Raw genomic sequence first — 251,130 nt, forward strand, 5'->3', positions numbered from 1 at the left:
TTCTTTGACAGCAGATGTAATTTTTAACAGGACTTAAGCTTCAAAGGGCTAGGAGATAAGAAAGGAGGGGCCAAAGAGAAGGTAGAATCTATTCCAGTTGGGAAAGGACATTCAGGTCACAGCTATTTCTTCCCCCAGTTGGACCAAGCCCCAGGCAGAAACAAACAGTGGGTCAAGAATGTTGACTGTAAGGGTGAAATAATCAGAGGTGACAAAGCTCAAAGGTCCTGCAGCTAGAACCATGATACCTTTGTTTCTGTTTATTGTGGAAAGCTGTTTTTAAATCAATTGAGATATCATTCATATATCATAAAAATCACCGCTGCAAAAAGTACAAGTTTATTAGTTTTTAGTTTATTCATAAGATTGTGCAATCATCACCCCACTAATTCTAGAAGATTCTCATCATTCCCCTAAAAGTCCCCATACTTATTAGCAATCAGTCTATTTCCTCACAAACCCTCCAGTCCCTGGCTATCCCTAGTCGGCTTTTTGCTTATGGGTTTTCTAGTCTCTGTGTTTTGTGTAAATGGAATCATACAAATACAAACAATATGTGGTCTTTTGTGTCTGCCTTCCTTGATTTAGGGTAATTTTTTTTAATTTTACAATTTTTTTAGCAAGGATAATTTTTCCTTTAATACATTAAAGGAATATTTACCCACATTGTAATATTATTATTATATTTCCATTTTTGTTATTATAGCAACTTTGCTGATACAATTCCTATAGCTCCAAAATGCCTATTTAAAGTGAAGTGTGTGATTCAAGGGTTTAATGTAATCACAGAGTTGTACAACCAATCTATTTTAGGACATATTCATTAGCCCCAAAAGAAAACCACACCTGTGAGCAATCACTATTTCCTCCAAGCCTCCCCAGTCCTAGGCAACCACTGGTTTACTGTCTGTCTATGCATTTGCCTGTTGTGGACATTTCACCTGGAATCATACAGTGGGCTTTAGTGACTGGCTTCTTTCATGTAGCGTATTTTCAAGATTCAGTCATGTTGTAGTACAAGTCAGTACTTCAAATTATTCCATTGTATGGATGTACTACATTTTGTTTACCCAATTGTGAGGCTTTAGGTAGGTTAGGTTAATAGGCAGTTAGGTAAGGTTCTTGATGAAGTGAGAAAGGGACGAGGTCTCTGTAAGACTGGGGAAGAAAGCACCTGCTTATTCCTGGGGGTTGCCAAAGGCAGCACTTGGGTCCTTAATGCAGGATCAGCGCAGAACCAGGTGTCTATTAGAGATAAGCCCAGCAATATTCCTCTGATCCCAGCTTATAAGCAGTAAGACCCATCGCTTGCTGATTGGACAATAATTTCTATTCCTGCCTCCCTGGTTGGATATAATCCTTTACCTTCATAGACCAATTGAAAGTGTAAATTTGCATGACCCTTTCTGCACCGCCAATTGGACACAGTTTCAATCCTTTAAACTAGCCAATCAAACAACAAGACACTCTTTTTGACATCACTCTGTGTGATAAAAGAGCCCTCACTTGCAAGCTACTTTAGCAACTTCTCCCTTGGAAACCCCCCACCCCACCCCGCAACCGCCGCCCATTGCCGCATCAGGAGGCTGCCCTCCCCACTTTTTTTTTTTTTTTTTTTTTTTTGACAGGCAGAGTGGACAGTGAGAGAGAGAGATAGAGAGAAAGGTCTTCCTTTGCCGTTGGTTCACCCTCCAATGGCCGCTGCGCAGCCAGCGCGCTGCGGCCGGCGCACCGCGCTGATCCGATGGCAGGAGCCAGGAGCCAGGTGCTTCTCCTGGTCTCCCATGGGGTGCAGGGCCCAAGCACTTGGGCCATCCTCCACTGCACTCCCTGGCCACAGCAGAGAGCTGGCCTGGAAGAGGGGCAACCGGGACAGAATCTGGCACCCTGACCGGGACTAGAACTTGGTGTGCCGGCGCCGCAAGGTGGAGGATTAGCCTAGCGAGCCGCGGCGCCGGCCTGCCCTCCCCACTTTCAATAAAATTTCTGCTTTGCTCACTATCAAGGTCTTTGGCATAGAACAAGAACTGACAACGTCCCCCTCCTGTGACACAGTTAACAGCTGATGTGTTGACCAGAGACTGCTGGATCATGGGTTCTAGTCTTCACACAAGACAGTAATTTCATATGTGAGACAGAGAGCAGCAGTAAGCGAGTTAGCCAAGTTCCGTGAAGAGCAGACACCTGACAGAGCAGGTGGGCACCTCAGGAAAGAACTGGGAGCCCAGGATGCTTTAGACTGGAGTTCTTCCAGATATGTGTAAGGGTCCACCGTTTCTCTTCACCCCTCCCACCTTGGAATATTGCTGGGTTGAGGATTTTCTGAGCCCGAAACTCATGAAGTTCCTTCTAGAACTTTACCAGCATAGTGCAATTGGACCTAATAGGTCCTGGGTGCACGCACAGTGCAGACGATTCCTTAAGCTGCCCACTGGAAGAGGGCTGGGACCCACCAAACAAGGTTATGGAATAGAGGCAAGACTTTTTTTTTTTTTTTTTTTTTTTTTTGACAGGCAGAGTGGACAGTGAGAGAGAGAGATAGAGAGAAAGGTCTTCCTTTGCTTTTGGTTCACCCTCCAATGGCCCCCGCGGCTGGCACGCTGCGGCCGGCGCACCGCGCTGATCTGATGGCAGGAGCCAGGTACTTATCCTGGTCTCCCATGGGGTGCAGGGCCCAAGCACTTGGGCCATCCTCCACTGCACTCCCTGGCCACAGCAGAGAGCTGGCCTGGAAGAGGGGCAACCGGGACAGAATCCGGCGCCCCGACCGGGACTAGAACCCGGTGTGCCAGCGCCGCAAGGCGGAGGATTAGCCTAGTGAGCCGTGGCGCCGGCCAGCAAGACTTTCAATGTGTGAATGCTGCTCTGCTTCCAAGGCATGCTTCCACATTTCCCTCGTTCAACCACACAAAAATTCTCATCTTTATTCTACAGCCCCTCTTTCACATACGGGCTAGTGTCTACCTTGCTACCTAACAGATGGACATTTGGGTTGCTCGCATGTTTAAACTATTATGAATAATGTAGCTCTGAACATTGTGTACAAGTTTTCGTGTGGCTGTGTTTTCATTTCCTTGGATAAAATGCCTAGGCGTGGAATTGCAGTGGCATATGATGACTCTATGTTTAGCCTTTTGAGGAACTGCCAAACTGTTTTCCAAAGTGGCTGAACCTTTTATAGCCCCACCAACAATGCATGAGGGTTCCAATATCTTCACGTCCTCACTTACATTTGTTATTATATCTTTTCTATTTTAGTCACCCTCGTGGGTGGGAAGCGATACCTCTTCATTGCGTTCTTGATTTGCATTGCCCTGAGACCTAATGTTTTTGAGCATATTTTCCATGTGTGTCTTGGCCACTTGACCACTTGTTTATCTTCTTTGCAGAAGTATCTATTTTTAAATTTTTTTTTGGTCCTTTCATTATGGCTTATAAGAGTTCTTTGTGTATTCCAGGTACAAGTCCCTTATCAGATACATAATTTGCAAAAATTTGCTCTCATTCTGTGAACTCATTTTTTTAAAGATTTATTTATTATTTGAAAGGAAGAGTGACAGAGAGAGAGGGAGCAACAGAGAGGGAGCTTCCATTCACTGGTTAACTCCCCCAGATGGCTGCAACAGATACATCTGGACCAGGCCTAAGCCAGGAGCCAGGAATTCCTTCCTGGTCTCCCACCTGGGTGGCAGGAAGCTGGATCCAATGCTGAGCATCACAAGAGGCAGCTTAACTTGCTGTGCCACAATGTCAACCCTTCTTTTGTCTTTCTTGATGGTGCCTGTGGGGAGCAACTCGGACTAGACTAAGTTACTGGAATTAAGACTTATTCTATGCATCTGCTCTCCCACAATATGGCGCTGGGAGAGGAGGAAACAGCTTCTACACAGCTGCCTCAGTTCAACCAATAAGCAGCAGGACCTGCTCTTGATTGGAGGAGAGCAGTGTACTCGGCGTGTGGGTAGCAGAGTTGGGATTGGTGGAAGAGGACTATAAAGGAGGAGAGAGACAACATGCACCAGGAACATCTAAGGGGAACATCTGAGGGAACACCTGTGCAGCCCCCGAGAGAGCCGGCCGGCGGTGTGCCGCTCCCCCGCGGAAGTGGGGAATGTGGCAGGGGGAACCGCCCTTTCACGGAGGTGGAAGGGACGGTAGCCAACCCGGGAAGAACCAGCAGCAAACCCGGGGAGGGCCGAGCAGACGAAAGAACAACGCAGGGTCCTGTGTCGTTCCTCCACGAAGAGGGGGAGCGACAGGTGCCCTTTAAAGCCCTGCAGTTTGGGCCACCACTGTGTTGCAGCGGGTTAAGCCACCACATGCAGCATCAGCATCCCATATGGACTCCGGTTTGAGTCCCAACTGCTCCACTTCTGACCCAGCTCTCTGCTGATGTGCCTGGGAAAGCAGCAGAGGATGGGCCAGCTTGGACTCCTGCCTCCTGCATGGAAGACCCTGAGGAAGCTCTGGGCTCCTGACTTTGGCCTGGCCCAGCACTGACCACTGTGGCCATTTAGGGAGTAAACCAACAGATGGAATATCTCTCCCCCTCTCTCTATCCCTCCCCCACCCCGTAACTCTGCCTTTCAAATAAATGAATAAATCTTTTTTAAAAAGCCCTGAGGTTTGTAATTTTAATGATATAAGTCAATTTTTTCCTTGTGTGGCTTTTGTGTTTTTTAAAAAATTTTATTATTGTATTTGACAAGCAGAGAGACAGAGACAGAGAGAGCTCCCATCTAGTGGTTCACTACTCAAATGACTGGGTCAGGCCAGGAATTCAATCCAGGTCTCCCATGTGGTTGTCAGGGACCCAACTACTTGAGCCACCACCTGCCTCTCGGGGTGCACATTAGTAGGAAGCTGAATTTGGGAACAGAGCTGGGACCCAAACCCAGGTAGTCTGTTATGGGATACACACTTCCCAACTAGCTTCTTTTTTTTTTTTTTTTTTCTTTTCTTTTTTTTGACAGGCAGAGTGGATAGTGAGAGAGACAGAGAGAAAGGTCTTCCTTTTGCCGTTGGTTCACCCTCCAATGGCCGCCGCGGCCAGCGCACTGCGGCCGGTGCACCTCACCCGAAGGCAGGAGCCAGATGCTTCTCCTGGTCTCCCATGGGGTGCAGGGCCCAAGCACCTGAGCCATCCTCCACTGCACTCCCGGGCCACAGCAGAGAGCTGGCCTGGAAGAAGGGCAACCGGGACAGAATCTGGCACCCCGACCAGGACTAGAACCCGGTGTGCCAGTGCCGCTAGGTGGAGGATTAGCCTATTGAGCCAAGGCGCCGGCCCCAACTAGCTTCTTAACTACTAGCTATCACATTTAGGTCTATGGTCCTTTTTGAATTAATTTTGCATATGGTGTGAGGGAGGGGATCCAATTTCATATCTTTGCAGGTGCATATTAAGTTGTCTCAGCACCGGTTGTTGAGAAGGTGATTCTTTCACCCACTGAATGGTCTTGGCACCCTTGTCAAAATTTATTTGATCATAAGCATGAGAGTTTATTCCTGGACTCTCAGTTGTGTTCCATTGAACTATATGTCTATCTTTTTTATGAACTTTTTTTAAAGAGTTATTTATTTATTTGAAAGTCAGAGTTAGCACAGAGAGAGAAGGAGAGGTAGAGAGAGAGGTCTTCCATCTGCTGGTTTACTCCCCAGTTGGCCATAATGGCTGGAGCTGCATTGATCCAAAGCCAGGAGCCAGGAGCCAGGAGCCAGGAGCTTCTTCCAAGTCTCCCACATGGGTGCAGGGGACCAATCATCCATTGGACTATCATCCATTGCTTTCCCAGACCACAGCAGAGAGCTGGATTGGAAGTGGAGCAGCCAGGTCTTGAACCGACACCCATATGAGATGCTGACACTGCTGGTGGTGGCTTTACCCGCTGTGCCACAGTATCAGCCCCTATATTTCTATCTTTATGCCAATACCACATTATCTCAATTACTATAGGTTTGTGGTACATTTTGAAATGGAGAAATTGTGAATCCTCCCACTTTATTCTTCTTGTTCAAGGTTACTTGGATATTCTGGGTCCCCTAAGTTCTCTTATAAATTTTAGCATCATTTTGCTAATTTATGCAAAGAACTTAACCAGGATTTTGATAGGTATTGCATTGACTCTGTAGATCAATATGGGAGTATTGATCTTAGCAAAAATAAGTCTTCCAGCCTATGACTGTGTCTTTCCATTTATTAAGTTGTCTTTAATTTCTTTCAATAATATGATTTTCAGTGTAGATGGCTTATACTTCTGTTAAATTTGTTCCTAAGTATTTTATTATGGTTATTGCTGTTGTAAATGGAATTATTTTCTTTATTTCATTTTTAACCTGTTCAGGGCTAATGTACAGAAATATAGTTGAGGGGATGGCAATGTGGTACAGTGGGTAAAGCCACTGCCTGTGATGCCGTCATCTCATACAGGTGCCAATTTATGTCCTGGCTGCTCTACCTCTGATCCAGCTCCCTGCCAATGGCTTGACAAAGCAGCAGATGGTCAAAGTGCCTGGGCCCCTGCCACCCATGTGGGAGACAGAGGAGAATCTTCTGACTCCTGGCTTTAGCCTGGCCCAGTTCTGGCCATTGTGGCCAGCTGGAGAGTGAACCTGCGAATGGAAGATTTCTCTCTCTAATTCTGACTTTCAAATAAAATTTTAAAAAGATTTTAAAATTTAAAAAGAAATACAATTAATTTTTATATATTTATCTTCTTTCTTGCAACACAGCTAAATGAGTGAATTATTTTTTTTTACAGATATAACAATTGTGGGTTGTTTTTTTTTTTAAAGATTTATTTATTTATTTGGTTCACTCACCAGTTGGTCTCTATAGCCAGGGTGGGCTAGGCTGAAGCCAGGAGCCAGGAGCTTCTTCTGGGTATTCCACATGGGTTCAGGGGCCCAAGCACTCAAGCCATTCTCCACTGCTTTACAAGGCATGTTAGCAGGGAGCTGGATCAGAAGTGGAACAGCTGGGACTCAAACTGGCACCCATATGGGGTGCTGGCACTGCAGACAGCTGCTTAATCTGCTGCGCCACATGCCAGCCCCTGAATTAATTTATTAATCCTAATAGTGCTATTGTTGATTCTTTAGGACTTTCTTTTTTCTTTTTATTTTATTTATTTATTTATTTATTTTTGATAGGCAGAGTGGACAGTGAGAGAGAGAGACAGAGGAAGGTCTTCCTTTTCCGTTGGTTCACCCCCCAATGGCCGCTGCAGCCGGCGCACTGCGCTGATCCGATGACAGGAGCCAGGTGCTTCTCCTGGTCTCCCATGCAGGTGGGCCATCATCCACTGCACTCCCGGGCCACAGCAGGGAGCTGGACAGGAAGAGGAGCGACCGGGACAGAATCTGGCGCCCCAACCGGGACTAGAACCCGGTGTGCCGGCGCCGCAAGGCGGAGGATTAGCCTATTGAGCTGCAGCGCTGGCCCTCTTTTTTCTTTTTTAAAGATATATTTATTTGTTTCTCTCTGTCTCTCACTATCTAACTCTGCCTGTCAAAAAAAAAAAAGATATATTTATTTGAAAAACAGAGGTACAGGTAGAGAAGGAGGGAGAGAAAGAGTGAGAGACAGAGAGCAACAGAGCAAGAGAGAGATCTTCCATCTGCTGGTTCACTACCCAGATGGCCTCAATGGCCAGGGTTAGGCCAGGTGGAAGTCAGGAGCCTAGAACTCCATCAGGGTCTCCCACGTGGGTGTAGGGGCCTGAGTACTTGGGCCATCTTCTACTGCCTTCCCACGTGTAATAACGGAGAGTTGGATCGAAAGTGGAGCACCCAGCATTGCGAGCAGGGGCTTAAGCTGCAGTCCCACAGTACTGGCCCCCTTTTGCAGTTTGATGAAGTCAGTAGTAACATCTCCTCTTTCATTCCTGAATTTAATCTTTTCTTTTTTATTAGTAAGTATAAGCAGTCTTGCTGATTATATTAATGTTTTCAAAAACCAACTTTTGGTCTTAATTGATTTTCCCTATTGTTTTTCTGTTTTCTGTTTCTATTCTAGTCTTTTTTATTTCTTTTCCTCTGCTTGTTTTGGGTTTATTTTGCTCTGATTTTTATAGTTTCTCTTTTAAAGAAAAGATTTATTTATTTGAAAGAGCTATGGGGGGGGGGGCGGGGAAATGGGGCCCGGCTTTGGCTTAGTGAGTGAAGCTGCCACTGCAATGCCGGCATCCCATATGGGTGCCGTTTCTAGTCCCGGCAGCTCCACTTCTGATCCAGCTCTCTGCTGTGGCCTGGGAAAGCAGTGAAAGATGGTCCAGGTCTTTGGGCCCCTGCACCCCCATGGGAAGCTCTGGAGGAAGCTCCTGGCTCCTTGCTTCGGATTGGTGTACCTCCGGCCCTTGCGGCCAATTGGGGAGTGAACCAGCATATGGAAGACCTCTCTCTCTCTCTGACTCTCCTTCTCTCTGTGTGTAACTTTCAAATAAATAAAATAAATCTTAAAAGAGAGAGAGAGAGAAAGAGGAAGCTCCCATCTGCTGGTTCATTCTACAAATGTCTACAACAGCCAGGGCTGGGTAAGGCCAAAGCCAGAAGTTGGGAACTCAGTCTGAGTCTCCCATGTGGATGGCAGGGACTCAACTATTTGATGCATCGCCTGCTGACTTCCAGGGTGAGTATTAGCAGGAAGCTGGCTCAGAAACCCAGCCCCTCTTTTGTGGGAAGTGGACATCTTAACTGCTTGTTCAAATGCCCACTCTTTCCTTCATTTAAAAGGCTGACTAGTAGTCCATTGCATATATATGCCACATTTTCTAAATTAATTTCATATCTTGGCCATTGTGAATAATACTCAATAAATATGGAATACAGATATCTCTTTGACATGCTGATTTCAGTTCCTTGCATATATACTCAGAAGTAATGTTGCTGATCATTTCATGGCTCTATTTTTTTTTTTTTTAAGATTTATTTATTTGAAAGTCAGAGTTACACAGAGAGAAAAGGAGAGGCAGGGAAGGGGGTCTTCCATCCTCTGGTTCACTCCCCAGATGGCCTCAATGGCCAGAGCTGCACTGATCTGAAACCAGGAGCTTCCTCCGTGTCTCCTATGTGGATGCAGGGTCCTAAGGACTTGGGCCATCTTCTACTGCTTTCCCAGGCCATAGCAGAAAGCTGGATTGGGATAGGAGCAGCCAGGACTCGAACTGGTGCCCATATGAGATGCCAACATTGCAGGTGGCAGCTTTACCCACTATGCCACAGCACTGGTCCCTCACGGCTCTATTTTTAATGTTTTGGGGACCCTCCATTCTGTTTTCTATCTCATCTTCTTTTTTAATGTAGGTGTTCACAGCCGTAAATCTTCCTCCGTAAATGCTTTCACTGCCTCCCATAAGTTTTAGTGTATTTTCATTTCCATTCATCTCAAAGCATTTTCTAATTTCCCTTGTGATTTCTTCTTTGACCGTTGGTTATTCAGGAATGTATTGTTTAAATTCCACACGTTTGTTAATGTTCCCCATTTCCTCTGTTATTGATTCCTAATTTAATTCCATTGTGACCAGGGAATACATTTTGTATGATTTCAATCCTTTTAAATGTATTGAGACTTGCTTTATGGAATAACAGATTGTCTATTCCAGAAAATGTCCCACATGCTCTTCAGAAGAGTGTATATTCTGTTGTTACTCTTCAAATATACTATAGATGTCTGTTAGCACTAGTTAGTTCTTTCTTCAGTTTTGACAGTTTGTACTCCATATTTTTTTATTTGACAGATAGAGTTAGACAGTGAGAGAGAGAGAGAGAGAGAGAGAGAGAGAGAAAGGTCTTCCTTCCATTGGTTCACTCCCCAAATGGCTGCTATGGCTGGCGCTGCACTGATCTGAAGCCAGGAGCCAGGAGCTTCTTCCTGGTCTCCCACATGGGTGCAGGGGCCCAAGCACTTGGGCCATTCTCTACTGCCTTCCTGGGCCACAGCAAAGAGCTGGACTAGAAGAGGAGCAGCTGGGACTAGAACCTGGCGCCTATATGGGATGCCGGTGCCACAGGCAGAGGATTAACCAAGTGAGCCATGGTGCCAGCCCCTGTACTCCCTATATTTTCAGTTTTTTTTGTTTCTAGTTTTATGCTAACCCTAGAGTTAAGCTAAATCATAATTAATAATAATTGAAGTTCATTTCAAATGTGTCAAATTGTAGGGGCTGGTGGTGTCAAGTTAAGCCTCTGCTTACAACACTAGTGTGTCGTATGGGAGATCTGATTCCATTCCCTATGTTCTTATTCTGATCCAGTTCCTGTGCCTGGGAAGGCAGTGGAAGAGGGCCTGAGTGAGAGACCCGGTTGGAATTCCTGGCTCCTGGCTTCAGCATGACCCAGGTCTGGCTGTTGCAGGCATTTGGGGAGTAAACCAGCAGATGGAAGATTCTCTCTCTCTCTCTCTCTCTCTCTCTCTCTCTGTCCTCCCTTCACCCTCTCTTTGTCTCTGGATCACTCTGTCTTTCAAATAAATAAATAAATCTTTTTTTAAAAGTGTGTCAAATGGCATATATGTGTTTATGCTGTTTAAAATCTTTCTTACTGTAAGGGGCCATCAAGGAAGGAGGTACCTAACTTTCTCTGAAGGGAGGAGAGAACTTCCACTTTGATTATGGCTTTGTCTAAATAATTTCAGAGTTTGTGGACTCAAAAGGCTTCCATAGCCTTGGCAGCTCATGACAAAAGCCTTGGGTGATCACTGACATCATAAATAAGAATGTCAATTGTTAGGGGCCAGCGCTGTGGTGCAACGGGTTAACGCCCTGGCCTGAAGTGCCAGCATCCCATATGGGCACTGGTTCAAGACCTGGCTGCTCTACTTCCGATCCAGCTCTCTGCTATGGCCTGGGAAAGCAGTAGAAGATGGCCCAAGTCCTTGGGCCCTGCACCTGCGTGGGAGACCTGGAAGAAGTTCCTGGCTCCTGGCTTCAGATTGGCGCAGCTCCGGCCATTGCGGCCAGTTGGGGAGTGAACCAGCGGATGGAAGACCTCTCTCTCTGCCTCTGCTTTCTCTGCGTAATTCTGACTTTCAAATAAATAAATAAATAAATATTTTTTTAAAAAAGTGACAATTGTTAAATCAACAGCAAGAGTCACTGTGCACTTGCTCCCCATGTAGGACCTCTGTCCTTAATGAGTTGTACTATGAGAATTAATGGTAAAACTTGTCTTCAAACAGTACTTTATACTTTGTGTGCCTGTGTGGGTGCAAACTGTTGAAATCTTTACTTAGTATATACTAAGTTGATATTCTGTATATAAAGATAATTAAAAATGATTCTTAATAAAGAATGGGATGGGAGAGGGAGTAGGAGGTGGGAGGGCAGGTATAGGGGAAGAACCGCTATAATCCAAAAGTTGTACTTATGAAATTTATATTTATTAAATAAAAGCTTTCTATAAAAAATAAAATGCACATTATCAAAAACTGCAATTTTTTGCACAAAAATAAACCTGTGCTTTAATTTCATTTTCAAAAAATTTCTTATTGTATATCACTTTTTTAAATAGAAAAATGTATTTTGTTCTTTTGATTTTTACTAAGAAGCCTACTTATACAAAAAGCACAATTTAATAAAATCATGTTTTTTAAAAAATTCATTTATTTATTTGAAACTCAAAGTTACAGAGAGAGAGAAGGAGAGGCAGAGACAGAGAGAGGGGTCTTCCATCCGATGATTCACTCCCCAGATGACTACAATGGCTGGAGCTGCGCCGATCCAAAGCCAGGAGCCAGGAGTTTCTTCCAGGTCTCCCACGTGGGTGCAGGGGCCCAAGGACTTGGGCCTTCTTCCACTGTTTTCCCAGGCCATAGCAGAGAGCTGGATCGGAAGTGGAGCAGCCGGGACACAAACCGGCGCCCCTATAGGATGCCAGCACTAAAGGCGGCGGCTTTTCCTGCTACGTCACAGCGCCAGCCCCTAGAATCATGTTTTAACACAGATTGGAAGTTTCTCCATCCTTGAACAGGGGTCATAAAGTCCTGGTCTGGATTCTGTGCCATGCCTGAAGAATGTGGGGTCCCAGGTTGAAGAAGAAAATGAGATCTCAGCCCCGTATCTCTGTCCCTTCGTAGGCGAAGAGCATCTCCTCCTGGGAGCTTTTCCTCGAGACCACTCACCCGATTTCCCACCCACACCCAAAGAGGTGCCTCCTGGGTGCCGTGTGTTTCCCCCACTGCCACCTCCAATACCCAGAGAAAGGAAGCATCTAGCAGGTTTATTCCCACCGGGGTGCTGTTGAGTTCCCTGCTCCTAGGTGCATGTAACAGAGGCTCTGGAAAACCAAAATTCCCTCCTGACTTCCAAAAAAATCACACTTCCAGTGAACTCAACACCTAAAGGAATGAAGTTTTGGGAGTCACAGTGGGAGGATTTCAAATGGGATTTCTGTGCAGAGCTGGGACCTCAGGTGAGGCCACTGCATTTGGAGACTACAGGTTGCCCTCTGCAGCCACCTTGCCTTTGACCCCACCTGTTCGGTCTTTTCTAGAAGAGGATGTGAGGACCATGCCAGCCCCCATTGCTGCCCCCTTGAGGCTGGAGTACAGGTACCCAGGGAGACCCGCTCTCCATCTTTCCTTCCCACCCCCTCCAACCCCTTATCCTGCTTGGGATTGTGTCATAGGGAGTTCCCCACAGGACTCCCTGGGGAGCAGCAAGGGACCTAGGCGGGGAAAGCAGCACAGGGACCCAGCGCATGAGAGGCACAGCCTCAAGCTGAGCGCTACACCGAGAGGTCCCCGGAACAGGGCCTCCTCTTCTGTCTTTTCCCAGGCTCCCCCAACCCCACCGAGAGCCACACTCAGGAGTAGCCCCAAGAGGCCATTCTCCCTTCCCCCTAGACTGCTGGAAAGATCTGGGCAAGATGAAGTAAGTGAGCCGCCTGGAGATAAAAACAGCCTGTTCCTTGGGAGCCGGGGTGTGTACAGGATGGGGCAGGGTATCAGCAGAAACCCCACCGGGTCAGACAATGGCAGGAAAGGAAACCACACCGTGGTTGCCACCTTGTTTTTCTTCAAGGCTGAATCTAAGCAGACTCCTGGCAGGGATGGTTGTACAGCTGTTCCCAGAACAGAAGGTAATATTTCTTCAGACGCTTTTCAGAGTCTGCCTGTGTGTATGTGAAACCGCGACAGAGGTGTGAGAAGGAGCCAGATTTTAGCAGCCTTGGATGCCAGAGCTTGGATTTTTTTTTTTTTCCCCAAGTGACATGATTACGTTTCAGAAATATTTCTTTGGCTGCTGTGTGGATTGAAGGGTCCAAGAGTGGAAAGATTGAGGAGACCACTGCGGTGATCCAGTCTCGAATTGACGGGTTCTGATGTTGGGGGTCGAAAGAGTGACATTTGCCTTAGACTTGGAGCTTGGTGAGGAGCAGCAGCTGAAGTCTTGCCGTGGAGCCAGAGCCAGGGTCGGGGACACTTTACCTAGATCCTGGGAAACCAGGGCAAACTCTCTCCCAGGAATCCGTGTGTTGGGCTCCGAGAGCAGGCTTGGCTAGGACTCAGACCACTCATATGGTGCTGGAAGGGGAACGGAGGCAGGCTCTGGAACACAGGTCACAGAATGGGGGCCTACGCGCCAGTCCCAGGTTTCTGGCTGTGTCCACTCAGTCCCTCCCCCTGACCTGAGGGGGAAGGGAGTTCCTCATTCCTGCCTATCAAGCTACCCCCGCCCCTCCGTCTCACGGGTAGGGGACACCAATTCTTGACAAAGCTGCTGCGAGCTCCGTGGAGGAGGAAAAGGCAGATATCCAGGTAGAGAGAGAAGTAAACCCGGAACGCCCAAGCTGTACTGGCAGGGCTGGAGGCAAGAGAGGACTGGAAGGGGCAGAGTTCCTGACTCCCTAGAGAACAGGCGTAGGGACGACTTGCGGCCCTTTCTCCAAGACCCTGCTCTTTGTAGTGGATCCTGACCCCTCCGGCCTTCCCTCCCCAGCTTTTTGACCCCCTCCCTTTGGTGCAGAACATTTTTTGGGGGCCTAACATCAGTACGGCTGGGCGGAAGCTTCAGCGATATGCATTGCAGCTGGCTCCCATTCTTGGAAGTACACAGGCTGGAGCTGGGCCGTGCCACTGCATTGTCGGGTCTGAGCCTAAAGAGGACTCTGAAGCTCTGGCCCAGCCTCGTTCACTAATTTTTATGTCTCCTCTGGCTAATGCCACCCTCTCTCAGCCTCAGTTTGCTCATTTGTGTATTTGATGAATGGGGTCAATGGCCAAGCCAGAGTGAAAACCAGAACCCAAGACAGAGGCTACTTTTCTGGAATCTGGCAAAAAGAGGCACCTCACCCTGTCCCTGCCCCAGGACAAAGTGGCTACTCAGTGAGCATGACACACAGTGTCCCCTTCCCATCCAGGCTGAAAGACACCCCCTGGCTGCCCTCAATGCCTTTCTAAGGGGTACTCCTCCTCCAGGGTGCCCTCACGGATTACTTTCCTCCTAGGCATTCCTTCTCAGCCAGCTCACACTGCTTGGTCCAGAGATGTCCAACAGAACTTTTGGCAATTGTGGCAATGTTCTGTAATCTGCTCTGCACTGCCCAGTATCTTAAACCATTAATCACGTATGGCTTTAGAACATTTGAAATGTGGCCAGTGTGCCTAGAGAACTCAATTTTAAATTTTAATGAACTTTTAAAATTATTTATTCGAAAGGCAAAGAGAGGGGGGAGAGAGAGAGAGAGATTTAGAGAGAGAGAGGCTTGCTCTTCCATCTGCTAGCTCACTTCCCATGGGGGTGTGGGGTAAGCTACTGATTGGCACATCTGCATCCCATATTGGAGTGCCTGGGTTTCAATCCAAAGTCTACTTCCCATTTCAGCTTCCTGCCAATGCAACCCTGGGAGGCAGCAGGTGATGGCTCAAGTCCATGGGTCCCTGCCACCTATGTGGCAGACCTAGATTGAGTTTGAGGCTCCTGGCTTTGGCCTGACTCTGTCACGACTCTTGTGAGCATCTGGAGAGTGAGCCAGCAGATGAAAGATGATGTGCTCTCTCTGCCTTTCAAATAAATAAATAAGAAAGAAACCATACATGGCTAGTGGCTATCATATCGGACAGTTCAGGTTCTAGCCAAAGCTTTTCTCTCTTGATTCTTTGTTTATAAGAGTTACTAGGAACGATCTCTTGCAGAACATTTACTCCTTGCCAGCTCTTGCATAAGCGCTTTACAGACACAGCTCAATGGATCAGAAATTTCATTTTTTCAAATTAAACATTTGCTTATTTATTTGAAAAGCAGAGTTACAGGGGGTGGGGGGAGAGCGAGTTTCCATATGCTGGTTCGTTCCCCAAATGGCCACAACTTCTGGGGCTGTGCCAGGCCCAATCCAGGAGCCCTGAACTCCATCTGGGTCCCAGATTGATGGGAGGGGCCCAAGCACTTGGACCATCTCCTGCTGCTTTCCCAGTTGCATTAGCAGGGATCTGGATCAGAAGTTGAGCAGCCAGGACTTGAACTGGTGCTTGTCTGTGATACCAGCATCCTAGGCAGCAGCTTAATCAATCCACAGTGAGAAATTCCATTGTAAAGATTTAAGTAAACTGACTGCAAGCTGCATAAAAAGCCAGAGGGCCACTCGAGTATAAGTCTTGTCTCCATCATTTAGAGAACGTTCCAGCCTGGGTGTCCTTCTCCAGTCCACTCCCCACAGATGGGTGCCAGGGCCTGGTGAGCCTCATCAGCCAGCAGCAACTGGCAGATGGGAGACAGTCCTGCCAAAAAGAGAAACTAACTCTCTATACTCTCCATCTCCCAGGGGACCCAGAATCCTGGTTCCTGACGCGCCACCTTCAGGCACCTCTCCCCTTGCCTTTCTCCTGGGCCACAGTGTCCTTTAGGTCAGAACCCAGAGCTCAGCCGGGTGCTCCATGAGAAGTCCAGGAGAAGCCTGTCATGCTGGAAGCTGGGGTCTGAAAGAATCTTTGCTTTTACGCAGGAAAACAACGGTATTATAATAGCTAGCTTTTCTTGAGCACCTACTCTGTGCCAGGCACTTCACATACACTTGTGCTTCTAAGTCTCACAACAGTCTCGGAGGTAGGCATGACCATCACCACTGTCCATATGTGGAAACGGAGGCTCAGCAAAGGTTAAGCAGCTTGTTCGTGTTCACACAGTTTGTAGAGGAAGTCTAGAATCAGCACTCGGGACTGGCATCTGTGAGGACCTGGAAGCTTCCACTGGGCATTTTCCACACTGAGAGGATAAAGGGGGTAGAAGGGCGGGCCAGGGGGGCGCATGCTGTAGCAGTGAGGGACTGGGTCTGCTGTCAGAGCGCCACCCCATTTTCCCCCTGCCCAGCCCCCTGGCCCGGCAAGCCTCTTCTTCCCCTAAACTGTGCTGCAAAGGCAGGCAAAACTCACTCTGGCTGAGGCTGCTCTTCTCGGAAAGGGAAACAGCTGGGATGAAAGGCCTTATGCTTGGCAGGTGCCGGTGTGTGTGTGTAGCTCATGCACCAAAGGAAAACTGCTCCCTTCTCGGCCACACCCCCGCCACGTGTGCAGGGAGCCGGGCAGCTGGGAACTCTTGAAAGGGCTGTTTACTTCCTCCCAGAGTTTCTGCAGGAAAACCACCTGGCAGGGAGCAGGCTCAGCAATCAGGCCTCAAATTGGCTCCCTGCGCTCTGCCTCCAGGCTCATCCAGCCTGAGGGAGGCTGTGTTCCTTCTGCAGAATCAGGAACCCACTGTACGACCCTGCCTTCCTGACACACAGACACAGTCACGCACGCGCGCGCGCACACACACACACCCATGCAGGTTCTTGATTAAGGCACCAAGTCTGGCCTGCCTGGCCTGCCAGTCCATGCCCACCAGGCACAGCAGGGCCTGGCCCGAGCTCATCTGTGTACACAGCTGGGTTAGTGTAATGTTAGGAGCTGCTTCACAAACAGGGGACAAAGACAGCAGCTCCAGACTAAGAGCAGTCCTCCTGCTCCCTGGGAAGGCCCCCCACCCCCACCCCTTCAGTTGGCCAAACACCTCTACCCCTTCTCTGCTGCTGGAGGGAGATGGGGTCAGCTGTGTGCTTCAGGGCCCTGCTTCGAGCTCAGAGCCTGGCTTCACAGTAACCTTCACTTTCTAAGCATGACCTTGTCTATTTTGGGGACCTCAAAGAGGATCAAGTCCCCACCACAGAAGGCCCAAGGTGGCCACAAAGGCCACAATGGAGGGAGAGGTTCCTCTTTGTGCTTTAACACCGGGTCACCTGTAAGCAGAAGAGCGCTGACCTTTTTCCCCTAGTGAACTCTCTAGTGCCCACCCCCAGGGGGAGGAGGGTGAGGCTGCAGGGCCAGGAGCTGTTAGGATTGCACACTGGGCCAGCAGCCCCTCTCCTGGGCCCCATCCAACAGTGGCTAGCTGGCATATTTAAGTCAGCACCCCCTTAGCGGGTGGCACAGAGGTGGGGGACTTCCCAGAGCTACACGGTGAGGGCACGGAGGAGAGAAGGTCTGTCTGAAGACTGGGGTTGGGGCGCTGGGGTTCGTGGGCGTCAGGACGCCCAGGTGAAGTAGGCGATCTCGTCCAGGTCGACCGGGTAATCGGTGAGCAGCACGGGCGTCTTATCGAAAAGCTCACCCTTGTAACTGCGCCACTTGCCCGCGGGCAGGTAGACGTCGCGTTCCTGCTTGCCTGGCTCCAGCACGGGCGCCACGAGCAGCGTGTCCCCGATCAGGAACTGCGAGTCGATGCGGTGCGCGGTCTCGTCGCCCGGCGCGATCCACCACAGGGGGCGCACGATGGGGTCGCCCGTGTCGGTGATCTCCCCGGCAAGCTCCAGCAGCAGCGGCGCCACCAGCGAGGCCCGCAGCGCGGCGAACTTGTGTGCGATGGCCACCACTTCGGCGTCGTACTGCCAGGGCGGGATGGAGAACTGCATGGCCGGCATGAAGGCGGCCACCTCCAGCCAGCGCACGTAGAGCTCGCGCTCGGGCACTGGGCCGCCGCCCGCTGTGCGCTCGGGCACCGCGTTGCCGCCCACCATGTCCGGTAGGATGAACGGGTAGCCCAGCATGCTGAGGGTGAGCACGGCGGGGATGAGCGAGTGCAGCCCCAGGTCGTAGCCCCACACGGAGTCGCGGTCCACCAGGCGGAAGAAGCACGAGATGTTCTGCGACTGGTAGCCCACGCGCACCTCGGCCAGCGAGAAGAAGGGCAGCGCCATTTCGGTATAGCGCCGGCTCCAGACGCTGGGGTCGGGCAGCTGCCTGTAAGTGCTGAAGTCCCGCGGCAGATAGCTGACCTCTCCCGCGTCGAACTTGAAGGAGGCCACAGAGTAGCGCGAGCGCAGCCGCCGCAGGTGTCCCTGGAACCAGTCCCGGGCCTCCGGGCGCGTGAAGTCCAGCACGGCGCCGATGCCGTTCCACCAGCGCACCAGCGCGGGCAGCCGGCCCGTGGGCTCGCGCACGAACAGCTCGCGCTCCACGCCCTCGCCGAAGCGCGACGAGTTGTAGTTGACGAACGGGTGCACCCAGAGCGTGACGCGGAAGCCGGCGTCGGCGAGGCGGCGGAACATGTCGCTGGCGTTGGGGAACTTGGCCTCGTCGAAGTCGAAGTCGCCATAGGCAGGTGTGTACATGTCGTCGATTTCCAGGTGGCTGCTGTTGAAGCGGTGCTGGCGGATCTCCTGGGCGAACCGCAGCACCTTGTCCTGGTCCACAGCGCGGCCGTAAAGGGCCCACGTGGACCAGATCGGGTCTCGGAAGGCCTCTGGCGCGGGCACCCTGGAAGGCTTGTTAAAGTAGCGCCGCACCATGTACTTGTGGATGGAGGTGACGTCGGAGCCCACGCACACGCGGTAGCTTAGCTCCGGAGCCGCAGGGCGGCCGGCGGGTGGCTTGTAGGGCGTGTCGTGGTAGCGGGCCTGCAGCCTCAACGACCGCTCGGTGCTGTTCCAGCCCAGGTGGAAGGGCACTGAGTCATTGACTTTGATGGCGGCCGCGCGCGACGATAACCAGTAGCGTTCCAGGATGCCCCCGAAGGCGGCGTCGGAGGAATAGACGTCGCTGGTGACAAAAGGCTGCGGCTCCAGCTGGCCCTCCAAGCGAATGGGCCAGTGCTGCGTCCTCATCTCCGCGCCACCGTACCAGTACGCTGGGGCGTCGCCCAGGAACATGGCGTGCTCCACGGCGCGCCCCGGCGCCGCCTCCTCCCAGCGCACGCGGTAGCACATGACAGTGTCCTTGGGCCGCACGGTCTGGATGAAGAAGTGCAGGGGGCGCCCGTCGGCGGTGCGCGAGCAGCCTAGCACAGCGCCGTCACGGCTGCAGGAGTCCAGGTCCAGCGCGCCGGAGCGGAAGGCCAGGCGGAAGACTTGCTCGCCCTTCTGGTTGCGGATGGAGAAGCCGCCGCGGTTAAGGTCCAGCAGCTCGGTGCGCAGACGTTCCGCTTTGCGGAGGGAGGCACTGTAGTAGCACCAGGCCACCACGGCGGCCAGCACCAGCAGCAGCCCCAGAGCCGCCGAGCACAGCAGCGGCCGCAGCTCTTTGGACGGCTTGGGCTTGGCAGGGGTGAAGTTGTCCGGGAGGAAGGTGTACATGGCTGCCACCTCAGTGCTGTTGGGGTCTGCGTGGAAACCAGGGCGGCGGCGGGGATAGGCCTGGCTTTTCTCCCCAAGGTTCCGGGACATGGGTCCCCAGCTAAGGAGCTGGCGGACGGTGGCGCCGCTCAGCCATGCCCGTCTGAACCTGGCCTCCCCGGGTCTGAAAGAGGGGAGAGAGACATTCGACTGAGCTTTCTCATTTCATCATCCTTCCATTGGGGGCAGCATCGTAGAGGGAGTGGGTCCTTTGGGCAGGTGTATCCTGGGACCTAAGGGCTTGAGGAGAGTCAAAGGTGACTCTTACCAGGACGGGTTCTCTCTGCCTTACATCCTTTCTCACGGGCTCAAATGCTTGCCAACGTGACTGGGGAGCAGCACATAACTAGGAGATGGCGTGCACCCCCATTTTTCTGGTGGAGAAACAAACCCAGGAGCACAGTGTCTGGCCTCCAAGAGGGACGATGGCCCTGCCAGCATCTAGGGACTTCCATCAGGGCTGAAGGCTAGGAGGAGGAGAGGAGGAAGAGCTCAGGCAGAGGGCAGGAGAAGTGGGGAGGGGGCAGCCCAGGCATGGAATTTGATGAGTCAGAAAACAGATGAGATCCGCAGGTTCTAGAAGACACCCACGCCAGGCTCAATCCCAGGGCCCAGTCTGGAGAGAGGCAGGTTGGGGTCAAAGGTTAGGGCCGGGGTCAGGATCCTGGCATGGATGGCTGGCGGCTTCTCAGGTCTGCCTGAGTCTGCTTCCCTGGCCACCTTCCTGTTCTGCTCCCGGCACCACCTCTGTGGGGCAGCTACCTCCCAGCTCTGTCTCTGTCACTCACCCACTGCTCTAGTTGAGGTGCTGTTCCCTGTATCATTGCAGCACTTCTGAGAGGCCTCCCTGCCCCCAGCCTTTCTCTTCAGTGCCTTATGCTCGTAGCCACCACCGTAATCCTTTTGAGGCACTTAACAGATCGTACCCGTCCCTAGCTTCTAGAGCTGTTCGTGACCTTCACAGTGAAATTCAGATGGGTGAGTTCCACAGTGGAGGCTCAACGCACGATGTGGTCTCAGCTTCTTTCTGATTGCATGTCCAGCCAGATCTATCCAATCAGTGCTTCTCCCAGTAAAATTCTTCAAGCCACCTGCCCCAGGAGATTCACCCACCCAGGTTGGGCCTTTCCTCCACCTACCAGGTCTCTGTGGATCGGATAGCCACCACCACACACATAAACTCACACACTGTTTGCTAAACATGCAGGATGACTTCAGGGGAAACACAGGCTTGGGGGAAGGTGTGCGTCCCAGGCTGCTGCTCAAAGCCACTGAACTTTCCCCGTCCCAGCCTCCAGGGCAGAGTCCAACAAAGAAACAGCACCAGCCAGGTGCACATGCAGGCATACACACTGCCAGCCAGCTAGCTGCCTAACTGCTCCAGCTGGGGGAAGACAGGGAGCCCGGCAGAGGAATTAGCTTCCTCCCAGGTGCCGGTGTCTGTAAGTCCTCGGCAACCTCCAGGGAGACGCTGGGTGGAAGTGCTCCACGCCGTCACCTCCCCCGCCTCCCCTATTCCAAGTGCAGATGAGAATGTTGACCCTAGATATTAATAGAGTCCCCTCTTCACCTTATACCCTGACCCAAGATACACTTAAGATTTATTTATTTATTTGAAAGATGGAAAGACACAGAGAGACCTTTCATCTGCTGGTTCACTCCCCAAATGGTCTCAATGGCCAGAGCTGGGCCGGGCTGAAGCCAGGAGGAGCCAGGAACTCTATCCAGGTCTCCAAAGTGGATGGTAGGGGCCCAAGAACTTGGGCCATCTTCCACTGTTTTCCTAGGCACATTAGCAGGGAGCTGGGTCGGAAGTGGAGCAGCCAGGACTCAAACAGGCAGGTGGAGATTTAACCCACTGGACCACAATTGCCACTCCCCAGGGCCTTATCCCTAGTGCTCCTTCCCTCCCAACTACCTAAGTTTTCAGTCCCAGTTTATCTGAGACAACTTCTATCCATTTCCTCTCAGCCCATATCACCTAGCTTTCCTCCCACTTCCTGCAGGTACAAGTTAGAAAGCCTTCCTAGAAAATGTAGGCAGTAGCCCTTAGCTGATGCCCTCATGCTGAGCAGAATCCGAAGACGAAGACAGCCTCAGGCAATCCAGGCCCATTCCAGACACAGAGGGAATAAGGGGAGAGAGACCATATCCAGAGAGGACACGGCCCCCTTGTTCTCAGCTTTCCTATTGTCAGCCTGTCGCTCCATCACTCCCAGAGGCACGGGGAGTCCACCACAGAGGCCTCAGATGCCTTTTCCAACACTTTGGTCCTGAGAATCTTAACTTTCCAGGATTCCAAGATTCTTTGGTGAAGGACAAGAGCCCACCCACCTCCCCAAGGACTGAACATCCATTCTGTGGGGGGTACGCGGCTGGTCTCCTAAATGCCAGCACACTGTCCAGCCCTGGCAGCCATGTGCAGGAGCAGACACAACCACAGTATCTATTCTACAGAGGAGGAAACAGTGGCCCAAACAAAAGGAAACCTGTCTGAAGTCACACACACCCCAAGGGGAGGGGCAAGCTTGCCTGGATCCAAAATCCTGCCTCAGTGCCACACAGGCTAAGTGTCGGGAGATGCGAGCTAAGGGTCTGAGCTGGCTGCCCGAACGCAGGGGCAGCAGGGAGCTGGGTGGCTGAGAGCTCTCAGTCAGATGGGCATGGGTGGAGTGAGCCTGTCTTTGTGAGGGCTGGTGCTGCTGCTGGCTCAGGACAGACCAGAAAGGCCTCTTGGGGGTGGGAAAGAGGCCATTTTAATGGCATCTAGTACCATAGGGAAGGAACTCAGAGGTTCTGTGTTGGTAGTGGCGCTAGAGACCCCTGTAATCTACCACCTCTGCCATCTGACCCAACAAGATAATAATGTGAGCAGGTGGGGTCTGCAGGGTGGAACTGCTTCCCCTCGGCCCTCGCGCAGCCTCCTCCCCACTGGACACTCGACCTCAGTCTTGGCTGCCAGCCCCTAGTCTGGTCTGAGGGTGCGGGCCTGGCCCAGCTCAACCGAGGGGAGGCCATTCCAAGCACAGTCAGTTTGTGGGACACAGTTCGCAGGGGGAGGGGGTAGAAATGTCAAAGGCAACTCGATCCGGTCCATCTCCCTCCCCTGCGACGGGATCCGTGGGGATCGAGTAACTGCGCCTACACAGCCGGGAATACTCCGCCCTCGGCGCCCCGCCCGACAGCCACACCGTACGCGGGGACAGACTGAGGTCAAGGGACCTGTCGCCCGCTGGGAACCACGGCCCAGGTGTCCAAGCTCGCTCTACACACTAATCGGCGGGAGCGAAAGTTCAGGGATCATGCTCCCTCAGCAGCTCCCCCCTCCCCAGGTCCTCCCGTTCGGCTCACTCACAGACAACAGGGACGCCCCGTCAGAAGTGCGGGTGCAGGGAGCCTCCCGCAGATCCCCCTTTGGTGAGAGCGGGAGTTGGGCGGCCACCGCGCCTGGCGGGGCGCTGCCTGGCTCTGCACAGCGGAGCCCCTCCTCGGCCCCGCCCCTGGCTTACTTGGCCACGCCCCAGCCGTCCAGTCTGCCCTCAGCTCCGCCCCTGGCGGCCAACCCCTCCCCATGTGTCATCACGCGGACCTGAGACCCCGCCCTGAGCCCGCCGCCCTCCCGCTGCTCTCGGCCCTGCCCCTGGCATCTCAGGCCCGCCTCCAGCTCCGTGCCTTCCAGCTGGGAAATGTAGTTCTGGGGGAAGCAGCAGCTGCACCAAGTCGGGATTGTTGCAAGTCCGAGCTAGGCTGGGGTGAGAGAGAGAGAGAGAGAGCCGCAGGGTAAAGCCGCAAAGGCCTCTTCTTTTGCAAGTTTGGTCAGGTGGAGGCCTTAACTGTGCGACCCTTGTGCGAGCCCCTCAGCTGGGACAGGGGTAGTGGAATTCAGGGAGGATCTCAGCGCCCAAGGCGCGCAGCACCTGGAGCTCTAACCAGTCCCTTAAGCTGCGGGTTCCCCCTGGACAGGACAGCATAGCTCGAGAACAGGAACAGGATTCTGCACCCCCTCCCAGTCCCCAGTTATCTACAGGGTCCAGCCCCTCCTGGAGTGACAGGTTACTCATAAACCTAGTGCTGCCAAGAGGTGGTCGTGCTCCACTGCACTTCTTCCTCATGGGGGAGCCGGGGGTGGCCCACGACTCTGAGGTTTCACATATTTGATGAAGGAAGAAAGAAAAAAAAAACCCGAATATCCCAGAACAAGGCTTTGTTTTGCAATTTTAAATTTTTGAGTCATGAGAGCCTCCAAAATTGCGTTTTGGGCCCCTTCAGTAGTGGGGGGGAGCAGCAAGGGTTCTGAACACAGTCTTTGGGGGTCGCTGGGAGCAGAGATCTAGAGATTCGGGTGTAGGGAAATGGCTTTGACTGTGGAAGGGAGGACTCTGGGCCCCCTGAGACGTGGGAGGGCACTGGGGACATACTGGGGGCATGTCAGCCGGAGGGTCCTCTCAGAGTGGGAAGTGGGTGCATCCTCCCTGCGTGCCCAGGTGGGCTCTGAGCGGAGGCAGGAGGACGTGAGCTGGATGCAGGATTGCTGTTGGGTGTCGGGAGGGCACCCAGGGAAGCAGTGCGCTGATGGGAATGGGCAGGGTGATTTGGAGAAACTGCCTCTCAGTCAAGGCGGCTTTGCCAGGGGCCTCAGCAACTGGCCCTTCACGTCCAGATCCAGCTGGGTAAGGACACCGGAGGCTGCCTTTGGGGGTAAAGAGTTTATTTGTTGCTCTTCCCATCGTGGCCTGGCCAGCCCAGGCTCTACCAGCAATGGTAGTCGGGATAGGTCTCAGACACAAACTCAGGGTGCACCACATAGTTGTCTCTCTGGGCACCACCGGTCTTCTTGAAGTGACTTGTATCCCATCTGCGAGGAGACATGTCTCAGAGCTTTTGGACCCTCACTTTTCCAAGTGGACATCTGACTTCAATTCTCAGTGCTGACCTTTGCGGCTAACAACTGACCCTGGGCTCCTACACTGCCCACCCCCACTCTCCACTGTTAACTTTCTGATAGCCAACACCCGCTCCTTAACACTGATTTCTTACCATTTACTAAGCCATGAGCCCAACACCCTTGACTCTGGGTAAATCGACTACCAATGATACCCCCTCCATACGGGCCTCCTTGCCCTCTCTTGGGATCCTCCCTTTCCTTGCCAGCTTTGATTTCGCCATGGCACTAGCTCCCCCTGGTGGCATCTTCCTGTCAGTGCGTCGCGGGGGATAGTACCCACCCTAACTAGCCGCCGCCCCCCACCGACCCCCTGCCAGGAAGAAGGTGCCAGTGGTGTGCACGCAGGTGAGCGCGCGCGCCAGACTTACCTAAGGTTCGGACATGGGTAGTATGACGGCGGGAGAGTTGTAACAGCACATTCCATTCCGGGCCGGTGGTCGTAGGGTGACACAGCCCTGGAAGAAGCAGCGGGGGGACAGGGAAGGGTAGATCCTATGTTCCCAGTCTAGACCAAGCACCTAGGCGGTGCTTCGTGGTCAGTCAGGGGTCCTCCTTTTCCTTATACCTTACGGAGACCCCACTGAAGCACCGCCTTCAGGGAGCCCCCCGGAAGTCCTCCTCCCGCAAGGCCCCTGGGACTCTTGCTGTGGGGCAAGCACTGTCTCCAGCATTATGAACAAGGCCACGTTACTCAGACTTCTGGGAGCTGGGGCACTTCCCTTCTCTTCCATGCCCCTGTCAGGGATAAGCCACAGCCTTGCACAATGGAGCAGGCTCTGAGGAGGGGCGGGGGACCATCCCTGGGCTAGGGACCGGGCTCCCAACCCCCTCTGCACAGCTCTCTAGAAGCCTTGCCTGCCCTGCCCTGCCCTGCCCTGCCCTGCCCTGCCTGCTGCCTGGTCGCAGCCCCAACGCGGCGCGGCAGGCCAGGCTCTGCTGTGAGCTTGGGCCTGTGTTCCTAGCGGGAACAGGCGAGGACATCTACCTCCAAGGGTGGCGCGGGGCTCTGAGGAGGAGGCCTGGGCGCTCTGGGTCGCAATTCCTAGCCGTTAGCCCCTGGCCACGACCCCACCCCGTACCGACGGTGACCCCGGGGCCAGGCAGAGAGGGGATTTTTTCTGAGAACACATGCACACCGCACGGCCATGTGTTCCCGGGGAGAGGGCAGGGCTGGCCGGCGTAGGAGCATAAGGCGACTCCTGTTCGGGGTTACCTCCTCAAAAACGGTGTACATGACCTGGAGTCCTGTGCATTTGGGACGGGGCCGCGGATTTGGAGTGACCTTCGCATTGGTTCTCCCCGGCCTCAGCCGTCTGCCCAGGCTCTGGGGCCCGACTGCGGGCCGGAGCCGTGCACGAGGCTGGTTACGGGCGGGCAAGGCGGCCGGCGCGAGGCTAGAGGCGGGGCTGCGTGCGGGCCGGAGCGCGCGCCACCCGGTCCGCGGGGACCCTGGCGGCGGGGCCCGCCGAGGCGGGCGGAGCCCTGCGAACCTTACAGTCGGCTGCTCGGCGCACAGAGGCCGCAGGCGGCGCTCCGTGTACGGCGCCTCGCCGGTGCAGTAATCCATCCCGCGCAGGCAGTAGTGGCGGCCCGAGCAAGCGCTTTCGTAGCCGAGGTAGGGCAGGCGGCCCGGCAGCGGGTCCAAGCACCCGCATCGGGGCATGACCCGCGGCAGCTGCTGGTTCCGTGACAGCGAGTTCAGCATGTTCACCACCACCTCGCGCTCTGTGTGCCGGAACCCGGGAGCCCCAGAGGGTCACAGGGATGGGAAAGGGCAGGGTCAGAGACAAGGGGAGGAAGAGACAAAAACAGGGAGGCATGGAGACAGGGCTACACGCTCGCCAGCACCCCCGGTCCCCGCCCTGCCCTCCACCCGGCTCCCCCGACACCCCTCTGCCTTCTCGCTACCCGCTGCTTTCCCGGCCCCCCTATCCTTTACCGTAGGCGTTGAGCCGCTCCGGCTTAGGAGGGTACTCCAAGGGCATTCCTCGAGCTACCGTCTCCATCCCGGCGTCCTGCAAGTGGCACACGTGCTGCCTCAAGCCCTGACCCGGAAGAGCTGCTCCGCTTTGGGGGTCCTCCCAGAACACCCCGACCTGCTCCCAGGCGGCGCCTTCCCTGGCCCTCGGCAGGTCCCTTGCTCTCCAGGGCTCGGAGTGTTGGGGGTTGTCGCCTGGCAACGCTTTTACTCTGCCTGCCGGGGGCGGGCGGTGGTGGAGAGGGCTTCCGGGGGTGAGGGATGGCCCTGGGACCCTGCCTGGGGGGCGTCTGCTTCCGGTTTGACTTCTTTTTCCAGGTGACTGTGTGTGTGGCTGTGTCTGGGTGTCTCTCTAGGGGGGGCTTTTTCAATACAGCTTTCCCGTCAGAACTGCCTAGGATACCGGGGGTGGGAGGGGAGGAATTCTGATTTCTAGTGAAAAAACGGGAAAACGGGATCTGGTCAATCACAGATCAGCTGTCTGCCGTCTATAAGAAATTCTGGGGCCAGCGTTGTGGCGCAGATGGTTAAACCTCTGTCTGCGACGGCCGGTTTGAGTTCCCGCTGCTCCAGCTTCCTATCCAGCGCCCCTGCTAATGCCCCTGGGAGGCCCAGGCAGTGGAGAATGGCCCAAGGACGCAGGGCCCCTCAGGGCCCCTGCCACCCACATGGGAGGCCTGATGGCTCCTGGATTCCACCTGCTACAGCTCCTGGCTGTTGCAGCCATTTGGGCTGTGAACTAGCAGATGGAAGCCTCTCTCCTCCCTCTTCTTTCTCTCTCTCAACTCTGCTTTCCAAATAAATGAATCTTAAAAAAAGAACCTCTGCTCTGGCCTTGGATCCTGCCATGGGTCCTCTGGCCTGGGCCTGGGCCTGGGGCTGGCCTTGCTCTGAACTCAGAAGGCTTGTGCTGAACAGCTTTGCTCTCTTGCTTTTTGTCCTCGTTTACATCACAAAGGAGGGCTAGCCAGAGCAGGCAGACTGAGGGTCACAGGGGCCAAGACCACATGGGGAGGGGCTGGTTGGCAAGTTTCAGAAAGGTCCCCACAGGGTCTGGTCAAATGTTGAGACCCAGAGACCCAGCAAAGCCGCAGTCCTGGGCTCCCTTTTCAGCTAGAAAATACAAACCCAAGTTTCACAGATGGGGCCAAGATCCCTATTGATGGGAAAGGAAGGAGGGACTAATGGTCCAACAGCAGCGGCTGTGGTTTGGGAGGAGTGGTGTGTGTGTGAGTGTGTGTGTGTGTGTGTGTGTGTGTGTGTAACACAGTAGATACCTTAGGCAGTCGGGGGAGGCAGGTGGTGTACTTGTTCCAGTAGGGACTGTTGTATGGTGCTGTCTTCCACGTGTTGTAACGGTCACTGCTCAGGTAGCATGGGCTGCACTTATCTGCTTAATCACAGGGATGGGATGTCAGATACTCAGTGAATGTTACTCTGGACCCGCTCTCAGGATCTGGGACCCCCAGGTACTTCTCCTCTGACCCCTGGCACAAAGCTGACATCCTTGGCCTCCCTCAGGGCAACCCCTAAGCCCAGTATGACCCCACACTTGTCTTTGACACTGGGGTGCAGCCCGTGTCCCACCTAAGGCAAGCTTCTGAGTGGCATCCCTTGCACTATTCAGTTTCCATCCTGGCACTACCCTCTGTCGATCATCTTCCACACCCAGGCTCCAAGGTTTGCCTGTTCTGCCTCCTTAGAACCATTTCACTCTAACCCCTCTACCAGTGTCCCATATCTCAGCAGTGCCTTAACCAGGGGACAGTATAATGTCATTGTTAATAGAGGCTCCGTAAATAGACTGCCTGGGTTCAAACTTCAGTTCTGTAAATTATCAGCTGTGTCTGAGCTTGACCAAGTTAATTTTGCTCAACATTAAAATGGGGGTAATAGAGCTGTTAGGAGGTTTAAATGGGTCTACATATAAGAAACATCTAGAATGGTGCCTGGCATACAAAAAAACTACCATGACTAGCATACCAGTCTCTTTGCCTCATTGAAATCATATAATCCAACCTCAACACAGAAGCCATGAAAATTTTCATTTTTCACAAATGAAATGACATTGTCCAAGACACTTCCCTGCTTCAAACCTGCACAGTCACTGAGTCCTGTCCCACAAGGCCTTGCACCATCTACTCTCCTAAAGTCTAAAAGAACACGTGAGAGACAGAAGGAAAGAAATCCTAGAGGGAGAGCAGGTGCGTGAGGGGAGGAGGGGGAATCTTGGGATTTGGGGGTTGGATATAGCAAGTTTGGGATGTCTGGGGACATCCAGGTAAAAATGGCCATGATCAGATGAAAGAGTGGAATTCTGGTGCCAGGTCAAGCCTGGAAGTGAAGACTTGGAGCCATCAGTGACTGAAGCCACGAGCAGCTGAGATACATGGCCTTGGGAAAGGAGCAAGGGGAGAAGAGGGCTCAGGATGGCATCCAGAGGAAGCCAGTTTTCCCTGTGGGTGCACAAGCCCCAGGAAAGTGAGACATCAGAGAAGCTGAGGGAGGAAGTAGTTTCCAGAAGTAGAGAATGGGAGCAGAGTGAAATGTGCAAGGTGAGTCTCCTGGGGTAAAAATGGAAGAGTCCCATGGCTCGGGGGATTGAAACCACACAAGGTCACTTCAAGGGTTTGAGTGTAGGAGGTGCAGACTCCCAACCTCAGTTGGCAATTATCAGTTCACTCAACAAATATTTGTGAAACTTGCAGCTGTTTTAGATGGAGGGGATGCATCTTGAATAAGCCAAGACTCTGCTCTTTTGGAATGCACAGGGAGACAGCTCAAAAACCTAACCGAATGAGCTAATTTCTCATGGAGTGTAAGAAGGGCAGGAAAAGAAGAGACAGGATAGACTACGCTTTGGAGAATCTTGGCTGTGAAAGAGAGGAGCAAAGGGGATTTTGAGGCATGAAGACATTAGAGAAGGTTATAGATTGAGGGAAAGAGTGCGGTGGGACGGAGAGGTGCAGGAAAGATGACATCTGGAGAGATTTGTTGGAAGGAAGTTAATGTTCTCTCCACCTCTCTAAGGATGCGATTCAGATCTCTTCTAGTTCTTTTTTCACCCACAAGGAGTTCCCCCACCAAGAGCCAAAGGGTCAGGTCAGGTGGTTGGTGGTCAGGTTGGAGTGGCAGGGGAAGTGGTTAGGGAAGAAGTGTAGGTCCCAGGTGGAGTTAGGAGTTGATGTAGGATCAGGATGGAGGTTGTGCTCAAAGTTAGGTTGAGGTTCGTGCTCATTATTGGGGTTGCTGCTGGACTCAGAGCTGGGTGAGGGTCGAGGCCCTACCTTCATATTGAGAAAGCCAGTACTTCTCAGGCAAATAGGGATGTCCCGATATGGAACTCTTATAGGTGTAGTCCTGGTTATCGCATTTGACCATCTTCCGCAGGGCTTCAGGATCCACGTGCCGCTCCATGGTTTGAGTCAAACCCTGGGCAAGGGGAGGGGAGAGAAGTGGGTAGGTGCATAGAGACCTGGAGCCTTGCTGGACCCAGAAAAGATAAGATCATCCCAGGTGGGTCTCCGAATCCCCTTCCCCATGCAAGAGGGATTCTCATGCCAGTCTTTGTCACTCTGCATGGTACCTGTAAGTGAATCCCTCCCTTCCTCCCTCCTTCTCTCTCTCTCTCTCACTCTCTCTCTCTCCCTCCCTCCCTTCCCCTTGCTCCCTCTCCCATCCAAGACTAGGGGTTGTAGCCAGGCTCGTGTCCTCAGAGTGGTTTTCTGAATGTCTCATTTATGTCTTCTCTTGAAGGTCAAGGCTGACTGTCCCTGCCTTCTTCCTTCTGGACTGTGTGCTGCCTGGGAGCAGGGCTTGGATCTGTGCCAACAGAACCACAGGCCCCTGGCACAGTCTGCAGCCTCTTGGAGGGGTCTTGGACAGGGAGGGCTGTCTGGGAGTCTGGCACCTTGAAGGAGCTGAAGGAGGTGGCACCCACTGTAATACTCAATTCCCTGGACTCCGATCTGTTCCTGATTCCACCATGGCTCTGACCCCGGCATCAGTGTTACCCTTGATCCTGACCTTTGCTTTACCCTGCTCCTGATCCTACCTTGACCTTTTCTCTGTTCTTGGTCCAGACCCTGGACCCTTTCTCTTCTGGGGGTTTCCCTCATCTAATCCTTTCAGCTCCTTGTTTGGCCACATCCGTGGAGGCCCAGATCAAGCCTCTACCCTTGGGAATCCCCTTGTCCTCAACTGAGGGCAGTTGTAAGCCTACAGTTTTAAGTCTCTGAAAAGGCAGCTTGGGTCACAGGGATGGGGGACCCCCAGCAAAGTCAAAGACCAGAAAGGGTTCCCTCATAAAGGGCAGTGAGGTGCTGGGGTGGTGACGCTGCCACCAGCACTTGCCCCTGTGATTTATTTATTTATTTATTTATTTTTGACAGGCAGAGTGGACAGTGAGAGAGAGAGACAGAGAGAGAGGTCTTCCTTTGCCGTTGGTTCACCCTCCAATGGCTGCCACGGCTGCATTGCAGCCGGCGCACTGCGCTGATCCGATGGCAGGAGCCAGGTGCTTCTCCTGGTCTCCCATGGGGTGCAGGGCCCAAGCACTTGGGCCATCCTCCACTGCACTCCCTGGCCACAGCAGAGAGCTGGCCTGGAAGAGGGGCAACCAGGACAGAATCCAGCGCCCTGACTGGGACTAGAACCCGGTGTGCCGGCGCCGCAAGGCGGAGGATTAGCCTAGTGAGCCGTGGCAAAGGCCGCCCCTGTGATTTTAACAGCAGAAGCTTCTTTGGGCCAGGGTCGAGCCCTTGATGCTCTCAGTGCTCCAACCACCCTGAAATCGCTCAGCTCAGGGGCTTCTGGGATCGTCTGCGCCCAGCTGAGGGTGTTCTGTGGGAAGAATATGTGAGATGTAGGTGCAGAGGTCCCATGACTCAGCACTTCCCTGACCTGCTACACACACACACACAGTGCATCCAGAGACACTCATTAAACACGTGCAGGTATACATCCATCTGTACACTCTCAAACATAGCCCACTCACACACGAAACACTCAGAGCCACATACACACAAATGGGAGAGCAGCCTTTTAGAACTCATAGATTTTTGGTTAGAGGCTTTCCTCAGATGGCTGCAATCGTCGTCAGCTCATGGATAAAGCATATTGGAGGCTTTGAGCTGCAGATGGGCTTTGTCAACCCGAGTGTCACTGTAGGATGATCTGCTTGGATGATTTTGCTTTTTCCTCTCAAGCTGTAACATCAGGATCTGCAGGTCTTTCCTCTTGGGCTGATGAGATTCCACAGAAGAGACTTCCAGTCTTTGGCCTGAGGGCAGTGCCAGTGGTCTGAGACTAGTGCCCCAGAGGTGTGCGGGGGGCTTTGCTCTCCACTGTGTGGAGGCTTGTTTTCAGCATGGCATCCTGCCTTCGGCTCGTATCCCTGCTCCCGAGGTCCTTGCCAAAAACTAAGCCTTCTGACTTGCAGAGACTGATGCAGGCGGTCACCCTCTGGCATGGACTAGAAGCGAGATTCATGGGTTTTATGGTTTCTTAAATAAGCTTTCAGATAATCTTTATTTTAGCCTTGGTCCTGTCCTGTTTTCAGTTCTAGAGAAGACTAGGATTACCCACAGCTGAGCACTTTGGAAATTGTACAGTTTTAAGTTGAATTATGTATTGAGTTTCTATTGCTGGCTTTGGATTCAGCTTTCAAATCTGTTGTGGGTTACTACCTATTTGTCATGCTTCCAGTTTTCGAAAGTTTGTTGCCATTGTCCCTCCCTTCTTATCACCAGTTTATGTCCTAAATATCCACGTAGTATAGTTTCAGGAGGGAGCCAAATCGTGTGTGTTTGATGTTAATTCAGAGAATTATAGTCCTTTATTCTATACACTAATCCTTAGTGAGAAATACTACATGTTGCAAATATTTCAGTTTAAGATTTGAAAGGCAGAGTGACAGAGAAAGGGAGGACACACACACACACACACAAACAGAGAGAGAAAGAGAGAGAGAGAGAGAGAGAGAGAGAAGTCTTTCATCTGCTGGTTCATGGTTCACTCTGCAAGTGCCTGAAATAGCCAGAACTGGACCAGGCAGGAGCTGGGAGCCAGGAGCTTCTTCCTGGTCTCTCACATGAGTGGCAGGAAACCAAGTACTTGGGCCAGCATCTCTTGCCTCTCAGGTGTATTAGCAGGCAGCTGGATCAGAGGTGGAGGCAGGCGTCTGATATGGGCTGCAGTTGTCCCAAGTGTGTGTGTTGTTTTTTTTTTTTTTTTTTGACAGGCAGAGTGGACAGTGAGAGAGAGAGACAGAGAGAAAGGTCTTCCTTTGCCGTTGGTTCACCCGCCAATGGCCGCCGCGGCTGGCGCGCTGCGGCCTGCGCACCGCGCTGATCCGATGGCAGGAGCCAGGAGCCAGGTGCTTTTCCTGGTCTCCCATGGGGTGCAGGGCCCAAGCACCTGGGCCATCCTCCACTGCACTCCCTGGCCACAGCAGAGGGCTGGCCTGGAAGAGGGGCAACCGGGACAGAATCCGGCACCCCAACCGGGACTAGAACCCGGTGTGCCGGCGCCGCTAGGTGGAGGATTAGCCTAGTGAGCCGCGCCAAGTGTGGTTTTAATCAACTGGAAATTTTTACCTCTAATTTCCTTTATGGTGTCTTTGATAAACAGAAGTTCTTAATTTGGGGTGGATGTTTGGTGTTGTGGTTAAAACACACTTAGGAAATCAGCATCCCCTATCAAAGTGCCTTGGTTTGAGTCCTGGTTCTGCTTTAGAATCCAGCTTCCTGCTCCTGTGCCTCCCTTGGAGGCAGCAGGTGATGGCTCAAATACTTGGGTCCCTGCCACCCATGTGGGACACCTGATGGAGCTCCTGGCTCCTGACTTCAGCCTGGCCCAGCCCTGGGTGCTGTGGGCATTTGAGGAGTGAACCAGTGAATGCATGAATGATATTTCGCTCTCTCTTGAATAAATAATAAATGAATGAATAAAAATAAATTCTTAATTTTAATATAATGTGTTAAACTCTTCTTTCATGGTTAGTGCTTTTTTGTGACATGTTTGAGAAATCCATACATAGTTTCCATTGGCTTTTGCTTCTAAATGCTATACAGTATTGCTTTCCATATTTAATTAGTCAAGAGTTGCTTCTTGGGTTTGATATGAGTTAGGAATCAATTTTATTTTTATGCATAGGGGTTGCCAATTGTCTCATTGAGTAGTCTGACTTTCCTCAGATTTGTGATGCTACTGCAAATCTGATATATCTTTATTCCCCACAGCTTTATTTTCAGCAATGTCTGTTGTATATTGATTGTGTGGGTCTATTTCTGATATATTCTAGTCTATTAGACAATTTGTCTATTTCTATAGCTTTGTAATAAATATTAATATCTGATTGAACAAGTCCTCTTCTTTAGATGTGCTTTATCTATTTTTTTGGGCTTTGCTCTTCTCTATTGATTTTAGAAGCAGCTTGGTAAATTCCTTTTAAAAATCCTATTGGGAATTTAAGCAGAATTGCATTAAATCTTTATGATAGCAGCTCTCCATATTTGTGAGCATATTATCTCTCTTAATTTGATATTAGTCTTTTAGAAAGTATTCAGTACAATTTCATACTATCTACATTTTTTGCACACATTGTTAACTTATTTCCATTTAACTTTTTTTGTTGCTTGAATGATGTGTATTTTAAAAATTATGCTTTCTAGGGCGTCAGCGTTGTGGTGCAGCAGGTTAAGCTGCTGCTTGCAGCACTGGCGATACTGAAATCCATATTGGAGCACCGATTTGATTCCCAGCTGCTCCACTTCTGATCCAGCTCCCTGCTAATGCACTTGGGAAAGCAACAGAAGAGGATGCAAGTGCTTGGGCTTCTGCCTTGATGGAGTTCTTGGGTCGTGGCTTTGGCCCAGCCCCGTCTCTGCTGTTGCAGCCACTGAGGAGTGAGCCAGCGGATGGGAGATCTCCCCCTCTGTCTCTTCCTTTCTCCCTCTGTCACTCTTCCTACCAAATGAATAAGTAAATAAATAAAATATATAGATATGTCTTTTTTTTGACAGGCAGAGTGGACAGTGAGATAGAGAGACAGGTCTTCCTTTTTCTGTTGGTTCACCCCACAATGGCCGCTGCAGCCAGAGCACTGCGCTGATCCGAAGCCAGGAGCCAGGTGCTTCTCCTGGTCTCCCACGTGGGTGCAGGGGCCCAAGCACTTGGGCCATCCTCTACCGCACTCCCGGGCCACAGCAGGGAGCTGGACCAGAAGAGGAGCAACAGGGACAGAATCCAGCGCCCCAACTGGGACTAGAACCCTGGGGTGCCGGCGCCGCAGGCAGAGGATTAGCCTAGTGAGCTGCGGTGCTGGTCCTATAGATATGTCTTTTAAAAAATAAAAATTATGCTCCCTAAATATTTGTTGTATAAAATGTGGTTGACTTTTAATCTTATATTTGTCCAACTTTCTAAATTCTCTTAAAAATGTAGATTCTAAATATATAAGTATAATCATCTTTAAATAATGAGTTTTATTCTTTTTTTTTTATTTGACAGGTAGTTTTAGAAAGTAAAAGAGAGAGACAGAGAGAAAGGTCTTCCTTCCATTGGTTCGCTCCCCAAATGGCCGCTACGGCTGGCGCTGCACTGATCCGAAGCCAGGAGCCAGGAGATTCTTCCTGGTCTCCCATGCTGGTGCAGGGGCCCAAGCACCTGGGCCATCCTCCACTGCCCTCCCAGGCCACAGCAGAGAGCTGGACTGGAAAAGGAGCAATCGAGACTAGAACCTGGCACCCATATGGGATGCTGGCACCACAGGCGGAGGATTAACCAAGTGAGCCACAGCGCCGGCCCCAGATTTTTTTTAAAATTATTTTTATTTACTTGGAAGCCAAAGTCACAGAGAGAGAGGTGGGGGGAGACACAGGGTTGGGGGGGGGGCGGGAGAGAGAGAGAGAGAGAGATCTTCCATCTGCTGGTTCACTCCCCGAATGGCCACAATGCCCAGGATTGGGCCAGGCCAAAGCCTGGAGCCAGCAACTTCTTCCAGGTCTTCTACAGGAGTGCTGAGGCCCAACACTTGGGCCATTGTCCACTGCTTTTCCAGATGCATTAGCAGGGAGCTGGATCAGAAGTGCAGCCAGCTGGGACTCAAACTGACACCCCTATGGGATGGGATGCTGGTGTCATAGACAGTGGCTTAACCCAGTATGCCACAATGTTGGCTCCTCTTCTTTTTTTAAAAGAGTTATTTTTATATATTTGAAAGTCAGAGCTACAGAGAGAGAGGGAAGAGAGAGATTCCATCCAGTGGTAACTCCCCAGATGGCCACAATATCTGTTTCTTCCTTTCCCATCCTTGTATCTTTTTACTTTTTCTTTCCTTGATGTCCTGGCTAGGCCCTCCAGTACAATGCTGAATAGAAGCAATGATAGTGAACATTCTTGCCTTGATACCAGTTTTAAAAATGATTGCTTTTAACATATAACCAATCAGAATGATCTTGGTTTTATACTTTTGGTATACATCTTTATCAGATTAGGGAATTTTCCTTCTATTTATGTTTTCTAAGTTTTTGTTTTTAAATGATGAATGGGTATTGATTTTTAGCAGCTTCCATTTTTGTATCTTTTTTAAAATATCTTTTTGAAGTATAATTTACGTGTCATAAAATCCGCTGTTGAGTACAATTCAAGGATTCTTAGTAAACTTATAGAATTGTTCAACTATCCCTACAATCCTATTTTATAAGTACTATCATCCCCCAAAAATGTTTCTCACGCCTATTTATTTCTGAATAATTGAAATGATCTTGTGGTTTTCTCCTTAAATATGTTAACATGATGAATGACATTTTTCTAATGTTAAACCAGCCCTTTTTATTTCTTTCTTTCTTTTTTTTTTTCTTTGACAGGTAGAGTTTTAGACAGTGAGAGAGAGAGAGACAGAGAGAAAGGTCTTCCTTCCATTGGTTCACTCCCCAAATGGCCGTTACGGCCGGCACTGTGCCAATCCGAAGCCAGGAGCCAGGTGCTTCCTCCTGGTCTCCCATGCTGGTGCAGGGGCCCAAGCACTTGAGCCATCCTCCACTGCCATCCCGGGCCACAGCAGAGAGCTGGACTGGAAGAGGAGCAGCCGGGACTAGAACCTGGCGCCCATATGGGATGCTGGCACCACAGGTGGAGGATTAACCAAGTGAGCCACAGCGCTGGCCCCACCAGCCTTGCATTTATGGAATAAATGCAACTTAACCATCATGGATTACTTTTTAGACACTAGTGGGTACAGTTTGCTAATAATATTCACTTAGAATTTTTGCTTTTATATTTATGTATAATTTTATACTGATGTCTAATTTTTATTCTTAGCTTTTTATCAAAAGTGTATGGCTTCGTAGGATGAGTTGGGAAGCATCTTCTTTTCTCCTGTTCTCTGGAAAATTTGTGTAAGATTGAATAAGGGGTTGGTGCTGTGGCATAGCAGGTAAAAGCTGTTGCCTGCAGTGCCAGCATCCCTGGGAAAGCAGTAGAAGACGGCATAAGTCCGTGGGCTCCTCCACCCGCGTGGGAAGACCTGGAGGAGGCTTCTGGCTACTGGTGTAGGTCCGGTCATTGGAGCCAGTTGGGGAGTGAACCAGCAGATGGAAAACCTCTCTCTATCTGTGCCTCTCTTTCTCTCTGTGTAATTCTGACTTTCAAATAAATAAATAAATAAATATTTAACAAAAAAGATTGAAATAAACTTCACCTTGAATGTTTGTGAAGACATAACTTTAATTTTTTTTAAGCAATAAGCATGCTAGCAAAGTTTAATGAAGAGAAATAAAGAAGAGAGCACACCTGACAGACCAGGTGGGCCTATCAGTAAAGAGTTAATTGTGAAAGCCCTAATTTCCTATGCTGGGTATTCTTGTGGGAAGCTTAAAATTATTGGTTTAATTTCCTTAATTGTTATTGGAGCACTCAGCTTTTTCTAATTCTTCTAGAACTGGCAAATTTTACTTTTCTAGTATTTGCCTATTGGTTTTCAATTAGCATGAATTTGTTTGAAACATTCTTATAATATCTTTTTTTCTTGTAGATCCATGGTTAGACCCTTCTTCCATTCATATTTTCTTGTCTTTTTTTCTTGACTGAGCGGAAGAGATTTGTATCTTATGAGTCTTGTCAAAGAACCAACTTTTGGCTGTTGACCTTTGAATCTTTGCTTTCTGGGTTAGCTTTTTTTCTTATCAGTACCTCCATTCTATTACTTTCTGTTTATTCTGTTTTTTTTCTCCCATACTTTATTAAATATGATTCTCTGCTCCTTCATGTTTCACCTTTTATCTTTACTTAGACAAACATTTAGGCTTTTATCCCCAACCTTGACTCTTCACAAGTTCTGAGATGCAGTCTTTTCAGTTCTGAGCATTGTCGCTCCCGGTCTTCGTGGAGGAACGACACAGGACACTGCGCTGTTCTTTTGTCTGCTCGGCCCTCCCCGGGTTTGCTGCTGGTTCTTCCCGGGTTGGCTACCGTCCTTCCACCTCCGTGGAGGGGCGGGCCCCCTGCCACTTTCCCCACTTCCGCAGGGGAGCGGCACACCGCCGGCCGGCTCTCTCGGGGGCTGCTCAGATGTTCCCCTTAGATGTTCCTGGTGCATGTTGTCTCTCTCCTCCTTTATAGTCCTCTTCCACCAATCCCAACTCTGCTACCCACACGCCGAGTACGCTGCTCTCCTCCAATCAGGAGCAGGTCCTGCTGTTTATTGGTTGAACAGTCTTTTCAGTTCTGAGCATTTGTACATTTCTGTTTTGAGTTCTTGCTTGACTCATTACTTAGAACGTTATTTCTGGGGGCCAGTGCTGTGGCACAGAGAGTAAAGCCGCCGCCCGCAATGCTTGACCTTTCAGTAATTGTTGTGTGTTAAAATGGAATATGTTGGATGTTGTCAGTTTCCCCTTCTAGTAATTCGATTAGGTCAGTACAAGTTTAGAAGTGTAGTATCTTCCAGGAGAGTCGAAACTTTGTCATTTATGTGTGCTCCATCTAAAAAAGTCTATGTGTGCATTTAACCTGAAAGTCCCTTTTGTATGTTAGTTATTCACTTGCTCAGCTTTTTGTTATTGTGTCTGAATCAGTCATTTGGATCAAAACTAAAATATTAGAAAGCAAAACCACTATGAGTCATATGAGAGAGTTATTTTAGGGGTTAGACTTTACATAATCGCAGGAACCCATTAAGAACTCTGCATGCCTATTGTCAGGAAGGAAAGCTGGATGTGACGTGGGGAAGAGCAAGGACAAAGGAGCCCATGAGGACAAGCGAGAGCCTACGTCTGGCTTGTTGCCGCCAACCTTGACGATGTGTTTGGCCTTCGGGAGAACTGGTGCCCTTTGCCACGGAGCTGCACACACGCTTGGCCCAGGTCCCAGAGAAGGTGGAGGAGACAATCCAGCTGGAACTGAAGAGTTGTAATTGGATGCTGCCCTATGTTAATAAGAGAAACTACAAAACCAGCAACGTCCCGCACAAGCCCCGCTGTGCCTGGTGCCCCACACCAACCTTCAAAAGTAAAAACGGCTGCTCATTCATTCGTCTTCCAAATTTCTTGCAACTTTTGTGGCCGCTTGGGAACCATGGAGGAAAGGGAATTCTGGAAGGGAATTCTAGTTCTAGCTAGCTGACAGTACAAAACTACAATGTCTTCTGCCCTCTTTAGAACAGTGGAAGGATCTTGGAACACCTTAACTCTGCCCTGTTCTAATTTAATAATATTGTTTTCTAACATCCTAGTTCTTTCTTTAAATATTATAAAACCATTGTTTTTCATATTTTCTTAAATTTGCTTGTGTCTATCATCAGTTTGTCACCTTCCTTCTTGCATCCCAGGCTTGCCTTCTCCCCAGATTATACCCTTAGAAGTTGCTTTACTACAGATCTAACAGAATAAACATTTCAGTTTGTGTTCACCTGAAGATGTCTATTTTTCCCTTTGTTCTTGAAAGAATGACACCTTGAAGATATTTTCTCTCTCCCTGCTTCCAAGGGCATTTCTCCACTGGTGTTCTGTAGTTTGTCATGAAGTACTTAACTGGGGAATATTTCTTCTTTGATTCTGTATCTATGGAATCATATTTTTCATTGGTTCTGGAAAAATCTGAGCCTTTTCCCCCTCAGATAATGCCTATTCTTTTACTTCTTTCCTTCTGGGACTACAGTCAGATGTGTATGGATCTTTCATCCTGCCCTTCAATATTGCTTGATTTCTTAAAAGATAAATATTTTTCCAGTTTGTCTCTCTGTGCTGCATTCTGGGGAAATTCAATCTATCTTTTATTTCATTAAAATTCTTCAACAATGTATGATCTACTGTTTAACCCTGTCACTGGGAGAGGGGAGCGTTGTGGGTGGGAGGGAAGTTATGGGGGGGGGGAGCTATTGTAATCCATAAGCTGTAACTTGGAAATTTATGTTCATTAAAAAAAAAAAAACACCCTGTCACTGGATTTTTGGTTTTAACAAACATATTTCTCATTTCTAAAATTTATATTCAGTTCTTTTTAAATTTTTTTCATTTAAAAATTAATGTTTTGATCATTGATTTCATGTTTTTTAAAAATTATTTATTTATTTGAAAGGCAGAAACACAGAGTGGGGAGGGAGAGAGAGAAAGAGAGGCAGAGGCAGAGAGAGGACTTCCATATTCTGGCTCACTCCCCAAATGGCCACAATGGCTGGGGCTTGGCCAGGCTGAAGCCAAGAGCTGGGAGCTTTTTTTTTTTTTTTAATTTATTTATTTATTTATTTATTTATTTTGACAGGCAGAGTGGACAGTGAGAGAGAGAGACAGAGAGAAAGGTCTTCCTTTTTGCCGTTGGTTCACCCTCCAATGGCCGCCGCGGCTGGCGCGCTGCGGCCGGCGCACCGCGCTGATCCGATGGCAGGAGCCAGGAGCCAGGTGCTTTTCCTGGTCTCCCATGGGGTGCAGGACCCAAGCACCTGGGCCATCCTCCACTGCACTCCCTGGCCACAGCAGAGAGCTGGCCTGGAAGAGGGGCAACCGGGACAGAATCCGGCGCCCCGACCGGGACTAGAACCCGGTGTGCCAGCGCCGCTAGGCGGAGGATTAGCCTAGTGAGCCGCGGCGCCGGCCGAGCTGGGAGCTTTATCCAGGTCTCCCACGTGGGTTCAGGGGCCCAAGCACTTAGTCCATCTTCCACTGTTTCACAGGCACATTAGCAGGGAGCTGGATTGAAGTGGAGAAGCCAGGACTCGAACCAGAACCCATATGAGATGCCTGCACTGCAGGTGGAGGCTTATTTTATTTCTTGTGAGCTCATAGTTGATTAGCTTTACTGTGAAGACTACCTGGAAACCTACATTAAGGATGTTTTCCATCACAGAAGACAGACAATCTGTGTGTGTGTGTGTGTGTGTGTGTGTGCGCATGCACGCTGGAAGGTCAGGGAGCCAGGGATATTGAACTTTCTGGTTCAGTTTGGAATTTACAGATTTAATTCCTTCAGTTTAAGGCCAGTTTAAGGCATAAGCTTCCTCCTGTAGTGCTACTATTGACATCTGGTCTCACAGAAAACCTGTCTTTTTAAGTATACTTACCACTCACCTCCATGAGTCCAAAACAAGATAAAATTTTATTTTTATGCAGGACTTGGTTGTTTTGAAAGCAGAAGTGTCCTGTAGTTTTTCTCGACCACTATATGGTCAGAGCAGAAGCCTTTGCTTCATTCTTAGTCCCACTGCTAACCCACCTGACTTTCAATCCTTGCCAGTCATTGAAGCTGTCTGGTCAGGGCACAAAGTTACCACATCCAAGGGGTCCCCTTCTGTGTCAGCAACATTTGACACTGACTTTTATCTAATAATGCTGTCTTAGGGCCAGCATCGTGGCACAGAGGGTTAAGCTGCTGCCTGTGACACTGGCATCCCATTGCTGAGCTAATTCGTGTCCTAGCTGCACTGCTTCTGATCCAACTCCCTCTAATGCACTTGGGAAAGCAGTAGAAGATGACCCAAGATTAGGCCCCTGCTCGTGGGAGACTCCAATGGAGGCTGGGCTCCTGGCTGTGGCTTGACTCAGCTCTGGCTGTTCTGGCCATTTGAGGAGTGAAACAGTGGATGGAAGACTCGCTCGCCCTCCCTCTCTTTCTGCTTTTTAAATAAAAGAAATCTTGGGGCCTGTGCTGTGACTCACTTGGTTAATCCTCTGCCTGCGTTGCCGGCATCACATATGGGTGCTGGTCCTAGTTCCGGTTGCTCCTCTTCCAGTCCAGCTCTCTGCTGTGGCCTGGGAAGGCAGTGGAGGATGGCCCAAGTGCTTGGGCCCCTGCACCCACATGGGATACCAGGAGGAAGCACCTGGCTTGTGGCTTTGGATCGGCATAGCTCTGGCTGTAGTGGCCATTTTGGGGGTGAATCAATGGAAGGAAGACCTTTCTCTCTGTCTCTCTCACTAACTCTATCTGTTAAATAAATTAAAAAAAAAAAAAGAAATCTTTACAAAATTAATGCTGGGAGCTGGCACGGTGGCATAGTGAGTTAAGCTGTCACCTGTAGCACCAGCATCCCACGCGGGTGCTGGTTTGAGTCCTGGCTGCTCCATTTCCAGTGCAGCTCCCTGCTAATGCATCTGGGAAAGTAGCAGAGGATAGCCCAAGATTCTGGCTCCTGGCTTTGATCTGGCCCAGCTCCGGCTGCGGCAGCCATTTGGGGAGTGAACCAGTGGATGGAAGCTCTCTCTCTCTCTTTCTCAGTAACTTTGCCTTCCAAATAAATAAAATAAATCTTAAAAAAATTAATGTTGTTTATTAGTTTCATTTTGACTTTCTTCTTGTGTCTCTGACCATAATTCTCTTTCTCCTTTTATGACTTTTTTTTTAAAAAATTTGACAGGTAGAGTTACAGACAGTGAGAAAGAGAGAGAGAGAGAGAGAGAGAGAGAGAGAACGGTCCTCCTTCTGATGGTTCACCCCCCAAATGGCCACAACGGCCAGAGCTGCGCTGATCCGAAGCCAGGAGCCAGGTGCTTCCTCCTGGTCTCCCACGTGGGTGCAGGGGCCCAAGCACTTGGGCCATCCTCCACTGCCTTCCCAGGCCACAATAGAGAGCTGGACTGGAAGAGGAGCAACCGGGACTAGAATCCGGCGCCCATATGGGATGATGGCACCGCAGGTGGAGGATTAACCTAGTGCGCCACGGCACTGGCCCCTGACTTCTTTTATCTACCCATGAAATAGGATATTTTCCAAATGTCTGCCCTTGGCCGTTCTCTCAGTCCTCTTTGGCAGTCTCACCTGCTCCTGTGACTTCAGCTACTGTTTATCTGGTGATGACTTCGGAATCGCTATCTGTGGCCCAGACCGCTTTCCTTTGCTTCCAGTAAGTATACCTAACTACCCAAATATTTTCCAATATTTTTGTCCCTAAATGAACCCCAAATCTCTAATTTGCCACACCAAACCTCAGTTGGTAGCAGTACCATGCCTCCAGTTGCCAGAACCAAAAACACAGGAGTCATCCTAATCCTCCCCTCTTCTTATCTCTAGATGGAAATCAAGACCTTTGATCTTTTCTTAAATTCCTTCCTGTTGAGCATGGAAGAGCAGGTAGTCATGCTCATTATTACAATCCTTATTGCAGCAGTTTGAGGTATATATCAAAAAAAATTTTTAAATGTGCATATCCTTTCTCCCAATAATTTCATATCTAAGAATTTATCCTCAGGGAATAGCCAAAGATGTGCATATTTATACACATAAAAGAATGATTATATAAGCAAAACTTTATGAGTAATAAAATTTCTAATACTACTCATAAGATTCCTTAAATATATTATGGTGCACTCATAAAACAGACTACTATACAGTCATTAAAATTATACGGTTGAATATTTTTGATGCAGGAAAATGTGCCTGATTGCTTTGTGAAAAAAGTAAGATTCAAGATACTAGGATAATATGACATCACTTTTGTAAAAAATATTTGCTTCCTAAAAGGGCATAAAAGACTGTAAGAATATATTGACGGTGGTTACTTTGGGTAAAGGAATTGTGGCCCTTCTTTATGCTTCTTTGAGCTATCAACATTTTTTGCACTTGAGCACATATTTAATTAGTAAAATATATACGTAGATCTAAAAATAAATTCTTTAAAATTTATCTTCAAGAAGTTCCTTTTTTCACTGTCATAGCCTCTCACTGTCACCCACCTAATGCTTCCTTCTCTTTCTCCCCTCATTGACCTATTTGTCCTGGGCCCCAACCCCTTCCAACCTGAGTGATCTAACTCATGATTCAACCATGACACTTGCAGGTTCAGAAACTTGGAGCCTCAATCACCATAGCCTGAAGGCTCTTCTTAGTCTGCAGGCTCCTCTTCCACCGCAGGGCTAACTGCTCCTGCTCCAGCAATCTCAGTTCCGGTTCTGGGTCTGCCACTCTCCCCCACCCCCCTCCCCATCATGCTGCCTTCCTCTTCTGGAAGCCTCCTCCCCTGGATCACCCGGTAGACCTGCCCTTGAGCTCCCCAAATGCTCCCCATCAGCCTGTGCCTCCGCCGGGGTCTGCTCCATACTGGTGACCGTCCTCTGTTCACCTGTTTGCTGTAACCTCCACAAAAGCGGGCCGTGGTCTTTCCTTTTTGTATTCTCAGTGCCTGTACATGAAGATACTCAGTGGGGGCCTGGCGCCGTGGCTCACTTGGTTAATCCTCTGCCTGCAGTGCTGGCATCCCATATAGGCCCCAGGTTCTAGTCCCGGTTGCTCCTCTTCCAGTCCAGCTCTCTATTGTGGCCTGGGAAGGCAGTGGAGGATGGCCCAAGTGCTTGGGCCCCTGCACCTGCGTGGGAGACCAGGAGGAAGCACCTGGCTCCTGGCTTCGGATCGGCGCAGCTCCAGTCTTAGCGGTCATTTGGGGGAAGAACCAACGGAAAGAAGACCCTTCTCTCTCTCTCTCACTGTCTAACTCTGTCAAATAAAAAAAAAATAAAAAAATAAAGATACTCAGTGATGCTTTGTTGGATGGTGCACCCAGATGAATTCTCTTAGGCAGAGTCACAGACTCAGAGGTGTCCTCTCATTTTTGTGAAAGCTGAACAGTCCCTCCTGCTCACCCATCTTCAGACACACACAGACCCAAGGATACTGGGATACACGTGTATAAAGATATGCCTATAGAATATTTTCTGGCCTTTCCCCACAGGCAGCCTCAGGACCTTTGCACTTTCTGATCACTCTGGGACTTTCAGCTCTTCACATGACTAGTTCTCTCTCATCCTTCTAGTCTCAACTCAATGTCATCTCGAGAAAAAGAGGTCTTTCATGGACTGTCTAAGTAGCTCTCTCTTTCCATTTCTAGTTCCCTATTTATTTCCTTGAACGATTTATAAAATCCTTATTTCTTGTTTATTGTCTCTCTCTCCCTACCTCTTACGCTGATGTAATTCCATGAGGTCAGGATCTTGCACTATTTTATATGCCACTATGAATTTTTTGCCTAGGCAAATGAATAAAACACAAATGCAAAGCTACAAATAATTACAAACACACGATGACAACCCTGCATTGCCAGTCATCTAGACAGCCATGGCCATAAACTCTGGCCTACCCCTCCCCAAACCTCCACTTACCGGGGTCACAAACTTGTTTGCCTCCCAGGCCCACAGAGGTGGGTCCTTGTAGACCTCCTTGATGGAGGTAGGAGCCCTGTAGGAGTCATTGTAGGTGCTGATGGGGGTCTTGGTCTTCCGGGAGAAGAGGAACATGGTGGCGTCTGGGGGACTTGGTAGTGGGCTCTACCTACCAAGGGCTCTTGCTGGACATCAGTGACCACCCCTTCCCCCTCACCTCCAGCCCGGCAGGTGCCCCAGCTGCTGTGCCCCCTGCTGTGGAGGATGCCTCCACTTTCCTCCCCTACAGCCTTCCTACTCCCACCTCACCCTGCTTCCCCCTCCCAACTGGGCACTGCCCATTGTGATATCACCTGGCCCAGCCCCATCCCTGGTTAGGAGGTCTGATTCCCTCCTGTCTTCTGGCCACTTCCTGCCTCAAGTCTCTCGAAAGAGCCCAATTTCCAAGAGTTCAGAAGGCCTCTGGAGACCTTCTAGACATCTCTGAAGAGGAACAGAGGTGACTCACCCCGGGTCACGCAGGTCAGCGGCACCCCTGGGAACCAATGGGTGGAGGTGATGTGACATGCACAGTCAGAGGATCCTTTCTCTCCCCTTCCCAGCCCACCTGCCCTTTGCCCACACCCCAGATAGGGAGCTGAGGCTAGCTTATTTGATGCTTTTAATATTATTTGTGTTACACGATACACAACCAAGGATGATGGTCAATACTGCAATGGAAATGTTAAAAAAAATATTATACACGGCTCATGTCTTCCACACACCTTCCTGGAAATAAATTAGTGAGCACGGAGAAACCTGGCTGGGTGGTAGCCACAGCTGAGGGTAGAGGGAGTGTTAAGGCAGTATCTACAAGGGGGAAGGATGGCAGGGGGCAAGGTAAGGCCTTGATTCCTCCCCTCCAACCTTCCGGACAGGGAAGGAGGGAGCCACAAACTCTCCCTAGACTCGGACGCTGCTGCTGCCGCTGCTGCTACCAATCCCTACCCTCTCAGCCTCACGCGTACTGCCTCAGTTGGAAGCCCTTGCCTGCCAGGGATCTAGTATGTTGTGTGGGGAGAGAGCTTTTCCGGCTTCCTCAGGGCCAGAGAGATTGAACAGGGTGGGAGAGATGGACTCAGATGGGGGCCAGTATGGGACTGAGGGTCCAGCATTTACCTTCTCTGTCCTTGCCTTCCTTTGGCATTTTCTCATTATGTAGGGTCCCTGGACCGGGGTGGGGGGGTGGGGTGGAGGAGTCGGGAGTGGGGAGCTATACCCCAACACTTTGGAGTTAACAGATCTTGGGTGCAGTTCAGGGAGTGGTGCTACCCTTCCTAAGCCAGCAACCTCCCTCCTTCCTCCCACTTCCCCCTCACCAACTCCCACCTCCCAGACCTGGCGTCCAGAGAATGGGCTATGGATGTGTCCACTGCAGCTTGCAGCATGCAAGTGGGCTCTGTACGAGTGGGTACACCACCGTGTGTGGGGTGTCAGCATGAGGACCTGGGCCCCGGGGGCACACTTTGTGGGCCACAGGCCTGAGCCAGCCTAGGCTATCTGTGCTTTCACTTTTCTTGGCAGGAGGGCAGGTCCACATCGCCAGCCCCAGGGCCAGGCTCTGCTCATGTCTTCCCTCTTCTTTTCATTGTCAGCTTCCCTGTCCCCTGCCTCCATGTCAGCCGCAGCAGAAGCAGCAGTGTACACATTCCGACCCAAACACCCCACACAGCTCCACACAGGACAGGACTTGCACGCACGCACACCTTCACAGACGCACACACGTGCATTTCCAAACAGCCACGTGAACCTCGACACGGTCTTGGCAGGAGCGGCCCCTTCCCTTTTCCACACAGACACAGGACTCGGTGAGCTCCCTGCACGTACTCAGAAACACAAAACTCCCCAGACCTTGCCAGAGGAATCCTGAAGAAATGCCTTCTGGCATAGAAGATCCTAAAAAAATGATTTCTGGGCTGTTCATTTTAGAGTTGAGGAAACTGAAGCCCAGACAAAGTGAGGAGCTTGTTAAGACCAGAGGGAGGGTGCCAGAGCCAGGAACAGACCCCAGGCTTTGGCCGCCCAGGCCTGGGCTCAGTGCACTGCTGAGCAGCCTCTCATGCTGTCGGCACACAATCACACACACACACACCCCGACAGCCTCAGCCACACACACACGTTCTGCCAAGCGCTCCCTGCCACACGCATGCAGCCTCTCCACCCACTGGATTATAAGCTTGCTTCTTGAAGACTTCCCGGGGACCAGCCTTGCAGATCTTGGACGTTGGAGGCTGGCCTTACTCCCTGATCCTTGCCTGGGGCAGAGACCAATAAACAGAAGCATGGGGTTGGGGGGGGGGCACAGGAAGCGGACAGCACAGGCATAAGATAGATGAATGGGTAGGGGCCAGTGAGAACAGTTCATTTAACCCCAAACTCCTGCCTAACTCTAAGGCTCACTTACTCTCTCCAGTACCCAGACAGCAAAGAAGGGAGGGGTGGATGAGGCAAAGAGGAGGAGGAAGAAGGCAGTGATCTGATGGGTGGGGCAGAATCCCCTTTGGGCAGCTTTGCCATCCAGAGAGGGGCAAAGCCCATTTAGGTACACCGGCCGGCAGGGGGCGCTGGGGACCCCCCCCCCCATCCTCACTGCCTTGGGCCTTTCTCCCTCAGCTCCCCTTTCCTGGTCTGGCTGGGAGATTTCCTGGTCTGGCTTTGTGACCCCTAGCCCTGCTCAGAACTGTTGTCCTCCCTGCCGTCCATGTCTTATCCCCCACCCCGGCCACCGGACTGCAGCCTTGGTAAGGGGGGCAGCTCCTGGGTGAAGTCCCCCAAATAACTGAGCCAACAGCCCCCACCCCTCCTCAGCCCCCGGGTGCAGAGAGACCCGGTTTTGGTTTCTCCGGCTCCATGAACACACAGAGGTACACGTCCTACCATAGGAGGAAGCAATGACTGTTACAAGGTTAGCGGCTGTGGCGGCGCGGGGCCGGGGGCAGGTGGACGACGGGCTGGCAGGGGTCGGCCCCTGCCCGGTCCAACCTCCCCCGCTCGGCCCCGCCCCCGGCGGCCGCGGCGGCCCGCCCGCTACTGAATGTGGCAGGCGGTGGAGGACGTGGCCTGGCAGCACATGCAGGTGGGGTTCACGGACTTGGGGGGGATGAGGTCTAGGTCCTCGTCGTCAGGGATTTCGTCTAACCGGTAGCCGTCCTTCAGCAGCTGGATGTTCAAGTCTTGGTTGATCTGCTGTAGGCAAAGGGGAGGGAGGTCAGGCTCAGGGCTACCAGGAGGCTGCCCGCAGAGCCCGGCAGCAGCCCCAGGGCACGTCCCGCCTATGCCCCATCCCCGGGGAGCCCCGCTCCCCCCACCCCCCACCCCGCTCTGGCCTCAGTCCCTGACAGGCGCCCAGCCTCGTGAGGCTCTGCCCCACCATAGGCCCCCTCCCCATTCCACAGTCAACTTCTCACCTCAGCCTGATTTATTCGCATCAGGTCAGACCCCGGTCGGAACAGCCCTGGTCCAAGCCCCGCTCCCACCCCGGGCTCCACTGTGGAGCCCAGTGATTTCTGTTGGAGTTTACCCCGCCCCCACGGGCTCCACCGCCTACCGGGCTCCACCCAGCAGCATCTATTTCCCATCTGCGGGTATGATTCAGAGGCCCACGCCGCCGGGATGGAGGGGTCTGGGGCGGGAAGGTGTGGGGCCTCACCTCAGCAGAGGAGTAGCCAGAGGAGGAGTATCTGGACATGTCAAAGTCATCATCGCTGGCCGTGCAGGAAAGAGGGCAGAGAGGAAGTGACTCAGCCGCAGTAGATGGAACACTCCCCGCACACCCCACCCCTTCATCAGCCAATACCCCTCCAAGTCCCACGTTCCAAATAAACAGCACCATCTAAATAAAAGCTGTGCTTGCTGAGCCAACACAGGTGATTTTTTACAAACGAGATTCCCTAGCCCATTCACCCTTAACTCTCTTTTAAAGCTGCTACTCTCTTCACTCCTTTCTTACCATTTTTTTTAAAGGCTCAAATCACCCTGTCTTGATGATTGGGTTTTTCCAAAGTCTACTTCTAGCCAGGTGTTCTCCCCAGGAGTAGGCCTCATCCCTTAGAGGGGACAGGGCTGTGAGTGTGGCATCTGCTGTCCAGAGGCAACATCAGAACTCATTTAGGATCAATTGTTCAAGGAGGGCAGCAGGCCCTGCCCCCACTGCCTATAAAAACATTTTCATTCCCCGGAGAACTCATCCTTGGATGGCTCCTGGCTGAGGAACACCCCGAGTCTGACAATATAACAGGGGTGGCCTGTTACCGCCCGCTTGTGCTCACACAGGTTCCTGCAGCTTGCCCAGCTGCCCCCGGGTCTCCATACGCACCTGTCTGTGTCAAGGGCAACCAGTGGCTTCTCATCTGGGCTCTGGTCAAGTGAGGAGTAGCCTTTATTGGGGACGACCAGCCTGGGTGAAGAATTTTGGTGGTTGGAATGGCAACTGGAGCACACAAGCCTGGCAGGGGACCAGGCTGGGGCCTGGCCCATTGCTTCTCTCCCTCCCTCCTTCCCTCCCTCCATACCTTAGATCCTGTTGAGGGTCTTTCCTCTCAGAGAGGAACTGGGCATGAGGAGGGAGGGAAAATGGGTAGGTGCAGGACAAGCAGAGAGAGGTGTGGGCTGGCAGGGTCCATGGGGTAGGAGGGCCTCTACCTTGTCCGGGCCATGACATTGTTTTTCTTGGGTTGCTGGTTGACAGGGCTGCCCATGCTGCCATTCTTCAGGGAGCCCTTCCGGGCCAGCTCCCGCTGCTTCTCTGCAGGGAAACATGGGAAGGAAGCTGTGTCCTGCTCCCAGGGCCACCCTGCCTTACCGTTCAGGGCAGCCTGGGCTGGGCCTCCACGGTGGAACCCCTTGCTGCTCTAGAGTCTGAGGCAGAGGTCCCAAATTCTGGCTCCTGCCGCTTGATGGAGACAGTTGTTGGCCCTATACAACCTGAGGAACACAGTGGGAGCTAAAAGGAGGAAGCTGACCCCTGTCTTCCATGTGGGACAGTGGTGCCTGATACCAAGGAAAGGCTGGAGAGGGAGAGAGGTTCACAGCAGGATGGAGTAATCAGGGAAGGCTTCCTTCAGGTGGCACCACAAGTGAGAGAGAGGAGCACATTCTAGGCAGGAGGATAGAGTGTACAAAACTGCAGTGTGGATCTGTATGGAGTGGAGGGGGAGAGGGGGAGAGAGGTCAGGTTGGAAAAGCAAGATCCATTTATTCCATTACTTATTCATTCAGCAAATGTTTGTGTCATCAGTCGTGTGTCAGCCCTGTGGTATGGGGCTGGGGACTCCCTCTGGCTACAAACTCACAGCAGAGGAATTTGGGATTAGTGAGGATGGTAGAAGGAAGGCAGGGCCTCTGAAGGTGGAAGAGTGGGAGAGGTAGAAGGGCTGGCAGGGAAGTGGGCAGGGGGCTGAGACAGCCTTTTTGGCTGCACAGCCTAAGTGATGCTCCTGACTCCTCTGCTAGCCTCTGAGTTCTCCCAACCTCCAACCTACCAGCTCATGGGGCTGGCCACAGGGTGATGCACTTTCTCATATATGGCAACTCTCACTAGCAGTAGCTGTTTGTGTCCTGGAGGAGGCCCATCTACCCCTTCCTTCCCACTCATCTTAAGTAAAGCCTGCATCTAGGAAAAGGGAATGGTAGGTGTGAGGGACAGTAGGGGAAAGTTGTCTCATAAAATAACCACATGCTTCACAGCATAAGGATGAGAAGGGCCTTAACAGTTACTGTGACTCATTCTGAATCTTCCCCTGAGCTCCATGTCTCTGAGTTGCGTGTCTCCAACTCTCTGGCCCTCTTTCCTTTGCTCATCTGATGCTTGCAGCTTTTTTCCAGCCTCTTTACAACAGGTGGCAGCTGCCATTACCACTTAGATCCTCTAGGGGGTGCAATTTGCCTTTAAGTTCCTAGTGGTGATTTTCTTTGGTGCAACTGGGACAAATTTATGAATTTTCATGCACTTTGTGCTATTGTAATGGGAAAGGGAAAATTATTTTAAAAGTATGCCAGAATTGTTGAAATGGTAAAAAAAAGATGCAAACAATAAACTGGTAAAAAAAAAATTATGGACTATTATGCAACCATTTAAAAGAATGAAGTCATCGTCTATATAATGACATAGGAAGGAGCTCCAAGAGAGGAGGACAAGTTTTGGAAAGCATGTGCAATACGGTATCACTTATGTTAAAGCACAAAATAAAACTACAAAAGTGTAGAATGATTACCTCAGCGGGGGCAGGGGGAGAATGTGATGGGGAAGAGTAGAAGAGAATTCATTCTTGTTGAACTACTTGTATTATTAAACTAAACAACTTAAACTGGTTTTAGTGTGAGTCTGATGTCCTAGGAAGATGAACAAACTCCACTGAGAGAACTGCTCTCTTGTTTAGAAAGACAGCTTGAGGGGCTCCCTGGATGGAGTCTGGAAGGGAACGAGGTAAAATAAATAAATAAATAAAAGGACAGGACTTTGTGGAAAGGAGTCCTGGTGTCTTCACAGGAAGAAGCTTCAGAATAGCTGAGAAAGGCTCTTGGGGCTGGGAGGGGGGCCCAGGATGTGGGGACAGCGATGGGTGTGACTGGGAAGGCAGAGGAGTTTGGAAGGACAGTGGTGACCTGTATTTAATGATAATCTCTTTCTCGTGTATTCTCTGTTGTAATTTTTCTTCATAAAACCAATATTTTTTTTTAGTAAAACTCTGTTATATATTGCAGCCTTGGATCACTGAAACCTCTTCCCTGGAGGGAGGGGGCAGTATGGAGGGTAGGGTGAAGTGAGGAGAACAGATGCAAGGGGTTGGGGTGGGCAGTGGTTGGGAGCCAGTGACTTCAAAGGAGCAGGCTGCCAGTAAATGGAATTTGGAGTGGGTATGAGATATGCTCCCAAGGGAAAGGTGATCTGGGAAGGCAGGGAAATAGTTAGGTTTGCTAAGAAACTAAGGGGATGACCACCCCCCCCCAAAAAAAAACAAAAACAAAAACAAAAACAAAAACAGGAGCCAACTCAGCTCCGAGATCCAGGCTGTAGAAATCTCATTCCTTCCTCTCCCTCAGACACGGCAACTGACACTCCACCTTCGCGGCAGCTTCCTCTTGGCCTGACTCAAGGTTTGCCAGACTTCCAAGTCCTCTCTCGTGCGTTCCATGCTCTTACCCCTGCCGCTAGCCCCGGGCATACCTGGAGCCTTCTTGGCTTCAGAGATGCCTCCCAGAGTTCTGGGCTCCTGCAGAGAACGGTCACTGCCCTCTTCGCCTTGCAGGAGACAAGGTGTCTGGCAGTGCCAATGTCTTGGTAGCTTGAGTCTTAGAATCATCTAGCCTGAGTTGGTTTATTTGTGGTATCTCATTGTAGACCCAGCCCAGAGCACCTTCTCTGTCTACTCCCCACATCTCCCTCACCCCCCAGACACACTCACCCAGCTTCACTTGGAGCGGGGATGGTTTGTAATTCATGGCTACTGACTCACCCTCCCGGGCGTCACAGTCTCCGTCTGAGATAGAGGCGGCGGCTGGGTCCTGTGGGGAGAAAGCAGAGAGACAGGGAGCTGTTGGGAAGTGAGTGCAGAGGGCTACTCTCAGCCCTCAAGCTGGCTTTCCCACTTGCCCTAAGGGCTTCTGGGAGCACTGACCCTGGCAGCAGGCCAAGCATCCTGGAGGGAGGGGTAGACCCATTCACCATGGGGCTGAGGCGCTGAGTTGGGTGGAGGAGCCAAGGGTCTTGGTATCATTTACACCCACCTGAGTGTCTGTCTTTAAAGTCTTGTGTGATCCAGTCCCCTCCAGAAAGCCCATGGTGAGTTTCCTCGCTAAACTCCCACATTAGTTGTCCTATTCCTCAGGGCCTTCTTGAATATTTGTTGGAAAGGTCTTTCTACATTCCTGTGAGTTTAAGCCTGAACTAAGGTAACAGTAGGTTCTCCCTGAGATGGGCCTCTCTGTCTATTTCCCCTAGTGCTGGACAAGTCCCTTTCCCTGGGATCTAGAGAACTAACTGGTCAACCCAGGCCAGCCTTGAAGGATGCACCGTTGGACAGAAAAAGAGTTCTATTGAGGACAACTCCAGTTCATAGCTGAGTTCTAAAGAGTGTCTCCTGGGAAAACCTGAGGGGTTGGCTAGGTATGGTAGATGAGAAGACAAATCAGCAGGCAGCCTGTTCTGTCCTGTGTTGCCCAGAGTGGAAAACGCTTGGTGCTACAGATGACAAAGAAGGTCAGAAAGCATGCAGCCTGTGTATTTCACAGGGTCTGCAACCTTTGCCATCTCCCTCATCACCTTCCTCTAAATGGGCTGGCCCTGTTCTACCCAGAGTCCTTATTTAGCCTTGAATTCACTCCGGAACACTGTCCTCTGCTAAAAGATCTAGGGCCCTAGCTTACCCTGCCTCCGTCAGTTGGAAAGGGCTCAGTCATCCATATCCTACTGAGAAGCTGGTGGTGTGGCCCACTGTTGACATGGGCGCTGCCATCTTTGCATTTTAACCTGGGACTGCAGTGGGATGAGCCTAAGGGATGAAGATTGCAGATGGCATTCAAGGCTGCTGCCTGTTCTGCCTCTGGGGGTGCAGAGAGTGGACAGATAAATAGGTAGAATATTCCAGGTCTTGCCTCACAGTGTTAGGCCCAGGGATTTGAGTGATGCTGGTGACTGAATAAGGGAAGAATATATGGAAGGTCTTCAAAAAGTTCATGGAAAATGTGTATTATGAAAAATTTATTCATGGTTTTCAATTTGTACTAAATAAAACATGCATTTAAAATTTTTTATTTTTATTTAAAAGGAGAGAGAGAGAATGAATCTGTCGTCTGCTGACTCACTCCTCAAATGTCTGCAATAGCCAGGGCCAGGATTGGGTGAGGACAAAGTTGGAGGCTTGGAACTCCATCCATGTCTCCTCTGTGTGTGGCAGGGACCCAAGTACTTGGGCCATAACTACTGCCTCTCAGGGTGCACACCAGCCGGAAGCTGGATGGAGAGCAGTCTAGTCAGGCACTCTGCTATTGGATGTGGCCATCCTAAGTGGAGACTTAACTATTGCATCCCCAAATAAACATATCTTTTAATTCCATTTTCCATAACTTTTTTGGAGTGCCCTCATTTAACCATTATGATGACTTCTGTTCCCTTTCAAAATGGGGCAGTGGGGATGAAACCACGCTTGTCACTAAAGGGAAATGCAAGGTCTAGAATGTTTGGGAGGGAAATTCTGGCCTTGTCTGTATTCTTCCAGGTCATCTGGTGCACAAGGCCACAGGGGTTTGCAGGTTCCTAAGAGCAACCTCCTAGCTGAGGTTGAGGGGGAAGGGGCCAGCAGTCTCTGCTCAGAAAGCTCAGATAACACAGGATCTGCATCTTAGGCAACTTCCCATGCCACAGGCCTTTCCAATCCTGCCTCATCCCCAGCTCAGCAGCTCCCGTGGGAGACTCTTTACAGACAGCACCTCTCCCCTGTAGCCTTGGAGAAAAGGGCCTCCAGGGGCTCCTTTGTGCAGGAAAGGTGGAGACCCGACAGGAGGGTTTTGGCTTCCGCTTTTAGGCCTTTAGGAGGATTCATCCCTAAGCACTCAGCGGGAGGGCTTTTCTAAGGGCACATCCCTAAGCACGCTGGTGGGAGCTACCAGCGACACACTGGCACGTTTCTGACGTCCTCAGTCACAGTCCTGTCTTTCTGTATCGTTCATCACGTGTCACACACGCCACATCCATCTGGGAACGGTTCCCTCTCCTGGCTTTCAGGACACAGTGTTCGCTTGGCGCATCTCTGGCCTCTTTGACCTCCACTTCTGTGTCCTCTGCAGGGTCCTGCCCTCAGCCCTCCTCTCTCTCTCCTTGGGGGACCCTGATGTCTCTTACAGTTTGGACATTTTTACATTGGTGACTTCCAATCACGTGTCTCCTCCTCCACTCTCCACCCCATCCATCACAGGAGAATGTTAGATCTCACTGTCCTTCCCCTGAAGCTAATTTTTGAAAACAGGAGGCTTGAGGCATTTTGAGCTAACTTGTCACTCCTCAATGCAAATGACTTCTTCAAGTTTCTTCTCTCAGGCTAGAGGTACTGGGTGTGTGTAGACTGAGCAGGAAGGACAGGGCCTGGGAAGCTGCTGACCAGTGCTGGCCACAGGGACCTGTGTGGTCCTTGGGGCCCACTGGACAGTTCCTGGTGGTATTTGGTACCAAGTCAAACTGCCAGATCTTTTGAGCCATGTCTACGGTGTAAAGTCCTAGGCTGAGAGGTCCCATGTGAAGACCAAAATTCACAGCACCGCCCTGCATCATTGTTCAAGCACGACAGAAGGCCATCTTAGTGGTAAAGCTCTCAGCTCCTTGGCTGAGATGCCTACCTCGCCTGCCACATGTATTTTCTTCATTAAACTTTGCTACTTTCACCCCTCAAAAGTTCTCTGTCACTGTGCCTACAAATGCAAGCCTTTACTGTGGGCTTCCTGCATGTCTGCCCTGAGAAACGGCCAATGCACCCTGACTATCACATAGAGATGTAGTCAGGGAGATTAAATATAAAATATTCATGAACAGAAGTACCAGAGAGGAATCCAGGCAGAAAGAATGTCTGGATCGAGAAATTAGGGAGAATTTAAAATGTCCCTCGAGGACATCACTCAGGCATTAGCTAGATTTGGGAACTAGAGTGGAGATTAACAAGATTATTAATAAACGCTCAGCAGAGACAGACATTGAAATGCATCTCCAACAGCAGCCCACGTCTCTGCAACCATTCAAAGTCTCCAAAGACTGTGGAGGTGATTATCAGCCTGAGCTCACTGTTTCTGAATATGTAGGCTAATGGTCAGTGCAAAGCCATTCTAGCTAGAGGAGAATGAAAGTTAGAGAAGACCCCTTAGAGCTATTCTGAGCCAGTGATTTTCATTAACCTGTGTTCTCTGAACCCTGTGCCCTGGGCAAGCCTGAGTGTAAGAGACAGCAATAAGAGGGGGATTGGCTTCCCTTCAGTCAGAAGAGATCTACCTTTATTTCACTTCCACAAGACTTGCAGCCTTTCCATAAGGTTTTGGTTGGAGAGAGGGTTCTATTGCTTTTATTAAAACACATTAAAATCCATTTAGTTAATCCAATTTGGTCTTTTTTATTTATTTATTATTTTGACAGGCAGAGTGGACAGTGAGAGAGAGAGACAGAGAGAGAGGTCTTCCTTTTGCTGTTGGTTCAGCCTCCAATGGCCGCCGCGGCTGGCGCGCTGTGGCCGGCACACCGCGCTGATCCGATGGCAGGAGCCAGGTACTTATCCTGGTCTCCCATGGGGTGCAGGGCCCAAGCACCTGGGCCATCCTCCACTGCACTCCCTGGCCATAGCAGAGGGCTGGCCTGGAAGAGGGGCAACCGGGACAGAATCCGGCGCCCCGACCGGGACTAGAACCTGGTGTGCCGGCGCCGCTAGGTGGAGGATTAGCCTAGTGAGCCATGGCGCCGGCCCCAATTTGGTCTTTAAAAATGTTTTATTATGGAAAATAGAGAAGACAATATATTGAGGTTTTTGGGTAACTATAATTAGCTTCAACAAATATCAATTTATAAACTCATTCTTTTTGTAAAAATATTTTACTGTTTATTTGAAAGACAGAGTGATAGACATGGTAGGCAGGGGCCCAAGCACTTGGGCCACCTTCCACTGCTTTCCCAGGCACATTAGCAGAGAACTGGATGAGAAGTGGAATAGCTGGGACTTGAGCTGGTGCTCTGATATGGGATGCTGGCTTAACCTACTATACCCCAATGCTGACCCCAATCCATTCTTTTTAAAAATGAGAAAACCAGACCGGTATTGTGGCACAGCAGGTTAAACTTCCACAATGCAAGATGGACCAAGTGCTTGATCCTACTGCACACATGAAGCCTCAGATGTGGTTACCAGCTCCTGGCTTCCATTTGACTTAACCCTGACCATTGCAGCCACTGGGGTGGTAAGCCAGCAGATAGGGGAATCTCTCTCTCTCTTCTCTCTGCCATTTTGCCTTTTAAATAAGTAAATAAATCTTTTTAAAAGTAAAAATGAGCGGCTGGCGCCATGGCTCAACAGGCTAATCCTCCTTTTGTGGCGCTGGCACACCGGGTTCTAGTCCCGGTCGGGGCGCTGGATTCTGTCCTGGTTGCCCCTCTTCCAGGCCAGCTCTCTGCTGTGGCCAGGGAGTGCAGTGGAGGATGGCCCAAGTGCTTGGGCCCTGCACCCCATGGGAGACCAGGAGAAGTACCTGGCTCCTGCCATCAGATCAGCGCGGTGCGCCGGACCCAGTGTGCTGGCTGCGGCGGCCATTGGAGAGTGAACCAACAGCAAAAGGAAGACCTTTCTCTCTGTCTCTCTCTCTCACTGTCCACTCTGCCTGTCAAAAAAACAAAAACAAAAACAAAAACAAACAAACAAACAAAAAAAAACACAACAACAACAACAACAACAAAAAACTATAACTAGGACTTGGAGCTAGAGACGGGCTGTCTGGGAGGCTGCTCTGTTCCTGCAGACCCAAGCATCAATCTGCATATGAACCTTTACCTTTTCCTCCCTATCTCAGAGCTGTATTAGCTCATGGGTTGTTGCAGGCTGGCTAGCCTGACATGTTGAAGCTAGGGTAGTACAGTAGATACAAAGGTATCTACTAACCTAAGAGACCTGCAGATGAGTAAGATGGAAATGGATGGGCAAAAAGGGAAACAAGAGGGAAAACCAGAGAGTAGGCTCATATCCAGGAGTCTTGGGATGGAAGGGACTGGAGCAGTAGACATAAGGGACAGCTTCACTGAATGGCCAGCAGAATTTTGCAGTTCTACTCTGGTAGGACTTTGTAAGAAGACTTACAGGGGCCGGCACTGTGGCATGGTGAGTAAACCCGCAGCCTGCAGGGCTGGTATCCTGTATGGGCAATGGTCGAGTCCTGGCTGCTCCGCTTGTGATCCAGCCCTCTCTTACGGATTGAGAAAGCAGTAGAAGATGGCCCAGGTCCTTGGGCCCCTGCACCCAACATGTGAAACCTGGGGGAGGCCCCAGGCTCCTGGATTCAGATTGGCCCAGCTCTGGCTGTTGCAGTGATTTGGTGATTATACCAGCAGATGGAAGACCTTCCCCACCCCCGCCTCTGTAAATCTGGCTTTGAAATAAATAAATAAAACAAAAAAATTAAAGACCTACAGGGGCTTTGTAGTTTCTAATGCATGTCTTTTAGATCCATGAGGTTGTCTGATTCTCACCCACTAGACAAAACATTTAAATTATACCCCTCTTCCACTGGGCAACAGCCACATAGCTTGGATGGGTTGACCTCACTTCCAGTGCTACAGGCAAGACAACCTATGTAATCTAATCCTCCGTGCCACACAGACCAAAAGGAAGATTGTAATAGTTAAAAGCACAGACTCTGGAGCCAGAGTGTCGAGGTTCAAATTTCAGTTCCTCCATTTACTAGCTGTGTTGATCCGTGCTTATTTCCTCATGTGTAATAAGGGATTATTATTAATACCTAAGTCAAAGGTTCTGGTGAGGATAAAATGAATTAACATTCATAAAGCATTTAGAATAGTACTTACTTTAGTACCTACCTATCACCCTACCTGTATTAGTGACACAGCTATTAGCATTGATTCAGTGAGGCCCAACAATTTTGGATAGTGGGCTCTGGGTGTGACTGGCCCACAGCTGCAGCCCTGGCACCACCTAAGTTGGGGGCTGCCTCATATGCAGAGATGTTGTAGAAGAGATGCACCCTCCACAGACTCCTTTCTTTCCTTACTCTACCATGCTAGATTTCTCTCCTTTAATTTACAATGCTAGGCCTGGGGTTATAAAGATAAATAGAAAACAGCCTATCTTGAAGGAGCCCCCAATAATTATTGATAAAGGTAACATGAACCATATAAAAGTAGAACAGATGGTACGAAGGGCAGGTAGTCAGAAAATACACTTGAAAAGATCTCAAACATCAGCTACTTTAAGAGGAAGAAGTAAGGCTAATCAGGGAACATGTGAAAAGGTTCAAAAGCATAAAACTAGCATATTATATTCAAGGAACAACTGGAATTTTGTGATCATTGAAGACTAAAAGATATACTTAAAAATATCAGGAAATGAAGTTGGTAGTTCCATGGGGGCTGAGATCATGGTGGAAGGTGGGCCTTGATTTTGTTCTTTACTCAGAAAGTGATGGGGCAACCAATTAAGCCTTAAACAGGGAAGCAGCATGATCAGATTTGAGATGGAGGACACTTTGATAGCCATGTGGAAGGTGTGTGGGAGGTGAATAGGGCTGGAGGTAAAGATAATTAGGAATTACTGAAACAATGCTAGCAAAATATAGCAAGGACCTAAACCAAGCAGAAGTAGAAGAAAAAAGGACAGAAAGGAGGATGTTAAAGAGGGTATATTTGGCAGACTTGAGAGATAAAATATAAAAGGAAGAGTCCAGATTTCCTGAGTTTTCTGTCTGGAGTAATTGGGGAAGGAGTGCTAATTACTAAAAAAATGCAAGAAAAGTCACAGCTACATTGCCAGGGAAAACTAAATAAGTTCATTTTGGGAATGTTGAGTTTTAGGTGTCTTTTGGATATCCAAATGATATCACTAGTCAGTAGGATTTGAGTCTTGGGTGATCAGGAAAGAGGTGTGGGCTTACAGTAATGGAAACCACAGAGGAAAACAAGCCCTCTCAAAGAGAATGAGGGTGAAGAAAAACAAGAACCAGTGATAAAGCCTTGGGGAACATCCAGTCTTAGGGAATGGTGGAAGAAAAGATTGAGTAGCAGCAGAAATGAGATGTAGGAATAGAATTAAGAAACCATTCAAACAGAGTTTCAAAGTGTAAGAAATCAACAGTGTTAATTAAGTAAGCAGATCAGTCCATAAAATAAAGGCACAAACTAGACATAAGGAAGTCATAGGTAGCCTCAGTGAACAGTTTCAGTTGAAAGGTAGGAACAGAGACTAGATTACAAGGGATTTAGGGAGAACAGAAGACAAGAAGGTAGAGATGGTATACATAGGCTATTTTTCCAAGGAGTTATACTGAAAAAGGAAGAAAGAGAATGGATAACAGCCAGAGGGAACTTTAGAGTCATAGGATTTATTGAAAGCTGAGGAACACATGACCACTGTCCTAGACTAAATGGAAGGGAGCTGAGTAGAAAAGAAAATGTTTGATGGAGTGTAGTCTTTGAGGAGTCAAGAGCAGACAAAACCAGAATCTTGGACCAGAAGAGGGAGTTCTTAGTGAAATGCAAAGGAGGTGAGGACAGGAGGAATGCAGATAATATAGAAATAGAAAGGTAGGTAGAAAGTTAGGGGAAGGCTGGCACCATGGCTCAATAGACTAATCCTCCACCTTGCGGCGCTGGCACACCGGGTTCTAGTCCTGGTCGGGGCACCGGATTCTGTCCCGGTTGCCCCTCTTCCAGGCCAGCTCTCTGCTATGGCCTGGGAGTGCAGTGGAGGATGGCCCAAGTGCTTGGGCCCTGCACCCCATGGGAGACCAGGAAAAGCACCTGGCTCCTGGCTTTGGATCAGCGCGATGCGCCGGCCGCGGCAGCCATTGTAGGGTGAACCAACAGCAAAAGGAAGACCTGCCTCTCTCCCTCTCTCTCTCTCACTGTCCACTCTGCCTGTCAAAAAAAAAAAAAAAAAAAAAGAAAGAAAGAAAGAAAGAAAGTTAGGGGAATTTGGGGCTGGTGCTGTGGCATAGCAGGTAAAGCTGCCCTCTGCAGTGCTGGCATCCTATGTGGGCACTGGTTTGAGTCCTGGTTGCTCCATTTTCAATCCAGTTCTCTGCTATGATTTGTGAAAGCAGTGGAAGATGGCCCAAGTGCTTGGGCCCCTGTCACCCATGTGGGAGACCCAGAAGAAGCTCCTGGCTCCTGGTTTCAGATTGGCCCAGCTCCAGCCGTTGTGGCCATTTGGGAAGTGAACCAGTGGGTAGAAGACCCCTCTCTCTATGTCTCTGCCTCTGTAACTCTGCCTTTTAAGTAAATAAATCTTTTTTTTAAAAAAGGGGTGAAATTATTGGATAAGAGGGATACTCAGTGGCTGGTCACAGTGGAAGGATATCAGGCTGGGCTGTGTGCTACAATCCTCATCTTTCACCTGCTCATGATCTAGTAATGAAGATGAGAGGTGCTCTCCGTGGTGCTGAACAATTCTGTTTTTGTCTTGTACGCTGAGCTTGGTTGATTCAGGGTACAGACATGACTCAATTTTAGCTTTCTCACAAGGGAAAGTAATCTCTGTCCATATCCAGGTACTAATTCTCAGGAATATGGAAATAGAAATTGATTTAAAGTGACGCAGGAAGAGGCAAATTGCTCATAGAAACATTAACCTTTCTTTACACACACATGAATTTTCTTCAAGTTTTAAGAGGAGATGGAGAAACAGTTATGAGTCCCTTTGCTACTTCTAGAATAGTCACATCTGAATTTGGATGAAATTATGAAGTAGGACAGACAGTAAGGAAGGAGGGCCAGGAAGGAGAGTCCTCATAAGGAAACAGCTGAGAGTTTAGCCCACTTTCTGACAAGTGAGCACAGCAACATAGGGTATCAAAGACCAGCTCTGTTTCTTCTTTTTTTTTAATATTTATTTATTTGAAAGGCAGATATGCAGAAAAAGAAGGGGGGAGAGAGAGAGAGAGAGAGAATGAATCTTCCATCCACTGGGTCACTTCCCAAATGGGTGCAACCAGTTTCTTCTGTTTCTCCCACATGGGTTCAGGGGCCCAAGTACTTGGGCCATCTTCTGAAGCTTTGACAGGCACATCATTAGGGGGCTGGATCAGAAGTGGAGCAGCCAGACTCAAACCAGTAAGCATATGGGATGCTGGCATTGTGGTGGAGGCTTAACCTTCTACACTACAGTGCTGGCCCTCAGCTGTGTTTCTTGTCAGAATTTGTCCAGAGATCAACTCAGAAACTACCTGGGGCTGTGGTTTTCTAATTCACTTCTTCAAAATATCTGTTGGCAATGGATGGAAATAAGTATATTTAAATATCACAGTTTAAAGGGAGATCAAATAAATACAACCTAACTTCATTGAGTGCTCATGACTGGGAAAAAAACCTTACCTCTTATCAAAGAATATTCAGTAGCAATCTAGGCATTGCTTTTTTGTTTTGTTTTCATTTTCATTTTTTGAAATAATTTTTCCTGGGCCGGCACCGTGGCTCACTAGGCTAATCCTCCGCCTAGCGGCGCCGGCACACCGGGTTCTAGTCCCGGTCAGGGCGCCGGATTCTGTCCCGGTTGCCCCTCTTCCAGGCCAGCTCTCTGCTGTGGCCAGGGAGTGCAGTGGAGGATGGCCCAGGTGCTTGGGCCCTGCACCCCATGGGAGACCAGGAAAAGCACCTGGCTCCTGCCATCGGATCAGCGCGGTGCGCCGGCCGCAGCGGCCATTGGAGGGTGAACCAACGGCAAAAAGGAAGACGTTTCTCTCTGTCTCTCTCTCTCACTGTCCACTCTGCCTGTCAAAAAAAAAAAAAAAAAAAAGAGACAATTTTTCCCAAAGAAATCTTTTATTTAATGAGTTCAAGTTTCATATGTATAACTTTAGAAATCTAGTGATTCTTCCCACCATACCTACCCTTCCACCTCCACTCCCACCCAACTCCTCCTCCCTCTCTGATTCCTAGTCCCATTCCCCATTAAGATACATTCTCAATTAACTTTATACACAGAAGACCAACTCTATACTAAATAAAGATTTCAACAATTTGCACACACACACACACAGACACACACAAAGCTGGTTGAGAACAAGTTTTACAGTTGATTCTCATAATAGGACTCATTGAGGACAGAAGTCCTGCATGGGAAGTAAGTGCACAGTGACTCCTGTTGTTAATTTAACAATTAACATTCTTATGTATGACATCACTGATCACCTGAGGCTCTTGACATGAGCTGCCAAGACTATGGGAGCCTTTTGAACCCACAATCTCTGTTAGTATTTAGACAAGGCCATAAGCAAAGTGGAAGCTCTCTCCTCCCTTCAGATAAAAGTACACACTCCTTTGATGGCCACTTCTTTCCAATGGGGTCTCTCTTACAGAGATCCTTCATGTGGGACATTTTTTTTTTTTTTGCCACAGTGTCTTGGCTTTCCATGTCTATGCATTGCTTAGACCCCTCTCTACTTCAGATGACTGTTCACTTAGCCTCTAAGCTGGGATTCCCATCTGTCTCTAACTCCACACCTCAACATGAGTACCATTTGACCAATGACAGCTCTTACTCTGTGGTTTGACCTGAAGTCACACCTCAAAAATATTCATTGGACATTTCCTTTGCTCCCTATCTCTCCTTCTCCAGGAGCTGCCTATAGTACCAGGTAACTGGTCAGGACTTTTGGGACATAATTTGCTTAAGGGTTCCACTTAAAGGGAAGGACAAAGATTTATCATAGCAGTAAGGTACTTGGGGAAAATCTAGAGGAGAAACAGAAACATACGGGAGACAATCTCTCCAAATGTTAGTGACAGTTGCAAGGAGGAGAAGAAAAACAGAAAAGCTAGAGAGAAAATTTGAAATGAAATTAGTAGAGAGAACAGAGGGTCCTGGCTAGCTCAGGGAGTCCTCTTTTAAGCTAAAACTCCCCAGTTTTCTTTTTCTTTACTAGAAGGCTCTATTCAAATAAAATAAATTAAATGCCCTCTGTCTTCCAGCTCAGGACTACTTGTTGGCAGTAGGATGCAGAACCACATTTCTGCAAAGCATTTTGAAAAGTGAAGTTCACTAAAAAGAAGTGAGATTCTCATGCTAGAGCTTGGAATTCATGCCAGTCCTATGAGGAGCTGGGGGTTTTCTGTCTTCTTAAATAGCTCTTAGGGCAGAATTTATGAACAAAAATAAGCACTGCCAAGCCTTAGTATCTTTATGGTATCTGTCACTGGGGAAACCTAAATGAAAGAGAGTGTTGCTGACCCCAAGCCTAGTAACAATGGTAGCCATGGCAAGTTTAATAGATTTTTCTACTATAAAGCAATATCTGCTAAAAATAATCTTTAGTTTCATCATCTTGACATAAGCTCTGTTAATATTCTAGTGTATTGGAGCTGGCGCTGTGGTGTAGTGGGTGGGGCTGCCAACTGCAGTGCCAGCATCCCATATGGGTGCCGGTTTGTGTCCTGGCTGCTCCACTTCCAATCCAGCTCTCTGCTATGGGCTGGAAAAGCACCTGTACCTGCGTGGGAGACCCAGAAGAGGCTCCTGGCTTTGGATTGGCACAGCTCCAGCTGTTGAGGCCAACTGGGGAGTGAACCAGTGGATGGAAGACCTCTCTCTCTCCGTCTCCTCTCTCTTTGTGTAACTCTTTCAAATAAATAAATAAATAAATAAATATTCCAGTGTATCTGAGTCATTTGGACATATTGTAGCAGTAACACTCTGAGATTCCCCTTTTCAGGGAGCTGGTGCTTCCATCCTCATGGGAACCATGCTGGTTCTGTGTGGTCTCACCTCTCTGAATATATGCTTTGACCAGGTAGAGACAATCAGAATCTCCCCCAGAGTTGGAAAATGGGACTAAAAGGAGATGTAAAGTTCAAAAGTATGGGTAACAGAGAAAGCCACTGGACCAGGAAAGTAGAATAAAGCTGTTGTTCAGAAAGAAGCAAACACAAGAGAAGGAGAGTTCAGGGTACAAGTGTTGTGGTGAAGTGGGTTAAGTCACTGCTTGGGATGCTCAAATCTCATTTCAGAGTGCCTAGATTTGAGACCCACTTCCACCTCTTGCTAATGCACACCCTGAGGGGCAGCAGGGATCCAAGTAGTTGGATCCCTGCCACCCACATAAGAGAGTTGGATGGAGTTATTGGCTTCTGGCTTCAGCATAACTTAGTTTTGGCTGATGTGGGCATATATGTGAACCAATGGATAGAAGCATACTGTCTCTCTACCTTTTTTTAAAAAAAGATTTATTTATTTATTTATTTGGAAGCCACAGTTACACACAGAGAGAAGGAGAGGGAGAGGGGGAGGGGAAGGGAAGGGGGAGGGAGAGGGAAGGGGGAGGGAGAGGGAGAGGGAGAGGGAGAGGGAGAGGGAGAGGGAGGTCTTCCATTCACTGCTTCACTCCGCAACTGGCCGCAATGGCCAGACCTGTGCTGATCTAAAACCAGGAGCCAGAAGCTTCTTCCAGATCTCCCATGTGGGTTCAGGGGCCCAAGGCCTTGGGTCATCTTCTACTGCTTTCCCAGGCCATAGCAAAGAGCTGGATTGGAGGTGGAACAGCCAGGACGCGAACTGGCGCGCATATGGGATGCTGGCACTGCAGGCGGCGGCTTTACCCACCATGCCACAGTGCAAGCCCCACTACCTCTTCTTCTTCTTCTTCTTTTTTAAAAGATTTATTTATTAATTTGAAAGGAAGAGTGACAGAAAGCATGGGAGATATACAGAGATCTTCCATCTGCTGGTTCATTCCCCAGATGGCAGCAATAGCCAGGGATGAGCCAGGCTGAAGCCAGGAGACAAGAGCTTCATACATGTCTCCCACGTGGGTGGCAGAGGCCCAACTATTTGGGCCATCTTCTGTTGCTTTTCCTAGGCTATTAGCAAGGATCTGGATGGGAAGCAGAGAGCCGGGCATGAATTGGTGCCCATATGTGATGCCAGCACCACAGGTGGTGGCTTTAGCCACTTTACTACAATACCGGCTCCTGTTGTTCTGCTTTTAAACAAATAAAAATAAATATGTAAGTAAATTTTTTTAAAAAAAGATGAGAGTGCTCTCTTGGTTTCAGGTTCTCATTCTAGAGACTTCCTTACTTTAACTACATGCTGCTCTTAGACATTATGAGAAACTCCAGTGACTCTACAGTCCATTCTTTTTAGCTTATATTAATTTTGGTTGGGTTTTGTTACTGTAACTAAAACAGTATGAAAAATAAATAGAACATAGTTTTTTCTTTAAAAAATAAAGAACCCACGCTGTTATCTTGTATTTATAAAAATTACCATCAGAACATTATTAGTTCTTTATATTCCTAATTGTTTTTTTTTTAATTTTTTTTATTTTTTGACAGGCAGAGTGGACAGTGAGAGAGAGAGACAGAGAGAAAGGTCTTCCTTTGCCGTTGGTTCACCCTCCAATGGCCACTGCGGCTGGCGCACCACGCTGATCTGATGGCAGGAGCCAGGTGCTTCTCCTGGTCTCCCATGGGGTTCAGGGCCCAAGCACTTGGGCCATCCTCCACTGCACTCCCTGGCCACAGCAGAGAGCTGGCCTGGAAGAGGGGCAACCGGGACAGAATCCGGCACACCGACCAGGACTAGAACCCGGTGTGCCGGCGCTGCAAGGCGGAGGATTAGCCTAGTGAGCCGAGGCGCCGGCCCCTAATTGTTTTTTGTAACTATCAAGTTAATGGTTGTATAATTTCCATAAAGATAATGTACAGTAACTGTCTAACCACTTATTTTTGACATTCAGGTTTATAATTTTTCACTTTTATGAATAATGAATGATACACTGAAATCTGTATAAATTCACATTTAGGATCACTTCCTAAATAAACTGGAATGCCTTAGTCAAAAATCATAAGTGCTTTTAACATTCTTGACATGTATTGCCAACTGCTTTCCCAAAGGATTGTTCCAATTTACAGTGCCTCCAGTCATAAGCTAGGTTTTAATATTTTATTTTGCACTGTGTGCCAGGGAATTTCAGGTCATCACATCTATCCATCATCTTCCAAGACAGCTTGCTCCAGTCCTCTTTTACCTGATTCCCTCTGGGGAATCTTCTTTCAAAGAGCAGGATTTCCTCTGAGAATCACCTGCCAGACAAAATACTCTTGACTCAAGGCCACCAATCCAGAACAAAAGGAGGGAATCTGAAGCTTGGGAAGTGCTCTGAGTGGAGCATCAGGACTGCCTGGCAGCTGGCCACCATACTTCAGCCTGTTCTCACCTATGCCAGCATGTCAGCTGTAGGAACTGTGACTATATGTGCGAGCCAAGAGGCAAACCTCCCAGAATGTCTGTCTTGCTCTCGAGCTGGGAGAATGAACCAAACTGGCTCTGGAGTTATCCCGGCTGGGGTGGCAGCTCTTACTCCCCTACCTATTATTTGGTATTCAGAAATAGCTACTCATAAACAGGGAGAGGAAAGGATGATGACAGGTATGAAGCTAGTAGTGAAATGGCAAAGAGCTGGGTTTGTTTCTTAAATGGAGAGCCAGTGAGTTAAAGATTTAGAATCCTGCTTCTTCAAGGTTGAGGAGCATGCTTGTCCCAAGTGGATGCTCTGCCCTTCATTCCTATTTCTAGTCACTGGGAGCTCTGAAACCAAAAGCCTTATTTGGGAGAATGGATAAATGTCTTAACACTCACTGTAGCAGCTTGTACATAAAGGATGAGAGGACAAGCTTCGTGAGCCAGGAGGTAGGAGCCAAAGTCAGAAAATGAGGGTTCCTCCTGAGAAACTTGGCTTGGCCTAACCCCTAACCCTCATTCCCTGAGCCAGATGTTGAGTAGGCTCCTGTCTTACCCTTAAACTAGCTAGAGGCACAGGTCTTGGCCTGCACAAACTTGTGACCTACAAGATCTTTGAGCTTCAGATCACTATCCCTTTCCCTCCATTTCAGTCTCTTTAGGGAAAGACTATCTCATTTAATGGAGAAATGGATAAACCTACAAAGTTCTTTAAAAATAGATCAGCACACATGGCCCGGGAGTGCGGTGGAGGATGGCCCAAGTGCTTGGGCCCTGCACCCCATGGGAGACCAGGAGAAGCACCTGGCTCCTGGCTTTGGATCAGCGCGGTGCGCTGGCCACAGCGGCCATTGGAGGGTGAACCAACAGCAAAGGAAGACCTTTCTCTCTGTTTGTCTCTCTCACCGTCCACTCTGCCTGTCCAAAAAAAAAAAAAAAAAAATAGATCAGCAATGATTAAAATGGTAAATTTTATGTTATATAAATTTTATCACAGTTAAAAAATGAAAAAAAAAATTGACCAGTAGGCCTAAGCAGAAGTTGGGATGAGGGTAGGTAATGGAGGGGAAATTTCTTTTTTTTTTTTTTTTCCCATTCAGGTTTAGCTAATGCAGACTTTGGAAATGAGGCCTTTTGTGAGAAAGAGGAAATGATTCTAAGATCAAGGCTATCTGGAAGGACTGGGGATTTCTGGTTGGGTTTCTGGGGGCCTTTTACTAGGGATGCCCCTTTGAGGACAGGAAGACAGGAACTAGATATTTGGTGCTGAGAGTTAGGGAGCATGGTTCAGAGGACATTTCCATGTTCTTCCAGGATGTAGATTCTAGTTCCTCAAGGTAAGGATGAAAGTGTGGACACTAAGAGATACTGCCCAGGAATCAATATGGGGCACTCCACTGGAATGTCCTTGAGATTGGTCCCTCACAGCCCTGCACATGGCAGAAAGCCAAAGCAGAAGAAATGCCAACAGACACTGATATTTATCTGGGCCATAACGACATGCAGATCCTCATCTCGATCCTGGCCCTAAATCCCACTTAAGGATTTTTGATAAGCTTCAATGACTCAAGGGACTGAACCTGGCCTGCACTGGTTCAAGAATTTTTGGGGCTCTTTGATTCTTCCAGGAAAGCAAAGTAATAGTCTGACAGAGTCTATGGGATCCCTTCCCTATGGCTTTGGAAAGGTAAGGAATTAGTCGCCTGCAATGGACTTTGGATCTGGAGGACATCAAATAGCTTCTCTCCTCTGTGGAACTTTTCCTGCCCTGCTCTCCCTCTCTTTTCCAGCCTGTTCTAACTCTAACTCTCATTATGCCCAGGAGGCTCACAAAGACAACTCGAAACTCTAAAGGTCGGCTCTCTGACCAGGCCAGTCTCCCATTTTTTTTTTCTTTTTGTCCTTTCAATAATTAAACATTGGTGAGCTTGCCACTTGTTAAAATTCTTGATATTCACAGAACACCAGTAAGGAGCAGGGCACAATTATATTGGAGAAGGAAAACACCAAGTCATGGTTCTTGCTCAGCTATTAAAGAGGGGAGATGACAAGTACACAAATCAGCCTATTTAAGGCGGAAAGGGGAAGCTGAGAGGTGGAAATGTGTAAAGGGTTGTGGGAGCACAGAGAAGAGAGTGCTGGTGGTGGAGGCTTGCTAGCCTCCCTGACCAGAGGGTCAGGCCTGGGCAAGAGGCTGGTTACACCAGAAGCCCAGCTGTTGGGTCACTCAGTACTTTGGCAGAGGATTTACAGCAATGACTGAAGTTTGGTCCTAGGGCTGGGACTCAAGTCTTAATACTTTCAGTTGCTGCTGCTGTAACCCCTCCAGTGCTCAGCCCACCTCATTTCTGGGGATCAAAACCTTTTCCTTTCACACAGAAAAGGGTCAATTGGCTCCAAGTGGGTGGCTGCGAAGTTTTTATTGAACAAACAGGGATTGAGTCTTAAGAATGTGAGAGAGATAGAGATAGAGATAGAGATAGAGATAGAGATAGAGGGGATGGCAGTGTTGTGATATGGAGGGTTAAGCCACTGCTTGTGATGCCAGCATTCCATAATGGAATGTCAGTTGAGTCCCAGCTACTCCACTTCTGATCCAGCTCTCTGCTAATGTGCCTGAAAGCAGCAGAAAATGGCTTAACGTCTTGGGCCCCTGTACCTATGTATAAGACCCAGATAGAGTTTTAGGATCCTGGCTTCGCCCTCATTACAACCACTGGGGAGTAAACCAGAGCATGGAAGATCTCTCTCTCCCTCCCTCTGTCACTCTGTTTGTCAAATAACTAAAATAGATCTTTAAAGAAAGAGGGAGGAAGGAGAGAGAGAGAGAGAGAGAGAGAAAATTTTTTTTATTGCCTCCAACCAAGCCTAGGGTCTGCAGTCACTCTCACCAGTCCTACTCTACATAGCAGGGAGACCATGGCTGTAGGGTTAGAGCCTGACCTGGGGTGAAGGAAGTCAGAGAAAGATAAGGAAGGTTAATTACACAAAGGCTATGGGCTCCCCTTCTGAATCTCTGAAGTCCAAGTGCATAGCAGTTGGGGGTAGAGGAAGGAGAAGAGAGATTTTAGCTTAGTACAAGCTCAAGGCAAATTTTAAAGCTAGCCAATTTCTTGTCATGCAACTCTCAAGAGAAATGATACTCAACTGCTAAGCTAGATTTCCTGGGGTTCCTGCTGGAGGGTTTGCTCAAGGCAGTAGAGAGCCTTTCTCTATCCACTCATCACTTTCTGGCTGGCACAGTGACATTGACCAACTAAAGGAGATTCAACCTTATGCTTAAGGCATCCACAGGAAGGGGCCCTAAAAGAAATAACCAACACCCTCCCAAGGAGCCTCCCTACATCTCTGCAGCCCATACCTCTGGGGACATCTTCTCTACTCTGATCATATCTCCCTGCCACAGCCCCTCCCCACCTATGCAGTTTTCCCCTCTTCTAGATAGCTCTGACACACCTGTGTACAACCTTCTACTCCTGCTGAGCCTAGAGCTTCTTAAGCATTAATGTGCATACAAATAACCTGAGGATTTTGTTTAAATGCAGATTCTGATTCAACAGGTTAGAGCGGAGCCTGAGTGTTATTGATACCAGTGCTGTTAGTGCAGGGACCACCCTTAGAATAGTGAGGCTCTATGCCAGCCCTACACTATCCCTGAACAGTCCCTCAAAGTGCCCTCTACCCTGGTTTAACCTGGTTAGTCTCAGTGCCAAGAGGAGACAATCATTTGGGAAGGGAAGAAGTAAAGGGCTGCTCAAACCTCATGTTGCAGAGGCAGCTCTATTAAGCTCTCTGGCTGATGCAGGCAAGATGTTCAGAACAACTTATCCTACATATGGTTTTTCTGGAATTCATCCAACTGTTGTTAATATTGCTTGAAGATTTGCTATATTCATGTATACAGCCATGGTGCTGGGCACTTTATCTTTATCATCTCATTTAATCCCTCCCTCCCCACCAAACCAAGTAAGATAAATTATTATTTTAGAATTGGAGAAGCAGGTTATGTAAAGTAATATTTTTGAAGTCATGCCTTGAAGGCGATTTGAACCTAATTTGTTCATCTCTCATACCCAAGCCTCTTCTCAGAGACATCAGATAAAGCCTTCAGAGCTTACATAGCTGTGGGACTTTAGTTTTGCAATGCAGTCACTTGGAAGGCTGGTATCCAGTTCAATCATGTCTCCAGCATTTGCTCATCTTTAGAAAATGGCATAGATGCTTTCTGGTCATCAATGTCTTGTTCAGTGAGTTCTCCGTAAGAAGGGAATATTTGAGCTGCTGAAGCAGTCAATAACGAGAGAGAGAGAGGGAGAGAGAGAGAGAGAGCGCGAGCACAGCCTGGTTTGTGATCCTGCTACTGAGGGAGAAAAAGCACTGAGAACTGAGACTGTGGAGTCTAAGAGAAAAAAGTAGAGGCAGTGCAGGAAAAGGAAAATAAAAGGGGTTTTAATCACCAAATTTAGTTCTAGTCCCCCATTTTAGGGATACCTACATTCTAGGCATGGTGATGGGTGTTGAGTATATAATGATAACATGGATATGGTCCCATGAAGCATTCAATGACAGGCAAATTAATAAGCAGATCATTTTAATAATATGCTAAGTGCTGTGACAGGTTTGCATAACTGTGGTAAGTACACAGGCTACAAGTGCCTATTCCACCCTGGTGTGTTAGGGAAGACAACTCCAAAGAAATTTGAAGCATGGAGCATGAGGAGGAAATAGAAGTGAACCAGACAGAGAAAGGAGTGGGGAGGCAGATGCACATGACTATATATAGCAGGCAAAAAAGAACAGCTCAATTTTGCTAGAATGTCCAATATTAGGGGGGTAAAGTGGCAGGTAATGAGACTAGAATGGAAGGAATTTTAAAAATTATGCAGGACATTTTCATTTCAGGGCTTCACACTTTAATTGAAAATAATGGGGAGTCCCTAAAGGATTTTCAACCCATTGTCAGATTTATAAAGACAGAGCACTCTCTGGGAGTAGTATCAAGAGAATGGCCAGGAAAGATTAAACTGGAGGCTGGGAAATCAGATAAGAGTCATTCCAAGAGGTGAAAAAAGCTCGAATAAAGCAGTATTTGTGGCATTAGAATGAAGATGATGGAGAAGAAAAACATATCAAGGTCAAACTGCTGATTGGGTCTGGGTTGGAGGGAAAAGATCTAGGCAAGGATGACTCCTGGTTTTCACCCGTGTGACTGGGTGAATTGTGATGCCATCAAACAAGACAGAAGAACGGAAACAAGAGTAAGCTTTAGTGATTTGTCTGTGTGTGTGTGTGTGTGTGTGTATGTGTGTTCAGTAGTGTGTATAAACATGAAGGGCTGGGACAAAAACCTCAAGGAATACCAGCACTGAAGGACTAGGCAGAAGAAGACCAACAAGCATGGTCAGAAGGGCAAGAGACCAGGAGAGACCATCATGAACATCTGGGAAGGATGGCTTTTGAGAATAATAATTTAAGACAGTGGGGGACCAGACCAGTCATAGAGGGACAATCCTCATATGACAAGAGAAACTGGCGGATAGTTGACATCAAGAAAGAACACAAGACACGCTCTTTTTCTTAGGTTAGTTAACATTTCAGCAAAAACTTTATTTTATTCTCAACAATTATGGGTCTAATCCTTGGGAAGCTTGAGACTCTGCACTGACAGAATCCTTCCAGTAGAGAAGTCCAGTCGTAGTCATCATGTCAGGTTCACTGTTTCTTAGGAAGTATGGGTAAGGCGTGAGTGAAAGGTGAGGGGAGGCTGACTAGGGCCTTTACACCCCAGAAGTAACAGCAAGCATGGGGTGGGCAGTTGCTCCCAGGTTCTAGCTGTACCTGAATTTCCCGACTTAGACTTAGGCTATCTCCTGCAGGCTATGGCTAAAGGTAGCAAGGACCCTGGATATCCAGTCCTTGGGGCAGGAGGCCAGCACAGACCTAAAAGAAATGGCCTAGGAGTCCAGAATGAAGAGAGAAGCAGTCTATGTTGAGAATTTTTTTTCCTAATCCTGGAACATCCAGATGGAGGTTCAACTTTGGAACCTATACCCAGTTGTATGGTAATCATGATTTTTCACATTTAAAACCTTCCGTAATACCTTTCAATAAAGCAAACAAATGTAAAAATAAAGAAGCATTTGACTTAATTTGTATAGTAATGTAGTCACTAAGCTACATGCCCCCACTGTGCCCAGGAAGTTTTTAAAAATACAGTTAAAGCTAGGGGTAGATCTTTGTTGTTCTGCCTCCTACAGCCAAATATTGAAACCTACTGGTGTGCAGGCAGCACACTGAGGTACAAGAAAGTCACGTTTACACCAGGGGAGGGGACTAGCAACCTCAATGAAGTTGGACTGACTTCTCAAATCATTGACCTTGGGGACCCACTGCATTTTTGGGGAAAAATCATGTTTTGGGCATGAACAGCCTATGTTTCACTATTTATAAAGCTAGATCTGTGAATGTTGCCAGAGTTGAATGAATGTTTTATGCTATTTGGTACATTTGAAATAACCCAATAAGCTGAAAATTTTTGCTATGAAAGGAATGCTTGTCCTAGAGAGTAAAATCTTGGTTACAATTAGAAAGGAAACTCCAACAGTTCCTGCGTTCCCTTGCAGGGGAACAATACCATTACTTCACGCACTCTACAACTAGTGTCTGTCAGAGGGTTAGTTACGGGGCCTTCACATCTGGGCTTCAAGGAAGCACAGAGTAGCCATTTTCAGGAATGATTTGGCTTTTAAACAGAAACCTAATTTTACAGGCAGTAGGAACCTGCCTTTTCATATTATGACTTCCACTCTTTTCCCAAATCTTCTATCTTTCTCTCCAATGAGAACTTTCTGAGTGTTGGTTCACTGGTAATTTTATCCTGTTTTGATGTTTAAGAGAATAATCTTCTGCTCCTTGTTATGATGTCTTGGTGGGATTGAGTTTTCTCTTTCTAGTTGGGGGGAATGATGTACTATGGAAAGAACCCCAAATCCTAGATCCCAGTCTACAGGGCTGCTCGGATTCTGAGAGAATTTTGCACCCTCCCTTGCACCACCACCACATCTGGCCCAGCTCCAGCCAGCTGCAAATGGTCTGGATCGAGCTGCTTCGACATGCTGATGTTATCGGCCTCATGGTGCCTGGAGCAAGCAGATAGGAACAGGCAATGGCGCCGTCTCACCGGACGTAGTAATGTAATTTAGTTTCTGAAATCCAAGTATAAAATCTTGAAAGCTGACTTTTTAAAAAATCTATCTCAGGAGGCAGGGGGTTGTGTGGAATTCCCAGTGGAATCATCTAAACAGAGAAATGGCTTCTGTTGTGTATTAATAAACAGTTCAAAGCAATGGAAAAGCACACAGAGGGGATAATGTAGAGAAAGTGCCAGTCTTTCTTGCTTCCTGTCTCCTCCCTTCTCTTAGCTGTGCTGCTAGGTGTGGACCACTCCATTTGTGTGATTCCCAAACTGCGACTGGAAGTGCCTGTCCCTAAACATTCCTGTGAGAGTTCTTGATTGTAAAACAGGCACCAGCCTACCCTCAGGCAAGCCAGGGCAGTTGAGGTGGGTCTTAACTAGCACCTTTTTTTAAGGAATTATTCAGATCAGACTAAGAGTGGGGCAAAAGAGTAGTTGCATGCCTCTCCATCTCTCTCTCCAACCTCATCTTGTGCTACTCTTCCCTGGGGTTACTGCAGTTTGCTTCACTGGTCTTCTTTGTTTCCAATGGGGTGTCAAGATCTTTCCTACCTCATGTCCCACTTCTGGTTAGAGGCCTTGGATGACACATCATCTGTTAAAAGAAGCTTCCCAGGAATGCCAGACTAGGTTAGATTCCTCTATATTCTCATAGTCCCTCATTACCTTCCAACCCGCACATTTCTTTCATATACTTATCACATTTTTAAAGTGATGACTTAGATAATTTTTAAAATATACATGCAAGAAGGTAGGTGCCATGGCTATCTTCACTGTGTTATCCTAATTATCTAGCACAGAAAATGAAGGGTAAGCATTACCTCCTACCTGGTTTGTAGGCACAGAAAGGGTCTACCTGTAAGAGAGAGTTGGTGGGGGGCGGTGCCATGGCTCACTTGGTTAATACTCTGCCTGCAGTGCCAGCATCCCATATGGGCGCCAGGTTTTAGTCCCGGTTGCTCCTCTTCCAGTCCAGCTCTCTGCTGTGGCCTGGGAGGGCAGTGGAGGATGGTCCAAGTGCTTGGGCCCTGCACCTGCATGGGAGACCCGGAGGAAGCACCTGGCTCCTGGCTTCGGATCGCCATAGCTCTGGCCGTAGCAGCCATTTGGGGAGTGAACCAATGGAAGGAAGACCTTTCTCTCTGTCTCTCTCTCTCACACTGTCTAACTCTGTCAAGTAAATTAAAGAGAGAGAGAGAGAGAGAGAGAGAGAGTTGGGAAAAGGCTGCTGGCCTTTGAGGCTGTGTCAAATGATGTCCCAGCAGATATATCTTGTGCCTATCTAGGACCACTTCTATTTTTTTATTTTTTTATTTTTTTTGTTTGACAGGCAGAGTGGACAGTGAGAGAGAGAGAGAGACAGAGAGAAAGGTCTTCCTTTGCCGTTGGTTCACCCTCCAATGGCCGCTGCGGCCGGCGCACCGCGCTGATCTGATGGCAGGAGCCAGGAGCCAGGTGCTTTTCCTGGTCTCCCATGGGGTGCAGGGCCCAAGCACCTGGGCCATCCTCCACTGCACTCCCTGGCCACAGCAGAGAGCTGGCCTGGAAGAAGGGCAACCGGGACAGAATCCGGCGCCCTGACCGGGACTAGAACCCGGTGTGCCGGTGCCGCTAGGCGGAGGATTAGCCTAGTGAGCCGCGGCGCCGGCCAGGACCACTTCTATGTAAGCCTCTGGCTGGGGGCTGAAAGACTACCTTACAGGGAGTTATTTTGGAGAAGAACCAAAGTAGGAGTCTTGCGAAACTCTCATTCACTAGCTCATCTGAGGCCTTGGCCTACTTAAACCCAGCTTAAAGTCCATGGTCAAAGCAGCAGCTCAGCTCTAGGCCAACTTCTCATGGGGACTGACCGCAAGCTGCATTGACATGGCCTTCTTTGGCCATGTCTGGGGTCAGGGTCAACTACTTGCTTGCAGAGATTTATAATCCCACAACCAAAGGATTAAGGCTCAATTCTTATTGTGGAGTTTTAGAGGCATTGACAACCAGCTTGGAATTCAAACTATCAGGGAATTATTTGGAGGGAGTAAGGGATGGGGCTTTCTGATCCTTTGTCTGGGGCTTGCAACTGTGGTGAACAGGCAATAAACTTACCCAAGGAATGGGAACTCTTAGGAACTGAACAAGGACACAGTAAAGGAAAATACAAACCTCCTGGAATAGTAAACACAACCTCTGGCTGGAGACAGGGCCTGTGGATGGATTCCAGTTTGCCTGTGAATTGCCTGACTTTCAGAGTCTAGACAGGTTATTTCACTCTCTGAGATCTCGAATCTGTTTTCATTCAGGCCCTGAGATCCCAGAAAGAGCCTCTAGGGCAGAGAGTAAATGAGTTGTCCCAGGTCAATGCCAGATGGCAGCCCTGGGGTTAGAATTCACAGGCCCTTCTTTCCTGCCAGCTGCTTCCTCCCCTGAGTCCTGTATTGTTTCTTCTTCTAAATGCTCAGGACTGTATTCAATTTAGTTAGGTTTGTGGTCACATAATCATGGCTCCTAAATAAAACAGTGACTACAGAGCATCCGCTGTGAAGAAGGCAAACACAGGGGTGCTTTTGCCCCCGAGAACACACTGAGAGCACGCTCTGGGTGAGGTTAGGCCTGTTCTAGCTGAACAAAAATCAACACAAAAAAACCTCTTGGGATCTAGCGAAATTCTCATCCATTTTTGTTTCTTCTTTAGGCATCCTTATGTGTTGAAAGAGCCTGTGCTTAATCCTACAGTTAGGGCCTCTTCTGGAAGCTTGAATGTGCAGCTTCCAGGAGAAATAGTAGGGCCAGGTTGAGTCTAGATTCAGATTCTCTGAACATTTTTTTTTTTTTTAAGATTTACTTAATTACTAAAAGGCAGAGTGATGGGAAGGGGAGCGGGCGGAGAGAGAGAAAGAAATATCTTGCATCTGCTAGTTCACTCTCTAAATGGATACAACAGCCAAGGCTGGGCCAGGCCAAAGCCAGGATCCAGGAACTCCCAAGTACTTGGGCCATCCTCTATTGCCTCCCAGGTACATTAACAGGCAGCCAGATTGGAAGTGGAGTAGCAGGGACTTGAAGCAGCAGTGATATGACTGATGGTTCTAGGAGAGCAAGCCTGCAGCTCTTCTCCAGGGGTTTCACTATTTATCACCAGTTTCTTTGACCAGGAAGTTCTTTGAGGTGTAATTCATGACATAACCTTTGAGTCAGACAGTTCCTTCAATAAAGGATCCAGGAATCTAGGAGAAGTGAAGAAAACAAGGTCTTTCAAGATTCAGAGAAGGGTGGTTGGGAGGAATGGGATCCTGAGTGTTTTCATTCAGTTTCTTCCAGGAAGACCTACTTACCTTCCTTCTTCACTAAGTGAGAATACGTGCTGGCTCTGATTCATTTAGCCATGGAAAAGACCTGGAGGTGAAGGAGGCATTTTAAACCAGAAAATCTAAACTCTAGTGGATTATGATTCTTCTGCCCTTCCAGAATCCTCACAGACTCCCTCCCTCTACATACCTTGGTGAATTGGGGAGGAAATCCCTCTACAGTGCTTATTGAACTCTCCTCTGCCTCTGTCTCTGGGTGCATGTGCATGGCTATGGTAGGGGTGGCAGCCTATGAGCCCAGACTCACTAGCTTTATTTACGCTTCTACTTCTATACACCTCCCTCCAGGTCAATGCTTTCCTCCTAAACAAAGATGTATTGAAATCAAGACCATTCTCTCTGCCAGGCTGAAGGCCACGAAAGGCTTCTGCTTTAGGTTTTGAAGACAAAGGTCCTTTAATATTTCCTTGTTTTACTGGAATTTTACTCTCCCATCCCCAAGCATTCTGTAGCCCTGAGGTGTTAGAGTATTGGGCCTTGGTCAAGGATATCTTAAGAGATGAATGATTGTTTTGCAAGTTTACTTTACCTGCAGAGAGGTCGAGACCTCAACAGAGAAATCAGTGGGGGCTGTATGTGTGTTGGGGAAGATGTGGGGTAGGAGGGGATAAGAAAGGAATTGCTGTTCCCACAGGAAAATAATAGTATCAAAGAAAAGAGGTCCAATCCTTTACACAGCCAGAGACATGTGCAGAAAGGCTGTTCAAAATGAAATGAGGGCCCGCACCGTGGCACAACGGGTTAAAGCCCCAGCCTGCAGTGCCGGTTTGAGTCCTGGCTGCTCCACCTCCAATACAGCTCCCTGCTAATGTGCCTGGGAAAACAGTGGAGGATGGCCCAGGTCCCTGGGCACCTGACTCATGTGGGAAACCCGTAGGAAGCTCCTGGCTCCAGATTGGCTCAGCTTTGGCTGTTGTGGCCACTTAGGGGGTGAACCAGTGGATAGAAGATCTTACTCTCTCTCTGTTTCTATACCTCTTTGTAACTCTCTTTCAAATACATAAAATAAATCTTAAAAAAAAAAAAAAAAAGAAATGAGCGCAGGACTATAAGGACATGGCATCCAGGCCTTTTAGACCTGGCAGGGAAGGGCTTCTAGGAGCTATCCAGGGTTCTGAACTCTCTCCCTTGAAGACACTGGAGGCACTGGACAAGAAATCCACCTGCTGGTTAATGCTGACCTTAAATGCCATTTACTCATCTCTGCCCAATGCTGATACCAACTGCCTGCTTGTACCTATGGCCTCATGGCCTGAAGTAGCTCCAACAGGACTCTAATATCTCTGTGGCTGCAGCTTGGGCTTTGCACCAGAAGCCTGGCTCCCTGGCCAGATTTTCAACAAGGGCTGAGGTTGAGAATCTTGGTATGTGTGAGAAAATACCTCCTAGTTCCTCTAGAAACTCAGGACAAAATGGGCCTGGCTCAGGAGCAAAGTGGCCATAGGGGAGGAAGAGAGGTCTCCACGTGCTACATCCTCAGCCAGCTCAACAGCTCTTCTTCAGTGGCCACTGCACATACAAGAGCACACACACTCATATGCAAATATACACATTCTGGATTGATTCTCATCCTGTCACTGTAGACTGTTCTGCTACAGAGAAAATAGTCTCTCTGTCTGCACTTGAGCAGAATGTAACTGCTTTGTTTCCATCACAGATATCACAGAAATTTGTCAAAGAACATCAAGGCAGAGAAAGAGAGAGAGAGGAGAGAGATTGATTTTTCATCAACAGGTTCACTCCTCAAATGCCCACAATGACTAGGGCTGGGCCAGGTTGACGCCAGGAGCCAGGAGCTTCATTTGGATCTCTCATGTGTGTGCAGTGGCCCACACACTTGGGCCATCTTCCATTGCCTTCTCAGGTGTACTAGCTGGGAGCTGGATCAGAAGTGGAGCAGCCAGGACTCCAGTGGTTGCCCATATGGGATGCTGTTGTCACAGGTGGCAGCTTAACCCATTGCACCATGATGCCAGACCATGGAATGTGTTTCTTAAATAAGCATTAAATAGTATTACAGAGTGGCTTTTACGTGGGTGTGTGTATATGTAATAAAGCATATGCTTACCATATGTGTATGCTTTATTGACTGATGATCATATGGCAGGGATTGTGGTAAATACTGTATGTGTATTATCTCATTTAATCCACCCAGTGAGTCTCTCTGAGACAAGTACTATATTTACTATTACTTTCCTCATGTTAAAGATACAAATCCCAGAATTGATGAGAATTGTGTTGTAGTAATTATGCATTTGCTGTGACCCTGAGAATCTAATGTACTAATAAATTGCTTGTAAAAAAAAGATGAACACTGACACCTAGTGAAGTTAGGAACTAGACTGAGATCATTCAAATAACCTAATGACGGAAGTAGGACTAAATTCCAAAACCAGTGTTCTTACAAATTCTTACTTAGGTATCAAACACTCTTACATGCAAGTGTACATCCAACACACACAAGGACCCAAGCTTTGTGCCAGGAGGCTAACACTGGATAGTTCTAGATCAGAGCCTTTTTTCTGCCAATGGCCATTTGGATATTGTGGGCCACACACAATTATCAACTTAAACTGTCTTAACTGGTTTTAACCACTAGGCCAAACTATTTTCCCTTGGCCTTATGGAAACATTATTTTTTTAAAAAAAGATTTATTTATTTATTTGAAAGGGCAGAGTTACAAAGAGGCAGAGGCAGAGGCAGAGGTAGAAAGAGATCTTCCAACTGCTTGTTCACTCCCCAAATAGCTGCAATGGCCAGAGCTGCCTTGATCTGAATCTAGGAGCCAGGAGCTTCCTCTGGGTCTCCCATGTGGGTACAGGGATGCAAGGACTTGGGCCATCCTCCACTGCTTTCCCAGGCCACAGCAGAGAGCTGAATCAGAAGTGGAGCAGCCGGGATTTGAACCGGGGCCCATATGGGATGCTGGCACTGCAGGTGGTGCCCTCATCCAATATGCCATACTGCCAGCCCTGAAACATTCTATACTTACTATTTTGACCACAGTGGTAACCCATCCATCTCCCCACCTTGTTTCCTCTTCCTACTTTTGCATTACTCTTAAAATACTCTTTAGAGAAGTCAACACTGTTCTGATTACAATACTCCCTTGCTAAAGACCCTCCAATGGCTCCTATCACTTAAAGACTCCTTATCCTTGTAGCTGGCATTATGATGCAGTGGGTTAAACTGCCACTTGCAACAATGGCATCCCAAATCAGAGTGTATGTTACAGTCCTGGATGTTCTGCTTTCAATCCAGTTGCCTGATAATGTGTCTGAGAAGGCAATGGGAGATGGCCCAAGTGCTTGTAGCTCCTGCCACCCATGTGAGAGACCAGGATGAAACTCCTGGATACTGACTTTGGCCTGGGCCAGCTCCAGCCATTGTGGCCATTTGGAGAGTGAACCAGTGGATTGAAGATCTCTTTCTCTGTCTCTCCCTCTCTCCCTGTCACTCTGCCTTTCAAATAAACAAATAAATCTTAAACAACAAACAAACAGAAAAAAAAAAAAAACGAAACTCCTTGACCTGACGTTCTATAGTTTTAAAAACATGACCTTAATTTGTCAATCTGGCTGCTTCTTTAATTGCTCATCTTTCTATTATTTTTTTAAAGATTTATTTATTTACTTGAGAGGCAGAGTTACAGAGAGGGAGAGACAGAGAGAGAGGTCTTTCATCTACCAGTTCACTTCCCAAGTGGCTGAAATGGGCTGATCCAAAGCCAGGAGCCAGGAGCTTCTTCTGGGTCTCCCACTTGGGTGCAATGGCACTTGGGCCATCTTCTGCTTTCACAGGCCATAGCAGGGAGTTGGATCAGAAGTGGAGCACCCAGGACTTGAACTGGGGCCCATATGGGATGCCAGCACCACAGGCAGATGCTTAACCTACTATGTCACAGCACTGACCCCAGTTGCTCATCTTTCAAAATCCTTTGTCCTTTTTGTCCCAATTGTCAGCCCTCTATGCAGATAACGCCCAATTACTATATCTAGTTTGACTGTACAGTTTTAAGCCATTAAAAAAATTCTTTAGGGGCAGGAGTTCAGCCTAGTGGTTAAGATCCTACTTGGGAGTATTTGGGTTAGATTCCTGGGTCAGGCTTCTGATTCTAGGTTCCTGCTAATGCAGACCCTGGGATACAGCAGGTCTAGCATCACAGGAGGAGGCTCAATCTACTATGCCACAGCACTGGTCTCTTTTGGGAGGTTTTAAGGATGATTCTTTAGGGTCTGGTATTGTGGCCCAGCAGGCTAGGGTGCTGCTTGTGATGCTGGCATCCCATCGGAGTGCCAGTTCAAGTCCTGGATGCTCTGCTTCCAGTCAAGTTTCCTGCTAATGTACTTGGAAAAGCAGATGATGGCCCATGTACCCGGTCTCTGCCACCATGTGGGACACCCAGATGAAGTTTCTGGTTCCTGGCCTTGGCCTGGTCCAGTCCTGATTGTGGTCATTTGGGGAGTGAACCAGGAGATCTCTCTTACTCTCTCCCTCCATGCCCTTGTCACTCTGTCTTTGTAATAAATAAATAAATAAATAAATCTTCTGAAAAAAAAAAAAAAGAATAATTCTTCAGTACCTCTTCTATCTTCCTATTAAATTGCTACATTATAGTAAACAGATTTAGAGACATGCTTCTTAACATAAGAGTTTCTAATATAAATTAGACAAGGTTAAATCCAGAAAAAAAATTGTAGAACTTTTTATGGCATCTAAACATGTAGTATTTTATTTTTAGTTTTGATTTTTTTTAGCATTCAGAAATATGACTTCTTATTTTATTTTTGATTACACTGAAAGCTTTTAGGCAGATGACTGCCAAAATGACTGTTTTACTACAAAAATTTTTCTTTCTTCTCAAGTCCCATCTCCAGATTTTGTAATTTACATTATTTTTTACCTTGTTGGGCAGAATTCATAATATTTACATTCCATTTTACAACTCAGAAAATGTAGATCTTTATATTTGTGTTGCAACTTATGCTTTCAAAGCCCTTTCCTCATTATCTGACTTAATATGACAATCCTGAGAGACAGAAACAGCATTATGCATCCCAACTTGACAGAGAACACACACTTTGAAACCCTGTAAAGCTGAGCAGTTCCTCTGAAGTTCTCCAGCCAGGTCCAGGACACAGGTTTCCTGGCGCCTTTCCTACTTTCTCACATAAAAACGCCATACTGGAAACTGCAACGTGACAAGTGGTAACACTAGTGGGAAGGAGGCCAGAAGCTAAAGAGAACCATTCAGCTCACATTAGTTATCATGGCTTTACCTTGGGGAATGTGAGAATAAATTTGTCTTCTCTTTATAGTGGTGAAACTACAGGCGATCCCTCGACAAGAGTAAGAGACAGAGTGTTATCTATACAATGTTGATGGCTTTCTGCTTCCAATGAAATGCCCTGCCTCCTCAAAGGTGCAGGGCTCTGCCAAACATGAGAGGGAGGTGAGAAAATGTGAGTTGAGTGGCAGGACCAAGCTGGGGGTGCCCAGCAGGCACGAGATTGGTCAGACAAGTGGCACAGGCATCTGGTAGCTTTTCTATGCTCAGTTCATCTTACCAACTTGTTGGTATGCATACCTGCCTGAAAAATACGGGAATTGTGAGGTAAATGCTCTACTGCCTTGGGAGGCATAATCCAGCAGGAAGGGCATGATTTTCATAGTTTATTTCTCACAATGGGAAAAAAACTCAGAGAAAAGGTAATAGCAGTTTGTAATAACAAATTAAAACAAGTAGAGGTGAATAAAAAATATGAAAGTTATTTTGTAATTCACAGCTGTTTCCATTTTATTTTATACTCACAGGCTTCTAAAATGTGTAATCATACATATAAATTTAAACATATGTAGATGGAATCAGATTATCCATATTTTATGTGTATTTTACAATGGTAACTTTATGCTATGTACATTTGACCACAATAAAATATACATCATGAATATCTTTTCATGTCACTTCATATTACATCTTACTTCCTCCTTTTAAAAGGTTGCCTAGGGCCAGCATCATGGCTCACTTGGCTAATCCTCCGCCTGAAGAGCAGGCATCCCATATGGGCGCCGGGTTCTAGTCCCGGTTGCTCTTCTTCCAGTCCAGCTCTCTGCTGTGGCCCAGAAGGGCAGTGGAGGATGGCTCAAGTGCTTGGGCCCCTGCACCTGTGTGGGAGACCAGGAAGAAGCACCTGGCTCCTGGCTTCAGATCGGCACAGTGCCGGCTGTAGCAGCCATTTGGGGGGTAAACCAACGGAAGGAAGACCTTTCTGTCTCTCACTGTCTGTCAAAAAAAAAAAAAAAAAAAAAAAAAAGGTTGCCTATATGTATGCTCTTGGATGGATGGATCATGTTTTATTTAATCAAGCCCCATGAATGGAGTTTTAGGTTGTATACTGTTTTTCCTTTTCTATTATAATGTTGCAGCTATTGTGACTATTATAGTATCTATTGTAATGTTATAATATTATAAAATTATATTTATAAATATAATATCTAGTAAAATAAAGTCTTCATACATTTTTCTTTTTTTTTTAAGATTTATTTTGTTTATTTGAAAGACAAAGTTACAGAGAGAGAGGTAGAGTCAGAGAGAGAGAGGTCTTCCATCTGCTGGTTTGCTCCCCAAATGACTGCAATGGCCAGAACTGAGCTGATCTGAAGCCAGGAGCCAAGAGCTTCCTCTAGGTCTCCCATGTGGGTGCTGGGGTCCAAGGACTTGGGGCATCTTCTACTGCTTTCCCAGGCCATAGCAGAGAGTTGGACCAGAAGTGGAATAGCCAGGACTTTGAACTGGCGCCCATACGGGATGCCGACGCTGCAGGCTGGGGCTGTAACCTACTGTGCCACAGTGGTGGCCCACATTTTTCTATTTCTGTAACAAACTCCTTGAAGTAGAATTGCTGGGGGGGAGGGGGATGGTCAATGGGTATGCATACATTATGTTAAAAGACATGTTGCTAGTTTCTCTCCACAGAGGAAGTGACAATGTATAGTCTCACCACCTAGGTGTGGGCTTACTCCTATTCCTTCTAAATCCAGCTAGTTGTTTGACTTTTGGCAAGTTACCTTTCTCTCTCTCTCTCTCTCTCTCTTTTTTTTTTTTAAGATTGGCATCCCTTGAAGCCCATGTTAAGGCGTACTGGGTTAAGCTACCACCTGTGACACCAGCATCCCATATGAGCATCAATTTGAGTCTCAGTTAACCACTTCTGATCCAGCTCCCTACTAATGTACCTGAGAAAGCAATGGAAGATGGCTTAAGTACTTGGTTCTGCCACCCATGAGGAAGTCCCGGATGGAGTTCTAGGCTCCTGGCTTTGGCCAGGCTGAGCCCCAATGGTTGTGTCCATTGGGGAGTGAGCCAGTAGATGAATGATTCCTCTCTCTCTCTCAAAAAATAAATAAATAAATGATGATGATAATAATAATATAGGCATCCTTGGAGCTGGCCTTGGGTGCACGTTGTGTATCTGACCTCTGTAATACTATTTAAATTTTTAAAATTTATTTTTATTTGAAAGGCAGAGAGACAGAGACAGACAGAAAGACAGAGACTTTCCATCTGTTGGTTTACTCCCCTAAACACCAGCAACAGCCAGGACCCTGCCAGGCCGAAGCCAGGAGCCTGGAACTTAATCATTGTCTTCCATATGGGTGGCAGGGAACCAAGTACTTAAGCCATCATCTGCTGCCTCCTAGGGTGTGCATTAGGCAGAAACTAGATTGGAAGTAGAATAGCTGGGCCTCAAACGAGGCATTCTGATGCGGGATGCAGGTGTTTTAAGCGGGGACTTAGCCACTGCAACAAATGCCTGTCTCTCTTCTTAAAAAAATTAATTAGTTGGCTGGTGCCACGGCTCACTAGGCTAATCCTCCACCTGCAGCACCAGCACTCTGGGTTCTAGTCCCAGTTGGGGCGCCAGTTCTGTCCCGGTTGCTCCTCTTCCAGTCCAGCTCTCTGCTGTGGTCTGGGAAGGCAGTGGAGGATGGCCCAGGAGATTGGGCCCTGCACCCACATGGGAGACCAGGAGGAAGCACCTGGCTCCTGGCTTCGGATTGGCGCAGCACACTGGCCGTAGCGGCCATTTGGGGGGTGAACCAACGGAAGGAAGACCTTGCTCTCTGTCTCTCTCTATCTAGCTAGCTCTGCCTGTCAAAAATAATTTTTTTTAATTAGTTGGTTACTATGCCAAACATTCTCAACATGTCCTTTTCCTTTGATGGTCTAATAACTATTTGCAAGGACAATATTAGAATAAAATTTATGCAAAATGCTTTACAGCATACCTGGCACATACAACAAATGGTAGCTGTTTCTTGTTTTTATGTTGATCTCTTTTCATTTACTTTATTTACATCTACTCTAAAACATTCATCAATCCTAATTTTCCTGCTTCCTCCTACCCCCCAAAGAACCCTTGGGATGTTGACAAACTTGAGCTTTGCTAATCAATAGCAAGAGGTGTTTGCCATCTTACTGGTCTGAACTTCCCAGAAAAGCCTTGGAGCTAATTTCCAGAGCTCTATCTTTAGTGACTAAATCATTAAGAGACAAAAACTACTCTCTCCCTCTCAATTATCATTACTAGGCTCTTAATCAGGCCATGCTTACTTGCCAAGACACTGTCAGTCGGGCCACTTTAACAGCTGGCCTTTTTCCCCTTTAAAACAGGACACTACATGATGACCTGGAGGCTACAAAGGGCCGCTGAAACAAATGCACCCTGAGACACTGGAGAGACCAGGTTGAGTTTCATTCCTTGTGTCCTTCTACATCTTGGCCCAGAGGCAGAAGCTGAAACTGGATCATGGCTTCTTGGGGCTTTAAGTTCTGACTTACAGTTGAAATTAGGTAGGGCCCTGTGACAACTCTGAAAATCCAAAAGGGGGCAGTATAGTGTTATGGTTAAAAGCTTGGGCTTTGACTAGATGCCAAGGTTTGAACTGACTTTGCCACTTATTAGCCCTGTGACCTTGGTCTCACTCTCCTACTCTGTAGATCAAGGGCATACCATCTTTACAGAGTTGAGAGGATTAAATGAAATGTTATATGGCAGACATGTAACAAGTGCTCATAAACAGCAGAATTTTACATCTGTCTGCAGGGTGTACTGTTGACTATGCTAGTCAGATATGACATGGGGTTACCAAGTAAAAGAGATAAGACCAAATTAATTCAATTCATTCATGCATGCATTCAATATATATGTAGTGAATTACTATTATGTAAAAGGCACCTTATGAGGCACAGGATATCTAAGGAGAAATAAAGACAAATATGGTCTTTGATTTCAGAAACAGCCTTCAGAGGGATCCAGGCAAATAGAATAACTACACATAGACAATTATAAATAGGAAAGGTACAACAAGAAGAGGGCTGCAACAAGTCTAGGGATTGGGGAAGCCCTCTGTGATGAAATTAGAGCTGAGCTAAGAAATGAGGGCTGAGTGAGAGTCAACCAAAAAGGTTGGAAGTGCAGAAAAAGTACTCTGTGCAACAAGAACTTTATGTGCAAAAGCCCTGAAAAAGGGAGTCTGGAACATTAGACAAGGAAAAGCCAGTGAGGCCATGTAGTGATGGGGAGGAGAGTTAATGGGGTGTAAGATAAGCTGAAGGCAGGAGCCAGACCACATAGGCTTTACAGGTCATTCTAAGGAGTTCAGTCTTTCTTGTAAGTGGAAGCTGTTGAGGTGTAAGGGCCTATACCAGGTATCCCTGCAACGTGGCAACACTTTTCTCTAATTATCTCCTTCATGCAAATGAAAGGATGAGGGCCTCATACAATTCCTGCTGTGGTCATCTAGTAGAGGGATGCAAAGAAATAATCTGCAACAGGTTCCTTCCCAAAACAGAATGAGGCCCTTGGTATTCTCATTGCCTAGACATAAAGGAAGAATGTGGGTGGGGCATCCAAGACTGTGAGGCTCTCATCAGAAATCCTATACTGGGTGATCAGTTGTTACTACAGAACCCCTAATGTTTTCTGGCTGCTGCATAGCCAGTCCTTAGCTGGTCTTTACCTCTTAGACTTCCTGCTCCATCAGATGCTCCATTGCTTTGGACATAATGACAATGAGACTAACAACTCTTAGGTTGGGTGGTACAGGTGCCCAGCTCCTGTGAGCAAAGAAGAGTCTAAGGTGGGTGCAGGTTTGCCAGAGGCAGCTCTCAACTTCTGTGTACTTCCTGGTTAGCTCGCTCACAGTGATCATGGCACATGCACTATATTTGTGTGGGGCACATGTATGCCATCTCTACAGGCTCTCCTCTGTGAGGAGAAAGACTAGGTGTGGAAATACTTGGTCAGTACAGAAATGCCACAGTACCAGAGGTGGTAACTATGTTCCAGCCCTCATAGGGATTTTTTTCTTTTTTAAAAAATTTATTTATTGTATTTGTTTGGAAGGCAGAGTGGCAGGGCAGGGGAGATCTTCCATCTACAGGCTCACTCCCTAAATGGCCACAATAGCCAGGTCTGGGCCAGGCCAAAGTCAGGATCCAGGAACTGCATCCTGGTATCCTACATGGGTGGCAGGGGCCCATGCACTCAGCTATCTTCTGCTGCCTTCCCAGATGCACTACCAGGAAGCTGGACTGGAAGCAGAGTAGCTGGGACTCAAACCCACACTCCAATATGAGATCTTCGTGTCACAAGATGTGACTTAACCTCCCTCATAGTTTTTTTTTTTTTTTTTTTAATTTGGCTAAAAATAGAAAAGGACCCAAGAATGCTAGAGCTATGCATTCTATCCTTCCCCCAAGCCCTCTAGCCTGTAGCCCAGCTAAACAGGAAACCAGACTTGGATCGCTGCCAGGGTCCTGGCTGGGGCAGGAAGCTCAGGAAACAAGCGAGAATGACCCTCCTCAGCATGGAAGAAGGCTGGCAGAAATCCCTGGGAAGGCAAAATAAACACAGCCCCTGCTGAACTCTCTCCCAGAGGAGGAAAAGACTAGAGCTACTTCCATGCCTCAGGATGGGTCAAGACCTAGGACCTTCGTGGGGAGAGATAATGTTGTCTCACTGAGAAGAGAATCTGAGTAAGGACCTCGCCCTCAGAGATACACAGGTCCTCGGTGAAGCATGGAAGGATACCTGTGGTTTGAAGACACCCTAGGGCCATCTTGGATTGATGAGGAAATGATGGTACAGGATAAGGGCAGTGGTGGGAAAAGTAGACCTAAAGAAGAGAGGGCCAGGAATCAGGTTATATCTGTGGGGAATGAAGGCAGAGAGTTAATAGGGCTTCTTTGCTGTACAAATGCGAAGGAAATTCATGATGAAATAATCAACTGAGGCAATGAACATTAAGGGCTGAAGAGGAGGAATTTTTGTAATAAAGAGATGAAGCTAATTATACCACGGACCAATCGATCTGATCATCATAAAAGTAGAACAAACACATCATGTGCCTCCTGATTAAACATATATCATACCTCAGAAGTACACACACATCTCCGAAGTATTCTTCACAAAAAGTTGAATTGATTCTAATCAAACTTTGGGTTAAACTACTAATTTGCATAAATACAAAAGATACAGAAGAATAGGATAAAAAAAAAACCCACACAGGATGCAATCAACAAAATCCAAAGGCTGGTGTTGTGGTTTGTGAGCTAGGTAGCCCCCTGTGACACTGGCATCCCATATCAGAGTGCCAGTTCGAGTCCAGCTGCTTCGCTTCTAATCCAGCTGTCTGCTAATGTGTCCAGAAAGGCAGTGGATGATGGCCCATATCCTTGGGCCCTTGTAACCCATGGTAGAGACCTAGATGGAGTTCCAGGCTCCTGGCTTGGGCTTGGCCCAGCCCTGGTTGTTGTGGCCATTTAAGGAGTGAACCAGCAAATGGAAGATCTCTTTCTCTCTCTCTTTTACTGTACACTCTGCCTTTCAAAAAAAATTAAAAAACAAAACAACAAAAACAGAATGTGGGATGCTCTACACACACACACACACACTCACACACATACACATACAAATACATTGTAAGAAAAGAAGAAGTGGTAGGAGGGACTACCTATGAAAAGACACATGCCAACCAAATGCACTATGTAGGTCAGGCTGAAACAAACCAACTACAATTTTTAGAATGTTATGGAATTATTGTTTTTAGCTATGATAATGGTATTGAGGTTATCTTAAAAATAATCTATTTTCGGGAACCACATCATAATATTTTAGATGAAATACATGAGCCTTATGTTAGGATTGTTTGAAGTTGGGTGATGAGTACCAGGGGATTCATTTTGAAGTTTTCTTTTTTTTTATTTTTTTATTTTTTTATTTTTTGACAGGCAGAGTGGACAGTGAGAGAGAGAGAGAGAGACAGAGAGAAAGGTCTTCCTTTGCCGTTGGTTCACCCTCCAATGGCCGCCGCGGCCGGCGCGCTGCGGCCGGCGCACTGCGCTGATCCGATGGCAGGAGCCAGGAGCTAGGTGCTTTTTCCTGGTCTCCCATGGGGTTCAGGGCCCAAGCACCTGGGCCATCCTCCACTGCACTCCCTGGCCACAGCAGAGGGCTGGCCTGGAAGAGGGGCAACCGGGACAGAATCCGGCGCCCCGACCGGGACTAGAACCCGGTGTGCCGGCGCCGCTAGGCGGAGGATTAGCCTAGTGAGCCGCGGCGCCGGCCCCATTTTGAAGTTTTCTGTACTTTGTATATGTTCGAAATTTTCCATGACAAGATATTTTAAAAATATGAAGTCAGCGGGGCCGGTGCCATGGCTCACTTGGTTGATCTTCCACCTGGGGCGCCGGCATCCCATACGGGCACCAGGTTCCGGTCCCGGTTGCTCCTCTTCCAGTCCAGCTCTCTGCTGTGGCCCAGAAGGGCAGTGGAGGATGGCCCAGGTGCTTGGGCCCTGCACCCGCATGGGAGACCAGGAGGAAGGACCTGGCTCCTAGCTTTGGATCGGCACAGCACCAGCCGTGGCGGCCATTTAGGAAGTAAATCAATGGAAGGAAGACCTTTCTCTCTGTCTCTCTTTCTCACTGTCTAACCCTACCTGTCAAATTAAAAAAAAATATGAAGTCAGCAAAATAGAACTGCCTCTTTTCCCAGCCAACTGATATGGGTGGGGGGAGTAATAACAATATAGACCTTTCTAAATGTTTCTTGAGCCCTGAGAGTTGACCTTTGGGAACTGAAACAGCAGCAGGACATCCTCCAGCGTCATCAACAGGGGACTCTTCAGGAAGGTCCCACTCTACCAATGGGACTCTGACAGCCATGGCTCGAAGGGGCAGGGTGTCAGCAGCCCTCTTCAGCTCCTCTAGCCCAGGCCTACTCAATGGGAAGTCCTTCTGGGGATCAATGGGAGCATAGGGCTTTTCTGTTTCTAGCTAAGCTTCACCCCAACCCTGTCAAGGAGGCCAAGAACTCTTTTAATTTGGTGGAGAGAGTAAACCATTTCCTCACGTTCTTACACAAAAGTTCCCTTGGGAACCACTGATAGAAAAAGGAAATCACCAACCCCTTTGTCATTATCAACCTTTAGACCAGAAATGATATAGTAATTTAAGATCATTTTCACACACATGATCTTATTTATCTTACATATAGCCAGAAAGAGGTTAGGAGGCTAGCCAAAGGTCATGGCAAACACAGTAGTTAGAGGTACTCAGAGCTGATTTCCTACCAGCACTATGCAGATAGCTCCTGCCATAAGGCCTGTGCCTTTCACCAGCTCATCCTGATCTTTCCACCACAAAGACACTCAAACTAATTCTTCTTGTGGGAGTTTCCTGAGACCATCTCTCTGCTGTATCTCAACCCCTGAAAATGGAGGATGTGAAACATGAGGTTCTATCCAGAAGTTGACAGGGAGGCTGACAGATGGTCAAATCTTGGCTCCTGACTGGTTTCCTTTGGTGTCAGTGTTTGCTACTCTCCAACTTGAGCTCCCTTCCTGACTTCATATAATTCTCCCTCCACTTCCCCAAATCACTAGCCACCACCACTTGCCCACATCATTATCCTCACTTGGCCTTTTTCTTAGTCTGTGATCTCCTCTAAACCAGGGCTGGAAGCAGCAGAGCAACTGAGGGCAGAGTGGACTTTCTGAAAGCTACCAGTCCTCAGGGAACAGCTTCAGGATTCACAGGAGTCCCGGTGGAGGGCTGTCTCATCGGCTGCTGCAATCTGCATTTCATTGTGGCTACTGGCTTTCCCGCCAGAGGCAGGCCTGCTCTCAGACAGAATGGCCTACAGCATCTGGTTTTTATGGTAAGTAGAATGTGAATTCCACACACCTGATACAACAAGAATAGGACATCCAGACTGGCACTCTTTCCTTCCTCCCACATAGTTTTTCTGTCTCCAGGACGATGCGTGCAAGTCATATAATGTTAGGAGACTCAGGTAGGAGCTTTTCATCAGCAGAGCTAAGTTTTTTGCTCATTAAATATTAAACATCACAACTCTATTAATAACTTCTCCAGCTCTACAACAAAGCTGGTGGCACAGTTATCAAAGTAGAGGGACTGTATCGGCCCTCAGTACTGAAAACCTTCTTAATGCTTCTAATGAAGTAGATGGCGAAAGGTCAAACTATGAGGGAGTCAGACTACCAACTCAGCTGGGAGTCCCTGCAAACCTGGGGAGCAAGAAGCAAGCCATTCTTTATCAGATCATTCAAGGACCTTCTCACTCTGTGGTCTGAGCGCAAGCATAAATTGCAGGTAGGGTTCCTACCTGGCATCTTTAATTGAATATGAAAGAATTTATTACTCTCTCTCATGCTATCTCATTCTTGTCTTTTCTATCATTTATTACAATGTTTAATTGAAATTTCATTTGTGTGTTTTATTTGGTTAATACCTATCTCTCCCACTGGACTGCCAGCTTATAAAGGCAAGGAGCATGTTTTTCTTATTCATCCTTGTATTCTCTGTGTCTAATATAGTGTCTTGCAAATAGCAAATGCTCGAAAGATATCTATGAATAATGATGTCCAATACTTGTATTCCACCTGCATCTCCCACAACTCCTCAATACGTTCCTGCTACTCTACCACTAGCTCCATCTACTCATCCTGCTCTGGGTCTTTACTTTTCTCCTCTCTTTAGAATCACCTGCTCTCTATTCTTACTCATCCTTAAAGGAGCCAGCCATATTCTGTAATAGTTCTGTTTTAAAAGGGCAAGTCTTTTCTTTGCCAGAATGAAAGCTCTGGAGGCAGAAGCTATCTGCCAAGGAGATCAAAGGGGAGCTGGGTGACAAGACTCACAACACAACACATTAAAATGGATACTCTATTTCACAACAGTATATGTATCAGGTTATAAGCTAGAAGCTATAGAGTTTTTGGAATTGGTTGAGAATTCAGGGAAGCCTTCTTGAAGAAGGGGAGTTTATATTGATCTCTGAAAAACAGTTAAGAATAGAATAATCAGAGAAGGAGATGGGAGCGAATTTTTTTTTTAAAGATTTATTTTATTTATTTGAAAGAGTTACAGAGAGAGGTAGAGACAGAGAGAGAGAGGTCTTTCATTCGCCTGTTCACTCCCTAGATGGCTGCAATGGCCAGAGCTGCGTCGATCTGAAGCCAGGAACCAGGAGCCTCTTCTGGGTCTCCCACGTGGGTGCAGGGACCCAAGGACTTGGGCCATCTTCCACTGCTTTCCCAGGCCATAACAGAGAGCTGGATTGGAAGAGGAGCAGCTGGACTAGAACCGGCGCCCATATGGGATGCCAGCACTTCAGGCCAGGGTGTTCACTTGCTGCACCACAGCATCGGCTCCATGGAGAGAATTCTTAAGAGAGGAAGCTTCAAACTACTAAAAGATGAGAGGAGGTGAAGGATTGGCTAACCTACTAGAAAGAAAGTTGGCATGAATAGTATCAAGTATGATCAGCTTTTAGGGGCAAAAGCCTACTATAGATGCCTCAAAATCCACTGGAGAGGTTTAAGCTCAATGTAGAGCTTATTTAGGTCTCAGGATGTGAAGGAAATATCATGGACCTAGGAGTAAGGGATCCTTGGGTTCCCGTCTAGGCCATGACAACCTCCAGCTGAGTAATGAAAAAGTCTACCTTTCTGGGATTCTGCTTGTTTATCTATAAAATGGGAAGAAGTGACTTTTCCTAATCCACTTTGCAAGGTGGTTCAGATGCTTTGGAAACAGCTTTCCATATAATATACATTAAAAAGAAATTTAAGTAAGGATAAGACAACTGCACCAGTAAATTTTACACAAAGGCAACATATTTGGGCCACAGGACAGGAAAATAGAGAGTTCATGTCTCACTGAAGGAAAGAAAAGTATGCATGAAGAAGATGGCATTTTTGTGATAGCCCTGGAAATAAATACTGGGAAGATTCAAGTACATATTAACAGAAAACTAGGAAAGCGCTGTTCATACTAATTTCCACAGAGGAATTTTTTGAACATGTTTATCTTACACTACTTTGGAAAAAGTATGGCATTTTGCCAACAGCAATGTGTCTTCCAGGGTCGCTGGCCTCTGGCCCAGTTTGAGCATGCTACCTTGGGGCTGGCATTGTGGTGCAGTGGGATAAAGCCCCAGCTGGCAGTACTGCCATCCAAAATGGGTGCAGGTTCGCGTCTTTGCTGCTCCAACTTCCAATACAGTTCCCTGCTAATGTGCCTAGGAAAGCAGTAGAAGATGGCCCAAGTACTTAAGCTCCTGCCACACACATGGGAGACCCAAAAGAAGCTCCTGACTCCTGGCTTCAGATAAGCCAAGCTCCAGCCTTGAGGCCATTTGGGGAGTGAACCATGGATGGAAGACCTCTCACTCTATCTCTACCTCTCTCTGTAACTCTGCCTTTCAAATAAATAAAAATACATCTTAAAAGGAAAAAAAAAAAAAAGAATGCTACCATAGGGAACAGGAGGTAGTAGTGTGGTGTACATACTCCCACCCAATGGCCTTGGTTCCTCCCTGTGGAGCCACAGGCAACACAAAGTCTAACCTCATTTCCTTTCCTAACCCAGTCCTTTAGGCGTTAGAACTGTAAAATCCTTTCTCTGAGACTGTTTATTCACTGGCTGAAAGCCTCAGTTCTTCCAACTTTTCTCACATGATAACAATTTGACTCCTTTCTTTATTCCAGTCACTCCCTCTTGAATGATGATATTAACACGGAAAGCAGGACTTCAGATGGTGCTGACCAACACAGAATAGGGCACAGTAGAGTTATTACCTCCTAGGACCTGAACTCCATACTTTTACGAATGCAACCCAACAGCACAGTAGATTTTCTGGTGACTATTGTTATATAGTGTGCTTATATTAAGTTTCTTGTCCACTCAAACATAGCCCTCTTTGAAGGTCTATTCTAGCCTACCCAGTCTCAACCTAACCTAGATTACTGTTTAAATTCCTCTTTGCTGAATTCAGCCAGCTACTCTTCCATTTTAAAGTGTATTTATTTATTATGTATTTGAAAGGTAGAACAACAGAGAGAGACAGAGACAGAGACAGAGATCTTCAATTACTGGCTCCTTTCCCAAATGCCTACAACAGCTGGGGCTGGGTCGGGTTGAAGCCAGAAACCTGGAACTCAATCCAGATCTCCCATATGGGTGGCAGGGACCCACGTACTTGAGCCACCATCTGCAACGTCTCAGGGTGCACATTAGCAGGAAGCAGAATCAGAAGCAGAGTGGAACTTGACCCAGACACTTAGACATGGGATTGCAGGTATCCCAAGTGGCAGGTTAACCAAATGCACCACCTCCCCCACCCAGCTCCTTTTCTGAGACTATGAGTTACATCACCAGTTTCTAGTAAGCATGGAACCACCATCTCACTAGCCCCAGTGGACCTTTATATATATTGGCCATCAGCCCAGATCAACTTGTGATTTCAGTTTCTTGCCTTGATTTCATATTTTTTTTTTTTTTTGACAGGCAGAGTGGACAGTGAGAGAGAGAGACAGAGAAAAAGGTCTTCCTTTTGCCGTTGGTTCACCCTCCAATGGCCGCCGCGGCCGGCGCGCTGCGGCCGGCGCGCTGCGGCCGGCGCACCGCGCTGATCCGATGGCAGGAGCCAGGAGCCAGGTGCTTTTCCTGGTCTCCCATGGGGTGCAGGGCCCAAGCACCTGGGCCATCCTCCACTGCACTCCCTGGCCACAGCAGAGAGCTGGCCTGGAAGAGGGGCAACCGGGACAGAATCCGGCGCCCCGACCGGGACTAGAACCCGGTGTGCCGGCGCCGCTAGGCGGAGGATTAGCCTAGTGAGCCGCGGCGCCGGCCATTGATTTCATATTGCTAAGGCAAAGGACTACCCTATTTCATATAAATCCTGAACTCAATATAATAATAGGTGCAGCTATTAAATATGATCATGAAATCTCAACTGACAATAACAAGTATATAAGATGACTATTATGGGTGGTACAGCCCCACACTAACCTGTACTGGTGACGTTCCATGGAGAAGTCTGATAAACTTGAAAGTATCCATTAGCACTGCTAGGGATTTGAAAACCAGTCTTCAAGGAAATGGTAAAAGGAAAACAACAGCATCAATTTAGCCTGGGGTTGGGGAGTATTTAGGCTGTATCTCTAGTAACTGCTGGTTTCTCATAGTAACTGCCTTTTCTCATAGCTTACTCCTTCTTGCTGCTTTGGTCAAGGGCTTATAATTCCATTTATTTTATTTTATTTATTTGAGTGGTAGTGCTATAGACGGTGAGAAGGAGAGACAAAGAGAAAGGTCTTCCAGCCGGTGCCGTGGTTCAATAGGCTAATCCTCCACCTTGCGGCGCCAGCACACCGTGTTCTAGTCCCGGTCGGGGCGCCGGATTCTGTCCCGGTTGCCCCTCTTCCAGGCCAGCTCTCTACTATAGCCAGGGAGTGCAGTGGAGGATGGCCCAAGTACTTGGGCCCTGCACCCACATGGAGACCAGGAGAAACACCTGGATCCTGCCTTCGGATCAGTGCGATGCGCAGGCCGCAGCGCACTGGCCGCTGCAGCCATTGGAGGGTGAACCAACAGCAAAAGGAAGACCTTTCTCTCTATCTCTCTCTCTCACTGTCTACTCTGCCTGTCGGGAAAAAAAAAAAAAAAAAAAAAAAAGAGAAAGGTCTTCCATCCTTCCATCCACTGGTTCACTTCCCAGATGGCTGCAATGGCCAGAGCTGAGCCAATTCAAAGCCAGGAGCCAGGAGCCAGGAGATTCCTCCGGGTCTCCCACATGGGTTCAGGGGCCCACGTGCTTGGGCCATCTTCTACTGCTTTCCCAGGCCATAGCAGAGAGCTGGATTGGAAGAGGAGCAACTGGGACTAGAACTGATGCCCTTATGGGATACTGGCACCACAGGCAAAGGATAACCTACTGTGCCACAGCACCAACCCCCTTATAATTTCATTTTAAGCATGGCCAACTTCCCTCAAGATATTCATGAGACCTCTTCCTGAATCTGCCTCTTCTCTCTCATCTACTCAGCAGAATCAAGATTACCCTCTCTCACCTGCCTTTTTCCAAATGACAATTAACTTTATATTAATTAGTTATGCAAAAATGAATACTAAAGACCAGGTTATGAAAGATCAATTTTCTCCCTAATTTCTAAATTTTTTTTTAAAAATTATTTATTTACTTTAGATGTAGCGTTACAGAGAGAGGGAGAGACAGAGAAAGATCTTCCATCCTCAACTGCTGGAGCTGGGCTGATCCAAAACCAGGAGCTTCTTCCAGGTCTCCCATGCGAGTGCAGGGGCCCAAGCACTTGGGCCATCTTCTACTGCTTTCCCAGGCCATAGCAGAGAGCTGGCTCAGAAGAGGAGCAGCCAGGACAGAACTGCTGCCCATATGGGATGCCAGTGCCGCAGGCAGAGGCTTAGCCTATTGCACCACAGCAGTGGCTCCTCTCATTCATTTCTTTTATATAAATATAAATATATATGTATTATATATATAATATATTTAAGATTTATTTTATTTATTTAAAAGAGTTACAGAGAGAGGTAGAGACAGAGAGAGAGGTCTTCCACCCACTGGTTCACTCCCCAGATGGCTGCTGCACCCTTCCAAAGCCAGGAGCCAGGAGCTTCCTCCGGGTCTCCCATGCAGGTGTAGGGGCCCAAAGACCTGGGCCATCCTCTACTGCTATCCCAGGCCATGGCAGAGAGCTGGATCAGAAGAGGAGTAGCCGGGACTAGAACTGGCACCCACATAGGATGCCAGTGCCTCAGGCCAGGGCTTTAACCCACTGCACCACAGCACTGGCCCCTTCTCTCATTCATTTCTTAAGAAGCTATATCATGTCTCCAGCCCAGGGGCAGGCTTTTGGCACAGTAGGTAAGTGTCCACTTGGACTGCCTGCATCTCATATTGGAGTATCTGGTTCAAATCCTGGCTACTCTGTTTCTGACTTAGCTTCCTACTAATATACCCTGGGAGGCAGTAGGTACTTGGGTCCCTGCCACCCAGATGGAGTTCCAGGCTCCAGGCTCTAGCTATTGCAGGCATTTGGAGAATGAGTCAACAGATGGAGGATCTGTCTCTCTGCCTTTATAAATAATTTGAAAATAAATAATTTAGGCCGGCGCTGCGGCTCACTAGGCTAATCCTCCGCCTTGCGGTGCTGGCACACCGGGTTCTAGTCCCGGTCGGAGCACCGGATTCTGTCCCGGTTGCCCCTCTTCCAGGCCAGCTCTCTGCTGTGGCCAGGGAATGCAGTGGAGGATGGCCCAAATACTTGGGCCCCTGCACCCTATGGGAGACCAGGATAAGTACCTGGCTCCTGCCATCGGATCAGCGCGGTGCGCCGGCCACGCGGCGGCCATTGGAGGGTGAACCAACGGCAAAAGGAAGACCTTTCTCTCTGTCTCTCTCTCTCACTGTCCACTCTGCCCGTCAAAAAATAAATAAATAAATAAATAATTTAAAAAATTTTTAAATTTCAGTTGCAATTAGATTCTTCCTGACAAAATCTCTGGACCATAATCTTTTATCTTCTCTCTACTCCTAGGCAGAACCCAAAAGGACAGGTGAAAAAGAAAATCAGAACTAAGGTATGGGATAACCATGACAGGATTCAAGGTAGATATTAAATAAGTAAAGTATAGAGTATGTGAATTATACCTCCATAAAACTGCCAAATAAAAAAGAAGTTAAACATCAAGCGAGCATTTGGTAGAGGGACACAAGGGAAGTAAAACTTTTATAAATACCATGAGAAAAATATGGCACTTAATATTTGCTTCTGCACCTGGCCAAAGTTCATTAAGAACTTCCTCCTCATGACAAGTTCATACCCTGAAACAAGTCAGCAACATCTCATTAGAGGTTAGAATAGGTCAAAATCATTGGATTATAAAAGAGGTTCAAAAGAACTAGGAAGAATATACATTTAGATTGGATCAGAACAGAAACTAATTTCTAAGCCAGAGTTTCTCAAAGAGTATTCCATGAAACACTGGTTCTGTAAAATGTCAGTAGATGTATATAGCATGAAAAAAATTTCTATAGTTACATAAGCTTGGGAAATACTGAGTTCAACATAATTGAAAAGGTTTCTTTACAGCAGGACTTTTCAGAGCCTTTAAAATGCTGTTGAATATCATGATGGGATGGAGTATATAGTGTTTCCCAAAGGAATTTGTCTATGGAGCCCCTTTTTCCCCAAGAAGTATCCCAAAGGATCAATATTCCCAACAATATATTGTAAGAAACTCTGACCTAAACCATGCTTGGCTAATGGCTTCACCAACTCCTTTACAAGGATAAAACTGGAAATTAATATGGGAACTATAAATCATTTATAGCTTTACATAATTGTGTTTAGGTTTATTATAAAATATATAATGCTCTCACTCCATAGTTTGGGTGTAGTTAATAAATCTTAGTGAAAGCGCCCCTTTAGGTATTGTTCTAGATATATGGGGAGGACTCTAAGACAGCCAAGAATCTGGTGGCCAAAACAGGCATAATCAGTCAAGGAGTAAAACACTAAGTGAAGGAAAAAAAAAAGTAGCTGGACTTGTTTATGCTTGTGTGTGGCCTCTGTTCATATTTATACTTGCCAGGGCTAGAACAGTCATCAGAGAACACCCTCAGGGCTGTTACTCCCTTTTGATTTATGCACACCCTCATGCAGTTACTTTTATCACAGAAATGTGAAATGGACCCTCAATTATCACAACCATCTGACCCTGAATTTGACATCTCTGAATAACAACAAATAAAAGTGCTTGAATTGGTTCTTAAGAATGTCAAGCCTAGGAAGAAACTCCTAGAGGCCAGTGTCCACCCCTCCCCCAAGCCAGACCCTCTAGGCCTCCTTCCTACTCGACTTCCTCCACTTCAGAGTCCCTCCCTGCAGCCCAGGAGTTCACTCAGCTGCCCTACAATGACGCCTTGGGATCATGTGCCAATTTCCAAACTCCAGAGCACAGCCAGATCCAGAGCTGCTCTCAGCTCTGCCTCCTTCCTTCCTTCCTTTCTGCTGTCCAGAAAACCAGATTCCCACCAGTCTCCTTATGAAACAATGACTTGAGATCCTGCTCAGCCGCACCTCTTATTTCCTTCAACCAGTACCTCTGGGTATCTGTACTACTAGCCTGATTTTCCTTGTCCCACCTCCTCCGGGGTTCCCTGCACCTGTTCTCCCAAGATCTGCTGGAAGACACAAAGCAGCTAAGCCCGAGAAGCTGTTTCCCATGTTCCTTTTCCAGATACAAGTCTCTGCCTGCCCTTTCAGAGAGGGAAGAGGGTCCCTGAGGCTAATCAGGTTTAAGTGAAGAAGGCTGTTTTTCATTTTTGTTCACTCTGGACTACAGGCAGTCTAGGACAGCAGATAGCTGAAGCCTGGGAATGACTCAGCCTGAACCCCAGCTACCGTGAAGCACCTGCAGAGGCCATACTTGGGGCCTCTGAGAAGCCAAGCCATTTCTGAGTGATTTTCACCCTAGAGGCCTGCTCCTTTGGAACACCTTGTCTGGAAGGAAGCAGTGCCCAGACTTCTACCTCAGTGCAGCTTTTCAGGTTGGTGTCAGAAAAGGGAGGTGCATGTCCTTTTCTATTCTAACTCTTGGCAGATGATGCAGTAACATACACATCCATTCCAGAAGAAATCAGTGAGAGGACTTAGCCCAGTCAGTTAATCAGAAATAAAACCATAGTTTGACCAGAATGATGGTAAAAGACCAGGTCACAAACCACAACATAAAACACTCAGACAACAAAGGATTTTATTTTTCCTTCATCCAAGTGCTGCAGGAAACAACAATAAAAACCCACTATGGTTCCTTGCTGCCACAAATTCTTTACATTCATCAAAGCAGGTAGCAGGTAGAATGTATTCACTGGCAAGTGGCACATTTCTCAGCAGCCCTTTTGAGGCTGTAGGGATAATGCCATTCTGACTTTTGGTTTCTAGGACTCCTGGGTTCCCCAACACCCCAAGAATGTAGCTTCAGCAATAGAGCAAAGAAAAACAGTCTTCTCTGTTATAAGCAGTCTTTGAGGTTAAGAGATACGTGGATTTCTAAAGTCTTATGATGTTCTCTTCTTCCATCCAGGTATCTGCATCAGCAACCATCCTTCACTCCCCATTTCTTGCTCAAACAGGTGTTGTACCACATCCTGCCATATTATTAGGATCCATATCTGGCTGTTCCTCTCTGTCTACTTCTGCTTTAGTGTAGGTCTTCATTATCTCTTGACTGGAATGCTGTACCCACTTCTGTATTAATTTTCCAATCTCTAATCTTACCTTCTCCAATCCCACATTCACCACTGAAGTGACAACCAAATTCAAACTTGAACATGCTATTTCCTTAATTACAACCTTTCACCCATCCCAACCATATCCTTTTGTTTCTTCCTCCATGTCCTTTGCCTGGAATTATCTCCCTTGCCTCGTCTTGACAGTCTAAGTTTCCAGTCTTCTTGCAAGAGCCAGTTCAGCAATGTCTCTTCTGTGAAGCCTCCCCTGACCACTTGATCAGACACCTTCTTGTTTCCTTCTGGCCACACTAGACCTGGTTCGTACTTCTTTTACCCTGTAGTGCCACAGTCCCTTCTAGATTTGCATAGTCCTGGAGTAAGGTTCTGTGTTACTGAGAGCAGCACAGCATCTATCACCGAGTAGTTTCTTATGTGGTGTTTGCTGGATGAGGGGGGGTGAGTAGCAAAGGGCTGAAGGCCTGGGCAAACCTGCTCCTCAGTTTGCAATATAGGAAGAGAGAATGGTATCCTCTCCCCAGGAGCCTGAGAAACACTACGGGGTCACAAGCCACATGGACTCACTGGGAAAATCTACACTAAACTGAAAAAAATCATTTGACTACAAGGAGCAACTTAAGGGGCTCACTCAGCGCACAGAACACACATAGGTCAATGTCTACAGTGGCTATTTGGCATCATTACCATTGTTCTCCACCACTTTCAGAAGCCACTGTGGCCTACTCAGTGATCATCCCCTTCTTTCAGTGTCAGAAGACGGGAGTCTGAAACTCCTTTCCAAGTTCATGTAGTCAAAGGAGCAGAACCTTGGCACTCTCACCTTCTCCCAAGGGAGGGGTCACTCTTTCTCAGGAATACACTCCACTGATATCTACATTTTTCTGACAAATCTAAAAACCACCCAGTAGTTGTTTGAGCCTATCCTTCTCCTGGCTACCTACTGGGGAGATCTCTTTTGTCTCTGTATCCTTAACAGTACCTGGAAGTGAGTAGACACATAGCAAATGATCATAAACTAAATAAACAAATGAGTTAACAGATAATCTGTGTTCAGTAAGGCCAGACCAGCATTTCTCTCAAGTGTGCTGAGACCCCATCTGTTGCCATATGCCATTTTTAAAGTCTTTTTGGCTTCTAAGAGTTCAGGAGGCAGGGTGTTTCCTGACACAATTAAGTGCTTAAAAGCTCCATTTGTTTTTCTTGCAACAAATCGTGCTCTCCAATTGCAGCTGAGGAGAAGACAGACTGTGTGTCTGCACCAGCCAGCCAAGCAGACAGACAAGAAGAGCAGAGAACCTGTCCCTGTTATGCATACAAACAATGGCCCAAACTCAACCCAACTAACTGCTCACTGGAGAGCCTTGGGCAGCTGGGAGCTTCCTTGCATCAGTGAAAGGTAAGGATCACACACAGATTTGACATACAAAGTACACCCTTCCCTGGCAGTTTCTTTGGGAGAATCTATGCTCAGAAACATTCAGGATTGGAGCCCCAGGAATAGGTCTTGAAAAGCAGCTCTCTTTCCTTTGATAAGGAGACAGGAAGAGACCCTGGGGAGTTCTCAGGGCTGGGCTCAGGTCTGGTTCAGCTGCTGAGATGCAGCCAGGCCAATTAAATAATTGGTGTGCTGGGGAAAGGAGGGAAGCTACTCTCAGGCAAACTCCCACTCCAGACAGGAGGCTCCATGCAGCTGTGGCAACAGCAGCAGCAACAACAAGGCAGGAATCTTCCTCTTCTTCCCACTAGCTGAGAAGCATTGCTTAAATTAGCACCTTGGAAACACCCATTTCTGCTGGCTGCTCCTTCTCTCTCAGCTCCTGCCACTCCCCCAGGCTTCTTTTTTAAGCTCAAGTTTTCCTTCAAGTAAATGATAATAATAATAATAAAAAGATACTCTCCTCTTGGAGCTCATCTTTCCAAGTACAGACTAGGCTCTGGGTTCTTCTCATTGATGATGAGGCCCAAGTGACAGGCCTCTGTTTGTACAACCTAGTCCTGAAAGGAGCAATAATGCTGATAGCCAGCCACATTTGCATTTCCATAGAGCTCTTACTCCACTCTCAGGGAGTGAGCAAGAGAAATAAACTTTAACTGAACTCTGAGCTCTAGGAGGGCAGGGCCACATCTGTGTCTTTGTTGCTAACCACTGTGTTCCTAATAACTAGTGTAGAGTCTGGGACAGAATAGATGCTCAATAATTATTGGGTAAATCAATTCACTGAACCAACAGTGTCAGGTCTCTGTTGATATTCTTTGGAAGGGAAAGTGGGGAGTTATTGCTTAAACCTTTAATACATAGTTTGTCTTCATTTTATAAATGGGAAAATAACCCAGGGAAGAAGAGAGATGTCCTAGAGATCTCAATAAATAATGACAAAAAATAGGTCACAAGTGAGTTTGAGCCTGAGACCCTAGTTTTTATTGTTTACCCAAATAGCCCTAAAGAGCCATCTTGCTCTTTCTTCTACCCTTTACCTCAATGGTATGCCTTCTTCATCCCTTACACCCCCAAATGAAGGCTCTACTAGTCCTAACAATATGCAAGGCATTAAAGAGTTTTGGGATGTCTCTAGACTACAACTCAGGGACAGAGGTCAAGAAGCAGGATAATATCCATGTCCATCAAATGGGGGATGACTATATTGTGATTTCCCTAAAACTTTCCCTCAACCTCAACAAAGTATTCTCTTGCAGAAAGGGCTCCTTTAGCCCTTGGGAAAAGGGTCTATGGCAGCCACAGCTATTCTGATAAGTGCCTCCTTGCCACAAGCACTTCTATTTCAGGGCTACACAGACTAGAAGCAGCTCAGAAGTCCTCTACCCAGCCAAATCATTATTAGAAACTTCAGGCAATGACAGAGGCACCAAGGACACATGAGAGATCCTGGTGACCCTATCCCTGCTTCCCCTTCCTCGGTCAGTTATTGCCTCCCTTTTTGGGAATCCCAGATGGGAGACAAAAATCAACTCATTGCTTTCTTCTCCTGACTCACTTGAACTTCCTTCATTCACCCTCCCTTTGGGGTCTTGATGAAATGCTTAGAACTGAAAGGGCAATCTAGTTTGCAAGCCAGGTTGGCTGGATAGAGAAACCAGAAAGGATATTCTTCAAGTTCATGGGACAGACTTCTCTCTAGGATTTTCTGGCTCCCAAGTACTCCAACAACAGCATCATGCTAGGAAGAGATCATACCGTAGCTCTCTCTCCTTATTTTAATAATGTACACTCCCATAAAATGTCTGTGTTTTAGCTTCTATAGCTAAGTAGTCACAAAGGCAGAGAAAACCACTTACCTCTAGCTAGGTGATCACTAATGATTCTCCCCACCATCCCCAAATCATGATATAGAGACGGTCATAGGTCTCTGACAAGACCCATGTTGGCTATTGTAATGCACAGGTTATTTGCCCAGGAAGTCACAAAGCACATATGTTAGGCAGAGGGCTACAGGCCAAGGTAGAAGCTGTTCCTGACAATCTGGCCTAACAGGTAGGGAGGAGACTGAGGGAGCTCCAGAGCTTCAGTACTTGGAATGCTCCATTCAGCTCTAGCAGAGCTCAGAGAAAAGCGCATCCACACCTTCAGGTTCCTGGCCTGCCCTGCCTCCTTCCAGCTCTGGCTTGGGCTCCAAAGGGGGAAAATCTAACAGCCTGGGGCTCCTTTCTTTCTCCTATCTCTATATCACATGGCTAGGCCTCCACATCTCCCACCCTATCGCAGCAGGGCAAACAAGCCAGTCAAGTAGTCCCGGGCAGCGGGGCCTGCAGGTATGGGCTCCCTTAGGCCAGGGCTCCGTGCACCGGCATCGCCCTCCCCCTTCCATCCCCTCCGCGCCGGCAGCGATGACATCATTCCTCCTGCCTCCGGGACCGCGGACAGGAGGCAGGATCCGCGCCCAGCAGACTCCGGCAAGCACGTAGGCCTAGGATGATTGGGGCTCTTCCGAATCGGTGGGCACAGGCGGCTCCAGCGCGGCCCCACCTCCTCTCCCGTGGGTTCTAGAGCACTCTCATCTGTGCCCCTGACTCTCCATCTCGCCGCCGCTCACTCTCCTTCCCGGTCCCGAAACCCCCAATCATGGGCTGCCTGGGCTCCTCTTTGGAGAACAGAATTCCCAGGTCCTGCACTGACCCCCTGCACCTACCGGTCCCTGGCCTCGGCTCCGCGTTCCTATCCTTACGCAGCGGACCGGCATGCAGGCCTATTCCGGTCCCTCTTAGCCTGACGGCTCCACGGGCCTCCTCCTCCGCCCTGAGCATCCAGGCCTCTAGGGCTAAAGGCCTTCGCACTTCATCCCAATCCCTGGGCTTGCGGCCGGCAGTGCTTCCTGACAGTACCCTTGCCATGCCCGCCATGGGCCTCCGCTAGCGGCTGGCACCATTGTGCCCCCTCCGATTCATCCGACGGCGTTCTGCCTCCGCCACGGCTCCCTCCACCCTTATGGGTCCCTTTGCTCCCGCTCGGCTTATTCTCCCACGGTTTTCTTGTCCTGCAAGTTCCCCTCCCCTTGGCAGGGCGTTTTCAGGGTTCTCTACCCCATCCGTTGACGCCCCCTCCGCACAATCCCCGCGGCCTGATTTCCTCCTTCCCCCCTCAGGCGGCGCCCCCTCCCGGCCCTGGCCTGCCCGCCGCCCGCCCCCTCACCAGCGGCTGCATCTCCGAGTGCGCGGTGGGCACCTGGAACCGGTCGATCTCCTCCATCATGGTGCCGGCGGGAGAGCGGGCCGGGGGCCGGGCGCGGCAGGGGACGCCGACGGGACCGCACGGGGCGGCGGCCCCAGGAGCCCGGCGGGTAGTGCAGATTAGGCCGCCCCGGAGGAGTCGGGAGGGCAGGCGACCAGGCAAATGGAGAGGGGGCGGGGAGGGCGAGAGGTTGCGAGGCCGGCTTGACTAGGTAGGCTTGCCTAGTTCTATCGCGGCTGAGGCCAGGCCGAGCCGCAGGTCTTGCCTCGCCTCCTCCTCCGCCGCCGCCTCCTGTCAGCAACTCAGCCACTGCGGTGACTCGGCAACTCCACTTCCGGGTCCGGGACACCGCCCGGATGCTGCATTATTCATGAGGAGGAGGTGTCTGAGCGCTCCAGTCCCTCCCACATGAAGTTCTGAACGCGTGCAGCCGTCCGGCATATTATTCATGAGGGGCGGGGCTTAGCGGAGCAGGCGTGTCCTCGCGCGCCCGGCTCCGCCTCCTCCCCGTGCCGAGAGGGGGCGCCAGTAGCGCCTGCGCCTTGGCCGCCCGTCGGTTGCTGGGTAACCGCGTCAGGGAGGAGCCGATTCTGTCCTACAAGGGCACCAGGACCCAAACGACGACGGCTGTCCCCAAAGAACCCCTGCGACTGGGAATTGAAGTGCAAGAGAGTCCGGATTTCCTGTGTGTGGTCGAGGAGACGGATAAACTTCTTGTCCTCAGGAGAGGGAGCGTTTCGTAGGCTCCCCAGGGGTTGAGGTGCTTCCAGCTTCTGCCAAGATGCCCCAGAAACAGCCTCGTAGGCAGGTAACCCACACCCTGACTTGCCCGCTCTGGATGACCCGTGACCTTTGCCGCCAGTGACCACTGGCCTTCCCTTTTCTACTCATCCCCCATCTTCTTTGCCCTGTTGACTCCTAACTTTCTTTCCTCTGTGACCCCTCCACCCCCCACCCCCAACACACACTGCCCGCGTTCTCACTGACCACTGACTCTGTCTTGCCCTCTCCCACAAGTCCCGGCCTCCTCTCTCATATTGCCTCAGTCCTTTGTTTCTCACTCCCTCTCACTTGTCTTTCCCATCTCCTCCACAAACCTGTCCTGACCATCCTCCTTAGCCCTCAACCCGAGTCCCACCAGCCTATTCCTCCTTGCCCTCACATTGTTTCAGGGGAGTTATTTGTCCAGCCCTTTGCTGTGTGCCCAGCGCTGGGCTAGGTGGGCGCCGCGGTTTGGGCCTTGCCGTTTGGGAATCCACAAAGGGAATCAAGGGAACTGTACATGAGACACGGAACAGATTCTGCGCTGGAGTTGTGTTTGGCTTTTCTGTGCTGGGAGAGCTGTGAGGAGAGATGTCAGGCAGAGGAGAGGAGAGAGACCCTTTTTGGAGGCCCTGGCCCCTTCTTCACACACAGCACAATGCAAACACAGGCCCCCAGCTGTTGCAAGAGCCTCATGTGTCCCTTGCCTGAGAGTCCCTGGTCCACTCTGGGGACTCAGTCAGCCCTGCTAACAGGAAGTCCAGGAGTCTCAGAACTGAGGTCTGCCTTCTTCCCCAGCATCACTGTGGGAGGGCAGGTAGTCCCAGCTTCTTGAGAAACCCTGTGGTGAACCATTTGGTCTTCAGGAACCAGTTTTCCCAAGCCATTTATGAATGACTAGCCTGGGGCTAATGTGCAACTTCTACCTCTGTAAAGCAGGACTTCTATTCACCTATTTTAAATTTACCTCACTTGGGCCTAGGCGTAGTGAGGTTTGGAGAGCAAATCTTTGCTCGTCCTATGTATGACTTGACTTGTGTGGGGTCTTCAGAAAGTTCATGGAAAATGTGTATTACCAAAAAATAAAAACCATATGGATTTCAAAATTTCTAAAAAAGAATTATTTATTTTTATTTGAGAGGCAGAGTTACACAGAGATAGAGAGAGAGGGAGAGAGACACAGAGAGAAAGATCTTCTATCTGCTGGTCCACTCCCCAAATGGCTGTAATGGCCGTAGCTGAGCCCATCTGGAGCCAGGAGCCAGGAGCTTCCTCTGGGTCCCCCATACAGGTGCAGGGACCCAAGGACTTGGGCCATCTTCTACTGCTTTCCCAGGCTATCAGCAGGGAACTGGATTGGAAGTGGAGCAGCCAGGTTTCGAATCAGTGCCCATATGGGATGCTGGCAATGCAGACGGCCACTTAACCCACTATACCACAGTGCTGGCCCCAATTTCAAAATTTTATTCCAAAATAAACTTACCTTTTAATTCCACTTTCCATGAACTTTTCTGAAGTATGCTTGTGTTTTGGTCTGGCCTCCTTCATATTAGCCTTGGCTCCTCTCCTTCTTGCACTTGGCCTTGTGTAGCAGACAGACCTGATTCTTGGATATCTGCAGCTATTGGGAGGCAACTATTCTTGTATGGCTATGTCCTACTTTCATGTTGGGGTTGAGCTGTGTTTTAAAGCTCATGTACTGTGTTTGTGCCTTCTAACCCTTAACTTACAAGCAGTTTTTAAAATTATTTTAAATTATTTATTTATTTAAGAGGAAGAAAGAGAGAAATGTCATCCACTGGTTCACCCCTTAAATGCCTGCAACAGCTGAGACTGAGCCAGACTGAAGGTGGTAGCCAGTAATTCAACCCAGGTCTCCCATCAGAGTGACAGGGACCCAACCACTTGAGCCATCATCTTCTGCCTCCCAGGGTGCATACGTATTAGCAAGAAGCTGGAGTCAGGAGCTGGAGCTAGGTACTTAATCTAGGTACTCTGATATAGAATGCAAGGGTTTTTTTTAATACAGCTAATATTTTCTTTTTAAAAATGTATTTTTAATTTATTTTCATCTACTTGAAAGGCAGAGAGATAGAGATAGAGAGATCTTCTATCCACTTGTTCACTCTCCAGATAGCCACAACAGCCAGGACTGGGCCAGGCTTTGGCCAGGAATCAGGAGCTCCATATAGGTCTCCCATGTGGATGGCAGGGGCCCAAGTACTTGAGCCATCATCACACCCTCCTGGGATGCATTAGCAGGAAACTGGATGGAAGCAGAGGAGCCTAGACTTGACTGTCTTTCCAATATGAGTTGTGGTTTTCTCAAGCTGTGGCACCACAGTGCCCACCCCAAGATGCAAGGTCTTAACTGGCATCCTAAATGCTAAGCTAAATACTCACCCTGGCAGTTTGTTTTTAAACCAACTATATTCAGATTTGGTTTACATACAACAAAATGGACCATTATAGTTGTATGGGTTGAGAGGTTTTGACAAATTTATACACTTACAAACCACCACCACAATCAAGATACAGGATATTGCCGGCGCCGCGGCTCACCAGGCTAATACTCCGCCTTGCAGCGCCGGCACACCAGGTTCTAGTCCCGGTCGGGGCGCCGGATTCTGTCCCGGTTGCCCCTCTTCCAGGCCAGCCCTCTGCTGTGGCCAGGGAGTGCAGTGGAGGATGGCCCAAGTGCTTGGGCCCTGCACCCCATGGGAGACCAGGATAAGTACCTGGCTCCTGCCATCGGATCAACGCGGTGCGCCGGCCGCAGCGTGCTGGCCGTGGCGGCCATTGGAGGGTGAACCAATGGCAAAAGGAAGACCTTTCTCTCTCTTTCTCTCTCTCACTGTCCACTCTGCCTGTCAAAAAAAAAAAAAAGATACAGGATATTTCCTCTAGCCAGAAAAGTTCCCTATGCCTCATGCTGGCCACTTCTTATCTCCTACCTCACAACTGCAAGAACCACTGATCTGCTTCTGTCACTAGGTTATGTTTTCCTTTTCCATCAGCTTGCAGTTTGAACAAGCTTGTGGATGAGTTTCCTCAGACTATTAGGGGAAGACATTATAGACAGGTGACAGCAGGCAGGAAGCAGAGAAAGTAGGGGTCAGCTGCACATATCAGCACCATCTCTGGAGGAAAGAGTTGTTTTAGTACAAAATGTTTACCAAAATAAATGTTGGTGTGTGGGGGTGTGAGAAAAGGCTGGGTTGTGCTAGGTTGCTGTTTTCATCACCCTGTTGTCTCAGCGAAGTTCAATTTGGGTCATTGCTAATACCTAGAGATGTTTGAGAAGTTGTCCCTGTCCTCTTGGGATTCTGTTCGAAAAGGGAGACAGAACACTAGCCAACAAAGTAGAGGGAGGGTGGGATCCTAGGGCTGAAAGAGAGAGAGGCACGCAGGTTGGAGCAGCAGAAGGGCTTTGTGGAGGAGGCAGGTGGGAGTTGGAGTTGGATGCCTCCTGTGATGAGGGAGGATCAGGATTGGGTTTCTTAGGGGATGGAAAGGAGTTTAAATACCATTTCTTCCTGTAATTCATTGATCAGGCATTGTGGTAACTCCCTGTTGTTCTCAGGATAAAAGTCCCCAAAATCCAATTTGGTTGGAATGGCCTACACAGTCTGGCCTTTGTCTCCTTTCTACTTGAACCCAGGCACTCTGATATGGGATTTGTGCTCCTGTTAAATTCCACAACTCCAGCCCAATGGACTGCCTTAACTTTCCGGAAAGTGGTATCTACACTCCCCTTCTCCCCCAGGTCTTTGAAACTGCCTGGTACAATCTTTTCTATCTGCTGCCACCTGCTCTATTCCCCTCTGCTTCAAATCTCTCCTTCATCTCCTGCTTATACTTCAGGTCTCAGCTTGGCTTTCATATTCTCCTCCAAGGGATTAAGGCCCTCTTCTGGAGGCAGGAAAGGATACTATCCTCATGAGACTATAAACTCAGTTATGGCAAGGATCATGTCTGCTTGTTCATTGTTGATTCTCTCATACCTAGCACAATGCCTGGAATATATTAAATTCTGAGAAAATGAGTTGAATCTGAATTCTGAATGCCTTGAGCTATTCTTTGGAAATTTTCATTTGACTGACTTCAAAGGATAGGAAGCAGTAAGCCAGGGGTGGGGAACATAGTGGAGAGTGATGATGAGGAAATGTCACAGAGAAATATGTTTTTCCTAGTCTGTGTTTATATCATAGCCAGTAGGGCCATGAATGATTCAAATTAACCACATATGTCCATGCCTTAAGAGCTAAGTGTTGGAGACTATGAGACAAAAAAATACTGATGATGTAAATATTTATTCTAATTCAATAATTGTTTTAGAAAATATTTCTTTGAGCAGCAGAGAGATGGAGACAGACAAAGAACTCCCATTTGCTGGTTCATTCCTCAAATGTTGGTGATGGCTGGGGCTGGGCAGGCTGAAGCCAGGAGCTGGGAACTCAATCCAGGTCTCCCATGTAGATGGTTGGGACCTAACCACTTGAGCCATTACCTGCTTCCTGTCAGGGTCCGCATTAGTGGGAAGCTGGAATTGGTAGTGAAGCTGGGTCTCAGACACAGTGCTTCAATATATGGGACACGGACATCTTAACCTGTCAAATGCCTGCTCCTTAATAATTATTTGTTTAGTACCTACTCTGTGCCAAGCACTGTTCTAGATATCTGTGGTATAAAATAAAAATGATTACTTTCATGGAGCTTTGCTGTTACTTGGAGGTAAACTATCAACAAACAAGACAAAGTATATCAGATAGTGATAGATGCCAAGGAGAAAAATAAATTAGGGAAGTGGATTAGGAACAGGAAAACAGAAGATTGTGACTTACATGGGGGTCAGGGAAAGCATCACAGAGACGACATTTGAGCAGAGATCTGAAAGAAATGAGAGAGTTAGTGTCCAGCGTTGTGGCAGAGCAGGTTAAACCACCACTTGCAATGGCAGCATCCCAGATGAGTACCTGTTTGAATCCCTGCTGCTCCAGTTTTGATCCAGCTCCACGCTAATGCACCTGGGAAGGCAGTGAAAGATGGCCCAAGTGTTTGGACCCCTGCCGCCTATGTGAGAGACCCCAGTGGAGTTCCAGCCTCCTGGCTCCCATCTGGCCCAGCTTTGGCCATTGTGGCCATTTAGGAAGTGAACCAGTGGATAGAAGATCTCTTTCTCTCTTTGTGTCTCCCTCTCTGTCTTTCTGTAACTCTGCTTTTCAGATAATTTTTTTTTTTAATGAGAGAGTTAGCTATTTGAGACCTGGGGGTGTAGGGGTCGGGGATGGTGGTGGGAGCATTTCAGACAAATGGCATAGCAAGTGTGAAGTGCCTGAGATGGGAGCCTGCTACACATATTGTAGATCAGCAAGGAAGGGAGGGGGAAACAGGCAGGAGATAAGGTCAGAGAGGTGCATCCCTTTACCATATAGAGCTAATCAAATAACCGATGGCATATTAAATTGGTCATGATGGAGCTCCATGAATCATAATTTAGAATTAAAATGCATGAATATCAGGCACCATAAACCATGACCAGCTCAAAGCATCACTGTTAATGCCCCAATAACAAAGTGTCCTTCCTGAAAATTGTGAGAATGCCAATTGGCTACATGTGTGCATGTGCAGGAGGAGCTTTGCAGCACTGCCAAACATTGCCTGGCAGCCAGACTTCTTAGTAGAAAACCGAATTAGAGTCTTCTGTGAATTCCAGTTAAAAGCTAATTTTAGTTTATGACTAACAAATTTTAGTACCCCTTTATAACTCGGTTGGTTAACATAAAAGAAAAATCAAAGTCAGGAATTTTACGTCATTTGCCTATAAAAAAAACAAAGCTAAGACCTATATTTTAGATCATTTTAAGGTCTCTCAAGAGGCCCCTATGGTACAGTACTTTTAGAAATATTGTTCTAAATGAAGGGTGACTACAGTAGGGGTGAGGGGCATGATGAGGTACAAGGCAAAAAGAAAAGTCTTGCATACTTCAGAGATTTTGAGTCTGGTGGTAGGGCCTGGGATCCACAGAAGAAAGGACAGAACATGAGCAGAGTGTGGGGAGGTTGACTTGTTTTTGTATCCCAAAATAAGAGAACCTCACTTTTGTGACCTTTTGCCTCAGTGTCATCCTTGTGATCTTTCATCCCTTTACCTTCTAAACATTTCTCAAATCAAGCAACATTTTTTTTTCATATTCACTGCTGCCTCCCTAGCACGACTTAAAATCATCTCTCACCCAGAATGCTATGAAAGCCTGGTAAGTGGGCTTTCCTTCCTCTGCTCACACCCTTTCCAATCCATTCTCTACACTGCATCAAAAATTATCTTTTTAAACTGTTGATCTGATTATGTCATCTTCTGTTTAGAGCTCTTCTGTGACTTCATCGCTCCTAGGATAGGGACTGAATTTTTAGATAACTCTTCAGGTTATGGGCTGAGGCCTGTCTTGATTTCAAAAACTTGTATTAATGTCCCCTGTTATTGCTGTATTTCACTTCTGTGTACTGTCCCCTCTCTCTGGGATATCTCTACACTGTCTTTCACACATGTTCTTACTGCTAAGATTTCAGCCCAAAGATTAATCCCCACAACTTGTTCTGATGCCTCCTGTCCTGTTATTGAAAATAGAGGTAAAGTTCCTCTGTTACATAGTTTCATTTCAGTGTGTTTCTTTCTTCTATAACAAGTATCACAGTTTGTAATTATCACTTATTTTTTAAAAAAGACTTTATTTATTTAAGAGGCAGTTACCGAGAGAGGGAGAGACAGAGAGAAAGATTTTCTATCTGCTGGTTCACACCCCAAATGGCTGCAATGGCTGGAGCTGGGTTGATTTGAAGCGAGTAGCCAGGAGCTTTTTCCAGGTCTCCCATGTGGGTGCAGGGGCCTAAACACTTGGGCCATCTTCTGCTGATTTCCCAGGCCATAAGCAGAGAGCTGGATTGGAAGAGGAGCAGCCAGGACACATACTGGCATCCATATGGGACGCAGGCGCTGCGGGCAGAGGCTTAGCCTACTACACCAGCACCGGCCCAAATTATTCACTTATTTGTGTAAGTATTTTTAGATTTGTAAAGCTACTTACTTATTTATTTATATTTAAAAAAAATTTTTTTATTTATTTAACAGAGTTAGTGAGAGAGATAGAGACAGAGAGAAAGGTCTTCCTTCCATTCGTTCATCCCACAAATGGCCGCTACAGCCGGAGCTACGCCGATCTGGAACCAGGAGCCAGGAGCTTCCTCTCAGTCTCCCATGTGGGTGCAGGGGCCCAAGCACTTGGGCCATCCTCCACTGCCTTCCCAGGCCACAGCAGAGAGCTGGACTGGAAGAGGAGCGTCCGGGACTAGAACTCGGCACCCATATGGGATGCCGGCACCACAGGCAGAGGATTAAAGGATTAATCAAGTGAGCCATGGGGTCGGCCCCTACTTATTTATTTTTGAAAGTCAACATTAGAGAGAGGGACAGATGGAGAGAGAAAGAGAGAGAGAGATTTTCCATCCACTGGTTCACTCTTTGGATGGCCACAACAGCCAGCACTGGGTCAGGCCAAAGTCTGAAGCCAGGAGCCAGGAGCTTCATCTGGGTCTGCCACGTGGGTGTGGGGGCCCAAACACTTGGGCCAGCTTCCACTGCTTTTCCCAGTCCATTAGCAGGGAGCTGGATCATAAGTGGAGCAGCTGGGACTCAAATTAGTGCTGATGTGGGATGCCTGCATTGTAGGTGGCAGCGTTACCCATTATGCCACAATGCTAGCCCCCTATTTGTGTAAATATTTGATTGTTGTTTATCTCCTCCATTAGATTGTGAGCTCTGCATTCTTAGCTTCAAACACAGTAGTTATAATGTTAGAAGCTCTCAATGAATGATTGTTAAATGAATAATAAAATATGATGGGAAAAGTAGCATAGGTTATGCCTATGGAAGTATGTGGGATCTGGGAAGGGGATCTTCCAGCTCCCTATTAATGTCTCCGGGTAAAAGCAGCAGGGGATGGCCCAGGTCCTTGGGCGTTTGCACCCACGTAGGAGACCCAGATGAGGCTGCTGGCTCCTGGTTTCAGCTTGGCCCAGCCCTGGCCCTTGTGGCCATGTGGGGAGTGAGCCAGCAGATGGAAGACCTCTCTCTCTCTCTCTCTCTAACTCTAACTCTGACATTCACATACATTAATAAACAAAATTAAAAAAAAAAAAAGAAGGAAAGGGAACTTGCATTTGATTTTGAGGGGAAGCAGGGAAGATTTAAGGTTTGGACAGATGAAGAATAGTCCAAAACCAAGAGTAAGAAACAGTAAGATGTCATTGGGGAGCCGGCGCTGCGGCTCAATAAGCTAATCCTCCACCTAGCGGCGCCGGCACACCGGGTTCTAGTCCCGGTCGGGGCGCCGGATTCTGTCCCGGTTGCCCCTCTTCCAGGCCAGCTCTCTGCTGTGGCCAGGGAGTGCAGTGGAGGATGGCCCAAGTGCTTGGGCCCTGCACCCCATGGGAGACCAGGATAAGTACCTGGCTCCTGCCATCGGATCAGCGCGGTGCGCCAGCCACAGCGCTGGCCGTGGCGGCCATTGGAGGGTGAACCAACGGCAAAGGAAGACCTTTCTCTCTGTCTCTCTCTCTCACTATCCACTCTGCCTGTCAAAAAAAAAGAAAAGAAAAAAAAAAAGATGTCACTGGGGACCTTGGAAAGAAAAGTTTCAGGGATAAAAGCTAGACTGAATTGAACTAAGAGGCAAAGACTATATATGCAAGAATTTTCTTAAAGATGAAAGGAGGACTTGAATTTATTATTAAGTGCCAGAGGGAAAGAACTGAGTGGAGAAGTTGAAGATAAAGGAGAAAGTTCAACGGTGATTACAGTCAAGTCTCTGAGGAGGTGGAATGGATCAGTTGTGGACAGAAGGAGAAACACTTTGTAACAGGAGAGGAGAAAGTATAGATGCAGATGATGATAATTTTGAGGTTTAGTGGCTGGAAGTTGAGAGAGTTTTCTCTTCTCTTCCCCTAATAGTGTTATGGAATTCCTTCTGGAAGTGATAACTAGAAAACAAATTTTGCCAATGGCTGTTCCATTTTGTTATGATTATAGTCATGCTATTTTCAGAGTTATGGTCTGAGGTTTGTCATGCACAATTATCAGATTATGAAACAGCTGTGAGCATTTGAGGCCAGAATTTGCTCTCCTCCCCTGTGTACTATGGAGCCCAGCACGTTGTTAGTGCATGGTACATGCCAAGTACTCGAATAATCATGGCAGAGGGTTCTTGTGCTTATCACTAGGCTTTGCAGCCTGCAAGCTGATGCTGAAGAGTGATGTTGATTCTCTGGCTCCAGCTGTGAGAAAGCCACATGAAATTGTTTTCTGCCAGTTAGGAATTTGTGTGGAGTGTTCAGTCTTCCCAGTCGGTAAGCACTGACAGAGCTGTATGTTAAGAAGCAAGCAAAGGACACAGCTGTTGATCCAACTTTAGTTTCACTGCTTTGAGTGCCACAACACTTTGTCTTACTCATGGAGTGTCTAGATTCTGGTTTTTATGGTGGGCTATGTCCTCCTTTTATCTCACCCTCTGTATTTGAGAACCCTGGGTGTGGGAATCAACTGAGCCTTGCCTTTTCTTTAGCTGGCTTCCTAGGGACTGGCACATAATAGATGCTAAATGCATACTGGGTGGGTGAACAGTGATGAATGAATAAATGAATGATTGAAAGGTGTGTGCTATAATGCTTTGAATATTAACTTCCTGGGCCTGCAGAAGAAAACAGTTCATGCCTGGAATACCCAATTCTTCTCTACTCTTCCTGTCCTTTATGTGCCAGGCAGATTCTGAGGCACATATACTCTATTTTTTAAAAGTATTTATTTATTTATTTATTTGCAAGGCAGAGTGATGGAGAGGGAGTTTATGTGGGGAGAGAGAGAGAGAGAGAGAGAGAGAGAGAGAGAGAGAGATCAACAAACCCATTGGTTCATTCATTCCTCAAATGGTCACAACAATCAGGGCTGGGCTAGGCTGAAGAAAGGAGCCAGGAACTCCATCCATGTCTCCCATGCAGGTGACAGGAACTCAAGTATTTGAGCCATCATTCTCTGCTTTCCAAGCTCATTAGCAGGGAGCTGGATCAAGAGTGGAGTAGCTGAGACTCAAACTCTTCAACATGGGATGCCAACATTGCAAGTGGCAACTTAACCTGCTGCACCACAACACCCATCACTAAGGCACATAGATTCTAGTTAAGCTCTTTAAGTTGCAGAGAACAGAGACCCACTTAAGTTGCCTCAAATAAAGGAGGCTGAGAGAAGGAAAAGGGTGTATTTGTATGGGTTTGTAGATGGGTGTTAAAAATGTAGAGGTAGTCTAGAATTGGAATTGGAAAGCCATCATTTCTGAAACTGGTGTTGGGATCGGCTAGTTTCTCCTTATTTCTCACAGACTGTCTACTTTTCTTAGAAATTATGTTTCATTCTCTATTCTCATTTTCCAACCAACCAGCTTTCCCATAGTCTCTGCTCCCTAATAACTCAAGTGTTTTTCTGGTTCTTCATGGCCACCCTGGCCTCTTGTTCCTCACGAGCATTTGCATCAGTAGCTCCATTCAGCTGTTGGTGCTCTTTTTTGTCCTAATTCAAATTGTCAGAGAGGGAGCCTGATTACCTATGGCTCATATGTTCGTGATAGGTGATATCAGTGAGGAACAGGATCCTATGCCTCCCCCAGCAGCCAAAACTGAGCAGGGCAATGTCCCTTAGGAGGAGGTACTCTCTTTCTTTGGCTCCTCTGGTTCAAGATATAACTTGCTTTACTCTCTAAACTAACTTATGCGTTCTTCCTGGTAAATTTATTTCTCATGAATTGCACAAAAAAGGGGCCTCAGATTTCTTCCAGTCCAATGCCTTCATTCAGGACTAATATTTACATTACAAAAGTTTCTGTCCGTTACAAAAGCTTTTATTGTATGGTTTTTCAAATAGCATGTTTCTGCAATGAATTTTAAAATACAGTACACTTTATATGTACCTGTTGAAGACCTTGATGTAGAGGCCATTCATTCTGGCTATGATGAAGCAATCGGTACTGGACTTGCCCTCTAACTATGAACAACTACAAACCTGGATAAGGTAGATGAGACCACTAGTTTTAGGCATTAGACAATAGATGACACAGGGCAGTGATTCCTACAGGAAGGAAAACACCCAACATAAGGCATATACCTACCCTCTCTGTCTGCCTGGGGACAATTTTATTTTTATTTATTTATTTGAAAGGCAGAAAGACCTTTCATCCATTGGTTCATTGCCCAAATACCTGCAACAGCTGAGTCTGGGCCAAGCCAAAGCCAGGAGACAGGAACTCAATACAGATGTCCCACTTGGATGATGGGAATCCACTTGAGCCTTCGCCTTCTGCCTCTCAGGCTTGTGTTAGCAGGAAACCGGATTTGGGAGTGATGCTAGGACTCAAACTCGGGCTCTCCAATGTGGGATGCAGACATTCCCAAATGGCATTCTAACTGCTATGCCAAATGCCTGTCTCTCAGGACAATTTCTTGATTATGGCTTGGGAAAATATGAAAGGATGATGGTAACAGTAAGATAACCCAGATATTAGATTTTGCAGCTGTTCTAAGTATATTTATGGATTTAAAGAAAATATTATCTTGATGAATAGATGGGGAACCTAAGCAGAAAAATGGAAACAATAGAAAAATATAATATCAGAAATGAAAAATTCATTGGATGGGTCTCACAGCTGAATGTAAAGATGGATCTGTAGAAATTATTTAATCTGAATAACAGAGAGAAACAAGTGTTTTTTTTTTTTAAGAGCCACAGTTATCTGTAGAAATATATCATCTATGTGTTTGGAAGATATATATAGTTGGAATATCAGAAGGAAAAAGGGAGAGGAGAAATGTTTGAAGAAATAATGACCACCATTTTCTCAAACTTGGTGGAAAATTTGTAGGATAATTAGAAGCTCATTGAGGGGCCGGTGCTGTGGCTCACTTGGTTAATCCTCTACCTGCGGCACCAGCATCCGTATGGGCGCCGGATTCTAATCCCAGTTGCTCCTTTTCCAGTCCAGCTCTCTGCTGTGGCCTGGGAAGGCAGTGGAAGATGGCCCAGGTGCTTGAGCCCCTGCACCCGCATGGGAGGTGAGGAGGAAGTACCTGGCTCCTGGCTTCAGGTCAGTGCAGTGCGCCGGCCGTGGTGGCCATTTGGGGGTGAACCAATGGAAGGAAGACCTTTCTCTCTGTCTTTCTCATTGTCTAACTCTGCCTGTCAAAAAACAAAACAAAACAAAACAAAACAAAAAAACACCTCACTGAACCTCAAACAGGATAAATGGAAATAAAACCACATCTAACTCCTTCATAATCAAACTGCAGGAATCCAAAGGTAGAAATAAAATCTTGGAACTAGCCAGAAAAAAATGACACCTTGCATATAGGGGAACAGTGGTTTGAATTATGGTTGACTTTGTGTGTGTGTGTGTGTGTGTGTTTTTTTTTTTGGACAGGCAGAGTTAGTGAGAGACAGAGAGAAAGGTCTTCCTTCCATTGGTTCACCCCCCAAATGGCCACTATGGCCGGCATGCTGCACTGATCTGAAACCAGGAGCCAGGTGCTTCCTCCTGGTCTCCCTATAAGGGTGCAGGGCCCAAGCACTTGGGCCATCCTCCACTGCACTTCCGGGCCACAGCAGAGAGCTGGACTGGAAGAGGAGCAACTGGGACAGAATCCGGCATCGCAACCGGAACTAGAACCCAGAGTACCGGCGCCGCAGGCAGAGGATTAGCCTAATGAGCCGCAGTGCCAGCCTGTGGTTGACTTTTTATCATAAACAATGATGATAAACCAGAAGATAATGAAATGGCATATTTAAAGCACTGAAAATCACTATCAGTTCAGAATTTTCTATTTAGTGAGAATATCCCTCAGAAAAGAGAGTGAAATAAATATATTTTTGGAAGACTAAAGTGGAGAGAATCATGGTTACCCATTTACTACAAGAAGTACTAAAGGAAGTTCTTTAGTCTCAAGGAAAACTATACCTGATGGAAATTTGGTCTATGGGAAGTACCAAAAAGTAATTAGTAATGGAAAAGGTGCGGGTAAATATTAAAGATTCGTTTTTTTACTATTGTCTTAAAAGACATGCAACAGTTTCAAGCAAAAAAAAATCATTGTCAAGTGGAGCTTATAATGAATGTAGAAATAAAATATGTGACAACAAAAAGACAAAGGAAGAGATCGTGGTGACAAATGAAATTACCATGCTATAAGGTTATTACATTGTAAGAAAAAAAGAAACAAACAAAAACAAAACGAAAAGTTATTACATTGTGAAGCTGAAGTGGGATAACACTTAGTGGATATATATGGTAAACCTCAGATCAAATACACGCAGATACAATGCACACACTTTAAAAAGGCACAGCAAGAGGGGCTGGCGCTGTGGTATAGCGGGTAAAGCCGCCGCTTGCCTCTCTGTATCTCTGCCTTTCAAATAAAGTAAATGAATCTTTTTTTTTAAAAAAAAAAGACATTTATTTGAAAGGCAGAGAGAGAAGGAGACACAGAGAGAGAGAAGGAGACACAGAGAGAGAGAGAGAGAGAGAGAGAGAATCTTCCACCTGCTGGTTCACTCCCCAAATGACCACAACACCTGAAGCCAGTAGACAGGCACTCCTTCCAGGTTTCCCACATGGGTAGCAAGGGTCCAAGGACTTGAGCTATCTTCTACTGCTTTCCCAGGTACATTAGCAGGGAGCTGGATCAGAAGCAGAGCAGCCAAGACTCAAATCAGCATTGCAGTACAGGATGCCAGCATTGCAAGCAGTGATTTAACCTGCTGTGCCACAACACAGGCTGAGTATTCTTGTCTTTAAAATGGGCATCATAAAGACACCCTCTCAGACCATCATTGTCTTGCTATGAGGATTACATGAGTTGGTGCACACAAAGCACAGTTTCGTGTCTGGCCAGAATTTGTGCCCAGTAAATGATGGCTGGCAGCATTACATTCCCTTTTATAAACCCTACCACACCCTCAGCCAAACAACACCTGTGTGGCCCTTTGCCTCCAAGAAGTACCTGCTCTAGGGATGACCAGACTTCAGCAGCTGGCATCTCCATTGAAGAGTTCAATGCAGAAGCATGACTGTTCCTAGAAAGAGGGACTCATCCAAGCATGAAACCCACAAACCTTTCATCCTCCTTTCTGAGGCCCAGGGAATTCCACTGACCATTCCAGTTGTCTTGGTCCTTATTTTAAAACTCACTAACAGGTTTCCATTAAGCTAAATTGAAACTCAATACCTCACCAGCTTGCAGTCTCCATTTCTAAAAGAGGAGAAGCTCTAACTCCCAAAGGACCAGCAATTCACCAACATGTCTTCCTCCGGCTACACTGAATGCATTTCAAATCCATGAGCCTAGAGCAGTGCCTAAAGCACACAGAAGGCACGCAATAAATGTTTGTGATTAGGAAACATCTCAAAATCTTCACACAGTGATATTCAGGGTAACAGGCACTGTCATACATTGTCATGGGAGTGCCAACTGATGCAACTTTTTTGTGGGGTAATCTGACAATATACAAAGATTTAAAGTGCATACAGCCTTCAATGTAGCAACGCCTCCTTCTTGAAATTTTCCTATAGAAATACGCACATCTGCGTAAGATGTATGTGCAAAATTGCAGTGTTATTTGTAATATATTGTTTAAAGGATTTATTTATTTATTAAAAGGCAGAGTGACATAAAAGGGAGAGACAGAGTAGAGAGAGATTTTCTAACCTAGTTCATTCCCCAACTGCCCACAACTGTCAGGAGTGGGTCAGGCTTCTGCCTCATGCCGAGAACTATATCCAGGTCTCCCATAAGGGTAGTATGGACCTATATACTTGGGCCATCATCTGCTGCCTTCCCAGGTGCATTAGTATGAACCTGGTTTGGAAGCAGAGTGGCTGGGATTCTGACTGGCCAATATGGGATGTGAATGTCCCAAGTGATGACTTAACCTGCTGCGCCACAAGGCCTGCCCCTATAACATTTTTTAAATGGAGAAAACTAAACATTCATCAACAGAGTCTTAGTTAAAAAATAAAATAAAATATTTTAGTAATTCAGTGGGCTATTATGTATGTTTTAAAAAGAATGACTATGGTATAACATGGTGACTATAGTTAATGACAGTGTATTAAATTCTTGAACATTGCTAAGGGTAGATTATAAGTGTTCTCACCACAAAAAATGATAAATATGTGAGTAAAGCATATGTTAATTAGCACAATTTAGCATTCCACAATGCATACACATTTCAAAATATTGTGTTGTACATTATAAATATATACAATTTTTACTTGTCAAAAGTAAATTTACATGAGGCTGGTGTTGTGGCAAAGTGGGTTAAGCCTCTGCCTGCCAGCAATCCCTTATGGGCGCTGGTTTGAGACCTGGCTACTCCACTTCTGATCCAGCTCCCTGCTGGTGTGCCTGAGAAGGCAGCAGTCAAAAGCCCAAGCGCTTGGGCCCCAGCACCCATGTGGCCCAGCTCCAACCACTGCAGCCTTTTGGGGAATGAACCAGCAGATGAAAGATCTCTGTCTTTCCTTCTCTCTAACTCTGCTTTTCAAATAAAATAAATTTTAAAAAAGTAAGTTTACAAAACAGTATAGTATTGAAAAAATAACTAAAATAAAAAGAATGAAGTAAATCTTTCATGTATTGTTATAGAAAGTTCTCCAAGGCAAACTGTTAAGTAAAAAAGCAATTTACAGGAATAGATGACCCATTGCTTAGTTTAAGAATATGTATATATTTGCATATACCTATACAATTTCTGGAAGAATACATAGAATCTGTGGACAGTGGCTTTGTCTAAGCAGTAGACAAAGGAATTGTGGGGATACAGACTTATGCTCATTGTAATGGTTTTAATATGTTTACCATGGATGTGCATTACTTTTATAATTTAGAATGCTTATCAAGAATTTAAAAAGCAATAAAGTAAAATTAAAGATTTTCTTTTTCCATTAATGCAGTGTTAGCATAGAGCTCATAATGTGGAAAAAAAAGATACAAGACCAGCCCCATGCCTCCCTGGAAACCCAAGAGGGCAGAGCCAACTTTAGCAGACCCTTCCCAGATACTGCTGCAGGAGTCAAGGCAGTGTAGGGTTTAAAAACTGGAGCTCAGGGATGGCCACAAGTAAAGCTGCTGCCTGCGATGTTGGTATCCCATATGGGCACTGGTTCAAGTCCTGGCTGCTTCCCATCCAGCTCCCTGCTAATGCACCTAGGAAAGCAGCAGAGGTTTGCCCAAATCCTTGGGCCCCTGCACCCATGTGGGAGACCCAGAGGAAGCTCCTGGCTCCTGACTTTGGATTGGCCTAGCTCTAGCTCCCCATTGTAGCCATTTGAGGAGTGAACTAACGGATGGAAGAACTCTGTGTCTCTCCCTCTTTGTAACTCTGCCTTTCAAATTAAATTAAATTAAAAAAAAAAACAAAACTAGAGTTCTAGAGTAACCCTTGGTTAGACTATTAGTTCTGCTACAAACTATGTGTGAGCACTTGGCCAAGGTATCTAGTCTCAAACCCTTACTCTCTTATCCATAAAGTGGAATTACTTTGATAAAATAAGCAATGCACAAAGAGTACTAACTCAGATCTCAGCACACAGTAAGCCCTCAAGTACCAGCAGCAATATAGACTTTGTGGTAGTCACTATATTATTCCATCATGGTCTGCCATGCAATGCAAGTGAGTCCTATTCTGAGGTCATAGAAGGAATAATTGAAAAGTGTGTTGTCCAAGTCTCAAGAAGTCCCTATCAAAAAGAAGCCTGTAGATCTCAGGATGTCACAGCAGAGGGATAACAATAAAAATACTTTCCAGTTGTATAGTGTACTTCAGTTTACTAAACATTTCGAGTACATCATCCCATTTGACCCTTGTAACAATATTTTTGAGGCGTTTTGAACTTGGCCACTTTTTTTTCTAAATCTATTGAAATGTCATATCACTTTTCCTTTATTCTGTTAATGTGAAGAAATAATTTGATTTTTTGAAAAAGATTTACTTATTTATTTGAAAGGCAAAGTTACAGACAGAGAGAGGGAGAGAGAGAGAAAAAGGTCTTTCATCTGCTGGTTCACTCCCCAAATGGCTGCAATGGCCAGAGCTGGGCCTATCCTAAGCAAGGAGCCAGGAGCCAGGAGCTTCTTCCAGGTCTCCCACCTGGGTGCAGGGCATTTGGCCATCCTCCACTGCTTTCCCAGGAAGAGAGCTGGATTGGAAGAGGAGCAGCTGGAACATGAACCAGAGCCCTTATAGGATGCCAGCACAGCAGGCAGAGGCTTAACTTACTAAACCACAGAGCCAGCCTCAAAATTTGATTTTTTAACGCTGAGCTACCTTTGTGTTCTTGGGATAAACTCCACTTGGGGGTTATACAGTATTCATTTTATATATTTCTGGGACCGATCTTAAATTTTGTTTAATGATTTTTTGCATTTGTCTCCATGAGGGGTAACAGCCTGTAATTTTCTTCATGTGTAATAGCTTTTATTTTGATACCAGGTTTATGCTGACATCATAAAATGACTTGTTCTATAATCTCTGTTTTCTGAAGACTGTAAAATTGGTGTTATTTAGTCCTTACATATCTGATACAATCCATCAGTGAAATCATTTGCCCCTGGAGTCTCTTAGTGGGAAGGTTTTTAATTATAAATTAAATTTATTTAGAAGGCATAGGACATTTTCCATTTCTTCTGTGTCAGTTAAGATAAATTGTGGTTTTCAAGAAATTCATTCCTTCTAAGTTGATAAATAATTTGAAATAAGATTGTTGATAATATATCCCTATTATTCTTTTCAGTGTCTGTAGAATCTGTAATGATATCTCAGTTTTCATTCCTGCTATTGCCTATTGTTATTTTCTTATCTTGATAAGCCTGGATTTCATCAATTTCATTTATGCTTCAATAACTAACTTATGAAGCCAGCACTGTGGCACAGTGGGTTAAGCAGCAGCCTGCAATGCTGGCATCCCACATGGGCTTCAGTTCAAGTCCTGGCTACTCTACTTCTGATCTAGCTCCATGCTAATGTGCCTGGGAAAGCAGTGGAAGAGAGCTGAAGTGCCTGAGTCTCTACCACCCATGTGGGAGACCTGGATGAAGTTCCCAGCTCCTTCTTTGCCACAATGCTGCCGCTCCCCCACCAAGTTTTCTTCTTTTCTAACATAACATCTAAAGTTATGTATTTCCATTAAGCATACTGTTGCCAGCACCCTTATATTTTTGATACATATATTTTAATTACTATTCAATTTAAAATATTTTCTAATTTTTCCCTGTATATACTTTTTTTTTTTTTTTGACAGGCAGAGTGGACAGTGAGAGACAGAGAGAAAGGTTTTCCTTTGCCATTGGTTCACCCTCTAATGGCCGCCACTGCTGGTGCACTGTGGCCAGCGCACCGCGTTGATCCGATGGCAGGAGCCAGGTACTTATCCTGGTCTCCTATGGGGTGCAGGGCCCAAGTACTTGGGCCATCCTCCACTGTACTCCCTGGCCACAGCAGAGAGCTGGCCTGGAAGAGGGGCAACCAGGACAGAATCCGGTGCCCTGACCAGGACTAGAACCCGGTGTGCTGGCGCCGCAAGGCGGAGGATTAGCCTAGTGAGCCGCGACGCCGGCCCTGTATATGCTTTCTTAAAAATTTATTTATTTGAAAGGCAGAATTACATAGAGGTAGAGGCAGGGAGAGAGAAGTCTTCCATTCACTGGTTCACTCCCCAACTGGGAAAGCAGTGCAAGATGGCCCAAGTGCTTTGGCAACTACACCCGTGTGGGAGACCTGGTAGAAGCTCCTGTCTCCTGGTTTTGGATCGGCCCAGCTATGGCTGTTGCAGCCATTTGGGAGTGAACCAGTGGATGGAAGACCTTTCTATCTGTCTCTCCCTCTCTGTCTGTAACTCTACCTCTCAAGTAAATAAATATATATTTTTTTAATTTAAAAAAGAACCCAGAAAATGGATCTTTCCTACTCTGCTCTTTAGTATTCATTGTTTGCATAATAAGTTAATAGTCATTTGGAAATAGGCAGGTGAGAGAGAGTAACCTTGATTCTGCTGAGTAGATAAGAGAGAAGAGGCAGATTCAGGAAAAGATCTCATGAATACCATAGGAGCAGTTGGCCATGCTTCAGATGAAACTATAAGCCCTTGACCAAAGCAGCAAGAAGGAGTAGGCTATGAGAAAAGGCTCTGAATCCAGCAGTTACTAGAGATACAGCCTAAACACTCCCCAACCCCAGGCTAAATTGATGCTGTTGTTTTCCTTTTACCATTTCCTTGAAGATTGGTTTTCAAATCCCTAGCAGTGCTAATGGATACTTTCAAGTTTATCAGACTTCTCCATGGAACGTCACCAGTACAGGTTAGTGTGGGGCTGTACCACCCGTAATAGTCATCTTATATACTAGTTATTGTCAGTTGAGATTTCATGATCATATTTAATAGCTGTACCTATTGTTATATTGAGTTCAGAATTTATATGAAATAGGGTAGTCCTTTGCCTTAGCAATATAAAATCAAGGCAAGAATCTGAAATCACAGGTTGATCTGGGCTGATGGCCAATATATATAAAGGTCCACTGGGGCTAGTGAGATGGTGGTTCCATGCTTACTAGAAACTGTGGTAATGTAACTCAGTCTCAGAAAGGGAGCTGGGTGGGGGAGGTGGTGCATTTGGTTAACCTGCCACCTGGGATGCCTGCGTCCCATGTCTAAGTGTCTGGGGTCAAGTTCCACTCTGCTTTTTTTTTTTAAATTAATTTATTTATTTGAAGAGTTACACAGAGGAGAGGCAGATAGAGAAAGAGAGATCTTCCATCCACTGGTTCACTCCCCAGTTGGCTGCAATGGCCAATGCTGTGCTGATCCGAAGCCAGGAGCCAGGAGCTTCTTTCAGGTCTCCCATATGGATTCAGGGACCCAAGGACTTGGGCCGTCTTCTACTGCTTTCTCAGGCCATAGCAGTGAGCTGGATCGGAGTGGAGCAGCCGGGTCTCAAACCGGCGCCCATATGGGATACTGGTGCTTCAGGACAGGGCGTTAACTCACTGTGCCACAGCACCGGCCCCTCCACTCTACTTCTGATTCTGCTTCCTGCTAATGTGCACCCTGAGACGTTGCAGATGGTGGCTCAAGTACGTGGGTCCCTGCCACCCATATGGGAGATCTGGATTGAGTTCCAGGTTTCTGGCTTCAACCTGGCCCAGCCCCAGCTGTTGTAGGCATTTGGGAAATGAACCAGTGAATTGAAGATCTCTGTCTCTGTCTCTCTCTGTTGTTCTACCTTTCAAATACATAATAAATAAATACACTTTAAAACAGAAGAAGCCGGCGCCGTGGCTCAATAGGCTAATCCTCCACCTTGCGGCGCCGGCACACCGGGTTCTAGTCCCGGTTGGGGCGCCGGATTCTGTCCCGGTTGCCCCTCTTCCAGGCCAGCTCTCTGCTATGGCCAGGGAGTGCAGTGGAGGATGGCCCAGGTGCTTGGGCCCTGCACCCCATGGGAGACCAGGAAAAGCACCTGGATCCTGGCTCCTGCCATCGGATCAGCGCGGTGCGCCGGCTGCAGCGGCGGCCATTGGAGGGTGATCCAACGGCAAAGGAAGACCTTTCTCTCTCTGTCTCTCTCTCTCACTGTCCACTCTGCCTGTAAAAAAAAAAAAAAAAAAAAAAAAAAAAAAAAAACAGAAGAGTAGCTGGCTGAATTCAGCAAAGAGGAATTTAAACAGTAATCTAGGTTAGGTTGAGACTGGGTAGGCTAGAATAGACCTTCAAAGAGGGCTATGCTTGAGTGGACAAGAAACTTAATATAAGCACACTATATAACAATAGTCACCAGAAAATATACTGTGCTGTTGGGTTGCATTCGTAAAAGTATGGAGTTCAGTCCTAGGAGGTAATAACTCTACTGTGCCCTATTCTGTGTTGGTCAGCACCATCTGAAGTCCTGCTTTCCGTGTTAATATCATCATTCAAGAGGGAGTGACTGGAATAAAGAAAGGAGTCAAACTGTTATCATGTGAGAAAAGTTGGAAGAACTGAGGCTTTCAGCCAGTGAATAAACAGTCTCAGAGAAAGGATTTTACAGTTCTAACGCCTAAAGGACTGGGTTAGGAAAGGAAATGAGGTTAGACTTTGTGTTGCCTGTGGCTCCACAGGGAGGAACCAAGGCCAGTGGGTGGGAGTATGTATACCGCACTACTACTGTTCCCTATGGTAGCATTCTTTTTTTTTTTTCCTTTTAAGATGTATTTTTATTTATTTGAAAGGCAGAGTTACAGAGAGAGGTAGAGATAGAGTGAGAGGTCTTCCATCCATGGTTCACTTCCCAAATGGCCGCAATAGCCAGAGCTCAGTTGATCTGAAGCAAGGAGCCAGGAGCTTTTTTTGAGTTTCCCATGTGGGTGGCAGGTGCAGAAGCATTTGGGCCATCTTCTACTGCTCTCCCAGGCCATTAGCAGAGAGCTGGATCAGGAGAGGGGCAGCTGGGACTCTAACTGGCGCCCATATGGGATGCTGGCACTGCAGGCAGAGGCTTAGCCTACTACACCATAGTGCTGGCCCCTCCCCTGTATATTTTTAAATTATTGGGTCAGCGCTGTGGCTCACTAGGCTATTCCTCTGCCTGTGACGCCAGTACTCCGGGTTCTAGTCCCGGTTGCTCCTCTTCCAGTCCAGCTCTCTGCTGTGGCCCGGGAAGGCAGTGGAGGATGGCCCAAGACCTTGGGCCCTGCACCTGCACAGGGAGACCAGGAGAAAGCACCTGGCTCCTGGCTTCGGATCAGCAGAACTCTGGCTGTAGCGGCCATTTTGGGGGTGAACCAATGGAAGGAAGACCTTTCTCTCTCTCTCTCTCTCACTGTCTAAATCTGCCTGTCAAAATAAATAAATAAAAAAACAAACTATGAGTATTTATAACTATTGTTCTTAAATTTCTAAATATTTAGAGATTTTAAAGATATTGTGGCCGGCGCCATGGCTCAATAGGCTAATCCTCCGCCTGCGGTGCTGGTACGCCGGGTTCTAGTCCCGGTCGGGGCGCCGGATTCTGTCCTGGTTGCTCCTCTTCCAATCCAGCTCTCTGCTGTGGCCTGGGAGTGCAGTGGAGGGTGGCCCAGGTTCTTGGGCCCTGCACCTGCATGGGAGGCCAGGAGAAGCACCTGGCTCCTGGCTTCGGATTGGCGCAGTGCACTGACCACAGTGGCCATTGGAGGGTGAACCAACGGTAAAGGAAGACCTTTCTGTCTCTCTCACTGTCCACTCTGCCTGTCAAAAAAAAAAAAAGATATTGTTTAGTTATATTTTCTCAAAATATTCCTAGTATGTTGAAATTCTATTTTTTGTCATGCATGGATATTGAATTCGAATTATACTGAGATTTTGAAGTATATTGAATACTGAAATATATTGAGACTTATTTTATATCGCAGTATATGGTTGATTTTTGTAATCATTCTGTAGTTTCTGTAAGTTTTATTCTAGTGTTTTTGAGTGTAGTGTTCTGTAAATGTTAATTAGGCCAAATTAGTTAACAGCATTTTTGATCTTCTATAGCTCTCAACTACTGAGAGAGCTGTGTAAAAATCAATGTCATTGTAGATTTCTCTATTTCTCCCTTTAGTCCTGCCAGTTGATTAATATATCTTAAAGTTTTATTAATAGATTTGTACACTTTATGACATATTTCCCTCTTAAATTTTTATCATTATGAATGGCCCCTATTTATCTATGAAGCACTACTTGTCTTAAAGCTGACTTTTTCTAATAATGACAGCAACAAAGATTTTATACATTTGTTATTTACATTTTTTCCATTCTTTCATTTTCAACATTTCTATGTCTCTAAACTGTACCTCATATAGGCAACATCTGGTTGGGGCTTGCTTGTTTTAGGTTTACAAACTCCGCTTGTTAATTGGAGGTATTGGTATTGTTCTGTTTACCATATTGTTCTTTGTTTTCTATTTTTTTACCATCTGCTTTCATTCCTCTGTTCATCTTCTGCCTTTTTTCTGGGTAAGCCAATTATTTTTTTTCATATTTCATTTTATTTTCTCTATTGGTTCTTTTTTAAAGATTTATTTATTTATTTGAAAAAGTTACACACAGAGAGAAGGAGAGGCAGAGAGAGAGAGAGAGAGGTATCTTCCATCCGATGGTTCACTCCCCAGATGACCACAAAGGTCAGAGCTGTGCTGATCCGAAGCCAGGAGCCTCTTCCCGGCCTCCTACACAGGTGCAGGGGCCCAAGGACTTGGGCCATCTTCTACTGCTTTCCCAGGCCATAGCAGGAAACTGAATCAGAAGTGGAGCAGCCAGGACCCAAACTGGCACCCACATGGGATGCCAGCACTGCAGGCAACAGCTTTACCTGCTATGCCACAGCACTGGCCCAAGTGTGAGCTTTTTTAAAAAGACTTATTTAGGGGCCGGTGCTTATTCAAATTGCGTATTGGGTAAAGCCATCGCCTACAGTGCTGGCATCCCATGTAGGTGCCAGTTTGGGCCCCGGCCACTCTAATTCCAATCCAGCTCTCTTCTATGGCCTGAGAAAGCAGTAGAAGTTGGCCCAAGTCCTTGGGCCCCTGCACCCACATGGGAGACCGGGAAGAAGCACCTGGCTCCTGGCTTCGAACTGGCGCAGCTCCAGCCACTGTAACCATTTGGGGAGTGAACCAACGGAAGGAAGACCTTTCTCTCTGTCTCTCCCTCTCATTGTCTGTAACTCTACCTCTCAAATAAAATAAAATAAAATAAGGTTTATTTACTTTTTAAAGATTTATTTAATTATTTGAAAAGAAGTTACAGAGAGGCAGAGATAACACATATAGAGTTCTTCCATCTGCTAGTTCACTCACCAAATGACCACATCAGCCAGAGCCGGGCCAATCCAAAACCAGCAGCCAGGAGCTTCTTCTGGGTCTCCCATGTGGGTGCAGGGGACCAAGGACTTGGGCCATCTTCCACTGCTCTCCCAGGCCATAGCAGAGAGATGGATCCAAAGTGGAGCAGCTGGGACTTGAACTGGTACCTAAATGGGATGCTGGCACTATAGGTGGCAGCTTTATCTGTTACACTATAGCACCACCCCCTTATTTATTTATTTGAAAGTCAGAGTTACAGCAAGAAAGGGAGAAACAAAGATATCTTCCATCTGCTGGTTCACTCCCCAGATGAACACAATAGCTAGGACTGGACCAGGCCAAAGGCAGGAGGCTATAGGGTGGGGCTTCTTCTGGGTCTCCCACATGGGTGGCAGAGGTCCAAGCACTTGAGGCATCTTCTGCTGGTTTTCCCAGGCCATGATCAGGGAACTGGATCAGAAGTGGAGCAACAATCAGTGGCTTTACCTGCTACAGGGTCGACTTGCTGGACCCTGTATACTTTGTTTTTTAAATGATTTATTTATTTATTTAGAGAGAGAGATACAGAGAGAAAGATCTATCTGCTGGTTCACTCCCCAGATGACTGTAACAATCAGCGTTGGGCCAGGCTGAAGCCAGGAGCTTCATCCAGGTCTCCCGTGTGGGTTCAGGGACCCAAACATCTGGGCCATCTTCCACTGCTTTTCTCAGGCCATTAGCAGGAAGTTGGATCAAAAGTGGAGCACCTGGGACTTGAACTGGTGTCCATATGGTATGCTGGCATCATAGGCAAAGGCTTTACCTGCATATTCATTTTTTAAAAAACATTGTATCTTCAGGATAGGGAACTACTTAAGAATATTTAATCTCCTTAGTTGCCCCTAAACTATGCTCCAGGGACAAATAGATTGCTTTCACAGTTTAGTGGGTCATAAACCAAAATTATTCTTAGATAAATGCCCAGCAAGTAGTAATAATAATCATCTCTTCCATTGACCAGAATTTTTGTTTTCAAAAACACTTTTCCATTGATCATATCACTTGGTCTGAACAATTCTCAGTATCTTTCTCGCTATAATAGAAAGAAATTTTTTTTTTTGCTTTGCAGGGAGAATATGAGTATTAGGTATAATGACTGTACTATACCTAGGAGAGTGCTCGGTTACTAGTAGGTGCTCACTAGATAGCCACAAGGGATGCTGCTGGTGATCAACTGGTCTCTGCCTATCCCCTATCCCCTCTGTAAATTGTGCCAGACTAATAGACTTTAAGCATCTGTTCTTTGGGAATCACTGCTGTACAGGAGAACGCCTGTTGTTAGCTATCTCACTCTCTTTCTGCTCCTCTCCACAGCTTTCCAGGCTTCTTTGGAATCTACTCTCTGTCCTTCGACTTCCTCAAGTATCCAGGACAGATTGAGTAGGGCTGCACTGAGAGCTCCTTATGGAAAAGGAAAGTTTTGAGGGCTGAGCTAAGCTAGAGGGGATGATCACCCCTTCAAAAAATTATCCAAGGGGCTGGCATTGTGGTGTGTATCAGCACTGGTTCAAGTCTTGGCTGTCTGCTTCCAATCCAGCTCTCTGCAGATACACCTGGGGAAAGAAGTAGAAGATGGCCCAAGTGGGTGGGCCCCTGCCACCCATGTGGGAGATCTGGGTTTTGGGCTTCTGGCTTCAGCCTGGCCCAGCCATGGCCATTTTGGCCATTTGGAGAGTAAAACAGAAAATGGAAGATCTATTTCTCTGTCTCTCCCTCCCTCTCAGTGTCACTCTGCCTTTCAAGTAAATAATCTAAAAGTATACTGACTCAGGGAGGTGTTTCAGAACTGTGCTAGAAGAGCAAGGTGGCGAGAGGCACTTGAAAGACATAGGGAATACTGTAGAAGTGGTAGGTTTTGTGATGTCTCAACTTCAGACAAAGGTTTGAACTTTATCATAGAGTAGAAAATGAAGCTACAGGGTGGAGATAACAGCACACAAAGGAAATGGATCAAGGACAGTGAGAAGGAGCCATTGGAGATATCAATGGCATGGAAATCAAAGTGGAGAAGTTTCAAGAGAGAGGGAGCACTTAGCATTGCCAACTCCTGTAAAAGAATTGAGAAGGCAGCTGGGTTGTTACTGGTGACCTTTGTAAGGATATGTGAACTCCATCCAAGTGCTGGGCTCTGTGCTAGTGGACCAAAGATAAATAAGACAACTCTTGACCTTGGGATGCTCACACCAAAATCTGTGACAATGAGAACAGGACAATGCTGTAATGTGAAGGAGTTCAGGCTGGGACATCTGTTATCCCATTGATCACCGGAGTTAAGTATCTGTCATGGCAGACCAAGTAGGTATCCTCTTCCTGCCTCACTCCTTCATAGACACTCTCACTTGGCTAAATAGCATGACCTATCCAAGAAAAGAGAATCTTCTTTGGTCAACAGCATCAGAATTGCTAGTCTCCCTTGCTGGAATTGCTAAGCCACCTGCCATGTGCTTTGCAGTGTTGTGCTCCTTTGATAGTACTGTCCCTTCTATAGACCAAACTCCAGAGACAACAGAGTATCTATTTGCAGATACATTTGATCCTTTAGGCCACAATAGCCAGTGCCTATGCTGGTGGTGGAAGGTGAAAGGGAGCCTTGCTCAAAGTGAAGAAAGGAAGAATAGAGGGAGGTAGGAGAAGGGTGGTAATTTGTCAGAAGGAGTTAGATTAAAGGACAAGCAGAGGCTAGTTTGGTAGGGATTTGTTAGGCAGAGGTAGCTGGGACAGGGAGGGGAAAGGGCAGGAAGGCATTCCCAGAGGGAGGAATAGGAAGAGCAAATGTGGAGAGAAAAGCACAGGCTGGGCTCAGGAACTATGAGTAGCCCTCTGGGTTGCACCTCAAAGTCCCAACACCTGAGGGTGGGAGAGCAGGCAGGAATGGAGGCTTGCAAACATATAATGGAGTCCTAAGGGCCAGGGAAGGGAGTCTGGGCTTTCTTCTTTGGTTTAATGGCTTCTGAGAGGAACCATCTAAAGCTTTTCAAGAATTCGGGCTTGTCTGTCTCAGGCTTCTCCTTTTGGAAGACCAAGGGCCCAAAGTGGCAGCCTGACATTCAATCTCCTTTGCCATGCTTGGTAAGTCAGGGCTGTAGCTGATTTCATTGGCCTGTTTTGCATTTATTATAGTGTGGCTTTTATAGTGTGTTAATTGAAATATTTCCAACTGCCAAAAACAATTACACTCAAATTGCCTTGTCAGTTCTTTTATTGCCAGATAAATGTTTTACAGACATATTTATAGGGGGCAGGGGTAACTGGATCTCATTTTCTATTTAAGGCTGGTGGTTTGGGTTGTGATTGGCCCTCCAGTGCTCTGTTGTGGGCCGGAAAGCTGTTGGACTTTGTGATGCTTCCAACCCGTTACCTTAGGGATCAGAGGCTCTTCAAAGGAAAGTGCTTTCTGGCTCATGTGGCTTAGCCTCAGAGAAGGGTTCCCATCAGTGGAAACCTTGGCAACCTGGCAGAAATCTGAATCCTGCTGCCTGCCCTATCGGCAACAATCCCAGCCCAAGCTGAGACTGAATTTTCCCTTCCCCCGGAGCCCCCTTCCTCCGTTAGGCCATTCTAGCCTCTCCTGAAGACCCTATCATGTAAGAGCCCATCTAGTCTAACTCCCTCACTTTGCATTTGGGAAACTGAAGCCCACCCCAAGATGCCACAGGTGGTCAGTGAGAGAGCAGCAAGCAGATGTGCCACGTCTCCACTAACAAGTTCCCTCTGGCTCCTTGGCTGTCCTGACCACTCCTTCAGTGCTCTAGGCCTGCTTCCTCCAAGAGCCCCTCCCTCACATCGGATCAGCCCCTGCTGCTCTCCCTGCGTGCCATCATCTGCAACACCTGTTTGTCCTGTATATACACTGTGGGATTTTTTTTACTTGGTGGGACCCTACTGTCTCAGTCACCATTTTTCTCTGGCTTAGGTACATTCTGTTTTCTTCTGAAAACATTCTCTTCACCTAAACAAAGCATACTGGCCCTTTGACACCCAGCTATTTCTGGAAGCCTTTCTTGTGTGCCCCAGGCTGGATAGGTGGGCCACCCCCACCCCCGTTTACTCCTGTGGCACCCTGTGCACACATATCTTGTTGGCACAGCCAGCTTTTCAAGGAACCTATGCAGAGTGAGTGGGTGATGAGTACTGATCACACTCATCTCTCCTCTGCAGACCTGAGCAAACTAGAGGAGGACTGCACATTTCTTTGTCTTTGTCCCCCTGCTTAGGTTGTACCTGATGCATGGATGCTCCACAATTGTTTATCAAATTGAATTAAGCCTTGCTGCTCTTGGGAATACAAGATTTGAGCATGTTAGTATTGGCAGGTCAACATAACCAATCCTATGCTTTTTACTGACAAGAAAACTGAAGCCCAGAGAGGAAAAATACTTTTCCTAGACTCACGAGGACTAATGGGTCTTGACAGTATTCATTCATTTATTCTGTAAGTGTTTTTTGAACACCTACTCTGTTCTGAACATCGCTGTAGAAGTCAGGGCACAGGGAATGTTCAGCCTGCAGGTTGTATAAGGCCCGTGAAATCACTGGGTCAGGCCTTGCCAAGGCAACTATAGCTGGGACTTGAAATTTGATAAATCGATAGCAGGCTAATTTTTAAATTGGTAATTTTGTGTGACCTGTGAGTGATGTTATAAATGTCCAGATGGCTCTTGACTGAAAGAAGATTCCCCACCACTGTGTGCAAACGCAGTCATATGCAGAGCAGATGAAATATCTGCTCATAAGAGGCTTATAGCAATTCCAAACATGTATCTGTGCATATAACCTGCATCTGAGAGCCCATTATTGCCTGGTACAGAGCTGAGTACTTAGAATATGCTTTAAAAATATTTATTGAATTAGTTTCAAATAAGACATGCACAGTGCTCAGTTACCTGGCTGCTGTCCACGGGTTAAGTCCCAGTGCTGTGGCAACGGGGTTGCCTCAGACACAGGATCACCTTGGCCACACGAAGAAACACATGTTGCACTGAGACTGTTTCTGAGACTTGGGAAACTCCGTATCTTTGTCTGCAAGGTCCCGGGGTGGAAACCTCCTGTAGTGCTGTGTGTGCTGCTCCCACGCCAGTTTGTTCAGAACTTACCTTGTGTTTCTGTTCCTCCTTCAGAGCATCAATGTGGGCAGAGGAGCCAGGAAGCGGGTAAGTGCTGAGACCACCACAGTCTCTCAGCAAGATGTTAATAGCCTTTTTGTCTGTTGAAATATAATATATATTTTTAGAAAATTTAAAGGAGCATAAAGAAGAACATTAAAATGACCCTTAAACCTACAGCCTCTTAATTAACATATCCTCCCAGGTATTTTATATAAAAATTATGTGTATTTATTTTTAAATGGAATCAAATGGTATGTTATTTTATAACCTGTTTTTCACATAAAATATTTAGAGTGTGTTTCATTGCTAATTCATGCACTTTTATAGGCTCATTTAAAATTACTACATAATATATTACCATGTGTTCCTTAAGGCCATACCATAATTTGTTCAGTCATGCTCCATTGTTGGATATTTAGATATTTCCTCTTTCTCATTATTGTGATCAATCCCATTGCAAGCTTCCATACACCTAAATCTTTGGGCACATTCTTGGTTATTTCCTTAATATAAACTCCTATGCATAGAAACTTAAGCTGGAGACTATAAACAATTACTAGGCTTTGATAAATAGTTCTAAATTGCTCTTTAAAAATATTATGCTAATTTATGGGTGCCTAGTTTCCCACTACCTCACCAGTACTGTATCTTAGTTCTTTCCTAGTTTTTCAGTTTTGTAATGAGAAAAAATGTAATTTTTAAAAGATTATTTATTTGAAAGGCAGAGATACAGAGAGAGAGAGAGAGAGAGAGAGATCTTCCATCTACTGGTTCAGTCTCCAAATGGCCACAATAGCCAGAGCTAGGCCGATCTGAAGCCAAGAGCCAGAAGGCTTCTTCCAGGTCCCCCATATGGGGTTCAGGGGCTCAAGCACTTGAGCCATCTTCTACTGCTTTCCCAGGCACATTATTAGGGAGCTGGATCAGAAGTGGAGCAGCTGACTTGAACTGGCACCCATGTAGGATGCTGGCTCTGCAGGTGGTGGCTTAATCTTCTATGCCACAGCGCCAAGTTCAGTGTTTTTAATTTTGCATATCTTTAATTGCTAAGGAAGGTGACTTTTTTTAAATGTCATAGGCCATTTTGGCAAGTTATTTAACTATCAGGAAAAGGTAAAACATTAAGTCCTTAAATTTTTTTGCTCTGTGGACCTAATGGGACTGGGAAGCTTAAAGTAACCAAGTACAGAGAATATTGCTTTAAGAGTAACCTGACGATGCTAGATAAAATATAAATTTTGGAAAGTAAGGTATAAGTTGAAGTAGTTTAAAGAACAGCTTGGCATTATTTCCTGATGTCTATGCAACTTTCCATTAAGTCCTACCTTTGGCAGCTGGTCCTGGACATTAGCTTCTGGGCTTCATGGAAGGCGGTAGGGAAGAACCAGTTCTTCTGGTCTCACTACTGGGTTCAAAGGCCCGTCACAGTGTTCCAGCTAAGCTCTGGCACCTAAATGGAGAAGACTTCCAGCAGTGAGAACTCTGGCCTGAGCAGTTGCTTTGGATTCTCCTATGAGTGGTCTGTTGTGCATTTCACAATCCATGTACAGAGGCAGAGCTTGGCTTGTGGGGGATCTGAAGGAGGGAACTTTCTGTAGCACTGCTTACTTTTTCAAGTAGATCAGGCATCCCTGTCCCTCATGTGAGGTTTTTGTCCAGGATGAAGATTCAGGGACCGAAGTAGGAGAAGGGCAAGATGAATGGAACCAGTCCAAGGCCACAGTCAGACCCCCTGACCAGCTGGAGTTGACGGACGCGGTGAGTGAGCAGTCTCTGTCCTCGTCCCTTCCACCTCCTCCAGCTTCTCTGATGTGTTCTTACCTAGCACAGAATAGAAGCACACCTAGGACTTGGCTGTGAGATACTGGAGGGGTGGGGGTGGGGGGCTCCTTAAGCCTCAGAGAGAGTGGAAAGCACTTCATGTGTGACCCTCTGTTATTTCTCTCCCTCAGGAGTTAAAGGAAGAGTTCACCCGGATCTTGACAGCCAACAACCCACATGCACCCCAGAACATTGTGAGGTACAGTTTCAAAGTAAGTCCTCCTGGGCAAAGCCCTGAGTAACTCCTTGGAGTGCCAGCGACTTCCTACATTGCAAAAGTCTCTTGGATGTTCTAGAGATCACTTGTAAGCTGAAGTCCTTGGCTGGAATCCTAGGATTTTTACATGGAGTTTTCTAAAGATTTTTGACACTTCTTTGTGAATCTCTATTGAAGCCTTGCTGATTTCAGTGCTTTAAATGCCTTGAAGGATCCCTCTTTTCAAGAATCTTGAAATGAATCATTTGTTTAGAAAAAAATACTTTTCCAATATGTGTAAGGGATCTTCAGAAAATTCATAGAGAGTTTTTTTAAGGGCATTATGCTTAATTCCATTTTTCATTAATTTTTTGAAATACCCTTGTATGACATGTTTTTCACTGACAGAAGCTGTTAGGTCTTTTCCTCCAACATGACACCTAGGTAAAGTGCAAAACCTTCTCAGGACAAAAAGGAGCTGGTTTGCTGCCTGGGAGGAAGTCCCAGCAGGCTCCAATATTAGTGTCTCTTTGATTTATTTTAAGATTTATTTTATTTATTTGAAACACAGAGTTACAGAGAAAGGTAGAGACAGAGAGAGAGAGAGAGAGAAATCTTCCATCCACTGGTTCACTCCCCAAATGGCCTCAACAGCTGGAGCTGCGCCAATCCGAAGCCAGGAGCCAGGAGCCAGGAACTTCTTCCAGGTCTTCCACCTGGGTGCAGGGGCCCAAGCACATGGGTCATCTTCCACTGCTTTCCCAGGCTCATTAGCAGGGAGCTGGATCGGGAGTGGAACAACTGGGACTCAAACCGGCGCCCATATGGGATGCCAGCGTTGCAGGCCTGGGCTTTAGCCCCCTGTGCCACGATGCTGGCCCCCTCTTTTATTTTACTTTATTTTAAGGATTTATTTGTTTGTTTGTTTGTTTATTCGTTTGTTCATTAGTTCATTCATTCAACTACAGGGAGGGGGAGATAAATTATCTTCCATCTGCTTGTTCACTGTCCAAATGCCTGCAACAGGTGGGACTGGACCAGACTAAAACCAGTTGCCAGGAACTCTGGTTCTCCCACATGAATTACAGGCACCCAAGCACTAGAGCCATCACCTGCTCCCTCCAAGTGTGTGCATAAGCAGGAAACTGGACTGGAAGCAGAGCAGCCAGGACTCAAATTAGCACTCTGATATGGGATGCTAGTGTCGCATGCAGTGACCTAACCTGCTGTGCCATAACACCAACCTCTATCAGTGTCTTTTTTTTTTTTTAAGATTTATTGATTTATTTATTTGAAAGATACAGTTACAGAGAGACAGAGGCAGAGAGAGAGAGAGAGGAAAAGTGAGAGAGAGAGAGGAAGAGAGAAAGAGAGAGAAAGGTCTTCTATTCGCTGGTCCACTCCCCAGATGACCACAATGGCCAGAGCTTCGCCAATCTGAAGCCAGGATCCAGGAGCTTCTTCTGGGTCTCCTACGTGGGTGCAGGGGTCCAAGGACTTGGGCCATCTTCTGCTGTTTTTCCAGGTCATAGCAGAGGGCTGGCTCAGAAGTGGAGCAGCCGGGACTCAAACTGGCACTCATATGGGATGCCGGCACTGCAGGTGGCAGCTTTACCCACTACACCACAGCACTGACCCCTGTATCAGTGTCTTTTGACATCACGGCTAGGTAGGCAGGTGATCATGTCAGGGCCTTCCTTTAGTACATATGACATGGGTGAAGTCTCACTTGGTAGACATGTGGCATGTTTTTATAGGGGACAACACTGTTTTTAGTCATAGCACGGACAATTGCTATGGGGGGCACAGAAGAGAACTTCAGAGAACATTCTGAGCCACAGTGGAAGTGAGCCACATGTTTTTATTTCATTATTCACGTTTCCTGTGTGCCAGTGTCAGTTGTTGTGTTAGATCTTTTACATGGGACATCATAATTAATCCTCACATTTCTTTCATACTGGAACTATCATAATCTTCATCTTATGGAAACAAAGTTTAAGTTAAAGAAAACAAACTACAAAAGCCGCACAGGCCTGGCTGTGAGCAAGAGTTGAACTAATCCATCTGGCATTTCACCATTACGCCACTTCTTTAAAAAGTTTTTTGAATACATATATAATGAAAACTCATAGTACCAATTTCAAAGCATCCAGAAAACAATGAAAAATCAAAGCTACCTCCCTCCCTGTTCTCTTCCCTGAAAGCAACAGTTTCTTTCCTTGTCTTACATTTAAAAAAAATTATTTATTTTCATTTTTTTTGAAAGGCAGCAAGACTGACAAAGACTTATAGAAAGAAATCTTCTGCCTGTGGCGCCAGCACACCGGGTTCTAGTCCCGGTCGGGGCGCCGGATTCTGTCCCGGTTGCCCCTCTTCCAGGCAGGCTTTCTGCTGTGGCCAGGGAGTGCAGTGGAGGATGGCCCAAGTCCTTGCGCCCTGCACCCCATGGGAGACCAGGAGAAGTAGCTGGCTCCTGCCATCGGATCAGCGCGGTGCGCCGGCCGCGGCGGCCATTGGAGGGTGAACCAACGGCAAAGGAAGACCTTTCTCTCTGTCTCTCTCTCACTGTCCACTCTGCCTGTCAAAAAATAAAAAAAAATAAAAAAAAAGAAAGAAAAGAAATCTTCCATCCACTGGTTCACTTCCCAGATGGCTGCAACAGCTGGGGTTCGTTCAGATCAGGCCAAAGCCAGGAGCTTGGAACTCAATCTGAATCTCCCACGTGGGTGGCAGTGACCCAACCACTTAGCCATCACTGCTGCCTCCCAGGGTACCAGAATTGGAAGTGGAGCCAGTACTCAATCAGGCATTCCAATATGGGATGTAGCCATCCCAACTGGCATCTTCACAGTTGCACCAAATACCCACCCTGATTTGTTTATTTAATAGTTTTATAATTTATATAATTTAGCATACAAGTGATCCAATTAAAATATACAATTATAATGGCTTTTGGCATATTTACACATTGTGCAATTATCACCACAATATCAATTTTAGAACATTTTTACTTCCCACAAAAGAAACCCACACCTCAGGGCCTGTGTTGTGACTTAGGTTAATTCTCCACCTGCAGTGTTGGCATCCCATACGGGCACTGGTTCGAGTCCTGGCTGTTCCACTTCTGGTCAGTCTTCCTGCTAATGCTCCTGGGAAAGCAGCAGAGGATGGCCAAAGTACTTGGGCCTCTGTACCCATATGGCAGACCCAGAAGAAGCCCCTGGCTTTGGCCTGGCCCAGACCCAGCTGTTGTGGCCATTTAGGGAGTGAACCAGCAGACGAAAGATCTCTCTCTCCTTTTCTCTATATCTCTGCCTTTCAAATAAATAAATAAACAACTCCTTTTTAAAAAGAAAAAAGATCTGTCTCTTCCCCCACTCTTTCTCTGCCACTCTGTCTTTCAAATAAATATATATATATATTTTTTAAGAAACAACTCTTGGTTGTTGTTCCTGAGGTATCTATCCTCTCCAGCCCTAGGCAACAACAAAACTCTTCACCTATAGATTTACCTATTCTGTACATTTCATATAATGGAACCACACAATATGTGGTTATTTGTGACAGGCTTCTTTCATTTAGTATAGTGTTTTCAATTAATTTATGTTTGGCATATATCAGAACTTCATTTCTTTTTACTGCCAAATAATATTCCATTGTATGAATACATAATTTATTTTATTTTATTTATCCATTTATCCTGTGATGCTGGCACCCCATATCGAGCTGGCTTCTCGATTTCTGATCCAGCTCCCTGCTAATGTGCCTGGGAAAGCAGTAGAAGATGACCCAAATATTTGGGCTCCTGCACCCACATGGGAGACCTGGACAGAGTTCCTGGCTCCTGGCTTTGGCCTGGCCCACCCCTGACCATTGAGGCCATTAGAGGAGTGAACCAGTGAATGAAGGGATAAAGGATCTCTGTGTGTGTGTGTCTCCCTCTCTCTGTGTAGCTCTGTGTAGCTCTTTTTTTTTTTTAAGTAAATCTTTAAAATTCTTGAACATACTAATTTTTATTTAAGACCGTGTAGTCCACCCCTCCACAGAGATTGAGACAACTCAAGATGTATTTCTTGAAAGGTATACTCATGAATTTTGCTAATCATCTCCCTTGGGCAGCCTGTAAAGGTCACAGGGAAGCTGCCCTTTGACCCTCTGATATGCTGGGGTACAGTGAAGCTTCTGACACCTGAAAGAGAGTCTCTAAGACTTAGGGTGGCCGTGGAGGCATGCTACAGGCAGAGGATTGGTGCTGTTATGGCAGTTTCAATGCACTCCTCTTGCCCCTCCTTTGAGCAGATGCCGTAGGCCCCAGGCTCTCAGGAATGCTTACCTTCCCCAGGCTTCCAAGGGCCTTCCAGGCCTGTTTGGCCATCTCCCATAGATCTGATTGCCATCTCTTTGGTCCTGAGAGATCCAAGAGCTTTAGGTCCTCAAAACTGCCGCTTTCCTTTGATGTGCTGGAGTGGGAAATGAGATGGTTCTGGTCCAGGCATGCCTCCCCTCCTTTCACAGAAGCAATGTTGTCTGAATTTCATTCCTAAACTGAAGAGGAAGGTTGCAGTCAACTGCTTGGGGTGGGATGAAGGTGAAATCTCAAATGACAGCTCTATGGATAATGTATTCCTTTGGGAACCACCATCATCATAATAGTCACTATTTTTATTGAGTGCTAATATTAAGCACTTATTGTATGTCAGATACTGTTAATAGGTTGTTTTCATTATGTTCACAATGCCTGAAACTATCTTGAAAGTTAGATATGATTATCCTTTTATAGTTGGTGAGGAAATTAGAGCTTCGAGTGGTTAAGCCCAAAGTCATACAGGTAATAAAGGGCAAAATAAGGATTTGAACCCAATTCTATCTGTCCCACCAAAGACCACGCTGCTAACCACTGCATTGTCCCATCTCTTAGATGGGTGCATCTGAGCTGATGACAGGAAGGACTTTGTGGTGATGTTGGTTATGTGATAGTGATCCTTCCAGCCCACCTCTGCTGTAAGTTTACACCAGTGTGCTATACCAATATAATTATTCTCTGTGTGACTTTCAAAGGATTGGGAAGAACTGTTTTAAAATCAGGAAGGGACATCTGGTCTCAAAATCAATTTTTAGCGGTTGTCAGGATGCTGATGAATGAGAAAACAGTTTAGAGGAACCTGACTATAGGCTCCATGAAAGCAAGGATTGTGTCAGCTTTTCACTGAGCACCTAGAAAATACCCAGTATACTGTAGCTGTTCAAATGTTGTTCATTGAATAATGAATGACCAAAGTTACCTGGACTTTAAACGTATTCCTGCTTCTCATTTGCTGTGTGACCTGGACAAGTGCCAAGCCCAGAACTTACCTAGATCTCTGTGATTTTCTTGTATGTAACAGGGGGGTGGGAGATTTGTTTCTCTCCGAGGGTCTATCCAGCCTTTACATCCACTAAGTACAGTGGACAAGGGGCCAGCCCACTCCCAGGTGTGATTGATGACTGTGTCTGTCTAACCCAAAGTCTCTGGTGAGAGAGGTGAATGGGGTTCCTTGGCATGGATAGAGGAGACAGGGTAATAGGTAAACCTGGAATTGATTTGTGTTGGAAGGGGAAGGTATTTTAAAATAAATCTTTGATAAGAACATTACAAAATGTTTGGTTTCTTTTTCCTTCTTTAAACTGAAATAATGTGGGGGCTGGTGACATGTCACAGTGGATAAAGCCACTGCTTGTTACCAGCATCCCATATCCAACTACTGGTTTAAGTCCAAGCTACTCGGCTTCCTATCTGGTTCCAGCTAATATGGTTGGTATGGCAACACATTATGGCCCAAGCACCTGGCTCCCTGACACTGTGGGAGACCAGGATGGAAGTCCTGGCTTCAGGCTTTAGCCTGGCCCAGACCTAGCTGTTGTGGCCTTTTGAGGAGTGAACCAATGAATAAAAAGATATCTATCTCTGGGCTGGCACTGTGGCGCAGCAGGTTAAAGCCCCAGCCTGCAGCGCCAGAATCCCCTAAGGGTGCCGGTACAAGTCCCAGCTGCTCCTCTTCCGACCAAGCTCTCTGCTATGGCCTAGGAAAGCAGAAGATGGCCCAACTCCTTGGGCCCCTGCACCTGTGTGGGAGACCTGAAAGAAGCTCCTAGCTCCTGTCTTTGGATCAGTTCAGCTCTAGCCGTTGCGGTCATTTAGGGAGTGAACCAGCAGAATGGAGGCAGAATGGAGGCAGAATGGAGGATCTCTCTCTGTCTCTCTGTCTCTCTGTCTCTCTCTCTCTCTGGCTCTACTTCTCTCTGTAACTCCTCTTGCAAAATAAATAAAATAATTTTTTTATTTGTTTAGAGAGACAGAGAGAAAGATCTTCCTTTCCGTTGGTTCACCCCCCAAATGGCCGCTACAGCTGGCGAACTGCGCCTGTCCAAAGCCAGGAGCCAGGTGCTTCCTCCTGGTCTCCCATGTGGGTGCAGGACCCAAGCACTTGGGCCATCATCCACTGCCTTCCCAGGCCACAGCAGAGAGCTGGACTGGAAGAGGAGCAACCGGGACAGAATCCGGTGCCCCAACCGGGACTAGAACCTGGTGTGCTGGCGCCACAGGTGGAGGATTAGCCAAGTGAGCCGCCTTTCAAATAGATAAATAAGTATATCTTTAAAAATACAATAAAACAAACCGAAATACAGTGAAAATTTCAATTTAGCTGAGAATTTGACCAATTATATTTCCTGTATAACCAGGGTAGACTGTCTTTGGCCTAACAGAATAAAGGCAAACTACAGTCAGACTCCAGACCTGGTCTGACTCAGCCCCCTTTTTTCTTAGGAAGGCACATATAAGCTTATTGGCTTTGTGAATCAACTGGCAGTTCACTTCAGCCAGGTCGGGAACCTGATCCCCAAAGACTCGGATGAAGGGCGACGGCAGCGCTACCGTGCTGAGCGGGTGGCAGGTAGGAATCTGGGCCAGCCTGAGGATGTAGCCTTGAGCCTGGTCCTCTTTCTCTGTTCCCTGGAAGGAGTATATCTCTTAACCAGCACTCTGAAGAGCCTCTACTGATATAAAGTCCAATAGCTGCTATCCTAAATAGCTCTGGCTAAGGAGAACCCCGGGACAAGCAGGATCTGAAAGGCAGGAATCAGAGCCCTCCCTAGCCCTCCCTGCTAGGGCTTGGGGAAGCAGGCCTGGATTTTGAGCTCATTGGCAATGTCCTATCAAGGTTCTCTGGAGTCTGCCAAGGTGACGCTATCAGAAACAGAAAACCTTGAAGAAGAAGAAGAGCCCAAAGAGGCTGAGGTTGAAGCTGGAAGCCAAACAGATGTGCCTGCAGCTGAGGTATAGATGTGTTTACTCCCCATCCCTCCCCATCCAGCTCAAGCTGTGGGTGGAGGCTTTGGGGTGACTCAAGGTGACATGAAGGAGGCTAATGGCAAGGAGTTAGAGGTTGCTGGTGCCAAGGTACCAAGCGGCACCAATCTCTCCCACCTTCATCCTCTCCCAGGATGTGACTCCTTCCCCATCCAGTCCCAATTCCCCACTACCTCCTTCTCACAGCTGAGTCCTGGTTCTCTGGCTTTTTATTTATAGGCAGTTGAAAAAGTGACTGAAGAACTGATGACTACTAAGCAACCCAAGGAGCGAAAACTCACTAACCAGTTCAACTTCAGTGAGAGAGCCTCGCAGACCTTCAACAACCCTCTCCGGGTAGAGCAGCCCCCACCCCAGCCTCTTTACCTCGCATACCCCAGTCTGTAGTAGGGGTAGGGAAGATGCCACAGTTGTTCTCTCCAAGGAGATCTGGGAGCATGCATTTAGATTCCTGTAAGCCATCCAGGAGGCATTTCAGAAGGAGTGACAAGGAGGTTAGAGTCCCCAAGACTCCAATGGGAGGCTGAAACTTGACCTGAGCCTTGAAGACAGGGTAGAATTCGAGTCCTGGAGAAACGAGAGGAAGCCACAATATGCCATAATGTTGGGGAGGGGGACAAGTTCGACTGAAGCTGGTGGTCTCTGGTAGACCAGCTGGAAAAGGCTAGAAAGTTTCCCTGACTCCTAAGTATGAAAGATCCTGAGAATAAGGCCAAGGGAGCCTCTCAGGGTTTTAGGTGAGAGACTAACACACACAAGGACAGCGTTCTACAGAAATGAATCTGCTGCAAGAGAGTAAGGTCTACAGGGTGAGTTTTTGGCAGTGGCTCATCCCTATAGTCTCTAGGCTGATATTCGGTTGTAATCTGGCTATACACAGCGGGGAAGGAGTGCACTGCCCTGGTGGTGCCAGAGACCTCCGCATTGGAGAGACACCTTCTCAGGGTGAAGGGCATTAGCTCAATGGCCTACCAGAGGCTGACCTCTATGCTCTGCATCTGGAGGCTGGTATGGGCCTGGCTTCTTATAGATTTGCACAATCAGGCTTAGCTTCTCCCACTTTCTAGATTAGGCTTCTCCTGGAAGTCAGAATGAAAAGATTGTGGACTTTGAATGTATCATTTGGTCCTTTGCCCAGGTCCCTCTTTACTTCCCCAACTCTGTCCCACCCCTCCCTCAGCTCCACCAAAATACTTCTCCCAAGGATGTACTGTTGGGTTAAGTGAGAAGGAATTGAGGGCTTTCTGTGGGTTTTCTGATGCCATTGTTCTCTAGAATCGTGAATGCCAGATGGAGCCTCCTCCTAGGACAAATTTTTCAGCTACAGCCAATCAGGTAAGATCCTGGGCCAGCCGGAAACCTGTCAGTGCATCTCCCCCCAACACCCAACACCACCAGTGCCATCTTGCCACACTCAGCAGCACAGGAGATGGGCCTGGTCAAGCATTCCTTTGGCAGTCTGCTCTCCTCATCTATCCACCTCCCTGCTCATTGTCCTGCTCGTCTAGTCTTTGAACACCACGCCCATGAGACAATAGGGCCCTACCCAGTGAGCTCTGGCCCAGCCACATGCCCCCACAGCAAGGCCATACAAACTGGAAACAGCTTCCTCCAGGACCTGAGAAGAACTTCGTACCCTTGTATTCTTTGGGTCCTGTGTCTGACTTTGAAGTGTTAGCACTCTGACTCTGCCCTCCCAGAAGTCTTCAGTGTTCCTGTAGACCTTCCTCCCTCCTCATGAAGTCCCCTTAGATGGCCATGCTGATTTGGGCAGGATATGATACCAGGAAACCTGAGCTCAGATCCAGCTCTGCTGTTTCTATTACAAGATCTTGAGAAAATCTTTTCACCTTTAAGGCCTCTGCTTCTTTCCCTGTCAAGAGAAGATGGCAAACTACCTCACAGGTTGTTGGAGGGCTCTGAATGAGATAAAGTGGTACTTTTCAGTGGGAAGCCCTGGCCTGCAGTGAATTGTTGAAAGTAAGGTGTGCCTATCTGGCCTCCAGGTGGCAGTGACTGCCCAGCTCTGGGGAGTGTACAGTGAGATCTGGGGCATTTTCCCAGCCTTAAAACCTTGCTGCTTCCTCTGCTGCTATCCTGGGGCTTCTCTTGCCTTTTGTGGGCATTCCCTTAACTTTTGTTTATCTCCCTTTAGTGCTAAAGCATGGTCAGTGCTGTAGATAGGCAGTCTGATCCAGTATATTCTATTTCCATAAGGAAAGACTTTTTAAAATTTCCTAATTCAGGATTTTACAAGTCAGAAGCAAAAATGTGAGTTAGCCTGGTACTTGCCCATTTGTTCTGTCTGGTAGAGATTTCAGGCTAGAACAATGTTGTCTCCAGCTAAAGACCCAACCCCTGAGCCTCAGGGTAAATAAGCCCAGCCCAGAGGTGCCCACTGAGCTCCTTTGTTTCTGTTCCAGAGATGATAGCTAGCAGGGGAAACAGACATTGAACACATGGTAACAATGGGGAAACAGGATGCTATGGAGGCTTGTGCCAGTGGTTAACATGACCAACTTCTCAAGCCCCAAAGGCAGAAGAGGAGCTGGCTGGGTGAGGATTGTGCCCTGTGATGATCCTGTTCATCTGATGTTTACCTAGTGGGAGATCTACGATGCCTACATGGAAGAGCTTGAGAAGCAGGAAAAGACCAAAGAGAAAGAGAAGACAAAGACTCCAGTGGCTAAAAAGACAGAGAAGATGGCCATGAGGAAGCTGACATCCATGGAGTCCCAGGTCTGGTGAGGTTCCCAAAGCTCTGTCACAGAATGAGTAGATAGAAGCCTAACTTTTCAGGAAGGTATCACAGATACTTAAAAGGGAGGCTAATGTTGAGGTATAAATAATCCTTTCCTTGGGAGGAAATGTGAAGAGAGCTATGAGGCAGCTGTAACTGCCTCTAACATTGTATACTTCCTCTCAATTTCATATAGATCTGGAGGCTAGCAGGGATTTGAGGCTTTTGGGTTAGGGAGTAACAGAGACATGATAACCTTATTGAAAGCACTACATGCATCCCATTTGTTCTGTCTGGTGGGGTTACAGAAGAGCTGGGGGGGGGATCTACATAGGGTGGGAGTAGGATGTGAAGATAAGGCACAACTTCTCTGGGCAAGGATTCAGGGATCTTGGGACGATGAGAGGCTCTTCTACTTTCAGGCCTTGGATTTACCTCTGCCTGAGAATTCAGGGCCAGGTTAGAGATGATTACAGGTACCATCAATACCAGACCAATAGATGTGCCCTTCTGGGATGGGTTTTCAATGAATATCCATGTAGGAGTCATTATAAAGCTCATGATTAGCGGGTTCACTGGAGGTGTAGGTAGCATAGGTTGGGTGATCATCATGGGAGTTACAGTGATGCAATTGTAAGGAGTCACTGTAGGGAGGGTGGGTCACCACAGGGAAGTGATGAAGGACATTTGTCTTTTTGACAGAGAGAAATCTGGGTCAAGAGCCAGACTCCCAGTGTGAAAATCAGAAAGAGATTGACTTGCAATGGGGTGGGAGGGACGAGGTCCACAAGAAGCTGGGGGCTGGTTTCAGCACCTTGGAGAGCTCCTGTGGCTGCTTACAGGAAAATGGTACTATTCTACTCCAGGATAGAAACCAGATCAATTAAAGGGAATTCTGCTTTCTTTCTTTTTAAATATTTATTTGAGAGACAAGGTGGAAGAATGAGATGCAGACAGATAGACAGAAAGCTTCCATCTGCTGTTGCTCCCACAACGACCAGGGCTAGGTCAGGCCCAGCAACTCACAGGTCTCCCACTAGGGGTACCCATCTACTTGAGCTGCCTCCCAGGGGGATGCATTAGCAAGAAGCTGCAATAGAAAGCAGAACTGGGATTTGAAACCAGGCACTCTGATATGGGATGTGTGCATCCCAACTGGCATCTTAACCACAAGGCCAAATCTCAACCCTCTTGTTTTCTTCGTCTGAAGTATGTCCACTTCCACTGAATTCTCTGTTCCAGGACCCTAATAATATCACATTTTAGAGGTTTGAGGGTCCCCTGCTCTGGCTCAGCAGGAGCTGTCCTAATTCTGTTTCCCTCAGTAACTGAGCAGGCACCAAGTGTTCATTGCCATCCTGGGTACTGGAACTCTGAAGTGAAAGACAGCCTCTGGACTATTTAGGAGCTCTGAGTATTGTGATTTTAATTCTCCAATGAACTTTCTCTTTGGTCAGGTTTCTGAGATAAACTTGGAGTCAGTTCAAGGCGTGGCAAATGCCCTCAAAAGGTCATTCCCTAGATGTGACGTTATTACACTTCCACCTCGCTGCTCTGCATGTTCCCTCTGACACCACTGGGGGCTGGGTTAAATACGGGCATGTGCATTATTACATTTAATCCTCACAGTGACCCTGTGAGGCAGACACCACCATTCATCCCCTCATTTTCATGAGGATTCTAAGACTCAGAGGAGTTAAGTAGCTTGTTCAAGGTTGCCACCTGGCTCCTAATCAGTGAGATGGGATAGAGATACATGTCTGTGTGCCTCTTTTCACCACTTCCTGACAATGCCATTCCTGGCCTGTATCCCTGGACCCTTCTTGGGGCTTCCCACTCAGCTATTTTATGGCTAGCACCTGCCCAAAACTCTGCAGGCTTTTCTTGCTAGCCCCTAACTCTTGCCCCTTGATTTACCCACCATGTGGTTCACTTTGTGGATCTGTGGAATTTCACAAAATAATAATACTGATTTTTGGTTCAAAATGAGTGATTTTTTTCCCATGATGTGAAACCTCTTGCATTCTCTTTGGTTTGGGAAGTGGGCAGGGTCCTGTGGTTGGGAATCTCAATTCTGTCTCACACTCCATGTGTACAGGCATATGTCTTCTTCTTTGGGCCTCTGTGTCTTCCTCTATCTTTGACTAAGTAAAAGGGGGTGTTGTACTGGGAGATCTATGAGGCCTCAATCCTCAAGCAGGTAAAGCCTCTCTATCCTCACCAATTAAGCCTCCAATCTGTCCTTGTCTGCTCTCCCCTCCAATCCTCTTCAGCACCAGTCTTGTGCTCAGACACACCTTCTCCCAAATAAGCTCAGAATTGAAGAGCAGCAAGTAAACTCTACCCAGGCACCATGTACGTCAGCTTGGATCCCATGTGACACGTGGCGGGTAGGGTTTCTGGAAGGCAGTGGAGAGGAAGATCTGTGCCTTGAGACATGTAGAAATACCTTTACGGAACTCTCTGGGGTTGGCACTGTCAGGAAAGCATTGTTAAATCAACTGCAGGCCTGGACTGTGGCTCAGGGCATGTGGTCCTCTGAGGTCCTGTGGCTTCTGTTTCCCCACAGACAGATGACATCACCAAAGTGTCCCAGGCTGCTAAAATTGTGGAGCGGATGGTCAATCAGAATACATATGACGACATCGCTCAAGGTAAGATTTGAGGTACATTGCCTATATTAAACATCCCTCAAGAAAGATTGGTATCTGAATGTCTCATGCTAAGTCCTAGAAGTCCAAGGGGAGAAAAATGATCTTCCCTTTCTCTGGATGTCACTGGGGAGATGGGAGTTGTGAACAATGGCATAAGAAACACTGGGTGTAGCAAAAAGACACCCGAGCATTAGTGATCCATAGTCGTCTTCCCAGCAATCCTGGGAAGGAAGCAGAGCATAAATGATTACCTCTGCCCTACACATGAGGCTGCTAAGACCGAGGCCTCCTGGCCACCTGACTAGTGAGTGGCAGAGATAACCCAGATCTAGGGCGTGAGCTTCTTTATTCTGTGCTCTGCTCAGTCAGGCTTGGGGTGCTATAAATGCAAGAATGTGTAGGACAGACAGAAACTACTCTGGGGATCCTTAAGAAGAGAAGGAAAAAGAGAGGTGAGGGTGAGCAGTCAAGGAAGATTTCTGGACCCTAGATGCCAAGGGATGAGGAGAGTAGGAGCAGCAGGATAGCAGAGGGAGGGCACTCTGGCCAGGGGACAGCACTATCAGGGAGCCCGTGGTGGAAATGAATAGGAATGGGCTCTGGGGACAAGGAGCAGCAGGCTCCCTGACCCAGGCCAGGGCTTTGTTGGAAAGTGGTGAGAGTTCAGGCTAGAGAAGTGGTTGGCACCAGTTAATGAAGGGCCTTGAATATCATGCAGGGAATCAGTTTTCTCTGCAGAGTTCAGAGATACCAAAGGCTTCCAGAGCAGGGACACTGCTCCATGAGAGCGGGGTTGGAGGAGGATGTGATTTGGGGAAAATACAGGACAGAGGTCAAAGTGAGGTTTGGCTGCAGGGTGGAATGGGCCTTGCTGTACCTGACTCTGCCTGCATCCCGAAGGATAAAGAAAAAGGAGCAGTTAAAATAAGGAAAAACAAGCACCAGCATTCACTGGGAATGGCCTATGTGCCAAGCATTTTATTTCTTCTCGACAGCCACACCGTGAGGTGAATATCATTATTATCTTCATTTCATAGTTGAGAAACTCAGGCTGAGATGTTGCTGCTTGTTCAAAACCACAGCCCGCGGGAGATGTGAGTGGTGGAACCAGACTTGAACGCAGGCCCCTTGGATCCACAGCCTAAGCACTTCACCACCAGACTGCAAAGCCACTGAGCTGGAAGAGACATTTCAAACGTGTTCAAATGAACACGCTTGATAATAGATCTATCCTGCTGATTAATTAGTGATGAGGTGAAGAAAGAGATTGATTCAGAGATGCTTAAATCTGGGGGCCTGGGAAATTCTAGTGTCTTTGACAGTGCCAGGGAAACAGAATCCTTCCCATGGCATGAACAGCACATTCCCAAGTGGCTTGTATTTCCCTAAGAGGTTGTGTATTTATTTGGAGCAGCTGCCTCCCCAGAGTTGGCAGCTCCTTGCTGCTGGCTGGTCTCCTTTGCTGACAGCCTAGGGCTCTTCTTGGTTACTTGATGCTCATTGCTCACCCATGGGACATAGAAACCAGGGCTGCCAAGACCAGCAGCCCAAACAAGCCCCCTCGTTATCATTCAGGCTGGAAAACGACCTTGAGTGCTTTTCAAAGCTGTCAAAGTACACAGCAGCTGTGAATGAATTTGTCACTCACACAGCTTGGCTTCCTGAAACCCAGCTTCTGCAAGTGGCCCACCAAAGGGCTGCAAACCTGATTAATATCCACAGAGAAAATGGCCTTGGTGAACCATTTTCATTTGTAAGAAACGCAGTCACATGAAAAGTGCATTGAACTTTGATTTTTTTAATTGCTTACTCTTTTCCCTTTGGGGAAGCATAATCATGAAGGGGAAGGGAATGTGGAGAAGTGTTACCAATTAATCTCCTCTCTGAAATGAGGCATTTTCAAAGAACACCCCAGCTCGGGCATCTCTGATGTGATCAAGGCTTATGCCTCTCTGTTTGAATCTTTTTTTGTCCTGAGACATTTTTGGGGTTTGCATGTAGCCTCACAAGTTCAAGGTGTGGGGCATTGTGAGAGAGGCTGGGGAAATGCCTGGGCCTGCCTTTGACCACGTTGGATGAGAAGATTCATTTTCTAATTGGTTACTCTCGGTTGGAAAGACCGCCAAGAACCGTTTTACTTCTGTTGATTGATTTCATTGCATTCTGTGAACAGTCACCAAGTGTCTGCTTTGTGGTTGGCCCTGTGCTAGGCGCTGAGAACCCAGAAGTGAATACAACATATTTCTTATTTTCTGGGAGCTGTCTGGTGGGAGAGATAGGTAAAAGGATAAATAGATGCAACACAGTGTGACAGATGTTTCAGTAGAGGAAAAGCAGGACTGGAATTGGGAAGAAGTGAACTCTCTTCAAGAGGAAATGAAGAAAAGAAAATGAAGGCCTTACAGAGGAGGAGGAGTTTGATTTAGATCTGGAATGAGTAGAAGTTTCCAGAAACAGCAGCAGAAAGAACAGGATAATGTGGACATGGAAAACCATATAGAAACACACACACGCACACGCACACACACACACACAAACACACTCATACACACACAACATGGGCCAGCTGGACTCATTGGTACATTTTGATATAGATGGTACAGGGATACAGTTAGAAATGATATAGAGGGGGCCGGTGCTGTGGCACAGCAGGTAAAGCCGCCGCCTGCAGTGCTGGCATCCCATACGGGCACTGGTTCGAGTCCCGGCTGCTCCACTTCTGATCCAGCTCTCTGCTATGGCCTGGGAAAGCAGTAGAAGATGGCCCAAGTCCTTCGGCCCCTGCACCCAAATGGGAGACCCAGAAGAAACTCCTGCCTCCTAGTTTCAGATCAGCACAGCTCCAGCCATTGCGGCCATTTGGGAAGTTAACCAACGGATGGAAGACCTCTCCTTCTCCCTCTCTGCCTCTCTTCTCTGTAACTCTGCCTTTCAAAAAAATAAATAAATCTTTTTTTAAAAAAGAAATAAATAATGTAGAAGTAGTGGCCAAGAGCCTTGGATTGACCTGGGAGCCCTTCCATAAGGAAAATCATTGAGGGGATTTCAAAAGTGTGGGGAAGATGGCGTGGTGAGATGACTATTTTTTTTTTTCTCACTCTGATGGCTCTGCAGAACATAGACGGAAGGAGGAGTTGCTAGAGGTAGGGAGACCAGTGAGAAGGATACTATGATAACCCAGGTGAGGGATACTGAGGCATGAGCCTGGGCAGTAGCTATGGGTTTGGAGAGAAGTAAATGGATTAAAAAGGTGATCAGAAGTATAAGAAATGATGGGGGGGGGGATCAGTCAAGAATTACCCAGATACCTGGTCTAGACAAATGGATTGATGGGGCTTCTACCCAACTTGGAGAAAATGGGAGGCAGGAATGAGGTTGATCAGGGAACCCTTGGTGGTAGATATGAAGTTGGGCTGCATTTTAGGCATTCAGGAGGCACAGGGACTAGAACCAGCCATAGACATCTGGCAGCTGAACCCCTGCGATCTGTACTCCAATCTGTGTGCTGGGGGAAGCCACAGGGGCAAAGGCTGCAACCCTGGGCTTTCATCTGTGTGGACATGCAGACGTGGATGAAATGGGAGGCAGGGACAAGGCCACTCCTGCAAATCATCTCCAACAATGGCTAACAGAGAGAGCCCACTATGCACAAGGCATTTCCCCCTGCACTTTCATATATTAACTAATACATTTCCTTGAGATGGGTACTAGATTAGTCCTACTCTGAAACACCAAGAAATCAGTTGTTTTGCCCCATGTGGTGCAGATAGCAAGTGGTGGACCTGGGTTTGTCATGAAGTGGCAGCCCTGGGACCTTATTCTGTCTGTGTGTGCTTGAGATTTTAAGTACTATGAGGATGCTGCTGACGAATACCGGGACCAGGAGGGGACCCTGCTGCCGCTCTGGAAGTTCCAAAACGACAAGGCCAAGCACCTGGCTGTCACCGCCCTCTGCTGGTGAGTACAGGCATTACAGCAAAGGCAGAGTCCCTGAGTGCCTGCTAGGTGCCAAGCTTGGAGTAATCCTTTCTACTGCATTTAACCACTTTGAGGTGACACATGGCGGTATGGGGAGAATGAGCCTGGAATTCCAAGAGGATTGCAAGATCATCCCAGGTCTCCCAGTAGGCGAAGATCTAATCGGGACCGGAGGTGTCTGCCGTGTAATTAGGCACCAGTGGCCATGGGAAGGCCCAGGCCCATGGACAGATCATAACCATTGCCTGCACCAATGGGTTCATATTTCTTTTGCAGGAATCCAAAGTACAAGGATCTGTTTGCAGTGGGACATGGCTCCTGTAAGTGATCTGGCTGTTCACTCATTGGCAGAGCTCCTTGCCAGGCATGAGAAATACACAGAGTCGGGCACAGTCACTGCCCTCAGGGGGCCTCCCAGTCCAGTGGGGAAGAGCCACACTCACACTGGCAGTCATTGCCAGGCGATGAATGTACAGAGCTGAATGTGCCAACTGGGCCTCCTATGCGTTGTGCTGGTGGAGAGAGAGGGAGGGAACACTGCTCGCAGAGGGGGCAGCATGGGCAGGAAGTGATGCTGCCGAGGGGGCCAGAGTCAGCCCTGAGAAGGCTGAGTAAGCTTGGGCCTTCTCCTGAGGGGAAGCCACAGAAGGAACTGGAAGAGGACAGGTACAGGGCCAGCATAGGGAAGAGCTGCCCGAGGCTGGAGGCTGGTGCGGGTATCCCAAGGAGAGGTGGCAGGATGCTACCCACAGCTGTGCTGGGGGCGTGGTGGCTTCTCCTTGCCTCTTGGTCAGGAATTCCAATCAGACCCTGTAGTGGGGTGGAGTGGGAAGGGGGCGACTGCTTAAAGTTCATTCCCTGGCCCCTGCACCCTGGGGGCCCAGTGTCGCAGCAGCGGGGGCAGCAGCGAAGCAGCACGCAGTGAGTTTGCTTTCCCTTCCCGCTACTCGGCCCAGGGGAAGCCCCTCCCACAGTGCTGGCCGGGACATTCCACTTGCTGACGGGAGAGGGCCCTGCACTTCGCTGGAGTCGCAGCTCCTGCATGCTAACAGCTTCTTTGGCTGGGAGGCTCAGCTTCAACAGAAAAACCTTTCCATTCTCAAGCTGCTGCTGGCTGGCAGGCATGCGAGCTCCCAGTCTCTGCCCCTCCGAGTGCCTGTCCGCCCCATTCTTTGACCCGGGTGAGGGAGGTAGAGGCAGGCAAGGAGGAGCCGGTGTTTGTCATTCCTCTCAGGAAGAAGGCCTTGGAGCTGCTCCCAGGCTTGTGGTCTGGGCTGCCTTTGAGGATGCCCTAAATGCCTGCTTTGTGTCCCCACTCGTGAGGGTGGGCTGCTGCCAAGCGGGAAGCACCGCCCTCTCTGGCAGTGGCCGAGCACATTCCTCCCTCTGCTGCAGCTACTGGGCCTGGCCCAGGGCCTGGGGCGGGCAGGCCCTCCTAGGAGTGGGTGTGGACCCCCATGAGAGTGCTGTCAGCCTGGGCTCCCTGCCCTGGACAGAGGTGGGGGCATGGGGACTCCCCAGAAGGTGGGAGGAGAAACGACTACAGTTCTGACACCATCTCCTCCCAGCCAGGGTCAGAAGCAGGGTCGGCTGGCTGGGGTCATGTGTCGGGGCAGGGTTGGGGGCAGCCTCGGTCAGGAGCAGGAGAGAATAGTTCACTTCCCACGAGGGCAAGACCTCAAGCCGGCCAGGCCCCGCAGCCTCCTCACCCGGGAAGGGTCTCTTTGTCCTTCCTCAGTCTTTTTTGCCTGAGTGGTGCACACAGTCAGCTGCTCCTGGAGGGTCACTGCCCGGAGCTATACCTGGGGCTAGACGCCTCTCTGAGCACAGACTTCTCATTGGGGACAAGGAGAAGCTAACAGCCTGCCAGGTTCCATCTCAGTGCTGTGGTGAGGCACACTGGGGGAAAGGAGCCGAATGTGGCCTGCGAGCAGCCTTCTGCCCCGTCCTCCATGCTTTCCCTAGCAGGCCTGCAGTGCTCCCGGGGCCTGAGCAGCCTCCTTTCCTTGCTCCAGAGAATGACAGAGGGCGGTGAGTCTGGGAGCAGGGCCTAGTGACAGTGCTATTCGCAACTGCTGTCCCTGGCACGGGACTTGTTGGCCCGTTTTCCAATAGACATCTATGCTCCAGGGCCCTGTATACCTCAGAACCACCTGTAAGGGCCCAAGCAGAGCCATGCTGGACTGGGGCTCAGAAGGGCCCTGCATCCACTTCCAAGGTCACTTCTGGAAGTCCAATGCTCTTGGGTGCTCAGCACCTCCGCGGAAGAAAGAGGGCAAAACTGAGGTAGGCGGAGGGCACCCTTGTTGCTGGCTGAGGTCATCGTGAGAAGCAGCCTGTCCCACCAGAATCGGTCATACTTTGGAAGCTCCTGTATACTGACTTCCCATAATCAGAGTCACAAGGACAAACACTGCAGTGAGAATTTGAATTTGTTGTTGGGTTTGGCCCTGGTGAGTTCAGTCCAAACCTCGTAAACCTTTTTCCTGGAATTCCCAGTGCCTGTTCTGTAACACAGTCACATAAAACTTTGGCAGGGGTAGGCGTGTCCCTTAGGAAGGACTGAGACCAATCCCCTGTGGTGAGGGGAGGGCAGGTCGGCTGGAGCCCAGCCAGGAGCAAGCAGGTGGGGAAAGGGAGTCCAGGCAGTTGCCTGCAACAGTGCACAAGCATTCACACCTCCTCCCCTCTATGGCTGCTGGGTATCAGGTGCTGGGCACGTCAGGCTGCTTAAAGGGCACAGATTTGGATGCCCCCTCCGGCCAGGCTCCATGTTCCCAGCAGAGTGGAAAAAGAGGCTGTCAGCAGGTAAAAGCAGGTGGAGGAACACTGGCGGGCGAGCGGAAACTTGGTCCAGAAAGAGACGGCCTGGGGGCTTGTGGGTGCACCCGTGTCGGCAAGGCTGCACTGAAGGGGTCCTGTCCGGCCCTTTGGCTCGTTCATGGCTGGGAAGTGGGGACTCCTGCTGCTCTGCAGTCAGGGAGAGTGGAACAGATCCCGAGGCTATCACACAGGAAAGCGGGCAGGAAGCTGCTTAGGGAGCCACATATTGGAAGGGCAGGGAGCCAGGTGTTCCCCCACCCCGGCTTCCCTCTGAGGGGGGCAGCACCCTCAAAAGGATCCACGGGAAGGGCCTGTGTCCCAGCACCAAGCCCATTCCCCCACTGACCCACCGCACCCTGGCTTGTCCCCCAAGCCTTCCCAGGCCAGAGATAACACTCGTAGGGATTTAAATCTTTTCTGATCATTTATTTGTCAGCTTCACTAATTAAGCAGTGTTAATTTCATTTACTGAAAATGGAAATTCATCCACCTCATTTCTCCCTGTTCATCCTCCACACACAAAATCCATCACTCGTCGGCTGCAGGCTGTGTAAAATTTACAGGACTAATTATGTTGTCAGGTCTCTTTGTAAATACAGTCCATAAAGGCCACTGTGCTTGCCGGGTTGTAGTGCTAGGGCATTCCCGTTGTTAGTTTAATTACTGGTTAGTTATTTAGGTTCTCAAATGTTTGCCTCATTTTCCCTAAATCAAATTAAATGTCCCGCTTGATGTATTCTGTCTCCAAGGCCTTGCTCTTAGTTCCCACACTGTTTAAATATGACTTCTAATCGAATGAGAATGCCTGGACAAGCCCAGCTGCCTGGGAGGCTGAGCCCGACGTGGCCCCACGGCCCCTGGGCCATGCATGAGATTGGAGCCGTCTAGCAACCGATACCCTCTGTAGGGGAGCCTTGGGCTGCTTCCCTGCCTGTGGAGATGGTGAACCTCCCAACACAAAGGGGGCATTTCTGTTTCTGGTGACCAAGGTGGCAAGGCAGGCTGTGGGAAACTGAGGGAGGGTTTCCTTGTAGACACCAGAGCAGCTGAAGATCATAGCATCCATCAGCCCATCAGCCTGACTTCTAGAGGGACCTGCTTCCAAACCATCCCTGAGGAACAAGAACCACCTCTGCGAGCCACTCTCTATGGTTTGTGACAGTGGAGTTTGGGTCCACCTTCTTGGAATGCCTACCAGATTAGTGTCCGGTAGCTGCTGTAATGAATTACCGCAAACACGATGGCCTGAAACGGTCCCAAGTTCTTCTCTTACAGTCTGGAGGTCAAATGTCCGTAATGGGTGTCACTGAGCTACACGCTGGTGTCAGCAGAGGCCTTGTTCCTTCCGGAGCCTCTGGGGCAGCATCTGTTTCCTCTTCTTTTCCAGCTTCTAGAGGCTGCCCACATTCCATGGCTTGTGGCCCCTTTCCAACCAGAAATCGCATCATTCTGCCATCTGCTCCTGTCGTCACATCTCCTTCTCTGACTCTCTTTCCCTTATAAGAACCCTTGCACTTACACTGAGTCCACCCAGATAATCCAGGATAATCCCCCTGTCTCAGGGTCTTTAACTTAATCGCATCTACAAAGTCCCTTTGCCATGCAAAGTGACATATTTATAGGTTCTGGGGATTAGGATGTGGACATTTTGGTGAGGGGGGCGTGTTCCTGCCTACCACATGCCCCCACCAAGTGCCTCTTGCGTGACTCAGTAAGGGAGTCGTTAAACAGCTGCTGCCTTGGAGCTGGTCCTGGGCTGGACTCATTTAGGATGCCACAGTAAGAGAGGAAGCCTGCTGTTCAAGGCTGGCTCGCTCCCCTTGTCACAGCAGCCTGGCATCTACTTCCTACTGATCACTGATCTGGCTTTAGTCTCATGCCCCAACATGCCCTCTCCCTGCCTGGCGTTCTCTGAGCCCTGAGCCAGGAGCCCAGGGTTTTCTTGATTTGTAGAATTCTCCAGAGCAGCTCTCCACGATTGCTAACCTTGCAGGGGTAAGGTCGTGGAGCTTTGGCCCCCACTGATGGCTGCTGGTTCAGGAAGATATCAACTGTGGCCCTGTTCCTCCAGGGCTGAAAGGGGAAGCTGAAGGTAGGCAGAGCTTTGGTCTATGGTGGAATTGAGCCTCCCATTGCCTCTGCTGCCCCTTTGTCTGGAGCCCGGCTTTCTCAGAACTGCCAGGTCAGGCCCTGTTTGTGAGGGGTTTGGTTCTCCTCTCCAAATTCTTGTGGCTCATTGAAGGGGAGAGTTGGGGAGGACTTAGAGATCCCGCAGCAGGACAGGGCCAGCAGCAGGCACCCCTATCAGCAGAGAGAGGCGTGCTGGGCCACACCAGCCCATGCTCCCCCTGTCTTTTATGGGAGGTTGAGCAGGAGACCTGCTCACAGCTCCTCACAGGGTGGGGGTGGAGGCTCACAGAGGAGATAGCCCTGGTGGCTATCTCCCAGAGAAGACCCTCACGGGCTAGTAGACTGCCCAGACAGTGTGGGAGGGAATTCAGTGCAACTTAAGAGGGAATAGGCCAAAGCACAAAGTGGGGAAAAGGAGCTCATTCCCGGCCAACAACCCTCTCCCTCTGTGGCAGGATCACAAACCAAGTTTCTCTCTCTCTCTCTCTCTCTCTCTCTCTCTCTCTCTCTCTCCCCCCTTTTTTGTTCCCGTTGTTTCAGCTGCTTACTGAAATCCTATGGCCTGGAGAACACTCAGATTCCTTCACAAGCCCTAGACTTCATCTCTGCCTCTTTGTACAAAGGAGGATAAGATTAGGGAAATTCAGAACAAACCATCCCAGAGCCCAGGGCCCAGTGCTTTGGAAGCCTTGAGCCAGAAGGGGTCCTAGCATTCCCTGAGAATGGCACTGTGGGTGCCCTCGATGCTCATGTCATTCCAGGACTGCTGATGACTTGTTGTTGATGTCATCCTGCTGGAGGGCCAAGCAGTGATATCATTGGGCTGCTGGTGACCTGGGTGGTGACATCACCCAGACAGTTGGAGGACTGGGCAATGATGTCACCCAAGATGAACCTAGCAAAGATATTGCATGGTTACCATTGGTGGTCTCAGCAGTGAAGTCATTTTGGGGCCTCTGGAAAATAAGCTGATGATCTCCTGCTGGAGCTATGGGAGGTCTTCTCTGTCAAGTCTCACTGGTGCACTCGGAGAATGGAGCAGTAAGGTCTCACAGGGGCCACAGGGGCCGGGGGAGGAGTGGATGGAATAAGATGGAGTTGAATCAGGGCAGGTTTTTGTTTTTTGTTCTTCATTATTTTCCTGGTGTGGTTTGGTGAAAAGAGTCCTGAGAATTCAGGAAACATAGTCCCTATCCATGATTAGGAACTGTGATCTTGGTGTCTAGGAGGGTTCCTTTGGTTGCAAGTAACAGAGACTATTAAATCCAGCTCAGGAAAGTGGGGCATATTGTCCGGATGCATGTGGCCTGGGAAGAAGGCAGGATCTAGGGCCTAGGGGTGATGGGTTGCTCTGTGTCCCTCTCTTATGAAATCTAGGCTTTTCTGGTGCTTGACTGACCTGTCTCTTACCTGTTCTCTAGTCCAGAGCCTGGAGGGCTTCTCTTGGCTCTGCTAGTCCCGACCACCACTACCATTAGGTGTAGTGCCCCTCTCCTCCCTTCCTCACTTCTGTGCCCAGACCAGATTGATGCCATTATCAGAGCAGAACAACTTCTGCTATAAAAAGGGTACTGGTGTCGTGTGCCTCATGTTCCTGGGCACACCACTGCTCTTCTCTGGGGCCCAGTTTTTCCAACTTGAAATTAGTCTGGAAGCCCAGATTCTGGTCTCCGTGATTCTGTGAGTCAGTCACAGAGGTCCCCAATACACAGTTGCTAAGCTAGTCACCCTGATTTCACTGGTCACAATGTCTGGGTAGGCATACAGGGACAGAGGGTACCTGGAGTTTGTCTACAGAAAGTGGGCCATGCTGCTATATACATCAGAGGGCCAGGCCCTGTACCATAGTAGGAGCAAGTGTGAAGGTCGTGCCCACCTTTGCCCCTTGGTGCATTAAGGAGAGCATCTGAGTCCTCGGCCTGTGCGTCCGTCACCCACCTACCTGCCACTGTCATTCACTCCTTGGCTTACCCTCGCACCACTGTCAATCTTGACAAGCATCAAGGACAGATTGAAATCAAGAGCATCCCTGGCTAACTTGACTGTTGATAGAAATCATTCAGCCACAGGGTCTGATATGTCTCTGTCCCCGCAGGGGCCAGTCCTGGAGGAGGCCGAAATCAGGTGCTCAGGTTTGCTTGATAAACAAAAGCTAAAGAGGGGTCCGATTTTGCGGCATAATGGGTAAAGCCACTATCTGTGACACTGGCATCCTATATGGGTGCTGGTTCGTGTCTCAGCTGCTCCACTTCTGATCCAGCTCCCTGTTAATGGCCTGGGAAAGGCAAAAGCCAGGACCCAAAAGGTCCAAGTGTTTGGGCCCCTGCCACCAATGTGGGAAAACCGGAAAAAGCTCCTGGCTCCTGGCTTCAGCCTGATCCAGAGCTGGCCATTGGCCCAGAGCTGGCCATTGTAGCCATCTGGGGAGTGAGCCAGCAGATGGAAGATTCTCTCTCTCTCTAACTCTTTCAAAATAAATAGCTAAATCTTGTTTTTTAAAAGATTTATTGATTTATTTGAAAGTCAGAGTTACACAGAGAGGGAAGGAGAGAGACAGGGAGAGAGAGAGAGGTCTCCTATCTGCTGGTTACTCCCCAATTGGCTGCAGTGGCCGGAGCTGTGCTGATCCGAGGCCAGGATCCAGGAGCTTCCTCCAGGTTTCCCAATGAGGGTGCAGGAGCCCAAGGACTTGGGCCATTTTCTACTGTTTTCCCAGGCCACGGCAGAGAGCTGGATCAGAAGTGGAGCAGCCAGGACCCGAACTGGCACCCCTATGGGATGCCAGCACTACAGGCAATGACCTTACCCACTACACCACAGCACCGGCCCAGATAACTAAATGTTAAAATAAAATAAAGCTAAAGGGGTGGTCACACTTCCCAGTTCAAGCCCTTCCTGTTCTTCCCTCGCTCTACTCAGCAAGCTACAGATCTCTCCCAGGAGCTGCACAGAGTGAGACGCAGTCGGCTCTACCTCACCCATCTCAAGGCCAGATTCCTGCTGGCTCTGAGACAGAGTCAGGCGCAGGGTGAGCCAGGTTCTGCTGCGGGGGATCTGGAAGCCCTCAAGCTCATCCTCTTGCCAGGAGTCTTAGCTTCTCCAGAGCACAAGCACTTTCCTCCCAGTCACTGCACGCCCTTCCCAAGGCTCAAGCTGGACCCTGGCACCTTCCACTCAGGTGGAATGTGCGGCCCCCTGGCAAGTGGTCTGGGGGAGAGGTTCCTGACAGGTGTCTCTCAAGCTGGGGAGGATTAGCCCCTGCGAGGCTAAGTGGGCTCCTCAACCAAGAGCTGCTGTGGTGGGCGTGCCAGCTTCCCCAGCTTCCTGCAGAACTCTTCTGAGGCCAGCCGGGCTCCTGGGGGAAACCTGCTGCCAGTCAGGGCACAGAGTGGTCTTGGCCGGGTGTCTAGCATGGGAGTGCCTGGCATACGGAGGAAGCTGAACTCATGCCAAAAGCCCAGATCGTCCCTGGGCTCAGCCCAGTCTTAACTCTCTTGAGTAAGGGGCAGCCTTAGAATAAGAGAATGACTTAGAAAAACTAGCCAAGTTGGGGCTGCCTCCCATGGGGTCTCAGGACTGGCCAGTTTGTCATGAGGTCCCAAGCACTGCAGCTGCCAGGGACAGAGGAGCTTGGCCAGAGGAGCCGGGGGGTCAGTGAGGAGGACCCTCATAGTAATGGGCCCCCCAAGATGGGGGTGGGATGGGGGCTGTGCTAGCCTTCCACCTCTCCAGCTCCGGCTCTTTGGAGCTTGAGGAAAGGGATAGAAGGGCTGGGGTGCTGGCAGGAGAGCTGCACTCGAGGGCTGTATTCTGTTCAGTGGCTACATTATCTGTCAAGTGTACATAAAGAGTGAGAGGCACTCTGCTGGTGGGGGGCTGGTATGGAGAGAGAGCAGACCTCTGCTGAGGGGTCCGTTGTCAATCACCAAAAGCTATGCCCACGTCGAGTGGGCCAGGTGTGGAGGGGGAGTTCCTCATTCAGTGGCTGGCCTAGAGCTGGGGCACAGGCTGTAACTGGGGTCTCTGGAGACAAGCTGTCTGGGAAGATACTCGTAAGCAGCCAGATGGAAGCTCGCAGTTCTGTTTCAGTTCAAGTTCAACCCCTGCCCTTGGCTGATGGAGAGGGAGCACGTGGGCAGTATTCAGGTGTCTCTAGGACAGCCCACTGCTCCTGGACTGGGCATTTGAACCCCCTCTGAAGGAACTGCCCCTTCCCAAGCCCACACAAGACTTAGCAACTCTTTGAGCCTGCACCCCAGGAAGAAAAGGAGAATGACTGTCTGTCCTTGTGGCGAGCCTGCTCACCTCTGTTGCTTGTTAGATCCTTCCCTGGGCCCTGAGAAGCAGGAGGCCGACTCTCCTAATTCCATTCCACAGAAGGAGAAGAGGGCACTGAGAGAGGAACCCTCTGATTGTAGAGCAGGGCTGGGCTCGCTCATCTTGGGGGGCGGGGCAGGGGTGCTTCTCCCGAAGGGTCTTCCAACCACAACGCCCTGTGTCCCCCGGTTAGATGACTTCATGAAGCAGAGCCGGGGCATGCTGCTGCTCTACAGCATGAAGAACCCCAGCTTCCCCGAGTACATCTTCAGCAGCGACAGTGGCATCATGTGCCTCGACATGCATGTGGACCACCCCTACCTGGTGGTGGTGGGTCACTACGACGGCAACGTGGCCATCTACAACCTCAAGAAGCCCCACTCCCAGCCCTGCTTCCGCAGCTCAGCCAAGTCTGGCAAGCACACCGACCCTGTGTGGCAGGTCAGGCCCAGAACCCAGAGTGGGGAAACGGCATCTGGGAGCCACTGGAGGTGGAACCTTGGGAGGACAGGGTCACAGGCAAGGGGACGGGAATGGCATGTGCCAGCTTAGTGACCAAGGAGCTGGGTGTGAAAAGAGGCAGAGAAGGGCCAAAGGTGAGAATCTGGAGGTAAGAGAGACTCCAGGAGAGAGCCAGGGTCCGCTGCTTCCCAGCTTCCACAGCGAGGGCCCCATCTATCTGCCAGGGATCTCTTAGGTGCGGCAGTCAGTACCTCAAGGCCCCAGCTGGGAGCCTCCAGGGCCTGACAGGCTGCACCTGAGTATGTTACAGACTCCAGAGCCTCGTCTAGAAGTTTCCTCAACTCCCCACACAGGCTCTCCCCTGCCATCTGGACTAGATCTGGGGAAACTCCCAGGCGGGGGTGGATGCTGCCAGTTGCCTGCTGTCTGGGTGAGGTCTGTCCCTGAGCCTCCTCTGTCGCACCCTCGTTTCTCCAGATGGGCCTGAAGTAGTAAGTAGGGCCTCTGCCAAGTCAGCCCAGCCTGCGACCGTTACCTTGACACCGGGGCCAGATTTCACCTGACGCTGTGTCTCCCATCTCCTCCCCCAGGAGTCAAGTTCACAGCTGCACGCTCAGAGGGTTTCTTAGCTCTGGCTTTTCAGGCCCTTTCTCACTGTGTCCCAGAGCTCCTCCTCCTCCTGAGGCTGTGCATCCTCCGGTTCCGGGAAGCGCTGGCACAACTCAAGGACAGATTTCTGCCTCAAGTTGCCCAGGTCTCTGGGCTCCTCAGCCAGTGCTGGGTCTGTCTTCTCATCTTGCTCTGCCCTCCTGCTCTGACAAAGTCTGCCGGCAGGCCCTGCACTCCTGCTTCTTCCAGCCCTAAGCACCCTGAGACATGTGGACACCCACCCCAGGGAGGGATGCCAGGACAGCCTCATCCTGTGTCCAGAGCCTGGGCAGAGAGGGTGAGAGGGAGGCAGCACCTCCTCTGCACACCCTCCCCTGCCCCTCCAGCAAAGCAGGGGCCAGAGGTGGCAGCTTCAGGAGTTCTCTCCTCCAGAATGTCCAGCTCCTCACCTCCAGGCATTAGGAAGACAGCTGCAGACTTTAGATAAAGCCCAGGGAGAGGAGACAAGGCCTGCCTTGATCACACTGACTGCGCCTGCTTTCCCAGCTCAGATAGCTCAGGCCCGAGTTTGGAGCACCTCTGGCTGGCCTGACTCCTCCTCCTTGAGCCCAGGAGAAGGGGAAAGTCCCAGGTCAACCACCCGCTTCCTCCTGTTTTGCTCTCTAAGTCAAATAACAGGTTGGGGGGAAATGATCTTTTCCACTGAGCGGGTCTCAGGAGGGCTGGAACACACCTGAACGGGGTGGCCTCTGCTGCCCCACCATCCTGCCAGGAAAACAGGCTGCTGCTTTTGCCAAATGGAAGGTGTAGGCTGGAATCATAGCATGGGACTGGGGAGAGACCCACTTATCTCTCACTTCCCGTTTCCTTCTTTGCCCCTCATTCCCTGCCTCTCGTTCATTCACTCATTCACCTGTTCAGTGACTGCTCCCTGCTTGCTGCCCTGGTGGCCGAGCATGCTTACAGGCCTGATCTCCGGTCCCAGGCTGACCAGGACGGGGCCAGGCACTAAGGGCTACAACAGAAGGGCGCCAGACCGGGGCTGGGGCAGGAGAGGTCTTTCCAGGGGAAACAAGGCCTGCGCTGGATTGTGATGGATGAGAAAGTGTGAGTAGCCGAAGAAGCGAGTGAAGGGAGACATATATGCAGTGACACAGGGTGGGGCATCAAGGAGAGTGACCTGTGGGAAGCCACGCCCCAGAGGAGCATCATGGGAGAGTCAGAGGGGAGCAGGGTCTGCCAAAAGGACAGGTGCCCAATCAGGACTGCACTTGTCCATCAGGTTGGACAGTGCAGGTCGGAGGTTTCAAATGAAGCATGGAGCAGCTCTGCTAGGACCAGAGCCCTGCTTGCTCAAGGCTTCCCCGTTATCACTCCTCCTGCCCCCGCGGTACCTCCCCAAGGCTCTTAGGATTTTCTCTGAGCACAGTTTGAAAATCTCTGCCCAACCCCCAGAAGGTTTTAGGCAGAGGAATGACGTGAGCACGTCTGTGTCTTGGAGGGATCCTCTGGTTACAGCATAAGAAATGCTGAAGCCTGAGCTAGGGCAGGGGCAGTGGAGAGAGAAACGAGAAGACAGGGCTGAGAGCTACAGGGGCAGTAAAGTCGATAGAAGGAAATGGTTGACTGGACGTGGGTAAAAGGAGAAGTCGATGCTGCCTTCCTCTAGGGTGCCCAGGAGGCCTCCTGCAGGAGTGGGAAATGGCAGCCGAGGAGCAGATTTGGCCAGAAGTCAATACAAGACGCCTGAGGGACCCCGAGAAAGGAGGTATCCTACAGGCAGGTGCTGTTTGAGCCTGGAGTTTGAAGGAGAGCCAGGCTGGCGAATGAGATGACAGAGATAGCAGAATCTAGGTCCTTCTTTGAGAGACGATGTCAGAGTTGTTTTGGTTCTCAAATGGCAGGCTGGGGCAGAAGGAGTTTGTTCTGTTGGCAGTGGGGAGCCATGGAAGGTTTTGGAGCCAGGGAGAGAACTATCTGTTCTAAGAAAACTGGGCTCCTGTCCCAAAGCACAGGCTATTTCCCCGGGGAGCTGGCCTGGGTAGCCTAGCCTGTTCAGGCCCCACTGTCAAACCTCAACCAACAACACTCTGGGAAGGGGGTGTGTGTGTGTGTGTGTGTGTGTGCGTGTGCACAATTCTGGAGAAGGGAGCTGGAAGGATGTTTGAACAGAGACTGGGGTCAGGCAGTCTGCCTTAATCACATAAGGCAGAAGAGAAGGAATCAGTTAAGTGGGCTCCACCTCTGCCCTACTGCTTGGTCCCTGAGCAGTCATCTGCTCACCAAACCCCACTTAGCACCCTCTCCGGCTTGATTCCTACCCTCCCCTCTCCCGCAGGAGCACGTATGTGACTTGCACACACTTACACAGACACACAGGCACTTGCAAATACACACATACCACCCCCCACTGGCCATCAGGCTGCTAAGTGGGGTGTGAAATACAATTTCCATGCGCTGGCGTCTGCTCATTAAACACTTCCCTTTGCAGCTCCCTAGCGCCTCTTACCGCCTGGCCTTTGACAGCCCTTGTCCCCTCCCCGCTTTAATGGGACCACCTTCCCGCAGAAGACTTCTTCTCAGGATCAGGGCCCACTCGGACTTGGGCCTGACATGCTCTGCGGGGGTTCTCGGCCCCCCAGTGAAAGGACAACAGAGCCAGCCATCCAGGCAGGACTCAGCCCGCCCTCCTGCTGCTCTGATCTCCAAGGCCTGGGGGCCGGTCGGGGAGAGGCAACCCCTTCTCTTCCCCTCAGCCCGCTCCCCAACAGCCATGGTGACAGCTGCGGTTTCGGGCAACAGGCACTGGGTTCCTGGCCGCCCTCTCTGGGCCTCTGCTTGTGACAGGGGGAGGGAACAGGACAGTGGTCCCAGCATGGGCGGTCTGGAGAGAGCTAGAGGATGGAAAGCTCTGGGCACCCAGCCCCTCCCCAGCTCTCTGGGACATGGCTTGGCCAGGCCTCCACATCTGGCAATAGAAACTTGAGCCTCAAGCGTGTCATCTTCATAAGACAACAGCTCTGTCTCCAAAACACTTTCCCATATGTTTGCTTCCAGCCCTGAGAAGACGGGCGGGGCAGGATAATTAACCCCGATTTGCAGATGGAGAAATGCAGCTCAAATCTGGGATTTGGGAGCAAGGTTCTGGGAGCAGGAGCTAGTGGCGAAGTGAAGGTGGGAACAGAGGAGACACTTCCTGGAGGAGGGCCAAGCCTGGAAGACGAGGGGAGGAGAGGGGAGGGGAGGGCGTCTGCTCCTGCTCCTCCAGCCCTCCAGCAAACAGGAGAAAGGCCCCAGGGAACCTTGGCTCCCAGAGTCCTAGGATGATGGTAATAATGAGGACATTAGCTAACATGTACTGCACACTTACTATGTGCAATATTGTGACCACGTTGAGGACTTCACATATATTATCTTAGCTATTCCTCACGACAAACCTATGCTGCTATGACTCCTGTTCTGTAAATGAGGAAGCTGGTTGGCGGACCCTGTCCTTTCTGGGCATCTCTGTGTGAGGTTAAACCCTGAGCCACCACCTCTTCCTCTTACGTAGGCTGCTAGAACCCAACCCAAGCCACTCAGGCAGTGCCCTGCCTGGCACTCTGGCTCCAGCGTGGTGAGGGAGAGAGTGTTCAAAGCTGGAAGGAGGGAGGGAGCACTCATCATGGGATCCTGAAGAATGGGCTCCTGGAACTTGCTTCCGAGCCTCAGATGGGTGCTTGGGGAAGCTCTGCCCAGCTCACAGCCCAGAGCCCACAGCTGGGGATGTTTCAGGTCAAGTGGCAGAAGGATGACATGGACCACAACCTGAACTTCTTTTCGGTGTCATCTGATGGCAGGATCGTGTCTTGGACCCTCGTGAAGGTACCTATGTCCCAGAGAGGGTCACTGACGGGTGATGGGGAGCGGGGGAGCACCCCTCAGCCCTGCGGATCCAGCCCACCCCTGGGGCCCTCTCCACCCCAACCCTCTGTGACTGCAGAGTGAGCTGATCCACACAGATGTCATCAAGCTGAAGGTGGAAGGCAGCACCTCGGAAGTTCCTGAGGGGTTGCCACTGCACACCGTGGGTAGGAGCCCCAGCCCGCCCACCCTCCCGACTGAGAGTCAAGGCCATGGCCCTGGGCCCTGCTGAGTGCTCACTGCCCGGCTTGTGCCAGAGCCCAGGCAGGTGGTAATGGGAGAGCCTGGCCCCGCCCGCTGAGCCCGTGGCTGTCCGCAGACCTGCTCCTGTGCGTGCAGGTCAGGTGCTGCGATGCAGATCCAGCCTTGTGTGTGCCGGTCAGGTCCCTGTTTACCCAATTCCTCCCCCTGTTTACCCAGACGCTCTCCCTGTTTACCCTGACCCTGACCCTGTTTAACTCAATCCCTTCCTTGTTTACCCAGGCTCCCCTCCCCCGTTCCCATCTGCAGAACCCCTGGCCCTTTGCAGAGTCCCAACTGTCTGGCCCAGTCCCAGCCCTTCCAGGGGCCCAGATTCAGTCTGTCCCGCACTGAGGCCCAGGGCGCGCGCCTGGCCAAGCCCCAGCGCGGGGTAGGGGAGGTGCTAGGAGCTTCCTCCCAGAACTGGGCTAAGGCCGCTCTCTCTTCTGTCCAGGCTGTGGCACCGCCTTCGACTTCCACAAAGAGATTGACTACATGTTCCTAGTGGGCACAGAGGAGGGGAAAATCTACAAGGTGAGGCAGGGCTGCCCTGTGCCAGCTCCTCAGGGCCGCCTCGACCCGAGCACCCTGGGAGCTTCTTGTTTGCAACAGACGCTAGTGCTCATCCATTCTCGAAGTCTTCTTGGGAGAAAAGAGTGCATTTCTTGACCTAAGTGGCTGGCAGCAAGAGGGGCCACATGCAGGAAAGTCATCTTGAGGAAGACTTCTGCCCAGCCCAGCCTCCCTCTGGGCCCACCCAGCCTCCTCCCTTCCTAGAAGTGAAGGTAGAGGTGGGAGTGGGAGTTGGGTTGGATGTGCTGGAACATTCCAGGAAGACTTCCTGGAGGAGACTTGAACTTAACCTGAACTTTGAAGGCAGATTTGTGTGTGAATACCAGGTGCATTCCAGCAGCCAGGATGGAGCCTCCCCGCCACTTGCTGCAAGGTCTCAGTGTTAGTAGGTGACCATCCTGAGCCTCCATCCAGCCAGAAATAGCTCTGCTGCAAGCTTTTCTTAGGCTCAGAGACTCAGAATGTTAATTACAGGCAGCCTCCCGGGAGCCCCAGAGGCCCAGCCAGAGCTGTTCTGAATGCAAAAGAGGTCCCCGCCCCCCACTCAGCCCCTCCCAGTGGCAGCCCCAGAGAGGCTGGAGGGAAGGAGAGACCAGGCAGTCCCTCTGGCTCTCAGAGGGAGGGAGGGAGAACGGGGCGTGCTGGTCAGGGCAGGAAACTGAATGGGAAATCCAGAGATCAGTGTCTGCTCCTGGCTCTGCACCTGCTCTTCCATGGACAAGGTGAGGCGTTTATCACAGTTGCAAGGGTGATGCCTGGCCTGCAGTTGGACTCAGGGCTCTGTCTGTTCCCAGCCTAGGGCTAGGCCACCTCTCCCTCAGAGACCTGCTCTGCCTGGGCTCAGGGAGAGTCTTTTCTGACTGGCCTGCGGCCCGGGGTCGAGGAGGGACTGGGCAGATGACAGCAGGTTCTGCTCCCAACTACCAGCCCCTTAAACCCCTGCTTTCTCTCTGGGGGTGTGGAGAGTGGGAAGAGCAGCCAGCAGTTTGGCCGGCTCAGCCGTGGCAGTGTTGTGGGCTAGGGATGCAGGGAGTCTCGGGCAGATTCTGATGTTCCAGAGCCCCCCAGGGGAGTGGTGGCTGCTGACCTCCCCCTCACGCTGACCCTTCTCCCTGCCCCACCCCCGACTCCCCGCTGCACCAGTGTTCCAAATCCTACTCCAGCCAATTCCTCGACACCTACGATGCCCACAACATGGCGGTGGACGCTGTGACCTGGAACCCCTACCACACCAGGGTCTTCATGTCCTGCAGCTCTGACTGGACAGTGAAGATCTGGGACCACACTATCAAGTGAGGGGCCTGCCCCGCCCTGGGCCCTGCCCTGGGCTCTGGCACCGTAAGCCCTGTGTCATGGGCTTCCCACCCCTCCACCACTGCAGAACCCCGATGTTCATTTATGACCTGAACTCAGCTGTGGGCGATGTAGCCTGGGCACCATACTCTTCCACTGTGTTCGCAGCGGTCACCACAGATGGGAAGGTGAGTACCCCTTCCTGTCTCCGCTGAGCCCCTCCCGGAGAGAGGGTGAAATATCTCAGGGTCTCCCTCCTGCAGAACTCACACCATGCCCAGGACAGGCAGGGGAAGGTGGGAACATAAGAGCCAGGCCCGTACCCCATCAGCAAGGGAATGAGTCATCCCATGATGCCCCAGGAGTGGATGGTGCTGTCCATGTTGAGGGGAGAAAGCACTCTGGGGGGTGAGATGCCAGAGAGCAGTTATGGCCTCTGAGCCCCTGGGGAGGAGACTGGAGTGTGGCAGGAGCCAGCTGTATATAGCTTAGAGGGAGTGAGCTGTGCCTCCCTGGAAGTATACATGGTGATTTGGAGAAGGGCCTTCAGTGCAGTGACAGGGGAGGGATCCACGCAGTGCTGAGAACTGATGACAACCCAGCAACAATTATTTGGTGAGCATATTCTCAGATGCAAACCCGTTTTTCTTGTGGACTTTAATGTAAACTAAGCAGCCCCTGCTGGCCCACGGAAAATGCACTTAAACATCTCCCGTAGGTCAGTCATCCTTCTCTATCAGGCCCAGCTCCAGGCTAGGCCCTGGTGGTTCAAGGGCCCTGTCCTGGGGTTTACATTCTAGTGAAGGGAAGGACACAAAATTCCCACAGTGTCAAGTGCTAGGGAGAAAATTACAAGAGGGTGATGTGTGAACGCGGATGTTCATAGCAGCCTTATTCTATAGCCAAAGGATGGAAAAAGCCCGAGTCCACCAACTGGTGCATGGGTAAGGAAAGTGGAGCATATGCGAGAGGATTATTACTTAGCAATGGCACGAGCTACGACGTGAATGGACCTTGAAAATGTGCTTAGTGGAAGGAGCCGGTTACAAACACCACACACTAAAGATCTATGTGATGTGTCCAAAATAGGCAAATTATTAAGACAGAAAGTAGACTTGTGGGTGCCCAAGCATTGCAGAAGTTGAGGGAACATGGGGGCGACTGCTAACGGTAGTACGAGGATTCTCCCTGAGGTGATGAAAATGTTCTAAAATCGGTTGTGGTGATGGCTGTATGTATGTGAGTCTATGACAAACCAAGAAGAGAAGACTTTAAATAGGTGAATTTTATGGTATGTGAATTATCTCTCAAGAAAGCTGTTACTGGAAAGACAGAGAAAGAGGAAAGAGGGAGAAGGAGGCAAAGAAAGGCCTGCATGGTCTTGTAGATGGAATGACCAGGAAAGGATTCTCTGAAGGAGCCATTCAAGGTGAGGTGAAAGACAGGAAGGGGCCAGCCACGTGAAGACCGGGACCAGGAGTCCACACAGAGGGAATGGCTGGTGCCAACGCCCTGAGGTGGCAAGGGGCGTGAGGGGGTTAAGGAACCAGAAGGGCAACGTGACTGGGGCATAGTAAGCAAAGAGGAGACTCTGAGAGCAGGGAGGTGGGCTACAGTAGAGAATCTGGATTTTATTTATAATACCAAGAGAGACCGTGGAGGAATTTACAATTTTTTTTTAATGGGAAGTCTGGCTGCTGCATGGAGGATGGATTATACCAGACCAGTTAGGAGGCTGATCAGGTTGTCCAGGCGAGAATCCATAGAGTATGGATTAAGACAACTTCCCATGTCTATGGAGCACTTCCGGGTCAAGCGGCATCTGAACATGCTGCATATATTAACTAGTTAAACCCCGGCTTGGCCACTCACTGCTCATTGATAAAACAGGGATACTAACAGAACCACCTTCTAGGGTGGTTGTGAGGGATGCAACCATCTGACATGCTTTCTCAGAGTCTAGTATAAGCTAAGTGCTCGGTACACGGTAGCTGTTATTATCATTAATTCTGCATAGACTTAAAAATTTCTCCTGAGCTCTTTTCATTCAAATTCCCTCAACTACAAGAAACACAAACAGAGACACAGAAGTCCCTGTGCCACTGCCTCCAGCTACAGTGTGCCAGCCGCCAGCCATCTGTGGTATCTCCAGAAAGTCCAGGGGCTGGTTCTGCTGAGGCTGGCAACAGCGGCCTCGTTACACCGGAGCATGTTGATGGCCATCTCTCCATAGGCCCACGTGTTTGACCTGGCCATCAACAAATACGAGGCCATCTGCAACCAGCCCGTGGTGGCCAAAAAGAAGAACAAGATCACCCACGTGCAGTTCAACCCCATCCACCCCATCATCATCGTGGGTGATGACCGTGGACACATCACTTGCCTCAAGCTCTCACCCAACTTGCGCAAGATGCCAAAGGTATGGGGTATGGGAGCATGGGCCGTGCTAGAGATAGAGTCTCTAAGAGAAAGGGAAAGGAGCCAGGAGTGACCCCCAGGCTTCTGGCTTGGGAGACCCAGGGTAAGGGTAAAGATGGCGTCGCGGCGCAAATGAGGAGCTCAGGAGGAAAGCAGGTTTGTGCAGAAACAATGACCAGTTTTCATGTATTGCGTCTGAGTCGCCTGTGCGGCCCCTGGTGGAGTTAACCAGTGAGCAGGTGGACTGAAACAGGTGCGTGCGAAGGCATCCTTGGCTTATTTGGAGCGGAGAATGCGATGGGTACCACAGGTCACCCGGGCAGGGGGCTTGGGGCTGAGCTAATGCATCGTTGCTGGGCTCACACAGGGTTTCGGCTCCAATGGTTCCCGAGCTGGGAGCTGTGGGTCCACAGAGCAAAATGGAAATGAGCCATGAGGATGGTAGTAACTAGGTCAGCAGTTACACTGTTCTGCTTTTGAGCTCTGCTTCCTGTTTCTGGGGATGAGACCCTGCTCAGAGACCAAGAACCCCCAAATATAGGCAGCAGCACCCAAAGCCTTGACTTCAGATACCCGACCTGACTCAGGAACCAACCTCACCGCTCAGACCTTAGAACCCAGAGCCCAGTTGTGAGCTGAGTGGACATGGCTCTTTGTTTTCTATTAGGTTCTGGGCTGGGATCAGAGCTAAGAAAGTTGCCTTAATGACTGTACCTCCTGGTTGCAATTTGAGGCACTTGCTACAGTTTAAGACAAGAGCAGGGGCCTGTTTCTAGCAACTACTGACTTCTCCCTAATGTGCCCCTACCAAGGCAGCCTGGTGGGGCTTGGTCTACTTCCCACCATGGCCAGAGTGGCAAGGACTGGGAGTTTGGCCGGGCCTGTAATTGTAGCCAGCTGGGGGAGGGGGTGGACTTGGCTATAAATATTCGGAAGGCTGCTAAGCGCCTGCAGCTGTGGCCCAGAGGCTGTGGTGGGCTTTCGGGGTGGGAGAGTCGGGCGTGGTCTGAATCTCTGTGCTGAGCCCAGCTAGTTGGCCTCAGGGAGGGGGAAGGAGGCAGCACAGTTTGTGGAACAGATGAAATCTGTTCTTAATTTAATAAGGAGAGAGACCAAGCTTAAGCTGGCAGAGCTGGACAACCCTCTGGGAGGGTGATGGTCACCGTGAATGTGAAGCCTGCCTGGTATACCCACTCGGATCCAAGGGGCAAGGATCCCCTAGTTCCACCTCCTCTCTGAGCAAGGGCCAGTCATGGCTGGGAGAGCTGTACTCCACACACCTACGGACCTACGTCCCTGAGGATCTGACGACATGGGGACCTGGGGCATTGGGAACTTGAGCAGAAACAGCTGGGGGCTGGTACCTGGGTAGACTAGAGGTTCTTATGAGATTGGTGATCCGACTCTATCAGTAGCCAAGTGATTCATGCAAAAGTTAAGTCCTCTGGATAGCCCTGCCTTCCCAAGAGCGCTTACCCACAACACTGGGCTTCCCTGCCCAGGGAGTAGCCAATGATTGGTGTCAGAGCCCAACTTGTCCCAGGTCGAGGACTGTTTTTCCCTACCTACTGTCTAGATGGGGAACTGAGGCTCAGAAAGGCAAGGGCCTTACCCAAAGTCATAGAGGGGGCTTACATTGGAACTGGAACGACAAACCAGGTTCCCCTAACTCCCAGGGGACAAGATGAGGCCAAGGAGAGAACTCGAGCTCAATGTGAGGTGGAAGGGGGCAGGGGAAGGGAGGAAAAGACTCTATCCTGTGTTTCCAGCATGTGGCGGTGAGCTAGGACACGGCAGAGGCGCAGGGCTGCAAGCGGCTGGGGAGCAGGTGCTCCCAAAGGCTGTCCTCAGAAGCAAAGCTCAGTTCTGCAGGGCGTCAGCAGCCAGCATGGGGCCAGGAAGGTGCCGAGTGGTCCTGAACTCTTTCTCCACTGCACAGGCCAGGCCAGACCCCGACTCGGCCCTCAGCAGGCAAGGCTGGGGCAGGTGCCAGCGAGCAGTGGACACAGGGAGCTGGGAGGGTGGGGGCCCAGGAATGGAAGAAAGACAGGAAATAGCAGCTGCCCAGACTGCCCTGCCATGGTTCATCCCCGACTGCCTGGACAGTAGGGAGGATGGCACTGGGGCTGACCTGCCAAGGAGTTCTCAGGGCCTGTGAGCGACACACATCCCAGCTTCCCAACTGCCTTTCTCACAGGGGCCAACTTCCCTGTGGAAGCATGTGAGTGTTCTGCAGACAGTAAGGGGGTCTGCTCTTCTGGCACAGTCCCAGACAATGGCGTCTGAAGTCACACAGGATGACAGCCCATCTGCATTCTGACTTGTCCTGATACCTGCCCCCACCATGACACAGCAGGCCTGTCCCTAAATGGCACCCCACTGCCAACCTCACGGTACTAGGCAAGGGCACCCGTGGCTTTGTGCACACCTGTCCCCAGGCACTCACCTGTTACCTCCTTGATAGGACTCAGCTAGGGACCAAGTTAGGTCCTCCCCTCCCCAGAGCTTCAGCTCACCCTGGCCTGAAAAGCCAGTTCCTCTGAGGGTCAGGGCATAGATGCCTTCTCCCCCTCCTGCCAGCATCAAGGTGAGGTCCACGGGAGGTTCAGAGGCAGAGCCGGATGCCTTCTCACAGGTCCACATCTGGGTCCCTGGGTTACCTGAGCCGGGAAGCATCTCAAAGGGGCAGTGGAGGGGAGGGGCACGGCTGGGGCAGGCTGGGCAGAGGAGTGTGCAGGGACCCGGAACAAGGCGGTCCAGCCTACACTGTCCCTCTCCTTGTGTTTCCCGTCCCTAGGAAAAGAAGGGGCAGGAAGTGCAGAAGGGTCCAGCTGTGGAGATTGCAAAATTGGACAAGCTGCTAAACCTGGTGAGGGAAGTAAAAACCAAGATCTGAGGGCCTGGCCCAGTCCCAAGCCCAATCCCAGTTCTTAGATTCAGTACTTGTACTGCCTGGCCCTGGGCTGCCCCTGAGCCCGGCCTCAGCAGCCTCCTGGCGGCCCCACCCCTGACCCAAGTCCTAGCATCCGCCCTTCTCATTCTGTTCCTTACGGTCCCACCACCCTACCCCAAGACTTGGCCCTTAACCATGACTGTCTTACTTTGCACAAATAAACCTGTGTCTGGAAGCCCACCCACATCTTTAATTTTGCTACCATGGGGCCCTGAGGAAGAGGAGAAAACCTCAGAGTAGAGCCATAGTTCCATTTATTATCCAGCGAACAGAGGGAGGACCAGGAGAGGAGCCCAGCCTGGATACCCTCCCATTATTGCCATGGGCTCCGGTTTGCTTCCCCAACCTAGAGGGCCAGGGGCACTTAGCCCAGGGAAAGGGTAAACCCAGCCCCTGGCCCTTGGGATGGAGTGGAGTCCAGATGGCCCTGGCCCTAGCACCAACTCATGAACCCCCACCCCACGCCCATCTCCCTCGGGCCACCTGAGCCCCCTGTGGAGCCAGGGTGGCTACACTGCTGGGTCCAGCTCCACGCAGGCTGGCCTCTGGGATCCTGATTTCCAGGCTTAGGTCCCAGGTTCCAGGCTAGGCCAGGGGCCTTCAGGGCTGCAGCAGGTAGCTGCCTTCATGGCTAGGCTTCTGGGGCGGTGGCGCCTTCTCAGGACAGGGGCCAGGGCTGGAGTTGGGACTGGATTCAGAGAGAGAGTCGACGTCAGCAGAGCGAGAGTGGCAGGCCCAGCAGAGAATGACCCAGAGCAGCAGCAGCAGGAAGCCTACGAGGCCGTTGCAGACGATGGCAATGAGGGCCCCCTGGGAGATGGCTGCCCCCATGACGGGCAGCACCTTCAGACCAGCACAGACAGCGGAGCTGCCTCAGTGGCAAGGCCCATGCCGAGGCGGGGCTCCGGGGTGACCAGCCTTCCAAAGGAGGCTGTCCTGTCCACACACTCAGTGGTCCTGGGCAGTGGAGATGTCTCCTTGCAGCTGCGAGCCTGTTGGGGGCACAGACCAAAGGAGAACAGGGTGAGCAGGGAGGTGGGGGGGTGAGGCCTAGGGGACAGGCAGGGAACCAATCTCCCCTCCCAGATCCCTGGCCTCCCTGGCCAAGGACCTTGGGTCCCAGCAGGTTCAAATACCCCAAGGAGCCGGCACTCTCAGCCCCAGGCCTGGTTCCAGGCACCTGCCCTCCCAGGATCAGGATGGGGCCCTCAAAAGCACTCTGTTGGTGGATGGGACTGGGGTAATCCAAAACCCAGGAGGAGGGGGACTGTGACCAGCTTCCTTGTGGCCTGGGCACCTCCTCTCTCTTGCAACTCCAGCCAGCCGGCCCAGGAGACGTCCCCAGGCGCCAGCTCACACAGAGGCAACTTTGTGGAGGCCCTGGCAGGCATGTGTGGGCTCTGTGGAGCCAAGGATGTGTACCTAGGTGTGCCTCCCCATGGGACCCAGGCTCTCTGGGTCAGGTGTGTGTGTGGCTGGCTGTCCTACTCTGCCTCTCTGTTCCCTTGCTGTATGTGGCTTCTGCCTCTGCATACCCAGCTCTGTGTGTGTGCGTGTGTGTGGCTGTCTCTGTGTGTCCCCATCTCTCAGTGTGTCTTTCTCTTCCAATCCGTGTGTGTGTGTGTGTGTGTGTGTGTGTGTGTGTGCGTGCGCCCGGCTGGGTGTCCCTCTGTCCCCGTGAACGTGCCTCCTTCTCCGTGTGGTCTGGCTCTGTGGTCTCCTAAGTGTCTCTGTCTTTGTGTCTGTCTCTCTTTCTCCCCGACTATATCTCTGTCTCCGTGTGGGTGTGCGCGTCTCTTTTCTCCGTCTCTGGGTCTCGGCCCCCGCGCCCGCGATGGGAGGGCCCCCTTACCTGGGTTGAGCCCGGAGCACGCCCGCGGGAGGGTCCGGGGCAGCGGGATGCTCGGCGCCGACTGAGGCTCGGGAGCCTGCGGGCGGGGGGCGGCGAGCGGCGGGAGGCTGGCAGGGGCGACGTCCGCTCCCCCGGCCCTCCCCCTCGGCCGCGCAGCCTCCGCCGGCCGCTCCCGCCGCGGCGCGACCGGGGCGGCCTCTGCCGCGGGCGGTCTGCGGCGAGCCGGCACCTCCTCCCCCTGGGGCGGCGCCTCCTCCGCGGCCGCGGCCGCTAGCTCGCCGGCTCGGCAGCGCTCGGGCGGCGGCGGCGGCGGCGGCGCGGGGCTCGGCTGCGTTCGGTTGGGCTCAGCTGTGGTCGGCGGCGGTCGACGGAGCTCGGCTGGGCTCGGCCGGCAGCAAAAACAGCGAGGAGCCCCGCCTCCTGGGTGGCCGGCAGCCTGCGGCCGGTGGCGAGGCGGAACCGTCCCCCGCGCCGCTGCCGCCATTCAATTGGCTGGGCGCGCTAGGTTGTAGCGCCATTGGCCCTGCGCTGGGGTGGGACGGGCCCACCCCCTTGTGCGGGGAGGGTGGAGGAGCGGGGCGGGGGGAGGGTCGAAGGGGCTACTTTGTCTTGATCCTTCCCCGGAGAGCCGGTAGGGTGGGGGCGAAGCCTGCCTTCCTGCAGGGGTACGTTATTCCTTGCACACCTGAAAAACTGCACGCCCAACACCTGAGGAAGGCCGGCGTCTCTGCACCTCCCCATCTGAGGAGACCACCCCTCTCTCTCTTTGGAAGGAATCTCTGGCCCCTCATCTCTGAAGGAAGGCGCTGCATCCCCACACCTGAGAGGAGAATGAACTTCTTCCTCTGGGAAGCCTCCTATAATCCGGTCCGCCCATCTCCCACGTGGGTGTGAGCTCTGCGTACCCACTGTAAGGGGTCTGGAGTAGACCCCACCTTCCCCCGGCCCTAGGAGGTATCGAAAATTTCTGGCAACACGTTCTTTGGTCACATTTACCGCGTTCCCACCCGTGTTGGGAGCAGGCTTGTGCTTTGGAGTGGTGATCCCCGGGCCAGCTCGCCGCTGGCTGGAGTTGCAGCCATGGCGATGTCCTGGCTCCATCTGTCCTAGACGCTCTCCTGAGAGGAAGCCAGCTCGGACAGGAGCAGTCAGGCAGGCCTCCGTCTCCCGGACCCTCTCCAGCGGATGCCTCGTAAGTGTTCGCTCTACATATTCTCTGTGGATGATCACATCCCTCACGCGAGAACTTGAAGAATCCCAGTGCTCCCAAATGCAGCCTTAACTTCTGCCTGGAAACCCAGACCCATCCAGTCAGTACTACTGGAATCAGGGTAGGGTTGATTTCTGGTTCCAGCACTTACTAAGCTTGTGACCTCCTGGAACCTCTGGGCCTCAGCATCCTCACCTGTACAATGATTACAGTGATTGGTACCTCTCAGGGTTGTTAGTCACTAGATCATGTATTCCAGGCCAGTCACATCAGCAAATGCCACAAATGTGGAGACTTAACCCTAAGGACCCTGTGGCTAAGGGGCCCCTTCCCCCAGCACCATGAAATTCACACAAGACTCCTAAAAATTCAGATGCTGTCACCAAAAAGAGAAAGGGAAGGATAAAATAATCTGGAAGGTATTTCACCCAGAGCTACTGGAGTGCTTGGAGACCATCTAAAATCAATGACTGGGGCCCACAGAGCTCCTCTGTGTGGACTGATGGTAGTACTCCGAACCACCCTGTTACCCAGCCAGTGAGAGCATTGTGAGAAAGACACGTTGGGCTGTGGGAGACAGGAGACAGATGTTATCACACACTGGAATATAATGTGGGTGGAGTTTGTGACCCAGCCGCAGAAATTTGTAGTTTATCCTGAAAGCACGGGGGAACCACTGAAGAGTCTGGAGCAGAAATGTCCAGAAATTAGAAGGGTGGCTTGGGCTGCTGGGGGCGGGGCGGTTGAAGGCATTTGGGTGTGAAGGCAAAGAGGGATGCTGAGGGACTGAAATGTTGGAGGGGAATAGAAGTGGAGAGAACAGGAGAGCAGTGAGGATATTTGGAGCTCCGGAGGATGCAGGCGGGAAGGAGGGGGAGGAAAGTCTGGGATAACTGCTGGCTTAGTGACTGGGAATTTCGTGGCGCCTCTTGAGCTGAGACCACAGGAGAAGGAGTGAATCTGAGCAAGGCGCTGGGGTGAGCGGAAGATGTGCTCCGTTTTGGCTGTGCTGAATTCGGTGAGACACCCAGGCGAGGATGTTCAACGGGGAGCTGGATGAACAGGTCTGAGGTTCAGCAGGGAGGTCCAGGCTAACAATAACTTTTTGTGAGTTACCAGCAAGAGTGCTAGGTAAGCCCGAAGAATAGATGAGCTCAGCCAAGGACAGTGAGAACTGCGTTACGCAAAGAGATACCTTTGTAATCAGACATTGAAACCTAAAGGCAGGGGTCCCTGCAGAACAGCCAGAACCAAGAGATTCAAAAAGCCACTGGGGTTCTCCCGCCACCTCTCATCTCTGTTCCCTTCTGCCTGTCTCCTGCGTTTCCCTCCCCTGTTTTCCTTACCCCTGCCCCTGTCATCCCTCTCCCAGGCTGGTTTCCAGTGCTCTTCTGGCCCACGTGACTTCAGAAAATTCCAAAGCTTAACATTCATTGTCTAGGCTTTCAGAGAGACTGCTGGTTGGGATGGCTGCTGCTGCTGTTGCTGCTGCTTCCGAATGCAAATTCCACAGGAAGTACTCTGATTGGCTCGACTTAGCTAACTCAAGTAAGATGTTTAATTTTGGACCAGTCAACAGCGGCCAAGGGATGAAGATCAAACTGATGAACCTGGCCCACATGATTAACCCACATGGGCAGCAGGGTGGAGGGCTTCCAGGAGAAGAGGGATCGTGAATAAGCAAAATTGCACATGTTCAGTACTGTTCCACTCTTTGTTTGCCCAACACATGCACATCATTTCCTGTATATGGAGCTCAAGGAAATGCCCTCGCCCCATCATCCAGCCAGCCCATTGTGCGCATGCCAGTAAGGTTGCCCCCTCTCTAAATGCAGGGCTACACATCCAGCCATGGCCTCCGGAGCTCCCATCGCAGGACCACTGTTCTTCAAGTGTTAGTTCTCTGGGAAATATCCCTTCATGCTCTAGTTAGGTCTCCATAAGATGCGGATATGGCTTCCAATAATTCTATTGCCTTTTTATTTTTTTAATTTATTTTTTTGACAGATAGAGATAGTGAGAAAGAGACAGAGAGGAAGGTCTTCCTTCCGTTGGTTCACCCCCCAAATGGCCGCTATGGCCAGCGCTGTGCCAATCCGAAGCCAGGAGCCAGGTGCTTCTTCCTGGTCTCCCACGTGGGTGCAGGGGGCCAAGGACTTGGGCCATCTCCATTGTCTTCCTGGGCCACAGCAGAGAGCTGGACTGGAAGAGGAGCAACCGGGACTAGAACCCGGCACCATATGGGATGCTGGTGCTGCAGGCGGAGCATTAGCCAAGTGAGCCACAGTGCCTGCCCCTCTATTGCCTTTTTTAAAAAAAATATTTAATTTGAAAGGCAGAGTTAAGGGAGAGACAGGTCTTTCATCCGCTGGTTCACTCTGCAGATGGCCCACAGCACCTTAGTGCTGCTCCCCCCATTACCTTTCAACTGCCTTTGAACCACATTTTCTTTTAAGATTTATTTATTTATTTGAAAGAGTTACACAGAGGAGAAGGAGAGGCAAGAGAGAGTCTTCTATCCACTGGTTCACTCCCCAATTGGCTGCAATGGCTGGAGCTGTGCCCATCTGAAGCCAGGAGACAGGAACTTCTTCTGGGTCTCTCAGGAGGGTGCAGGAACCCAAGGACTTGGGCCATCTTCTACTGCTTTCCCAGGCCATAGTAGAGAGATTGATCGGAAGTGGAACAGCCAGGACTTGAACCAGCACCCATATGGGATGTTGGCACTGCAGGCTGCACTTTACCTGCTATGCCACAGCACCCCCCCTTTTAAATAAATATTTTATTTATTTGAAAGACAGAGTTACAGAGAGAGAGGTAGAGCCAGAGAGAGAGAGGTCTTTCATCTACTGGTTTACTCCCCAAATGACCGCAATGGCCAGAGCTGAGCTGATCCAAAGCCAGGAGCTTCTTCCAGGTCTCCCACACAGGTGTAGGGGCCCAAGGACTTGGACCATCTTTCACTGCTTTCCCAGGCCATAGTGGAGAGTTGGATGGGAAGTGGAGCAGCCGGGGACTTGACACGGCGCCCATATGGGATGCTGGTGTTGCAGGCAGGAGCTTTAGCCTGCTGCACCACAGCACTGGCCCCTGAACCACCTTTTTCAAGGGGACTCCATACACACACACACACACACACACACACACACACAGAGACATGCACACACACAAAGTCTTGATGTTTACAGAGGCAAGAAATAGAGAATGAAATGGAGTAAAAAGGAAGCACAGAACGTCGGTCTCTGATCCACAGCATCTCCTACATTCCTTGGCTGTGAATAACAGCAACATGGTAAGACTAGAGAATCTCATGGCATCTGTTGACTGACTTCTGTGGCTGGATCGATCAATCTGGTTTTACCCACAGGGTTGAAGTCCCTTGCCTGGTGCTCTGAGATGGCCCCTGTGGAGGATTTCTTTGTATGACACAGTTCTGAGGACCGCTACACTTGCTCGTGCTGCCCTAAGGGTTACCCAGGGCTTGAGCAGTCACAGATCTCTGCATTATGAGATTTGGGGGTGGGATTCCCCCCCACACACACATATACACACAGATGATAGAATTCTTTTAAATCAGCTGGTGCCGCGGCTCACTAGGCTAATCCTCTGCCTGTGGCGCCGGCACCCTGGGTTCTAGTCATGGTCAGGGCGCTGGTTCTGTCTTGGTTGCTCCTCTTCCAGTCCAGCTCTCTGCTGTGGCCGGGAAGGCAGTGAAGGATGGCCCAAGTGCTTGGGCCCTGCACCCACATGGGAGACCAGGAGGAAGCACCTGGCTCGTAGCTTCGAATCGGCGCAGTGCTGGCCATAGCGGCCATTTGGGGGGGTGAACCAATGGAAAGGAAGACCTTTCTCTCCGTCTCTCTTTCTCTGTCTAAACTCTGCCTGTCAAAAAAAAGAAAAACAAACAAACAAAAAAAAACCTTTTAAATCAGTTGCCTAGACCTTTCATTTGGGGGAATTCCATGTGCCAACCCCATCTTTCACTGATTCTAAGTGTATTTTTTTTTCCAGTTTAAACTCTGAAATCAGAATGTATCTGACAATGAATGGCATGTGATAGTTTTTAAGCTCTCTTTTTTCTTAGTCGTTCATAAAATAACTTGCCTCTTGTAATCGATGGAATCTGAGACTAATTAAATATAGTCATTTTAATTAGTCAGGGTTCTTTTTCACAAATAACAGAATCCAAACTCTAGATTGTTGAAGTGGAAAAGGGATTCGTTAAAGGAGATTATTTAGCTCAAAATTTTTAGAGGGGTTGAGGAAATGGACTTGAGGCTAGGCTTCTAGGAGCAATACCCAAACACAGCCATTGCCACTCCGAATGCTAAGGACCGACAGTTCCATTTCACTGCCAACTCTGCAAGCTCTGTGGCCCTTCTGTGGTGGCAACTCAATATGGCAATCTGCAAAATACCACTGTTGCCTCTACCAGCCCCCAAAGCTGGACCCTGGTGTTGCTACCAGCAGCAGAAATAGAAGCCTTATGTCCAACCTGCTTGCTACCTATACCCATCTGGCTCAGCTAGTAACACAATAGTCACAAACAGCCCCTAGATCCTACTGGCTTAAAACAGTGAACATCCTTTTCTTGCTTATGCTATAGTTCCAGTATGGGGGTGGGAGGCAAAGAGGAGTCTTGCCCCCTGGGGTCGCTGAGGGATGCCAGAGACCCCAGCATCTTCTAGTGAGGCACCCTCTTTTTTGACAGTGAGCTTTCAGGGTGTGCCGTGGCTGGCAAGGAGAGTGAGAAAAGCCATACACGGGCCTTTGCTGTCTTTGCATCGATCAAAACAAGAGTCGTGGTTATACTGAACATCAAGGGACAAGGGAAGCGCAGTCTTCCTGGTCCACAGGAGAGGAGAACCAGAAACATGGGTGAGCTGTGGTGATGTTGACTCCACTCGTATTTGCTCTCTTCCAAATGGAAGTCTCACAAGGGTGAAGGAAAGGCTGCAAGGGATACTGGGAATTTTAGTTCTGACTTCTAGACGGTGCAGGCTAGATTTTAAAATAGGGATTTTCAATATGGGAAAAACCATTTTAAAGGTGAAGGGCATCCGTGAATACAACAGATTTCTACTGTCATACTCGGTACTGGAATCTAGTAGAACTATGCTGTTTCTCTTTTTTTAGAAACATTTCTGCTGGTTCACTCCCCAGATGGCCGCAATAGCCAGGGCTGGGCCAGGCCAGGCCGAAGCCAGGCATCTGGAACTCTGTCCTGGTCTCCCAGACACATGGGCTGTGGGGGCCCAAGCACTTGAGCTGTCATCTGCTGCTTTCCCAGGCACATTAGCAAGGAGCTGGATTGGAAATGGAGCTGCCGCGACACAGACTGGAGTGCCAGTACGGGCAGCCTAACCCAGTAAGCCACAACCCTGACCTCAAACCATGCTCTCTGAATCTCCAGGTTTGTCAAGAAGATCCAGCACCTGAGCAAAGTCTTGAGCGGTTTTTGTTTCCCACACTGTGGCTGGGGGCTCCCTCAGTCCCTCTCAGTCCTCACAGGGGGACTGATAGGGCTGGGAGCTTTTCTTCTTCAGTGCCCTCGCCTCACCCTGTTCCAGCCAATGCCCCCTACAATCGGAGGCGTCCCCTCATGTGCTGGGAGGGGTAGGAACAACAAGAAGACCCTCGGAATTCCTCTGAATCTTCCAGTGCATCTCCATCCTGATTGCAAGGACCTCGGCTTCCTAATTAGCGAATTGACATTAGCAGCAAATAACTCTGCTTCTGAAATTTAGCTAGGCACATAATTATCTAACTCCTTGCAGTCTGCGGTCAAGACTGAAACAGATGTCCTTACCCACCCTAAATGCAAGCTTATTCTTGTCCCCTGTTCAGACCGCCTCCCCCCACCCCACCCCGCACTTGGCTAACTCGTTTTGTTCTCTTGACTTTCTCTTACCGTATCTTAAGTGCTTTAGCTTCAGTTGCACACAACCTATGACACGGGAGACAACAGATGGAAGTGGTGTAATCGCTTTGCTGTCACATAAAAAGGAATCCCTGGTTCTCAGGCTGGGATTAGGAGAGCCTCACAGCTCCTCTGCACGCCTCAATTGAGTCATTTCCTGATTTTAAGTTGTGTTATTTGGAATATTTGAATCCCAGTCACCAATGTCTATTTGTCACAAGTCAAAGCTCCCTAACTTGAACTACCATGGGCAAAAGAGGGATTTATTCTCAGAAAACTGTAGTGTTTCGTAGAGTTCTAGTGCAAGAACGTGGCTGAAAGTTGGGAAAAACTGCATCTGGGAACTTCAGAGTCATCAAGACTCTCCACCTCCCAGCTGTGCTTCTCTCTCTCTCCCTTCCTCCCTCCCTCCCTTTATCCCTCCCTCCCTTTCTCTCCCTTCCTGTCTGCATGATTCTGTCTCTCTCCCGCTCCTCCCTCCCGTCTTCTCTCCTATCCTGTCTCCAGACAAGCTTCCAGTGCTTCCCTTGCCCACGGGGTAATAAACACAGCTTCTGCCCCCTCTCAGCTTTACGATGCAGGTACTCAACAAGATGTTGGCTCATCATCATCTTCAGTTTCAGTTCTGGCTTGTTCTTGGTTCCAGTTCCAAGATTCTTAGGGACTTGCTCTCATTAGCACTCATTATCCTGGCCTTAGTTAGCTGTCACTCCCTGTACCAATGATCTGTTGGGAGTGTGGGGAGTAGTGTAAGATGGTAGCTTCCTGGGCTGGTGCTATGGCGAAGCTCCTGGCTCCTGGCTTCAGCCTGGCCCAGCCCCAGCTGTTGTGGCCATTTGAGGAGTGAACCAGCAGATGGAGGACCTCTCTCTCTCTCTGTAATTCTGCCTTTCAAATGAATAAAATAAATCTATTTTTAAAAAATGGTAGCTTCCAGCTTCCATTAGAACATATGAATGGACGGCAGTTTCCACTAGAACAAGTGCCATCCAGACAGAACATAAAGGGCTTCTGTGGATGCAGGGGATAAGACAAATTTACAAAGTATAAAGAAAAGATCTGTCAGAGAGGTGGAAGGAAAGTCAAGAGGGACTATAATTACAGGGAAACCAAGAAAGGACAGAGAAAGAAGGGGCCGACCATGTGGTATAGCAGGTAAATCCCACCTGTAACACCAGCATCCCAAATGGGAGCTAATTCGAGTCCCAGCTGCTCCACTTCTGATCCAGCTCCCTGCTAATGGCCTGAGAAAGCAGCAGAAGCTGGCCCAAGTGCTTGGACCCCTGACACCCATGTGGGAGACCCAGATGACTCCTGGCTTCAGGCCCAGTCCCAGCTGCTACAGCCATTTGGAGAGTGAACCAGCACATGGAAGATCTCGCTCCCTGTCTCTGTAACTCTGACTTTCAAATAAAATAAAATGAAGTAAATCTTAAAAAAGAAAAGAGGTTCTAGAAGGAAATGGGTGGTGGTGGTCATCAATCCAACATGTCCAGGAGCAGCCCAGAAAGGGAAAAGCCAGTTGCCTGGTTTGATTAGTTATGCTGTATATAAGTGTTGAAATAGTGCACTATGCCCCACAAAAACATACATGTTAATCAAAAAAATTTTTTTTAAGATTGATTTACTTGAAAGACAGAGTTACACAGAGACAGAGACAGAGCAAAAGAGATCTTTCATCTGCTGGTTCACTCTCCAAATGGCCGCAACCACCAGGGCTGGGCCAGGCCAAAGCCAGGAACTCCTTCCAGGTCTCCCAAGCACTTGGGCCATCTTCTGATGCTTTCCCAGGTGCAATAGCAGGGAACTGAATCAGAAGTGGAGCAGCCAGGACTTGAACAGATGCCTATAGGTGATGCTGGTGTCGCTGCCAACCCCAATCAAAAACTTTAATAATAATAAAAAGAGAAGTGCAATCGTTTATAGGAAATGGACCACTGGAATTTAGAACAAGGAGGCTGTCAATTATCTTGGTGTGTAGGGGAAAAAACCTCTATATTTTCTCTGCTCTCAGCACAACAATCAACACAGGCCTGGGGACCTCCCCCGACGAGCAGGCAAGTGACTTATTCTTTAGCAGACACCGACTGGCAGCCTGTGATCCAGTTCTGTTTGGACACTCCACCTGAAGGCAGCGTCAGGTTCCACGGGGCTCTAAGCCTGCCCTTCCCCCGACTCCCAGTGCCTGCTGCAAGTCCCAGGTGGCCATCAGCAGGGTTTCCCACAACCCCCTCCTTAGGTTCAATTAATTTGCCAGTGTGGCTTACAGGATTCAGAGAACACGTCCATTTACTGATCTGTTGTAACGAGTACAGATATCGACAAAACACCAGATGAAGAGCTAGATAGGGAAGGGAAGGGACGTGGAAGGGTCATGGAGCCTCCATCGCTTCTCCAGGAGTGCCCATCCTCCAGAGACCTCCACGTGTTCCGCTGTCTGCAAGCTCTCCAAACACCGCCCTCTGGCATTTTTATAGAGGCCCCATTACCCTGGCATGATTGACTAAACCACTGGCCGCTGGTGATCAGCTTATCATTCAGCCCCCTTCTCCCAGTCCCTGCTCACTATTCCTGCCTTGGTCTCAGGCCATCCTGAAGCTACTACCTAGAGGCTGCCTAGAAAAGACACCGTCACTTTGGAAACTCCAGAGATTTTAGGAGTTGCCTGCCAGGAACTGGGAAAAAGACCAAATATGTATTTCACAATAACACACTTGGCAAGAAGATCCAGTGGGCAGCAGGAAATGGAGCTGGGGGAGGTAGTGGAAGGCAGATTTTAGTGGTCTCAAGAGTGAGTGAGTAGTCAAGGTACAATAAAGATGATTCTTCCAGGAGAACTGGCTTTAAGATTAGAGGAAGGAGAAGAGATACAGGATGATCGGGAGTCAGATGAAGATTTTTTTTTTAAGTTTTAAAATTTTCTCACACATTTTTAACATGTGCATGGTTAACTACCAATGGGAAGGAATCAGAGAAAGGATATAATTGATAGCTATTTTTATTGCCTCTGCCCATCCCCCAGGGCTGTGAAGATCCAAGCGAACAGGGACAGAGACAGAAGGTGTGAAGCGTTCCCACTTTTCCCAGGCCACACTGGAAAGTAGGACAGAGAGAGGAGGTCATTGGCCTCAGCATTGGGTGACCCAGGTTGGGGCCCAGGGAGCGTGGAAGGGCCTGGGATTGTGCCCAGACAGAAGGGCCTTGTGTGGAGAACAAAGGGTCCCAAGCGGGAGCCAGTCCTCGCTGGCTGGAGGCAGGGTGGGCACACGGCCCCCAGAGTCAGGGCCAGGCCGATTTTCCCAGCCCAGACCATGCTGGTCACTGTTCCTCACCCGTCACTCTCCTCATCTCTGCCGAGCTGTCACCTTTCTTAGCTCTGTTCCCCACCTCCCAGCACTCCTCAGCGGCTGCCCCTCTCTCTGCTCACACAGTCCCTGAAGCTGGCTCACCAAGGTCATTTCCACCTTCTTGTCACATCCAATGAAGACTTTCTAGTCCTTACCCTTGTTGAGTGGTTGGCAGCCTGGCAGCTGGCGATCCCTTTTTACAAACTCTGTCTTCCAGGAAACCACTCTCTGGGAACATTGCTTCTTCCTCCCTGAAACAGCAACGCCTTGGTTATTAAGTACCCAGCCTCTGTCAGGATTTGACATTCATTATAGACAACCCTCACCTGGATGCCAGACGGGTCCAGACACAAGTAGGAGATGGAAATTCAACGTGATCCAGTGGCTTGGCCGAAGGCTCCCTCACCACTAGTTGGAGTCTGCGTCATGGCATTGCCCGCAGCGCCCATGGGCTGTCCGGCTCAGGGCGCAGACCCTTCCTCCACATCTGTGGTGCGCGGTGCTCTCTGTCCCCACCCTCTTCCCCTCTCCAATGACGCCTCCTTGCCTGGGGCCCCGGTGCTTCACTTCCAGGCCGCAGACTGGGACTTGTTCCTTTTGCTGCTGCTACTGGTATGAAAAACTAAGATCGATGGGGGCGCTTACAACCCGGCAGGCCCTGTGCCAATCTCCTAATACACATCAGCTTGGCAAAGCCGTACACAGCCCCATGAGGTAGGGGTAATCCTGTTCTCCTCCTTCCACTTAAAGGAGCCGAGCAGCAGGGAGATTCATTGACTTGTCTCAAGATGAACGGGAGCGGCTGGCGCCGCGGCTCACTAGGCTAATCCTCCGCCTAGCGGCGCCAGCACACCGGGTTCTAGTCCCGGTCGGGGCGCCGGATTCTGTCCTGGTTGCCCCTCTTCCAGGCCAGCTCTCTGCTGTGGCCAGGGAGTGCAGTGGAGGATGGCCCAGGTGCTTGGGCCCTGCACCCCATGGGTTCTAGTCCCGGTCGGGGCGCTGGATTCTGTCCCGGTTGCCCCTCTTCCAGGCCAGCCCTCTGCTGTGGCCAGGGAGTGCAGTGGAGGATGGCCCAGGTGCTTGGGCCCTGCACCCCATGGGAGACCAGGAAAAGCACCTGGCTCCTGCCTTCGGATCAGCGTGGTGTGCCGGCCGCAGCGCGCCGGCCGCGGCGGCCATTGGAGGGTGAACCAATAGCAAAGGAAGACCTGTCTCTCTGTCTCTCTCACTGTCCACTCTGCCTGTCAAAAAATAAATAAATAAAAATAAAAAGATGAACGGGAGCCCTGGTTCGTCTGCTCGCAGGTGTTCCCTTAACTGCTGCCCGGATGTCCTCTGCCAAGAGGTCCCCCCCCCCCCCGGCGCCTCACACTTGGCGGGGCGGCATCAGAGCGTGGCTGCCCTGTACTTGCTGTGATTGTAGGCGAGCGAGTGAGCGTCTCAGCCCTGGTTATTATAGCCTGCCCACACCCTGTACTCCCCCAGGGTTAACTGTCTCAATCCGCAGTCCCACCACCTGCCACACAAGGGGAGTTGTACAAGACCCTTCCCTCTCTGTCTGTGCGCGCTGAACTACATCCGTCTCTCTGCCCTGGCACCAGTCCCTGGACGTAGCCCTCAGGCCTCGCTCGCGCATGCCCAGTGCTCTCGGCCACCACAGGCTCTGCATTCTCTTCCCTGCTGACGCTCCTCTGCGTGGCCCCTGGAGCTGTCTCCAAACACAAAGTCGACCAGGACTCCCCAGCTCCCTGGGCCCCGACCCTCAGCAAAAACTCCTGAGCCTCAGCCTGGCCTTCAACCCCAGCCTGGCTGACCCGACTCGTCTGCAGCCCCCGCTCCCAGCTCCCACACTACTGAGCACAGGACACTCTGCTCCATTCCTGGTCCCCTCCATCCTTCCTCCAGCCCCTCTCCCTGGCACGCAGCGTCCCCTTCCTCCCCACGGCCCCAGCGCCACCGCTCTAGCTGACATGTCTCTCCAGGGACATGGAGCAGTGTTGGTGTGCACAGTCAGTAATGTTTTTCTGTCATAAAAACTATGTATGTGCTTGCACGGCAATAAGAATATACTTAAGGCCATAGAACTGTACACTGAAAATGGCAAAAAAAAAAAAAATGGTAACAAAGCCAAGCTCAGCTAAATAGAGCCCTTCTCCTGGGTTGCAGTCCCTGGAGCAGGGAGGAAGGTCACTGCTGGCGCCGTCCTCCCCTCCTTCTCCCCAGCCAAGCAGGTGCACATGGTCTCTGCTGAGCGTCCCTAGACTGGGAGTTAAAAGCCTGGCATCCTTTCTTCCAGAGCGCACCCTGCCCCCACTCCCGGGGCACCACGAGAGAGCATTTGTGGGTCCCTCCTTGCCGTGTGCACATAGGCCTCTGTGCGGGGGGGACCTCGGATTGCTCCGCCTCCTTGCCTCTCTCTGTAGTTTCATCCCCTCAAGAAGCCTGGGTTTCCAGAAGGCCAGAGTCAGGGAGATGTCTGCAGTTGGTTGACTCCAGCCTTCGGCGTGAAACACGACAGGGAGGACTGTGACTGGAACAGAGCTCGCTTTAGGGAGGACCTGTCGGGAAGGTATCCTGGTGCGCCAACACCTGCCTCGAGTGCTCCCACAGCGGAGGGCAGAAATCAGATGGGAATCTCCCTCGGTAGTAAGTACAGACACACAAGCAAAGACACAGGGACAGATGGCAATGGGCCTACCCCAGCCACAGGCACCCACACAAACTACACATCCCCACAGAGACACCTGTACCTTGTATCCAGAAAACCACACATACAGGGGTTCACAGGTCTACACACACACACATACAACAAACACACGAGCACATACATGACAAGTACAGAGATAAGCCCACCAACAGGGTCACACAGGTGTCAGAAAAATGTGTTCTGGAGGCGGGCATTTGGCATGGAAGTTAGGCTGCACCTGGGGAGTCCGCGTCCCATCTCAGAGTGCCTGGTTTGGGTCCTGGCTTCTGTGATCCAGCTTACCTGTGACTGTGCACCTGCTGAGACAGTAAGTGACAGCTCAAGGATTTGGGTCCCTGCCACCCACGTGGGAGACCTGGATGGAGTTCCATGTTCCTGACTTCTGCCTGGCCCAGCCCTGGCTTTGCAGGCGTTTAGGAAGTGAACCAACACATGGAAGAGCTCTTTCTAGTCTGCCTCTCTCGACCTTTCAAAATAGATGAAAATAAATTTTAAAAATTTGTTTTGGCTGGAGAAAGTCAGAGATGAAGACACAGGTGGCTTCTTAGAGAATGCTAAGGACAACGTCTAGCAGGAGAGGATGCCAGGTGCGAATGGGGAGGGAGAGGTCTTGGCACCAAGGGAAGAGGGCAATGCTTCTTTTTTTTTTTTTTTTTTAATTTTTATTTGACAGGTAGAGTTATAGACAGTGAGAGAGACAGAGAGAAAGGTCTTCCTTCCGTTGGTTCACTTCCCAAATGGCTGCTATGGCTGGCGCTGCGCCGATCCGAAGCCAGGAGCCGTGTGCTTCCTCCCGGTCTCCCATGCGGGTGCAGGGGCCCAAGCACTTGGGCCATCCTCCACTGCCTTCCTGGGCCACCACAGAGAGCTGGACTGGAAGAGGAGCAACTGGGACTAGTACCCTGCACCCCAACCGGGACTAGAACCTGGGGTGCCAGTGCCGCAGGCGGAGGATTAGCCTAGTGAGCCGCAGCGCCGGCCAGCAATGCCTCTTACGATGCCAGCTGCTCGCCTTGCCCTCAGTTACTCATGTGCTCAGTCAACAGTGACAGAGCCGGCTGCTGTGCAGGGCCCTGCGCTGCCCTCACATAGGCACAGCCCATGCAGGAGAGAGACCTGCCTGTGAGGAACTGTAACTCCTGGGATGGAGGACATACATCCTCCCTTTGGGCAACAGTGGAAGGGAAGAGATGTCAGAGAAACTTGGGTCAAGTGTTTAACAAGAGGTGAATATATATATATATATATATATATATTCACAGCCAGGACTAGGCCAGATAGAAGCCAGGAGCCAGGAACTCCATCAGGTCTCCCACATGGGTAGCAGGGGCCCAAATACTTGATGAGGAAACTGGATTGGAAGCAGAATAGCTGGAACTCCACCCAGCACTCCAATATAAGATGCTGGCTCTGCACGCAGTGACTTAGCCCGCTGTGCCACAGCGCACATGGACGCTTGGTTAAGATGCCGCTTGGGACACCCACGTCCCATATCGGAGTGCTTGGGTTTGAGTCCCAGCTCCACTTCCAAGTCCAGCTTCCTGCGCATGCGCACTCTGGGAGGCAGGCAGTGATGGCCAAGTACTTGGGTCCCTGCTACCCTCCTGCGAGACCTGGATTGAGTTCCAGGCTCCCAGCTTCTTCCTGGCCTGTGGCAGAGGCCTTTGTCTTTTAATGAAGCTATTTCTAACGGACATGATTAAAGTGATGGTAGAGGCCTTCCCAAGGTCAGGCAGCATCTATCCTGGGAGTGAAATGTGGTTGTTATCTGCTTGCCTATGAATGCTGCAACTGTAGTTTCTATCTGCTTATGCGTAACCAGTTCAGACTCTGCTTGTTAGTACAGAGCAAAGATGTTAACCCTTACCCAGCAGCAGACCATGAACTTAGCGGTGTCAGACCACACAGATGTCTTCTCTTGGTCTGCAGGTCAGAGGTCTGAAACCGGTTTCACTGGGTTCAAGTCACGGTGTCTGCAGAACTGGTCCCTTCCGTGGGCCCTGAGAGGAGAAGCTATGGCTCACCCTTCCATCTGGCAGTGGCTGCCTGCGTTCCTCGGCTGGGGGGCCAGCACCCCATCCTCCCAGGGCGTCACTCTGTCTTTGCTTCCATCATCCTGTGCCTTCTCCTCCCACGCTGACTTCTCCTGCCTCCCTCCCTCCTATCAGATGCCTCAGGCTTGCCGAGATAATCCGGGATAATCTCCCCATCGCGAGATCCTTAACTTAATCACATTTAGAAAGTCCCCAATATCCACAGGTCTGGGGATTAGGATGTGAATATATTAGGGACTGTCATTCAGGCCATCACAAGGAGGGGCGCATTTTATCTCACAGTCTTCAAACTGCCCTCTGACTTTGTCGTCCCTAGACTGAAACTAAGGAATATGAGGCTCATAGAGATTAAATTATTTGCCTTGGACGTAGGTAGATAGACAGGTGGGTTCTTTTGTTTTGTTGTGTTTTTTATTTATTTATTATTTTTTTTGACAGGCAGAGTGGACAGTGAGAGAGAGAGACAGAGAGAAAGGTCTTCCTTTTGCCGTTGGTTCACCCTCCAATGGCCGCTGCGGCCGGCGCACCATGCCTATCCAAAGGCAGGAGCCAGGTGCTTCTCCTGGTCTCCCATGGGGTGCAGGGCCCAAGCACTTGGGCCATCCTCCACTGCACTCCCTGGCCACAGCAGAGAGCTGGCCCAGAAGAGGAGCAACCGGGACAGAATCCGGCGCCCCGACCGGGACTAGAACCCGGTGTGCCGGCGCCGCAAGGCGGAGGATTAGCCTAGTGAGCCATGGCGCCGGCCTTGTTGTGTTTTTTAAAAGATTTATTTATTTGAAAGGCAGAGTTGCAGAGAGGCAGAGGCTGAGAGAGAGAGAGAGAGAGAGACAGAGAGACAGAGATCTTTCATCTGCTGGTTCACTCCCTACATGGCCACAATGGCCGGAGCTATGTTGATCCGAAGCCAGGAGCCAGGAGCTTCTTCCAGGTCTCCCGTGCAGATGCAGGGGCCCAAGCACTCAGGCCACCCTCCACTGCTTTCTCGGGCCATAGCAGAGAGCTGGATCAGAAGCAGAGCAGCTGGGACTTGAATTGGTGCCCATATGGGATGCCAGCACTGCAGATGGCAGCTTTACCCGCTACGCCACAGTGCCGGCCCCGACAGATGTTTTAAAAATAGACTGAGGGTGGCTGTTTGGCACAGCAGTTAAGACAGTGCTTGGGATGTCTGCATCCCATATTAAAGTGTCTGGATTCAAGTCTCAGCTCTGCTTCTTATTCTAGCTTCCCGTTAACGCACAACTGAAGACGCAGGAGCTGATGGCTCAAGTACTTGGGTCCCTGCCACCCATGTGGGAGACTTGGATTGCATTTTGGGCTCCTGACCTTGGCCTGGCCCAGCCCCAGCTGTTGCAGACATTTGGGGCATGAAGTTCTTTCTGTCTCTCTCTGTCTCTTTATCTCTTTCTTTATCTCTCTTACCTTCTAAATAAAGATAAAAATAACAGACAGAAAAAAAGATACATGCTTGATTTTTTAAAAATTAATAAGCCATACAAAAGTATACAAGGAAAAATATAACAAATAATTCAAAATCTCATGACCCAGAATGTTCAGTATCATGTTTGGGAAGTAACACACAGAGAGAAGGAAGCATTGGGAGAGTGAGAGAGCCCCAGACAGGCAGAAAGCATATCTCAGAACGGGACTATTTTTATAGTCCTAATAGGACATACTATAGAAGCTATATTTTTTATCACAAGTAGAAAATGTACTTTTACTTGAATTTAATAGAGGGACCAGACACTGAATGAAAATGAAGAAATAGTTGATCTGCAGCTAAATATTTCTTCATCTCAAAGAATAGATATTTCTAGAAGGCCTCTCTGAAGTTCAGAAAAAATGGTTTCGATTAAGAGGTTGGAGTAGGATTCTTATCATTATGTTTCAGTTTTCTATGCTATTATTTGACTCTGAACTATGAAAGCAAATGTGATTAGTGCCTCTGCCCTCGTCTCCACCCCAGATTATGTAGCCAGTGTTGTTTTATCAGGATTTATAATATTTACATTCGCTTCTGCCACTAAAGTTCCCACAGTTGAGTCTTAACCTAAACGGAATTGATGTCACCACCAGCCCTGTGGCCACGAATCTCCTCTCCCGGACTCCTGGTTTTGATTAATCTCTAGGCCGACTGGATTTTGTCACTGAGTAGTTTTTTCTAGAAAGGTTTATGAATTTTCTGCGCCCCCCCCCCCCCATCCATCACTGAGGTCAGCCATTCGTTAGTGGTGGTTGGCGTGACACTTTTTACCCCTTCGGACTTTGTAGACGTGGCTGCATCATCTTTGTTCCTCAAACGTTACTCTGGAGACATCCGCCATCAGACTGCGCTTTCCCCTGTGTGTCGCTTTTTCTGCCGAGGGCCTGAGCTATTCTTACTTTATCCTCAAAGGTTGGTAACTAAATCAATGTCTTTTTAATGTTTATTTATTTTCATCTATTTCAAGGGCTGAGCAAGAGGTGGGGGTGGGGAGAGCGAGAGAGCGCTCGCACAATAGATATCTTCCATTCACTCCCCCCAAATACCCACAAGAGCCAGGGCTGGAGCCAGGAGCCAGGAACAACACCTGGGTCTCCTCCAGGGGTAGCAGGGGTCCAAGCGCCTGCACCAGCATCTGCTGTCTCCCAGGAGGCTGGATCGGAAGCAGAGGAGCCGGGACTCAAACGGGCACTCTGATACGGGATGCAGGGGTCCCAAGCTGTGGCTTAACCCGCCGCGGCACAGTGCCCACTCCTCAGCGGGTCTCGATGTCCGTGCCTCCACGTCAGGTTTTCTGGTATGCAGTGTGCGTTTGCAGGCTAAACATTCATTTCTCCCTTCATTCGCAGGGAAGCGTTTTGTATTTCATAGCTTAATACCTCTTTGTGCTTCTCTTCTGGAACCTCTACTTCAGGGCTGCTGAGAGGTGCGCGGAGGCAGCTGGTCTTTGTCCTCCCTCGCCGTGATCCTCTCCCTAATTGCTTTAATAACTTTATCTCTCCTCACCACATGGACTCGCAACATCTGCAGCCTCGGCCGCACACCACTGCCGGGTTGGCAGCCCTGCCGCTGTTTCCTGTGTCTTTCCGACACCTGTTGCGGTGCTTTTCTTGGTCCTCTGTGAGGTTAGTTCACCAGCCTCCCTTCCCGTCTCCTTCCGCTGTTTGATCACCTCGTCCTTGAGTTCTTTGTTCTATCGATTTCCTGCCATTAGCAAGGCCTCGCCAACACGATTCCCTCCCTTGTGTTTTTCCTACATCCAGGTCTTCATAGATTTCTTAGCAGTCTTCCCCTCTACCCACTGTCCCTCTTTCTTCCCTTCTTGCCTCTGTTTTGGCTGCGGCCTCTGGACCTAAAGGCCAGGCCATTTCCCACGGCCATGGTGGCTCCTGTACGTCCATGAGCGCCCCTTCCCCTCTGGTCTGGACTGGTTTCTTTCCCGCAGGAGCTGCAGCTTTGCTTCCAAGCCCAACCACTGCCACTCTCGGGTGACCTGAGGGCAGCTTGGCAGGGCTTCCTGCTGACCTTGACGAAGCTCAGCTCTGAGCGCCCTAGGGACAGCTTGCTGCAGGTGTGGGTGGGTGTGTCCCACTGCTCTAGGCTATGGCTTTTCCCTCCCAGCTTCAGACCCATTCCCCAGATTCAGCTGGGCTCTGCTTGCTTCTGCTGAGGTCTTAAAGAGAAACATAGGGGCTGGTGCTGTGGTGCAACGGGTAAAGCCACCGCCTGCAGTGCCGTCATCCCATATGGGCGCCGGTTTGAGTCCCGGCTGCTCCGCTTCAGATCCTGGGAAAGCAGCAGAAGATGGCCCAAGTCCTTGGGCCCCTGCACCCGCATGGGAGACCCGGAAGAAGCTCCTGGCTCCTGGCTTCGGATCAGCCCAGCTCCTGCCATTGTGGCCATTTGAGGAGTGAGCCAGCGGATGGAAGACCTCTCTCTCCCTTTTTCTCTCTCTGCCTCTCTGTAACTCTGCCTTTCAAATAAATAAATAAATAAATAAATCTTTTAAAAAAGAACTTTCTTTCCAAAAAAAAAAAAAAAAAAAGAGAGAGAGAGAGAGGGAGAGAAACATCGGCGCTTCTACTTCCAGAGCTTTCCCCCAGGGTCTTCCTAAGCCTGCTTCTGCACCCAGCAGTGAACGTCTCCCATTTCTAAGATGTTTGTGAGCATTCTTGGTGTTTTTTGACTCACCTTTTCATAGAGGTATTTTTGGGCACAGGGTAGGAGAGGTACCACTCTTTCTGCGCAAGGATCTTCTGTACTTTCTTCAGCTATTGTATTTAAGCTTTTTTTTTTTTTTTTTATTCCAAAGGCAGAGTTGGACAGAGAGAGGGAGAGACAGAGAGGGGGGGAGAGAGAGAGAGAGAGAGAAAGAGGTCTTCCATCCACTCATTCACTCCTCAAATGGCAGCAACAGCTGGAGCTGGGCAAGATGGAAGCCAGGGCCGGCGCTGTGGCTCAATAGGCTAATCCTCCGCCTGCAGCGCCGGCACACCAGGTTCTAGTCCCGGTCGGGGTGCCGGATTCTGTCCCGGTTGCCCCTCTTCCAGGCCAGCTCTCTGCTGTGTCCCGGGAGTGCAGTGGAGGATGGCCCAAGTCCATGGGCCCTGCACCCCATGGGAGACCAGGAGAAGCACCGGGCTCCTGGCACTGGATCAGCTCGGTGTGCCGGCCGTGGCGGCCATTGGAGGGTGAACTAACGGCAAAGGAAGACCTTTCTCTCTGTCCACTCTGCCTGTCAAAAAAAAAAAAAAAAAAAAAACACAAACAAACAAAAAAAAAACAAAAAAACACAAAAAAAAAACAAAAACAAACAAACAAAAAAACGGAAGCCAGGAGCCAGGAGTCTCTTCTGGGTCTCCCATGTGGGTACAGGGGCCTAAGCACTTCAGCCATCTTCAGCTGCACTAGCAGGGAGCAGTGCAGGAAGTGGGGCAGCCAGGACTGAACAGCTTTACCCACTACACCACAGCCCCACGAAGAGGATTTCCTTGTTTGGTTAGACTTGGTGAGTTTGTGACAGCATTTTAATTTTGGCTCATTTTGGCTTTTGTTGATTTTATTAGTGGGGGGTGGGGGTGGGGTGGGGGTGGGAGGGGCGATTCTGTGAGGGCTTCACTTTGTCAACCTAACCCAGAGAATCCACCCATGCATGCCTTGTCCAAGCCTCCCCACTCAGATCCGCTCCTCTGGACAGCCCCAGCCCCCATACTTTCAGTTCTGTGGGATGACTCCATGGCACACAGCACCAAGCCTCAGTAAAGAGGGAGTGAACAGCGAGCAGTTCATGCTCCGAAGGACCTCAGAGGCTTCGCAGGACAACACGGAGCACAGAAGCTGGGCGGGAATCCAGGCAGGGAAGTAGGGGAGCTTAGGAACACTTAGGCACAGCGGGGAGTCCAGCGGGAGGCGTGCCCGCTGAAGAAGCAGGAGAGCAGCTGGAGAGGTGGCGGGCAGGGCCTGGGCACGGTAGGCTGGCATGGGGGCTGCCCTTGGACGTGACCCAAGCGCTTAGCTCCTGCATCTGGACTCTCAGGGAATACTGTGGTGGGCAGGGGCAGGTGCAAGCCGGGAAGCCCGACTCCCCCGCGCCCTCGGCCCCTCCCAGGGAATCTTCCCTCACTGCTCTGCTCCCACTGCCTCCCGGTCCTGGTGAGCCCCAAGGCGCACTCTCCGCCGTGTCACAGATGTGCCCCCGGTCACCCGGCCACACACGACGTGGCGCACGGTTGCACACCGTCGTCACCACTTGCCCAGGACAGCAGAGCGGCGTGAGTTGAGCTGCCGTGGGCGTTATTTTGCACACAGTCCGCCCTGTCCGGCTCCCGCTCCGGGGCCGGTTCCTCAGTCTCCCGAGAACCTGCCCTGCCCCCTGGCGGCCACTCCCCAGGCCCCTGCCCAGGAAGACGCCTTTTTGGCCTGGTCCCTGCCCCAAAGAGCTTCTAGCTCTTCTAGCCCCTCTACTCCTACTGGCCCCCATCAGACCAGCGCTATCTGAGACGGCCCCCGCCAGCCTCTGCGCTCGGACCAGCGCCGTCAGGTAGCGCCCTCTGGGGCGCAAGGATTTCCAGCTACCAAAGGCGCTCAGCGCCACCACTGAGCAAGTCCCAGGCCAAGCGGGGCAGGTCAGAGGCGCTGTTCTTCAGACCCGCGCGCCCTTGGCCCGGCCCTCAGGCTCTTTCAAACAGAAGCTCTGCAGCTCCCGCAGACTAAGCCTGTCACACACGCCCCCTCCGTCCCCCTCACTTCCACGCTGGCCTCCCGCTCACAGTGCCACTGTCACATAAGGTCCCTGCCAGCCTCTCTCTGCACTTCGGGTTCTCCCTGACCTCCGAGAGCCAACGGTGCGGGGCTGACTCTCCCCGCCCCCCCCCCCCCCCGTCTTTCCTGTCCCCTGTGGCTGTGGCCTGGGTGCAACCCTGCCAGGGTGCAGTGGCTCCGGGCTGTGGGCGTGGTAGACGCGCAGACCTCCGGAGAGAATGACACACAGGTACGGGACACCGAGCTGGGGTCGGGAGCCAAGCTTTCGGTTCTCTCTGGCTGGAAATGAACTTCCTCCGAGTCCCAGCCCCAGAGAGAGTGAACGCAACGGGTGGGCCTGGAGCCCCCGCAGGGCCTGGGGCTGCCCTGGAAGTAGCCCTGTCTCCTGTCTGGCGGCGCGGGGTTTATTTTGTTGACAGCCGCCAGCCCGGGAGCAGGAATGAAGGGCAGGCGGCTGGCCGAGAGGGGGCAGCAGAAGCCAGGACAGCCCCCGGCTCAGGCCAGAGCAGAGCAGCGGCCACAGGCCGGGGTCTGGCCCCTGGGCGGGTCCACATGGAAGGAAGCGAAGGAGAAGATAAGACTGGCAGAGCCAGGAGAGATGGACAGAGACTGGGTTGGAGGTAGACACACACACACACACACACACACACACACACACACGTGGGGATGGAGATAGAGACCCAGAGAGACTGAGATGAGGGCAGAAAGATGGAGAAAGAGGTAGGGAGAAAGGCAGGACAAGGGAAGAGGGACAGAGACAGGGAACAGCGCCAGAGAGATGGGTAAGTAGAGCGGATACTGGGAGGAGACCAAGGATGGAGACACAGAGACAGGGATGAGAAAGGGCACACAGAAACACAAAGGTAGGCAGTGGGGCAAAGCTACTCTGAGAGAGAGACAAACATGGGGGTGGGGATGCGGCCAGGGAGGGGAGAGGGGTGGGGGATGCACAGAAGAGTCCAGAGTTGTGAGAATGGAACAGAACCCTGGAGGGGGGGGGTACAGCGACAGGCCGGGACATGGTGGGGGAGGGGGCCCATCCCCAGTGCATCTCGGGGGAGCACACAGAGCCGGTGGGCTAGAAGGCTGGGGTCCAAACCTCCCCGTGGCCCTGCCCCTGAGCAGTGTTTTGGTCCTCCAAGGTCGGCTATAGCTCCAAGAACTGGTGTCCGTACCAATCCCTAGCCTCCCAGCACCACTGTGGGAGGTGGACGAGGAAGGGCAGGACTAGAGGGAGGTAATGGCAGGCAGCAGCCAAGGCCCTCCAAGGGGAACAGCCTCTGCAAGATGGAGGGTTCGGGATGTGCCCAGTCCAGCGGGAGGCAGTACCTCGGCCCTTGCCGCCATCTTGGGCTCGGGATAGGGCTGGGGGGCAGGGAGATGCCCTCATCCTCCCCTCCCTCAGCCTCTTGAGGCTCCAGCAGGACCCCTCCTCCCCAGGCCCAACATAATTGCTTTCCCATGTTGCTAATGGAGGCCAGATTGCTGATGCCCAAGCCCTGGGTGGGCGGTGGGTGGGTCAGGGCTGACCAAGGCTCTCAAGGAAGGAAGTCAGCACAGGCCAGAGAGCCCCCTAACTTCAGCCCGTCCTCCCCAGGGCTGGAGAAGGGTGGCGGTCCTGACACAGCCCAAGAATATCACATCCTTGGTGAGAGTTGGCAGCAGCCCCTCCCCCAACCTGGACTCTCTCTGCCCTCCAGGTCCCGCTCAGGGGGCACAGGCAGGTCCACAGCCTCCTCCGGGATGTCCATGTGCACGTGGTGGTGCTTCAGCTCCCAAGGCCGCAGGCCTCCGCACCCTGACACCAGGCCTCTGCCTGCCACCGGTCTCCCTGCTGGAAGACCTCCGTCTCCTCTGGCCTAGAGGGGCGCCAGCCACCTCACTCTGGAGCTCCTCACTGGTACCTGAGCCCTTTCCTGGGGCATGATGCCACATGAGAGGTGTCCGTTCTCTGAGCCTACTCTGAGGGTCTGAGCTGGGAGTGGCTGTGATGTCAAGCAGGTGGGCGGTTGGCAGCAGGGTGGTGCTGGGCACCTGCTCCAGGGAGTGTGTGTCGGTGTGGACGTGTCTGGGCAGTCTGCATATGGCTGTGACTGTACCTCTCTTGTCTTGCTCCAGGCGTTCAGAGCAAGGCCAGGCCTGGCTGGGACTCTGCCCTAGCCTCTCACCCATATCCCCGGTCGGGGACTCTGCCAGCTTGGCCCCAGCCCCAGGCATTCTTGGTTAGGCGACTCCTATGAGGGGAGCTGGACCTGAAAGGTACCCTGGTGCCCCAGTTTGAGGACTGAAATGTGGGCGGGGTGAGGAGCTGGACCGAAGACTGAGCACCCCGGAAAAGCAGACCCTCTGCAGCGCCGTGTCACGTGCGAACTCCTCTAACCCCAGGGTCCACGCTGCACTCTGTAATTCCAGTCCCGAAGCACGGGTCCAATCCCTCGTCATGCTCCAAGCTGCTGCCTCGTCCAGGCAGCCCCCTGCTTGCCCAGGACTAGCACACTCGGGGCCCTGAGCCCTTGGCCCGACCTGCCAGCACACCTGGACTGGCTCCTGGACGTCAGGGATCGCACATGCACGCGCGCCCCTCTGCTCCAGGGATGAAGCCTGACCACACCTTCTTCCATGTCCGGCCCTGGGACTCCAGGGCGGCAGCTCCGGAGGGAACTTCGGAAGGCCTCTGCCCCAGCCAGGGGCTCGGCAGCCTCCGGGACTGCGGCCCACTACCTCCCACAGCGTTGCCCCTGGCCACAACCCCAGCCCCACCCCTCAAGGTGGAAAACACCGTGGCCAGAGGCACCTTCTGGAAGATGGAACTGGTGCTCCCCGCCTCCCCAACTGTCACCCCCTCCCTCCTCCAGGCCTGGACGGGAGAGGGGTCTGGGAGGAGGAGAAGCCTCCCAAACAGGGTCTGTCCCAAGGGCTCATGAAATGGCGACGTTTAATGAGAGCCCCCCTCCCCCCCGCCCCAGTATATACATCTATAAAAAATTCAAATACAGCAAGTTACCATTGAGTCAGACTAGGAGGGACCGACGGGGCATTAAATACTGTGGGGCAGAGCAGGGCTGGGGGAGAGACGTACAAAACAGGGGCAGAAGTGGGGAGGGCTGAAAAGTGTGGGCGCTGGGGGGAAGGGGGTGGCTGGGCCCCCCCGGCGCCAGGAGCTTATAATCTGATGGTGGCAACAGAGACCCTGGGACAGACAGGAGGCTTGGGGCAGGAGGAGAAACTGTGGATGTGAGGGGGCTCCCCTCAGGCCCCCCGAGGGCTCCTGGGAGTCGCTGGCGTTGGAGGGTCCAGCCCGAGGGGGCAGGGGTGAGGGGGTCTTTGGTGGGTGGGTTAGCTGCATGGCCCTGCTCCCGTGAGGGAGGGAGGAGGGCCGGCGTGGTGTGGCGAGGCTGAGGGGGTGGCAGGCCTGGGCCCGCCGGGGTCTCTAGAAACTGGGTCTGAAGAGAATGCAAAAGGTCCTCCTGCCCGTGTGCAAAATAGAAACCCGGGTCTGCAGGCTCAGCTCCGGCCTCCTGCTCCTCTGCAGGGGCTCTGGCGCGTCCTCACGGGACGGACGGACGGACGGACGGACGGACAGACGCCGGCTCTAGGGGAACAGGGCAGGGCTGTGAGGGATGAGGCCGAGAGGCGGGTCCCCTCGGTCCATCCCCACGTCACCTACCAGATCAGGAGACTGCTGGCAGTGGCGGCAGCGGCAGCCAGGGCCAGAGTGATGGGGACGCTGAGCAGGAAGGGCGCCGAGGGTCCGCCGCCGCTGCCCGGGTCCCCAGGGTCACAGATCTTCGTGGTGGGTGGGGGCGCCAGTGAGCTGGTGGTGCTGGTCGTGGTCTCTGGGGAGCATGGGGTGAAACTCAGGGCAAGGCCAGGGTTGAGGTCCCACCCAGAGCGGGGTTCACGAGGTACACTGGACCTGCCTCCTGCGTTAGGCTGGTGTTGCCTCCCCCAACAGACTGCCCCCGACTCTTCTCTCAAATGTGCCCCGCCTCCCCCGGCAAGCGGATCCTGCTTCCCATGGCTCAGGGACGACCCCTCTGCCCCAGGACCCCTGCCAAGGATGTCCCACTGGCAAGGACCGGGGGGCAGCGGGGTTTGTACACAGAGTGTGGCAGCCACCCGCAGAGGAACAGGACAGAGTGCCGGGTAGGGGGCAGAGGGCGGGCTCACCCGGGGCCTGGGCCTCGGTGGTGAGGTGTCGTGGCTCTTCCGTCCAGGGCGTGGCATGGGCAGCCACGCTCCAGTCGCTCCACGTCCCGATCTCGTTGTCCTTGGCCGCCACCTGGATGATGTACTCCTTCCCAGCATAGGCATCCGTGATGGTGTGCGCGGTGCCATCTGACAGCTCCACCTGCGGCCGGACCGCGGGAGGGGCCGTGAGGCCTTCCACAGGGAGTGAGGACACCCCTGGCGGGGGTGGGGGGGGGCGCACCATCTCTGGGAGGAGACCCCCGAGGAGGGCGACAGTCTGTAGGAAGACTGGCAAGGGCACAGAGCGGCGGGAGGACGATGGCTTTCCTATTGCCCCAGCTCCCTCACAACCTCCAGCCTGACCGAGTCCTGACCTCAGCCCCAGCTGGGAGGTGACGAGAGTCATGGGCCGAGGGGGATGGGCTGTGTTGCCCTCCTCTGCCACCCAGAAGCAGTTTGGAAAAGCTACAGACCCTGACACTGGAGCTGGGCTACAGCCTGAATTCAAATTGTGACCCCACCCTTTTCTAGCTAGGAGACCAAGTGACTTAACTCCCTGGCGCCTTGCCATGCTCATCCGTAAAATGGCCTTAACCATAGTATCTGTCTCTTAGGGTTATCGTGAAGACCACAGCATGGGGACAGCACCTGTCTGGCTTCAGCCAGCAGTCACTTTCTTGGGTTCCACCTCAGGGCCCAAGTCCCCAGACACCCGGTGCACCCACCAGCCCAGTCCCAGCCGGGCCTCCCTTAGGAAGGTTTCCCTGGGGTGATGAACCTCCCTGAGGCCCAAGGGGGTGAGGGCAGCCCCTGGACAGCCGCTCCATGTCCTCCTGGAGGCATCGCTACCCCACCCCCGCTGGGCTGGCCCCATCCTGCTGGTCTCCCCCCAGCCTCCAGGCCGGCTGCCTGTCCGGCGCCCCTCCCAGGCCCAGGCTGGGCTCTGGTTCATCTCAGCAGCACCCGCTGCCTCATTAAGCCGCCTCGTAAACAGAGGCAGCCGGCAGGGGCGGAGGCGGGGCCGCTCTGGGCCATGTCTGGCTTCAGGGCCTTTTTGGGCCCTTTTTCCAGTCCCCCCGCAGAAAACTGGGGTCTGGGCTACCTGACCTGATGGGCTGGGAGTATGTGTGTGTGTGTATGTCTGTGTGTGTGTGTCTGTGCACGTGTAGCTGGGACCAAATGGAGCTGGAAGCTCCTCCAGTTCCTGCTGAGTCGATGGCTCTGATGCAGCAGCCACTGACAAAGGTTGGGGTCGTGGGAGAGACATTTTGGGCCCAGACTCTGGGCTCAGCGAACCCTACCTCCTACCCTGGAAGATGCGGTGAGCCCCGAAGTCCCTCCTCTCCTCGAGCTGGGGCCTCACTTGCAGCTCTGGTCACCCCAGTTCCCTTCTGCTCTGCTCGGATTCCCTGGGCCACGCAGCCCCAAGTCCTTCAGCTCCTCCTCCCTCTGACTGGCATTCAGCCTCAGGCCTCCACACCTATCTTTCCCCAAAGGGAGAGAGCCATGGGGAGCAGATCAATTTGCCACCTCATTGGTAGGCTCACGGTGGCCACCACGCCTCTAGGAACGTGGCCCAGGAGCCTAATTCTCATCTAGTGGTCGGTCACATCTCCTAGGCCTGGACCGACCTGTTTTGTGTTTTTTTTTTTTTCTCTTTATTTTTTTTAGTGTTTTATTTATTTGCCAGGCAGAGAGATGGAGATGGGCAGAGGTAGAGATAGCACTAGCTCCCACTGCCTCGTCCACTCCCCAGATGCCTGCAATGGCTGGGGGCTGGGCTGGGGCCGAAGTCGGAAGCCAGGAACGCAATCCAAATCTCCCACGTGGGTGGCAGGAACCCAACTTCTTGAGCCGTCACTGCTGCCTCCAAGGGTCTGCATTAGCAGGAAGCTGGAGTCAAGAGCCAGAGCTGGGCTTCCATGGAAGCCAGGAACTCAGATACAGAGCATGGCGTCTTCAACACTAGGCTAAACACCCGCCCCGCCGGGACCATTCCTGCTCGGCTGTCGCTGACCCTTAATCCAGCCCTTAAGAGAAGGGCTCCTCAGCTGGCAGGACCTCCCCAGCTGCCGGCATCCACCTCGTCCCACAGCCCCCCGCCCAGCCAGCTGCAGCAGATGGCACAGCCATCCTCCAGGCCTCAGGGAGCCCACGCTGGGGCCCAGTACTCGCCCCCACCTTGGCCGTGCTGACTCAGCCCCTGCCAGACCTTCTCGTGCCCTTCCTCCTGCAATCCCTGCGGTGTGCATTTTCCTCCTGAAAACCTCAGTGATGTTTCTCTCTGCTCGCCTGTCTGCACCCCCTCCCAGCCATCCACCTGCCTCTCTGCAAAGTCACGGATGGGGGAGAACAGGTTCTGCTCACAGCAGATCTCCAGTTGACAAGAGCCGTAAATCCAGCCAACCCCGAGGCCAGTGAGACAGGGAACAGGGCTAGGGTGTGCCACAGGCCACGCGTGGTCTCGACACGGAGCCCACACACTTTGCCCCGCCCGCGGCACAGGCCAGTGCATGATCTTGGCATGTTAGTCACATGTATGTATGGAACAGAGTTCCTGCTGGAAGCCACTTGTGTGCGTGCATGTTCCCGTGTGTGTGTGTGGTGGGCAGCGTGCCAGGTCCACTGCAAGGCGTGTGCGCTGCGACGCGCGGGGCTGCTGCCTGTAGCTCGTTAGCGGGGGAGGGGGGCTTGTGAAACTAGACCCTGGTTATTAGCAATGCATTAGGCGCGGGCAGCTGGCCAGGCGGGAGGGACTCCGGACTCTTGTCAGGGAACATGTGAGTGTGTGAGTGAGCAGCCTTTGTGGGGGCCAGGCCAGCAACCTGGACAGGCACCCAGGAATCGAATTACGCACATTAAAGGCCAGATTGGTGGGGGGTGGGGGGCAGGAGACGGAGCTGGAGCTGTGGGAATACCAGCTGACCCCTGGGAGCAGTCTGGGCTGCCCCATCCTAGCCCACAGACCTCATGGGCCACACAGAGCGCCTCCCGCCCTGTGAGCACAAGACTCTGGATACAAGAGAACCCCAAAGTCTGCCCCAAGCCCCTTGCTGCCCCCCCCAGAGCCCTCTACTGGAGCTTGATCAGTATCCAGACCACGGCTCGGTTGCCAGCCCAGGCCACTGCCTGACGGCAGCCTCAAGCCGACCCTTAGGCTAGGTCTGGCTTTGGAGCCCTGATGTTAAGTCACAGCCTAGACTCACTCCCTGGACCAAGCTTGAGCTCACTGCTTGATCCGGACCCCTTGAGCCTATCTTTGAGTCCATGGGGACAGGACTGTGCTGCCCCTTGGAGCCAGCGCAGGCCCAGAAGTATAAAGAGGGAGACGCCGAGAGCAGAGCTACAGAAAGGGAAATCTGCCGGCTTGCTCTCCCCTCCAGCGTTCCTCCCCTGCACCCTGGACAGTCACCAAGACAGATGCGTTCACACTGCACTCGTGAGGGTTGCCAGGAACGCCTGCGGACACCTCCCTCAGTGCCACCTGTTCCCCCAGGACCCTGGTCCCTCCTCCCTCTGGAATGCCTCTTTAATCGCCTCCAGGTCCCATGCTGGAGCCACCAGCACCTGGGATATGGGTGCCTCTCGTGCCACGTGGCTCTGATTCAGGCACTGGGATGTGGGCAGGGCAGGGCAGGGCACTCACGTGCTGCCACTGGTCCAGGATGAGGGGTCGGTAGCGCAGGAAGAACTTGAGAGGGAAGGACTCGGGGTCGGGCCAGGTCGAGGGGGTCTGCCACGTCACCTCCAGGCGGCGAGGGTTGCTGGGCACGGGCCGGGCGACCACGTTCTCTGGAGGGTCAGGCTTCACTGTTCAGGAGACAGAGCTTCGTCACTACCCTAATCTCTGGGAGCAATCCCACTCGGTGAACCCTTTCATGCTGCCCAGCCACCGTTATCATCACGGTCACTGCCCCTCTTCTGTCAGTTCTGGCAACCACTATCTAACAACCATCTCATCACTTCTGCCTCTCACATCTCCAGCATCACCACGGCTGTGACCACAGTCGTTGCCACCTGTCAGTGTCTCAAATGTCATCCCATCATCCCGACCCCCTCCTCATGCTGACTAGCATCCAAGAATTAGCCCAAACGACACCTCCACGGTCACCTCCACCATCGCCTGGGTTATCTCCTCCTGTGCCAGCATCACACCCTCCCCCAAGCCCGGTTTTCCACACTAACGGCTCCAGTTCCAAACTAGGACACAGCCTCTCTTGGAAGAGTCTGGGTTTGAAGCTACTCTGTGGGTTAGGGTTAAAAGACAGTCCACAGATGTCGCGGACCTGGGTCAGAGGCAGGCTGGGGATCTGACAGGAGCACCTACAGGTACAGCTCACGTAGCAACAGTCTGGCTCGGGATCCAGCCATGGGAAGGGGGGAGGGAGAAGACAGGGCAGGCAGAAGGTCTCGTTGAGGGGCTGGAGTAGAGGAAGGCAGACAGTCTGCCTGGGATGGGGGCAGACAGCAGCAGAGGGTCTGGCTGGATGGGGTAAGGGTAGGCAGGTCTGGCTGCGACGGCACAGGACGAGGCAGAAGATCTGCCTTGAACAGGGCAGGAGCAGGCAGAGGGTCTGGCTAGGATGGGGAGCCGGGGGGAGGGAGGTATCTGTCCCAGTCCTGTCTCCTGTTCTGACACCTCATTCATCACAGGCCGTAAGGAAGCCATTAGTTGGGGGGGGGGGGGATGTGGAGGCTGCAGCTGCACAAGGGTCTGGCCCAACCTGCCCCCCTTCCCCTGCTGCATGCTCTAGGAGCCAGAGACATGATAGCCGTAGCTGCTGGAACGCTCTCTTGGCCCTGCAGGTAAAGGACACTGGCTTTCATGTTCACAGGTGTGCATGGGTCATGCCTAGAGTACACATTCTATACATGCCACACACACCTGTGCAGGGCACGTATGTGCTAGGTATACATGTGCAATCACGTGAACATGTCCCCATGCACACGTTCCCCTTACACGCACCCACGGGAGAATGCTGCACCCCCCCCGACAGACACACTCCATACGCACCAATGGTGAACTCGTCAAAGGTGATTGCCGTGGCGTTGTGGCCCAGGGCATTGCTGACACTTATGGAGACCTTGTACTTGATGGTGGAGAACAGGTGCATGTAGCGGATGTGGCAGCGGTTCTTGAGGGCTGGGTCCTTCTCGCAGACCATAATTTTGGAGCCGTGCCTGGGGCAGGGTGGGGCCCAGGTGCCATTACCAACAAGGGTCATGTGGGATAGAGGTTGGGAGAAGGTCAAGCCCAAGGTTGGGCTGGGTGTGGACTCCGGGAATGCGGGGGAGGGGTGAGGTCAGAGGTCAGGGTCAGAAGCAGGTCACAGACGCAGCTACTCACAGCACGGTCACGTTGAAGGTGTTGGGGATGTATGTGGGGGTGGGCAGATGCCAGCTGCAGTAGAAGCCCTTGGGGTAAGTGTTGGAGCGGCAGCTGAGCACGGGCTCCCGCGGCGGCACTAGGGGTGAGGAGGGCACGGTCAGGGCAGTGTTGGCGCCCCCAGCCTCCTGCACTGGTGTGGGGACAGGTGGGCCCCAAGCCCCAGCTCTCCCTCCTCAACCCATCATCGATGCCAAAGGTGGGGGGGTGGGGGCTGTCAGCGAGGGCCTGAGGCTTCCCAGGCCACAGAGAGCCAGATGTTTAATTAAAGAAAAACAAGGGCTGTGCAGAGAGGGAGCCCCCCCACCTGCTCAATGGAGGCAGGAACTGTGGGGGGCAGGGGGCTGCACGCCTCAGCTCATCAATCACAGGACGGAGGCGATGTCTGGGGGATCGGCCCCGGCCCCAAAGCTCCTGCCACGTTGTGTCCACCCCACCGCGGGAGGCTGAGCAAGAGGCCCGTCTGGTTGCTGGGGTGATCGGGGTGCACTTCCTGAAGACGAGGCGCCCTGCCTTCCTCTCAGGAGAAACTGGGAGACACGGGGTGGGGCTGGTGGCTACACAGGACAGCAGCACCAGGCAGCTGCCTGCGCGCGTTTGCACTTGCGTGCCTGCAGGCGTGAGTATATGTATATGTTTCATGCACACCTGCGTGCGACTTGGGTGAGTGGCTGGGGCTATACAGACACTTCTGCGTGGGAGTGTGATCTGTGCCTAGCTCTAGCGCAAGCCCGTGTGTGACTGTGTGTATCCAAGTGCCTGTTGGAAGGAAGCTCCTGTTCTCTTGGTGTGGCCCTCACCCCTGCCCCAGCCCCTATCACGGACCCTTCTAAGAAGCCTTTTACCTGGCCAGCAGCTGCCTTAACTCTGGAATAGGAAGACCCAGAGAGGGATGGGGTCTGCCTGGTGTCACACAGCATGGCAGAGTTAGGACTAAACCCCAGGATGGGGTTATCCACCCACATGACCACGTGTGCACACTTGGGAAGTCCTTTCTGCTGTCTAACCACATTCTTTGCTGCTGTGAGCACTTGACCCAGCTGTCTCACCCCCAAGCATTGGGTAAGGCGTGAGGACAGGCGGCTCAGGTTCCTGGAAGGAGGCAGTTTCTGTGATCTGACCCAGGCAAGGAATGTCCGTCCAGGGCTCCAGGGACACTGACACCTCCCTCCTATGCCTCCTCCCTCCCTCGTCCTGGCCCCCGCCCTCTGCCTGACAGGTGGACAGGAAGTGGGAGGGGGTAGCTCAGTAAGCCAGAGACAGTGTAGGGGAGTGCATGTCTGTGCTTGTACAGTGGCCATGGTGACACACAGGGGACCACGGGCTCCTAGCCACAGTGCACACGTGACTCTGAGTGGCTCCGTGTGACTGTGTGTGTCCACATCCCGTAGGAGGCTGTGGAGGGGCCTGGGGCAGAATGCCCAGGACCCAGATCTGCTTTGCAGCAGAAGACGTGAGGTGGCTGCGCTCCAGCACGGTCGGGGAACGGGCGATGCCATGGGCAGATTCAGCTCTGCTCCCTGAGCCGCAGGGGAGGGCCGGCGCCCAGCCGAGACCCTGCAGAGGCCAGCCTGCATTCTGCCCGCTGTCGTCGGCCTTCCCGGCCCCGTGGCCATCCCCTGTGCCTTCAGCGTCCCTTCCCTCTCTGCCCATGGGTGCACAGCTCTGCATCAGGGTGGAGTGGGGGGCGGCCAAGGACACAGGAAGTGCCTTCTGGGGGCCTGCGGGCCAGGCCAGAGTTGGCAGCTGCCCCAGGAGGAAAGGACATTCCGAGGTCGGCTGAGAAGCCTCCACTCCCCCTCCTGCCACTCCCCCCCCCCCCCGCCCCCAGCTTCAAAGGAGAAGGGCGCTGGGGGGGGTGGGGCGGGGCAGGGACTGAAGCCTGCAGAGTCAGCTCCCTGCTGCCTGGGACTCCTGGGAGGGCAGAGCGGGCCATGGCACTGGACTCCCAGGCCCCCTCCCCTAGCTGGCCTGCCCGCTGACCGGTCTCCTCCCCAGCCTCCTCCATTCCAGCCTCCCCGCAAGCCCCCCCCCCACCCCAGAGCCGCTCCCCCCTCTGACTGGGCAGGTCAGGGGAGCCAGGGGGCCGGGTGGGGGCTCTGTCGATCATCTGGCTACTCCTGCCTGGCCCTGGGCCCTGAGTGGGGAAGGCTTGGGTTTCCTGACAGGGACCAGGTTTCTCAGAGGAAAAGGAGGAAAGAAAAACAAAGACAAGGAAGCAAAGGAGTGACTTGCTGCAGCTGGAGCCCAGCTGAGGGGCCGGGTGGGCGGAGGTGGGGGTGCTGGGAGACCAAGTGTGAGATCGTGGGACAGTGTGGGATCGGGAGGCGTGCTGTGAGCGTGTTGCGAGCTGGGAGAGAAACTGCGATTGGGAGGCTGTGTGTGTGTGCGCGTATGTGACCGAGAGGCCTCGTGTGCAGCTGTGTGCTCCGGGCAGCCGTGCGCCTGGACAGCCGGAGGCTGCGTGGGCCGGGGTGACCGCACGTGACTTGGGCGAGGCTTCCCGTCCCCGCGCTGTCTGTATGTGTGAGGCGTGTGGCCGAGGTCCTGAGACAGTGCGTGTGAAGGCGCCATCGCGTGTGGAAGGTCTGTGATGCATGAGACGCGGGGGGCATGGCCGAGCAGAAGCCAAGAGCCTTTCTCAAACGGTGGGTGTGGGAAGGTACTGGGGCATGAGACAAACACCGCGCGGGAGCTCATTAGGGGGGCGCTGGAGCAAGTGCCGGTGGGCGTGTGTATCACACCCTGGCTCCCTGGGCGCACGCTACAATCCTAGATGCCCCTCGTGGGGGCTGCAGAGAGGCCCAAGGGACTGTGCGGGCAGGGTGGCCTGGAGCCCCACGCAGGGCCGCGTGTGCGTGAGTGCGTGTGCCCCGCTGGCCAGAGATTTGTTTGTTTTCTTCCTAATTGGCTTGTTTTTCCATGTCCAGCCCACCAAACCGCATGTTTTTCCTCTCATCTCGCCAGCCCGCCTGGGCTGGAGCCCCCAGCACGCACGAGGCCTGCCCGCCGGCCCAGAGAGGAGGGGCAAGCTGCCCACACCCTGGGCCGGGCCAGATCAGGCCAGGGCAGGGCGGGGTGACCCTTCCGCTGCAGCCCTGCCCACGCCCCACCCATACTCCTCCTCCTGCCGGGCATTCGAGGCCCATGGCCTGTGTCAACCTTATCTTGTGGCATCCCCTGGGGGCCACCCTGACTTCAGGACTCCCTGGTGGCCCCCTCCTGCCTCCCATGCAGGATTTTTCCTCCCAGACATCTTGGACCCCAGCTCACTCTTCCACTCTCGCTCTCAATCTCTCTCCAGTCCTTCCTCCCTAGCCAAATAGGGCTGAGGGGAGAGCAGTGCTGAACCAGGGGGTCTGGAGTTCTGATCAATCACAAAATGTTTAAAACTGGACTAGAAATTGTCCATTTAAAAGAAACGTAAGTCTCTGTTTTAGCTGAAAATCAGAATGATGCTGTTCATAAAAGGATGCTACTAAAAGGGACCCCTGCGATCCCGGTCCCCTGACCGCCCCAGGCGTGAGGGTCCGCAGCGCTCTGCCTGTGAGTGTCCACCTGAGGGCAGGCAGGTGGAGCCGGACAAGGCAGCCCAGCCCAGTGAAGGAGACTCGCGCCAGGATCCTCTCAGGATCAGGCTTCTCGGGGACCAGAAGCATAAAGCTCTCACACTCACAGGGTAGATATTGAGTAACTTTTGGTTTGAATGACCCACTCATCAGGGCTAACTGTGCTGTTCTCTGAGAGCTGGCAGGAAGGATAATTTGATACCGAGTGTTGCCAAACCCAGTCTCTTGTTACTAATAGAAAGTGACGGAGACAATCAAGATTAATATCCCCTGTTCCTTGACCAGGTCTTCAGAAGGAAATAAGGCAATGAGAGATAAGCACCTGATGCTAATGCTGCAGCCGATTCGTGGCCAGTTCTCAACAGACGGAGCCTGGGGAGTGGTGAGCACTGGAGAGCAGAGGGCTGGGCTCTGGTCACCACAGGGCATGTCCTGAGGACACATGCTAGGGACATTTCTTCAAGACCAAATTCCTCCCGTAGGACCTCTCAAACAAGATCAAGTCTCAGGAATGGCAGCCCAGGTCACCAAGGCCCAGCCTTCTCTGCTAGCCTTATCCACCCTGGGAGCAGGGGTGTGGGTGACTGCTGCTGAGCTGGCCTTGGGCTTCCTACCAGGGGCTAGGCTAAGGGCTCCACTTCAGACCAACCCTGAGGCTGCCAGGGAGGATTCTGCGGGGCTGGTCCTGCATTTCTCAAGATGGCCAACAGGGGTCACTCCACCCTTGCAGCTAAAACGTACCGCTTTGAAAGCCATCTCTCTCCAGTGGTGTTTTTTTTTTGTTTTGTTTTGTTTTGTTTTTTAATTTTTTGACAGGCAGAGTGGTTAGTGAGAGAAAGAGACAGAGAGAAAGGTCTTCCTTTGCCGTTGGTTTACCCTCCAATGGCTGCCGCGGCCGGCGCACCGCACTGATCCGATGGCAGGAGCCAGGTGCTTATCCTGGTCTCCCATGCAGGTGCAGAACCCAAGCACTTGGACCATCCTCCACTGCACTCCCTGGCCACAGCAGAGAGCTGGCCTGGAAGAGGGGCAACCGGGACAGAATCTGGCGCCCCGACTGGGACTAGAACCTGGTGTGCCGGCGCCGCAAGGTGGAGGATTAGCCTAGTGAGCCGCGGCGCCGGCCTCTCTCCAGTTTTAATACATCAGAAAGCCTGCCCAATGGGGAAAAGGTACAAACCCACCAAAACATATTTTCATACCTCTGTCAGCCCCACTGCTGGGTCAGAGCCTGAAACCATTTTTGGGCAATGGGGTGAATCAACCATTTGGGATGAGGCCAAAGGTGCTTGAATCTTTGGCGCAGGAGAAAAGAAACGGAACTGTTTTTCTGAGCTTTCACGGTTGGTGGGCGTTTCTGCCAATGACCTTATCATTCTGACTTCTCCAAATCACACTCACCTGGTCTTCCCTCGCCCTTCCCGCTGGCTCCATCTCTTTTTTGGCAGCTCGCTGCTCTCCATCCACCCCTTACCCACTGAGGGCCTGCAGGGCTCAACACTGGGTGCTCTTGGCTCCTTGCCCCACCATCTCTCCCTTGGCCATCTCCCCGCCTCTCATGGCTTTCATGCTGACAACTCCCCAAATTCCCAGCGCTAGCACAGGCCTGCCCCCCTGCGCCTCGGACCCTCAGGTCCACTGGCTACCGGCCGTCAGCTCCCAGTTGTCCCCCAAGGACCCCGACCCCATAGCAGATGTCCATGGAGCTGCAGCTCCCTCACCCACACCTCTGTCTGCTCACTGCCAGCTTCTGCAGTTATTTGCCTAAGAGCTTTTCTTTGGCCACCAAGCCTGCTTTGCTTGCTGGGGCATCAGGCCAAAAGTGCTGGGGAATTAAAGTTCCTCCACCCCTCATCCCAGGAGAATCGCTCGGCCAATGAGGGGCACCAGCTGGTAAACATCCAGTTCCCTCACCCTCGGGCAGGGGAATTCTTGAGGTGCACGCTCTGCACCTGCACCCAGAGTTCCCTCGCTGCCACCCAGAGGTAACGTCTGGAGAGCTCACTCTCCAACTTCCTTTTCCTGTGTCCCTTCCCCATTCCCGGTGGTGTTTCCACCACCAGCCAGATAAACTACTTGCATGTGAATTCTCATCTCGGGATCTGACTCTAAGGAAGCACAAAAGAAGACACTGTCCAAACACAACACAGTATCTGTTCCTTCCCTTTTCTCCCTGATGCATCCACCGATGGAACCCTCCAGGGGCCTCGACTCCTCCCTCCTCCACTCCTGTCCTCTCACTCCCCATCCGTCATGGATCCTGGAGCTCCAGCTTTGCCCCCGCCCCAGCCCAGCTCCAGGCCCTGGTCCCAGGTCCTCACCCCTTTCTCCAGCATTCAGCAACAGCCTCCCTCCTGCCCTGGCTACGCCCCATCCAACCTGCCTCTCTTTTAAGAACCTGACTCAGACTCTGTCACTCTCCAGCTTCCAGGATCACGATCTGCTCCCCATGTCCCATCCTCTCGTTTGCCCAGTCCTCTCCTCCCAGCCTCTGAAGCCAAGGGTCACACGCAGCTTCTCTGTCAGAAAGGTGCCTGTCAAAGTGCCCGTGGGTCTCCTCCTCTAAATCTCTTCCCTCCCTGGGAACCCCCACAGTGCCCCTTCGCATACCTGGATAATCACCCCCCACCTCTCAGCCCCCAACTTCCCTCTGGCCAGCCCCTGGGGGAGGCATACACGATGAGTCCATTCCAGCTCAGAGCCGTGGCCCCAGGATTCCTCCCCACAGGGGTGGCGACTTGCCACCTGCCCCAGGATTCCTTCCCACAGGGGTGGCGACTTGCCACCTGCCCCAGGATTCCTCCCCACTTGCCACCTGCCCCAGGATTCCTTCCCACAGGGGTGGCGACTTGCCACCCTCCTCGGCCCATTTTGTCACAGGACACAGGATTTCAGGATCTCAAACGCATAGGCAGAATGTCCAGGGGTCTGGACTCAGTGAGCAAGATCGCTCTCAGGCGTCAGAAGAGCAGCCTGGGCCAGGATCAGAGGGCAAGGGTCAGCTGCCGCCCTCCCCCTCCCTGTCCCCCAACAGGAAGAGGACAGATCTGGACCAGGGGTTTGGGCCTTAAGGAAGATGGGAGGTCAGATGAGAGGAGTCAGGGCAACACTTACAGCCTACATGCAGCAGGACCTGGTGGCGCAGGTGCCAGGAGTCACGGTGGAAGCAGGCGTAAAGGCCACTGTGGCCCAGTTCCAGGCCGCGGAGCACGAGCTGAGAGCCGTTCAGCAGGTCAGGGGCCAGGTCTGTGCCATTCACCCGCCATGTCACAGCTGCATCCCAGTTCGCTGTCCCGCACGGCAGAGTCACATCTGAGCCCAGGCGTTCGTACTGCACATGGGGTGCCTCTGCGGAACGGGGTGGCAGGGAGGACACAGAGAAAAAGTAACCGGTCATTGCCGCGTCCTGCGCCCCAAAGGGAAAGCCTGTGAGGGTGCCTGGGGGAGGAGTCCAGGCCGAGAGGCTCTGTGCGGGGCTGTGTGAGTATCTTGGCAAGATGGTGAGTGTGTGCGCAAAACCCCTCCTGTAGCTGTGCACAGAGTGTGGGCAGAGTGTCCCCACATCTACACGCGCATGCGTGTTCAGACACGGATGAATGGGCAACCAAGTGAGCCTGTGTGTGTGTGTGTGTGTGTGTGTGTGTGTGAGAGAGAGAGAGAGAGAGAGAGAGAGGAGAGGGAGACAGGGAGGGAGAGGGATGAGGGAGGGAGTTTGGGTGGTGCTGGGAAGGGTCAATTCTCAATGAGAACCGAGCTCACCTCCAGGCCCTTGGTCCTTTAAAAAGTTTGCGTGACCCCCATGACCCTAATCTCTTGCCACCCAGCCCCAGTCCCTGACATCTGTTACCCAGGCAGGCCCTGCTACAAGGCCCCTCTGACTCCTCTCTCCCCCTTATCCTCCCCAGTCTGTCCTGTCTCTATCTCTTCCCATATCTCTTCTTGTTCTTCCTCCCCTCCCTGACTCTGTCCACCCCCCCTCCACCAGCAGCACCCCCTCTGAGCTATCCAGGTTTGAGCGGCAGCAGGAGGAGGGGGAACAGGCAGGTCAGGACCCCCTAGGGAGCTCCTGGCAGCTGTCAGCGCTGTGACAGGAACTGCTTAGGGCTTGGGGGCTTGGCGCTGGGACTGAGTGAGCACTTTGGACCATTCCTCTCCTGCCCCCAGGAGGGGCCTGTCAGAGCCGAAAGCAAAGGCCAGCCCTGGCCTCAGCAACCCAGGCGTGATGGACTGAGCCCAGGAGACTGGAGATGGAGGGGTGGACGGAGCACCTGTCGAGAGGCAGCGCTAGGTGGGGGAGGCAGCGGGATGGAGCGCAGCAGCCGAGGAGCAGGCTGACAAAGCCAGAGAGCTCGGAACCTCAGGACACCCCCCTCCATCCTGCCCCTGAGCCTGGAAGGACAGATGCTTCCCTGGTCCCAGCCAGCTCTGCGGAGCGCGGGGCGGGAGGGGGGGGAGGGGCAGCAGTGGGGGGGCTGCGGGATCCCTCGTTAACACTCGCTCCTGTCCCCTCTAGAGAGCCACCCCGCTGAGGTGGGGGATTTTCAGAAGCAATTCCTGTTAACGAGCCAATTAAGTTGGGCCAGTGGCCTCTTAATTAGACTTGTTAACACCACTAGGCTTAAGGGGAGGGGTGTGGGGCGGCAGGGATCCGCCCCTGCCCCTCAGCCACCAGCCGCTCCCTCCCCCAGGTGCAGCCCCTCCCCAGTGCTCCTCTGCTCTGCGCTGCAACATCTGTCCTGTGGCCGCCGGCCTCCCCGTGCCAGGGTCTCTCCCGGCGCCGGTCTCTGTCCTGCCCCTCTCTGAGCCTCCCTGTCCTGTTGGAGCAGAGGAGGCAGGAAACCCAGCCAGCCCTGACCACTCGTCCGTGGGGCCTGGGACCAGCCGAACAGAGGATGAACGGGCGGAAGGGCGGTGGCTGGGGGCCTTGGAGGCCACAGCTGTGAGGCTGGACCAGAGACTGCATGGGGGCCTCCCCCTGACCAGAGGCCCAGTGTCCAAGTCTCGGGCCATCGATCCCCCCGCCCCCCCCCAGTCCACCAGCTCCAGCCATTGAGCCCCCCTCCAGCCTCCTTCCAAAAACCTGGAGCTTCCAGGAACCATGCCAAGCCCTTCTCTCTGCACCCCCCCACCCCCACCCCAGCAGAGACTGCATCCAGCTGCCTGAGGAAGAGGCTGAAAACTGACCGTTGGGGAGGGGGCGTGGCCATCGTGGTCCCGGCGGCTACACATCCATGCTGACCAATAGCAGCTCAGAACGAACATGGGCCCAGCATGGCCCTCCATGCTGGGGGGGGGTGGGGGGGGGCAGGTGCTGCCACAAGATGGGGCACCCACGATCCAAAGGGCACAACAAACACAATGGCCATGGGCTAACATTTGCCCGCCACACCTTGTCTGCCTCACAGAAGAAACGGAAACACAGCCTGACAACAGTGACAAAACAGGCCAGGAATGAAGGAATTACAACACAATGACAGAAGACGAGCGGGGGCCATGCGAAGGCAGAGGCAGCAGCGCACAGCAACGGCAACACACACACAGCCACACAACAGCGCCAAGGATGGCAATGATTTAATCCTTTGTCTCTGGACAGCTCTCCTCCCGCCCCGTGGGTGCCCCTACTGATGTGCTGTCCATTTCAGAAATTAAATCAAGCAGCAGAGGGAGGATGGGGTTCTTGGCCCTGACGCGGTGACAAATGCTCCAAAGGAATCAGCTGTGAAAAGGTTGTTAGAAGCCAGGATGAGAGACAGAGACAGGATGAGGTCATGGACATGGAGAACACAGAGGGACAGAGCTGACAGCTCTCTCACACCTGCACACACAGACTCACATGGGGACCACATGCCGGAAACAGTCTCCCCCAGGCATCCTAAGCAGCTTCACATTGTCACACACACACACACACACACACACACACACACAGGATGGGGACGATCACCCACACAGAAGAAGCACACACAAGATAGCAATCTACAAGCTCACGGTCACACGTGAGTTCACAGTCACACAGGGACACTGCCCCCATTTCAGGGATGGTGACACCTGATATACGATCACAGGCATGGGGCCAGCAACGCGGCACAGTGGGTTAAACCGCCACTTTTGACACCAGCGTTCCATATTGGAACACCATTTCAAGTCCCAGCTGTTCCACTTCCGGTCTAGCTTCCTGCTAATGCACCTGGGAAAGCAGCAGAAGATGGCTCAAGTGCTTGGCCCTCTGACACCCACGTGGGAGACTCAGATGGAGTTCCTGGCTCCACGTGGTGGACTTGGATGGAGCTCCTGGCTCCTGTCTTCAGCCTGGCCCAAGCCCTGGCTGCTGCAGCCATTTGGGGAGTGAACCAGGTGATGGAAGATCTCTCTCTCTCTCTCTCTCTTTCTGCCTTTCAAATACATCAATCAATCTTTGTTTAAAAAAAAAAATCACAGGCCAGTGCTGCAGCTCACTAGGCTAATCCTCCACCTTGCGGTGCTGGCACACCAGGTTCTAGTCCTGGTCGGGGCGCCGGATTCTGTCCTCTTCCAGTCCAGCTCTCTGCTGTGGCCAGGGAGTGCAGTGGAGGATGGCCCAAGTGCTTGGGCCCTGCACCTGCATGGGAGACCAGGAGGAAGCACCTGGCTCCTGGCTTCGGATCAGCGCAGTGTGCCAGCCATAGCAGTCATTTGGAGGGTGAACCAACAGAAAAGGAAGCTCTTTCTCTCTTTCTTACTAATTCTGCCTGACAAAAAAAAAAAAAAAAGAAAAAAAAAGAAAAAGAAAAAAAAGAATCGCAGGCACACACAAGAAGGACACTGTCATCCAGAGGCACAGTTACCCAGTTACCCATGGGGACCAGGGACACAAATGCACAAAAGGAACAGAGAGATACTAACACAGAAGGTGAGGTACAGCCTGAAGCCAAGAGTACTGTCCCACAGAGAAACACACCCAGAGAGCACATGCTCACCACACGGGAACACAGTCTCATACACTCTCAGAGCTGCAGCCTGGCTATGCCCAGGGCCTTGGTCACATGTGACCCTGTCTTTACAGACAGGATAGAGACCTCTGCACACAATGGTAGAGACCACTGGCAGGTCTAGTCAGCAGCCCTGGGGCCAGCCAGTGTTGGTTTCACAGGGAAGAGGCCACAGAAGCCTAGATACACTACCCTCCTTGAACCTACAGCTTTGAGGGTGGCAGAGCCATCAGGGTACTGCTGGGCCCTGGAGATGTCCCCACCCTCTCTGCCTCTGCTCGTCCCAGCTGTGTGGGGCTTGTCCAAGGCGGTGAGTTTAGGGAGGCTCATTGGAGACATCTTTCGCTGATGTGGCCATTTGAGACGTTGCCTCACATGCAGCAGAGGACTGATGGTCAAGTTGAGAGGGCACCCGTTTCCCCAGCAAGGTCACTGTTCCTTGTCCTATGGGCAGTGGGAAGGACTCTGCCCTCACTGGGCAAAAAGATGGGTGCCCAGCCCAAGTAACCCCTCTCCCATCCAGCCATTCCAGCTACTGATGTGTTCCCTTCCTCAGGGCACCAGCCCCCTCCCACTGGTCCCTCTGCCTGTCTCCTATCATATTCCCAGTCCAACATCTCTGTTCCCCTCTTCCCTCTAGGAGAAGGCTGAGGGTAGAAGGTGACCAGCAGCCCTGGCTGCTGTCCCCTATCAGTACCTCCAATCACTTCCCCATAAACCTCCAAGGAGATCCCCTTTCACCCAGACACAGCCCCTCTCCAACTCCCATCCCAGCAGCCCAGGGGGAGTGGAGACACAACGGTCAGGTATGTGACCATCCAAGTATGCAACTGTGCAGGACCGTGCCTGGGACACGAGTGGGTCACCCTGTGTATCAGTGTCACAGGACACCATGTCCCTCTGGGTGTTCCTGTGTGACTATGCCAGCACGTGCACTTGTGGGTAGCGTCAGTATGCAGCCGTGCGGCAAGGATTCACGACTAGCACTGGGAAGGGGGTTGGCGGGCAGCTGCCCCAGCACTCACCCTGTGGACTGTGTCTCTGGGTGTAGACAACAGCAGCGGCGGCGGCAAGCACAGCACAGCAGGCCCACGGGACAGGAGCAGCCATCTGTTGGGAGAAATGGGTGGGGGAGGATGCAGCATCAGCTCAGGCAGGGACCTCCTGGAGGGGGGGCTCGCCCCGTTCTCAGGCAAGACTGGGAAATCCCAGCTCTAGGGTCAGGGCACCTTGACCCCAAATGCCCTTCTTAATGGGGCTCAGGATCCTCTTTCAAGCAACAGAAAGCAATGGTATTGGCATCTGTAGGAAAAGGGTTGCTAAGATGGTAGAAGGCAACCTGCAGTGGTTTGCTGTTCGATAAGACTGCCGGCGGCAGTGAGTCAACCACAGATGAGTTACAGAACACTGGCAATGCCAGGGTCATTTTTCTAAAGGGAAAGAAAAGTACAACTTTCCTGGTGAGGTTGGCTAATTAGCTATAAACATCACAAACTGAAAGGGTAATTGGAAGCCTGTAGTTCTCCAAAAATCACCCTGCCATGCTCCTGGGGAAACAGCCTGAGCCCTGGATGTCAGGAGCCCCTTGGATGTCCCACCGACCCTGCCACGAGTCTGGCCACAGGCTCTGGGGAGCTCAGAGCCTTAGGTTCCAGGTTAGATGTGGCTGTCGCCATATTGTACACCAGTGATCAAGAGAAAACAGGGATTTTCAAATGTGTGTGCTTGGCCAACGCCGCGGCTCAGTAGGCTAATCCTCCGCCTTGCAGCGCCGGCACACCGGGTTCTAGTCCCAGTCGGGGCGCCGGATTCTGTCCCGGTTGCCCCTCTTCCAGGCCAGCTCTCTGCTGTGGCCAGGGAGTGCAGTGGAGGATGGCCCAGGTGCTTGGGCCCTGCACCCCATGGGAGACCAGGATAAGCACGTGGCTCCTGCCATCGGATAGGCGCGGTGTGCCTGCCGCAGCGCCAGCTGGCGTGGCCATTGGAGGGTGAACCAACGGCAAAAAGGAAGACCTTTCTCTCTTTCTCTCTCACTGTCCACTCTGCCTGTCAAAAAAAAAAAAAAAAAAACACACAACACACAAATGTGTGTGCTTGCCAGGACCCTGGCCCGTTCTTCGCCCAGCCAAGTGCCCCCAGGGCTTGGGATCCCTAGACCGGCAGGTTGCATCAGAGTCTCCACGCACCCACGTGGGCACACAAGGCACACTCAGGATTCATCCCTAGAAGCCAGGATGGACCCAATGGCCGCTGCCCAGCGTCCTATTTCTTGGGATGGGTCCAACTGCTCCAACACGCCACCCCAGCACACACTAACACTTGGAGCCAGGGAAGTAACTATTTCCTGCAGAACAAGCCCCAGCTGTGAGACTCTCTCCTCTCAGTCTGAGGAGGGAGACAGACTGTCAGCCTTAAAGAAGAGAGCCAGAGAGAGACAATGAGAGGCACCATCATACACTCCACCAGGGCCACTGTCAGAGACGGCCAGCCAGATGGCAAAGGCGCCGGCCAGAGACACTGCCCAAAGAAACAGCTCCACTTGAGTGTGCTGGAGGGACCACTGGACAAAGCCAGAGGAACAGGCAGACGGAACTAGAGAGCCAGCCAGAGAAATGGTCAACAGAACAGCTGACACAACCAGAGGACCTGCCAGAAACACTGTAGAAGTCTCAGCCAGGGGCAGGCATCGCGCCAGAGGAGGGACAAGCAGCACACGCAGCGGAGCCACTGGCGACAGAGCCCGAGAGCTGGAGACACTGTCAGAACAGTGCTAGGGAAACTGTCTGACACACAGCAGAGGAACAGGCATACACCCAGACAAACAGCTAGAGAAAGAGCCAGAGCCACAGCCAGATGCGCAGTCAGGAAGTATCCACACCACTACAAACACTGCCAGAGACACTGTCAGACGCACAGTCAGACACCCTGCCAGAGACACCGTTAGAAACACTGCCAGACACACAGCCAGAGAAACTGACGAAGACAGATTGCCAGATACACCCAGAGAAAGTGCCAGAGACACCACCAGAGAGAGTGAGGACCCGCGACAGCAGGGGAGGCGACGGTGGGTGTCAGCCTGTAGTAGCTGGTGGGGGGGGAGGCTGCAGAGAGGCAGTCGGCCTGGGGCTCCTTTCTGGGGCTCTGGCCTGCCCTTTGCAGCACTGACCCTTTCCGGGAAAGCCCCCTCCCCCGAATCTCCTCTCCTCCCTGCCACAGCCACAGGTGCTCGGACTGCCCCTCCCAGGCACAGCTCAGCTCTCTGCGCCCCATGTGGCCTCGGCCACCCTTCCCACATCAGTGGCTCCTGGGGCTGGAGCTACTACTTGGCCTGGCTCCTTCTGAGCCTCGGCCACTCCCCCGTCTTCAGCTACTCCTCGGGCCTAGGAGGCTGAGATAATGGCCAAAGTCACACAGCCAGCAAGCCAGGAAATGAACGCAGGACTGTCCGAATTCCGAGCTGGTGCTGAGTTCAGAAAATCAGAGAGAGACAGAAGCCAGAGGCCCACCTGGTTCCCCACCCCAGCCCTGCCAGGGGCCCTCAGACCCTCCCTACCATCTGCGCCATCTGTCCTGGCCTTTCTCCTCTCAGCCAGGAAGATTCTCGGCCTCCATGCCAGGTCCACTGCCCACCACATGGGAGCAGGAACCGGGCATGGCACAGGCAGAGTGGAAGGAGGCTAGATCACAGATGGACTGTCAAGGGGAGAACAGGATGGCCCCCTGCTCCTTCCTGGTCTCAGTCAGGTGGGGCAGAGGAGACAGACAGGCACTTATACCCCCCCCACACACACATACACACAGGGTCACTCGTGTGTACACACACACACACACAAATACAGGGTTGCTCGCATGTGTATACTCTCTCTCTCTCTCTCTCTCTCTCTCTCTCAGGCCCCCGCAGGGGGAGGGGTGGCTTCTTCATCAAAGTCGCCTCCATCAGCCCGATGAGTTACTGTAAGGGCCGGGCCCTGGGCCAACGGGGCTGCAGCCACGGGAGACGGGCGCAGCCGAGCGCTTGCGAGTGCTGCAGAGTGGGGGTGGGGTGGCAAGACAGACGCTGCAGGGTGGGGGGCACCCGGAAAAACGGAAAGACAGGGGAGGGGGGATGGAAACACGGGGAGAGAGGGAGAGCCCTGAGGGGAGACCCAGAGGGACAAGGGAGAAAATGGGGCTCATAGGAGGTGGGGAGACACCAAGGGCAGGGGAAGAGACAGATGCAGGGAGAATGACAGAGACTCTGGCAGTCTCTCCATGATCACCCAGCTGCACCGGCAAGAGAGAGGACGGCAGGCGGGGCAGCAGCACTGACCGCTGCAGAGACAGGAGCTGGGCCTGCCCGGGACTGGAGGATTCTTGCTGCCACCTAGGATCCCAGCTCCTGGGAGACAAGGATGGACTGGCACCCCACCCCTGCCTGTGCCTCTGCAGATCCAGAAATCCCCAGGCCAGTTCCACTGCTCCTGTGCTTCAGAGTTCCAGCTGGGCCCACTCCCCTCACTCTGCCGGCCCTGGTTCAGCTCAGGCATCCCATCCCAGGGCAAAGAGCATCTTTCCCAGGAATTTTCCAAGTCCACACCCCATGGCTCTGGGATAGATCTGGAAGATAATTGGCAAAGAACCCCAGATGAGGGCTATGCAAACGGGCCCAGGCTTCCTGCAGGCTTCTTAAAGAGGTCAGCCCCAGAGAGAGAAGGGAACGGGGGGACCCCACAAGCAAGAAAGGAGCCCTGTGCCCACCAGCTCCTGAGCCCCATCAGCACCAGGGCCTAGCACCTCTCCTGACATGAAACCCCAGTGTCACTGTTACATACACGTGGGACACAGCCACACAAATCCCAGTGTGACACAGACACCACTACACGGAGAAAACAGCCCCCAGTGAAAATGACACAGAGGGATCTTGACAGTCACCACAGACAACGGTGTAGTGGATGGCAGTGACAGACAATGAATGACATCAACAGTCGGGGCAGTGACACCTGTTGACACTGACAGTCACAGTGACAGCGACCTCAGCGTCAAAGATGCAATGAGACTGACGGTCACAAAGAGTAACACTGATGGCAACATCAACATAGTGACACAGGGCTGTTGGCAGACTCAGTAACAGTCACAGAGACCGACACCAGCCCACTGGCATACATCCTTGGAGGCCAACAGTCCCTGTCAGTCACACGGGCAGACACAATGACAGGCTTCACACCAGGGACCTCAGTCACCTAGTTTTGGAACCCAGGACCCAAGACCCCTCTTCCGTACCAATGTCCCAGTTGCCCAGCTAGGGAGGAACCCGGAGGAGGAAGCGTGATTTTTGGAAAGTCTCTACTTATCCTTGCAGAAGCACAGACAGAGCTTATGGGACACAGGATAACCCTGGGGAGTCACTGTCACAGACCAGCGACTGGGCCTCAGCTGTTAACTGTGTGAGTGCTCATCAGCAACACTAAGTTCCAAAGTTGCTGAAGTATGCAGACGGCTGCGAAGGCTCAGTGTGGCCTGACAAGGAGGGAGCGTGGAGGCCCGGTGCAGTGACCTCAAGCAAGGTTACGCCACCTCAGGTGGGGAATTGAGGCCTCACGGTTTTGGGCCTGGACTCCTCCATCACTTGGAATGGGGTTGTTTGCAAGATTCATGATGTGGGGCATCCACTATTCCAGGCTCCAGAGTCTGACACTGTGGAGTAGGGGTGTGGGTAGGCACCCTTGTCCTGGGCTTCCTGTCCTGTCCCTTACCCAACAGCACCCAGAGAAGGCCCATCCCTGGGAGTGAGGCAAGAGCACAGGACAACAGTGGGAGCTGACCCGGATGCCTGGGGAAGTCTAGAGGCCTCAGAACTGCAGAGGCATTGGGTTGGAGCAAGGAAGAGAGACGCATATTCTTGGAGATGGAGAAAGCAAATGAGACAGAACCAGGGCAGAGATGGGGACAAGGACTTGGTGATCAGGGAAGAGCAGCACTGGCTTCAGAGAGCCTGGGACAGACAGGGCTGGCGGGAAGCTCCAGGCGGGAGAGGAAGGGCCGAGGCTGGGAGGCCCCCAGATCCCACTAGGCAGCCTGGACAGCGTGGGTGGTGGGGGCTGGGGCAGAGGCCTGTGTCTAGAGGCTGGGGGTTGGGGGGACCAGGCTGAGGAGGGAAGCTGGCTCCTGGCAGCTGGGCTGGCAGGCCCCCCACCAAGGAGGGGGTGGGCCAGGTCAGGGGCTAGCCCCTGGGCTGGGACTGGCCACCGGGGCAGGCTCCCACTCCCTGTGGTGTCTCTCCTTACTATCTCTCTCTCTCCCTCTCTCTCCCTCTCCTCTGGCTCTTTCTCTCCGCTCCCGCCTCCCAAACGCAGACCTGCTGGTTCCCTCAGCTCTTGGTTTCCCAACCCCAAGTGGCATGATACTCGGAAGCTGTGTCTGAGTTTAGCCTTCAAGATTTTGCTCCTCCTGGGCTATCCTATCCCCACCCTCCCCAGAGGCAAGTCTCAGTGCCCAGGAGAAAAGACCTCACCCAAGCACAGGCCCTCCCCCTCTAGGAAGGGGACAGCCTAAGTAAGATGAGCGCCAGTGGGAGGGGAGGCCGGGGGAGGCAGTGGGAACGGTCCCCCAGCTCCGAGCCGCTGGCTGAGGCTGTGGAAAAGGAGGCGGCCCAATGTGAGTGAGGTGGGGGGGGGGGGTATCCGCACCTGCTGTTGTGACCTCCACAGCCGGAGATGCGGGCCTGGGGGGGACAAGATTCCGATGGATTTTGGCAGCAGCCTGAACTCTGAGTGCTCAAAACCCCCACCCCCAGCCTCTTGCACCGCAGGGACCCTGAGATCAGCATATGCGTGCCCTGCTGCACGTGTGTGCAGGCGTGTTGCTGGGGGGAGTCTGGGGCCCTCCCATGATGGGCCTGGCTCTGCAGCTTATGGAGGTATCCTGGGAAGATGGGCATCTGTCCCACCAGCCCGTACCCATATGTGGAGCTCACCCGAGGCCTGCGCGCTTCCGGGAGACCTGGGCCTGGGCTTGCGTGTGCACATCGTGTAAGCCGTGCTTAAGCAGCCCTCTACCCGCGGAAGGCCTGGGATTCCTCCCTGGAAACTCATCTGCTCCTGCCCCCTGCTTCCTGAATGGAGAGCAGGAAGGGGCAGAAGTTCACATTCTCCCTTTGGATGCACGGGCTCTGGACAGCTTCACAGACTCTGAAAATCCCTCTCTCCCCAACCCCAGTCCAGAAGCTGCTTTGGCTTCCAGGAGAATCAGAAGGACCCCTAAAGCCAAGAAAGGCCCCCACACCAGCGGGGTTACATCTGTGGGGAAAGGGGTGCTGCTCCTCTTTGGAGGGACCCAGTGCTGCAGCGGGAGGCTACACAGCTCGGGGAGCTTCATGAAGGGTGGGGAAAGGCAGGGCAGTAGTGCTGAATAAGACTTCCCTTTCCTGGGGAGGGGGTGGGGGTCAGGGAAAGGCCCACAGTAGACGGAGGGGGCAGGAAGGAGGCCACAAGGCAGGGCCCTGCATGGAGACAGATGGATGGCCCCGATGGCTTTCCATTAGAGGCTAGGACAAAGGCCTGCTTGCCCTGGCGTCTCCTACCACACCCCCCAGCCCTGGCCCCATCACCGCTATGGTGCAGGCACACAGAGACCCATGCATGCAAGTGCGTGCATGTGCGCGCACACACACACACACACACACAGAGTGCACTCGGTGGGGGGCGGGCAGTGGTGCATGTGAGGCCTGGGTTTGTAACAAAAAGAACTGAAAAATGGTCTTTCTGACAGAGCCAGAGTTGAGCGCGGGGAACAGAAGCTTGGACTGTCTTCGTGGAACAGTGCTGTGTTCTCTCTGCCCTCCTAACACACATGCACACCGCACACACTACTGCTAAGGAACCTTCTGGTATGCTGGCCAAAAGCAAGCCATCTTCCTCCCCCTTCCTCCCCTCCTCACAGTGGGGACGCCAGAGCAATCTGTTCCTGATGGGTAAACACAGGAATGAGTGCACGCTCACACACGCACACACACGCGCGCGTGCGAGAATCCAGGGCCACATGGGACCCAGCGCTCACTTCTCCCCAAGGAGCAGCACACACTTGGGCTCTCACTGCCACCCAGCAGAGCCCCCCAAGCCCTCCTGCCCTGATACACACCCAGGCAGCTTTGACAGACACTGGCATCATGGTCTCCCATGGGGACAGCGCAGCCGCAGGCTGGCACACACTGGGGTGCGTGCACACACACACATTACAGTTTCCGTGACACACACACACACACACACACACTCCCTAACACAAAATAGTCACGGTCTCACATATGGATACCATCTCACACTCAGAACAGTCAACCTTCGACGCGAACGTCGCTGCACTGCACACCTCCAGAAACTCAGAGCCCCTGGCCGCCCTCGGCCTGTCACACCCCACACCCCTCAATGGGAGAGGCAGCCAGAGGCATACTCAGGTCTGTCCTACCACGCTAAGACCTCAGGTGGCCCCGCTGTGCTTAAAGGGAGGGGCAGAGAGCTCAGGGTGGCCTCAGGCAGGAAGGAAAAGCAGAAGAGGAACTTTGTCAGTCCCTAAACAGTGGAAAATCAGAGGATCATTCCCCAGGCGGCGCCTTCCTCCCCTAACCCTGCTTTCAACAGCATTAAGGTATGGAGGGAGATCCAGGCCAGACAGGAGGGGCGGAGGAAGCCCCTGGGTGAGAGATGCTCTAGCAGCTGCGGGAGCCAGGAAGCCCCAGAGGTCAGCCCATTCCCCAGGCTCTCACTGCCTCCCCTCTTCTCTGGGACGAGGACAGGAAGCCGCTCTCAGAGCAGCCGTCTGCTGTGTGAGTCCAGGCCTCTTCGACACCTCTCTGTGCTCATGGCTGTCTGTAGGACACCCAGATGTCGAGAGTTGCTGTGAACGAGCAAGGGAGGAGAAAGAGGTGGGGCTTTGACCTCACTCCCCCAGCCCCTGCCAAAGCCCTGTCATCACCGTCAGGCCCAAAGAGAGGTGGGGATAGATGCCCAGCAGCAGGCAGGCAGGCAGCAGAACAGCAGGTAGAGGGGAGTTCTCCCCAAGGAAGCACAGAAGACAAGAGTCCCAGAGTGTCCTTGGGCCCTGGAGCCCCGCCCCCTCGTCCCAGGTGGGAGGCTGGCATCCGGGCGGGCCTGGGCTGGCCAGGCGGCAACCTGGGAGCAGCTGCCGGTGCTGCCTACATCCTTAGCACTTGCCATTCCAGGTGTAGCTGGGGCCCTGATGCCCTTCTCCCCAGAGGAGCCTGATGTGGCTGCTGGGGAGCCAACACCAGTCAGTAAAACCTAAGGAAACCAGGCAAGGGCATTCCCACAAAGCCAGGTGACAGCAAGTTAGAGAAAGCAGGCATGGAGACAAAAGAAACCAGGCAGCAGGGTGTAAGGAAACCAGGTGACAGGGCCCCAGCGAAGGTGGGCTGTGGGAGCCAAATGCAAGACTCAAGTTAGCTAGAAGGTGTGGACAAATGAGGCCAGGCAAGAGGCCCACAGGATGTGAGAACAGAAAGATACCAGGAGCTCATCCCCCCCCCCCCCCCCGTCATGTCACCCCCACACCCGGGGCCTCTTTCTCAGTAGCCCCCTCCCACCCAGGCAGTGGTCTCCTCCCCCAGGCCGATGGACACAGCCAGAGCCCCCCTCCTCCCGTTTCAGAGGCCTGGTTCGACTGCAGCCAATGGGCCCCGGCCCCATCCCTGGGACCTCAGGAAGTCCCAGTCCCTCCCACCGGCTGCAGAGGCAGGGGGGCTGGGAGGGAGAGAGAGAGAAGAGGAGAGAGACAGCTTGGCAGGGGGAGCGCGCCGAGCAGCCGCGGGGGGCGGGGGCCGAGAAAGGAGCGGGAAGCGCCGAGGCGGGCTGGCGGGCGCGCCTCGGGGCGGCGGCGGGGGTGACAAGTCCTCCGGCCCTGCGGCCACTGACCTGGGTCCCCGCGCAGGCGCCCCGTCTGTGCCTCCGGCGCTCCGTGGGTCCACCCGGCCGTCCGCGGGCATCGGGTCCCCAGGGCTCGGGGCTGGGGCCGGGGCAGCCCCGGCCGGCCCGCGAGACAGAGGCAGCCCCCGCCCCCACCCCACCGAGAGTCCCGGTGGGCAGGCGAGGGGCCGGGCTCGGCCGGGAGCGACGCGGGCCGAGCCGCGGGCGAGGCGGCGAGTGGGCCGGGAGGAGGGGAGGAAGGAGCGCGCCGCGAGCGAACGAGCGAGCGAGCGAGCGGAGGGAGCGAGTGAGGGACGGCATGCAGTGAGGTCATCCTTTGAATCTAATTGTCTGAGTCAGGAGGAGATGTGGCACTTGATGCTGGGGGAGGGGCAGGGGAAGGGACCCTCCCGGCTCTGGGCCCGGGCCCCTCCTCACACCCAGGGGTGGCTGGGGCTTCCCTCCCCCGCCCAAGGTGAAGTTGCTTCTGGCCAACCCGGGCAGACCACTGCCCATCTCAGGGCTGACCTCTGCTGCCCGGGGGCATCAGCAGGCGACGACCCGTTCGCCGCAGTCCCTGCTCTCTGGGGGTACCGGGACCCTCCCCCCAGGTCCTGGTCACCTTCCTGCAGTTTTAGGATATGGAGGACTCCAATTCACCCCCAAGTCCCAGATCTGCTCTCTGAGACTAAAGGTGGGACTTCAGATGGCCTTCCAAGTTTCCGCCCTGCACGGGAGGAGCATGGGGCCCCCCAACTGATTCTGCAAGCTGCTTCCTGTGCTGAGAATTTTGAGGAATCTGGAAAATGGACCCGAGCTCGCTGTCCTGCCCTCTGGGAATGGTAGTGCAATGCCTCCCAGTCCTCCAGTCACTTTCCCCATTTGGGGAAGGAGGGATGAAGACCCCCCCAGCTAACCCCGGGGGGGTCTCCTCATTCTGCATGGCCAAGCCCCTCTCCAAGAGGGACATGTGCAAGGCCAGACTGCTAGAGTCCCTGGAGGCTGCCCAAGTGACCCAGCTGCCCCGATGGGCCCTGGGCCTGTCAGGTGTGCACACCCACGCACCTACACAGGAGCACACACACGAACACGGGGTGGGGGCGTTAGGCAGCAGGGGATGCTCACACCAAGGGCCACACACCCCGCCCCTCGCCCTCGTGGGGGAGGGGTGATAAATATTTAAGGGGCTTTTAGCTCCAAGGGGCTGAGGCTGGGGGAGGGAGGGGGATCCTTGCTGCCTGATTAATGGGGTTACAGGCTTGGATCAATCCGTCCGCCCGCCGCTCCCTCCGCCCTCCTCCTCCCTCCCTCCGCCTAATGCGCTTTATCAGGAGACGCTTTTCTGACTTGGCAGCATCGGGCGTTTTAAATAGACCCATTTAGAGCTGGGGTTGGGGGAGAAGGAGGGGGGCGGAGGGAGACAGAGACTGAGACAGGCTGGGAGACAGAGACGAATCCGAAGAGAGAGTCGGCCCCGGAAGAGAGAGACCGAGAGAGGGAAGACGGGAGGAGGCAGAGATGGTGATGCAGGAGCCCCAAGACAGAGGGTGAGGCTCCTGTGGAGGCTTAGATGGGGAGAGGGGGAGATGGGGGCCCCGAGGAGCAAAGACTGAGAGACAGAGGCAAGGAGCCGGGGAGAAACCCGGAGAGCGCGTCTCTGCAAGCACTGAGCGCTGGCTTGGGAGACAGCAGGTACCTTTTATTTCCAAAAACAGTTTTTCATCCACTTTGTTAAATTAAAAAGCTGTTTTTAAAGTGGTGCTGGAGGTGCTGCCGGGGGAGGGTGGACAGAACGGCCAAGTCCTCCCTCCTGAGCTTCCTCGGCCCCCGCAGAAGCTGCTTCGGCCTGAGCCTCTGGGGTGTTCTCCAGCTCCCCTGTCTCCCCAGGGACAGGGTCAGGGCATCTGAGCTACTGTTCACTGGCAGGAAGTCCTTTCTGCTGTCTGGTCTCAATCCCTCTTGCTGCAGAGAGCTCATGTCCGCTGGCCATCTTCTCCAGGCCCTGTCCCAGCTCCCTGAAGTGTTCCCAATTAAGGGGAGGATTACATGGCCTCGTGGCTCAGCAGCCCACTTTCCCAGTAAGCCATGAGACTTCTCCCAGGTGTCCCACTCATACATATGATGTATTATTCTGTAAGTCCATCCCCTAAGCCAACGCTAGCCTGCACTTCCACCAGATAGCCCACCGCATGGCCTTGGAGCCTCTGGGAATAGTGAGGTGGAAAGCTCAACTCTCCACGCCACCCTTTCCTCTCTCCCCTCCTGGGCCTCAACGCCATCTTAAGCCCTTTTTATGGCCATGTGCTAGCCAGGGGTACCCTACTCCACTCTCAGCAACACCCCAGTCAGTGCCCCCACTCCCCCAAAAAAAACCTCGGCCGGGAAAATGGCCAGTCTGTTTGGGAGTGGAGATGAAAAGCCAGCCGGCCTTTGTGGGCCTCCGGCGGGTTTTGGACAATAGGCCCTTCCGTTCCGCTCCAGTGCCTCGATTCCTTGGACGCCCCCACCCCCGGGCTGCCAATCCAGGGGCCTTGCCTGGCCTGAATGAGAGGCAGGGAGAGTCAGGCTCAGCCCCACAGCTGGCCCCAGAAGATTCTGGACCTTCTGACCCCCCATCCCATCTCCTCCAAGCCCAGCTGCTCCCCCAATCGAGCCAGAGAGAGGTTTTGGGGACAGAGAGGGAACCTGAGGACACTACAATGCAAACACACTCTAACATCTGGGATTCAGCCCTCCTCGGTGTACAGCCCAGTTTCCTGTCTCAGTTTTGCCCTTGCCTGTGTGACCATGGGTGAGTCTCTTCCCTTCTCTGGGCCCGTCATGGGGACAGAAAAAGTCCCAGCTAGGCCGACACCAGAACTTCCAGACAAACAACAGGTGAGCAGAAGAAAGGGATCTCGGGGCAGGTGTTTGGAGCAGCAGTTCAGTTGCCATTTAGGATGCCCACGACCCAGACTGGAGTGCCTGGTTCAAGTCCCAGCTACTCCACTTCCGCTCCGGCTTCCTGCTAATGCGCATCCCGGGAGACAGCAGTGGATGGCTCAAGTACTTGGATCCCTGCCACCCACATGGGGGACCCAGATTAAATTCTTGGCTCCTGGCTTTGGTCTGGCCCAGCCCTAGCTATGGCAGGCATTTGGGGAGTGAACCAGGGAGTGGAAAATCTCTGTCTTTGTCTTTCTCTCTTTCCTTTCAAAAAAAAAAAAAAGGAAATTTTTTTTAACAGAAGGAAGGGCTCTCAGGTCCTCCCACACTCACACCCCCCACCCCTGCCACCCCAGTGTAGCTCCTGATGCCCTGGGGCTGCGCTGCCCTGCTGGGCTCCCCGTACCTACCTCTTCACCACTGGCTGCACCAAGTGCATCAATGCCCTCCTCCTCCTCCTCCAGACCAAACTCTTCCTGGGACTTCCAAAACCAAGGGGGCGGGATGATGCGACAAAGCTGGATTCTAGAAGGGCAAAGGGCACAAGTCAGAGGTCACAGAAGAGCCATGGTCCTCAGTCCAACTCAGAGCTCGTTTCATACTCACAACCCCACTGTGAGAAGGGGAGCCCGAGGCAGGCAGCAGGGAGATGTCTGCAAGAGGAAAAGCTGGGGCTGGTACAGACCTCTCCAGTGTCCCTTGCTAACTTTGCAAGTGTTGAACCACAGGAACAAAGGAGGCCAGAAGCCAGGGCCCTGACACCACCCACGGACAACTCCAAATCTTCACACCACTAATTTGCAGGCCCCCACAGCACACACATTCTGCACACACACACTCAGGCAGAGACAGGGTCACAAACACGACATAAACATCCCCCATCATAACATCCTCTCCCTTATATCACCACTATGATTTATTGAGCATCAGTTAGGTGCCAGAAAATGTGTTAGGCACTTCATACGCATGATTTCATTTAATCCTCATGACTTCTCCACGAAGCAGGGTCTATTATTCTTCCCATTTGACAGTTGAGAAAACCAAGATTCAAGGAGGCTAAGTAACTTGCCGAAGACCTCAGAGCCGATCAGGTTCAGAGCCTAAAGTTGAGTCTGTATCTAGCTCCAAAACTCTTCTGCTACACCAATTTGCCTCTGCAGAACCCTAACTCTCATCCACCTGCGCAGTGCCTTTCCCACCAGTAGTAACAGCAACAGTGAGTCCTTGAGTAGCTCTCATTCACCTTACAATTGGTATGGAATCATGCGAACAACCTTTGGAGGTAATCCGGTTGTCATCGGTTTTACAGAGGAGGAAACTGAGGCTCAGAGAGAACGCCAGCTTGCCCAAGGTTACACAGTTTGTAGTTAGCAAGGGAGCTGGCGCCGAACTCAGGGGTATCTTGAAAACCACTGCTGCTTCTACAGATGCCACCCACTCAACAGACGCCTCACCTTCTGCAAGACTCCAGGAGATCCTCGGAACCAACTGCCCTCCCCAAAACAGGCCCCAAGTGCACCAGGCAAACGTACTACAGAGTAGGTGCCTAAATGTATATGCGTGAGAGAGGGACTCCACAGCCCCAGTCCTGCCCGGAGATGCAGAGACACCGCCGCCCAGGTGGTGTCATCCAGAAACTGAAACAAACTGCTAGAAACAAGCTGGCTCACAGCGACAGACACAGACACATGGAGGCAGGCCCAAAGAGAGGGAGACAGAGGGAGAGTCAGAGACGGGGAGACACACAGCGAGCCAAAGAATGCTAGAGATAGTCAGCAAAGGAGACCAAAAAGGCAGAGGAGGGGAACCAGCTGAGCTAAAAGAACAGATAGATCCATGCTGATAAGCACAGACACAGAGACACATGTAGTCCCATCTGACCTTGGCAAGAAAACTGTGAAAGCGAGCAAGGCTTGGGCTGTGTGTGGCGTGTGTGTGTGTGTGTGTGTGTGTGCATGCGTGTTGGGGAAGCGTGCAGAGTCTGTATCACTACGCACATTACACCAGCTGCTTCCAGCAATTTCATCTGATTAATAATAAATGCCCCGTAATTACAGCCGCTCCCCCCAACCCCGTGCTTCTTCCTGTTTTTTGTCAGCTGCCGCCAGGCTAGCCCCCTCCACTCTCACCTGCTGGCTTCTAGGAGGTTGAGAGAATGTGAGCTGATGGCGGAGGCCAAGCTCCCGGGCTGAGGAAGGACACCTGTCTCTCCAGTTTGGATTAATGCCCTTGGCGCTCCAAGCAAAGATCATCTCGCTTAGGTCTCACTCAGAGCTCTCTCCCCATAACTGCCTATAACCTGTGACTCCTGTCGTGGCCCAGGGACCTAAGTCTGGATGCAGGGAGATGAAGATCCCTTGCTCACTCTTCATCATTCACTGGCTTGAAAGAAATCTCCATGCATAAATGTCGCCTGGCCTTGGAACCCTGCAGGCTCAGAGGAGGAAGGGACCAGGGCACAGGCCCCCTCCTCATCACTCCAACCCCGGCAGCCTGAGGCCCTGCCTACTTCTATACCCTCAAGCTGGACACTTGATAGCTCCGCCTTTTCATTCCTGAGGCCACCCCCCAGGTCCACCTCCTTCCAGGCCTCCCACCCTGGAGCTTCAAGGCAGCTCTATCAGAATCAGCTGCGGGTTTGTGCTGATCTGTTTCTAATCGCTGGGGCCTGGTTCACGCTTGCCCCCCACCCCCAATATTGATTCCATTATTTGGAGAGTCATTGACGTCAGGGGCCTGGATGGGTGCCAAAACCGCCTTTTCTCCAGGCCTGGGCCAGGGCCCAGCCCCCCCCCCCCATACCGTCCCACGATTTCACGGAGGGGCCCAGAAAGGTCAGCTGGTGGGCCAAGGTCACACGGCATCTGCCCTCTGACTCTGGGCTTCTCGTGCCTTTTTGGGACCACCGTGCAGGTCCCTTCCTCTGGGGAAAGACCTGAGAGTCAGAAGTGGGGTGGGGGCCTACAAAAAGGGGGGTGGGGCTGAAGATCCTCACTGGGGTTCTGGCCGCAAGGAAGGGCTGTAAGGAGGCAGCGACGGGCCAGTGGCTCAGAAAAGGGGACGTGGGCAAGAGGATTTTGTCTCCTTTGCCACACACTTATTTGGAGCATCCTGGGGCTGGGCTGAAATGGCTCCTATTGACCGCTTGACTTTTATGTCTGATATCGGACATCTCTCCAGACTGAAGAAGGGAACTCTGCAGTGTCGACAGAGCTACCGGATTTAGCAGCCAAAGGCTCTGTCTCCTCTCCTACCCACACTGCCTCAGTTTCCCCACACTCACACACTCTCCCAAGACTTTTCTGGCTCTTAATGAGTGTGTGAGTCTCTCCCTCTGTCTCTGATCCACCAGGATGTAGCCACTGCTACAACTGCTCACACCCGCAGCTCCTGGGCAGGACAGGGTATTCTTAGGATCTGAACCCCAGGTTCTCAGCCAGACATTAATAACCACAGCAGCTACAGAGCCTCCGAGCCCAGACCTGAAGGCTCAGAGACAGAGTTCATTCCCTCAGCTAGAGTCCAGGAAACCCAGGTCTGGAGACAGCACGGTCACACTTGCAACTATGTGGGGAGAAAAGGACTTTGCTACCTACTGAACAAGCCCGTTGTTGGGAGATGGCAGTGACCGCTGACCTGTCAGAGAATCAAGATGACAGCCCTGCCCCAGGGTCCTCTCATCTAGACCGTTCCAAGGTAGAAGACATTTATCCTCCATACTCCTTCCTCAGTGAAGGGAAGTACTTCCTAGAGTCTAGCCTGCATTACCACTCAAGGTCCCTTTGAGCCAAAGAGGGGTGCACAACAGGGGCTGGCTGGCAGGTCTCAAGCCACAGACCCCAGAGGGTTTGCTCTTCCTGCGTGCATTCCTCAGCATTTCCTGACTACCTACTCTGCCAGGCACTGTGCAGGAAGCCAGGGACAAGGGCATGCCCACAGGGAGCACCCGGTGTGATGGCTGAGAAAGAGATACGGTTCACTCCGTACTCCCCTCTTGCTGCATATGGGCCCTGTGCCAGAGGCAGGGGCACAGTGATGCGGGAGGCAGACCCAGGCCCTGGGTCCCACAGGGCTTGGAGGAAAGTCCTCTGCAACACTGCTGACTGTTGTGCAGGGACAGCAAAGGCAGAGCATGCTGGAGGATAGTGACGGCCCCGGGGCCTGGGAGTATCTGTCCTGTCACAGGACTGAGGACTCTCTGGTCCATCCCCAAGCCCCATACAGGCCCTGGCACTGACCGCAAGTCACCACCTCAGTACCTCCTGCTGCAGCTCGGGCCCCAGCTTCTGGGAGCAGCAAGGTCTCTCTCTCTCCCTAGCTTCTCTCTAGCTTCCCTAGACTCTCCCTAGTCTCTCTCTAGCTTCTTGCATGCCTCTTGCCTACAGCTCAGGGCTTGGTAAACCCCAGCCCAGTACGGCTCTGTGCTCCAGGGTCTCTCTCTGCCCTCTGCAGAGGTAAAGGAGGACGATGACCTCAGCACTCCCCACCCACAGGGACCACTTACCTCCTCGGCTCTCCCCAAAGGAAGCTGGGAGCCCGTGTGGGTGTGGTCATCCAGGGCCACAGGAGTTTACACAGCTGAGGTCTTCCCCACTCCCACACCCCACGGCGGGTCTGGAGGAGGGGTCAGCTCTCTCCTCTCAGCCTCCTTGCTCTCCAGGACCCCCCCCCCCCAAACCAGGCACACATGGTCCCCCCCAACCCATCTGCATTTCAAAGAAAATCCACTCCATATGTTTCCGATTCATTTACACTTCAACTCGCCATGGGGGGGCAGAGAGCAGGGCGCCTTGCTTCCAAGCTCCCTACCCCCATAGGGGGGCTGCAGAGCCCGTGTCTCCTTCAGGGCCTGAAGCAGTTACAGCCCAGGCATCTGTAGGGGGCGCTGCAGCGCCAGGACCCTACAGTGTAGGCTCCCGTGGGGAGATAATGTACCTCATGCAGCCTCACCCGCTGGTCTCCCTGGCAGGAAGGCATGTAAAGTCCACCTCTGTCCCCCAGGCAGGTGGAATCCCAGGGCTGGCTGCAAGCCAGGTCCCCCAGGGCTTTTGCCTTTCTGGGTGCACCTTGAAAACAGGATAAGGGCTCGTGGGGCATTCTGGGAAACCCTGTGAGCTAGAACATAACAGAGCCCCTGGCCCTCTCCAGTCCAGAGAAGGTACTGAAGAGAGGGTGGTTCCAGTCCAGCCTTCTGCCGCCAGCTATCTTCTCACTGCAGATTTGGGGCTTCCATCTCTCTCAGAATTCCAGATTCAACATTCTGGAATGACCACGGCAGCCAGAGGTCTACTTCCTCATCAGGTCAATCTTTGTATCCTTCCCATCCTGGGATGGGGCGCGGGAGACGTCCTGGGGCGCCGTGAGTCGTATTTCCCCACACCTGGCCCTCCCTGCCACAGGTGGGCTGTCCAGGGTTCATGTCGCCAACAACCCACTCAGCTCTCCTGCTAGGAGCCTAGCCTCCTCTCGTAAGGCAAAACAGGGAGGCTGACTGGGTCACTGGATCCCTACCTCCCCCCAGACCCCGACCTGTGCATCCCTGCACAACCCAGGAGAGGGTGTGACCAGATGTGTGATGCACACCCCCTCCACCCTTGAAGAAGACAGGTCTCTGTTCCTCACCCCAGTTGTCCTGAGTGTGGTCTGAGTGCGAGCCCCAGGATGGATGTAAGTTTAGCTTCGGTGATAAACCAGATTTAACATCAGTCTGCATGTGACCCCAAGTGCCTGGGAACATCTGCCTGCAAGACTCGGTGGGTCTGAACCTGAGCTCCAGGACTGAAGTGTGAGAACCAGGATTCCCCACAAGTCCGTGCAAGCAGCAGAGCTCCCGTGCAAGCCTGGGCTCCGGGGCATTCTGGGTGTGAGCAAAAGGGAGTGTGTTCATGGGGGTCCTGACTGTGTACTCCATGTACGCCTGAGTGTGAACACTTGGAGTGATCTCGGGATGAAAGTGGGAATCTGAGAGCCCTCGTGCAAGCCTGAGTGTGAGTTCCGAGATCCAAATGGGAAGCTGAGTGTGTGTGAACTGCACTCCGGTTCACGAGAGTTTAAGGGATGCTAAGTGTGACCTGACCCTAGGCGTCCCCACAGGAGTCTAAGTGTGGACCCCACGATCCTAAAATGAATCTGAGTGAGCCCCAGCATGGACGCATAACTCTGAGCGTGAGTGTGAGTCCCCTGTGTGAGTCCTTGAGTTCAGTGGGAGCCCCAGGTCTCCCTGTCAGTCTGAGTGTGGCTGAGGACTGGACCCAGAACGTGAGTCTGTGTCACTGCAGTCTTAGTGTGACCGAGGCACGGGTGCCAGACCACACTGAGATTCGGAGGATGGACGCCAGCTCTCAGTGTAAATCCACGAGCTAGCGGGACAGAAATGTGCGTGTGTCCTCCCAGAGCTGGGGTGTATATCTGGATTTGAACCCCGGAATGTAAGAGTGAATATGAGCCCTTATGAGTGGAAACCCCACACCCCTGGAATGAGTGCAAGTTTCCCAGTGTGAATCTGAGTATGAATTCCAGAGCCCCGGGAACTCTGCAGAGTGAACTTTCAGCTTCCATTCTTGCACGGGCTCGGGGGCTCCGCTGGGGAGCATCAGGTCTCACACAGCGAGAACCTCGGCTCCGTCCACCCAAGCCTGATCAGGTGCCCCAGAAGCCAGCTGAGGGGATTTGTGTGGGTTGTGACAGTGGACACACAGAAAGACACAGTTCGGGACACACAGATCCTCCACTCCCCGAATCCTGGCTGGTCCTACATAGCCAGTGGTTCCAACCCCACCCCCACCACCCAATGGCACATCATCATGCCCAGAGTTAGACACACAAGAATACGTCCAGTACTTCAGGCCCCCCGGGACACACAGCTATTACAAATGCACAGACACACCTAGCACTTCAGATGCTTGCCACCTCAGTGTCACCTAAGTGACACAGCCACAAGTATATCAATATTAGAGGCAAAACAACTGGTGTTACAGACACACTCCTACAGTGGCATGCACACACACAGTGTTGCAGACAAGCTGCCAGCCGCACAGACACACACAGACGCTTCTCAAAGAGACGGGCTAGACAGAAAGAGAAAGAAAATCCTGAATTTTCAACAAGGCGTGAAATAGTCCTGCCCGCCTGAAGCTACTGAGGGGGGAGGGGGCCGAGGGAGCGAGCAAGCGAGCAAGACGCTGGAGGAGAGAGGCTCGGCAGAGGAGAGCAGAGCAGAGCGGAGCCGAGCAGGAGAACTGTCCGTCTGGTGACCTCCCCCGCGGCCCAGCCCCCACGCACGGGGAGACACACTACTCCGAGCCGCACAGGGACACCCAGGCCGGCTGGGCGCGCACAGAGCCGCACTAGGGGAGACACCCACGGGCACATTCACAAAGAGACACTTGGGGATACACCACTCGCGGACTTACACAAACCAGGACTTACAAAGAGACACACTGGAGGAGACCCACTGCATAGAGATACATCCAAGAGGACCCACGAGAAAACCCCAGGCAGGCTCACGCCGACACACACACACACACACAGAGGCAGATTCACATGGACACACATGCACTGGCAGACGCGCAACCGTCCGTTCACACCCTGGAGCGCTTTGAAGTCCAGATTTCTGCTCGAGTAAGAAGCCACCTTTGGGCGCCTGGGGGCTGCTGCGACCCACCCACCCCCCTCCCCGCCCCAAGCCCAAGAATTTTCCCAGACCCTGCGCTGTGCGGCTGAGGGGTGAGGAGAACAGGGACACTAGGACAAGCCGCCCGGCCACCTCCCTCCAGCCGATTGTCCGGCCCCACCACCACTAGCACCACCACCACCACCACGCCCAACCCCTAGCGCGCCCGGACGTGGGGGGGTCGCTTCTCCTGCGTCCCTGCCCCCGAGTTTACTGGCAAAGTTTCTCGTGAACTTTCCTGTCTCCCCCAGCCGCAGGCCCACGCGTGTCCCTTCACTCTCCGCGCGCACGAGGGCCGTGGGTCTTGTCGGTCTGCCAGGGTTCGAGCGAGGGTCCGGCCGCGCGCGCTCCGCCGCGGGGTACTCACCGCGCCCTCGGGCCACCGGGGCTCCGCGCCGCGCCCTTCGACCGCCCCTGGCAGGGAGCGAGGCAGGGAGCGCGGAGCTCGCACCGCTGCCGGATCCCACTGCCGAGCCCCGCGCCGCGCCGCGCCGGCTGGAGCCGCCGCCTCCGCTGCCGCCGCCGCCGCCGCCCGCTCTGCACCGGCTCCTCGGCGCTCGGCGGCTTTAACCCCCCCATCCTCCTCCCTCCCTCGCGCGCTCCCTCCCTCCTTCCCTCGCCCATGTGACCGCGGGCGCCCGCTCGGCCGCGCGCGCCCTCGCTCCCCTCCCCCTCTTGCCTTGTCTCCCCGCGCCTCCGCGGCCGCGCGCCACGACCCCCTCCCCGCCCCGGCCCCCGCGCTCCCCCGCCTTGGCACGCCCCCGAGCCTGGCACGCGCGACCCGCTCTCGGGGGCACGCTTGCCCTGCGCAGGCCTTGAGTCCCCCCAGTCACACTCGCCCCGCACAGGCACGCGCTCTCCCCCCCGCCGCTGGCACACTCGCCCGCTCTGGCACGCGTGGCCACCGCGCGTTCGCCCTTTCTCGAGCGCGCCCTCCAGACGGCTGTGGCCCCCGTGCTTCACGCGCAGCCCCGGCCGTGGGTCTCACAGACGCGCGCGCACACACACATCCACACCCACACCGCCCCCTCCCGTAGGGCGGCTGGGCGCGCACCCACCCCCCCGGGATCTCTCCTTCACACTCCCTCACTCCGCCTTGGCCAGGTCTCTGCTTGCGCACACTCCCGCACGTTCAGGCCCTCGCGGTCTTACACCGACACCCTGACACGCCCGGGGCCAACTCTCGGGGTCCTCACTCTGGCATCCCCGGGAAAGGAGCGCGAGCCAGAGCCCCCCCCCAGCCCCCACTTGGGGTTGAAGACGCCAGCGGGCTCCGCCCCTATCCCTACTGCCCCCAGCAACGACACCCCCCCCTTTGCAGTCACAGACAAACCCCCGGCGCGGGGTGGGGGGGGAAGGGGACTCTGCGCTTCCACGGTCGGGGATGGACCAGGCTGGGAGCATGTCACCATGTCTGTGGTGACACCGCGGCCGCTACGGTCTCCGGTCTCAACCCCTGGGGACCCGCGGCCTGGGGCGAAGCCTCCACTGCCTGGACGTTAGCTCCGGAGCGCTCGGCGCTGGAGCTTCAGCCCTCTGTCCTTCCTCCGGCGGCCCGGGCCTCCGAGAGGCCGGCATGCTCACTGCACTCGGCCCCCACCCCCTACCCCGGCTCTCTGGCTGGCTGCAACCCGGGAGACTAAGGTTAGACACCCCGATCCACGTCTGCGACCATGCAAGAGCGCGACGAAGAGGGGCCACGCCAGGGGCGCAGAACCAGAGGACGCTCCCCCCAACACACACACCCCGCGGATTTTCCACCTGACCTTTGACCCATAATCCCTGGGCCTTGGCCCTCCGGGGAATCGCTCTAGGACTGAAGGCGAGGGGAGGGGAGGGCCGTGGCTCTCAGTTTCCTCACCCCGTTCCCCACTAGGCTGCCTAGAGCGCCCGGGCCCTTTCCCAACAAATGCCTCGGGGACTCCCACTGCAGAGGAAAAACCTCCTTCCCGCCACGGCCGGGGCTTTTCACTTTCACTTCCGTGGCCACGGAATCCCCCCGTATAGCCGGCAAGGGTCAGCCTGGGCTGCGGCTCACAGAGGGTCGGCTGGGGCTTAAGGACGCACGCAAAGACTGTTTTTGTGCCCTCCTGAGGGCCTGCGCGCAGCCACCCCCAGTGGACGTCCTTTCTCCAGGCCGCGGACCCGGATGAGAGTGGTGGGCGCGGAGCAAGAGCTAGTCGGTGCGACGAAGTCTGGGGGTGGGGACGTCAGGGATGGCCCCTCCGCCGCGCCGAAGCTAGGCCTGGCCGAGGTGTGGTGCTCTAGGGCCCCCCCACACACACCCGGCGCTCACACCCCGCCAGGAAGCTAGACGGACGGGCGTCGAGATCGGCGGCGTCTCGGTAGGCTGACTTGAGCTCCGATTGCCCCAGTGCCCCAGGCTCAGCCTCTTTCTGCCAGGTTGAAGGGCGCTCCACGCGAGACCAGCGTCCCCTCGTCCCCGGGGACGCGGAGGCTGCCGTCGGCAGTGCCGCAGTTAACGGGTGCGGGGTGCGGGGTCCACGCCTAGGGCCCAGCGTGCAGGAAGCTGATATGGCGGTGTGTGGTGGGATGAGGGAGGCCGGTGTGTGGCAGGAGGAGGCGCACGCCGCGCCGGGTCTGGGGGTCTGTCAGCCGGGAGCGCCTCCTGGCGCGGGACGCAGCCGCCTCTCGCGCTTCCCCGAGGCCGCAGCGACACCTGGCGGAAGGCGTGGGACGTGCGTTTTTCCACAGGCTGCGGCCGCAGCTCTGGCTCCCGCTCCCAGCTGAGCCCTCAGCAAGCTACCCAAAAACCCGGGTGCAGTGCTCTTCACACCGCCGCCCCCTGACTCAGCCACGATTCTCCTTCCATCTGGGCTGGGGCAACAGACTACCCGCGGGGTTCCGCTCCTGCCGCCTCCATGCGCGAACCACACTCTCGCCGCGGAGCTTCCCAAGCCTTGGTGTTGAACCCTCCCGCGTGTCCCCACCGCCTGGGGTGCAAAGTTGGGCGGTTCCCGCTGGGCTTCAAACCCTGCAGGATCTGGCCCTGTCTCCTCTTCGGCTTTAGTGGGCGCCCCACTCCCGGCTTGCCCGGCCCGGCGCCAGCCCCCTTCTCCATCGTGGCTCACTCGTCCTAGAGCCAAACCCCGCTTCGCTGACACCCTCCCCTCACTGCCTTCGATGCCTTCGATGCCTTCTCTGTCTTCACCGTCGGCGACTCCCACAAGGGAGTGGCAGGAAGCAGCACCCCCAGGCCGCGGCCTGTGTCCCGTTCGTGATGAGGAATCCTTTCGGTAATCCTAAAAGGGGTTGGGAAACAGGAGGGATGTTCTCCTTGACTTTGAGTTTTTGTAATAAAAAAAAAAGATTTATTTATATTTATTTATTTATTTGAGAGGCAGAGTTAAAGACAGAGAGGGAAACAAAGAGAAATCTTCCATCTGCTGGTTCACTCCCCAAATGGCCGCAACACCAGACCGGAGCCAGGAGCTTATTCCGGGTCTCCCATGCGGGTGCAGGGGTCCAAGCACTTGGGCCACCTTCTACTGCTTTCCCAGGCCATTAGCAAGAAGCCAGACTGGAAGTGGAGCAGCTGGGACTCGAACCAGCATCCATATGGGATGCAGGCGGTGCTGCATGCCGAGGCTTAACCTACTATGCCACAGAACCAGACCAGAGATTTTGTAATTTTACACCCACGTGAAAGAGGCATCTGTGGCCAGGACTTCTGGTTCGATCCTCCATCCTGGCGAGTGTCCTAAACTTGGACCACCTGCTCTTGCAACCCCTCCACCCTACACACACACCCAGGTGTCAACGGTGCCTCCCTCATTCCCCCCTGACTTATCCCCCAATGAAGTGTGTCCCCACCCCACTGGGAATGGTGCTGACGTCTACCTTGCTTTTACTCTCAAAAAGTTCCAGTTACAAGTACCCTCACAAGCTCTCTGTCTTACTTATGAGGGCCAAGCACGAGGTCACAGAAAATCACACACCGCGTCTCAGAGTGATGTGAGTGTATTGGATCCCACTGCAGCGCCTGGGGGATTCAGGGTCGGCTGCGGCGCCCGGGAGCTACAGGTCCCTGAAGGGCGGGACACTCACGCACCGCGCGCAGACACACAGCGCGCACAACGCGTGTCACACGGGCGCACGCAGTCACACACGCTCTCAATCACAGTGGGGTTTGGCGGGTCGGGGCGGGCTCCGGGAGGCGGTTACGTAAACGCCCTCGCAACCCCCCTCGCTCCCCCTCACCCCCCTGCTTCCTTGCGCAGTGCCAGCGCCCGGGGCGGCTTGGCCGGGGCCCGGGAACAGCTCGGCCTCGCAGAGGCTCCAGGCGCCGAGAAACCCGATCCGAACACAGCCCCAGGCCGAGCCAGGGAGGGGAGCCCAGAGCCCCCCCTACCCCTACACACACAGACTCGGGGTCCAGCCCAGCTCCCCCCACCCTCGATGATCCTGAGACAGCTCCCAGCATGGTCCTGGGACAGCACGTGGGACCCAGGGACGACACCCTCTTTCTGTAGACCCTCTGGAATTCCGTCGCCTGGACCCATGCCTGTGTGTGCCCTGACCCTTCTAACCTCTGGCACCGGAAAAGGGCAAAGATTCCCTAAAGGTAGAGAATGGGGGAGGGCTGACACCGGGACAGGGGAGCCCAAGTATTCCACCTGGAGGTGCCCCCCCGTTCCAGGGCACTGCCTCTTCTTCCGGCCTCACCAGGGCGGGCCCCTCGGATGGAGGGGCCTTCATTCCTGCTGCAGGCCTCCCTCTGATCTCTGATAGCATTGCGTCCTCCTCAGGGGTGAGGTCGGACTCCAGTGTCATCCCAGTTCCCCGTTTGGCTGAGAAGGAAGTTTGAGGGCAACCTGAGGCACTGAGAACCAAGTCCCCGAAAGGAAGAAAGACTGGGGTTCAGGAAACCCCAGCAAGTCAGCAGTCTGAGAGGCGGGGAGGGAGCACTTTTCGGACTCTTCCCCCAATAAGCCCCCACCCCATTCTGCAGCCCAGGCTGGATTTTCCACACTAGCTATTGAGTGTCCGCTTCGGGCTGCCCAGGCCCGAGCTGAAAGGGAATTTCCCTCTGTGTTCTCTGTTAATGAACAAAACATTTCATGTTGAAATTCCCCCCTCTGCCCCCAGTCCAGCGTCTCCAGGGCCCCCCAGCCTGGCCGAGCAGGGAGACCACTAGGAAGAGGGGGCAGCAGGGTAGAGGGAAGCCCCCCAAGGAAGCATAATTTATACTGGGAAGGGGCATCTTTTCTCACAAATAATGAGGATGGCTTCTTCTCTTTTCTTTTTTCTTTTTTTCCCCCACTTTTGGCTAAAATTACCCACTCCTGTGGCAGCTTCCCAGAAAGGGCGGCGGGAGGGCGGCCGGAGCTGTCCCGAGGCCCAGGACACGGCCCCCCTCCCCTGGGCGAGGAGCCTTCCCCAAGTTGTTTTCCTGGTCTCTTCCTCTTGGATGTTTTTTTGATTATTAATCATATTTTCCATCCACAGGCTCAGTCCAGACCCCCTCCCCCTGGGGTCAGGGCTGGACAGATGGAGGAGGAGCGGGCTGCAGGAGGATGCCTTGGGGACAAGATGGGCAGTGACCTCTGGCCCTGGATGACCTGAAGGATGCTGACCATGGCATGTCACAGATCATGCCCTCACCATCCTGTCACATAGTAACCATCACTCTCAATCACTGCAAGTGGAATGAATGAATGAGTGAACAGGTGTCCAGCTTTCACAGTGCTCAGCTGGCACTGGAAGGCAAATCCCCTAGGGTTCTTCATTTATGCTACAGGCAGGGAAACAGCCCAGAGAAGCTGGTCACCTGCACAGAGTCACACAGCAGAGTTAGTGACAGGGAAGAACGCCCATGCCCCACCACCCGGAAGTCAGCCAATGAATAAATGCTGAGCGCCTACTCTATGCCTGGTGTTGATGTAAGCGCAGCAGGGACCCAGACGGAGATCTCCAGTCTCTAGACTGTGAAGCAGCTAGAACTGAACATGCTGCCAGTGCTGTGTGTGTCGGTGCAGCCACCGGGGAGCGCTGTGGGACCGGGTCTACCATGGACCCTGTGGCCCAGCAAATGCACATACCCCCAAAGAAACGACCCAATATGCCCACCAGCGGTGCTCGAAGTGGCTTTACTCATAATATCCACAAGCTGGAAACAACCCAAATAAACAAACAGATGGTGGTACAGTTACAGCGATGGGAAAGAACCAACCACAGCTACACACAGCAGATAAAGTGATGAGCAAAGGAAAAACAACAACACCAGACCCAGAAGAGGACATACTGAGTGATTTCATATATGTAAAGCTCAAGAACAGGCAAAACTAAAATTTGAGTTTGTGTACTGCTTACTTTTTGCCTAAAAAAAAAGTTTAGAAGTCTCCTGCCCTCATGGGGTGACCACTCTAGTCTAGGAGTGATGGATTGCAAGCAAAACAGACACTTCTAGTTTGTCCACGTGAAAGTCCCAGCCCTCTCAGGCAAGAGGTGACAGCCTTAATGTCTCCTGGGGGGATAGAGCCTGACACCCTGTGTCTTCTCTGTTGCCAGCACCTTGTTGCTTAGAACAGTCAGTGTGATGTTCATGTCCCTCGCTCCTGGCAGCTCCATGTGTGCAGCCCTGCGGCTTCCATCTCCAGGCACCTAAAGCCGAGTCTGGCACAGAACAGGCGCTCCAAACATGTTCAATAGATGTAAAGAAATGCTGATTGAATGAACGATGCAAGTAAGGAAATAGGGCTGCTGTGAGCTGGGAAGCAGAGCTGAGCTCCAGGTCGCAGGGGAGAGGGCCTGCCTGAACGTCCTGCGGTCTCGGAAGATCCGACCAGCCAGGGACTAAGCAGAGACCTGGAAGGCAGGCTGAGGCAGCCCGCGTGGCTCTGAGTCTGTGTCCTGAGACGTCTTTGGTGCCAAGGCGTGGAGGCTGGGAAGGCTGAGTGTGAGTGAGATTACAAGAGCTGCTAGGTGGAGGTTGAGAGGAAGGCTGAGGCTGGAGGTGGGGCTCCAGGCAGGAGGTATCCCTGTGACCCATGGGAGAGAGACCTCCAGCCTGACCTGGGCCGAGGCTGCGGGGCTGGAGAGAGGACAGAGCCTTGGAGGAGAGAGGCTGGGTGCTCACTCCATCTGCTCCATCTGCTCCCATGACCCCTGGAGGAAGCCTTGTGTGACACAGAGAACAGGCCTCCTAGACACACAGTCCTGTGTCTGCTGTCTCCCAAGGATCTTCCCCCTGGGTGAGGCCAGGGTCTGGTGCAACCAGGTGGGCAGAGAAGGGGCAGGGGGTCCAGCCAGGGTAAGGGGAGGAGGACAGGGAGGGCAGGGGAATTCATGGAGAGGAGACTGTGTGTGTGTGTGTGTGTGTGTGTGTGTGTGTTTGACAGGGAGAGCAGAGGCACAGACTTGCAAAATCACAGATGTGATTTTTCATTTTACAAAAATTTGCGTGAAACTAATTCCTGCTTAGAAGCACAAAGTCCCTCCCCGCCTTCCCACTCCAGCAGGCTCTGGTCCCGCTCCCCGTTCTTCACGGAGGAGGCGTCTGTCCTCAGAGGGTTGTCCCCTCCCAGTGCCAGCTCCGAGTCTCACCTTGGCCTCTGTTGTCCTAGGACTTCCTTCCTGATAACAGGGTTAGGATTCCCAAGACGGACTGAGGGCCATGTCCCAAGATTCGTTCTCTTGCTTCACCTCCAGGAGTCTATTTCTGGTTAGCCTGTGATTCACTGAGTTAGGGGAAAAGGAAGAAAACAGGCCCCAATTCCCCCCACCCCCAGAAACTCCACAGTGGGGATTGGGAAGACGGAGAAAACTCAGATATTTGGAGGATGAATGCAAAAGACATCAAGTTCCAGGGAACCAGAGGGAGGAGTTCTGGGGACAGCAGTGAGCAGCATTCAGTTCAACAGACATTTATTAAGTGCCTACTGTGTGCCAGGCCCAAAGGGAACATTATGTACAAAAGCATAGGAGGCTCCCAGGTTTTTGGCGTGAGCTGCTGGGAAATGATGGTCCATTCACCAAGCTGGTGAGAGGGGAGGAGCTTGACACATTGGCAGCTGAAGGGTTTGTGAGATGAAGGCCAGGCTGGGGCAAGGTAGGTGGCAAGAGAAATAAATCTGCAGACAACAGAGCGAGGGCTGGCTGGCTGGAGGGGTATAGGCAACATTCGAAAGTTCCCAGGGCTCTCTATCTGAGCCTAGCACCAACTGTGGGAGCTTGGGTGTGCATCAGAGTCCCAGACTGCCCTGGGCGTTAAGTTGGTGCCGGGAGATGATGAGATAGGCCAGGGATCTGGCAGGGGAATGTGATAATCGAGGGTGGAGGGGGAGGACTGGAGCTGAAATGCTGGGAACCGGCATTAAAAGACAGAGGGACGGTGAGGGGATCCCAGAAGACAGTGAGAGTACGGTGGTCCCAGAGGCGGAAGAGCCAGAGGCAGGGTTGTCGTGAGGCCAGAAGGGATGCTGGTGGGCCAAGAAAAATTCCTGGGCTTCAGCAGCCAGGGGTGGGGGGACAGGGGAGGCCACAGGAGGATGAAGCTGGGGCTGGAGACCTCTGCACAGCGGTCTGTGAACAGAGCACACAGATCCTTCTATCCTCAACCTCCCCCTTGCTCCCTGGGGCCCTGCGTGGCTCGGGGCTCTCTCGTAGGCCAGCACAAGGGCAGGAAAGCATCAGAAAGCAGCCGCCAAGGCCCCTAGACGTCCATCCCTGCTCTCCTGGTTTCTGGTCTCCCAGGAGGCTCCTGAGCCTGTCTGGAGCTTGGGAGCATGTGGTGGTGGAGAACTCTGGGGACACTGGGGGTAATTAAAACCAGGGCTGAGACATTAGAAACCAAAACGCTGACTCCCCGGCTCCCCCAGGAGAGCTCCTGGTTTTCTTCTCGCCCCAATCCTCCCTGCTGTTGACAGCTCTGCTCTCCCAGGTCCCCAACAGCTGGGCCAGGGACCTTCCTCCCCGTCCCCATTAGAAGGGGCCTCCCACCAGAAGGCACCCAATGGCAGCCTTCGGGGACTTCTCTGTGCTCAGACAAACCCAGTGTGTATGGAAGGTCCCAACTTCTGGTCTTCATCCCATTTTGCTGAATCTAACCTAGGGGATGGAAGTCATTCAGACGATAGGAAGGATTTCTTTCTTAAAAATCTATTTTCACTTTGTTGTAAAGGTAATGGAGATAGATAGATGATAGTAGATACACAGATAGATAGTAGATAGGTAGATCGATCGACCTCTTTCATCTTCTGGTTCACTCCCCAGATGCCTGCAACAGGCCTAGGCCAGGCCAAAGCCGGGAGGCTGAAGCTCCATTCAGGTCTCCCATGTGGGTGGCAGCGACCCAAGTATGTAAGCCATTGTCTGCCGCCTCCCAGGATGCATTAGCAGGAAGTTGGATCAGAAGCAGAGGAGCTGGGATTTGAACTCAGCATCCCAATACGGGATGTGGGTATCTCAAGTAGCGGTTTAACCACTGTACCCACACGTGCACCCTGGAAAGCAGCCCTTGATAGTGAAAGAGAAAACAGGGAGCTAAGTGTAATCCAGGAGTGTCCCCCATCTAGCAGGTGTTCCACGAAGGAATATGTCTCTAAGCCGGGGTCCCGAGGGGTTAAGCACTGTTTGTGACAGCAGCATCCCATATCAGAGCACTGGTTCAATTCCTGGCTGCTCCAGCCCCCTGCAGATGCACCTAGGAAAGCACTGGAAGATGCCCAAGTACTTGAGTCCCTGCCACCCCTGTGAGAGACCCGGATGGAGTTCTGGGCTCCTGGCTTCGACCTGTCCCAGCCCCATCAGCTGTGGCTATTTAGGGAATGAACCAGCAGGGGGGCAGCTCTCTTTCTTTCTGAAATAAATAAAGCCCAGGGCAGGGGTAGGGAGCTGAGAGGGGTGTGGAGGGTTGTGAGGGGAGAGAGAGATGTGTTGACTGATAAGACAGCTATTCCTCGGGGTAGTATGAGGAGGGAGTTCCACAGCTCGGGGTCCCCTTTCCCCTTGCTCTACCAGCCCTCCTTGCCCCCGTCCCATCCCGCCCAGCTGGCCACCGCATCTCTGACAGAAAGGACTGGGCGTCACACTTCTATCAGCCTGTTGGGAAGGCCCACCCCCTGCACAGCTGTCTGAAAATTCAGGGTTCCCAGATTCCCCAAGAGTGCTGGTGTGGGAATCCGTCCCCGCCTCTGTCTCTCTCTCCCAGGCTCTGCAGTCAGACTGAGGGGTTCCTACGCCTATCCCATCACTCACTGGCTGTGTGGCCTCGGGCAAGTGACTTAATGTCTCAATTACCTCAGAAGTCGAATGGGCCTTAATTACCTGGGAGTAAAATGGGATCATAATAGTGCCTGTTTCCTAAGAGTGTTGTGAAGATCAAATTAAACAAGATAATCCAGTCAAGTGCTCCTCGCTAGGCCTGGGAGGCACCGAAGCTCCCTTCACACGCTCGCTCACTCGCTGGTTCTGGCTTCGTCCCAGCTGGTGTCTCTGGGCCACCTCCGCCCCCGTCTTCCTCCCTACACTTCCATCTGCATCATCAGTCTCTCTATGCTTTCCCTGGATCTGCCTCTGCAGATCCACAGCCCTCCAGCCACACCTGCTGACCCCGTTCCCCCCCGCTGGCACAACTAGGAGAAGGGTGGGGGTATCAGGGAGGATCCCAGCAGGATCCCGCCTGGGCCTGAACGGGGGTGAATCATGGCCAGTGGGGAGAGTGGGGGAGAGCCGAGTGCTGGGGGGTCTGACCTGATGGCCTCTCGGGGGAGGGGCACTTGTCTTGACGGCTTCAGACGCCTCCACACTTGGGCCCAGGCCAGGTCCCCCATGGCTGCGCCTGCCTAGAGGGGAGGCGGCCTGCCCAGAAGCCAGGACCTCCACACAGCGCGGCCCACCTGCCCTCAGGATCCTCCGCTCAGCCTCACCCCAAGACCTGCTGGGCCTCCCAGACCCCCTCCCACACCTGGGATGGGAACG

General features: G+C 51.3%; 6 protein-coding genes and 4 long non-coding RNA genes across 23 annotated transcripts; 4 read left to right on the forward strand and 6 right to left on the reverse strand.

Annotated features, from left to right (window-relative positions):
- Positions 1-2,491: 2,491 nt before the first annotated feature.
- Positions 2,492-7,887, forward strand: LOC138844605 (uncharacterized). Its single transcript, XR_011380672.1, has 2 exons — positions 2,492-3,777; positions 4,260-7,887. It is a non-coding gene; the product is annotated as an uncharacterized lncRNA (long non-coding RNA).
- A 7,314-nt stretch (positions 7,888-15,201) lies between these two features.
- Positions 15,202-23,090, reverse strand: MYORG (myogenesis regulating glycosidase). The gene is made up of 2 exons (XM_002708023.5): positions 22,934-23,090; positions 15,202-19,702 (listed from the first exon to the last, which is right to left on the reverse strand). Exon 2 carries the CDS (start codon positions 19,627-19,629, stop codon positions 17,494-17,496), a length of 2,136 nt encoding a protein of 711 aa, XP_002708069.2. The 5' UTR covers positions 19,630-19,702; positions 22,934-23,090; the 3' UTR covers positions 15,202-17,493.
- Positions 23,091-23,844: 754 nt separating this feature from the next.
- SPMIP6 (sperm microtubule inner protein 6) lies at positions 23,845-45,394 on the reverse strand. 4 transcript variants are annotated; one of them, XM_008273261.4, is made up of 7 exons: positions 45,086-45,392; positions 29,789-29,933; positions 27,779-27,891; positions 26,463-26,538; positions 26,014-26,248; positions 24,892-24,978; positions 24,270-24,433 (listed from the first exon to the last, which is right to left on the reverse strand). In XM_008273261.4, the coding sequence occupies exons 1-7, from the start codon at positions 45,218-45,220 to the stop codon at positions 24,328-24,330; spliced, it is 897 nt and encodes a 298-aa protein (XP_008271483.2). In that variant the 5' UTR covers positions 45,221-45,392; the 3' UTR covers positions 24,270-24,327. The 4 variants fall into 4 exon arrangements, with proteins under 4 accessions (XP_051700553.2, XP_008271483.2, XP_008271500.2 ...); XM_008273278.4 differs by having other exon boundaries at positions 26,019-26,248; positions 45,086-45,391; XM_051844593.2 differs by lacking the exon at positions 26,014-26,248 and having other exon boundaries at positions 23,845-24,433; positions 45,086-45,394.
- LOC138844604 (uncharacterized) lies at positions 26,732-44,463 on the forward strand. The gene is made up of 3 exons (XR_011380662.1): positions 26,732-26,819; positions 42,696-42,837; positions 44,110-44,463. It is a non-coding gene; the product is annotated as an uncharacterized lncRNA (long non-coding RNA).
- A 49-nt stretch (positions 45,395-45,443) lies between the features above and the next one.
- On the forward strand, positions 45,444-98,614 carry LOC127490740 (uncharacterized). Its single transcript, XR_007919123.2, has 3 exons — positions 45,444-45,607; positions 91,617-91,821; positions 98,543-98,614. It is a non-coding gene; the product is annotated as an uncharacterized lncRNA (long non-coding RNA).
- Positions 45,730-106,350, reverse strand: FAM219A (family with sequence similarity 219 member A). Of its 6 annotated transcripts, none has more exons than XM_051844646.2 (6): positions 105,938-106,350; positions 52,579-52,627; positions 49,766-49,868; positions 49,440-49,520; positions 48,774-48,828; positions 45,730-48,310 (listed from the first exon to the last, which is right to left on the reverse strand). In XM_051844646.2, exons 1-6 carry the CDS (start codon positions 105,962-105,964, stop codon positions 48,152-48,154), a joined length of 474 nt encoding a protein of 157 aa, XP_051700606.1. In that variant the 5' UTR covers positions 105,965-106,350; the 3' UTR covers positions 45,730-48,151. The 6 variants fall into 6 exon arrangements, with proteins under 6 accessions (XP_051700606.1, XP_051700590.1, XP_051700603.1 ...); XM_051844630.2 differs by having other exon boundaries at positions 52,528-52,627; XM_051844643.2 differs by having other exon boundaries at positions 45,730-48,307; positions 105,905-106,350.
- Positions 106,351-106,486: 136 nt separating this feature from the next.
- DNAI1 (dynein axonemal intermediate chain 1) lies at positions 106,487-176,434 on the forward strand. Of its 2 annotated transcripts, none has more exons than XM_008273469.4 (20): positions 106,487-106,751; positions 135,809-135,841; positions 137,456-137,554; positions 137,749-137,829; positions 144,619-144,745; positions 145,013-145,128; positions 145,381-145,497; positions 146,437-146,496; positions 147,766-147,900; positions 150,471-150,555; positions 154,395-154,512; positions 154,810-154,853; positions 163,997-164,244; positions 168,649-168,738; positions 168,857-168,944; positions 169,472-169,551; positions 170,734-170,882; positions 170,972-171,071; positions 173,117-173,302; positions 176,099-176,434. In XM_008273469.4, exons 1-20 carry the CDS (start codon positions 106,725-106,727, stop codon positions 176,195-176,197), a joined length of 2,082 nt encoding a protein of 693 aa, XP_008271691.3. In that variant the 5' UTR covers positions 106,487-106,724; the 3' UTR covers positions 176,198-176,434. The 2 variants fall into 2 exon arrangements, with proteins under 2 accessions (XP_008271691.3, XP_051700534.2); XM_051844574.2 differs by lacking the exon at positions 176,099-176,434 and adding an exon at positions 175,071-175,272.
- A 57-nt stretch (positions 176,435-176,491) lies between these two features.
- On the reverse strand, positions 176,492-178,605 carry ENHO (energy homeostasis associated). 2 transcript variants are annotated; one of them, XM_070053556.1, is made up of 2 exons: positions 178,107-178,605; positions 176,492-177,246 (listed from the first exon to the last, which is right to left on the reverse strand). In XM_070053556.1, the coding sequence occupies exons 1-2, from the start codon at positions 178,588-178,590 to the stop codon at positions 177,203-177,205; spliced, it is 528 nt and encodes a 175-aa protein (XP_069909657.1). In that variant the 5' UTR covers positions 178,591-178,605; the 3' UTR covers positions 176,492-177,202. The 2 variants fall into 2 exon arrangements, with proteins under 2 accessions (XP_069909657.1, XP_008271327.1); XM_008273105.4 differs by having other exon boundaries at positions 178,107-178,420.
- A 9,611-nt stretch (positions 178,606-188,216) lies between these two features.
- On the reverse strand, positions 188,217-189,556 carry LOC138844603 (uncharacterized). The gene is made up of 2 exons (XR_011380651.1): positions 188,910-189,556; positions 188,217-188,834 (listed from the first exon to the last, which is right to left on the reverse strand). It is a non-coding gene; the product is annotated as an uncharacterized lncRNA (long non-coding RNA).
- Positions 189,557-202,509: 12,953 nt separating this feature from the next.
- Positions 202,510-241,158, reverse strand: CNTFR (ciliary neurotrophic factor receptor). 4 transcript variants are annotated; one of them, XM_070053561.1, is made up of 10 exons: positions 241,073-241,158; positions 232,928-233,042; positions 220,728-220,812; positions 215,852-216,085; positions 209,130-209,247; positions 208,797-208,963; positions 207,429-207,592; positions 203,762-203,942; positions 203,259-203,427; positions 202,510-203,183 (listed from the first exon to the last, which is right to left on the reverse strand). In XM_070053561.1, coding segments are annotated over exons 3-10 (1,119 nt in total). In that variant the 5' UTR covers positions 232,928-233,042; positions 241,073-241,158; the 3' UTR covers positions 202,510-203,182. The 4 variants fall into 4 exon arrangements, with proteins under 4 accessions (XP_069909662.1, XP_051700517.1, XP_069909668.1 ...); XM_051844557.2 differs by lacking the exon at positions 241,073-241,158 and adding an exon at positions 240,557-240,740; XM_070053567.1 differs by lacking the exons at positions 232,928-233,042; positions 241,073-241,158 and adding an exon at positions 240,557-240,684.
- Between the last annotated feature and the right edge of the window lie 9,972 nt (positions 241,159-251,130).

This window comes from Oryctolagus cuniculus, chromosome 1 (genome assembly GCF_964237555.1).
Source record: "Oryctolagus cuniculus chromosome 1, mOryCun1.1, whole genome shotgun sequence".
NCBI classification, from domain to species: domain Eukaryota; kingdom Metazoa; phylum Chordata; class Mammalia; order Lagomorpha; family Leporidae; genus Oryctolagus; species Oryctolagus cuniculus.

What these genes read in the sequence shown, in the direction of transcription:
- FAM219A (XM_051844620.2), bottom strand. Translation starts at nt 105,964, where the DNA reads ATGATGGAGGAGATCGACCGGTTCCAGGTGCCCACCGCGCACTCGGAG. An exon ending in AATGTCATGGCCCGGACAAG is followed by an intron (nt 49,521 to 49,765) that starts GTAGAGGCCCTC and finishes TTCTTCACCCAG; the next exon opens with GCTGGTCGTCCCCAATAAAG. An exon ending in GTTGCCCTTGACACAGACAG is followed by an intron (nt 48,829 to 49,439) that starts GTGCGTATGGAG and finishes CTGCACGGCCAG; the next exon opens with CGATGATGACTTTGACATGT.
- DNAI1 (XM_008273469.4), top strand. Translation starts at nt 106,725, where the DNA reads ATGCCCCAGAAACAGCCTCGTAGGCAG. An exon ending in TTGTGAGGTACAGTTTCAAA is followed by an intron (nt 137,830 to 144,618) that starts GTAAGTCCTCCT and finishes CTTTTTTCTTAG; the next exon opens with GAAGGCACATATAAGCTTAT. An exon ending in ACTTGCGCAAGATGCCAAAG is followed by an intron (nt 173,303 to 176,098) that starts GTATGGGGTATG and finishes TCCCGTCCCTAG; the next exon opens with GAAAAGAAGGGGCAGGAAGT.
- MYORG (XM_002708023.5), bottom strand. Translation starts at nt 19,629, where the DNA reads ATGTCCCGGAACCTTGGGGAGAAAAGCCAGGCCTATCCCCGCCGCCGC.
- ENHO (XM_070053556.1), bottom strand. Translation starts at nt 178,590, where the DNA reads ATGGCGGCAGCGGCGCGGGGGACGGTTCCGCCTCGCCACCGGCCGCAG. An exon ending in GTGCTCCGGGCTCAACCCAG is followed by an intron (nt 177,247 to 178,106) that starts GTAAGGGGGCCC and finishes TGCCCCCAACAG; the next exon opens with GCTCGCAGCTGCAAGGAGAC.
- SPMIP6 (XM_051844593.2), bottom strand. Translation starts at nt 45,220, where the DNA reads ATGTTCCTCTTCTCCCGGAAGACCAAGACCCCCATCAGCACCTACAAT. An exon ending in CTGGCTTTCTCAATATGAAG is followed by an intron (nt 27,892 to 29,788) that starts GTAGGGCCTCGA and finishes GTGATTAAGCAG; the next exon opens with ATAAGTGCAGCCCATGCTAC. An exon ending in GGAGCGGCTCAACGCCTACG is followed by an intron (nt 24,979 to 26,462) that starts GTAAAGGATAGG and finishes TGCTTCTTCCAG; the next exon opens with GGCTGTGTCACCCTACGACC.
- CNTFR (XM_070053561.1), bottom strand. Translation starts at nt 220,812, where the DNA reads ATGGCTGCTCCTGTCCCGTGGGCCTGCTGTGCTGTGCTTGCCGCCGCC. An exon ending in TCCTGGACCAGTGGCAGCAC is followed by an intron (nt 203,943 to 207,428) that starts GTGAGTGCCCTG and finishes GTCCGGCCGCAG; the next exon opens with GTGGAGCTGTCAGATGGCAC. An exon ending in CACCGAGGCCCAGGCCCCGG is followed by an intron (nt 203,428 to 203,761) that starts GTGAGCCCGCCC and finishes CATGCTCCCCAG; the next exon opens with AGACCACGACCAGCACCACC.